The sequence below is a fragment of the Pholcus phalangioides genome, unplaced genomic scaffold, assembly GCF_987345545.1.
Source record: "Pholcus phalangioides strain wild (caught in Gottingen) unplaced genomic scaffold, Ppha-v1.0 ptg000016l_1, whole genome shotgun sequence".
Lineage (NCBI taxonomy): Eukaryota > Metazoa > Arthropoda > Arachnida > Araneae > Pholcidae > Pholcus > Pholcus phalangioides.
This window is the reverse complement of record NW_028301609.1, coordinates 9,214,893-9,503,250: the sequence shown is the minus strand read 5'-3', so window position 1 is coordinate 9,503,250 and position 288,358 is coordinate 9,214,893. Positions and strand designations below refer to the sequence as shown.

The following is a 288,358-nucleotide window of genomic DNA, read 5'->3' as shown; positions in this document are numbered from 1 at the left end:
CTCACTTTGGTAGCAATCTTTTTCTGTGGTCGTGTCGCCGTTTCTGTTGTGCCCCAGCGTCAGAAAAATTTCTGACATGGACGAAGCGAGTATCGAACTCGCGACACCTTCAAACATCCTTCGGTACTTTAGGTGAGTATCTTATCGACCTGAGCTACCGCACCCTCCTGTTTTTTGGTCCGGAATTATTTTCCTGTTCTTAATTATGCCAGATAACGTTTTTCCCCATTTTATAGATCTCATTAATGGAACATCATATTTCCCTTCCTTTTAGGATGAAAATTTTTTTAATCCATTTTTTTTAAAAATACAGTTGAACCTTGTTAATGCTAAAATATACTTACTCCAAGGTTCCCAAGGCAGAAATTAGGTTAGTGGGGGGGGGGGGGGGGTGGTCTTTCTGGTGCTTCAGACCCTGGACACGTAAGAACCCAAATTCTTTGACCGCTTCAGAAAAATTACTTGCTGGGGCTGACAGAGTTCCAGCCGGGACGATATTCTCGTCATTTTCTTTTCTTTCATACTATAAATTTAATATAGAGAGCCTCGTGAAAAATTTGACCTGGGGGGGGGGCCCCACCAAAGATCCCAGCCTAAGGGGCCTTAGCCGAACCAAAATACAGACTTGGTCTCCCCTCCCCCCCCCCCACATGTGATAGAGTTCATTCTTGCTCTTGGTATTATGGCCCCCAGGCCCTGTCTGTTTCCACCAAGTTTTCTCAATATTTTGTTGTCAAGGTATGGCTCAAAAAGGAGTGGCAGTGCTTTTGGTGTCATGTGAATTTTTATCATTACGAAATTTTAAAATTATCTGTACCTAAACAAAACCTTAGGCTGCGGCCCCTTACAACCTGCCGCCCAGGTGCACCGCATCCCTTGCACCCTCACTTAAGCCGTACCCCGCCCCTTCCAAATATCGGTCCTGCGTACGCCCCTGCCGGGAAGTATCGGTTGTATATTTGTGGCACCACCGAATTCATGACGTGAGAATTGTTTGAGTCCGAGAAGGTGCACCCCATCTATCACCCGTATTGGAAATTAAAACCAAAAATTTAGGTCCACATTTTAGTAAGTTGGGGGGGGGGGGATCCGCTGAATTTCCTTAGACACATTTTACTTATCCTTGTGTTCAGATACTTTGAGAGATGCCGATATATATAAAAAATATCGATATCTGAAATGTTCATTTGAAAGCTGGGACTGACCGCTTTTGTCGTAATTAACTGAGTTTCTTTGAGTTATGAATGCTTTTGCAAAGCTGCCAAACAGTTTGTTCTGTTTAGCTTTCTTTCTCAAAATTCGCTATGTTAATGGCGTGGAGGGAAAAAGTCATCAAGTAAAAGAGTTAAGTTGTCTTTTCCGCTGCGTAGAAGCTAGAGTTTATTGGAAAATTGGTGGAAAAGGAATGTTGCCGAGTTTTAATATGGATATCCTTCTTCCTGTCGTTCCATATACGTGGTTTTTTTAAAAAATAAATAGCTTGACAATGACTTTTTTTGTCCCTCTATCTTCAGCATAAAGATACCATTTTGGACTATGGAATGTTTACTTCAGTCACCACGGCTCGAATTGACAAGAAAAGCCGCAGATTTTAAAAAGAACGGCATAAACAAATGTGGGTGTGACTTGCCTTTCATGCCGGAATACTGCATGGCGATGGTCGGAGTCCCGCCGTAAGACGACGAGGTCGTCGGGTCGGATCCCGGCGTTGGAGTAGGGCTTCCACGCGACGATTCGATGCCGTTGGCCGTCCTGTAAGAAACTGACCCCGGGCTACCGTACGCGCTCGGTGTCTGGCGGAGGTCTTGCTCCATTGAGAGATGTTTCTCTCGCAACTGAAACACATACAACAACAACAATAATAATTAGGGATACGTAACGTAATTTTCATATTTAAGAAATAGAAGAAACGATAAATAAATAATCGCGTATAGCGAGGGATACCTGCATATACAGAATACTGAAAAATGAATACAATATGACGCGTCTAGTCTTTATATAAGCTGTTGCTTGAAATATTCAAAATTCTAACCTTGTAGACCTGCTGAAAGGATTTCCAAGTCCCTTGAGGTCACAAAGTGTATGTTTTTTACGTTTATGTATGTTTGTATCTACGTACGTGTATTTGTTTGCGTCTGTACATATGTTAACTTACTACCTATTTTCGCTTCAAAATGAGTAATTTGTTTTTTCAACGTATATTTTTATTCAAGAAAATAGTATTATACAAAAAATGGGGGAAAAATTGCCAAGAAGCCCACTTGGCTCAAGAGCCTTCCCTCATGGCCGACTTTGCTCTCTGAGCACTTGAATTCTAGAACATTCAACTAAGTACAGTATTTAAACACTTGGCCTCATAATCGAACTTTAAAAAAAAATTGTGCCATTATTCAAGTCGTTTTTGCGAATGAATGCAAAATTCCTCATTTGAAAACTGTTTTTACATGTGAATGCGAAATTTTTGATTTGAGATTGTTTGGGAATGAATGCAAAATTTTTTATTTAAAATTTTTTGCAGATGGATGAAAATTTTTTTTTTTCATAAATGAATGCAAAGAGTTTTTGATTTGAGAAATATTTTTCCGTAAAGATGCAAAATTTTTTGATTTGAGAAATATTTTTCCGTAAAGATGCAAAATTTTTTGATTTACAAAATATTTTTGCGGATGAATGTGAAATTTTTGGTTTGAGAAATATTTTTGATTTTAGAGTTTTTTTGCAGATAAACGAAACAATTTTAATTTGAAATTTTTTTGCGGGAGGGAAAAAATTTTAATCAAATTTCTTTTGTGAATGAATGCAATATTCTCTACTTGAAAACTTTTAGTTGTGCATATAAATGCTCAATTTCCGATTCGGAATTTATTTTTTTTTTTTGTGAAATTTACGTACCTCTAATAATAATAAAAGAAAATTTGTGAACACTTTATTTCGTATATAAACATGTTTTCTTGGGATGTTAGAATTGTATCTAAGACCCCATGCATAGAAATAATTGCGAAAAATTTGCGAAACACTCACGATGGCCAGCTCTTCCTGAAGCTCTTTGATGTGGGCATCTTTGAGTGTGCTCTGATTACAGAAATGTACGCATCTCTCTGCCTCTTCCCTGGCCCTGTGCAGGAGGCTCCTCTTCTCTTTCTCCAGTTCTTCCCGATCCTTACGCAGCTAAAGCAAAACATAAAACAGAAGTTTATTAATTATTCTTTGCATTCAAGGATTCATTACAGGGTCCGTATTTTACCCAATTCTATAATCCTAAATTTGCTACCAGGCTGATATCGCTATGCACCGATAAGAAAACGGGTTTTAACATCTCACAAAAGCACATGATTCCGCGCAATCAAAAATTTATAAATTATTTCCCCTCCCCTCCTTCCGGATGAAAATCGCGTTAAATATGACATAAAATGAATCAAAATTTTGATTCAAAAAATTGATTTTTTGAGTACAACAGTAACTTAAGATCACCCCCCCCCCCTCCCATTCCTCGTTAAAACAATCGTCAGATTAATCTTTATGCTACTATTGTCTATACTACTAACAATATGCTCTAGCATTGCTGAAATTCCATTGAAAATGAGTTTTTGATCAACACTGCAGAACGATAATGCGTTCCAAAAAAAAAAAATACTGCATCATGATTAGTTTCTAAACCCTCCCGTGTGATCTACAAGGGTTTCGCATATAATAATGAATTTTCGAACATTTCTGCAGCCAACAATAAATTTTCGAACAATACTGCACCATAATGATGAATTTTCAAACCATCCTACAGCCAGCAATGAATTTCCAAAAAAATTCCACAGTCAATAATGATTTTTAAACAATTCCACCGTCAATAATGAATCATCCAGTCAACAATGAATCACGAATATTCAAACAATTCCAGTCAACAATGAATCACGAATATTCAAACAATTCCAGTCAACAAAAAATCACGAATATTCAAACAATTCCAGTCAACAATGAATCACGAATATTCAAACAATTCCAGTCAACAATGAATCACGAATATTCAAACAATTCCACAATCAATAATGGATCATCAATCTTCAAACAATTCCACGGTCAACAATATGAATCATCAATCTTCAAACAATTCCACGGTCAACAATATGAATCACCAATCTTCAAAAAATCCCACAGACACCAATCAATCCCCAATCTTCAATCAATCTCACAGCAACAATGAATAATCAATCTTCAAACAATTCCACAGTCAACAATGAATCGTCAATCTTCAAACAATTTCACAGTCAACAATGAATTATCAATCTTCAAACAATTCCAAAGTTAACAATTTTCGAATAATCCAACGGCCTCTAATGAATTTTCGAAAAATCCCACCGCCAACAACATTTTTGCACTTTTCAAACATTTCTGCATCAACGATGCAGATTTTCTAACGATACGGCACCATAATGGTGAATTTTCAAACCCTTCCACAGCCAATTATGAATTTTCACACGTTTAAATTTGAACACAAAATTTTTTCACAAAATTTGAATCGTTCAATTCTTACGGAGGTTTCAAAAGTGTTTATGAACGATTTGCAAATGTATAAGGAGAAACCAGACAGCCATCTTTTTTCACAATGTGTATCATGGTGGTTTTCAACAGGTAGTACGTGGATCCCCGGGGCCACCGATGAGTTTGCTATCTTTCAGATCCACGAAATGTGTTTTAGTATGAAGCAGATATTAAAATCAAATACAGAAAATGCATTTACACCATTTTTTCACTTGACTATGGAATAGTACAGGGATTATTGGTTTTTTGGCGTTTGACCTAGGGCGTCCTGGGGTAACCATCTGGGTTCCGCTTTTGGCCACTTACATAATTAGAAAAGATATGTAATTTACAGCTTCGGTCATTTATTTTCATCTGGATGCAGATTCCGCACTGACCAGTCGCGAACTTATGGTTTTACTGCTTGTGGGCTATACAAATTTTGCCGCCATTCTAGTCTGATTTCCCTAAACATCCTTTGGTCATTTTCTGGGTCACTCTTTTGGCCTTTTGCATGCTTCCAGAGTCTAGGTCACTCTTTTTTGTCACTCACTGAACTGCTCCTTCCCCCTCTAGGTTCCCCCCTTTGGCCACTCACATATTAGCACGCTGCAGGATGATTAAGTCTTTATTATGCATTATATGCTGAAATCAACAATGCAAAAAATATTACACAGAGAACACTTGACATTTGATGAGCACATGCTTGCACGCTCTCTAGGAGACCTTTTTGGCCACCAAGTGCATTCTATGGTCACTCATTCTTTTGGTCCCCCACGTGCTTGCAAATCTTTTTCACTCTTTTGTTTTCTCGACGAACTGGTCCATCACTCTCTAGATCAGTGTTTCCCAAAGTGGGCAATATTGTCCCCTGGTGCTGGTGGGCGATGGAACGGTCCTGGGGGGGGGGGGGGGGGCGATAGAAGCTAAGAGTATAACATAGGATCCTATAGACCGCTTAGCCACCCTGTTAAATACACCTGAAGTACTGACCTGTTTGATGGCCTCGTCACTGTCTTTCATCTTCTGTTCGTAGTTGCGAATAAATTCTCTCAGCTCGGCCTCTTTGTCCTCCAGAGTGCTATAAAGTTGCTTCATTTGAGCCAAAAGATCAAACTTCTCGGCCTTCAGGCGCTTCCTGTCTTGCTTCAGCGCTATACACACATGAAATACAGTATATAAATGAATTAATTTTACGAAATTGCATTGTCATCGACGCTGATCAATCACATCAACTAGTTTATTGGTATTATTAAAAGGTATTATTCAAATTACACCTTGTATCTAGTTTTTCAGCGCTGTCATCGATATTTCAGATGTGAAGTGTAATGATTGAGTATTTGTACCGTTCTCTCTGTGGCGAGACTTTTTAAAGGGTAGATCGGCTCGCATTAGCACTTCCTAGAGATAGAAGGTCTCTCCGCACGCTGCTCGTGACGTCAGCAAGTAGTACATTTTCCCTCAGAATATTCAGGGGCGGAAAAAAAATCCCTGCTCGTGCCAGTATATCATCGTTGTGCGGAAAAGAAATGATCTCGGGCTCAGAATTGCGATTTCTATGCCCCATATCCAATCACCATGCGGTATTTGTGAGCCAACTAGGTAGATTCTACTCCAAAATAAGAATAAGAAACGAAATAGGATGCTGTGGTTCAAAATGTGGCAAACTTGTTAGGTGTTCTTAATGACGCTACAGAAGAACTTGGCAACCCGTGCGGAGGCCTTCTATCTCCGGGACGTGCTGCTCGCATTCACGCTTCGAAGTTGGGAACGACAGAAAACCAATTTATGACACACTGTATTTTCACTCTCGAAACTGACACAGAGTGATTTTGAACATTTTTTAAAATTAGAACCACATCTCTACAACGAACAGTTGATGAGATAAAGCCAAATTAGGACTCAAAGGACACCCTGTATATTTTGTTATTACCCTCTTAATAAGCTCTACACTTCGCTCAAAAGGGGAAAAAAACGTAGGCGTCGCTCATAAGTTATCTCCGAAGCCAATTTTCTTCTTTTACTATTATTATTATCATCTTTTTAACCACCTTCAAGGCGTTTTTTTTCCCCTTCTTTTCATTATTTATCTTTTCTTAAAAAAAAAGATGATACAGCTGTTGCTGTACTTAAAATGAAATAAAAAAGAAACGAATGAAAGCTATAAAATAAATGGCTGCCGAGTTTTGCGATGACATCAACGAACATTCCCCACACAAATAAAAAAAAATGATTTTCAAGTGCTTTTTTAGTCTACGCCATCTATAGTATAAAAAATGGATGTCGGACATTGGCCTTCTTAAGGTCACGTGTCCGGTCTAAATGAAAGTATGAAAGTTATACTACACACAAGAAAAACTCGTAAAAATGGAGGATTTTCGTCACGGAAGGGCCCTTTGGATAGATCACGTCGTTATTTTTATCCACCTGCTTTTATTTATTTTTTCTTCAAGTTATTTCATAAATGGATACCTATAAGAATAGTTTTTTACTTTTCGTTTTGCTTTTTACCATGTTTCAACATGGAAACACCTGCGTCCTCGTAACTTCACATCGAGGATTATTCCGACGTTATCCTGTAGTTCGGTGGTATAGTTTCGACACGATGTAATAAGGGGGATGGATCACGTGTCCGTTCTCTGTCGTGTTGTTGGTGGTCGTGGTCCGATGTATCGTGATGTAAACTCACGAAGTTGCCGTGAATACCCGATTTTCATGTTTTTTGGTTTTGTCGGAAATCGTGTAATCTGTGTGAAAGCTTCTCTCGTAAAACTCGAGAATATTTCTTGAAAGAAATTACAAATTTGAGAAGCTCCATCTATGAAGAACGAATCGTAAAATTTGGAAATCAGTGGTGTCTAAACGGTTGGGCCAACGGAGCTTCCCCGAATCATTGTAGCTTTTCGTTTTTTCTTGTTTTTGGCGGTTAATTGTATTTTATTGTATTGTAATGATGACGTAAGAATCCTTCAACCCCCCCCCCCCACCCTGTCATTAAAAGTCAGCAAATTGGAACCCCCTCCCATCGATGCTGACGTAATACTTGAATGACCCCCTAGAGCATAATTTTTCACCATGCTGAAAGGTAGGGCCACCCGTATCAGCCGCGGGGCTCCTTGGCCCGATTACGTATATTTTTAAGGATAGGGGAAATCGGCATTCCTAGGCGTTCATAGATTCGTGCCTTATCACAGAACATTCAGGAATGGTAAAAAATATCCACTCAAAAAAAAAAAATTTACATATATATATATATATGATAAAATTAAATGCAAAAATTAATGAAAATTTTGAATCAATGAAAATTCAGAACTGAAGAAAATTCCAAACTGATGAAAAAAATTGTTTCAAAACTAATGAGAATTAGGGCCTAATGATCTGGGAACTAATGATAATTTAACTGATGAATTAAAAATGAGAAATAATTCTAAAACCAATGAGAGAGAGAAAATTTAGGAATAGTCAAGGAAAAAAGCCTAGAATCGATGAAAATTCAGAATTACTGAAGGAAAAATCCCAGGATTGATGAAAATTCAAAGTTAATGAAAGAAAAATATTTCACAGAATCAATGAAAGAAAAATATTTCACAGAATCAATGAAAGAAAAATATTTCAGAAGCAATGAAAGAAAAATTCCAGAATTAATGAAAGAAAAAATTCCAGAATTAATGAAAGAAAAAATTCCAGAATTAATGAAAGAAAAAATTCCAGAATTAATGAAAGAAAAAATTCAGAATTGAAAGAAAAAAGTCTCAGAATTTAAAGAAAAAAATCTAAAAATTCAAAGAAAAAAATCTAAAAATTCAAAGAAAAAAATCTAAAAATTCAAAGAAAAAAAAATCTCAAAATTGATCAAAATTCAGAATTAATATAAAAGAAAAAATCTCAGAATTAAAAAAAGAAAAATCTCAGAATTAATAAAAGAAAAAATCTCAGAATTAATGAAAGGAAAATCCCAGAAGATCAAAATTCAGGATTAATGAGGGAAAAAACCTGAGAATTGACCAAAAAATTGAGGATTAATGAGAGAAATAATTCCAGACTGGATGGAAATTAAGAATTGATGAAAGAAGTAATTCAAAAATGAAATCAGTTAAGCTCAGAAACCTTATTTTCTACAAAAAAAAAATATTTTTTGATACACACATTTGCATTTTTACACTTCTACTGCCGTGAGCGCGGGGCCCGGTGCGACCACACCTGTCACACACCCCTAAGGTGGAAGCCCCCTCTAAGTAAAATGAGAGTCGGTCTCCCCTTTTGAAAAAAATCTCGACGCAACGAAAATACAAGACAATTTACAAAAATTCAAATAAATTCGATGGTACGATCAGTCGCACCAGATGGCGGTAATACTCGTCCCATCAAAAAAAGGTTTTCCAAATGGAAACGACTCAAGACGTACCGAGAATTAGAGCGGTTTTACTCTTTTTAACTTGGGGGGGGGGGGGGGGAGGAGGAGTGGAAAAAAAAGGCGGCAGATGGCCGAACGTAAACTCTACTTTTCTTCAAGGATTTGAAAAGAAAAAAAAAACATCCCTTTTCAGAGGGGAACATAAACTTCCTGCGATGGAACGGAAGGAAGCGCCATTATTGTATAGACAGACACGGGCCTATTTCACACACAACAACAACAACAACACAGACATGCATAAATTCCCTCAAATACTGACTCAACTCTTGATAAACACAAGGTCGAGTCAAATTATTGTGACCACCTCCTATTTGTGGAGGTGTGCAGCTAATGAGGTAGAGCGAGAAGGCTTATTTAGTGAGATTATAAGCATTCTGAAAGTGTATCAGGCGCTACTGTCACCGATTAAACCACGCATGCTCAACCCATAGAATGCGGGACAAATGTGGCCCCTCGGAGTCATCTGATGTGGCTCGCGACCTCTATCCTAATTCGGTAAAAATAAACTACGCGGCACATTTTTACAAATCACTCAAGTGACCAACGGCACAATGCCAGAGCACTTGAGCAGCCCGCGGTGCAGTTCCACGTCACTTAAGTTGCCCACGGCGCAGTTCCACATCACTTAAGCGTGGCCAACGTCACATTTCCCCATGACTTAGGTGGCCCGCGGCACATTTCCAGATAACTCAAGTAACTCTCATTTAAAGGACCTTCAGTGCAGTTCCAGAGCATTTAAGTAGTCCTCAGTGCAGTTACAGAGCACATAAGTGGCCCTCGATACAGTTCCAGAGCACTTAAGCGGCTCTCGATGCAGTTCCAAAGCACTTAAGTGGCCCGCGGCGCAGCTCAACATCATTCGCGTGGTCAACGTCGCATTTCCACATGACTCAAGTGACCCGCGGCACAGTTCCCAAGCACTTCCCTAGAAGCGTTTTCAAAATTCCCACACCCTCATAATGGTTAATTAATCACCCCCCCCGCCCCCGAGGACTACTACTACTACTTAAAAAAAATACACCTCGTAAACATTTCTCTGCGGAATTTCTAACGAATCGATACATGTCGTAAAGTGTGGCCTGAATGCATATGTGGCTGGCTCCAACATATTTATGGTGCCAGTGAGAGATACAACCGCTCACAACCCCGGATTGAGGCAAAGCAACTTACTTCCGTTATGTTGTCAGATCTCGTTTCGTGTAATGCTGGCGTTGCCGGCTGTCTTCTTTTCCAGGATTTCATCTTTCTTATTTCGCGACTTTACCAGGATTTCAACTTTCTTATTTTGTGACCTTTTTTCCAATTTCTTGAGCTTTCTCTAATTCTGTGACTTTTCCCATGATGGTATACACCCTGGTATATAGACCTTTCTCAATTTCATGACACTTTTCCAGGACTTCGTCTTTCTTATTTCGTGACTTTTCCAGGATTTCAACTTTCTTATTTTATGACCTTTTTTCCAATTTCTTGAGCTTTCTCTAATTCTGTGACTTTTCCCATGATGGTATACACCCTGGTATATAGACCTTTCTCAATTTCATGACACTTTTCCAGGACTTCGTCTTTCTTATTTCGTGACTTTTCCAGGATTTCAACTTTCTTATTTTATGACCTTTTTTCCAATTTCTTGAGCTTTCTCTAATTCTGTGACTTTTCCCATGATGGTATACACCCTGGTATATAGACCTTTCTCAATTTCATGACACTTTTCCAGGACTTCGTCTTTCTTATTTCGTGACTTTTCCCGGATTTCATCTTCCTTATTTCGCGACTTTACCAGGATTTAAACTTTCTTATTTCGTGACTTTACCAGCAACTTTCTTATTTCGTGACTTTTCCAGGACTTCGTGACGTTTCCCATGATGGTAGACACTTTTTCTCGTGATCTTTTCCCAACTCCGTAACTTTTCCTATGGTGATAGACACCCTGGTATAGAAGCTGGTGATCACATTAATTTGACAGTGTATATATCCTCCAACCATATTCATTAATATTAACAGCAATTCCTCTTTTTTGCTTCAGCCGTAACGGCCAGAAACGTTTTTTCCATGGATGTCATTCAACGTAATAACGTCGGATATTAAAAGTTTTTCCACGAGATTATTATCATCATAACAACGGAATTATTATAATTTTCCACAATTATTTCTCTCTCAAGGAAAGGAAAGCTCCGTGACATACGCACCTGCCGTGCTATGGCGTCACGAATAAGAAAAGATGCTTTCGAAGGGAAAAATAGAACTTTTATAGAGAAAAGTCTTTTCTTTTTCCCTCTCGTTATTCAAACTTGAAAATTAAGAAGAAAATTGTTCGGAAGAGAGAAAATTGCTAATTGTACCTCAGAGTGCGCTCATCTTTAAATAGATGAGCAGCTCCTGCTCTCTCTCTCTATCTATCTCTCTCTCTCTCTCTCTCTCTCAAGAGTAGAAAAATCTCGCATTAATTATGGAGAGAAGCAAAAACTTCATCCTCCTTCTAATTAGTACGTACTTTCCTATGTAAAATTTATGCTTTTGCTCTCGTGCGTTTTTTGTTCTTTTGTTTTCAACTCGGAAATTGAACGTGAAAAAGTTGGCAACATCCGGAATTAGACACACACATTGCGCATTACCAAAAACATTCCACGAAATCGACAGAATTTCGTGATTTTTTGGAATTTTCCTAACGATTTTGGTCTAATTTTTGTTTTTACGGGAAATTGATTAGTTTCTGTAATTAGTCCGAAGTATATTTTTTTCATTAGGGTATTTACTTGTATTAATTCTCTCTAAATTAAGGGAGTGGCCAACCCTTAGGAGAGTGTGCGGGCTACTTCATTGATTCGAAAACGTATCGCCGTGGGTCACTCAAGTGATTTGTAAACGTGCTGCTGGCCGCTTGAGTGATCTAGAACTGTCCCGCGATTCACTTAAGTGCACTGGAACTGTCCTGCGATTCACTTAAGTGATCTGTAAACGTGCCTCAGTAATCTTTAGATGCGCCGCATGTCACCTAAGATATCAGGAAAATGTGTCGCAGGTCACTCAAGCGACGTGGAACTGCAGCCTGGATCACTTAAGTGATCTTTAAATGTGTCCCTTAGTTCATTTTTACAAAGTTAGGTTTGAGGTCACGGGCCACATCAAATGACTCTGAAGGCCACTGGCCATGGGGCAAGCATGTTTGCTTTACGGTGTAACCAAAGCTCTTTGAATCACGCTGTGGATAGATAGCCTTGAAATGATAACTTTACTCAATAACTAGGGTACTTTGCAACCTAAAAACATTCGACTTTCCATCATGCCTAAATTAGAATCATTAAAAAGGGGGGAAAAAGCAATCTTGCATTTTTAGAAACAAGCCATCAAGTACAAAAACTTCCGTTTAAATGATCGATCGCCATAGTTAACGAGATAAGGACCACAAAAAAAACGCTTACTCTCCATAAGGACAACTTACTCATTCCTGTGTGTGTGTGTAGGTAACGTTATCGTGAAACTCATATTATGTCCTAACGAGACACACAGGGTAGAATAATGGTACGTTCTCCCCATTTCATGATGAAAACATAATGCTTTACGATCAACTATAAAAACTCGTAATACCTACACAGTAAAAGCCGTACATAGTACATTTTTAAACAAACACGAGGAGAATTTTAATAGGAAGGACGTATGGGACAAGGCACACAGCCCTGCGGAAGACTAAGGTAAAAGATAAGGATGATAATGAAAATGTCCCATTCGAATCCGTGTTTGAGGACCTACTCAACTGAATTTAGAAGCCTCTAACCGACCAATCAAGAGCAGCCACGTCACTAGCCTCATATCGTTCTTAACAGTACCTAATACAGTGTGTTCCAGAAATTCATGCACTAATCTCTACGAGATGCATGTTATACAGAAACAAATATCGGACGGCTGCCAAAAAAAAAAGATTAACTTGATCATGGTCAGGGATATGAGTCACCCCCCCCGCCCTCCCCCGAGACTTGATTAAAAAAAAACATTTGTAGGGTGTGGAGGGGGTGGGAGTTGTCATCCACACACAAAACGACATACGCAATTTACTGTTTAAAAAAATATAAAATGCTGAACAGTAAAGGAAATTATTTAAAAATTCAATGAAAGAAAATGGTTTGAAAAATCAATGTGTGTGTGAATTTCTTAGAACTAATGAAAAAAATTACCGAAGAATTATTAAATCAAATAATTTCAAAAATTGATGAAAGAAATTGAGAAATAATGAGGGGAAGAATTTCTCAAAACCAAAGAAAATTCAAAATTGGTGAAAGAAACAAGAAAGAGTGATGACACAAAATTAATGAAATAAATTATTTAACAATTAATGAAGGAAAGGATTTCAAAATTAATGAAAATTCACATTCGGTAATTGGAATGATCTCAGAACAAATGAAGTAAAGATTTCAAAATTCAATGAAAATTCATAATTTATGAAAGAAATGTTTCAAGACTTAATGAAGGAAATGATTACAAAATCCACGAAAGAAACGGTTTTAAATTCCAAAGTCAATGGAATAAATGGTTTCAAAACCAATGGGAGTTCGTGATTTCAAAAGCAATGAAAATTCGTGATTTCAAAAGAAATGAAAATTCATGATTTCAAAAGCAATGAAAATTCATGATTTCAAAAGCAATGAAAATTCATGATCGATGAAAGAAAATATTTCAAATGAATGAAAAATCGTAATTAATGAAAGGAAATGATTTCAAAACCATTGAAAGAAATGATTTCAAAACCATTGAAAGAAATGATTTCAAAACCATTGAAAGAAATGATTTCAAAACCATTGAAAAAAATGATTTCAAAACCAATGAAAATTCATACTTAATGAAAGCAATAGCTCAAGAATTAATGAAGGAAACAATTCCAAAATTAATGAAGGAAACAATTCCAAAATTAATGAAGGAAACAATTCCAAAATTAATGAAGGAAACAATTCCAAAATTAATGAAAGAAATTACTTTTAGAATTACTGAAAATTCATAACCAACGAGGTTCTCAATAATTTGGGGGTGCTGTTTGACTTTGCACCGTGGGGCACGATCCGGAGCCCCATAACGAAATCTCACAAATCCTCATAGTATACTTCTCCCTGATAGATCCACGTCATGTTTTTCAATACTCAAGACGTAAAACAATAGTTTCACGTTGAAAAACAAAAACCCGAAACCACAAAATCATGTAAAAAGAGACACATATTTCTTTCTTTTTCCGATGTTGGCTGGCAATCTGCCCGGACCGTGACATATTTCCCGGAGAAGGGTTCCCGAACGAAATTTAATCAATTTTATCGAAATCCGAAACAAAAAAGAAAAAGAAATAGGAACACTTGTTTCTTCTTCTTTTTTCTTAATGTTGATGTCATCGCGAGATTTGATGCAGTAAATACAGGGATAAGAAAGGGTTGTGGAAGGTTTTCCTTCTTTTCTTCCAGAAAAAAGAACGTGAAGGAAAGATCGATATTTTATTCCGATAAAGCATATCGGGTATAGCGTGCCTTTCGAGCTTATCAGTTCTTTTCCAGTTCGGATAATACAGTGCATCACTATTTTTTTTTCTTTAGAGCTTGATAATGTAAATTCGATATTTCAAATGTTTCGAATCCGTGGAAAGAAGAATAAAAATGTTAGCTCTATCTTTTTCGTGTTTGTTATCTTCTGTTAAAACACTTTTTTTAGCGTCCGTAGCAGTGCCCGAATTTGACTTGGTGGAGGGGCATGGGGCAAACAAAAACATAGTTTGGAACCAACATATCTCAACATACGGGCCCACGACGATGGGACAGGTGGTCGGTCCACAGGCAGACATGATAACCTAATTCTAATTTTTTAATGATAAATTATTCAATTGTTTCAGTTCATATCATAGGTTAGGGGGTACACAACCTCCATCCCGCGGGCCAAATGTGGCGGGCCACGGGATTATATCAGTAGTGTGGAAGCCGGGCCATATTTCCTTTACAAAAATCCAGTAACTGCCAATTACTGCCAAAAAAAAAAATATGTCAAAGGCAGGGAAAGCAGCCTACCATCATTGAAATTGCTGACGGCTGACCACACTTACGGCTAGAACATAATTTCTCAACCTATGGCCCCACGACGATGGGACTGGTGGTCGGTTCACAGTCGGATTTCATAATCAAATTCTAATTGGATGATGGAATTATTCAAACACAAATAAATGTACAAGGCCACAACACGAATTTCTTGGGATATTTCTGTATTTTTTTTTCTAATTTTGGCCTTAAATGATTTTTTTGTAAAAACATCCCGTTTTTTCCCCATATTGTCAACAAAGCCTACTTGAATTATTATGCTTAAAAAAAATTATTTTCCCAACTTGAAAATTATATCATGATAATTATGACTGTGAATATGAATAATAATCTCACATATTTGCATGCCGAAAGGTTTTTAATATTGCATTTATTTTAATCCCCTCCGATTAATAGTAGTGCGTAATTTCCCGCCACTGGCTGTTTTTCTGTTGTTGTGATTTCAGCAAGAATTGGCAACTTTGCCTACTTTTAACATCATTTTTGTTTATGACAATTGACGATTTTCCGTATTTCGGGATCCAATTTTCTCTGGAAAATATGATCAGCCTAGAGATTAATATATTTATAAAAGTCTAAATGAGTCCAAAATTACGGAAATGTCCAGTAAAATACGGGTCACATATGGTCAACCAATAATTACCAATTTCGGGCTCTCGAGAATAAGAAATACCGCGTATCTGGCCCAGGGACTGAAAATTGAAAGTGTCATATGATAAGTTGAAAAAATTAGATCCTCACATACTAAAGGTTTTATACAGAAAAATGGGAAAATGCCGAGCCCCCCTATATACGGGATATCGCTACTTACGGCAGGTAAAAAAAAAGCAATTTTCGACAAATTACTATAATTGCTGAAGGGAAATGAAGTGTTACTACTGGGAATCGCAGTATATAAAAAAATGTATTTCATTGAGAAAAAAAAATTCACCATGACTAGGTAATGACAGGCTATAATGGGAATAAAATAATGTTCTAAATCTTACGCGTGAGCGATTCCTTTGCGTGTTTCAGCTCGTTCTCCAGTTTTTCCAGTTTGGCCGACATGGCTGCATTCTCCTTGGCTTTCTCGTCCCTGGACTCCATCACTTCCTCGAGATCCCGCTGGAGGGCGCTGCATTTGATACGCAGGCTGTCGACGTCGGTGTCGATACCACCGCGATGCTGACCGACGTCGCCGATTTCTTGAACACCTACAGAATTGAAACAAAATAATATTCGAAATTACAATCACGTAAACGAAAAACGACAATCACTATCTACTACAACGGGGGGGTTCTTAACCTTTTTCAGACGCGACCAAAAATCAGCAACAAGATCAACTTTGCGACCCATGTGACTTTGTTTTTCGAAATTAGTTGAAACAGTGACGCAAATAGCGCATTTATAACAGGACTGTAAGTAGAGTTTTTACGAGTCATCTCGGAAGTTCCCGCGAATCACGTTTGGGTCGTGATCCATAATCTCAAGAGCCACTGGCCGTTAGTAGATTTGTACGATACATCTTGGAAGCTCCCGCACAACAACTTTGGGACGGGACTCATAGCTCAAGAATGGACCAAACAAGTATCCCTGGTTCTAAGTGGATTTGTACGACCAATTTCGGAAGCCTCTGCGAATCAAGTTTGGGTCTGGACCAATAGTTCAAGAATCCCTGGCTGTAAGTGAATTTGTAAGACCCATCTCGGAAACCCCTACAAGCAAATCTGGTTACCGACCCATAGCTCAGGATACCCTGGCTGACAGTAGCTTTTGATGACCCATCTCGGAAGGGCCATCACCAATCAAGTCTGTGTTGTGACCCATAGCTCGAGTCCCTGGCTTAGTGGATTTTTACGACCCAGCTCGGAAGCCCAAAAGAATGAAGGTTCGGTCATGATCACCTCATGAATCCTTGGCTGTAAGTGGATTTGTACGACCCTTCTCCGAAGCCCCTGCGAATCACGTTTGAGTCGGGAGTAGTGGACTGACGTAGTGGAGTTAGATAACGACCCATCTCGGGCATCCCGGCGACCCAAGTTTGGATTGCGACCCATATGTTAAGAGTCCCTGATCTACAATATTACTGATTCCCTACATCCTGGAGCAGGGACAAAGCTAAAACCATTTCTAACCGAAATTTCCTCTGGACTCCGGTTATTCAATCCCGAATCCTCATCCTAGGCTGAGAAAATTGACTGGCCACCAAGGGAAGATTTTTTTTTACGGGACCCTCAGTAGTGAATTTTTTGTGTAAAAAAAAGAAAAATAATATGATTCATCCCAGGCTGGGGCCCCTGTCACAGCACCTCCCCCATTTGGGGATCATGCGTGTCAGTATTACTTGATGTTGCACAACGTTTGATCGTGGGGACACAAATGACACTGCGTGACGATGAAAGGATGATTCCGGACTGAAAAGAGGGAGTCCACAGGAAATTTTGAATCCAGGTGAATCTGAGCCAAATAGCCTCATCCCAGGGAAAATTTTGAGATGATTCTGGCCCTGGCTATAGAGAAGAATTTCAATTGCAGGTGATTACAACCTAAATAGCCGTGATCTTGAGCAAACTTTTATTCCAGATGATTCTAGTCCTGGCTCAGAGGAAATTTTGATTTCAGGTGATTTAAGCCTTGTGTAGCCCAGAGTAAATTTTGATTCCAGATTATTTTAGCCCCGGCCAGAGGAAATTTTGATTCCAGATGATTCTAGTCCCGGCGCAGTAGAAATTTTTATTCTAGATGATTCTAGCGCTGGCTCAGAGAAAACTTTGATTCCAGCTGATTCAAACCATGCCCAGAAGAAATTTTGATTCCAAAGTCCGTTCCAGATAACTTGGGTCCGGATGTAAATAAACCGCTGTACCAATTTTTGATATTACTCCGCATCCTTTATCTCTATTGATTGTAATTTTACCCGCCCCTTCATTACGTGTTCCGAACACGTGCGTTTTTCCCTCAAACGTGAGATTGTAAATTTCTTATAAAAGAATTTTCCTGAAGTAAAATTTTTTTTCGCTGTTTTTTCCAAAATTTCGTTGAGATAAAAACAGTTGTCCACGGGCAGTAGCAGTTCCAATTTGACGAGAGAGTCATGCGCACATTATTTCGTTTCTTTACTTCAACCTGTAGTTGATATCCTGTTTTTGAGAAGACAATTTCGGTTTTCTATCCGTGCGTAGGTTGCGAGCCATGACCCCAACATCCAGCAGCAGGAGCCACTGGACTGGGATCTTTAATGGGCCCATAATAGTGGATCTATAGTGTCTGTCATAATGAGGCTAACTGAATCAATAATGAGCAGTACGCTTTCGAACCAGATTTTCATGATAATCCTCAGACTTTCTCGTCTCGCCGCCTTTGACGAAACCAATATTACTGCCATCCAACAAGTTGCTCAAACAGAATTGCGATTTCTTTGGAAATGCGCATATTCACCACAATAAGTGGCACCCCCCCCCCACCCCGTCCAGTGTAGGTCAAAGCGTGTGGATGAGGAAAAAAAAAATCTTGTTGACAGCAACTTTGTTTATAGGAGCCGCAGAGCAGCTGCAAAGAAATGAATTTTCAAATTGTTCTACCAAACAAGATAGTTCAGTTGGAAATACGCACATTTCATTTATGTCATCAAACGATAAAGAAGAAAGCTCTTTTTCTTACAAGAACTCTTGAAGAAGCGTATACAAGTATATATCAAATCTGTTTGCGAATAGGAATAATAATAATAAATGATATAGCACTTCCGTTAAAAAAGAGACGGTAATGTTTGAGTGAGAAAGGCCTATACTGTCAACACCCACACTGAAGACCAATGTTTTGACCGATCCTTAAAAATATTTTTTTCCCCGTCTTCCAGGTAGCTTTGTAAATATAAAAACAATAAAAATTATGAGGTATTTTATGATACGAGGGGCAAATGACAAAGAACTATATTTTTTGGCGGTGTTTGTACTGTAAGAAAGGTGAAATATTCTTCAACCAATCATTTTGAGTATCGCACACGTGCTTTTGTTGACATTCGGACCGAAGTTAGAAGGAACGAAGTATAAATGATTCAAATCTTGGCCCAGAGGAAATTTCAATTTCAGATGACTTTGACCCCTAAATAGCTGTGGGCCAGAGTAAACTTTTATTCCAGATGATTCTAGCCCTGGCCCAGAGGAAATTTTGATTTAGAATGATTCAAGCCCTGGCCCAGAGGAAATTTTGATTTAGAATGATTCAAACCTTGGCATAGAAAAAATTTTGATTCCAGATGACTCCGACCTGAATAGTTGTGATGCAGAAAAAAATTTGATTTCGGATGATTCGAACCTTGGCCCAGAGGAAATTTTTATTCCAGATGGTTCAAGCCTTGGCCTAATTTTGATTCCAGATGATTCGACCCAAATAGACATGGTCCCGTGTAAATTTGTATTCCAGATGGTACTACCCTTGGACTAAAGCAGGGGTTCTCAAACTGTGTGCCGCGGATCGGCGGCCCAACAAAAGTTTTTCGTAAGGAATCCTTTGTTAAACTGCTCTGGGAAGCCGCGGATAAACGTTGATTAGGGCAAGGGGTGCCGCGGGTGGAAGGTGAAAAAAACCACAGAAGAAATACCAAGTAACCAAATTTTTATAGGACGCCGATCTAGAAATTTTCCTCTAGACCAGTGATTTTCCACCTGGGGCCCTATGGCCTCCTTGCGGTCCTGAGAAACTCCACGGGGAGCAGGGAAGGGGCACGGGTGAAAATCAAGTTGAAGGGGAAGCCATGAAAGGCAGTCAGGGGGGACCACAAAGAGCTGTGAAAAAACTTTGGATGCGAAGAAATATGAAGGCTCAAGTGAAATATGCAGAAAAAAAGTGTGTGACTATAGAACTTCATAAAACCAGTGTCGTCTTAACGCAAAGGCCCCACCAGGGCACAGCCCGGTGCTTCGAGTGAATAGGGGTCCTCATCATAATATAAGAGCTGATACTATGTTTTTCGAAAATAAATACGGCATTTATTAGTACGTAGTACGCAGGTACTTTCAGCCAGGTGAGGGGTCCCTGGTGCTATTAACATGGCCCCTACATAGAACTAAGGCCATTAGCATACATGGGGCTCATCTGAGTATTTATGTCCATGGGGGGGGGGCCCTACATGATGAAATCTGGTACTATGATTTTCGAGAATATGTAAATATAAGCTGTTACTTCAAGCTAAGTACCAGGGCTCCAGAAAAAAATTTTACTCAAGGGTTCACGGTGGTGAAACAGCCTTGCACAGAACCCCCTCAAGATTTCCTCACTGCATCAGGGACCCGGAGATCGACTTGTTTCGCTCTTGTATAAGAATGGAAGGGACTATGGGAAGGAAAAGGGGGCAGTGAGGAGAAAAAATGGCGTCAAAAGGGAGCCACGGTTGAAAAAAGGTTAAGAAACACTGCTCTAGACCAGTGGTTCTTTTTAGCCCTTGGCTTTTGGACCATATTTTCATCTCGTATCTTACCCAGGGTTCCTCCCCCGACCTTCATGTCGGAGCGAGATGTTTTCTACTTATTGAATTGAATTTAGTCAAAACTAAATTTATAATTAATAAAAATTTTATACATAAAATCGATCGCTGGAACCCTGTCCAGGCACGGCCCCAAAGGAGGAGTGGGGGAGGTGACCATTTCGCTCTAGAGCCGAATCATACGAGAAAACTAGGTCTAGTAAAATACTGGGCGATACAACGAACGTTACACAATAAAAACTGCACCCCTCCCAACACATTACTGTGAGTCTGCACCCACCCTGGGCTAAAGTGCAGTGAGCTTATTTCTTGTGGGAGATTTTATGCATGGTTGTCTCAACATCATTGGTACCCGGGCAAACTGATATGTTAGGGAGGCCCCATACTTAGCTGGAAATACCAGCTTACATATTTACATATTTGCATTCAAAATAATAGTACCCCAGATCTGTCGTCGTGAAAGCCCCAATATGACACCCCGGTTTAATCTTACATGGGCCCTTGGGTTAAGATGGTTCTGGTTCTATGGAAAGCTCTCTACTGAATTGTGAAAGTGTATAGTCATATTTTTCCCAACATATTTCACTTGAAAGCTTTATTTCTCCACACAACTCTCTGTGGTCCCCTTCATCACTTCTGTTGGCTCCCCCTTTCATCTGATTTTCACCCATGTCAGCCCTTAAAATACCCCAGGACCTACAAGGAGGGGCCGTATGGCCCCAGGTTGAGAATCACTGCTCTAGACCACGGCTTTCAGTTCGGAACCATCTTCAATCGAAATATAGAGAATACACAGTACAATGAATGCTTAATGAGAGTGAATGAATAGCTGAGAGATTTGAAGGGCGTGTTACTTCGTACGTGCCAATGAAGGGCAATGAAGAGAGGATCTACATACGCGGAAAAGTCCTGCCTCTTCCCCCGTATCGCCATATCTGCATTTTTGAGTCGACGACGAACTAAATATCCGTGACGAGATTAAGTTCACGTTACCGTATTCTAAAAAAAGAGAAGCCCAAACACACATCAAATAGAAAATTATATTTAGAAAAGATGGATTCTCTCAAAGGGAGGGGTTATTTTTCCCCCTCGAGGTCAACGGGCATCACGGCTGAGTTCCGTAGAGGAATGCGCACACAAGCACTCCGTCACTCTCTCTCTCTCTCTCTCTGCATTTAAAAATGTTTCACTGCTGGTATTAAATGCATCAGGCATCAACGAGGCATTCCACAATGGCGGCCGGATCAAAAATTCATTCATTGCGAGGCTCTGTTTATGATCCTTTCGAGTTTACGTACAAGACTACCACACAGCCTCTGTCTCTCTCTCTCTCTCTCTCGCCGTCCTCGGTTTTATTTAATGAGGCCGGCATTAGTTATTCAAGGATTTCACAAACGTTGGCCGACTCTAGTCGTGAAATTAAGCACAAGTTATTACATGCCTGACTCTACGTGGAAGCACATCAAACCGAAACCGTAGTAGGGAAAACATAATAGTCATACCTCGGTACTCGGCGGTTTAGGAACTCGTCAAATTTGTTACTCGTAGCGTTTTGACGAGAATAAAAAAAAAAGAAACTTGTCTCATTAAGACGAGAACGAAAAGACTTGTCACGTTTTGAGAAGAGAATGAAAAGACTCATATACCCATTGACATGAATTAAAAAAAGTCACCTCATTCGTTGCATTTTGACTAGAATAAAAAGACTGGCCGTTTCAACATGAATAAAACGATTCGTGATATTGACATGTATAAAATGACTCCTTATATTCACATGACTAAAAAGACTCGTCATATTGACAGTAAATAAAAAGGCTCGTTGCATTTTGGCTAGAATGAAAGGACTCATCGCATTTCGACATGAATAAAACGACTCATGACATTTCGACATGAATAAAATGACTCGTGGAATTTCGACATGAATAAAAAGACTCATGATATCGACATGAATAAAACGACTCATGATATCGACATGAATAAATCGACTCATGATATCGACATGAATAAAACGACTCATGATATCGACATGAATAAAACGACTAGTGGCGTTTTGACATGAATAAAACGACTAATTGCGTTTCGAAATGAGTAAAACGACTAATTGCCTTTTGACATGAGTAAAACGAATAATTGCGTTTTGACATGAGTAAAACGACTAATTGCGTTTTGACATGAGTAAAACGACTAATTGCGTTTTGACATGAGTAAAACGACTAATTGCGTTTTGACATGAGTAAAACGACTCATGGCATTTAGACATGAATGAATCATGATATCGACAATGAATAAAATCACTCATGATATCGACAATGAATAAAATCACTCATGATATCGACAATGAATAAAATCACTCATGATATCGACAATGAATAAAATCACTCATGATATCGACAATGAATAAAATCATTTGTCACATCGACACGAATGAAACGACTCGTCATATTGACATGAATGAAACGACTCGTCGTAATGACATGAATAAAATGACTCATGGTATCGACATGAATAAAATCGTTTGTCACATCAACAGGAATAAAATCGTTTGTCACATCAACATGAATAAAATCGTTTGTCACATCAACATGAATAAAATCGTTTGTCACATCAACATGAATAAAATCGTTTGTCACATCAACATTAATAAAATCGTTTGTCACATCAACATGAATAAAATCGTTTGTCACATCAACATGAATAAAATCGTTTGTCACATCAACATGAATAAAATCGTTTGTCACATCAACATGAATGCAATGCGAACACCAAACATGGCCCTCGCTCTGTCCCTTGTGGGATATAAGCAGGATACCTTGCGGCTGGGCCATGCTGAAAAAAAAGAAAAAGCCCCGCCAGCCACCAAGACCACGGGTCGAACGCCGGCCAGCCCACCGGACCTCCGACCCACGAAAGAACTACAAACACTAACACCAAACATGACCCTCGCTCTGAAACAGATTACATAGCGACTGGGCCATGCTAGAAAAACTCTCTTGATGTTCTAGCCCGGCAGGCATCCCCGGCCGGTAAGCCACAGGACCCAACCCCACCGAGGCCCCAATCGACATGAATGCAAACACCAAACATGGCCCCCGCTCTGTCCCTTGTGGGATATAAGCAGGCTACCTTGCGGCTGGGCCATGCTGGAAAAAAGAAAAAGCCCCGCTAGCCACCAAGACCACGGGCCGACATGAATGAAACGATTCGTCACAATGGCATGAATAAAAAGTCACCGCAATCGTTGCATTTCGACGAGAATAAAAAGGCTCATCGATTCTTTAACGAAAATGAAGTCTCCATCATTCCAACAAGAGTAAAAAAGACTCGGCACGAAGCTGATGTTCGAAACTCACTAATATATTAACAAGAAAACAAGACACACGTCTGAGAGCTTTGTTGGATATAACTAGGGCGTCTACAAAGGTATTATGGGGGGTGGGGGGGGGGAGCTCTAGATATAACTACAACCTGGAAGACAACAATATTTGATGAGATCGGTGCTCATGAGTTCTGAAAAGATTTTTTTATAAAGAGTCATTCATGTCTTTTCTGAATTACCAACTTACCGATATTTACCACTGTTACAAACCCGAACATTCTATACGTAATACGCATCGTCAGTGAATATGAATAGATCTTATCAACCTCAAAATCACAGGATCTTTCTTTCTTTAGTAAGCAATATGCCTCGAAATAAGCAATTATTAATTAGTTAGTTAGTTTACTCGCCTGATTGCCAGCCAATCGTCGGTGATGCACGGTGGTGGACCTCACACCATCGCTGCTCTTGGAAGCACCTTAAACTAGAGGTCAATTCGAAAAACATGAGTTCCGTTACCCCAATCGCAAAATTTCTGACGAAAACAAAAAAGGAAGCTCGATCTTTCGGTTCGCAATCACTGGCCTTTCTTTGCTTCAATAGGACTTGACTGACTGACTAACTGACCCGCACAGCATCACTCATCGGACGCCGTCTTATCAGTATTAGCGGAATCGACGCAGACATCGATAACTGATTGATTACCAGCTGAGCTAGCTAAAAAAACCTCTTTTGTGTTGTATAACGATATACACAAGCAACACACCATTGCTGCAGTGACCGCGATATCAATCCAGATTGTGTATTAGGTGTGATCAAATGAAAAGGTGACAAGGGGGCTATAGAAAAAAATACACGACACTTTTTGAAAAACCCAAATTCGGTGTTTTGCACAGCGCAATGTGAGTGACTTCACATGCGCTTTATATCCGAATGAAATGACTTAGGGGACGAGGAATCACAGATACGAAGCAGAATGAATAGGATAGTCTTACTCAGTGTTCAGTCATCCCATTCAGTGCTCAAGGAACTCGATCAGCAACTGACCTTTCACATCATCTTCGATGGCCAAGGAACTCAATCAGTAGCCGGCCATCACTGGCAGCAAATGCCAGTTTTTATACAAGGGCCGGTGCAGTCATGCACAATCGGGAATGAATTCCAGTTCACGCGTCATATAATTTCCACTATTACTAAACTACACATGTACCTCGTCCATATTCCTCTGCGGAACCCCTGAAGAATTGGTACATGCGGGAATGTGCGTGTACGTGTAGTGAAACCTGACGTGAAGTTTGTTTCTGTGTAATGCTTTCATCTGCCACCAGTTTTTCTAACTATGAGTGAAGTGTAACGATTGAATAATTAATCATTGTAGGCCTGTTGCTCTCTGTGGCGAGACTTTTTAATGGGGAGATCGGCTCGCATTTGCGCCTCGAAGTTGGGAACCACGGGAAACCAACTTCAGCCGACCACCACTATAGCGACGGTGGGGTTCGAACCCGGATCCTCGCAATGCGAGTCCGTCATTATGACCACTCGACCACCACAGCGGCTATAATTTCCACTGAAACTTGGTCATTCTTGAAAGACCAATGAACGTAATCAGCAACGGTTCTGTGCCATCTTCTTTGATAACGAAGGAATTTGATCAGCAGCAGAGAGAGAGAGAAAGAGAGAGAGTTCCGAGGCATCTTTTTCAATGACCACTACTACTACTTAACCGTACATGTACCTGGTACACATTCCTCTGCGGAATTTCTAACGAATCGGCCTATGCCAGAATGTGTGTTCTGAGTGTATGTGTGGGTACTAACGTATTTATGTTGTTGAGTTGCGCTTGTTTAGTGTACATGCTACCATCTGTCCATTCTGAATCTACCATCTTCCAATTTCTGAAGTAAAGCTGGAAATACTTGTATTTTCATGTTATGTCAGTATCGTGTTGTAGGTCTACTTGCTCTCTGAGGAGAACGTTTTTTCAAATGGGAGACTGGCTTGCTTTTTCAATGACCAAGGAACTCAATCAGCAGTGGTTCTTTGCCATCTTAATTCCATGACCAAGGAATTTAATCTGAGTCACCAGCGGTTCCTTCCCTAATATTCTCAAGGATCTCAATCAGTAGCGGTTCTTTGTCATCCTCTGCGATTACGAAAGAACTCGACCAGCAGCGGTTTAATCTTCTTCGATGACCAAGGACCAGTGTAGATTGTGTTCTTTGAACACAGTTACACCATCGACAGTGAGTACGGGTGTTATGTTATTTGCATTATAATTCCCACCCTCGTTCTCGTAGCAAAAAGAAAATCAATCTTCCAGCTAAATTATTGGTCACACCCACATCTTATTACAGCCCGGAACTTACGTCAATCATCTCCCCCCCCCCCTAAAGAATCATTTGAAAGGACAGCGATTAGTCTTAGATATACGACAGTGTTTGTTCTCACAGCAACAACGGTTTTTTTTTATAAAAACACACTCGTTATGATCAGTGTGTTTTAGATGACTAGTTGATAAACAGTAAGATCTTCAGTCAGGCCCAAGTTATTTCCTTGTTGATGGCATCACCATCTTCCCATTTAACAATTTTCATTTATAAAAAAAACAATGAAACCTTCCATCATCAACGGGTATGTTGTGTATGTGAAGGAGGTAAAAAAAAATGATAGTGGAGAATGACTCACCTTTGTAGCTGGAATAATGAAGGCCCGTCGTCTTGCGATATCCACAGTTTCTCGAAGTGCTGCTGCCTTCGCTTTCGAATCCCTTAGGCACAGCGGCCAGGCGTTCGGCCTCGGGAAGCAAGTCGTGGTCTCTCATGCACTCGTCGGACGTTAGATTGTCACTAACACTATCACCAGTATCGGAACACCAGGAGTTGTAGTAAGGCCTCGATTCCTTATCCGAATAATCTTTGCCACCGATGCTGCGCTTGTCGCAGCACTTGGTGGCCAGAGCCGCGTGGACGTCGCTGCTGGCCGAAACGGCCGCGGCCGCCACTGCGTCGAACGCTTCCGATATCCAGCTGGACTCCCTCGCCTTGAGGAGCTCATCGTCGTCCTTCGTCGACTCCGTCGCTGATCTCTTGTCAGAGTTTTGTTGGTGGTGCGCTTGAGATTCTTTGGTGATTACAACGGTTGAGAATTCTCTCGAAGTAGAAGCTCTTTCACCGTTAAACCCGCAATTCGTACTAGGGTTACTACCGTTGCCAGCAGTCACAGTCTGAGAACCACCAGGGCTATACTGTTTACTACTAGTCTGTGCCGCGAGCTTCACTGGTCCCTTCTGCTGCACTCTATTTCTTTCATGAGGAACTGAAGAACTGTCGTCTCTGAGACTGCTGACCGTGCTCGTTGAACTCTTACTGTTCGTCAACATTTTGGCAGGTGACGTGTTCGCAGATGCTGCCGCACTTTCCACCATTTTCGGTTTCACCGGTTCTTCGCCGTTGGGGATTTTCGTTTTGCTGTTATACGGAACCTGTTGGCTAGTAGCCGCCGACGTAGACGGCCCGTTGAACGATCTAGCAGAATCTCTCGAAGGTGACGAACGACCATCGGCCCTCGCAGATGCCAGAGCGCTGAACCTAGACGGCGCACTAGATTTCTCTTTACTATTCTTGCGAGAACAAGGGTGACTTTGGGTGCTGCTTCTAGGAAGGGGTTCCGGCCTGTTGGGCCGGAGACCAGGGTCACTGTGGTTCTTGGCATGTAGGCCTGACACGAGCGTCGAAGTCCTGCCTTGTAGCTTCCCTTCAACCGCTAGAGGCTGAGGAGGAGGCTTCACGTCCCTCTTCTTGGGACCGGAGTCGACGAGAAGGCCAGAGGCGTTGTTCGTTTGCCACTGTCCTTCGGTGACGGTGCTGGTCGTGGTGGTGGACGTCGGGGGCATGCAGGTGGTGATCACGTTTCCCGCCATGCTGGGCGATACCGGGCTGGTGACGTATATGTCGTTCAGCCGCTGGTTCGTGTCGGCTAGTTCAGCCCGCAGCTGGGAGACCTGGAGATGAGCATTCTGGATATCCTGATCGATCCTGGAAGCCAGGGCTTTGTTGTCTTCTATCATTTTCCGGAACTTTGCTTGAACGTCGGACAAAAGCCGACGCATGAGCACCACCGAGTAGTGGCATCGCTGGCTCCATTTCGTGACGCTGTACGGGTCGGCTGAGTCTAGGTCGTCATCGGGATATGTGTTTATTACGAACTGGACGATCTGCTCATTCAAGGTATCCAAAGAGCGGATCGCTATAGAAGGAAAAAAAAGAATATTTTGAGTATCATCACCATTCTGAAAATCTAACACAAGTTTTGAGTCGCAAATCATCAAAAAATACACACATATATATATATATTAGTGCAATAGTATTAATATTAATTGTTAAGTAGACCCCGGAAGTGATCAGGCAAAATGCCATATTCTATACAACTTAGACAGGGCCGTAACTAGGCTGGGGGTGACCTGGGCACTGTTCCGGGGGCCCCGAATCAAATGGGGGCTCTCAAATAATGTACATTTATTTTGCATAATTTTAAGCCACCACCTCAAGAAAATGTCTGCCCCAGGGCTCCCGAGAAGATGCGTTACTGCCCTTAACTTAGAAATATTTGGTATTCAGAACTTCAAAATATATTGCTCTTTTTAAAATATTCAACCCCTTAATAGCAATTCTTATCAGAAACACCCCCGCTTCTAACTCCAAGACCCATTCAAATGCAAATAGGCATACCTGCCCGAGAAGATGGGGGGTGGGGGGGAGGACTTTTTGTTAAGCACACATAGATGCATAGCCATTTCAGCTCTATTTTACATACGTAGTTTTCAGATAGAAACCAAAATATCGTCAAAATCGCATCAAGATTGTAAAAGTCGATGTGTGTATACAGCGTATTTTTTTCTGAACTCCCCCCCCCCCCGCCTTCCACGTTACCTTTTTACTTGACCTTACCTAATAATACTTCCTCACGAATTTACTTAAGCGTAGAAGGCAAATCCATATCTCGGACAACACTGTGATAATTACGCCGGTGGAAAATTAGGAAGTTTACTCCACTGCCACGAGTGTTGGTAGGAAAAATCGTTAGAATAACGCATATCTATGATTAATATTCCTCCCTCTCTTCACACTAAAACTCGGATAACAGTTATTTACGAAACAACCCTCTCGTAATCTTCTTACGGTACATAGATTACGGTAATTACACGCAAACAAACTATATAAGTACGGGCTTTTACTAATGCTTCAGAATCACGAAAGGATTAGCGTTCCCGCTAAAGTAGCGAGAACTCGGGGAAAATCTACGAAACGTTTCAAAATCTATACGACTGTGGATGAGAATTCAAAGGGATGTACACATTCATCACGGCCGTATCTGAAACAATGGCCTCCGCCGACGACGACGACGGGGGAAGACCGTTTTCATAGAGATGAAAATTAAAAAGAATGACCTTTTCAGGCTCGGTCGGCAAATGTTTGCAACATTTCTGTTCTGCAGCGGCGAGATAAAGCTGTTTGAAGCGAATGCTTGATGTCAGTTGCACCGTTTCGAAAGAGAGATAAATTGACATAATACGTATTTGAGACCGACTTTTTCGGAAAAAACGTATGTACAATACACATTAATATTACGGCATTCGCCAGAGGAACGAGAACCATTGGATTTTTTTTTTCCTTTTTCCACTTTTGCCATTGATCGATATTTTTGCCAAGAGATGTCTTTTCAGTATTTTCGTTTCCTATTCTATTGAATTGTATTGTCATTTTTCTCTCTTTATTATCGACGGGCGTACAAGGTATATTTCATTGTGGGAACAACATATTCATGACGTATGTAGGGGGGAGGGATTATCGATGTCGTACAAAAATGTCAACTGAATAAGAACTATCGATATGTCCATTTATTATTATTATTTTTGTGATATTCTTTGAATTGGTTGAGAAAAAAAATAAAATAAATACGTCGCACACAGTGCATGAGTACTTTTGCTGATAAGAAAATTATTGCTCTGCTCAGCATTGTTCGAGAAGAAATTTATTTCAAGAGCGTTGTTGGGGGTAGCCATTGATACTAAGAGAACATTGTTGGGGAAACAATTGATTTCAGCAGCATTGTTTGGGAAGTTACTGATTTGAAGAGCATTGTTGATCGAGCCATTGCTGCAAGAATAATTTTTAGTCGAGACATTGATTTCAACAGCATTTTTGGGGAACCACAGATTTAAGTCGCATTGCTGGTCGAGGCTTTGTTTCAAGGGTAATCGTTATTGGAGCCATTTGGTTTCAACAGCATTGTTGAGGAAGCCATTGATTCAAAGAGCATTGCTGGAGACGAGTCTGACTTCTTCGGTTATGAAGATCCTAATATAATTCTGAAGACTACTGTGAGCATCCTAGATATCCATGATGCCTTTGATACCCACTAGATGAGAAATGATCTTGTCTTTCTGAATTGGATCCATACCCACGGCAAGAAAAACACGATGACTCAGCATTTTTCAATGTGAACATCTTCATCACATTCCTCTTGCATGACGTCAACCAAAGGAAAAAAATAGATTCTCACACACGTATAGGCTATACACAAAACAGCTGCTGATTTGAGTTCTGTGATAATTAGATGATCAAAAGCCGCTTCTGGTTGATCTCTTTGATGATAAGATGACCAAACACCACGCTTCTCTCTGTTGACCAACTCCTATATGCTGATCACCGGGAGCATCCTAGATTGCATGATGACTTTGATACCCACTAATCCACTAGGCCAGGGGTTCTCAAACTTTTCCTACCCTCAGCGCCCCCTTTCCCTAACTTATCCGTGATTGCCCGAGCAATCCGAAGAATTTTTTCGAAGAAGCTTTTCCGAAGAATCTCTTCGGAAAATCTTTGTCGGCCGGCGCTCCGCGGTGCCCTTGACAAAGGTTGGCGGCGCACAGTTTGAGAACCCCTACACTAGTCAATAAATGGTCTCGTCTTTCTCAACTGGATCCATACCCACGGCAAGAAAACACACGATGACTCATCATTTGCCAAAGTGAACATCTCCATCACATTCCTCTTGCATGACGTCAACCAAAGAAAAAACTCGATCTTGACACACGTACAGGCTATACGCAGAAATGATCCCCCCTTCTCTTTTTCCCTACAAACATTTTTCGTGTGCATGAATGTGAGTCCACGTCTCTTTTTCAAACACACACACACACACACACCTCGTGTGATCATTAAGAATTCCATTCACGAAAAATTTTATATATTTTTCTTTCACATATATATTCGTTTCTTTATAATATAGTACAGCCATAGTGCATCTTATATCCAGCTTATATTCTCCTCCTCTTCTCCTCCGGGGAGAGATCCAGGGAGAATTGGAAAGAAAGAAAATCCCTGTATCCACGACGACAATATCCATAGGTATCGTAACTCTCAGACAAGTACAGTACTTGGAGATTTCGGTTTTTTTAATAGAGTGGAACCTCGTTTATACGACGTTTTAAGTCAAAAACATTGTATAAATCACGGGTGGCCAACATCTGGCCCGTGAAGTGATTTTGTGCGGCCCGCGACAAAGTGGTAAAAGTACCGTGAAAAAAATTAAATTTCTGATCATTATTTGAATTATCGGTTCCAACAGCAGATTTCTTGATTAACAAAAGCGCTTACAAACTTCTTATTTCTAGTGACGAAAATAAATTTAATAACTAACTAATTAATTCAATTAATAATGGAGCGGCTTATGCACCGAAGTTGCACCAATGATGCGGCCCGCGACGCTATAGCTGACCCTAATGTTGACCCGCGAACAGAAAGAAGTTGGTATAAATGTATAAGTCAAACAAATGAGATTTAAAAAAAAAAAAATTCTGCCCGATACACACACACATTATGAAATTCAATGTGTTCAATTGCATCTACAATTCTGTCATTAAAAAATATATTTCAATCATATTTTTGGGGAGGAATCAAATTGCGCATTTCAAAGGAATAAATGTAGCAGAACATTACCTTCGGGACACGACATTGGGTAAAAAATTGCAACAAAATCTTCTGGACTCGGGAAAATTTCCCATCTTGGACTCTCACTGTTTTTGGCAGTTGATGGTCTGCAAGCAGCAGCTTGGGTCTCTGATTTCGTTTCTCTGCTTTATAATCGTTTTCAAAGTTGACAGAGGGATATTCAACTGTTTTGCAAGATCGACTTTTCGTCAACAACTTACCCTCCTTGCGATTACGGGCGTAATATCACGTCCAAACACTAGTGGGAATAAATTCAAACAAGTTCTCTGTGGTTTTCTTTTCTCTGTTCACCATCGCGAAGCGTTATAGCAACCCTATTATCTACGGAAGTTGCTTTTTCTTTCCCCCTTTCCTTTATAATGTATATTTCTATTATACATTCGTGTAAGAGTTCGTTATAGAACGTGTTCGTTCTATTATATACGTGTAAGAGCGAAAGAGAACACATAGGGTGAAGAGAGGACTCTAAAAGAATCTCCCTTATCTATTTTATATTTTTTCTCTTTCCGACTTCTTCCTCTTTCTAATGCGCAGTTATATTAGGACGAGATTACCAGATACTTCACCAATTCGTCAAATATAGATAACCCAAATTTCTTGCCGCCAAATTTTGTACGTGAAGTGGTTAAAATTCTTGCCGAATTCTCCAAAATTTCCAGTTTTTATTTTAGAGGAAGCCCTTATCATTTCCTGGACATCACGAATGGTGGATTTGACACAGTCAGCAAGCAAAGCACCACAACGAAAGAATATTTCGCAGGAAATGATCGAAAGAACTTACTGTGTATGTGTACCGTACATGTCTCTTATCGGCAGATCTGTGCCCTCCGAATGCTTACCATCTATGAGTGGACTTTCTTGCCCTCTGGGGGATAACGCTGAAAACATTAGGGCAAAAAAAAATATTTTTGCATATCCGTCAAAACACTTGAAACCCGTTCCTTTGGGACTCGCCGCGTCTGTGTATCCTCAGAAACAAGCAATAAACAAATCACTTAAGTGACCACTCTAAATAGTCATCAGCCACCTCACTGGCCATTTCCGTACATGTCACAATCACCCTAAAATGTATAATTTTCGCAGTAGCAATATCCAAGAACTGTTTAAGCAACGCGTTTTCACTTCAGACAAAAATTGTGCGTATTTGATCTCAGGGCCGTCATTTCAACTTTTTCCAGGGCACATGTACTCAATGTATGCATATATATATATACCATTTTTAGTATTTTCACCGGGGAGGGGGCAACGGCTAAATGACGGGCCTGTATTTGATGGATATAAATGACGTATTTTTCAAAAGATTCCTAGTTCTAGTCGAAGTGAAAACGTCGAATAAATGAATTATTTTAACATTAAAATGTATAGGAACCAATTGTGACCGAAACCAAACGTCGTATAAACGTGAAAGTTGTATAACTGAGCGACGTATAAACGAGGTTTCACTGTATACCCAATGTGCTGTATTTTTTATGTCTCACAATTCACTTCATTCTCCCCCCCCCCCAAATCCGTTACATAACGGATTTTAGAAAGGGAGGCGCTGAAAAGCCTCAAAGCCTTCGATTTTGATACAGAGCGTTAAATAATGTAGAGAGGAGAAACGATTTTTTTTCGTCTTATTTACTCTTTTAGGATTTATATTTTTTTCTGAGGAAAATCGTAAGTTTGTTGAACGATCGTGTAAAAAGATCTTTTTTTTTTCTCCCCCCCACCCCCTAAAAGATCCAAGAAAAATAGAATGGAGTCCTGCTGGTGCCGCAAACAACGATTTTCTTGTGGTAAGCTTGAGAAAGCAAGAGGATAGAGAGAGAGATGTTATTTGAGGTAAAAGGAGCTGTGAGAGAATAAGACTTCATATATACAGCCGGCTGTACCGTTTACTTTTAATTCTCTTATTCTCCAGGCTACGAAGAAGTCGTTGGCGGAATTGCCGTTTAGGAGAAATGTTTCACCGACTTTCCCCTCCCCTTCCCCCCGAGTTCTTTATGATAGCCACTCTTGTCCTAATGGGTACTTACATTAATAGTATTTTCTGGCATCAAGTCTTATTCTTGAAGTTTCGAACGTCGTTTAAAAACTTGGAAGAAAAAAAATAATACAGTACCTCTAATGAGTAAAATTTTTATTAATTAATGAACGAATTTTTTATTTTTTTTGATGAACCTTAAAATTTTATTCAAAAATTTTGCTGATGTGCAGCATTCATATATATTAAGGTTCCATTAAAATTCAGTCGACTCATTTTCCGTGTTTTACCATTTTTCATGAAAATGAAATTACACACCCCACGGCTTTCTTAAAATGATACCATTTAATGAAATGGCTGTCAAAAATGAAAAAAAAAATGAATTTGAAGAAAAAAAAGTTGCTCTCAAAAAACCGATGAATTTCTCGAAAATGCACTCAAAACACAATGAATCTGTCAACGGTGCTCTTGAAAGTAATAATTTCCCCACTTTGGATCAATGTGGCTTCCCAACAATCCTCTTAAAACCATTTCGAATCAATGTCTCCTAAACAATGTTCTTCAAATATCAATGGCTTTTTCCCACTGATACTTTAAAATAATTATATTTTTCTCTCAATCGTTGAAAGCTGTTACAGCCTACTCTGATAAGTGGGACCACGTCACGATAATGTAGCAGCCTTAACAGTGCCCTTCATTACACACAATCTCGTCAACAATGTTATTCCTTTGTACGCATTCAATCAACAATGTAATTCCTTTGTACGCATTCGATCAACAATGTAATTCCTTTGTACGCATTCGATCAACAATGTTATTCCTTTGTACGCATTCAATCAACAATGTAATTCCGTGTTCAAATTCGGGAACTAGGCCGTTCCTCGCAAGCACTTGGCAGCAATGACATTCTTTGTACGCACTCGGCAATAATGCCATTCCTTGCACGAACTCGGCAATAATGCCATTCCTAGCATGCACGCGACAACAATGCCGTTTTTCGCAAGCACTTGACAACAAAGATATTTTTCATGTCCTCGGCAACAATACCATTCTTTGCATGCGCTCGACAACAAAGCTATTCGTCGCATGCACTCGGCAACAATACCGTTTTTTGAACGAACTCGACTAGAAAACTATTTTTCACGTACTCCGCAACAGTGCCATTCTGTGCACTTACTCGACAAAAAAAAAAAGCCATTTCTTGTACGCACTCGACGACAGTGTCGTTCTTTGCAAGTATTCGAGATAACAATGCCATTCTATAAACACACACGCGACAAAATCACATTCTTTGAACACACTCGAGAACAATGGCATTCTTTGCAAATACTCAACAACGCCATTCTTTGCAAGTACTCGGCAACAACGCCATTCCCTGCTGCACACACCTGGCAACAACGTCATTCTTTGAGCGCGCGCGCACACGCACACACTTGGCAACAATGTCATTCTTCGCAAGAATTCGTCTCTACAATATACCTTTTTCTTTAAACACTTATTATTAATTTATATTTTAATACTTTATTATCGTACTTACGAAATAGTTACGGTGAATGCGAAATTTGCCATTTATGATGAATAAATTCGAACCATTCGATTTTTATTACTTTAGAAATCTTGATAATTTACACTTTTTAAAGCGAAATGCATAGCAAACCTTTTCTGAGCACTTGAGAATTCTAGAACTAAGTACACAGTACTCTAATACCTGCCCACGCGAATGAATGCAAAATTTTTCATTTGAAAAAAAAAATTACGGATGCATGTAACATTTTTAATTCAAAAGATATTTTGCGGATGAATGCAAAATTTTTTTATTTGAAAAATATTTTTGTTTTTATAAGGATGAATGCAACATTTTTTTTATTTAAAAATGTGTTTGCGGATTAATGCAAAATATTTGATTTCAAAAATATTTTTGAGTGCTAATGCAAAAATTTTTATTATAATTTTATATTTTTGCGAATAAATGCGAAATTTCCGATTTGGACTTTTGTTTCTGTGTGTGGAAATTTGCGTATCTCTACTCATACTCACAAATAATAGCACTTCTTTTCCCCCTGAAAATCATTTTCAACGCAAACCATGTTCGGTCACAAAAAACACTCTTTTATCAACCGTAAGAAGAAAACCATGTAGGGGGGAAGAAACAAAAACTGTATATTACTTTATTTGGACCTTGTTGGACGCGTGTCCCATCACATCATCATCATACACTATGTTATTATTATTATTACTATTATTTTTTATGGAGTAAGACGTCCCTTGGCGACAACAACAAGAAGCTTTATGGGAGCCTCGCGGAGAAACCATGAATTAGATTAACGCGGTCAACAACGACGTACGAATGGAAAAATTGAGACATTCCATTCTCTTTTAATGGGAATGAAAAACTCCTTTTAAGAGATGGAGGTTACCCACGAGTTTAAAAAAAACAAACAAACCCGGAAATTGATCCCATATAGGAAATTTCCCGTAAAGAAATTCGATGGGGAAATCGCTACTCCAGTCGTTTTTTTTGTTTCGTTTTTTTTTCCCTATACGTAACGTGTATGTGGTACCTAATAGTGAAAAGCTGAAAACGCGCTTCCGGAAGCTGTTGGTTCTCACGACGACGGAAGCTTTTGCTTTCTTGTAACAACCTTGTTAAAAGATAATACCCGGGACATAAGTCCCTTGTTATACACCTCGTGGAAAAAAACAGAGTGTTGCCGAGTTTTTTTTTCCTTTTTATCATATCCGATCGAACTTCCGAGAAAACGAGTTGTTAAAAATAATGAGTTGGTTATAAAGGGTCGCAGATTTGCCAGGCGAGGGGGGGGGGGCAGTTGCGAAAATTATCGAGGGAAGAATAAACTTTTTCTCTATATTCGTGTCCGGAAAATTCACCGACAACAATCCACCGCCATGCAATTCACCGCTGGGAAAATTCGCCGACGTCAGTTCGGCACGAGTGAACGAATTGATGAGTGAGCAAGTGAATACGTGAGTGAATGAGCGATTGAGAGTGACTGAACGAACGAGTGAATAAATGATCGCGTGAGTAAGTGAACGAGTGAATCCAACACCTATATCAGAAAGCCTCCGCGTGAAGCTCGTGACGTCACTGAAGTCGTCCATTTCGACTATATTCGACTGAATATAGTCTACATGTTATACATGTAGACTATATTCAGAATATAGTCTATATAGACTATACTACATGAATATAATACTACAAAAGAAAGGTACAGATGTCGCATACGTCGGCCTGCTTTATCCAATGGCTACAGGTGAAATGAACGACTTCAGTGGCGGCAAAGCTTCACGCGCAAGCATTCTGCTATAACCGGCCTATCACTATAGAGCTAGCTCACTGCCATTCACTCACAAGGTTACTCACTCAATCACTAGATATCTCATTCTATCACTCACTCACTCACGGAATCGTCCCCTCTGTCACTAACTCACTCATTAGGTTGCTCATTATATCACTCTGTCACTAGTCACTTACTCCTTAGGTCACTCACTTGCTCACCAGGTCAATCAATTATTTCATAGGATACTCACTCAATGTCGTTCACCATGCCACTCAATCACTCTCTCAGTAGGCCGGTCACTCCCTTGATCTCTAGGTCACTCATTTTGTCAATCACTCACTAGGTCATCAACTCACTGTGTTGCTCACTCTGTTATTTACACTCAATCACCTGGTCACTCATTCACTAAGTCACTCACTCTGTTTCTCCTTGACTAGGTGACTCATTCTATCACCAACTCATCAGGTCACTCACTAAATCGCTCGCTCACTAACTAGGCCGCTCACTCGTACTCACTCACTTACTCACTAACTAGGTCGTTCACTCTGTTACTCCCTGACTAGGTCGCTCACTCTGTCATACACTCACCAAGTCACGCCACGCACTTACACACTAGATCACTCATTCCATCACTCGCTCGGCCTTTATATTTTGGCCTTTTAAAGTGCACATTTTGGTATTCCAAGTGCACATTTTGTATTTTAAGTGCATATTTTTGCATTTTTAAGTGCATATTTTTGCATTTTTAAGTGCATATTTTTGCATTTTTAAGTGAATATTTTTGAATTTTTAAAGCATATTTTGCCATTTTTTTAGTGCATATAATCCAGGCTCTAGTCATTATATATTGAAAGTTAAATTTAAACGAAAAATCACGGGGAAACATGTTTGTACAACGTGTATAAACAATTTTTGTCGAAAGTCTAATTATAATTGGTAATCACAATGCATTATTACGCAAATTGTGTGGGCGTGGCCACCGGAGACTAGTTTTAGACAATAGGAATAACCCATTGTCCTAAGGCAGAGGTCTTAAATGCATGGCCCCGTGGTCCACATTCGGCACCCTCGGAGCTTAGCTTTCTGTCGTGGCCCGCCGATCATTTTCAGAAAATGATTGAAAATATTGGAAAAACGTTTAATTCTGGAATTAATGAAATAAACATTTTCGGAATGAAATTATTTATTTTAATGAAAGAATTTCATTTAAGGGGGTTGGTGCGCGCGCACAAATTTTCCAAAAAAACACATTTTCGAATTTTTCAAATACACGTACTACTATGAAATTTTCTGTGTCTAACTGTGTAAAAGTTTTTGTTCTGCCTGTACCATAATATATTTTTCAATATAAGCAGCTGGCAGGCATTACGCATGCCAATGTTTTTCTCTCACTAAAGTGCTTTTTTGTTAGATAACAGGCCATTCAAGTATGACGTAAACAGATTTTCAGCCATTTTTGACCCCCCTCCCCTTGTCAGCAAAAGTCAGCAACACACTGACCCCCCCCCACCACCGTCAGCAAAATTTCGGCAGCAGCTTAGAATATTTCATATCTTCAAATCTTCAAAAGGGGTGGTTGATGACGTAAGCAACCTTCAAACCCCCCTCCTCCCCTTGTCATCAAAAGTCAGCGAATCCGAAACCCTCCCCCCACTAGATGCTAACGCAATACTTGAATGACCCCTAAGGAACATTTATTCGAAAACCCCTCATTCAAATATCTTGAAATTTTGCATGTCTCTCAACACTATGGTGTTGCATACTTTAACACGAGCTTTTAGGATTTTAATAATGTTGGTTATTTTTTTTCTTGAATTTTAAATTTAACAACATGCAATTTTTTTTCCAAGATTTACCCGTATTTTGTGCCATAAAATTTTTTAAAATAATTTTAATAAACAAATCCTCATGTGAAAGTATGTAACACCACAGTGTTGAGACACACACAAAGGTTCAAGACATTTGAATGAGTGGTGCTCGAAAAAATGTTCCTTATCTAACAAAATAGCACTTTAGTGAGAGAAAAACATTATCATGCGTAATTCTATATATATGCATGCCAGCAGTTTATATTGAAATATTTTAAAATATTTTTAATACAGGTAGAACAAAAACTTTTACACAGTTAGACGCACAAAATTTCATAGGATTTGAAAATTCAAAAATTGGGGATAAAATGTGTTTTTTGGAAAATTTGCGTGCACCATCCCCCTCAATGAAAGAATTCTAGAATAAATGAAATAAATAATTCCAGAATATTGATGAAAATTTAGAATTACTGAAAGAAATAATTCTAGAATAAATCAAAATTCAGAATTTTTGAAACAAATAATTTCAGAATTAGTGAAAAAAAACTTATAAAAAAATGTAATAATTTCGTCATTTCTGACAGAAATTATTTCACAATCCATAAAATAACAGTAGCATAATTATTGAAAGAAATGTTTTCAAGATGTAATTGAGAAGGAATTTAATATTTCGCAGTTACTGAAATAAATAGTCAAAGAAAAGTGATTTCAGATTAATTAATTTAACCAGTAATTAATTAAAAAAATGTTTAGAACAAGTGTTAAAAATTTTTTCAGAACTAATATTAATCAAAATTAATAAAAGAAAGGTAATTAATAAAAGAAATTAATTTCATAACAAATAAAGTCTTCGATTATTTTTGTGCCTGTTTAATCCGGGGATGGGGCAATTCGGCCACCATCTATTAAGGGTATTATATAATTGGGCCACCTCTAAATTACAAGAGTTGTTGGCCCGTGGGTTCTGTGGGAAGTTTAAATTTGGCCCGCCGTGTCCGAAAGCTTGAATCCTAGATTCCTTTGGAGTTGAAAATATCTACCAGATGAAAATAGCTTTCGATGATGCAAATAATTTAAAATTTTAAGTTAAAAAAGAACTAAAACTGCAGAAAAAATAGAAAAATAATTTTTTTTAAATAGTTGTTTGAAATAAATGAAGTTGTAGCAACTTGACAATTTGATTATAAACAAACAACGATTTCTGGGCTCTGATTAACGCACCATTAATTTTCTTCCAAATAAAAGTGGTTTTTTTTTTTTTTGACAATGTCTTTCCTAATACAGATATTGATAACAAAGGAGTGTCCAATGAAGATCTTGGCAAAAATGAAGTTTCTAATACTGCAAATAAATAGTCCTCAACGCAACGATCTCTTTTTTTAAAAATAGTTGTTGATAATAAGTTTTGGGATACAGCTTATAGCTCTCAGCAACGATAGCTTTTTGACTACAGCTATCAGCAACAATGAATTTTGGAAATAGTATAGCGCTCGACAACAATGGCTTTTTTTCAGTACAACTCTTAGCAAAATGAATTTTCTAATATAGCTGTTTGCAAAATGGCTTTTCTAAAAAACCTAGTCACAATGACTTTCTGACAAAGTTTTTTAAACAACAATGAATTTTCTAATATGACTCTTAACAAAAAATTGCTTTTTCAACAAATAATTCTGTGGCAACAATAAAATTTTATAATACAACTACTCACAGCAATGAATTTTCTGAAATAAGCTTTTTAGCAACAATGGCATCCTAATGAAAGCTTTTGGCAATGATTTTTTCCAATGCAGGTATCACAAATATATATGGCTTTTCCAATACATATTTTAACAAAAATGAATTTTCTAATACAGCTGCATGACTGCGACTTCCATCAAAAAACTATCGGCAACAGTGTATTTTCTGACTGATCAGATCCTAATTTCCCTTTTGGTCGTTCACTGACCTGATCTCTCGCTCTCGAGGTCACGCTTTCGGTTACTCGCGTTCGCAAATTCTTTGGGTCACTCACTGACCTGGTCTCTTGCTTCTATATTACTTTTTGTTCATTCACATGCTTTACTGGTCACTCATTGACCTTGCCCGTTCTCTAGGCAGAGACGGATGGTTTCATTATGGTTTCATTCAAACTTTGTCGCCCTTCTCCCATTCAAAAAATTGCAGCCCCTCCGAACTTGCCACCCTGGGCCCGCTATAAGCTTCTCCCACCTGTGAATATGCCTCTATCCCTATGTATTTTATACTATATTTTTATAATCATCAAACCGTAGTGAAGGAGAATAGATAAAAATATAATACTGAGGTAGAGGAAAATGTATAAAAAAAGACAATTTTCTTCAACAGGTTTAAAAATGAAGAGTCAGTCCCAAAGGAAGGGGGAGAGAGAGAGCTCGAATATATTTCTTTCATTTACAGAGGGCCAAAATATCTCGTCCCTGATCGTTAAAGGGGGTTAAAGCTCGGTCGTTCTTTCGGGCTCTCTTTGCTCTATCGCAGAGGCACCAAGGATCCCCTCTGAGCTGGCAGATACATTTTTCTTCGTTCTGGCAACCACTTGAGGACCTCTCGGGATCCCTCACTGCCCATCTTTAGAAACCAGCGTCCGCTAAAATAATGAACGTGCAGATTTCAATTTTCGCTTCATCCTCCTTAACATTCAATTGGAGGACGATAAGGATGAAATTTATGTACTGATCAGCTGATATGGATATAATCATGTAAAGCTCATTCACGATCAAAACTCTCGAAATTTCTCGCTTCCGATACAAATTCTGATGTGGCTGATACTAAATTCGAAGCGGGGAAGGAGGGGGGGGGGGAAGATAGGAAAACACCTATATATTCCCCGAGTTAATAATTAGCACGATTAGGTTGGGTCGGTGTTAGCGATCACGCTTGTTGAAACGGCGCGCATCGATCACATGCAACCGAACGCATTAATTAACACCCTAGTGAACCGGTAGCGAATGATTTATGAAATCAGATTAAGAGCCTAACGTGATGGGGAAATGATATCAGCAGGCGGGATGGGGGAGGGAGGAGGGAAGCAAGCTATGATTATAATGATCCGAAACACTTCGCATGATTAAAGTGAAACTTCATGTTTACATAGCCTTTATAAAATATGGATATTGATGAAAATTGAAACGATAGCCGTAAATCTTGAAATGGCGGGAACGCTCGAGGCTCTACATCAGGTGTGCGCAAGCTTTTCAGCCCGAGGGCCAGATATGCGGTATTTCTGCCGCTCGCTGGCGAGAAATTTATATACGTATGAAGAGTGACCATATGATAGTACGTATTTTACAGAACATTCCCATAATTTTAGCCGTCCCGATTTTTTCCCCCGTTTTCAACAAGGCTCGGTTGATTTTTTTAAATCAAGAATTAAGATTCTTTTTCACGACTTAACAAATAATATTATTGTAATTATTGACTCAAAAATTACCAAATTAATTATATAGTCAAATAATTAATCTCTCTCACATATTTGTGGTATATTTTGACTTGCAGTACCCATTTTTCGCGATTGGCAATTTTTCAGCAATTTTAGCGATAGTTAGCAACTTTACTTGCCTTTGGCAGTTTTTTTTGGTTGTAATTGACAACTTTACGGATTTGAAAATTTTTTTTTTTGGCTGTAACATGCATCTTTACTTGAATTTGATAATTTTTTTTTTTTTGGCTGCAACTGATAACTTGCAATTTTCAAAGTTTTTAAAATGGTAACTGCACTTGCCTTTGACAACTTTTTCGGCTGTAAATGACAAATTTACTTGCCTTTTAACTTTTTTGGCGATATCCCGTATATTATGAAAGAAATATGGTCAGCGTAGGTATTTGTTTTATTACACTTTTCTACCGGAATAACTTCCGCTTTCCGGAAGTTGTGCATCCCGGCTCCATATCGAAAGCCTAAAAAAAGCCAATATCTTATTTATGCTTAATTTTTTTTTTTTTTCAAATCAAGTCAAATTTATTGTTATCATATAACAGTACAAAAAAAAAGAGAGAAAAATTTACCAACGTGTAAATCAAAAAATGACCCATTCTGGTAAATGCTAGTAAAAATTAGTATGGAAAACAGAATAGTCAACGAAAAAAATAAAAATTATTCAAATTACAATAAATATTCATGGCAACAGAGGAGTTCAATTTAAAAACAGTTCTACATAGTGCAACTAAAAATATAAATTTTTTGGATGTTGGAATAAAAGCAAAAACGACTAGATGCAGCATGTAATTAAATTAAACTGTTACGTTATTTAAGGATTATAACGAGCAAAGAAAAACATTAAAACAAATTTTCTATACCATCTAGTGAGAACATGTATTGCTTGACACATTTTTTAAAGGATGATCAATTAGTATTGTGAGTGATTTCTGGTGGTAAATGTATTGTAGGATTTTGGGATAAGATAAGTAAAATGTTCCTTCAACAGTGTTTTATGAGGCAACGGAAGTGAATACATATTATTTAGTCTATTTGAAGATCGAGATGTATTTAAAGGCAAGGAGAATTCAATATATAGGAGGAGAATGGATTTATATAAATATAATTGACGTAATGTAAGGTAATTATTCCGAGATGTTGATGAAGTTGTATTGATGGAATAATAAAATTATTTGTGATGGTTCTAATTATTCTCTTATGGAGGCTGATTATAAGGTAAAGGGTTAAAAGGTAGTCAGAACCCCAGACAGTTAGACCATATGGTAGGAATACAATTGAATAATCTCGGAACTATATGAAGTTCCTTCATCAGTAGCAGAAACAAAGAAAGAAAATATTGAAAAACTCCTTATAGCGGGAGTTTTTTTCAATATTTTCTTTCTTCTTTGTTTCTGCTACTGATGAAGGAACTCCATATAGTTCCGAAACGCGTATAGCCGTGTTCATTTTGGAACTTTGGGTAAATCTAACGTTGATTATTCAATTGTATTATCAAACCCAAAATGTAATTCATTTCCATATAGTAGGAGTGAGTGAAACAGGGAGTAATAAAGAGTTAGTAAAAACGACTGATTCAAGTAAGGTTTGAGATAGTAAAATTTATAAATTGCTAGCCGTAATCTTTTTTGCAAGTACTTGACATGACTTTTCCATTTAAGATTGTGATCAATGTATATGCCAAGGTATTTAATTGTAGCAACTTGTTCGAGACCTGAACAATGACAATCAGAATTTATAGTAAAATTGTGATTATGGAAAATTAAATTAGGGTGAAAGTGAATGTTAGATTGGGAAGAGAAATTTTATAAACTTAGTTTTTGATGTATTTATCAGAAGGTCGTTAGCAACAAACCACTTTCAAATTCTAATTAAATCAGCATTGATTAGGTTAGTTAGAGATTGGAAATCATCAGATGAGTAAGTAATACTGTGTCATCGGTGAAAGTTATGATATTGCCATTTATGTTTAAGTTACATAAATCATTTAAGAATATTAAAAATAATAATGGTCCCAAGACAGATCCCTGAGGAACGCCTTTCACTATTTCCAATGGGGTACTAATGCTATTGTGGATTTTGACTGATTGTGTTCTATGGGTTAAATAAGAAGCAATTAGATTCTCTCAAAGCATTATCTCTGATTCCGATGTATGACAACTTATTTAGTAATATATGATGATTCACGCTATCAAATGCTTTTCTTATATCAAGAAATATTGCAATGGTTTTCTTTAGATTTACCAATATTTTCAGCGACAAATTTAGTAAATGTTAGTAGAGCAGTTTCTGTGTTTTTATGAGGAAGGAATCCAAACTGATTGTTAGAAAAGAAACTGAAATGTGACAAGAAAGAAAAAATTCTATTTTTGATAATTGTTTCAAATATTTTTAAGATAGAAGCTAAAACTGAGATCGGTCTGAAGTTGTTAAAATCATTGGGATCTCCAGATTTATAAATGGGTGTTACGATAGCTGATTTTAAAGACCTCGGAAATTTACCACTAGCCATACGTATATTTATTAAATCTTAGAGAGTATTCAAAATATTATATGGTAGAATTTTCAAGACCTTGGTATTGATTGTTTCTGAAAAGGAACCAGAAGTGGGTAATTGTTAATTTAAAGAATAGATTTTCCCTTTTTTTTTCCGAGTGAGGGGGGTTAGGGTGCGATTTTAGTGCACGCGTATTTCCGATTCTGGAAACCCGCGTCGTCTCCGATTGGTTAAAAACCCGAATTTCAACCTTTTTAGCTTGAAATTCGGGTTTTTAACCAATCGGAGACGACTCGGGTTTCCAGAATCGGAAACACGCGTGCACTATAATCGTACCCTTTCACATGAACGCATGCCGATTTGTACCGAATTGTAGGACCATTATTTTTCTGATTATTAGGATTCCTTGGCACAAGGATGGCGGATAATCCAGGCAGGATTATCCGCCATCTTTGTGCGAATTTTAATGTCAGTATGATATCGCTATAGAGAATCACTGCTCCCTATTCTACCTTTTTTTAACGATTTGACGTCACTTCAAACAAAAAAAAATGGTTTTTGCAGAGCTAAGATGGACGACGACGAGTCTGCCCGCTTATGCAGGTTGACTTGATGATTATTTTTGAGAAAAGTTTTCGTTTCCTTAAATTTTGAACACCAGTGTACATGTAATTGTCCCCCGTCAACATAACACATACTCTATATTTAAACATTGTTCCGCTTTTTATTTCCAATTATAGAAGGATCGAAACTTACTGTTGAATAGAAACAAAATGAATGAGAGAAAAAAAGAGATTGTATCTTCATTATTTATTCTCTTAATTAACTCGAAGCAAACTAATTAATTTTCCAATGAGAAAGATTTTCCGGTTTTTCACAAATTGTCGCCAATTGTTTTTTCCTGTTTCCTCTTTTAGCTTTTACGTAGGGGGTAGGAGGCAGAGACAGAGAAAGAGACATGCAGACGTTCCGACTAATTGGAAAAGGAATTAAGAGCGAGAGTTAATAGCTCCACACATTTCCAGCAGTGGTTAATATCTGCCCGTTCAATTCATTTGCGTATTTCCCCCTCCCTCGCCGGATTCAGCAATTAATCCTTAAAACCGGATTACTGGATCGATGAATTGGAAACGTGATTCCTATACAGAAGTTGTTTGCAAATAAAACACTATTATCGACTCACGTGTATCCCATAATTGATGGACTTCGTTTTCTTTTAACCCGTTCAATGTTTCTGACGTAATATTACGTCGGAAGTTCTATGGGAGAAATGCAAACATCATTCTTTCGCTTGCCAAGGTGTGCGTCGATTTGAGATTAGAAGGTAATTGTGTGAGAATTTTTTGTGTGAGTAGATAACAACATGGTTTTTTCTTTTTCACTTGAGAGATTTTCTTTTTCACTTTTTTCCCCATGCTTGTCTGCTTGAGGGTGGTCGTACGTTAGAATACTTTCGCAGAGAGAAGGATTTAAAACTGACTAGTGCGCGTTATCAAATCAAAAATTATATCAAGTACAATATGCAAAGGCATGAAGTTATTGGAAATATTGGAAGGGTTTGAAAATATTGTAGGGGCGGGGGGGGGATGCACTAATCCCAATATTTTTATGGGCGTTGTCGATATGGTGATAATTATTGAGTGGTCTCGGGCTCGTGGACAGGATACAAGTTTATACACCTACGATAATCCGGCATTATATAATGCGCTAGCGGTTTATTTGACGTTATATATTATCTGCCCATTATATAACACCCAATCACTCTTTTTCGATAGATAAGATATTACGCTTATTAATATATACAAGATATTTATTAATATATACAAGATATTTATTAATATATACAAGATATTTATTAATATATACAAGATATTTATTAATATATACAAGATATTTATTAATATATACAAGATATTTATTAATATATACAAGATATTTATTAATATATACAAGATATTTATTAATATATACAAGATATTTATTACGCTTAATACTACTTACGCTTTACTGATAGATATTACGCTTGAAAATCAATTTCTAATGCAGTCGAATCCCGTTATAACGGACTACAAGAGACCGGAGAAGTCACTTCGTTACAACGAAATTTCATTATGAAGGAATTCCAGTTTTTTCCATTGTTCCCATCTTAACTTATATGGAGCCATTAGAAAAGTGCTCGTTAAAACGAGATTTTAATCTATAACGGTATTTGTTAAAACGGGATTCGACTGTATTTTATTTGATATATCAAATGCTGGTTACGCCCGTAGGAGCCGAGGGGAATGTAACCAATAGGCTTGGTTACATTACTTATTAAATTTAGTGCTTGCTTTTTTCAAATTTCGTAAAAGGTTTTGTTATCAAATGTTTATAGTGTAATCCCAGTCATAGACCCGTGGGTGTTCATCGTTTAATATGGTGCGAAAATTCTATTTATAAAACCCTTTTGGATATGCTCGGCATGTTGCTGCAAAATACTATGATTGCTCATAATTATACCCAGTAGTTATACCCAGGGCCGCAATTAGATGTGTTTGGTCATCCGGGGCAAGCATGCGTTTTGGCTCAACCCCCATAATGCTGAGGAAGAGGTTAAAAGGGGAAATTTGGGCCCCTTTTGGTCCGGCGCACGGGGCATCAGATCCCCTTGGTTGTGGCCTCGGTTATACTTACAAAGGTATATGAATAGTCGCTATTACGTATCAGGAATCGTAATGAATATTTAATTATACTGATCTTTGGTTTCAGTTTTAAAATCTTTAGTTCAAAAGGGGGGAAAAGCACGACATTGTTTTAGAATGAGGAGCGGATGAGAACAAATACTCGTTCTTCGGCCGAAAATCCCTACCTATGAATAATGACGAATACCCAATCATATACATCCCCCCCTCCCCCATCTTCATTTAGCAAACCTTCTCGAAAACCGAAAAAATTATCCTCCGATTACTCGATGATCGTGAATTTTTTCCACTTTTGGTGAATATTTACTAAAGAAGGAAAAAATTCCTTTCACTGAAAAAAAGGGAGAAATAAAGAAACATTCTATGGATTATCGTAGGGGGGTTAACACCCTAACCGCCTAACTAGACGCCTTGCATTTCGCCAATTACGAGATACGGTATGTCGCGTCTTAAAAACCCTCTTATTTCTGCAATGCTGAGCCGAGCTAGGTCTGTATAGAAGCCTTATTTTCCCATTTCCTCCTTCCACTCCCCCCCCCCCAACCTGTCAAATGAACTACCAGTGAATTGACAGCAAAGCTGGTTAAAGAGTCTCTTGAAAACTGGTCCCTCTTTCTGGGTAAAAATTGCTCTTTAACCAGCTTTGATTGCCACACTCTCGGACTATTAATTGTATACGTCACATTTCCATTTCCGAAAGCGATAATGATTTGATTCATGACGCGAATCTTGACGTGTCCCTCCGGCGGCCATTAGATATAAACGATCAAATTGACGATATTAAAAACAAAACTAAGATCGATCAATCAATCTTATTTGAAAAAGAAAGTTTATGGAGATGAGAACGAGAGTTCTCTGAAAAAGGCTCTCGATTGATTCTATTCTCTTCGAAATATCCCTTCTCTATGGCATATGTGCTGAACTCTATGGCCCGCGTGCCAGATGTGGCCCTGCCACAACCTCAAAGTTAATTTTGTAAAAATTAACAAGTCGGCACAGTTCCAGAGAACTTGAGTGGCCCGCGGCGCAGTTCAACTTCAATCAAGTGCAGTGTTATCCGAAAAATTAATTTTGAAGAGTAATTTCACTCCTCTCCAAAATTTTGAGGGTTATTTTTGTAAAAAGTAGGGTTTTTTTTTACGGTGAGGAATGCTGTAACTGGATTTAAAAAAATTAATTTGGAGGAGTAAATTTTCAGTCTGGATTTTGATGCGTAAACCCCGCATCTAGATGCGTATTGGCGAACACTGCTCAAGCGGCCCACGTCACATTTACACATGACTCAAGTGGCCCGCCGCACACTCCCAATCACTTAAGTGACCCGTGGCATACTTACAGATCAGTTAAGAGGTCTGCGGCACAGCTTCAGAGCACTTGAGCTCCCTGCGGTGCAGTTCCACATCACTTAAGTTACCCGTGGCATATTTGCAGATAATTCAAGTGACCCGCGGAACATTAACAGATAACTCGAGTAACTCGCGGCATATTTGCGGATGAATTGAGTGACCTACGGCACAGTTTCAGAACAGTTGAGCGGTCCACGGTGCAGTTCCACATCACTTAAGTTACCCGTGGCACACTTCCACATCACTCAAGCGGCCCACGCCACATTTCTTAAGTGGCCTGCGGCATATTTGCAGACAACTCAAGTGACCCGCGGCATATTTACGGATGAATTGAGTGACCTGCGGCACAGTTTCAAAACAGTTGAGCGGTCCACGGTGCGGTTCCACATCACTTGTTACCCGTCACACGGCTACACATCACACCATATTTTCGCGTGACTTGAATGACCTGCGGTACCTTTACAGATAACTCAAATGACGCGCGGCATGTTTAAAGATCACTCAAGTAACCTGCGGCACAGTTTCAAAGCACTTGAGCGGCCCGCGACACGTTTTCAAACCAGTGAGGTGGTTCACACTCTTTTGAAGGTTGAGCGCCCTTTGTTCTACGGCATGTGTTTCCAACTGGTATTCCGCGGAAACCCCCAGAAAGTCCCCTCTGGAACCCTGGAGTTCCACGGTAAAACAAAAGCAGTGAAATATTTCATTGGTGTTCCAATGAAAGTATACCTGTTTGGGAAATATTTATGTTTGCTCAAGTTCCATCAATTAGTCTTATTTCAAGGGTTCCGCATTGAAAACCCCTGCTCTATGCGAATTTTAACATGACAACGAGTCCTTTGTGATTTTTTTCTCCTTCAAAAACAAAAGCAGCAATGACAATAAAACTAGCAAAAAGATGGTTTTATGGCCTTCAAAGAGATACTCATCATTTTAGGGTCACCAAAGCAAAACGGCGATGGGAAACTAACGGACAGGTGTGTGTGTATGGATGCATACTCACTTTTATTTTAAAATTACATAGGCGTGTATGTAGGACTTATGATTCAAGGACATTAGGGGTGGGGGAGAGACGGTAGCATCTTCGCTCTACTGAATATTAAAACCGAAATGGCTTTGATAGTATGTGTAAATGGCGTGAGAAGCATCTCTTCGGGAGAAAAGTCTTAAGAGAAACTCCGTGAGAAAGTTCTCTAATCTAAGGTACAAATCGGCTCGAAGATTGTATTCCGGTCAGTAATTGTTTCGTTGAGAAAGACTTTATTTGAGAAGCTTTAAAAAAGGAAATAACACGAAAATATGACCGATATTCTCTCTTTTTTTTGGATTTTCTATTGCTTTAAACATTTTTTACTGATTTTCTGAACTCGTTTATTAATTTTAGGAATTTTGCTTTTAAATTATTTGACGAATTCTTCTACTAATTTTTTCCTACAAATTTTACGAACTTTTCTACTATTTTTAAGTATTTTTTGACAGTTTTTAAGAATTTTTCTACCAATTTTATGAACTTTTCTACTAATTCTATGAATTTTTCCACTAATTTTTGCCGAATTTTTTTATATAATTGAAAGAATTTTTTTTAATAATTGGAAGAATGTTTTACTAATTAATTTTATGAAGTCTTTTTACTTAATTTCAACTAAAATTTTCAATAACATATTATACATATACGTATATCTACATTATTGCATCAAATATGAATTTTTTCAAGTAAATTTTAATTTTTTGGATAATTTTAGGAATTCTGTTCCAGCAGTTTGTCAAATTTTTCTACTAATTTTATAAGAACGTTCTACTTATTACTTTTTTCTTTCTTTCAAACCGAGCACAACTCCGGTCTATCGCCATGACGAATTTACTACCGAGTGAGTTGTGCCGGATTTTTTTTTACTAATTTTATAAAATTTTGTATGGATTTTACGAATTTTTCTACTCATTTTATGAATGTTTCTATTGACGAATTTAACTTTGACGAGTTTATCTAAATAATTCGTAATTTGAAGAATTTTTTTACTAATTTTATGAAGTTTTCACATACATTTTGTATTAATTTTTCAGTAATTTTAAAGATTTCTTTTACTGATTTCAACTTAAATTTCCAAAAACATTAAAATATTATATAAATATGTACATCCACATTATTACATAAGATATGCAATTTTCAAAAAATTAATTTTTTTTTTTGCCAATTTTGCCATCGCTATTATCCACCTAATTTGTTCACTTATCATGTTGACATTTTCTATTTTGGGTCCGAAAGATCATTCGGACAGAAAGTGGCTATTGGCAAAGAATCTTTGTCAGCAAAAAAAAATTTAAAAAAACTGCGGAAAAAAAAAACATAGTTAAAAGAACCACAGTTGGGAAAAAGCACAGTTAAAAAAAAACGCGGTTAGAAAAAGTATAGTTTTAAAAAATCACCACTAGGCAATGGTACAATTTGAGAAACCATTGCATAGTTTAAAAAACAGCTGTGTCAAAGGCATAAGCTGAGAAACCATTTTTGTCGAAAGCATGGTTTGAAAGGGTCATTGCTGTAAAAAGCATAGATAATCACTGTTGGCAATAGCATAGTAGATTGAGAAATTGATGCTGTAAAAGCATAACTTTAAAATAATGATTCTTGGCAAAAAGATGGTTTAAAAAACCATTATTGGAAAAAGTTACTGTTTCCAAGAGAAGAGTTAAAAAATCATTGTTTGCGAAGTATAGTTAAAAATCACTGTTAGCCAAAGCATAGTTCAAAAAAAAAACTAGCGTAGTTTTAAAAACTTTGGAAAATCATAGTTTAAAAAAAGAGGCTGGTGGATAACATATTTTGAGAAAACGTTGTAGTCAAAGGTACACTTTGAGAAATCATTTTTGTCGAAAGCATAGTTTAGAAACGTCATTGCTGAGAAAAACGTATAGTTTAAAAAGTCATTGTTTTGGCAAAATTGTAGTTTAAAAGGTCATTGTTTTGGCAAAAACATAGTTTAAAAGGTCATTGTTTTGGCAAAAACGTAGTTTAAAAGGTCATTGTTTTGGCAAAAACGTAGTTTAAAAGGTCATTGTTTTGACAAAAACGTAGAAAGTCATTGCTAGCAAAGAATGCATAAAAAAAATCATTATTGGTAAAAAGCATAATCAAATTATTCCTTATTGCTTAAGCATAAATAATTCCTGACGAAAGCCAGGCTTAAAACCAGTCATAGTTATCAGATTCATTACTATTCATAACCGCTGTAAAATAACACGACTGCAAATCGCAGAATAATAGCATTGTTGAAGATCATTGTCAAATGGCACCATTGAAAATTATAGCTGGTGAATAGTAAGGCCAACAATTTTTTTTATCGAAACATTGTTAAAATCATTGAATAGATATTACATCACAGTACGTATGTCCACAGATTCGCAAGGAATTAGAATCAATGACCATGAAGCCATCAAAATTTTTCAACTGTTCCATAAAAATAAACAAAGGAAAAACTCATGGAATGATATATGAATCCAATACAATTTATTCCACTCACACACGATGCCTATTTCATTCCACACCATCAACATTTGCTCGTATGCTATTTCATTTCCTTGCACGTACTATATTTCATCCAAATATTTATTTTTATTTAAATAAGGCGAGAAAAAAGAAACCTGGAACATTGCCAAATACCCGCGTTGTGTATAATGTATATCTATCTCACAAAGAAGCGACAATTACTCTTCATATACAGAAGGAAAAGAAAAAAAAACTATTCAATGGGAACATTGGGACAATGAACTTCCTCAAAGATGATATTTCATTGCAGATTTTCACTGTCAACAACAACAAAATGTAAAAAATTCCTGTTCTCGCAACATTTTTCGTTCCTTTTTAATAAAAAGCTCACGGGGGGGGGGGCTGGTAGGAAGTCTTTTTTTCCCCCCCTACCATTTCTTACCAGAAAAGAGGAAAATAAAAATGTATATGCTGTGACAAAAGTCCGAAGTCTGGTCCCTCCGCGAAGATCCTGGACTTAAAGTAGCCAGTGTTTTGTAGTTTAATATAGAAAAAGAAGTGTCCGAAGAAAAGAAATATAGAATGACAAAAATCTAGAAAGATTAGGAAACCCCCCCCCCCCCATTCAGCAATTCCGGGTAGTGGACTCCAGTGGAGTTTCATACATGACCGGCTGATTGATGAGTGTTGGCTTTTCTGCTTACATAGACAGATAAATAAGCAACACAAAACAAGATCGAAGATCAGACTTCCAATAATAACAATGAAAAAAAAAGAGACAAATCGCACAACTGATGCCAGTGCAGAATTTTCTTAAAGAACAGCGGGAAAAGACCCGATTTCCGTCGGGCTCTGACACGCATTACACAACTGTCTGACTAGCCTTCTTCTGCCCGGCTTACAACAGGCCGGCTTATACAAATACAAATACAACGCCACAACGGGCAAAATGCCCAACGAGGTGGCTGAGAAAAAGATGCCCATAACAAATGAGGATGTCATATATTTCAAAAATTCTCTTGGACCGACAGTGAAGTTTTACGATCCCATGGCACAGGGACCGCATAAATCCCAGGCTCCAGGTCACCATGGTGATTAGAAAATATATATTGGTTCCTGAAATATTCTATATGTGATTGCCAAATTAGAGTCAGTATAACACAAAATTTTCTGATCCCATTACAGTACGTTTTTTAACATGAGAAGAAGTTATGAAGTCCCGTAGAAGTCAAAAAATCATTGTTTAGGGCCATTTTTCTTTAAAAAAAAATACTTGGCTCCAAAGAAATTTGGCTGGTGCCTAAATCTTTTTTCAATTTGTCAAGCCCTGATAATGAACCTCTAGAACCTCTCGATAACGGATACAAATGAAACCAAAGATTTTGTCCGCTAATGGGGAGGTACACGTTTATACGGCGTTTGGCTTCGGTCGCAATCTGTTCCTATTCATTTTAATGTTAAAACGCATAAAAGTGATACTCCGGTGGTTATGCATAATCACAAATCGTCTCGATAAAGGAAGTTTGATTAAATTTCACTGCATTCATTTACTTTTACCGACGATTATGCATAAGTCCCAAATAAAGTTGGAAAGTCTGATATAAACATAAAAAAATTTATAATTTTTCTCCTCTTCATTCCACCAACCAATTATTTGTGCATGATAAGTGCATTCATAACAACTTCCTCAGTCTTAAAATGCTAGGCTTTCTTCACACGTATCAACAAACAAAACCAACACATTACCATTCGAATTCACCATCCTGGACCATAAGTTAAGTTCAGTTAATCAAGTAATTAACTGGCGATTCATCATATTTACCAACACGAGCATGGGATTAAACATAATCATAGTTGAATATGATAAGTTCTCGGTTTATGACCAGAAATTAATAAATTAGAGTTTGGAAATAAAATTAGTTCACCTGATTTTACTCTCCGCTATCGACAATGTCCGCTTACGGGAAGTGAAATACATTAAAGCCCCTATTCCACTGGACCGGGGATCAGAAAGGTTTATCTTTAACTGGGATTGTCCGTTGTGGGTTGTTCCACTGTATATTCTTAGTACACAGCTACCCTTCTTCTCTTACGCTCATATACATCAGCAAGGGGTTTTAACTTATGGGTCGCAGGGCTTCCAAGATGGGTCATTCCAATCCATTAACAGCCAGGGTCTATTGAGATATGGATCCCGACCAAACTTGATTCGCGGGGGCGTCCGAGATGGGTCGTACGCTCTTACAGCTAGGGATTCTAGAGCTATTGGTCACAACCCGAGCTTGATTCGCAGGGGCTTTCCGAGACGGATAGTTCAAATCCTCTAACAGCCAGGGGCCCTTGAGCTATGAGTCCCAAACTTGATTCGCAGGGCCTCCCGGGACGGGTTGTACAAATACAGGTACAGAGAGGGTTTATCGAGCTTTCTTTCTTTCTTTCAAACCGAGCACAGCTCAGGTCTATCGCCATGGGCAATTTACTACCTAGCGAGTTGTGCGGAAGTGTAAGTGTGAGTACCTAACAGAGTCTGAGTGCGTATTTTTTAATGTTGTGCTTGATTTTTCAGTGCTGCCGTCTATATTTCAGAAGTGAAGTGAGTGAAATGTATGACTGAATATTTGTATCGTTTGTAGGCCTGTTGCTCTCTGTGGTGAGACTTTTCAATGGGAAGATCGACTGGTATTCGCGCCTTGAAGTTGGAAACCACAGAAACCAACTTCAGCCGGTGACGGTATGGGGGTTATCGAGCTGTGGGTTACAACCCAAGCTTGATTCACCGGAGCTTCCGAGATGGGTCGTTCAAATCCATTAACAGCCAGAGCTTTTTGAGCCATGGGTTACCTCTATGAGCAACCCAAAATTGATTCGCAGGGGCACTCCTGGATGGGTTGTTCAAATCCACTTACTGTTCTGTCATAAATGCACTTATTGCATCACTGGTTTCTCTAATTTCGCAAATAACAAACAGTTCCGTGGGTCGCGAAGCTGAACTTGTTCTTTATTTTGGGTAGCGACTAAAAAAAAGGTTAAGAACCCCCTGACACATGCATTCACATACTTATTCACCATCGGATGAATCGAGGAATGTCCCGCTATCAAAGCAAGCATAAAAATGCATATTATGTTACGACCAGTCCAGTTACTTCGAGAAAAGCCTGGACTTATAATAACCAGTGTTTTTGTAGTTTAATGTGAAAAAAAAGCATAGCAATGTCTAAATATAAAATAAATAGAATGAAAAAAATCAAGAAAGATTGGGGGGGGGGGGCACCACTCATTCTGTAATTCCGGAGAGGGGAAGTCGACTCCGGGGGGAGCTTGATACATAATCCTAACATGGCCCGCTCGCTGATTGATGATTGTTGGCTTTTATGTTTATACAGATACATAAATAAACCAAAAGAAACGCAAGATCGAAGATCCGACTCCCAATAATAATAATGAAAAAGAGACAAATCGCACAACTGGTGCCAGTCCAGCATTTCCTTAAAGAAGAACAACAAAAAATATATGATTTTTGTCAGTCGGTCTAGTTCCTTGACACAACTGTCTGACCATCTTTTCTTCCCCCCCCCCAAAACTTGCAACAGTTCTTTTGGACAGACAGTGATGTTTTACGATCCCACGTACATACCACCCTTCTTCTCTTCCATTCAGATAGATACACATAAGCATGCGCATATTTATCCACCACTGGATGAGTTGAGGAATGTCCCGCTATCAAAACAAGCTCGGGCGTCGTCACGAAAGATGTCAAAGATGAAGGATTCACGAGCACGAAAAAAACATGTCTGTAGTGAAAAAAAAGATGGAATTTATTATTAAAATAACGTTTTTATTATTATACATCGGGATGACATATTCTGGAATAATGTGAGACAGAAGGGCAGAAAGTTAATTTACGAATACGCGCATTGAATCATTGTCATTCTGGTATTAATATTATATCGCATCATGTTGAGCAAAAGAACAATGAAGTATGTGAAAAGTTGTAGGACAGGATCAAGTATCAGGGAGAAAAAAATCATTGTTAACAGAAATTTATTTTAAAAAAAAGTTGTTGTTGGGGCACAAAAGAATAGTCTAAAACATTGTTGTTGGCAAAACACAATTATAAAACGCATTGTTGTAGAAGTTCAAAAAATTCATTGTTTTAAAAGCTTATTTCAAAAAGAAAATGCTTTGAAAGCTTATTTTTTTTTGGCAAAAGCAGTGCAATATTGAGAGTATAAAAAATCATTTCTCACTAAAGGCATAATTTCAATAAAAGAATAATTTAACACCATTGTTGGCACTGTTCGACCAAGCAGTTATGAAATTCCTTTTTGGTATAAAATCACAGTCATAAATTTCATTATTGGCAAAAGCATGGGTGTGAAAATAGTGATTGTTTGAAAAACCACATGGCTGGAAATGGTGATTGTTCGAAATTCAAGGTTAGAAATTATTTTTAAAAAAGCTTGGTTGAATATGATGATTGTTTGAAAGCGCATTGTTGGAATTCATTGTTGCGTTTTGCCATCGTTGGTAAAACGTTGAAAAAATAATAATCATTGAAAATATATAATTTTAAAATTATGTTGGCAGAAGCGTAGTTAAAAAATCATTATTGTAAAAATTTAATCGTTGTTGTAAAAATTTGGTTAAAAAAATTATAGTTGCTAACAACAGCATAGCTGAGAAAAATATTTTATGGGATTGTTGGCAGATCATAGTTATAAGCGTAGCTAAACAGTAATTGTGGCAAAAGCATAGTTTAAAAATCATTGTTGACATACAAAACCATTGTTTAAAACTGGTTTGAAATTACGTAGTTGAAAATCCCTGTAAAAGGACATCATTGAAAGTTATCATGCAAAAAAAAAAAAGAAAACAGGTGAGAATCGTCGTTCATTTGACATTTGACATTGTCAAAACTCTTTGTCGGAAAATGATTATTATATTTGAATTTTTGTTTGAAAAAAGCTTCATCGAAAATCTTTTCCATTGCAGAAGCTGAGCAAAATGCTCCAAAGAACAATGATTGTACTAATTTCATCCGCCGAGTCGGTAAGTAGGTGACTTGTTTCGTTCGAAAACAATGATCAAGGTCTTTATTAATAGAGAGCTCAGAAATGATTATGCATTGTTCGAATCGATTCTTATAGATGGTAATGAGGACTCCTCGAAATGCATCAACAATAGAGCTGCTCACAGAGGAGCAGAGCACTCCACATCGATTCCCGAATCAGATAAGTCCACGCTGGTTTCGCCCATTACCAAGCTTTACTCCCAAACCAGACGTAAAGCCGAGTGGTCCTCACTCACTTGATCTCGACAACAGCCTTTCATGCGAAACGTGACATGTACTGAATATATTCTGTGTGAGAAGGCATTTACATAAATATTCTAATAAGCGCTATGTATCGGGGAGGAGCTGATTTAGTATAAAGGTCTGGACACACATATCCGCACCGTGCCAGGACCGCAGCTCGGGCGTCAGTTGGCCGAGGCTCGGCTCGTTCCTCTTCAGACCACACATTTCCGTGTGTTGCCCGTGTCGCTGCCGTATGCTGACTATAGCTTAACGAAGCTGTGTCGATTGCTTCAAGGCTTTGCAGCCGGTTCGGTGTAATCAAAATGGTCAGTAAATTAATTAACAAGAATGATTTGGATATAATAGCCTTAGCGTAAATTAACAATAATTAATTGTTCTAAACATTTCTGTAAATAATCTATACATGTGTATAATTTTTTTTATCTATCTGTATATGTGTTCATGTATGTTTTCTAAAGAAATTTTTATTTTGTTTTATTTTGGATTGACCTCCGATAGATTTTTTGTATGTGACAAACCCGCAAAAAAGGATAGGATCTTTAAATGCAGCTGAAAATAAAAAGACGGCCATTTGCTTAGTTTGACTACATGCATTCTTGTTTATAGTTTGGAGAGAGGAGATTATTTACGGAGTGATAAAAGAGAGGGGAGAGAAGAAAAAATGTCATTATATAATATATATGTATATAAATTAAAACAATCTGTTGGGGAGAACGGTACTCTCTTCTTCACTCGTTTTTATTCAGAGTCCACCGCCATCATAAATATAATCATCTGTAGGGGCAGGTGGTGTCAAATTCCGATAACACCTCGGAGAAGTGTATCTCAGCTTAGTAGGAGCATATTGTACGAAAGAGCGCGCATATCTTCTACTCTGTGTGTGTACGCGGAATCTTCTAAACTAAAAATTGGCTCCTCTGCAGATGACAAATGTATATTAAAATCAATAACAATTAGGGTGTTTAGTCTGCCGGGGCTTGATTCAATGATAATGCCTCTCCAGTATTCGATAATAATTTAAAGCACTCATTGCCAAAGTCCCAGTCGCTGAAATACCTTTGTCAGATATTTAGCACAAAGGTGCTCAAATTTTTGGAAGGTGTGGGCCACTTCATTGTTTTGAAATATTTCGCGGGCTTCTTGAGTTATTCAGAAATGAGCCTCGATCCCCCAAGATTATCTAAAAAGAAGTGTCACGTGCCGCTTAAGTGATCTGCAAGCGGGCCGCGGACCACTCGAGAGATCTGGAAATATGTCACTAACCACTCAATAGGATAATCTGCAAATGTGTCACGATCCACTTAAGTGAACTGGAGGTGTGCCGCTAGTCGCTCAAGTGATTTTGAAATATGCTTGAGACCACTTGAGAGGTTTGTTTTGTTTTTTGTTGTCACGAGCTGCATCAAATGCTTCCGAGGGCCACATTTGGAGCACAGGACATGGGCTGAGCATTTATGTCTTAACATGTTGCGTCTCATGTGAGTACAAAATTTAAAATGTCTCCTATATTTTCACATAAAAAAATACCCAAAAATTTTCGAACCGTTTTCTATCTAATTTATGTTCAAACCAAAACAATTATTCATTTATAGAGCATCAGAAATTAAACCCAGTTAGTTTTCCAAGTTTATGTTATTATTTTAACAAAAATCTCCCCGGCAAAATTTCGTTATATGCTATGAAACATAATTTTAAACTTTGTTTTCCCATCAAAGTTGTGAAAATGCTTATCCATAATGTTTTCTGCATATTACGCTAGTGCCACAGAACCGAGGCCAAATGCGCCTGAACAATTTCGGGGCACGAAAAATGTTTAGAACACCCCCCCCCCCCTCCCTTTAACAAGATTTCATATATTTTGTGGAGAGGAGGGAATCGGCATCATGAATGAATATACTCGAACGCTAAGAAATACCCCATGGAAAAAAAAAACTAACTACAAAAATGTGAGTTAACAGAAAAAAATTAATGGTGGTAATTTTAAACTAATGTGAGAAACCGTTTCCGAAATTAATGAAAACTTTAGAATCGATGGATTAAAAATAATTGAAAGAAATTATTTCAGTACCAATGAAAAATTAGAATTAACAAAAGAAATAATTTCGGAATTATTTTGAAAATTCAGAATTAATGAAAATCAAGAGAAATAAATAGAATTAATAGTTCTCCGCAATTGATGAAAATTGAGAAGCGAAATAAAATAAATGAGCTCTTTTATAAAAAAAATATATCTGCTCTCTCTATCCCGAGACCGCACCGTCAAATGTTAATTAACACAAAAATTGATGGAGATAATTTTAAACTAATGTGAGAAACCGTTTCCGAAACTAATGAAAAATTTAGAATCGAGGGATTAAAAATAATTGGGAGAAATAATTTCAGTACCAATGAGAGAGAGAGAGAGAGAAAATTCAGAATTAATAAAAGAAATAATTTCGGAATAGATTAAAATTTAGAATTAACGGAAGAAATAATTCCAGAACTATTGAAAATTCAGAATTAATAAAAGTAATAATGCAGAAATTGATTAAAATCAAGAAATAAATGGAATGAGTAATGCAGCAATTGATGAAAATTGAGAAGCGACATAAAATAAATGAGCGCTCTCTCCTGTTTTATAAAATAAACTAGTTGGTGACGGTGCGGTGACGGTGCTCGGCTACGGTGCGGATATGTGTGAACGGCTGCATTGCTTAGCAAAGAATTATTCTTTGACCGCGTGATGACCTACACTCGGCCGACGCACGTGTCGGGCACGGTGCGGATATGTGTGTCCAGACCTTAAAGGTCTGGACACACATATCCGAAATTCGAAATTATTTCTTTTGTTAATTCTAATTTTTCATTGGTACTGAAATAATTTCTTTCAATTATTTTTAATCCATCGATTCTAAAGTTTTCATTAATTTCGGAAACGGTTTCTCACATTAGTTTAAAATTACCACCATTAATTTTTTTCTGTTAACTCACATTTTTGTAGTTAGTTTTTTTTTTCCATGGGGTATTTCTTAGCGTTCGAGTATATTCATTCATGATGCCGATTCCCTCCTCTCCACAAAATATATGAAATCTTGTTAAAGGGAGGGGGGGGGGTGTTCTAAACATTTTTCGTGCCCCGAAATTGTTCAGGCGCATTTGGCCTCGGTTCTGTGGCACTAGCGTAATATGCAGAAAACATTATGGATAAGCATTTTCACAACTTTGATGGGAAAACAAAGTTTAAAATTATGTTTCATAGCATATAACGAAATTTTGCCGGGGAGATTTTTGTTAAAATAATAACATAAACTTGGAAAACTAACTGGGTTTAATTTCTGATGCTCTATAAATGAATAATTGTTTTGGTTTGAACATAAATTAGATAGAAAACGGTTCGAAAATTTTTGGGTATTTTTTTATGTGAAAATATAGGAGACATTTTAAATTTTGTACTCACATGAGACGCAACATGTTAAGACATAAATGCTCAGCCCATGTCCTGTGCTCCAAATGTGGCCCTCGGAAGCATTTGATGCAGCTCGTGACAACAAAAAACAAAACAAACCTCTCAAGTGGTCTCAAGCATATTTCAAAATCACTTGAGCGACTAGCGGCACACCTCCAGTTCACTTAAGTGGATCGTGACACATTTGCAGATTATCCTATTGAGTGGTTAGTGACATATTTCCAGATCTCTCGAGTGGTCCGCGGCCCGCTTGCAGATCACTTAAGCGGCACGTGACACTTCTTTTTAGATAATCTTGGGGGATCGAGGCTCATTTCTGAATAACTCAAGAAGCCCGCGAAATATTTCAAAACAATGAAGTGGCCCACACCTTCCAAAAATTTGAGCACCTTTGTGCTAAATATCTGACAAAGGTATTTCAGCGACTGGGACTTTGGCAATGAGTGCTTTAAATTATTATCGAATACTGGAGAGGCATTATCATTGAATCAAGCCCCGGCAGACTAAACACCCTAATTGTTATTGATTTTAATATACATTTGTCATCTGCAGAGGAGCCAATTTTTAGTTTAGAAGATTCCGCGTACACACACAGAGTAGAAGATATGCGCGCTCTTTCGTACAATATGCTCCTACTAAGCTGAGATACACTTCTCCGAGGTGTTATCGGAATTTGACACCACCTGCCCCTACAGATGATTATATTTATGATGGCGGTGGACTCTGAATAAAAACGAGTGAAGAAGAGAGTACCGTTCTCCCCAACAGATTGTTTTAATTTATATACATATATATTATATAATGACATTTTTTCTTCTCTCCCCTCTCTTTTATCACTCCGTAAATAATCTCCTCTCTCCAAACTATAAACAAGAATGCATGTAGTCAAACTAAGCAAATGGCCGTCTTTTTATTTTCAGCTGCATTTAAAGATCCTATCCTTTTTTGCGGGTTTGTCACATACAAAAAATCTATCGGAGGTCAATCCAAAATAAAACAAAATAAAAATTTCTTTAGAAAACATACATGAACACATATACAGATAGATAAAAAAAATTATACACATGTATAGATTATTTACAGAAATGTTTAGAACAATTAATTATTGTTAATTTACGCTAAGGCTATTATATCCAAATCATTCTTGTTAATTAATTTACTGACCATTTTGATTACACCGAACCGGCTGCAAAGCCTTGAAGCAATCGACACAGCTTCGTTAAGCTATAGTCAGCATACGGCAGCGACACGGGCAACACACGGAAATGTGTGGTCTGAAGAGGAACGAGCCGAGCCTCGGCCAACTGACGCCCGAGCTGCGGTCCTGGCACGGTGCGGATATGTGTGTCCAGACCTTAATGCGTATCACTCTCTCGTCCAGGAACGCGCTCACGACCTTTACCTCGATTAACAAGTCTGTTTGAAAAGGATTTTTCTCCACTGATTTCAGAAAACTTCAGCGAGGGTATACCGAATTGTTGGTACATCACCGAGTATTATTCAATCTCGTGAGGAAAATTCATCGCCAACAATTCACAGCCAGAAAATTCACCCACAAACAATTCATCGATAAAGTGATATAGTGAGTGAGTAGATGATTAAGTGAGTAGGAGAAATAGTGTGAGTGAGCAAATGAGCGAGTGAGTAAGCGAGCGAGTCGCTCATACGGTCACTCACTCAATCGATTATTCACTCGGTCACTTACCCACTCATACGGTTACTCACTCACTCTAGTTCACTCTCCCCCCTCACTTGGTCGCTCATACGGTCACTCACTCAATCGATTATTCACTCGGTCACTTACCCACTCATACGGTTACTCACTCACTCTAGTTCACTCTCCCCCCTCACTTGGTCGCTCATACGGTCACTCACTCAATCGATTATTCACTCGGTCACTTGCCCACTCATACGGTTACTCACTCACTCTAGTTCACTCTCCCCCCTCATTTGGTCACTCATACGGTTCCTAGCTCGCTCAATCACTAACTCATTCGGTCACTGCGGCTCGCGCTATCTCTCACTTACCCATTCACCGATTCACTTATATGGTCCCTCAATCACTCCCTCACTAGCTCATTCACCAACTTTTTCGGTCACTCACTCGCTCACATTCACTCACTTGCTCAATCACTCGGTCACTCTCTCAGTGGTGACGAAGTGTTGTCGGTAAATTTTCACAACGGTGATTTTTCCGTCGGTGAACTGTTTGTCGGGGAAATTTCCCCATTGGTAAATCAAGTGACGATGAATTGTCGGTGACTTTTCCCAGCGGTTCTTCGGTGATTTTTCCGTCGGTGAACTGTTTGTTGGGGAATTTTTCTATCGGTAAATCGCGTGACGATGAATTGTCGGTGAATTTTCCCAGCGGTTCTTCGGTGATTTTTCCGTCAGCGAACTGTTTGTCGGAGAAGTTTCCCTACAGGTAAATTGGGAGACAGTGAATTGTTGGCGGTGAATTTGTTTTCTAAATCTTATGTAACACTGACACCACAAGCAGGATACACGTAGCAATAACAGTTGATTGTCCTTCACTAGTTTGACGCACGTCCATGCAAAAAAATAAATAAATAAAAAAATTGCAAAACATTCAAGGCCAATGGCATTTGCAAGCAGTAACAAGTCTTAATAATGATATTGTACGCGAGATCTAAAATGAGAGGGGAAAAAGACAACAATATGCGGAACACCCTCGTATATAAGTCACTGCCAGAGCAAAAAAACACACTAGGATTTAAATGATAATAACAATAGAGACGAAAAGAAAAAAAAAACCCACAATCAGAGGAAAAGCATTATTTTCCCCCTTTGTGTGTGGTATTTATAAAAAGCCACAATATTTTTTTCTCTCTTCCCTGTTGAGCTTCTTTTGTTTATTCCCATTTTATTATTATTATAATAATACTTACACCTAACACAGGTTATGGCTGTGGGTTCAAAAGAGGTGAGTCAACCCCACATGGTTTTTATATATAATGCGTTTTGTTTGCGCTTCTCCCAACGAGATCACCTGATACAACAAACAATTTTACGAAGATTTATTTAACGCTCTGTTGAAAATGTGATTGCTCTCTTAGTTCGTATTATAAAGTTTATCAACCTCCCCCCCCCCCCTTCAGCCTGGCTCTTAGCTTTCGAGTCGAATGCAAAATAGTTCTGATGGCGAGATCGTCAGCACAGTACGATAAATGAACCATTCAACATACAGTGAACAGCAGACCCAAAACACAAAAGATATACTCACTGCGAAGGTAGAAGATAGATGGCACCACCCACAAAGCACGTAAAGCACGTGACACTAGACCATAGTTTCCCAAACTTTTTGTTCCATCGCCCCCTTCTTCAGAAAAGTTTTCTTCTCATCGCCCCCAACTCAAGCCAACCCTTAGGATCCTATGCTAGGCCCAAAGCTTCTACCGCCCCCCACCCCCGACTCTTGCATGTCCCATTGCTCAAGAATGGCCGCAAGAACGTGCGTGATGAATCATGCTCAACCCGCTTCTGTAGCATGTTCAAACCCCATCGAGTAACGTTCTTACACATCATTTTGAGACAGAGCTGGGCAGGGCCGTGGCGCGCCTTCTCGGGACACCCCTGAAAAGGTAATGCTCAGAAAAAGGAGACGATCCCCCCCCCCCCGTTCCTCTTTTCATTTTGCAGATCATTTGAAACAAGAAACTGTCGAAATTTCTGTAATTAATATATTTTTTGATACTCTTCCGTTATAACCGTACCACGCATTTTCAACACCAAATTGTCACATTTTGGCTTGATTCTTTCCGCACACCTTGTTTAAAAAGAAAGAACAAAAACATTTTCTCAAGTACACTAAGGAAAATATTTAACACTAAATAGGACGCGTAAATTCGAAGAAAATTCGCCAAGACAGAAAATGCGCTCTAAGTGGTATGGTTATAACGGGAGAGAGTACCTATTTTTTTGTGAGGCCCTTGCCCGGTTGTCCCAGCCTAGTTACGGACCTAGAGCTGGGGGCGGCTCGTGCTTGATTTCGTTCCATGCTCAAGTCAACCATTTGAATTAGAGTGCGTACGCTGCGCACCATAAATCAAGTATTCCCCCACGGTTTATCTTAAACTAAGACGCCTATATAAGGGATAGCGGATTCGTCGTTCATCTTCCATCTTTGAGCAAAGAACAGGTTTGCTGTTGCACCAGAAATGGTTGAGAAACGCCCTCCTTCCCGAATGGTATCCGTCTTCTGACTCCAGGTTGAGAATCGAAACGATCTTAACACGCGGACTGCCAACACGATTCAAAATGGCATCTGTTAAAGTACGACCGATACTCTGGTGCATAATACGCATGTGCAGAATTACGAGCGCTTGCGTTTCAAGTAGATAGCATCGCTAAAAGGTCTTTACTCCAAAAATAGATTTCATATACAGATCGTGAAAACGATGAATAAATAATGAGATACCGAGATGAATACATATGTATCGATTCTGTGTAGGAGGGAATATAATTTCACCTGCCTTCCTTGTTTCCGTAAGACATCCGCTTCCCAATCTCAAAATCATTTTTACCTACCGTCACCACCACCACCAACCACGGGAATCAACTCGAACCACCACACAGCAGAAACCATATCGGTACAAAATATCAATAAATAGATAAATAAAAGAAAGAAGAAGAAGCGTTTTAGAGAAATTCACGTTTCTCATAATCGATCCCACGGAAGATGTTTTTAAAATATTCAAGATTCTTATCTTCAAGAGAGAGAAAGAGAAACGTAATTAAAAAAACACGAAAAAAAGGAATTTTCTCGTAGAAATCGCTCACGTGAAATTGTTGCATATGGATGAGTCAGTTTAGAGCGAATGTTTCAAAGATATCGTGGTTTAAAAAAAAGGAAAAAAATAATAATAATAGGAGAAGCTCTTTTAAAACAATCTACAATGTTGTGCGGGTTTCTGGCTGCTCCATTGAGCGTGAAAAAATTTCCACGTCGATTATTATTTTTCATTTAAAAAAAACCACGTCACTCGAAGATCATTATCTAGTCATCACTTAAATGTGGGGAAAAAATGAAATTTAATGGATCTAGTAGAACCCCCCCCCCCGTCTCGTTTTTTTCACAAAAAAGAAAAAATTACTTAAAAAGAAGAAATTACCCACCGACGGATTTTTAGGCTTTCCATCAAGAATTTACATTTATATAACGATTTATAAACTGAAAGGAGAGATAGTAAGTATGTTATATTTAGGGATTCTCGTTGAATATCTTGGGATTATGAATTAGCCTGGAAATGGCAATGCTAGTTAAGATTTATGTGGCAAAATAGCAAAATTTATTAGCAGAGTAATGCTTTTTTTTCATAAAATAATCGTAATAACTATTTTTAATTTTTTTTTTCATTATTTTCTTTATTTTCACTTTGTATGGTTTTTTTTCTCTTTTTAATTTGCATTTCAACGTTGTTAATTTTCATTTGCGCTTCATTATCTTCATTTTGTTTTTATTTATTTATTACTTTTACTTTGTTCCATTTTATTTTTCTTTTGTTTCATTTTATTTTTCTTTTGTTTCATTTTATTATTTTTATTGCCATTTCGTTCCATTTTATTATTTTTATTGCCATTTTGTTCCATTTTATTATGTTTATTGCCATTTTGTTTCATTATGTTTATTGCCATTTTGTTTCATTATTTTTACTTCTATTTTGTTTCATTTTATTATTTTTATTGCCTTTTTGTTTCATTATTTTTACTTCTATTTTCTTTCATCCTTTTTTTTTTCATGCTTCTTCAATTTGTATCTCATGAAAAACTAAGTTGTACTTCATTTCCTTTTTCAAAAATTTGTGCATCATTATTATTTTTTAATTTGCATTTCATTATTTTTTTTAGTTTCTACTTCATCACCATTATTATTTTTTATTTGTGTTTCATAATTTTTATTTTGTTTCATTATTTCTACTCCTGTTTCATTATCTTATCATAAATATATACCCTTTTTAATTTTCATTAAAAAAAAACTGATTTGTATTTCATCATGTTTTTAATTTTTATTTCATTATTATTTTTTTAATATTTTATTTAATAATTGATATTTTCATTATTTTTTACTGCATTATATTTATTTTTCTTGTTAACAATTTCTGTAGAGGATCCGTGACTTTCATCTAATTAGCACAGGGAGGGCCTTAGTCTTCGTCTTATTAATATAAAGTGGAACTCAAAAAGTTAAGAACCACTGCATTACAACAAACAGCGGTAGCGAAAGATGACGTTAGTGCGAGGAAATGTCATTCCATGTTATTTTAGGCAAAGCACTCTTTAGCACTTTCGTGCTTCGTTTACCACAGTCTAACGGAAAATGCCTGCTTCGATACGAGGGTCCATCAAAGCCCCATAGCTCAGAATTACTTCGCATATATGAAAAGCGGATACCAAAGCTGCATTAAGAGTTTCAAGCGGCTTCGGCGGATACAAACTCCTCGGACGGGGGGGAATGAGAATGACCGCCTTAACCCTTCCACCTACGTCAATAACAACCTTTTCCACACGGGAAGGGCATCGCGCCCATCTCGCCCCCCCCCCTCTTTTCTGTATCCTCCTACGAGCTTCCCTCATGTTAGAGGTCTTACACTTGTGACGGCAGCGAACTAAACTGATTGAAAGTATTGACTGATATTCAAAATTCATCGCATATGCAATGGTCGCAACGAACCGCGTTCAACCAACACCTCCTGTAACTACACATCTAGCTATAGATGGCGTTGGCTCAACGCTCCAGGGAAAAAGGTCGGATAAAATCAACTCGTGATCCTCGATGTGTTATCGCAGCACGGTCAATTTTGATTACGATAAGTCAGTGCGGTGTTATCCCGTGACAACGTCAAACTTGCGCCATAATATTCACCCGCTCCACAGGGAGGAAGAGGACAGTGAGTGCAGTAACCCCCCTCGGCCAATCGATCTGTTTGGAACCAATAATTCTTGCAGCCTAGGAAATGGTAAGAGACCTTTGTGGGTCTGGGTTCGGGGATAAACTATGAACAATAGGGGCGAGGGAGGTTTCGATCTAATTTTCTTTCGTGTTAATCGAATGACTAGGAAATCGACATGGATTGGTTAGAAACCTGAATTTAACCAATATCCGTGTCGATCTCCTAACCAAAAATTGTGATTGATTTAAACCATACATGCACAACCCGTGGCCCTCGAAGTCATCTGATGTGGCAGATGACGTGAAGGGGAGTAGTCGGGAATCCATGCGATAGGGTGATGCTCCAGAAGAACTTGGATATAATTGCATCATGGGCTAATGAATGGAGCATGACCGTGTTGATAAGTGCAACCATGATAAGCATGGTCGCTCATTTTGAACAACAAATCGCTCATTTGACGAACAACCCACATTTCACTTACGAATTGAATGGCGTTATTATTCCGGATGCAACTAGGATCACCGATCTGGGTATTCTCATTGATGAGCGGCTTAGGTTTTCTGAACATTGTTCAGCGGTGGTCAAAAAATGCAAAATGCTCGGTTTCATTCTCAAAAAGGTATCTTCGCGTCCTCCTAAAGTGATCCTTCGACTGACTTTTCAGGGGCTTAGTTCGTCCGGAATTGGAGTATGCCATCAGGTTTCGGAGACCCATACCTACAGAGGGACAGACTTGGTCGCTCGGGTGCAGAGAAGAGCCACGAGTGCTCTTGATGGCACACGGGGCTTAAGGTATGAAGAGACACTTCATTGTTTGAAAGTGTTTGCATTGGAAGAGCACAAGTGTTAGGGGGGGGGGGGTTGGTGGTATGATCAAAGTGTTTAAAATTTTCATTGTGAGGGATAGAATGGACCATGAGTTATTATACATAGTCAATCAACTGCTCCGACAAGAGGAAGAGCGGAGTATCGATTGATCGATTGGTAAGGGATAATTCTAGGTTGTGGTGTCGTAGGGAGTTTTCTCTAATAGGATTGTCAATGAATGGAATAGCTTACTTCCGGGGTCGGGAATTCTAACACAATTAACACGTTTAAAAAAGAAGTACGATAAACATAGCGGGACAAATCGAGAAGCTATCCATATCAAGATAAGACAACCATAATCTTTTCTTATGCGGAGTGTACTATATAGCGTTGATTATTAGTTCTTTTTTTTTCTTTCGAGGTATATGCTTTTATATATTGGGCTGCTGTATTTAGGTTAAACTTTTGACATTCATATTCTTTATGTTCATCTTTTTTTTCAGCCACCTCGTTGGACAATATGTGCGTCGTGGCCTTTGTATTGGCAGGATTAAGATGACCAGATTTAAATGTGGCGGAACCGATGACATCTTGGCAAAAATATCACTAATTCTTGACGAACTTGGGCAACCACCGCCTATCCACGACCAAATCATATTCCTACTGTATCATGTTCTTCCGGGGAAAACTCGAAAATCGCACCATCTATGGCGATAACCGGGATTTGTTTACGACTGTTACGATAAAGTCACGTCGGCATTATGGACGTGATACAGTCACCAGATGAGCACTATATTGCTTCCTGAAAGAGCCCTTCCTGAAACTTGTCGTCCCACTGTATAGTACCCATTTCACGTCGCTATAAATGACAGAGATTTTAATTATGACACAGAAAATGTGCCGTTTCCTTCAAACAAAAAAAAAGCAAACTCATTTAATTTCTCTGTATTCATTCCGAACGTCGTGTAACGAAAATTTGAACTTTTTGACACATTTGAACTTCTAGTAAGTGTCAAAGTGTCATTTCCAAAGAAGTCAGATGAAAACATGTATGTATATCTGAGACACATGTCGAGGTAGGTCGCGCATTCGTACTCTTCACAGCAAATTGCGGGGGGGGGGGGAATTCAGATACGTATTCTGAACATACACATATTCTGATAACGATCGTGACAAACGTGTAAACTTATACGTTTCGCCTGACACAAGAAGACAAACACGCATGCGAGTAGTAACCTGGACGGGAGATCATTATCGTGGATACTCCACTGTCAAGCGAGCGGTAAAGACGACGAAGATCAATGTCATAGTCACTGGCGAAGCGTCACAGAAATGAACGCGTGTGAGTTAGAGGAGGAGGCAGCAGCAGGATGGTGTCACGCAACGATTCTGAAAGCGAATTGTTCCCATATAGAATGCGCGTGCTTTTATTTTTCGTCTACGCTTCAGAATGCCCCCCCCCCCCCGCAATAGCGTGCTTCTATCGTCTATTATTATTTCATTTTCCCTCGGTATATTTCCTTTGGATTTCCGACCGGGAACCCCCAGCTATGGGGGGTTATCTGTCTATAATTCTCCATTTCCCATTGGGGTTTTACCGTCTGATGTTGATGTATACGCAAACAAATAATACGCGATAGTATCTTGTATTGATTCGGTATCGAGAGGGGATGTGAAAGAGAAAATACGAATTTTCATGTAGCCGCCCTGGAAGACACAACTACGACTACTGCGAAAAATTTCGGCCCATGCGAAACAGAATTTACAAAAACAATCTAGCGAACTTGAAGGCGTGTACCTCAGGGATTCCCAAAAATGTTTATCTTCACGGCACCCTTATTGTGTGTGCATCCCTACACTAGAACACTGGCAGTTCGATGCTTCAACGAAGTTCAGCAAAGTCTAGACCTAGAGTAATCATTCCGAAAAAGGATTGGCCTCATGACTCCTTTTGAATTGGAGCATTGTTGTGAAAGTTCGGAGACAAAAAATATTTTTTCATCATTATGAAATCGAGTATTATTGCGAACGTTCCTGAAACTGAGCATTGTTACAATTGTTCCGAAACTGAGCATTGTTACAATTATTCGAAACTGAGCATTGTTACAATTATTCCGAAACTGAGCATTATTATAATTATTCCGAAACTGAGCATTGTTAAAATCATTCTGAAACTGACTATTATTAAAATCATTTTGAATCAGCCCATTGTTTGTAATGATATTGAATAAGATTATCGTTTGTTGCAATCAGTGTAAAATCAGGATATTGTTATGATCTCTCATTGTGATTCAGACTACTTTTTTCCTTCTTCAAGGTTCATTCAAAATCAGACTATTATTGAGATCGTTCTGAGTCAGACCGTCATTAGATTGTTTTGAATCAAAAAATGGTTGTAAGCATTTTGACTCAGACCACTCTTGACTCGTTCTAAATCAGACCACGGGTGGATAACATGTCGAATAATACACAACGCTATTGCCGATTATAGATCAATCGAGACATTTTTGCGATTATTTTGAATCGGAATATTGTTGTGATCATTCGTAATCAGACCACTGTTGTGAGCATCCTGAATCAAACCTTAGTTGGATCATTCTGAATCGGCCATTTTTGGATCATTCTGATTCAGATCAATGTTTTGACCATCTTGAATCGGAATGTTGTTGGATAACTCTGAATCAGACAATTGTTGGATTTTTCTGAACCAGACAATTGTTGGATTTTTCTGAACCAGACCACTGTTGTCAGCATCCTGAACTAAGCAATTATTGGATCTAATCATAACTACCGAATGACAATATTGTTGAATAATAATATGAATCTCACCATTTTTGGGAACATTATTTTTAGATCACGCTATTTTGGACTATTCTGAGTTAAGCCATTCTTGATTTTGAATCAGACAACTATTGTGTGAATTGTACTGAATCAGACCACTGTTGTGAGCATTTTGGTTCAGACCATTTTTGAATCTTTAAGAATCAGACCGATTGTCGTGAGCATTTTGGTTCAGACCATTTTTGAATCTTTAAGAATCAGACCGATTGTCGTGAGCATTGTGAATCAGACGATTGTTGGATCATTGTGAATCAGACGATCGTTGGATCATTGTGAATCAGGCCACTGTTTTGAGTATTCTGAATAAGACAATTGTAGGACCGATTTGCGAATCAGGGAATTGTTTGATCATTATGAATCAGACTGCTGTTGTGAATATTCTTATTCAGACCACTGTTTAAGAATGATTGCAAAATGATTTAGTCATGAATTACCAGTGAATGAACACTCAACTCAAAAAATGCCACTCTAACTTCGAAATAGTAGCAACAAACGAGAATATGACAGGATGACGTCACTCTCCGCTATTCACACGAAGGTTTTTATCAACTGGCTGTTGTGAAGATGAATTTTGGAAAGAGAGAAAATTCTCAACTGCCTTTGCGGGGAATCGAACCCACGTCCTTTCACTTTCGGGTGAACGCACTAGACTGTAGTCTAGTGATCTAGGGCGTTCGTTCGATTCCTCGCACGCACGCACGCGCACACACACAAAAGGCAGTTGAATTCTCCCTCTCTCTCTCTCCAAAACTCATCTTCGCAACAGCCAGTTGTTAAAAAAACCTTCACAAACCAAAACATAATTTACAGTTTACTGAAAAAAAAAGCGATTCACACACACACATTCATTCTTACTTCAAACGGGGGGGGGGGGAGAGAGTAATGTAATTTATGCAAATACCATCAATAAATTTAATAATCTGACCTGAATAAATTCAGAGACGATCACCTCACAACTCATAACAGACGATGAGCGACGACCAGAGCTCGACGAAATTAGAAGTAAAATAAGAAAAAAACCAATTAATCAATAAAAGAATTCTCTCCAGAATACGCTCCACATTCGACGATTTATTAATTAAATTATTTTAATGGCTCTACGAATATTGATCTTTTTTTTGTTCTTCTTCTTTCTTCTCGTCGTTTCGTAATTCTATCCTCTTGAAAATTATTTTCTCGACACTCATCAACGTTCAAGATTCATTAATGAGTGCTCTGCTGTCATTATTGCGGAGACTTTTTCCCATGAAGCGTGAATTATTTCACCGAACCTGAAAGAATGGTTCAGCGGGTTTTTGGCTCAAATAAATGACATTAGATGGGATATTTCGAAAAAAAAGATTAATACAGACGCGTTGGACTTAAATTTCCAATCAATATAATCTTTTTCTCTAAAAATGTAAAAGAAAAACTATCCTGAACATGTGAAAATTGAATTCACGCAAGCAGGACCGTAGCGTGCCTTCTCAGGGCCCCGGGGCAGACATTTTCTTGGGGCCCCCCCTTAAAAGCGAAAAAAACTATACAAAATAAATGCACATTATCTGTGAGGCCCCCCACCATTCGGCTCAGTGCACCGATTAACCCAGCCTAGTTACACCTGCACGCAGGGTGCAGGCCTAAATCCCAAAAAAATTGCTAAAATCTTGTATATGCCTATCAATTGAAATCTCCTATGATTTGTAGGGGGAACCTATTCAGAGTCGTCGCTAGATGCAGTCGAACCCCGTTATAGCGCAAGGCCCCCCCCCCCATGTCGCGCCGAAACCCGCTTAGCGCCAGAAATTTTCAGTGAACAAATCCTCCATTTCTGGGCTTATCACTCATAAAACAGTGATTCGATACACCGCCAAACTCGTTACAGCGCCAGAATTCTGTGAAATAAATGGTCACGTTAAATCGGGGTTCGGCTCTACTACTTTGTCAACCAGGGCAAGAACGCATTTTGGCAACCCCCCCCCCCTCTCTATATTCCAGCACCCGGGGCACCACAACTGCCTACTCCCCCCCCCCTTTAGGTGCGGGCCTGAACCTGTTTGACTTTGTGCCCGGTTGCTGACTCAACCGTTATGACGCCAATGCTTACGGGCTATTAACAAAGTGTTGCTTTAACAGAAGCATATGATGCAGCTAAAAATGATTCTCGATCAATGCTGTAAACAACAGTTTTTCAACAAAAACTCTGATTAACAATGTTTATTCAACGACTAATTGACGACGATTCTTCAACAATGACGATTGACGATGGTTCTTTACAATATCTGATTAACAATGTTTTTTTTATCAATGCCTGATTGACGATGGTTCTTCAACAATGTCTGATTAACGACTATTCTTCAACGACACAATTGGATATAGTTTATGAATAATTCTTTATGGACGATAAATTTTTGTAAAGCTAATGGTTATTCTCAAACAAATGCTCCAATTGTTAAGGGTTTTTCTAGAATATAAATGCTTCAATTAGCAATGGTTCTTCTGAAATGTGAACGCTTCAATTGTGAGTGATTGTTCAACAATGCTTCGAATCACAATGGTTCTTTGACAATGTTCTAATGGAATGTTCTATTGACAATGTTCTCTGGCCATGGGTCTCTAACAAATTTTGAATTCAAGGAAACAGGTATTTTCTGGATATTATTCTGAGGTGAACTCGGAAAGAAAAGTCATCCTGATGACTTTTCTTTCCGAGTTCACCTCAGCATAATATGCAGAAAATATATCTGTTTCCTTGATATCTTGGGCTGAGAAAAAAGCCGTCTATCTCTCTAAATTTTGAATTGTTTTTCTCGATAATGTATAATTTGTTGTTTCTTCAATAATGCTCTAATTTATAATAGTTAGTAAACAATGCTCCAATTGAAAATGGTACTAGAATAATTCTTTAATTTACAATGACTCTTCAACAATACTCTATTAACGAGGGAACTAAAACGATGCTCTGGTTCTTTGAAAATGCTCTAACAATAATGATTCTTCAAAAATGCTGAAACTGAGGATGGTTTCAACAATACTCCACTGATCGAAGCAGAGGATGAGACGTTTACAACCCTGCTCCACAATTTTAGTCATCAGCCATTTTAATGAAGTTTTTTCAAATTTTTTTTACATTTGAATAGTGACAGTGTTCTAAAACTTAATAAAATATGTTATAATCTTTTAAGCAATAAAGTTAATTTTTAAGTTAGCTAATTATCCTTAGTTAATTTTTTTAAATAAATTTTTAATATATATTTATTAAAAAACACCGTAAAGTTTTACAGCACATCTTTCTTCTTTTACATTTCATTTGTTTACATGCATTGGTTTAAAAGGTTGGGCAATCCAATAAAAAATATTGCAACTGCACTGGGAGCAACAACACAATCCTAAAAAACACATAACGAGTCTCTTCCAAATACAAACATTCACGCAAAAGTAATTTAATCTCTCGCTCCCATCAAAACCAACAACGACTGAATGAATAGCTCCACGTGAGTGTATTTGTTTGTTTGTATACTCATATCCATATATATACGTACTATATAACAATTATACGCGGCCCCACGATTCATCTCGGGAATCGCGCACAGAATAACGATAACCTACATAACAATCAAGAACGATTAAGATTCCAGAGACGTTGAATCAGAAAATCAAAAACACATTCAGAGAATTCTTCAATCCCCTCCCCTCAACTCCTCCCTTTTTTCATCTCCCCCTCTCTCTCTCTCCATCACAGAATAATAGATTCCTGATGAATCTTTAAAAACCGGACTCGTTACACCGAAACAAATCATAATCACAGTTGTCATCATTCGGCATTTATACAATTGTACGTAATATTTTTGAATCTTTCGGACGGAAAGAAAGCTCTCTATTTCGATGTCAAAAGCTATTTAGAATGCGCTGAACTGTGACATTTCCAGTGCCAAGGAATAGGGTTGGTGGAAGAGTCCATACCATAATCGATACTTTGAGGAATTTCTCTTCCGAACAAGGTCAAGTGCACCGAAAAAAAAAAGAAGAAAAAGGATGCATAAAAGAAAAGCGGGATGGATTGGGCAAGTTCGTTGGCATCCAAAATCAAGCATTTACTACTATCAAATAGTATGTAGATAGTATTATTATTATTCGTGACCGTAGGCTAACGCATTTAAAAGACACGGATTTATACGTGGATAACATTCCCTTTTTCTTCTGCCCCTTGGCTCTTTTTTTTGTGGTCTTGGATCACTCTCATTTTCATCTTATCGACATGGTTTTCGACATTACCATTACGCAAATCCCTCACGGGGGAAATAACATGGTAGTAAATCATAGGCTTACGTTTTCTCTCCCTCCCTGATCCTAGATTTCGTTTGTTCAGATCATCTTGGCATCATAATGCCATAAAATATATATATATATACTGTACTTGTAGATATTTAGTTTGAATATTACTGCTGGCTGACGATTTCAACTGGGGGCTTATTTTTCAGGTCTGGCTTATGTTACGATTATCTTAAAAAAATCAAGCTGGGGCTAATTTTTTTTTTTTTTTTTTTTGGTTGTCTTATTTCCAGGGAAACACAGCATGCACTTCATAACATGGGCATTGGCGTACGCAAAGGAAGAACCCCCCCCCCCCCCCCGAGCCAAAATTGTAGTGTTATTTTGCAGGAAAAAACGTAAACCCCCAGAAGGAAAAAAAATCGGAAAACCCCCATCCCCTCGCGAAAATTCTGCGTATGCCTATGAACATGGGAATGTTGATTCAGCATTATTCGAATCAGGTTTCAGATTCAAGTACTAGTATTGGTAGGAGGGAACCCAGATATGAGTTCAATAAGACTTAAAAACCGGGATAGGGACCGGAACCAGAGGGTGGCAAATTTTAGGAGGGGAAAAAAACTACCGTTATAAAATCATCGAATCTTATAGTTGTTGGGGTGGAAAAATCATGTTTGCCTCCTCCTCCCTCCACAAAAATCCTGGTTATGGTTCCGACCGGGAACATCCAGCCAATTCTTACCAAATGTTGCCAAAACTGAACTCGAAATTAAATTCATAAAAAAATATGTTGAAAATTATTATTTTTTAAATTAAAAACATTTAAAAAAAGATGAAATACGGTATAATCATTTTCTCTCAATTAAAAATGCCGGATGCAAGAGAAGTGCTGCCATCTGCTTTTCAAGTTAGAAGTGAAAGTGACGGATGTCCGGATTTTTGTGTTTTTATCGTATGTTAGTATCGCGTTGAAGGTCCGTCCGTCTGCTCTCTGTGGAAAGACTTTTTTCATATGGAAGACCAGCTCTCATTCTCTCCTCGAAATTAGAAAGCTTCGGAGCGGTACGATTACTGGTCATTCGAATTTCAAATAACCAACCACACTAAAAATTCCCATCATTCACACGCCATATTTCTATAAGATCGCAAGTCAGTCAAAAATAAGCAATAAGAGTAAATTCCTGGAAGATAGTTCTCATCCCGTCGCTGGATTCATAAAAGTCAAAATAGGCGGTCCAAATCAATATCATGGCAGTGGTTCCCATCGAGTTCATCGACTGGACTCTAATGGGGCAAGTTAAATGACCATGCATCTATTCTCAGTATGTAAAGATACCACACTCAGCACTGAATTGAATCATACCAATGTTTCCTCCCGTTTTAGATTCCAGAATGAGAACAAAGTTCTGATTAACACAACGGTTTCTGAACAAAGCTCTGATTAACGACTGTTTTTGAACAAAGCTCTGATTATCAATGATGCTTCAAAAATGTCCGATTGACGATGGTTCTTCAACAATGTCTGATTGAAGCTGTTTTTCAAGCAAGGCCTGATTAAAGTTGTTTTTTCACTACAATGCATGAGTGACTATGGTTCTTCAACAATGTCTGAGTGACGATTGTTGAAGATGGTGATGACGATGGTGATTCATTGTTGCAGATGGTGATTCATTGTTGAAGATGGTGATGACGATGGTGATTCATTGTTGAAGATGGTGATGACGATGGTGATTCATTGTTGAAGATGGTGATTCATTGTTGAAGATGGTGATGACGATGGTGATTCATTGATGAAGTGACGATGATTCTTCAACAATGCCTGAGTGATGATGGTTCTTCAATAATGTCTGATTGACTATGGTTCTTTGATAGTATCTGATTGACTATGGTTCTTTGATAGTATCTGACTGACTATGGTTCTTCAATAATGTCTGATTGACGATGGCTCGTCAACGATACTTTAATTGGATATAGTTTTTAAAGAATCCTTTTAGACGATGAATCTTCGATAAAGAGCTAATGGTTCTTAATAAGTAAGTGCTTCAAGTGACAATGGTTCTTAATAAGTAAGTGCTTCAAGTGACAATGGTTTTTAAGAAGTAAATGCTTCAAGTGACAATGGTTTTTAAGAAGTAAATGCTTCAAGTGACAATGGTTTTTAAGAAGTAAATGCTTCAAGTGACAATGGTTCTTCTGAAGCAGGGTTGTTTGGTTTAAACTACGTTGGTAGTGGTTTTTTTTTTCAAAAAAACACATAAAAAAAGTGGCCTAAATATAAATTTTCCCCTTAAAAATATCACATTGGTTCATTATTAGCCAATATGTGTTTTATTCTTACAAAATTTTCTATATATTCTTAGAATACATTCTGATGGTATATCTTTAAATGGTGTAAGATGATATAAGTGGTTTTTTTTTTAAAAAAAATCTCATAAAAGTAGCCTGGATATAAATTTTCTTTCATATTAAGTATCTTATTGCTGAAAATTATATACAGTATTTTTTTGTCCTCTTCGCCATACAAAATTCCATTGCCTCAGGAACATTCATACAAATTTTCAAGTCATTCTGACCGGTGGTTTTTATTTTACAGTGTTTTGAAATCAGAACTTTAGTTATAATCACCCTGTATATTGCAAACCATTGCTAATTAAATTGCGTCAATTATGCTTCATTAAACACATTATAATTGCTTAGTTTTTATTAATAGTTTTTGCAAAATTGAGTCCTAATTAAGCATATTGAAAGAGTAACTGGGGGGTAATCATCTTTATTATATGGTTAACAATAACATTAAGAGAGAATTCTCATAACACAAAATATTTCCTTAAGTTAAGCTATAAAATAATTAAATACCAAAAGTTGGTTTTTATTAAAATATAAGAAATATTTATAGATTAATTAACATGGGAATTGTGTTAATTACATTAATAAACATTTTATTTTAATTAATTATTAGAAGTTTGAATGATTTTTCAGAAATTTTATTGTTTTTAATGTAAATATTATTAAAACCAAAAAAAAAACGGTTTAAACTTAAAACCAGTTTTTTGGTTTTTTTCAAAAAAACCGGGTTTTTTGCCAACCCTGTTCTGAAGTAAAGGATTTAACCGGCACAATGGCTATTCAGGAATTAATGCCTCAGTTCTTCAACACGTCAGTCAAGAAAAGTAATAAGAAAATTCCTCCAAGATAGTTCTCATCCCGCCACTGGATTCATAAAAGGTCAAATAGACGGTCAAAATCAATATCATGGCTGAGAATCTTGGCAGTGGTTTTTCTGATAAAGATAGGAGATCCATCGAGTTCGTCGATTGGACTCGAACGGAGCAAGTTTAATGACCATGCATCTATTCTCAGTACACAGAAAGACACCATACTGAGTACACCAATATGTTTCTCCCGTTTTAGATTCCAGAGCGAGAACAAATAACGTTTCATTCATCCACGCGTAGGGGGGGCGAAGCAGATTCTCATGATAAAAGAGGCTACTTGCCAGTGCATATCTATATTTTTTTTATGTGTATGAATATCATGTCAGAGCTCATCTTTTATATTTTACTGCGCAAGGGCTCTTCGTTGGAGCGTTTTACAGTGTCAAAGTGAGCATAAATTCTCGCCCCCCTCCTGGACCCTCCTTTCGTTCTATCTTATCTTGGCTGATGACTGTGAAGATTTCCGGGCTCGTGGCCAACATTGGTGGTGATGGTAAGTAGCCAAAACGGCGTTCCTCAAAATGCGTGAAGCAATTCCGGGACGCACAGACATACAAATGCGTTTGTTTCGTCACTAATCCTGTGTGCAAAAAGACGGTTCTTTTTTTTTTTTTGAATGGCTTCTTCTCTCTCTCTCTCTCTCTTTTCTCTGCTCTTCTTCTCGAAGACATTATTTATACATCAACTCCCTCACTGCTTCTACGTTACGTTTCCCGAATGAAATTCGCCCACTGCATTGAGAAACACTGATTCCAGGGTGGGGAGGGGTCGAGCATCGTAGATAGCGTTGTCAGTATGTGTTGAAATGATGGCATTTGTAACTGAAACTGAAATAATAGTTTCCGAATAGGCTATTAAAACCTTTAAAGCAATAAAGCTATTATCACTGGCGAGAATAGTTCGTAGGCGTAGGGGGGGGGAAGACACAATGGTTTTGAAATTAGGTCCTAAAGATAGAAACCAACGTGCGCTTAGAAATTTTCACTACAGCCATGTGCTACCATAGTTGATTCAAGAGCAATGTACTCTCATAGAAGCAACGTACTCTTGAAAATGGTTCAAGAGAAAAGTGTCCGCAACACACTGGTTCACTGGTTGAAGGTGAAAGAGTCCGCAACAATGGCTCGAGAGCAATGAATACTCTTAAGGCTTAAATACATTACACTGACGTGAAGTCATAATCACGTCACGTCATGTGTTTCGACCTTTAGAAACTGTTCAAACGAACAGTTTCCGCAAAAATGGTTCAGGAGGAAAAGGTCACCATATCAATGGTTCAAGAGAAAAGTGATCACAACAATGATTCAAGAGAAAAGTGATCACAACAATGGTTAAAGTATATGCTCTCATGAATGATTCACCAATAATGTATATTGTTGGAAATGGTACAAAAGAAAAAATCCTTAACAATAGTTCAAAGAACAATGCGTTTTTACTTTTAGTTAGAGACTATCATCCGTATTTGTTTATACGGGCATTTTATTTTTCTTCTCTTTTTTTTCAGCCAAATTTGCGTGTTGTGGCCTTTCTATTTTCATTTTTATGCATGACTGAAGAGCGTTGTGCTCTTAAAAATGATTCGAGAAGAAAATTGTATGCAACAATTATTTAACAACTATGTGCTCTCCAAAATATTTCGAGAACAAATCATGGATTCCAAACCATGGATTTCAGATCCCAATCATGGTTCAAGCGCATCTGCTGTCAAAATATTTCAAGAGCATGTGTTGTCAAAAATAGTTTAAGAGAAGAGTATCTGCCACAATGGTTCAAGAACAATATGCTCTCTAAAATATTTCAAGAGCAGAATGATCCTAATCATAGTTCAAGAGCATGTGCTGTCGAAAATGTTTCTAGACCATCTGCTGCCAAAAATAGTTCCAGAGCAATACTGTCAAAAATTTTTCTAGATCATTTGCTGCCCAAAATGGTTCAAGAGCAAAATACTCCCAATAATGGTTCAATAACAATGTGCTACTGGCACAACCACGAATTAAAAGAAAATGTTTTTCCAATGCAATAATATACTTTTAATTACCACTCGGATGATCGAATCGAAGTAATATGACACCAGAGGCAGTAAAAATTACAAAACGGTCTGAACGGATTGTTATTACCATTATTATTTTCATTTCTGCAAGGCATAAAGAAATATTGTTCATTCGCCGAACATAATATCAGTCGAAGACTGAATAGAAATAAATTGGATTCATGATCATAAGATTGACTGACATTAAGTGAAAGGATAATAATATTCTAATGAGAAGAATACCGAAGGAATGGGATTCGCTTCTCATTTCGACATCATGGCAGGACGTGAAGGAAAATATCAGTGTTCCCATTACTTACTTCCTTCATTACAGGATGATCGGATGGTTGAAAAATAAAAACGCAACAAGTACTGTAGTATCAAAAGCAATATGCCTACAAGCAACGGATGAGAAAAATAATTCTAGCTCACTGAGATAATGAACAATAATCGTTCAAGAGCATGTGCGGTGTAAAATGCTTCAAGAGCATGTGCGGTCTAAAATGCTTCAAGAGCATGTGCGGTCTAAAATGCTTCAAGAGCATGTGCGGTCTAAAATGCTTCAAGAGCACGTGCATTCAAAAATGATTCAATCACGTGTATTGTCAAAAATGATTCAATCACGTGTATTGTCAAAAATGATTCAATCACGTGTATTGTCAAAAATGATTCAATCACGTGAAATGATTCAATCACGTGTATTGTCAAAAATGATTCAATCACGTGTATTGTCAAAAATGATTCAATCACGTGAAATGATTCAATCACGTGTATTGTCAAAAATGATTCAATCACGTGTATTGTCAAAAATGATTCAATCACGTGTATTGTCAAAAATGATTCAATCACGTGTATTGTCAAAAATGATTCAATCACGTGTATTGTCAAAAATGATTCAATCACGTGTATTGTCAAAAATGATTCAATCACGTGTATTGTCAAAAATGATTCAATCACGTGTATTGTCAAAAATGATTCAATCACTTGAAATGATTCAATCACGTGTATTGTCAAAAATGATTCAATCACTTGAAATGATTCAATCACGTGTATTGTCAAAAATGATTCAATCACGTGTGTTGTCAAAAATGATTCAATCACGTGTATTGTCAAAAATGATTCAATCACGTGTATTGTCAAAAATGATTCAATCACGGGTATTGTCAAAAATGATTCAATCACGGGTATTGTCAAAAATGATTCAATCACGTGTATTGTCAAAAAGATTCGAAAGCATCACTGTCAAAAATGATTCAAGAGCATGTTTCTAAAATGATTCAAGAGCATGTTTCTAAAATGATTCAAGAGCATGTTTCTAAAATGATTCAAGAGCATGTTTCTAAAATGATTCAAGAGCATGTTTCTAAAATGATTCAAGAGCATGTTTCTAAAATGATTCGAGAGCATGTGTTGGAAAAATGATTCAAGAGCATGTGTTGCAAAAATAATTCAAGTACGCCTGTCATAAATGGTTCAAGAGCATGTGCTACCGAAAATTTTTCTAGAGCAGCTGAGCGATGGAATGGTCCAGGAAGGGGGGGGGGCGATAGAAGCTAGAAATATAATATAGGATTCTATGGGTTCACTTGAGTCGGGGGGCGATGAGAGAAAAAAAATTCTGACGAAGCGGGGGGGGGGGTGTAACAAAAAGTTTGGGGAACTATATTATAGAGCGAAATTGTTCTTAATAATAGTTCTAGCACATGTGCTGTCAAAAATGGTTCGAGAGCAACATAATTACATCTCGGCACCCTTTCGAGAGCAATGTTCTTTCAAAATTTATTCAAACGCAATTTACTTCAAGCCATTGTTCAAGAGCAATGTACTTTCAATAGTTGCTCAAATGTGTCCTGAAAAATGGTTCAAAAGTGATATGGCGTCAGAAATGGTTCAAGAACAATACACGCTCCCAAAAATGTTTCGAGAGCAAAAATAATCTCAATTATGGTTCAAGGGCAATGCAATATATAAATACTACTACAATACAATTTAATTACTACTCGGACGACCGAAACAAAGCGATATACGACTCCATAGGCAGTATAAATTAAAAAATGATAAGAACTGACTATTATTATTATTATTATTATTACTATTATTATTATTATTATTATTTTCATTTCCGCAAATGCTAGTGGAAATATTATTCATTCGACGAACATAATATCAGTCGAAGACTGAATACAAATAAATTGGATTCATGATCATAAGTTCAACTGACAATAAGTGAAAGGATAATAATATTCTAGTGAGATGAATACACCCGGGAATGGGATTCGCTTCTCATTTCGACATCATAGCAGGAAGTGAAGGAAAATATGAGTGTGTTCCCATTAACTTACTTCCTTCGCTACAGGATGATCGGATGGTTAAAAATAAAAAAACAATAAAAAGCAAATATACAGTAGTATCAAGAACAATGTGCCGACAAGCAACGGACGAGAAAAATAATTCTAGCTCGCCGAGATAATGGACGAAAAAGATCGGTCATCCCTGCTTAATCCGTCTTTTCCGTGCATCTTATCCCTCAGGAGGGGGGAAGGGGGCGATACGAAATACATATAATAATTGCCATCGGGCATTTAATGACAACCATCTCTTTGTTTTCGCTTTTCCCTTTCTTCGTTTCTAATAACCATTCCGGTAAAAAAGAAATCCCAATTAATTCTTAAATTCTTCCCTAGAGATTATCATTTTAATTGAAGAGGAAAATTAACGGTAATGTCCATGGATAGGAGGTTAATAGGTACCATTTTTGAGAGAAAAGGGCATTTTTGAGAGGAAAAGGCGCCAAAGGTTTAATTCGGCGCCCCCATGGTCCCGCTCCCGAGGCACCGGACCCACCTGCGTCCCCCCCCCCTTTGCGGAGAGCACATTAATGATGGGCACGTTTCTTTTGATTTGTTGTTGCGAAAACATTCATCTTGAACCATTTTTAAGAGATCATTGCTCTTGACCACATAGTTGGAAAAAATAAATTGCATGATTGCTGTAGACTGCCGTAGAGATCCTAATTAATCGTAACTCGGATCATAAAACAAAGAACTCTATGGTGAACGAAAAACCTAATATATGTGAACTTTAATCGAATAGGAACGATTTTTACAATTACAGTTACACACATCAGAATGTGGAATTTGCACTATTGAATTACGTGCGGTCCATGAATTCAGTGTTCTGTGTTTTAAATAAATAAAACCTTTTCTCCAAAAAAGAAAGATAAAAACATGTTACGTTCTTGAGCAATATGAAATCTCTCATGTAAAAGTCAGAAGGAAAAAAAATCGAAAACCCCATAAAACATTACATAATTTTCCTAAAAAAACAAAACCCAAATCTTCAACAAAACAAATATTCATAATAATATATTCTATTGTACTGACAGCATCCATTAATCCTCCAATTCCGAATCCATAAACCAATATTGACGAGACATCACATCAGAAAAAAAAATTCACATTGAGATATTTAAATCACAACACATATTAGAACAGAGACAGAAAAGTAGGCATTCAATACGCACACACAAGGAAAATCATCAATCATATCATAATTATCAGAGAATCGAAAATATAAAGACTCCCCCTATTATGATGACTGTTAATTATTTAATTAATTCCCACTCAACGGCACCCATAAAAAGACACGGCAGTGTTCGCGGAAAAATGGGAAAAAAGAAACTGTATAGTTTTTAGAATATAATTCTCGATTCTATCTATAATTTTAGAATATGAATATAATTCTTAGACTGATTCTTAGTTCTATTTATTACATTAGGCTAAGGATATAATTCTTAGAGTTCATAGAATGATTTCAAATTATATCCATAACTTTAAAAATATATAATTCTCTTAGACTAATTCTTAATTCTATCTATAATTTTGGACTACGAGTATAATTCTGAATTCTATGATTTTAGAGAGACTAAGGATATTATTTTTAGAATAATTCTTAATTCTGTGAATAGAATTTTAGAGACTAATAATACACTCTTAGAATAATTCTTAAAATTCTAATTTTGGACCAAGAATACAATTCTTAGAAGAATTCTCAATTTAATATATAATATTCGTCTAAGAATAAAATTCTTAGAATTATTCTTGATTCTTAAATTGAGATCACAGAGAGGAAATAATTCCTTAGTGTTTGCCACAATGAAGTGCTCGTAAATTATAGATATATCTTTCAAGAAAAGAATGAGGTTTATATATAAACATGTTACATTCTTTTTTAGGAAATTTCAAATCAAACTTTGGAAAAATTTAGATGCAAAAATTAGAAGAAAAATTGAGGACCAGATAATTTTCCAAAAAAGGATCAGGAAAGCAAAACAAAATCTTCACCCTTCTAAATCATTACACTTCCCTCATAGTTAGAAAATTTGATGGCAGATGGCAGCAATGCACGTAACAAGAATTACACAGAACCAACTTTGCCTCTTAGGTTCACAACACGGACACGCACATTTCAACATGTACCAATTCGTTAGAAGTTCCAAAGAGGTACATGGACGAGGTGTATGTGTGGTTTAGTAGTAGTGTTTGCCAATGAAGTGCTTGTAAATAATAGATATATTTTCTCAGAAAAGAATAGGGTTCAAAACATGTTACATTCTTAAGAAATTTTGGATTAAGTTTTAGAAAAATTCAGATTAAGTTTCCGGAAAATTTAGATGCAAAAATTTAGAAGGAAAATTGAGGACTTAGGAAACATCAGATAATTTTCCAATGAAAGAAAAGCAAAACTAAATCTTCAACCTGATAGGGAAAAATTATCTAATAATAATTTATTCTAAATATTGATAATATCAATTAATGATCGGATTCTGAATCGATAACCCAATATTGACAAGTCATCACGTCAAAAACAAAAAATGTGCACATGGGGGACATTTAAATCACAATACATATTAGAACAGAGAGAAAAAAGTAGATATTCAACACGGAAAATTATCAATCATATAACTATATTCTTATAATTATCAAAAAATGTATACACTCACCCACCCTATCATGATGACTATTAGTTAATTATTATTAATTCACGCAACGGCATCCATAAAAAGGCACACACACACGAACTACAACAACAACAACACGCAAAACACGACTATCATCCGCCGGTGCTCGCGAACAAAATGACTACTACTGACTACTCTCGTCTGGCGGAGATCGGTGCGATCTCCACACTGCGGAGAGTAAAATTACCCGGCATGCAACGGGGAACAGACCCGTAGATCACGTGACTCTCCTATACGGCAGAACAAAAACCATTTTTTTCCCCCTCTTCTTTTATAAACGTTTTTTTTTTGTAAATCGCAAAACAAGAATTATTTCGTTTTTTTCTAAAAAAATAAATTATTTCATAATTCCTTTTATAAGTTAGACTTTATTGTATTTATTATAACTCCGATTATTATTATTATTTTATAAAAGGTCAAATGGTGGCACAAATTTTTTTTTTTCCCAATTTTTTTTTCCCCCTACCTTGGCAAAATTTGTGATGAGATCGGTCGCCAAACGTAAGAAAAAAAATACGTTTGGCGACTTCTTCAAAAGATACAGATGTGTGTGTGTACGGCTATTAATAATCTTGATTAATGTCCCGTCGACAGTGGAAAAATCATGAAAGATAAAGGAAAAAGTGATTTACGTAAAGTATAATTAAGTGATTAGTACTGATCTATAAAAGGTTTCTGTTAAATGCATTTTTTAGCTATTTTTGAAATTTTCTTTCTTTATTATGTGAAGAATAGTTTTGTGTTAAATATTAATTTCCTGTTGGATTTCTGATTAATGTGGTGTCTCGAGAATGGGTTTAAATATTTCTTTGTTCAGAAGAGAAATTGGCTTTTATAATGATAATATATAGTTCCAACAATCGATTGATGCTGGAGTTTGGATTTTTTCCAACTTCAAGAACCTGTGATGAAGTGGGAACAGGGCTGCAACTAGATGCTTGGTCAGCCGGGGCAAACCAGCACCTCCTAGAGATAGAAGGCCTTCGCATGCTGCTCTTGACGTCACGCAAGTAGTCCATTCTCACTCGGAATATTCAGAGAAGGAAAAAAAAAATACACTGCACTCGCTAGTATCACCGTTGTGCGGAAAAAGAAACGATCGTTGCACAGAGTTGGCGATTTCTATACACCACATCCAATCACCGTGCGGTATTTGTGAGCCAACCCGGAAGATTCTACGCCTAAATAAATAAGAGGAAACGGAATAGGATGCTGTGGTTCAAAATTCAATTTTGCTGACAAAAGGGGGGGGGGGTCAAAAATGGCTAAAAATTTGCTTACGTAATACTTGAACGGTCCCTTACTCAAAGAGCAACAGACCTACAAACAGTAAAAATGTAATTCAACCATAACGAATCACTCACTTCACTTCTGAAATATAGATGGCGCACTGAAAAATCAAACACAACACTACATAGACTCAGACTGCTGGTACACACACAGTTACACTTCCAGCACAACTCACTAGGTAGTAAATCGCCTACAGATGGTGATAGACCTTTGTTGTGCTCGGTTTGAAAGAAAAGAAAAGGCGGTCTTACATGGTAACCCGTGCGGAGCTGAGGCGCCGACGTGAAGAAAACATTGGAGGGGCTGACAATTGCTGATCGTCCCGTGTATATGGGACTCAAGCGCATACACAGGAGGAGGAAGGTGCGTTGCATTGTTTTTTCAGAAATAAATTATTGGGGGGAGGGCTCAGTCCCTTTATAAAATGTATTGGGGGGGGGGGCTCGAATGGCTTCAGCCCCTTGAATCCGGCACCTATGGTGCGGAGGCCTTTTATCTCTAGGAAGTACTGGGCATGCACGCATTTTTGACGCCCTCGTGTAATGTTGAATGATAAAATTTGCGCACCCCTCTCTGGTCCGGCGCACGGGGCATCAGATCCGCTTGCCCCCCCCCCCCCAGTCGCGGCCCTGAGTGGGAATGTTAAGTTAAGGATTACACTATAAAAGTTTCATAAAAGTTCACTTATAAAACTCCAAAAATACGACCAATAAGGTGATCGGTTGCGTTTGCTGGAATGTTGCTAATGCTCTTATTGGTTGCATTTTTCAACTTTTATAAAAGTAATTTTATCGAACTGTTATAGTGAAATGTCGGCATTAGACAATTTTTTTTTTGACTGCGCGTAAGTGTGTATGTGTGTGTACTTTACTCATTTTCGACAAATGTTTTGGCTCACCCTCGACAAACTTTTTGGCTGTAACTGGCAACTTTATTTGCCTTTGACAAATTTTTCTACCGCAATTGGCAATTTAGGCTGCTTTTGGATGGCAATTTTTCGGCGTTAATTGGCAACTTTCAAAAATATTTTGGCTGTAATTTGCAACTGTACTTGCCTTCGAAAAAATTTTCTACTGTAATTGGCGATTTTGGTTGTTTTTGCCTCTTATTAGCAATTCACTTGCATTTTACAATTTTTAGGGGTAATTGACGATTAAGATTCCTCTCTCTCTCTCTCTCTCTCCAGTATGGTTTTATGCGGGAAATATGGTCAGCCTAGAAATTTATCGTGTTGTGTTTATTGGTACTGCTCTACGGGAGCACTTCACGCGGACCGGATGGAACCGCGGGCAGCATTTGTCCCGTAGGCGTCAAGAACCCCTGACCTACATCCTTGGAAGACGTAATCGTATAACAAGCCTTGTCCCCCCCCCCCCCATTTTCAAACATCGAAGAGTCCGTCAAGGCTCTAGCGCGGGGTTAACATGATATAATTTTTTTTTAGTTTTACACCATGAATTTCCGAGAGAAGAGCCTTTTTTTTTCCTTTTTCAAACCGAGCACAACTCAGGTCTATCGCCATAGGCAATTTACTACCTAGTGAGTAGTTGTGCTGGAAGTGTAGGTGTGTGTACCTAACAGTCTGAGTGCGTATCTAGTGTTGTGTACAATTTTTCAGTGCTGCCATCTATATCTCAGAGGTGAAGTGAGTGATGTGTAGTGACTGAATATTTGTACTGTCTGTAGGCCTGTTGCTCTCTGTGGCGAGACTTTTTAACGGGGAGATCGGCTCGCAGCCTGTGGAAAATATTAGCATAAGACAGGCCTAAACACACACATATCACGGGCGCCAGGTCACCATGGCAACTAAATAATTGGTATTGGCGCCTAAAAGTTTCTTTCTGTAGCTACTAAATTGCAGGCTGAGAGCAGCACAAAATGTTTGGAATTTATAGCAGCATATTTGCCAACACGAAGCAGGGTCACTATCAGGGCTATATAGCTGGTCACTATATGTCCTGAAAAAGTCAAAAGAAGCATTACTTTGACTTTTTTCTTCGGGTAAAAATATTTTGGCACCTAAAAAATTGTTCTGGTGCCTAGATTTTTTTTTTGTGAGCGCTGGCATTAGGGGATCTAGGATTAGAGGTTCCCCCGCTCCAGGATAACTGCACTACCCCCCCCCCCCCTCCGATTTCAGTTCAATAGAAAATGAAGCCGTGCATTCTCGGCACGACTCGTATAAACATACACAGATGTCAAGACTCACAACATACATGACCTTAGGAGATAAGTAGGCCCAGAATCGCGATGGAAGATCCCGTCAGATCCATTAAGGTTCCCCCCTCCCCAAGACGGCCGAGACCTTAATCCCCTCACCAGTCCCCCACCCGCCTCGAAATGTCCCTTTCCTCCTATCCAACAAGGGATGGCGGCATAAGCTAAATCCACTAATGCTCTTGTGTGTCCATGTATCCTCTGGACTAGAATAATGCGTCAACATCGAAGGAAAAGAAAATGGCCACTGACCAGAGTGGGGGAATATGGCTTTCCGGGAGGGAAGATCCGAAATTGAATAATAAAATCGACGACACTTTGCACTGTGTTGTCCCCCTCCCTGTCCCTATTTCCATGGAGGGACATGCGAAGAGGTCTCTGTATATTGCTTTTTCCCTTGGATGATTGGAAGACATTTCGGTGCTTACCATCGCGTTTCTCGACCGCCATCTGCTGTTTTTCTCTCGCCGATGATTCGTTTAATGCGAGTTATCTGTTCTCCTTCCAGTGGCGTCTTAACCGGGGGGAAGGGGGGGGGGGAGTCATGGTCTGGGGTCCCCGCAGGATCCCGAATCGAACAGAGATTCCGAATTATTATTGAAGAATGCATGCACAAATAACAATATTTTCAACAAACGCATTTGGCTCAAGGATGGGAGAGGGGACGTTCAATAAAAGTTTTTTTTTATTATTAGCATCAGTTTAGGGTGGAGGTAGGCATTCGGCCACCCCCCCCCCGTTCACTATACATGCCCTTGTTGGTTCACCCCCCCCCCTCGTTCGAGGAGCCTATATATGTTCATATGGAGAACAAGCATTTTCTGGGGCTCCAGAACTTATTGACCACGTTCTGTCGCTTTCATTTTGAGTGGAAAGCGTGTCAGTCATTGCACATAAAGTACGCCCCCCCCCCCCCACGAAAACAAGTTCTCTTCACAAATGGCAGGCAGGCCTACAACACAAATTATAAATAATTCGGACTCTGTTGTGCTGTCACTTCCAGGATGGGAGATAGATGGCAGTAGATCGAAAACCTACCACTTATACCTCAGACGTTCATATACATATACGTTAGGCAGGGCCAGAATTAGGGGGGGGGGGGGGACAAAGGGGCAACTGCACCGGTAGGCAAACTTTAATCTTTAGGAAGCAAACTTTATTTTAGGCGGGAGAACAGAAACGTTATAAAATCATCGTAGGGGAGGAGGTAAAATTCATGTTTTCTCTACTTTCTCACCCAAATCCCCCGGTTAGGGCCCTGCGTTAGGACAGTATTTCCTAACTTTCTCTTCAGCCCGCGGCCCTACTTTCACCACTGTTAAACGATCTCAACTCAAAGAGAGGGCTTTCTTCAAAACACCGGCCTTTGCGTGTAATGTGTGCGACCGCAACAATATTTATATTTCTGTATGAGTAGGACCGGTTTTTGGTACCAAAATGGTCTTTTTGATGGTATGGGTGAGGGTAGGAAGTGAGCATTTACTCCGGCCTATCCGGCTTTTATGTTATCCGGCCCGCCCTTCCGCCACTATTAGGTCGGATTCTACTGTATCGTGTTGCGGGCCGCAAACTTTTGAAGAGATTAGTACGCACAATATTTTTAATTAAAAAATTTGGCTCGGGGGTGGGGGCGAAGTATTTTTTTTTTCTGTGGAGAGACTTTTCCGAAGAGTAGATCAGTTTTTCGCCTTTAAATTGGTGTAAAATCCCTGCAGACGTCCCCCTTATTGCGGCCCAGTATATACCGGACTCGAGCAAGTACGTAGGATGCGGAAGGAGCAACATGTTTTCATGATTTGTTCAGAAATTATTGGTGGGCTAAGCCCCCCTTTCAAAATAGGTATATTGAGGGAAGGCTCAAATGGCCTCAGCCCTTAGGTTCCGGCGCCTATGTTGCGGCCATTCATGCACGTACTACTGAACCGTAAAATGCAACTCGTACACATTCCTGTGTTTAATTGCTAACAATTCCGTGCATATCGGGAAGAATTGTGTCTGCGTACATCAGCCATCTTTAACCTGTTGCTCGCGAGTACTATGGTGCTCAAGTACCAAGAGTTCTCAATGTCCGATTTTGTGCTCGCGAGGACTTTAGTCAAACACTCATTGACAAAAATTGTGCAGATTTCAGGCAAAAGTATGTCAAACTTGCCGCTAGGGGTACTCTTCGTTTGATGATGGACATAGGCAGAGCTCTTCGTTTACCGCTGTGGTGGTCGAGAGGTCATAACGACGGACTCGCATCTTGAGGATCCGGGTTCAAACCCCACCGTCGCTGCAGTGCAGCGCCGCAACTAGATACTTTGTCACCCGGCGCAAGCCGGAATTTCGGCACCCCCTGCATGTAGGGGAAGCAGTTAAAGGGTGAATTCGGCGCAACCTTCTGGTTCAGTGCCCGGGGCACCAGACCCGCCTGCCCCCCCCCCTTCCCCTGTTGCGGCCCTTCCGCATTGGTGATCGGCTGAAGTTGGTTTTATGCGGTTCCCAACTTCGAGGCGCGAATGCGATTCGATTTCCCCGTTAAAAGGGCCACAGAGAGCAACAGGCCTACAATGATAAAATCTTCAACCATGCGTACTAATTAGGCCTTTATCTCATCAACAGTCCGTCGTAGAGGTATGATTCCAGTTTAAAAATTCTCAAAAGGAGTTCAAAAATTACCCTGTGCCAGTTTTGAGAGTGAAAATGCAGTGCGTTACAAAATTTTAAAAAAAAAATCTAAATTTTTATACGGTCCCCCGTTCTCTAACTTCCAGTTGGAAAGTTGTTACCCTATCTCACCTGAAGTCAACAAACAAAATTCCATGTTTCTAAGCGCAATATTCGCTGAGATATTCTCGAATTAAAACATTGGTGAAAAGTTTGGGAAAGGACAGCATAAATAAGGGAAAACAACGTTGTGTCCGTTAGTTTTTGCTGTTCCTGCATATCTTTTCTCCGATTTTTGAATTCAAATATCTCAGCGAATATTGCACTTGAAAAGATGGAATTCTTTTCTATTGGCCTCAGGAGATACGGGGCAACAACTTTCTAATTGGAAGTCAAGAGGACAAGGGGACAGTATAAAAATTTAGATTTTTTTATTTTGTACTACATTTTCACTCTCAAAATTGATACAGGGTAATTTTTGAACGCTTGTGAGCACTTTTTAAATTGCAATCATATCTCTAGATGGACGGTTAATGAGATAAAAGCCTCATTATCACTTACAGGACACCCTGTATATAAGGGGGGGGGCCGAAAAAAAATTTGTTTTTTCGCATCCGATCGCTATATCCTTCAGCCGGGTCTTTCCTGCTTCTCAAAGTGCACAACTTATTTTCCCCCACGGTGGACCAAAACTGCTTGCGCCAGGTCCTGCGTGAATCCACGGCCCAAGGTCCACGAATTGTTTCTCGTACCGGACCGCAAAATGCTTGAGCCCAGAGGTCCTGCAATTAATCTCAACGTGTACAAATCCACAGTCCCCCCACAGTTACAGTACGGCCACTTTGAACGTTCCCACGGAACACCACACCCACCTCCTCTCGAGAATCTTAATACGTGGTCTTTCTCAAATCCTAATGATACGAACAATCAAGGAAAGGAACTAACAAAAAAAAAAGCCCTTACTGATGAGATAGGAGGAGAAGGAAAAGCCCAATCGCATCTTCTAGTCCAACATCATAAAAGGCAGTAGTTATGAGTTTACGAAAGAGAAGAAAAAAAAGTAAACCACGGCTATATGGAAACGAAGTTAATGAAAAGAATGGAACAATCAGATATCATCTTCAACAACGAGACGAAAAAAGAAAGGGCCACCTAATAGCCTGTCTTCAAGAAGACGAGGAGGAGGAGGAGGAGGCCCACGAGGCCAACCCAAGTAGATCAAACACAAAAGGAGGAGACCCATACAGACAAAGAAAAATCCTAACGGCGGTAAACGTGTGTGTGTGTATTTGGGCTGTCATCAAGAATATAAGAACAGGCTTATTTTGCTGCTGCTGCTGCTGGACCAGAGCCAAGCATTTCTTCATTATTTTACTTTATTTTTTTTTAAAGAAAGAGGGGGGGGGCCCTGGGAATGCGGAAAAAGAAATGAAATTGAAGAGTTTACCGGCAATGTCTTAAGACAGGGGTCTTTGAACGGATGACCGAGAAATCTTTTCTTTTTTTTTTCCCCTTCTCTTCATCTTCTTGTTTGTGGTTAAGGTTTTGGGGGGAAAAAGAAGATTCACTTGAATGAAAAACGTTTTTTTTTAAAAAAATTACCGATAGAGGGACTAATTTATAATGATTGTTTACATGCTAAAGATCCGGAAATTCCGGTACTGAGAAGCGGTAAAATAAAGTGTTAGGGCTGGGAATATCGATTAAAAGTTTTTAACTGGTTAATCAAAAAACAATTTAATCGATTAAAAGCATTTTGATCGAATACTTTTTATAAGGGGCGTATAGTATTTATTAGTTTATAACAAACTCATTAGAGGCAACTTTTTTTTTTTTATATTCATTGATGCTAACATAAGAATACATTTTATTCATTTCTCTCTCTCTAATACTCACCTGTTCGCTAGATGTGAACAAATATTAGAATAGATTAAGAAATTAAGGCTCCACGTGCTGCTCAACAGTGATGCTGGACATTTTTGTCAGACCCTGGAATTTCTTCACTACGATCTTGTCATGTTTTTTTTAGAAAATCAGTCATTTATGGTCAATACATAAATGTTAATATATATGTTTTTGTATATTGCGTCTGTATTGTATGTGTTTTTTGTTTCTGTGTGCATTATCTATTATATGTTGTATGTGTGGGTGTATCAATAAATTTCATTGAATTGGAAACTAAAGGGTACGCAAAAAGTCCGTAGAAACTTTAAAAATGAATAAAAACCGGGAAAATAACCGAAATAAGAAACGGTTTGCAGGGTTAGCATCGCTAGGCCACGGGAATTTTTTTAAGACGGGGGGAAAAGAAAAACAGCCGATAGGTGGCGCTGGTACGAGCGACTTCGGTGGAAATATGCAAATAAGACGATTATAAGAACTTGCGCGCTCCTAATCCACAATCAGTTCACCGTTGTAAACCGTGTATGTGGACCTGATGCCCTCTGCCGTTGCTGGATTCGTGACTCGCCTGCAATGTGTTATTCCCTGTGGTGGTCATGTGGAACACATACTGCTGTAATAAACGATTTGGGGCATTCTGTGAGTTATTTGCGTATCTTTTCTTTGACTTGTGTACGTCAGCGTTACCTATCGGCTGTTTTTGAGGAGTTTTTTTTCCTGCCTTAAAGAAATTCAAAAAAAGAGCGAGAAGACTCTTTTTGAACTTTGGATTGTTTTGCTTACATAAAATTTGTCAATAGTAAATCCACATTAATTTCTGATGCAGTGAGTTGAAACAGAACTTTGTTACCTGTATTTTATTTTTGATGTTATTGCTGAATGTTATAGATGTTGCTAGCTGCAGATTGTGTGAGCTGCTTGAACTGTGGTGGCATTTGCCTGCTTATAGCCAGATCATGACTTTTAACTAATTTGACCAGTTCTTTTTACATACACTACACATTCATCCAAACACATATCTATCTACAAACATTTTCTTCTTCACAGGCCTTCTTGGCCAGTTTTTATGCCGGCAGTTGGCCCTCACGGGCTGGGAATCGGCTCAAAATTCAATTCTGGTCTGGTCTTGTGACCAAGCGATGCTAACCCTGCAAACCGTTTTTTATTTCTTTTATTTTTCCGGTTTTTATGAATTTTTAAAGTTTCTACGAACTTTTGGCCCACCCTGTACTTGATGATCTTCATATCATCATATTTTTCCTTGGGAAACTTCTCTCAAATGATACTACTACTACTTCACCAGGCATGCATCTCGTCCATATTCTTCTGCGGAACTTCTAACGAATTGGTACATGCAGGGCCGGTCTTAGAAATTCTGCCGCCTGAGGCGAATAATATTTTGCAGCCCTGGGTGAAGGGGAGTACCGTTGATAATTTAAAATGTCGCGAGAGAATTTTCTAAATAAAAAGGTCCTGATAAGAGTAAATTTATCAAATCAATATAATAACAACTCTTCTTTGAAACGGGGGGGGGGCAGTCCCATAGTGGGCGCACCTGTTTATATTTTTTTCCTGTAGGAAATAGAAATGAATATTAATGTCAGGAACGGCTACAATGCGTTTAAGAGTCAAAAGTCTTGAAGAATCTTTCAACTTTTCTTTGAACGGCGACACTTTGCAATTTTTACTAATGTTATGTTACCTCACATAAATTACAACTGTTAAAATTTCGAGGTAAACTGGACAACTTAACTAATATTATTGCTCATAAAATATTAATCAATATCATATTTTACTTTTTTTTTCATACGGCACAATAACTAAAATCCAGTTGCTAATTTCAATCGAACAATTATAACAGTTTTTGTGTGATAGGTGGCGGAAAGGGGGTTCTAGTCCATTGATGTCTTTCTCACATTTGAATATAATACTGTATTGTATAATTGTTTCCAATAGTTTCTAGAAAGAATATTTTTTGGTGTTGAAATTTTATTTTTACCCATTTGATAGATTATGTCCAAAATTGCCAAAGAAAGACAATTTTTTTCATGTCTGCAAAATTTGAACGTTTAGAGTCTGAGAATGACTGAGAATGCTCCGTGTATATATTTGATTCAAAAAACAGAAAAGTTGGGGGAAACTGGATAAAGGGGGGTCATTCAATCAAAAAATCATTCTTTAAATTTCCCACCCCTCCGAACTTTCCGGCCCTGGTCTATAGCCCACTAGGCCAGGGGCGGCTCGAGCTCACCTGCCGCGCGGGTGTAATGCCACATATGCCGCTTCCAAATACGAACTTAGTGGGAAGCTGAAAGGGGCCCTAGCCAGGGCATTTTGGATAAATCTGATTTTTTTTTTTTTATCCGTACATAGTCGCACACTATTACTCACCAACCACGTGTCCCGCTTTTTCGGGCCAGGGTTATTCCATTGTTCTTTTAATTATGTCAGATATCTTTTTCCACTATGCAGTTCTAATTGTTCTGCTATGGGGGTCATTCAAGTATTACGTCAGCATCGGGGGGGAGGGGGTTCGGATTTGCTAACTTTTGGTGCCAGGGAGGGGGAGGAGGGTTTGAAGGTTGCTTACGTCATCAACTACACCTTTTTAAAGATATGAAATATTCTAAGCTGCTGACGAAATTTTGCTGGACGGGGGGGGGGGGGGGTCAGTGTTTTGCTGACTTTTGCTGACAAGGGGAGGAGGGGATCAAAAATGGCTGAAAATCTGCTTACGTAATACTTGAATGGCCCCTATCACATTTTCTTTCCTATTGGGGGTGAACTTCTTAAATAAATCTCAAATCTCCAATATAGATCTGAACTTTATTAACGCGGAAGTACCTACTCTCCCAAGTTCCCAGGGCAGAAACTAACGGGAGTTATGGGGGGGGAGGATTCTGTGATGCTCCAGGCCCTGGAATAATTTGAACCCAAATTCCTTCTCTGCCTTTATTTGACTGCTCCTTAAAATTACTTGATGGGAGTACTACTACTACTACTTAGCCGGACATGCACCTCGTACACATTCCTCTTCGGAATTTCTTACGAATCGGCACATGTCGGAATGTGTGACGCTAACGTATCTATGTTGTAGAGTTGCGCTTGTTTCGTGTTCACGCTGCCATCTGTCTTCCATTTCCCGAAGTGAAGATGGAAATGCTTGAATTTTCATGTTATGTCAGTATCGAGTTGTAGGTCTGCCTGCTCTCTGCGGATAACTTTTTAAATGGGAGACTGGCTTGCATTCACGAAGCTGGAAAGGGATGAGAGTACCGAAAAATCCACACTCGCTCCGTATAATAGAGTTAATTCTTATTTCTGGTATCATTGCGGTGGGGGTCCCTCTCTGTCTGTCCTCTCATTCTTTCTTCGTTGTCGAAGTACCGCTCAAAAAGAGTGACACGGCAGGGGAGTGTCTTGTGAATTTTTATTATTCCGGAATTTAAAAAATTCATGTGCCTGAACACGAAAGCCTAGGCTGCCGCCCCTTACAACCTGCCACCCGGGTGCACCGCATCCCTTGCACCCTCACTAAGCCCCCCACCCCTTTAAATACGCCTCTGGAGGTCCCACTGTAATCGTCTCTTGAAATTGAATATTCATCTTCCACCCCCATGGAAGCATCGCATTGATATGAAAGATTAAATCAAAGAATAGAAAAATTTATTTATTATATCTTTGAAAAAAAAAATGTAAATTACTTTTGATTGAAAAATTTCCAACAGAAATTCCAATTTATTTTTAATATTTATTACGGATAACTTTTTTTCCTCGTTTCGAATTCAATCATCTTCTGGGAGATTTTTTGAGGATTTAAGAAAATAATAAGAATTTTTTTTCTTCTTGTCTTATTATTAGAACTTAATCCTAATTATAGGAACTTTCCTTTACTTGGACATTTTTATAAAAAGAAAAAGTCTAATTTAATAAATAAATAATTATGGGCCGTGATAATCGAGATGCAAATCGAATTTTTTTATTATTATATGAAATAAATTCTATAATTAATCGGAAATTAATTTATTTCAGCTTCTAAAAAAATGTAATCGAAATCTTATTATTGGTTTTTGTTTTCTTTGATATATTAGATTATGATTTCATGTCATATATATATACACAGGGTGTCTCATAAATTCGTAATTAGTTTAAAAGTTCATAAGAATTCAAGGAATTGGATATTTCTCTCAAATGGGGTTTGCGAAAAAGTTATTCTCACGAAGAAGAATTCTGTTTATGTAGAGAAAAAAATTTTGGTCCAAATTTTTGTCGATAAATGCGACACTACACGGATGCAAATCACTGGAAACGTCCACATCAGAGTCTATTAAAATGCAGGGTGTGCGATTAACAACTCATTCTTGAAAATGTTCATGTTAATTGCGCTTACATAAGGTTTTCATATGGCGAACATACGTCCCGTATTTTTCTGGGACAGTCCCGGTTTCTTCTGTTTTTCTGGTCGTCCCGGTTTTTCACGCATTTTCAACGAAGTCAACTTGACTTTTTATTCTTCAAATCAACGAATTAAATTCTCTTCCCAACTCAACGATACTACGATAATTACGACTATAAATAAGATTATTCATCTAAAAATTTGTCAAGGTTTCCTTTTTTTTAAATTCGCTGCAATTTCCAGTAGCACTCCATTACTCGCGATTGGTTACTTTTCTGTGATTTCCGTAATAGTTAGTTGTCAACTTTCCAATTATCGCCAAAAAAGATGCCAAAAATAAGCAATGTCCCGTATTTGTTAATTCAATAACGTTAATTCCGTATAACAATAACAATAATTCCGTGTTTTTATCGAAAACAATTGCCTCTTGTTACAATACTTTAACTACAAAAATTCTCAAAAGTCTTCCTGAATGTATGTTTCAAGTACTGGCAAACCTAATTAATAATTGCATTGAAAGAGGAGAATTTCCTGAATCACTTAAATCAGCTATTGTTATTCCTATTTTTAAAAGCGGTGACCCAAATAACACTAACAACTACAGGCCTATCTCGATATTATCACCTATCTCGAAATTAATTGAAACACTAATAAAAGGACAGGATTTATTCTTTTTTAAATAACAATAAATTCTTTTCTAATAATCAGAATGGTTTTCTCCCTAATAGAAACACAGAATCCGCTCTTTTAAGTTTTTCTGAATACGTCTACAGGAATATTGATCAGTACAGAAATACAATAGGCATTTTTCTTGACATAAGAAAGGCATTTGACAGTGTAAATCATAAAATATTGTTATCAAAACTATATTCCTATGGAATAAGGGGCAATGCTTTCGATTTTCTCAAATCTTATCTCACTAACAGAACTCAAAAAAAGTCAAATTCAATAATTATTTAAGTAATGCCATGGAGATAATCAGAGGAGCCCCACAAGGATCTAATTTAGGACCATCATTATTTATAATTTTTATCAATGATCTCTGTAATATGAATATTAAAGGTAAAATCATCACATTTGCTGGTGATACTGTAATACTTTACTCATGAGACCTCCCAACACTTATTGACAATATAAATACTGACCTAATAATAGTTCATAATTGGATCATTGTTAATGATCTCCTAATCAATGTCACCATAAAATACCTCGGTATTTATATTGATAAAAATTTAAAATGGCTCTCGCGTTTGCAATCATTTAAAAGCAAAACTCCGTTTCATTATTTACAAACTGTACAATCTGAAATCATATGTAAACCAATCTTTTTTGTTAACGTATTACCATTCAATGTTCCAATCACACTTACTTCATGGTCTGCCACTCTGGGGTAGTGATTATTTCAATTTCAATTTTTTCAATGGTTATCTTATCACTATTGCTCCTTTAATTTCCTTACAAAAAAAGCTATTAGAATTTTGATGGGAAATTACATCACTCCTTCAAATGAACTTTTTCTACACCTACCCTTAAAGCATTTATATATTTTTAGATCCATACTTATAATCAAGAAAAAACAGTTCGCTCTACCTTTGAATTCGTCACGAACATCCAATAGACATAATTTCATATACTCTCTGCCTAAACGTTCATATAAAAATATTCTCAAAAAACACATTTTTGCTTCCTCATTCTTAAAGTTTATAATACCTAATAGCCTTCCAAAAATGATCTTATACAGTCATCCACATTTTCGATTTTCAAAAAACTTCTTTAACAATACTTATTTCAAATAGTCAATATTGAAAACTACTTTTGATTTCGTCCTCAAATTCACATTCGCTTCTTTGCTGCAGATTGGCTTCCCGCTCCAACTGGTTAATTTCTCATTTAAAATTCCCTTGTTATCACATTTTATAAACTCATGTTGATTTATTTATAGATTCTTTCTATATCAGTAATAAAGCACTCCCTGCCCGTTGCATCATTATAATGTATTTCATATATAACTTATGTATTACATGTGTGTGAGTATATTTTGATTTTTTCATTTTATCTTTTTTTTTCTCCTCCAAAATTACTAAACACTGTAATTATATTTTATATTGTCAATTGTTAGTGTTTATAAATTAACTTCATGATAACAACCAGTATGGGACCTAGGTGTCTCCTTGGTGGTTTTCATTAATCAAATGTAATATTTTTATTAACCTTATATTAATTAATAAATTGATTTGATTTGAAATATGATCAGTCCAGGTTTTCATAGTGATGTTGATATTAGTGGACGAAGCACTATCTATGAAGTTGTTTTACCTCTGCTACGAGTCACTGGCTTTGAAGCTTTACGAACGTTTCGGACACAGAAGAGGTTAAAAATATAGGTTAAGATACAATCATTTCTGAAGGACTACCATGCAGCGCCCTCTATAGACAAAAATTTTAACTTATTTTTTTTCTGTACGCAAAAAAAATCCACCCTTCGCAAGAATAACTTTTTCGCAAACCGCATTTATATGTACCGAAAAACTTCGATTAGCCGTCACACGTTTAACTGTCGGTTTCTGTTATCCGTCGTCGTGTAAAAAAAAATACGGAAAACACAGTCAAGGTTTTAAGATCCAAATCACTGCTGCGGTTTGTGTGAAAACGTCACCGGCAATCATAGACTATCTCTGCTTGCAATTGGTAAATAAAAAAGAACCACGTGGCTTTCAAAAATTCAAATATTGCCTTTGAACTATTATGCCAAAAAAAGTGCTTGGATAGACCAAACAGTTTTTTCAGATTGGTCCCACAACGTTTTCGTGCCTCAAGTTAGAGCTCATATGGCCGAAAAGCAGTTGCCGCAAGAAGCATTGCTATTAATGGACAATGCCCCGACACACCCCTCTTGGGAACTCAAAAGCGATGATGACAAAATAACATGCCTCTTTCTCACAGCGAATACAACTCCATATATCCAGCCTATGGATCAGGGCATAATTGAAAATGTAAAGCGACGTTACAGAAAAGCTTTTATCGAAGGCTGATGATGCCATGACTGCCAAAGAATTTTGGAATGGGTACAACATAAAGGACGCTATTTTCAATGTCACCACTGCCTGGGCTGACCTTATATTGGAGTTTATATCGATCATTTTGTGTACTTAAATACAATATATATATGTTATTGCCTTTTAAAGGATTTTATTTTCATTTTCGTCCCAAGCCCACAGTGAAATCAAGTTACTGTACATATGTATTAAGAGATTTCTGTTATCAGTCCATTCGGTTATCCGTCACAGCCCTGGTACGGACGGTGACGGTTAATCGAAGTTTTACTGTACCAACTTCTTCAATATTTATGAATTTTTGAAACTAGTTACGAATTTATGGGACACCCTGTGCATAAGCTCGGGAAAATAATATTTTCGGGAAACATATTCCTTCGGGAAAAATACAGTAAATTGAGATCCTTAGGGGTACTAAATACGGGACCTCGCCAATTACCACTCAGAATGATGCCAAAGTTGAATAAAGAGGCGAGAACTACTACAGATCGCAGTAGATTAAAATATAGGATAAAAGTGGATAAAAAATCTGTTGAAGATGAAAATTTTATATTCATAATTATCAAAATAAGTTGGTAAAATAGTCTTCATCCTTGATTTCAATATAGAATAAAAATTAAAGTAGTCTTCGCTGAAATTACGGGAAAAAACGGGATATTTTTATTTTAAAAAAAGTCAGGATTGTCAAAATACGGGAATGTCCCGGGAAATATTGGTCTTATGGTCACCCAACTAATACAGCACACCAAATCCGTATTATTCCCAGAAGGTTTTCTATGCCAATGCCCAATCAATGTTGATGTTTCTTTTTCCAAAAGGCCAAAGACACTGAACGGGAAACAGAAAAAAAGGTCACTTGTAAAAGTTCATGCCAAAGTTAAATACAAATGTGCGTGTTAATTTTCCATAAGAGGGGTCAACGCCAAAGTGGTGACTTTTTTTTCACGCCAAGCCATCGCCGCTTTTGCGACGGTCAATTCAAAATAGCCGACAAAGAACACATACAATTACATAAAAATACGATTTATAACATGAATCAATATAACAGTGTCGGTTGAGTCGGGGTGCTCGAGCACCCACGGAAGATTGTAGAACGGGTCCGAGTACTCATAGAATTGATTCAGAAATCGAAATTTCGTACATGAAACTGAAGACGAACACCCACAGGTTGGAAACAATTCCGACGCTTCTGCAATATAATACGCGGAAAAATGCGATAATCGAAATACGCGGGAAATGCGGTAACCACAAATGAAATGTGCTGGTATAATAATCGAATAATTAACCGAAATACGGTTGATAAAGAGTTGCCAAAACTAGCAATTACCGATTCTGCTGACAGGGTTGCTCATATTGGCGCGAAAAGAAAACTCGCTACGTTGGCGCTGACCACGCTTGCAGAAAATTAACCAAAGTAAACTCTCACCAAAACCAATCACGAAATCGTTCGATGACACGTGACGTAGGCAAGGCCAAGTGACTTCTCGCGGTAGAAATCAAGTGACCACACATCCCGTATTTTTCGGGACAGTACTGTTTTTTTTCTGGTCGTCCTCACTTTTAAACAAAAATTACCAGATTTTTTATGTTTTTTACATGAGGCCCACGTGAATTTTCATTCTTTATTGAAATCAAGGAATGAAATTATTTTTCCACTCATAAATTATATTATGATAATTACAACTATAAATAAGAATACTGATCTCACATATTTGTCGTGGTAAACGTTTTAGTCCGTGGAATTCATTTTAATCCACTGCAATTCACAGTACAAATACAAATACAAATACAAATACAAAAGTACAGTACGCTTCATTTCTCGCCATTGGTGACTTTTCCGTAATTTCAGCAATATTTGGCAACTTCGTTTACATTTGGCATCCTTTTTGGTGATAATTGGCAATGCACCTTATTTTACCCCCCGTTATGAATTCCAATTTCCTGTATTTCTCTCGTGAAAATATGTTCAGACAAAGCAGAAGGACAATAAAGCAAAATAAAACAAATTATTCGATTAATAACAAAACTTAATACCACGTCCCGACTGACTGATTCCTCATCGCCAAGCCGAAGCCGCTCAAGCTATAAATATGAAATTAGGTCAGTAGTTTTATTTCGTGCCGTAAAGACTCACAAAGAAGGGGTTTTCCGAAATTCCACTCCCAAGAGGGTCATAAGTGGGGTTCAAAGGTTATATGGGGCAATCATGGACGAGTTGAAACCGCTCAAGCCACAAATATGAAATTTGGTCAGTAGTTTCATGTGAAGACTAACTAAGAAAGTTTTTTTTTTTTCTTTTTGAAATTCGATCCTCAAAAAGGAGTCCTATGGGGGGGAGGGGGGTTCAAAGTTTACATGGAGCAATCTCTCATCACTGAACCGACATTGCTGAAGCTATAAATATGAAATGTAGTCAGTATTCTATTTCATAATGTAGATGCCCACTAAGATGGGATTTCCGAAAACTCAACTTCCAAGGAGAGGTCATGAGGAGTTCAAATGTTGTACGGGGGGATAATCATCGCAAATTAATTTTCAGATTACCAAATCCATGCAAGCGAAGCCGCTGGTAACAGCTAGTTCACGCATATATTTTGGTTAAAATAACAAAAATGAACTACTTTGAAAAAAAAAATTGATTATTTTATTTTCAATTCTTTTTTGATAGTTTCTTCTTTTAGCACACATGAATAAAAAATTTGTTCTTTCTCTTTCAACATTTTACCATAAATGGCTCCCATTTCAAGACGGAAACTAAAGAAAACACCGCCACGGTAAAGTGTAGCAATTTTGCTCCTTTTAAGTAACACATTTTCACAAACTTCTCCAAAAGATTTTTTTTTTTCTGTTATTTTGTTTCCACTATCATCATCATCATCATCATAATTTTCTTTTACTTCTTTTTTTCAATACGAGGCAGAACACACATCGGTTCGTCTCGCACTTCACTCCACTTCTGTAGATTTCAATAAAGCCTCTCGCAAAGTGAATTTTTCTCTCCTAAATTTTTCTTTCGCAGACGCCTATTTATTTCTTCTTTTTTTTTTCGATTTTTCCAGGAAAAACCGCGGAATATCTTTCCAGTGCGGAGAAGCCTTAACGAGATCTTGATGCGTTCTTTTTTTTTTTTCATCCCCCCCCCCCCCATTTTCTCTTCCTCCATTTTTACGTTCATCTTCAGTTTTTACGGTTTTTCCCACCGAAAAAAAAAATAGTTTCAATTTCCCTCAAATTTCTTTTTCTTTCTTCAAAAAAAAAAAAAAAGATAACTTTCTTTTTTAACGTACTGTATTTAGATTTTCGGTTTACGCGTGTGTTATTGCTATTCAATTTCAGAAGGAAAAAATAATTCTCGGGAAAAGTGATAAAAAGAAAAAAAAAATTTTATCACGATTTTTTTTCCCTTCAAAAGACTGAATTTCTGTGCAGTATTTGTTTCTTTTTGTTGCTTTCTTTCTATACTGTATAATTAAATGTATTAAATTTATTTATTTTGTATAAGTTACGGTAAGTTTGTTAAACTTACCTAAATTTATCACTTTTACCGGTGATTATGCATAATGCCCAAGCGTCGTTAGGTAAATTTGATAAATACAAAAAGATTTATCACATTTACCGGCGATAGTGCTTAATGACCAAGGAAAATTTAATAAATACTTGAAATTTATCGCCTTTATCTGTGATTATGCATAATACCTTACCCCCCTAGTGTAATTCTGAATCTGATAAATATGATAAAAATTCAAAATGAGTTTTATATGTGTGATGCATAAGCGCCCGAACCTAGGGGGCCCGAGCCTAGGGGGTGCTTAATGACCAAGGAAAATTTAATAAATACTTGAAATTTATCGCCTTTATCTGTGATTATGCATAATACCTTACCCCCCTAGTGTAATTCTGAATCTGATAAATATGATAAAAATTCAAAATGAGTTTTATATGTGTGATGCATAAGCGCCCGAACCTAGGGGGGCCGATTCCATTTGAGCTTCCCCCCGCCGATAATTTCTGAAAAGAACAATACAATGTCCTTGTCCTGCGTACGGGCTTGAGTCCCGTATATACGGAACAATGAAACTTTCAGCTTACCCCTAATGTTTTCTTCATGTCGGCACCTCTGGTGTGATGAAAATATAGTTGGATCTCGATATAATGATAACAAATTTTACGATCGTACCCAGATAAAATGATTAATACATGTATAGTATATCATATAGTACGATATATCTTATTTACCAACGACGCGACGCTTTTGTATTATTTAGGGAAAGTGATTAATTATAGTAATTAACTTAGAGAAATTTATCAAATTTACAAACAACGCTTGGATACTATGCATAACCGCCGGTAAAAGTGATAAATTTAGGGAAATTTATCAAACTTACCAAAATGTTTGGTAAGTATACATGCCATATTACCAAGTATTTTGGTAAGTTTTATAAATTTCCCTAAATTTTTATCATTTTTACTGCAACACATATATTATAAATTCCCCCACATACATTTCTCATGATACGGGCATACCCGAATTACATTTATTTATGACTTATAAATATACAAATTATACTTGTATATCCATAAAAACTTTCATTAAATTTTTTGCACTTGCATTTTTTGACTTTTTTTTCCAAGCATTCTCTCATTTTAACGAAATTCCCAATAATTTTCAAAAAAAAGTCTGTAAATTTTTAATGATCAATATTTTTTTTAACTGCTCTATCTTATTTATACACGATGTTTTTAAACAACTCTTTTTATTTTTACACACAATGCGTATTTTCTAAACATTTTTCTGAATTTTTATATTTTCTGAAAGACTTTCTTTCTTGATATTTTACATTCTTTCTATTTTATAACATTAAAAGGAAATTCTAGTTAGCGTTTTCTAAAAAATGGCATAGATTTCATTAATTTCAACAATTCCCTGAATTTTTATATTACTTCCTGTACAAATTTGTTTTGTTTTAAAAAATAAATTCATAATGGATATAAATTTCTTCACTTATATATTATAGTGAACAATTATGGATAGTGTTTTTATATCATATTTTCCGAAAATTATTTTCATTTTATTAAATTTATTTATTAATTCATTTTTAATTAAACAAATTTTTTTGTAATAATTTGCAAAAAAATTAATTTTCATTAAAAATGTTTTCGAAAACTTTTAATTTCTATAATATTTTGCTATAAAAATATTTTAATATTATCATCTAGATAATATTGTAATATTGTTATGAAAAAGATATATTTATTTTATATACATGTTCCAAATAATTTCCTCAATTTATATATTTTCAATATAATATCTTCATTTCATTCGATTTGCAATGTCATAACTTCTTGTAATTTCTCCCAAACAAGACTTGATTTTTATATTTTATTTCTTATAAAAGTTTGGGACGAATTTGATTACCGTATAGACATATGCCGTGCATCCTAAGGTGGACATATTGAGCACCTTTAATTTAGTTTGTAAAAAACTTTGATTAGCCATGCAATATAAAATTAACCTTAAGTGTCTATGTTCAATATTTTTCGTAATATACGCATTTCAAATCGGGTGATTCTTTTTGAAACACCCTGTACTATAATTCCACATCAAGCAATACTATTTTTTGAGAAACGATGTTCCTCTTATAGTTATAGTCATTTCAAACCGATGCGATTGTAAATACAGTATCTTTTATCGCATCTTTATAAGTTTAAAGTTATTTAAAATATAAAGTATTGGAGAAATTCGTACACATATATATAATTCTTAAAATATTCAACTAACTTCTAGAAAGTCGATGCGAATTTCGGAGTACAAAAAACAGAACGATACAAAACTATTGCAATTACTTGAACCCGGATTATACAGGGCGTCCTGTAAGTACTAATGCGGCCTTTATCTCATCAACAGTCCGTCGTCAAGGTGCAGTTTTAATTTGAAAAATGCTTAAAATGCGCTAAAAAGTTATCCTGTACCAGTTTTGAGAGTGAAAATTCAGTGTGTAAGAAAATAAAAAATCTCAATTCTCATACAGTCCCCTTGTCCTTTTCCACACACACAATTATCAAGTTGTTGCGCTGTCTTATAATTTTTGTGATTGCGTTTTTAATTGGGTTGCTGTATTTTTGAAATATATGACATCCATATTTGTATGGGCATCTTTTTCTCAGCCACTTCGTTGAGTATTTTGCCTGTTGTAGCGTTGTATTTGTATTTATTTGTATTTGTCTCTCCTGAGGTCAACAAAAAAGAAATTCCTAGTTCCTACGTGCAATATTCGCAGAGATATTCGAATTCAAAAATCTGAGAAAGTTGGACAAGGACAGTATAAATAAGGAAAAACAGCGTTGTCCGTTAGTTTTTGCTAGTCTTTCATAACTTTTCTTCGATTTTAGAATTAAAATATCTTATCGAATATTGCACCTGTTGGCCTCAGGGAATACAGGGCAACAACTTTCTAATTGGAAGTTATTTTCATATGCATTATACACGTATTGGGATATTTTTTAGCAAGTAAATATGCACTAAGAAATAGAAAACATGCATTTTAAAAACTTATTATTTTTTTTTCATGGTGATTTTTTTAATGCGTATTTTCTCATTTTTGCTACATATTTCGTAATTTGTAATTTTTTCAGGATTTTTAGTCCATATTTTTGGGTTTTTAATGCATATTTTGTCATTTTTAAGTGTATATTTGCATATTTTTAGGGCATACTTCGCCACTTTTTAGTGCTTGTAATTTGGGCTCTAATTATCACAATATTATGTGAACTGTACGCTTGTTATCAATTGATTTCCAAATTGCTACACATGCTCATGTTCGAAATGAGGTTTTAAAGCAATTTAAGGCTGATAAATTGCTAATTGGATCTGGTAAATTGCGGGGAAAATTACTCATTACTCTAACATTCAATATCAGAGACATTACTCAATTAGAGATACATATTAAAGGGCTGAAAGAGAGCCAATTCTCGTTCCTCGATGTATTTTTTTTTTACCTCCAAAGCTAAAGTAAAGATAGAAGAAAACTAAATTAGAAAAGAATGTGATGGTAAAGTTACAAGATAATTCGGGAGATTACGAGATAATTCTCACGACAGAAAAAGAAAAATAATAAGTAACACACCCCGGTAGAAGGGATGGGTTCCATCCATTTAGGAGGAAAGTTGCTAAATGGTTGTCTTGATTAATGTCGGGCTGAGATCAGCCATTTGAGCAAACTTTGGTGGACCTGGGGAAGCTATAAAAGTCCTTTTATTGCCAACGAAAATGGAAAGGTTTAATCTATTAGCTAACCATGATTTTTTTTTTCTTCTTCTTTTCCTTTCTTCCCGGGTAATTACAGGAAAATAAAGATTCCGGAACCGATTGCGAGATGCTCGGGATACAATTCAAGGATTAGCTCGCGAGATCTGAGATCGTTTCTCAATGATGCCTGTGGTAAATGGTCTAATTTGTGTTGTAACTTACAAGCATGGATAATCATACGCTGTATTAAATTTTTTTAAATATTAATTGAATTTTGCAGAAAATAAATGATATTGTCTTAAGAAAAATTAAATTTATTTTTTATAATCGCATTATAATCATCATCGATCACATAATTTTCTTTTTTTACTTTCGAAAATTAAGCAAAGTTAAAAGAGCAATTGTTTAAAGCAGTTCTTGGGTAAAGCATTGTTGTAAATCATTCGTTGTTCTGAGCATTGTTGTAAATCACTCGTTGTTCTGAGCATTGTTGTAAATCACTCGTTGTTCTGAGCGTTGTTGTAAATCACTCGTTGTTCTGTGCATTGTTGTAAATCACTCGTTGTTCTGAGCATTGTTGTAAATCACTCGTTGTTCTGAGCATTGTTGTAAATCATTCGTTGTTCTGAGCATTATTGTAAATCATTCGTTGTTCTGTGCATTGTTGTAAATCACTCGTTGTTCTGAGCATTGTTGTAAATCACTCGTTGTTCTGAGCATTGTTGTAAATCACTCGTTGTTCTGAGCATTATTGTAAATCATTCGTTGTTCTGAACATTGTTGAAAATAAATTCTTAAGCAGATCATTGTTGAAAATTAGTTGTTATGCTGAGCATAATTGTTGAAAATCAGTTCTTAAGCAGAGCAACGTTAGAAATCAGTTGTTGTGCAGATCATTGTTGAAAAGCTGTTCTTGTGTAGAGCATTGTATAAAAGCTGTTCTTGTGTAGAGCATTGTATAAAAACAGTTTTTGATAAAGAGATTGGTGAGAAGCAAATCTCGTGTAGCGCATAGTTGAAAAACAGTTCTTGTGCAGAGCATTTTTGGCATCAGTTCTTGTGGAAAGCATAGTTGAAAAGTTAGTTTTATATGCAGTACAGCATTGTTCAAAGACGGATTAAGATCGTTTGAGGTCCCGGGTGCAAAAGAAAAAATTGGTCCCCTTGAGTTAGAAAAATGTTTAAAGTTGGGTATTTGCGGGGGCCCTTCAGAATTCCGGGGCCCGGTGCGCCCGCCGTTAATTCGCCTCTGGCATTGTTCAAAAAAGCAACGTTGTAACAACAATCAGTATAGAGCATTGTTCAAAAATCAACACTGTATTTTCAGTACGATGCATTGTTCAATACCTTGACGTTGCATTTTCAGTTTAGATCATTGCCCAATTAGATCTTGTATTGAGCATCGTTCAAAAGTCTATTGTTTTCCGACAAAAACTGTTGTTATTTATTTTTTCGTTCTTGTTGTGTTGCTACAAAACTACTGCTGCCTCATCATTATTTGAAATATACAGCTTGAAAGATTTTGTTGCAAGAGCATCATAGTTCTGAGCATTGTACAAAATGTTTAAAAGCTATTAAGGAATTGTTCAAAACAACTATTGCCTGTTTGAAGGTGAATGTTGCCAAAGGTATTGTTCGAAAGCTTCTGTTGCCAAATGCACTGTTTGAAAGCTTCTGTTGCGAAATGCACTGTTTGAAAGCTTCCTTTTGCCAAATGCAGTTTGAAAGTTTCTGTTGCCAAATGCACTGTTTGAAAGTCTGTTGCCAAATGCAATGGGGGCGTAGTAGCCCAGGTCGATAAGATACTCGCTTAAAGGATGTTTAGAGGTGTCGCGAGTTCGATACCCGGTTCGTCCTTGTCAGAAAACTTTCCTGACACGGGTACAACAAAAACAGTGAGCTGAAAAAATTGCTACCGCAGGGAGTCCCCCATCGAGGGGTTAGCGCACCAACTGATGAGCATAAAAAACAAGCCTGCCGTTTGGAATCGGCAATAAATTGTAGGTCCTGATCTAATTAGCTCTCGTGTGCAGAAAATGACCGTGATGTGACAAAAATTATCAATGAGGATCAATGACCTAATGCACGGTTTGAAAGCTGTACATATGTTCTGAATCACTGCATATTTTCTAGTATATACTGTATTTTTCGGCAAGTGTTATTCGTTGGCTATATTTAGCGATTTCTCTGACAGTTGGTAATATTGTGGAGAGAATTTGTGATATTTCCCATTTATGACCCATACTACCCATTTTCTCTCGATCAAATATGGTCACCCTAATCACACTGTAACAGCTTCTTGCACAGCTTTTGATTGCATCTAATAACATATTTCGTCAAAAAAAGTCATCGAAACGGTAACCTCGGTTGTAACGACTACTCGGAGATTTCCCGACAAAAATTCACGAAATCTTCGACGTCGTTATAATCGAGTTCGACTGTACATCAAAACCACATTTTTGTCGACATATCAACAGAAACAACGGTAAAAAAAAAAATGTGCAGAAAAGAGAAGTTTAAGGCATTTCTCATTGTTGACTGATGTGTCGACTCGCGAAAGTCATGTCCCATTGGTCTCAATTTGCTCATCGAAACAAATTAAGTTACCGACTGATTCCTGAGTGCTGGCTGATGCTGCTGGAAGAAGAATCATCATCAAGGTGCCTTCAGGGGGGGAAAGGAACGGAGGGATTGATTTGGAAGAGATGGGCATACACACAGTCAGTGAAGTACTGTACTGCCTCCAGACAGCAAGGGGGAACAACAGTAAAGGTTTCTTGAGGAAGGGTGGAGAACTCGAGATTGTCATGGCGGAGGAAAATTGATGACTGCAGCAGCAGCATCAGAGTAAACGCTACAAGGAATACTTGCCCTTGTGCTGGAAGCAGCATTACCAGGGAAATGGTAGGGAACCGAAATGATTTCCCTCAAGGATCGTACGGAGAGAGAAAAAAAAAACACATACAGTGCACGGAAAATAACCAAATATGTTAAGAGGAGGAATAGATCGAAGGAACCAAAAAAAAAACAACAACAACACTCAATTGGATTCAGTCAGCATCTTAGAGAGGAGGAACCTGTTGTATAGGGACGTTGTCAGCGGGGGAACTTTGGGGATTTCGATACAAAAACGAATTAGGGCAAGGAGGGGGCAAAAAAAAGAAGCAAAATAGCTACTAGATTGCAATTAAAGTAAAGGAGAAAATACGATTTTAACATTTTTTGCAGAGTGGATTGCTTTCACCCTCTTTTTTTTCATGTTCCCCTAGTAGAAGAGAGAGAGAGAGAATGTATATTGGGCTGGGGCTTTTCTACGGGGAGTCTAAGACTGAACGCGCGAGATTTGCTTATTGAGCTTAATTAGTGAGATACAAGCTTATACCGGAGTTCCCCCTCCCTCCTCCCCGATTTATATACGAATAAAGTCCCATGTTCTCATGTTTAGGGTGATCTTGTTTAAGAATTGATCCAATTGGATTCCCTCTCGGTTTTCGTTACATTGACTGAATGAACGCCAGGAGTTTGCCGCTGGTCTTATCCCGTTGCCGTGCCGAGATCTCTTCCAGCCCAGCCTCGTGGCAGAGTCTGAAAACACTTTATTTTGTGTCACAAAATAAAAACATACAAAATTTTTACAACATATTTTTTCCCCCGGACAATTGAGTTCCGTCGCGATTTACAAATTTTGTGGTGATTACAGACGAGATGGGGTTTGGAGGTGGGAGAAAAGTTTCTGGGTTTCGTTAAGATGGATGAATGTACGTATATTAGGATGGAGGTGTATTATAAAAGCAATGGGGGGGGGGGCATGCCATCATCTCATCTGTTATTTTAAATCGTTACAGTGACTGTATCTGTTTTTTATTTTTCATCTTTTGTGAATTCAAGATACGGTTGAGAGCTCTTTTGTTTGGGTATAACTCAGCTGTCATAAGAGAATCAGGTCTGCGTCTAGCCGCTGTGCGGTCGTGTGGGCATCGTGCTGGACTCTCGTCCTGAGGATCCAGGTCCAAACCCCGTTGACGGTCGGCTGAAGTTGGTTTTCTGCGGTTTTTCAGCTTCGATCGACGCGAATGCGAGCCGGTCCCCCATTTGGAAAAGTCTCTCCGCAGACAGCAGGCAGAACTACAACGCGATACTGACGTAATATTAAAATTCTTGAATTTCCATCTTTACTTCGGAAAATGGAAGACAGGTGGCAGCATGAACACGAAACTAGCGCAACGTCACAAGCATAGGTGGAGATGGACTTAGAATTAATTATGTCCACGTTAGTTATGGCAACCCATCAAACCGCATTCACGATGCGGTAATCATTTTTCCCCTACAAAATTTGGCGGTAAAAACTATGTGTTTTTATATAATTATTTGTACAGTGTTTTCTCTCAAATTTCACTTTTTTTTCCTCTCTCATCACATGGAGCTAGAAAAACATGCAGGCTTATCACACGTTGGCGATCAAAAGAAAAATGGATTTGGCTCCTTACATCGGCGCATTGAGCTTTGGCCAGGAAATCTCTGGCCACTTCACAAAGTGGCCGGCAACGTCGTGACCTAGCCGCATTTCGGGCTTTGACAGTAATATATATATATATATGCATATATATATATAATATAAGAAAACCAAAAAAATATATTTTTTTCCTAGTAAGCAAGGTGCCTGAGATTTAACTGATTTGATTCTGGAATATTGATCAATTCTGGAAAAAATTATCGCTCTCACCAATTATGAATCTTAATAAATTCTGAATTTTTTCATCAATTATAGGAATTTTCTCTCATTAATTCTGAATTTCTATTCAATTTTTTCTCTCATTAATCATGAATTTTAATCATCTCTGGAATTATCACTCCCATCTCAGTTCTCGAATTATTCTTCCGATTAATATATATTCTGAATTTTCTTTAATTCTGGAATTATTTCTCTCATTAATTCTGAATCTTAATCAATACTGGAATTATTTCTCTCATTAATTCTGAATCTTAATCAATACTGGAATTATTCTTCTAATTAATTGTGAATTTTCTTCAATTTTGGGATTCTGATTTTTCATTGGTGATATTTTTCAGCATTCTCCTGTGACAATGCACAAATTTTTGAATGCCGATTCCCCGCCCCCACAAAATATATAAAATCGGGGCTATATAACGATCAGTGTTTCTTAACCTTTTTTTGCCCGTGCCCCCCCCCCCCTTTGAACCATATTTTTTTTCTCGTGGCTCCCCTGTATTACCCAGAGTTTTCAACTCTCATTTAGAAGCAAGACACTTTATACGTATTGAAATGATTTGTTTCAGTGAATTTATACGGAACGAAAATTTTGCAAAGAAAATTGGCCTCCAGACTAGCCTAGAATTTATTGATCTCCCCGCTAGTGCGAGTTCTATCAGGACCGCCTCAATATCATGGGGAACCCCCTCCTTAGGCAAAGTGATGCTATGGTAGTCCCATACTTTAGCTGGAAATAAACAGCCTACATATTTTCTACTTATTTTCAAAATTAATTGTACTATACAAAATATCATAAGGTGGGGTCACTTATGGGCATGACGCCCCTGACAAGAGTGGGACTGGAAGAGCTACAGCCCGGGGCCTAATATGGTTTTCATAATTTTTTTTTTTCATACAATAAATTTCATATAGGGAAGGGGGGTCTGAAAAATTTAGCCGGGGACTTGAGAAAAACCCCATTTTAGGGAACTTGTTGCAAAATGTAGGCGGTGAGGCCTGGGTGGGTCTATGCCCTAAAGAAGGCCCTGGTTTTATGGGTGGTTTTGTTGGATTCTTTTTCTCACTGTAAGTGTTAGTCACTAATATAAAATATTTATTTCTTCACACCTTAATTTTTCTTCTCAGCTCTCCAAACCACCTGTCATGGCCCCTTTCTCCATTTTCTTCCGTGGCCCCCTTGAAGTATCCCAGTACCACAAGGGGGCCATATGGCCATATGGGAGAACCACAGCTTTAAATTATTCTCTCGCGCCGGAGCCCCGCGTCTGATAAGGGCGGCCCTGGCCACAGAGGCAATTTTCGGACTTACTTCGGATTACATACAGAGTGTCCTGCAAGTCCTAATTCGGCCTTTATCTCATCAACCGTTCGTCGTGGAGAGGTGTGGTTCTAGTTAACAAAAAATGCTCAAAATGTGTTCGGGAATACTGATTTGAAAGGTGGAAAATACAATGAAAATACAGTGTGTGTCATAAAATAAGAAATCGAAATTTTTATATGGTTCCCCCCGTCCTTCAACTTCCAATTAGAAAGCTGTTGCCCCTGTCTCTCGTGACGCAAAAAAAGTCCATGTTTCCAAGTGCAATATTCATTGAGTTTTTGAATTGAAAAGGCAGGGGGAAATTGGGAAAGAACAGTATAAATGAGGGGGAAAACAAACATTGGCCGTGAATTTATGTTGTTCTTTGAAAAAAAAAATCCAATTTTGAATTCAAATATCTCATCGAATATTGCACTGAAAGTTATGGATTTTTATTTTTTTGGCCCGGGAGAGACAGGGCAACAGCTTTTTAATTGGAAATTAAAGGACAGGAGAGACCGTATAAAAATTTAGATTTTGCGACACACACTGTATTTTCACTCTCAAAACTGGTGCAGGGTAATTTCCGAACACAATTTCTCAGCATTTTTTAAAATTTAAACCATATCGACGAACGGTTGATGAGACAAAGGCCGAATTAGGACTTACAGGACACCCTGTATATTGTGTTATGCACCTTACGTAATATCGGTGGTTCGGGTCCTTAATACTGTAGTTTGATGTCCGCAAAAATGCTTTTTTCCCCCCAACCATTAATAAGTGGAAGGAAAAATGAATGGAAAACCCGGATAATATTCCTGTTATGAATTGTCCGTGAGAATTCGTTTGTCAGTGAAATCCAGTTCACGCCGTTGGTCGCCGGGTCACGTCATTGAACTGAAAATTTTCATTAAATTCCTTCCACGGAGCTGACGGTCATTCATCAAGGAGATCCTCCTTCCGGAAAACCGAGAGAGAGGATTTTTCTCTCTCACGCACTTCTTTGTCATCTTAAGAAAATCGATATGAAGATGATTGGATCGATAGTCCTTCGCTATCATCCCCCGTCCGGTTCGGGAAAAATAAAATACAAATAAATCAATTGATATCTAATTACCACACACACATACATACATTTTATGTAACACCGAAATCACTGCCACCTGGCGATTTTTATACGCAACAGTTTGTCCTTTTTCTTTGAATAATTCGGTGAGAGAAATTGGTTTTTTTTTTTAGTTTTTTTGAGCGCACATGCTCGGGCCATGGTCCGCGGATGAAATGTGGCCCCCTCGGAGTCATGTGGTGTGTCCCTTGACCTCAAACCTAGTTTTCTAAAAATGAACTAAACAGCGAATTTCCGTATAACTTAAGTGACCCCCGCGGTGCAGTACCACATTACTTGAGCGACCCGCGTCATATTCCCAGATCGCCCAGATCACGTAAGTTGGCCAAAGAGATCACTCAAGTGACCCGCGGCGCATTGCTAGATCGCTTAAGTGGCCATCGGCACAGTGTCAGATCACTTACATGTCCCGCAGCACATTTCCAGATCACCGCGGCACCGTTGCACAGCCCTTAAGTGGTCCGTGGCACGTTTCCAGATCAGTTAAGCAACCCTCGACACAGTTTCAGATCACTTACGTGTCGCGCGGCACAATTCTAGATCGCTCAAGCGACCCATGGCACAGGTTTTAAATTACTTACGTGTATCTCAGCACATTTTTAGATCACTGCGGCACAGTTATAGAGCACTCAAGTGGTCCGTGGCACGTTTCCAGATCAGTTAAGCGACCGTCGGCACGGTTTCAAGTCACTTTCGTGTCATCGCCACGACAGTTTCAGAGCACGTATGTGTCCCGCAGCACATTCCAAGATCACCGTGGCACAGTTCCGAATTAATTATCTGACTCGAGGCATAGTTATGAATCAAGAAGTGGCCCACGACATATTTCCTTTATCATCACGGCACAGTTCTAGAGCGCTTAAGTAACCCGTGGCACAGTTCTAGATCCCTTTCGTGAACAACGGCACACGTAGATCACTTAAGCGACCCGTGGCACATTTTCAAACCATCAAAACACACTTCCACATCACGAGTGACCCGTGGCATATTTACAGATTACCGTGGCACATTCCCAGCTCAATTTAGTGACCAGCAGGAATGGTCCATCGTATGGCGGTTGTAATGGTTTGCGAAATGCATCATATCTAACAAAGACATGATCGCAAGTGAAATTTAGTGACCCGCTGCATATTTGCGGATCGCTCAAGTGACTTGCGGCGTAGTTCCAGATCTCAAGCGGGAGTGCCACCTTAAAGCATTGCCCCACCCGAGCACGGCCCGGGAGTCTCATGAAAATGAGATCTGATTAAAAATTTTGAGAGTAAGCATGCATATTGGAAGGCAGGCATTTCTAGCCGGGTAAGAGGCGTCAGAAAAATCACTTCACCCAGGGACCCATGATGCGCTAAGCGGCTCGCGGCCCATTTACAGATCACTTGAGTGACCCGCGACTTCATTAAGAAATCACTTTAGTATCCTGCGGCACGTTTCCGAATCAATGAAGTGGCCCTGCACTCGCCTAAAGGTTGGACACTCCTTGAGTTAAGGGAAAGGTGCTCAACCTTTGGAACAGTGCGGGCCACTTCACTGATTTGAAAACGTGTCACGGGCCACTAAGTGATCTGGTAGTGTGATGCGGATCACTTAAGTCATATATACTCAAACAAGGACCCTCGGGTCATATGTGCCCCTCGGAGTCATGTGCGACCCGTGACCTCAAACCTAATTTTGTAAAAATTAACTGAGCAGCACATTTGCGGAGATCACTTAAGTGGCTCTTGCTATAGTTCCCATATCAAGTGCCACGCAGTATACTGACAGATCACTTACGTGATCCGCCGTTGCAGTGCCATGTCACTTTATTTACTCGTGGCACAATTCTAGATCACTCAAGTGTCCCACGGCACATTTCACCATTATTTAAGTGAAAACGGCACATTTCATTACCTTTGAAGTGGCTCGTGCCACATTTCCACAAGACTTAAGTGACCCGCGGCATATTTGCAGATCATGTCACTGGCCCGCAACACTTTTCCAGATCATTTGTGTGATCCGCGGCACATTTACAGATCACTTAAGTGGCACGTCACACATTTTCAAATCAGTGAAGTGCCCCCCACCTACCCGTAATCTCTTAAAGGTTGAGCCCCCTTGACTTGAGCAGTGCCACTAAGTGCTTCGGAATTGTGTCGCGGATGGCTCAGGTGATCTGTAAATATGTCGCAGGCCACTTGAGTGATGTGGAACCGTGTCACGGGTCACTTAAGTGTTCTATAAATGTGGCACGGCCAGTTTAAGTACTCTGGTAATATACGCGTGGTCACTCCTGTAAATGTACCGTTCAGTTAATTTTTACGAATTTAGGCTTGAAGTCACGGGCCACATCCGAGGGCCAGATTTGGCCCGCACTTCACGGGTATGTGGCAATGGAACCATTAAAAAAAGAAGTAGATTCCGTGTAATAGGATACCATACTGTGTGTGTGTTACCCGAAAGTCATGAGTTACACGAAATTCCAAATAACAGCGCCGATGAACTCTGCGAAGGTCGGGCGCGTAACATGTCATCATGACACACGCCTCGGTTTGCAATGCATGTTTCGTAAGCACTTCGAGTCTTTTCTGTCTCATCCATCACGTGCTTCCTCTTCTTCTTCTTCTTCTTGCATAAACCTTCTATATAATGTTGTCTCGTTCGTCACGCGGGTCTGAGTTCGAATATTGAATAACGTTACGCAAAAATGTGTTGTTCAAGAAATTAAAATGAATTATTCATCATGTCCATAGCGTAGATCAATGTCTTTAACCCCCATGTACGCTACAGTTGGAGGAACTGGATGGGATATTTAGGTGCCCGCAAAAAATAATCAGCTCATTGCCAAGAGTACGCAAGCCTCTTACCACATAACTAGGGTCCTCAAGACTCCTACGCATTTCTCGAAAGATGCACTCACCTCCCACGCATGTTGTATAGCGAGTACGTAAGCTTTCAAAGCATTTCTAGGTTTTGTGCTCGCTTTCTATATGGGAGGGTTAGGCTCATACCTCCCAAGCATTTATAGCGTGACGCAAGCATGTCATATCTAAGGTATATCATACATATCTAAAGGTACATAAGCCTCCCACGCATTCCTAAGGGGTAGCTATGCTCTCTTTGTATGGGGCGGGGGGAGGGGTTACACGGTTTACGGAAAATTCACCGACAACAATTCACCGCCATGCAATTCACCGCTAGGAAAATTCACCAGTAGGTCACTCACTCACATACTCATTAGGTCACTCACAGGCAAAGGCCTCAGCTGTGAGAGCCGAATAGGGCACTTCACAGGTCCTGAGATATGGTGTTGTTACATGCCAATTACAGAACAGACAAATAAAGTTCTTCTAAGAACAAAATAGGTTTATCTCAAGGTGTCCTGGGCTATAGCCTTGCCAGCCTCCCGCCAGGGGCGGCACATGAAGCTTTGCACCCGGGCGACGAATAAGCTCGAGCTGCCCCTGGATACGCAAGCCTCTCTCGAATTTCTAGGGCGATGCAAGCCTCGCACAAGTTTCGATGAAGGATACTATTGCCTCCTAGACCAGGCATCTTCAACCCGTTGCTCGCGAGCACCACAGTGCTCCCTGAAGTACGCAGAGTGCTCGATGCTCGTGTTCGATTTCATGCTCGCGAGCACTTGCGCAACGTTCCAATTAAACACCTTGTGTTTGAAATTGCATTCAAGGATTGAAATCCTCATCATTTCATGCAATCGTATGTCAAACTTGCCGATAAGGGTGCTCTTCTTTTAATGATGGGTACAGGCAGTGCTCGCGACTGGAAAAAGGTTGAAGACTCTCCCTGTCCTAGACATTTCCTAGGAGTTTTTGAAGTGCGCATAAAAGTTGTGAATTTGCTGGTACAGACAAAGCCTCTTAAAACTCCTCAAAAAACATCCCAAACACTACTCTGCATCTTGGTGACTTTGGTACAGAACAGAATTTTCCAAACTCTTGTTGTGGCGATCTCGGGAATAACCTTAAGTCGCGCTAACGGACGTATTTATTGATACGGATGCACGCGCTAAAATAAACGGCCATGTCGTGAACTAAATTTTAGCGCCAATCACTGTCAGAATTATTTTCACTCGAGCCCGTTTAACTCTTGACCATCCCAGAATCCCTATTGAAAAAAAAAAGAGCCTATATTTTCACAACACGGGCATTTCTTTCAACGCAAGATTCTTCTTTTTCGCATCGGGGGGGGGGGGGGGTAAAATGTCCCGTGGTCCAAGGGCTGCCAAATCCGTGTTGAAAAGGCGAAAAAAAACTTTGTTGACCAAAAAAACGTGGGTGGGGGGAGTCCAAACGTAGTTTTCACAACATGGGGGGGGGGGGCTTTCTTATCAGACACAGGGTCCGCGGCCCCTATGCTCCGATTTAATATATTTCGTGGAAGAGGGGAATTGGCACCCAGATATTCATGCATTGTCACAGACTATACACGAATACTGAAAATATCTATTCGCCTATAAAAATTCACAATCAATAAGAGAGAGAAAATCCCAAAATTTATACGAAATTCAAAATTAATGATAGAGTAATAATTCTGGAATTATTATTCGTTATTGAACTTCACACAGAATCAATGTAAGAAATAATTCCAGAATTGATTGAAATTTCAGAATCGAATCGGTTAACGTTCAGACACCTTGTTTGCTACGAAAAAAATGTATTTGATGTACGTATATTTTTCAGTTCTATTACCTTATATGTGTTGGGTCCCCCCCCCCCAAACCGCGGGGCACGGGGCGACAGCAAATGTCGAATGTCCCTAACGGTGATTGTTTCTCCACACGGTTAGAGATTTTTTTCCCCTGAGTCGCCCCGTCTATTCCCATATAATGGAAAACAAGCATTACAGAATCCTCAGAAGTTTAAATTTCTATAGCACGGCATATGTATATATTTCTTTTATGCATAATAAATCGATTCTAAAATCAAAGATAAGAATCAAAAAGAATGGAAGTTCTCACCTGTTTCGAAGTGTTGATTCTGCCGGTCGAAGGCCCTCGTGAAAGCATCGCATTGCGTAATCCCTTCTAGTCTCAACTCCATGATTATTATTATTACCACAGTGGACACACAACACACACCAACACTCACGAACTCGTACGAGATATATCGGTAAATTCTTCAAGGTTCCATCAATTTCGGAAGTATTTGATCAAGATCTCTCACGAAACAAATATCAACTCACACGATGTCGACGTGTAAATTACGATTTTTCCACCCCAAACTTTCCGATAATAATCGCACGTTTTTCTTACGTTTTCATGACTGGTGAAAACAAAAAGAGTCACTTTTCATTTTTTTTCCTCGTTCTCTCAAGAAGCGGCTCGTCGTGGTGTATGTATGTAGACACGCTTGTTGTGATGCGCAACGAACGCATGCTACTTGTTTTTTTTTTTTGGCGTGACAGAGCAACAGCTGCTGTTATGTATAGTCAGTCACTCAGTGGCAGAGAAGAGCAACAACCCCCCCCCCCCGATAATATAATAAGCTAAATACGGCAGATGTTACCTGGTTGCACGCGTACTTGGACGTACCAGCAGCAGCAGCGACCGACAGGCAGCCTTGCTTTTGACTGGTAGGTCAGTTCTTTGGTTGCAATATCTTTCTTCCTTTTTTCGACTTGTAATGTCTAACCTCCCCCTCTCTTACCTCGTGTGTTTCCTTCCATCATTTTTTTTTTTTCCTTTCCAGCATCTGTTTTTTTTTTTTTTCATTCCCCGCTAACAGCATTGCATTGCATTACCTACCTGTATATTCGTGGGGGACCGTCTACTAATTGAGTTCTTGGTTTCAGTTGTCGACTTGCAAGTGAATCATCTTAGAAGACAGACAGGGATGGTGGATGCTGAAAACAAAAAAAAAAGTGGACAGGAATTCACAGAGAAGGGCAGCGGTGAGACTAATTACAGTCGACGCCCCAACGTCGTAGAGGCCGTTCCATTACAACGACCGGTAGGATAAGTCCCAAGTGTTTTTATAGAACGACTATCGTATGTTTTGCTTTCGATATAACGACACTCGGGGCCGCAACTAGCAGGGAACAAGCGGGTCTCGTGCCCCGGGCGCTAGATCCGAGGGGGAAGGGAGCAAATTTCATTCTGAAACCTTTCCTTCAACATTACAAAGGGGCGTCAAAATGCGCGCTTACCCCTGGTGACCAAGGATCTAGTTGCGGCCCTGACGATCCTCTCATTGTAACTTCCGTTTTCGACGGAACAAAGGGAGTCGTTGATGATGAGTTAAGGTATAAATTCACAAAAGGGCAGAGAAGGGATCGAGATTCATGAACCGGGTTAGAGGAAAAAATTTAGAAAACGGCAGAAAAGGGCAAAAATTTAAGTACGGGTGAGGACAGAAATTCAAATAAGGGCAGGGGAGACAGAAATTATGAAAAAACAGGGGGGGGGCAGAGAGGGCTAGAGATTTAGAAAAGGATGGATAGCAGTAAAACAAAGCAAGGTTGTGTGTGTGAAAGCAAATACGGAAAAAAGACAAAAGAATGGGAAGAAATGGCAGAGAGAGAGAGAGAGTGGCAGATATTCAAGATCGTGTTAAGATGACAAAAGTTCAGAGATGGACAGAAATTCAGAAAAGGTCAGAGAGGGCGGAAAAAGGGCAAAGAGGGTCAGATATTCAAAACAGGGGGAAGAGGACAGAAATTCAGATAATAGACAGACAGGGCCGTCAACTCAGAAAAATATACAGATAGACGGAAATTTTTTTTTCGGGAAAACGTGGAGATCGACAAAAATGGGGCAGAGAACGAAATAAATTCTGAAGAACGTCCAAGGTAATTCTGAAAAGGGCAGGGGAGGGGGCAAAATCCGGAAAAGAGCAAAGAAGGAAAAATTTAGAAAAGATATACAGTGGATCCCGTTTATAACATTAAAAAAAAAACCATCAAAAAAAAAAAGCGGGAAACCTTACGGAGAATTAGTTGGAGTTGAGACCACGAAAATAAGTCGTACTAAACGGGGAAACGTGGAACTAAAGTGGGGGATGTTATAAGCGGGATCGACTGTATGCGAAAGGGGGATCAACTTCACAAAATTTCAAGGAAAAGACAGAAATTCAGAAAGAGGAGGGCAGAGAGAAAATTTAGGAAACGGGTAAAGTAAGCCATAAGTGACATGAAATAATAGACTAAAAATTGATGAACATATATTTATTATATACAGGGTGATTATAAAAAAACTATCCCGACATATGGGCCCCTAACTATCATACCATTCACAGAAACTGAATGAAATTTTGGCATAAGGTATTTTGAGGTATGCGCTCAAGAATGATATGGAAAACAATAGTGTCACTCTAACAGTTACGGTTACAGTGAGAAAATTTCGAAAATATCAAATGGCAACACCAAGTTTTTTGTATTGGAATGTGATCTCCATTGTGAAAAACCCTAAATAGCGTTCGAACGGCAACTGTAGCATGAAAATCCCCGGCGGTAGATAGGCTAAAAGTGAGGACAACCAATAAGGACAGAGAAGCAGCATAAAAATAAAGCATTTTATTGTGTTTTCCACATGACCTTGTGGAGGACTAATCAGGTTGGGAAACTAATCAGCCGAAGAAACGGTGTGACGAATGAAACGAACATTAATGCTCTGGTGCACGGCACAGTCCTTTTTCCTTGCCTAGCTCCGGGGATTTTCGTGCTACAGGTGCCATTCCAACGCTATTTAGTGTTTTTCAGTATGGAGATCGCATTCCAATACAAAAAACTTGGTGTTGCTATTTGATATTTTCGAAATTTTCTCACTGTAACCGTAACTGTTAGAGTGACACTGTTGTTTTCCATATCATTCTTGAGCGCATACCTCAAAATACCTTATGCCAAAATTTCATTCAGTTTCTGTGAATGGTATGATAGTTAGGGGCCCATATGTCGGGATAGTTTTTTTATAATCACCCCGTATGTCAATGCATGAAATTCTTGAAAAAAGCGGGACGCGGGGGCGAAATTCAGGAAAAGGAAATCAAGGCGGTTGCTAATTCCAAGTACGATATTCATCCAAAAAAATCAAGACAAGCACTGAAATGAGAGCTCGTGTGGATAAACGAATCGCGAAATGACTCTCGTCCGACGTACATACCGTAAAGAAAGTTCGTAGAAGTTCGAACCCGGTCATTTGATGTACCTTGAAGTATCGATTGGGGAGTAGGGGAGCCATACAACCAGTAATAAATGGTCTACTCACGTGAACACTAGGAGGTAAAAACATTTCCGCACCGGATACTTACCGATGGCAATATATAATTTAGTGCCAGGTAATTGATGAACTGGCAACGGAATAATTACCGGGTATAGTGGAAGCAAAGGTACATACCTTTACCTTACTTACATACATACCCCACGGAATAGAAAATATGGGGCTACAGCAAATTAGGGAAGTCGGACGGAACTGATGGAAGCGTATCGGATATCCGCAAACAAATCTGCCCTATCACGAGCAAAACACCGTTTTATGCAGCAGTACTCCCGCGGAACCTGGACGAACCTCTCTTGCCCTTCAAACGATACCCGTGTTATAAGGAACCCTTAAAGCGATGTCTATGGAATCCTTGAATACCTGGGAATCACCCTGGAAAATATCCATGTGAATGTTTCGTAAATGATATCACGTATTTGAGAATGTCCAAGAGCCCTTGAAAATAATATCCGAGTTTCTCTCTAGAACATATGTACTCAACCCACGGCCCGCGGCCCTCGGTGTAATCTGGCTTGGCCCGTGACCTCATACCTAATTTGACAGAAATGGTTGAAGTGGCACGTTGTTCCAACCAAAACACAATATTTATATATTTTTCCTAAAGGTACTTTTCAGCGGACGGTATTTATTAATTACCAGACATTGAGTGTTGTTTCGCCATTTTTGTTTGTTTCTGAATTGAAGTAGGAAGATATTGCCTGATTCTTCAATAAACTGAGCCAGGACCTTGACGCATGAGCCCGCCAAATACTTCTCGTGAGCATAGGGGCAGAGCCGCAACTACGGGGGGAGCAGACGTGTCTGTTGCCCCGGGCGCTGGATAGATAAGGGCTCTAATCACTCTTTAACTGATCCTTCTACAACACGGGGGGGGTGCCAAAATCTGTGCTTGCTATCTAGTTGCAGCCCTGCATAGGGGCACCCATTCTAGTCTAGTTTTTTGAAAACTCATTCCTCTGAATTTGCCGCCCTGGACTATGGCCTGCTTAGCCCCTCCTCCTGCACCGGAAATATGCCTCTGTGTCTAAGTAAAACTCTCTCGGTCGTTCACATGCTTTTATATCTTCGAGATTGCTTTTTTCGTCCTTCGATCATCAGGGTTTTCTTTTGGTCTCTCACGTACTTGAACACTGTTTTGGTCACTCACATGTGCTTCCCCCACACTCTTTAGATTAGTCCTAGAGAGTGGCATTGCCTGGATTGTCTTTTAACACGACACCGTCTCGTTAAAACTCAAAACAAAAAAACAGCTTCACGAGTATTTCAGTAACGAAAAAGCTCTTTGAAAGCTCTCCGCGTTCCGGGATTTTTAAGGGCGTTTTTAAGTGTGGCGTTTGATCGTGCTTCAACATAGCTGTCACGGAACACCAGTTGGAAACCCGTGTTCTAAGGCAGTGTTTCTCAACCACCGGACCGCGGCCTGGTACAGGGCCCTGATATCAGTCATACCGCGAAGCGAGTGACTAACCGTTTCATTTATCCTTATTCATTTTTCCGTTGATCGTGTGTTTGACCGGGCCTTCGACTCACAGAAATGAATGAAACCGGGCCGTGGGCTTGAAAAGGTTGAGAACCACTGGTGTAAGGGGGGATTCGAGTATTACGTAAGCAGATTTTCAGCCATTTTTGAGCCCCCCCCCCCTTATCAGCACAAATCAGCAAAACACTGACCCCCTTCCCCCCCCCCCCCCCCCCCGTCAGCAAAATTTCGTCAGCAGCTTAGAATATTTCATATCTTCAAAAAGGGGTGGTTTATGACGCAAGCAACCGTAAAACCTCCCCCCCCCCCCGTCATCAAAAGCCAGCAAATCCGAACCCCCCCCCCCGATGCTGACGTAATACTTGAATGACCCCTAAGGTATACATGGTGTCCTGTAAATGCTAATGTGCTCTCCATCTCATTAACCGAGAATCGTAGAGGTAGAGTTTCAATTTGAAAAATGCTCAAAAGGCGTTTATAAAAATTACTCTGTGCAAGTTTTGAAAGTTTTAATAAAGTAAATTTTAACAAAATAAAAAAAAAAAGATCTGAATTTCCTTCCCCCCACCCCTCTAAATTCCCATTAAAAAGTTGTTGCCCTGTGTCACCTGCGGCCAAAAGAAAAATTATAAGTTTCCAAGTGCAATATTTGCTGAGATATTCGAATTCTAAAATCGGAGAAAGCTTTTCAAAGGGCAGCATAAATAAGGGAAAAGAGCGTTGTCCGTTAGTTTTTGCTGTTCTTTCATGACTTTTCTCAAATTTTTGAATTCAAACATCTTTGAACATATTGAACTTGGAAACATGAAATTTTTTTTTCTGTTTTCATCTGAGGATACGGGGCAAGAACTTCAATTTTTGAACGCCTTTTGAGCATATTTTAAATTGAAACTGTACCTCTACGACGGACGGTTGATGAGATAAAGATCGCATTAGCACCTACAGGACACCCTGTATAGGTGGTATTTAGCGTATATATCTTATAGCGTATATGCCAAAATCCTAAACATTTTATGCTTGTCAGCTGTCGTGTGGCGTAGATTCTCTTGTACGGCATTCAATATTGGTATTGTGTGTGTGTGTGTGGCTTCATCGTGACAGTGAGCCCAAGTAGGCAGCTGGGATTACGAGAAGGAATACAATCCTACAAAGTCGTAGGAAATCCCTTAGTCACGTCGAACAATAGGGGCCCGCACTTCCGGCAGTCGGGCCCAAGGACGATGGAGTCGTCTCGGCAGCGACGACAACAAAAGAAATGGTTCCAGCAGCATCTCATCTATGTAAGTGAACTCTATATATTACTGTCTTATTATCATCGAGCAGCTGTTGCGGCCCTCGTAACGGGATTCCGCGAGAGTGAGGAAAAGAATCGCCGTTTATTCTGAAAGTGAAACTCGAAACGTTAACATGTGCGCGCGCACGCTCTAAGCTTACCATAATAATAAAATACGCTATGATCTATTTATCTTTATGAAGCAGATGGAGCCCTGGCCCCCAGGGTTGAACAGAAGCCTCTTAAATACAGTATCGGTGACGATTTTTATTTCTCACTATAACGAATATTTTGTAATTGGCAATTTACGTTCGTTACCCGTTAAAAGACATTTATTTTTCACCGAAGTTCAAAAGACGGCCCGGGCCGTACCACAGTAGGCCTCCGAGGTCATTAAATAGGCCCTGCTCGAATAATAAAAAATTCCGACTATAAAATTTCTAAGAAAGGAGGATTTAGAACATGGGCCCCCTCACAAGGTTGGGGCTGACTGGCCCGGGGGCCCAAGGCAATTCTTTCTTTTTTTCGCATTACAAATTCTCTATAAACGGCTCGGGGAAAATCTGGCCTGGATCCATTAATGATACCGGCTGGAGGATGTGGAGGACCATGATTCCGAAGACTTCCCCAGGGATCCCACTTGTCCTATTTTCCCTCCTTTTTGGTAAAAAGTCCTACTCCCTCTGTTTTTCCTACTTTTTTCACCGAATCCTATCAACAAAATTCGCACAATTAATTTCAATTGAGGAGGGAATCATCGATATAGTGCCGAATATTACAAATGTTGCAGATTGCAATTAATGATTCTGCCAAAGCATAAATTGTATGGTTTTTAAAGTTATTTGGGGGGGGGGGGGTGGGCATGTACGTGAAACATTTCGGGGGTTTATTAATTTTCCATTTGCTTATTTTGAAGGTTCAACAAGTAGAATAGTCATTAAAAACTTCAGCCTGGATGGAAAAAGATAATTTTGTATCTACTACTTCATGATCTCTCTTGGACAGTAACTAACATTCATCATTCAAAAAATTAGCGGGTACATTTTTGTGTATAGGTTTTTTGGTTGGTGAAAAAGCAGTTGTGGATACATTAGGTCTGTTCTAGGTTTTGTGGCATTCAATTGTCTTCTGCATTTTCGGAGAATTCTGAGGCATATATAAACCATATTTACAATACTTAGCAAAGAGCTAAAAATGAAATCGCTTCATTTGTCAAAAACGATTGCACAGGCACACATTGGGCAGTAAAATGTAAACAAATCCCTTTAAGAAAAGGATGAACAACGCAGAAAAACCATCCGGTTCGCCTCAACGTTTTTATATCGGACCTTGTAATAAACATGTTACACATACAGTCACTGTACGTTTGGAAGTGGTCTCGAAAGAGCGTCATTCTCAAAACACGTCTTCATAATTTGGTCGAAGAGATTTGACAGACTGGACTGTGGAAGACTCCAGGAAAAGAATGTAATATATGTTGTGGGAGAACAGAAAAGAAACCCGTGGTTTCGGTTCAACCGTTTTCGTCAAAATTTTTTGTAACCAAGTCATTTCGCTTTGGATCGAGTCAATCTTATAGGGCTATGAAAAAAAAAAAAAAATATATATATATATATATATATATATATATGGATCTTTTTATTATGCTATGATTATGTTGTCTGGGGAGGATACCCCACCCCCCCCCCTCCTACTTTCTCTAATTTTTTGAGTGGGAGTCCCGTTTTTTTCCGGAGTTTCCTTTTTCTTCAAGTTTCTTTGGTTATGTGTAAACGTGCCGAGAGTTACTTAAGCGATGTGGAAATGTGACGCGGGCCGCTTAAGTGCTCTATAAAGTCGGGTTTTCCTAGGAATAGGTTTTTTGCGCCGCGTGAACCGAATTAGACCATTTCGCGCCGGCAGAAACGTGTTACATAATCACGCTACGCGTTTGTGTTTTCCTGGCGTGGCGCATCAGATCAGGGCGGTTATATTTAATATATGGCCTTGGCATCATCTACTCTGTCGTCTGCATGCTCCGGTTTGAAGGGAAGGGGAAAGCAATCACACGCAAGAGTTGAGAGAACATCGGCAAAACGCGCGGCGCACGACGCATTTGACTCCTCCAGAAGCAGTCGACCAATCACGCCCGACGCAAATAACGCCGTCGTGAGGAGTATTGCGCTCTGTAGGAAAACAGTCATGCTGCTTTTCTTATTGGTGAGTGGACGGCGTGTCACGCTGGGTGAATCACGTTGCGCGCGGCACGGAAAACCTGCTTCTAGGAAAATCCCGCTTAACTGTATCCCAAGCCACTTAGATGATCTGCAGATACGCCGCGAGTCACTTTAGTGATGTGTGAATATGCCAGCCAGTTTATTTTTACATCTGATGACTCTGATTTGGCATTCGGGCCTTGATTCGAGTATGTATGACCAATGTATTGGTCATGCGTAAACTATTGGACATTGGCACATTGAGAACATTCTTAGTACTTTAACTCTCTTCACGTACAGGCTTTTGGCCAAAAATTGACCTATATTTGACGTATCGGCGATAAATCTGGTAACCTTGTCCTAACCTAGCCGCATGTTGAATGAAGACGAAGGACAAATTAAAAAAAACAAAAAAGTAAAAAATATAGTATAATAGATAAGTAGTCAACACCAGACTAACTAGAGCAGATGTTCTAACTGGCGTTGATACAGTAGATTATTCTTTCACCCTCACCCTATATGTTCTCTTTCTCTTCTTACATGTGTGTGTTGCAGCCAAAGCCCGAAGTAACTAGCCAGATCAATGTCCGAATTTCGGGCTTTCGCTAGGATTTGGCCGAACAATTTTTATAGATCCTTATGATCCGGAGTCATCGCCACGTTGGCGCTTTTTTTTTTTTTTTTTTTTTTTGTGATAATTTGTGATAATTATGGGGATATTTATAATCATAATTAGCTATGCAAACCCTAACAATAAAAGGAATCGGAATATCGATATCTTAGGGATCGGCGTATAAGGGCCGAAATACCCGGAAAAAGCACGACGAAAGCCTGAAATTCGAACATTAGCCGGGTTAACTAGGCCGGCCAATTCGCCGGCTTTGGCAGTAACATATAGACAGCCGCTATGGTGGTCGAGTGGTCATAATGACGGACCCGCATCGCGAGGATCCAGGTTCGAACCCCACCTTCGCCACTGAGGTTGGTTTCCTGTGGTTCCCAACTTCGAGGCGCAAATGTGAGCCAATCTCCCCATTAAAAAGTTTCGCCACAGAGAGCAACAGGCCTATAAACGGTTCAAATATCCAATCATTACACTTCACTTCTAAAATGTAGATGGCGGGGCCGAAAAGTCAGACACAACACTATATACGCACTCAAACTGTTAGGTGCACACATTCACACTTCCGGCACAACTCATTCGGTAGTAAATTGCCTCATGGTGACAAACCGGGGTTGTGCTCGGTTTGAAAGAAAAGAAAGAAAAGCTCTACATAACATGCATTTCGCAGAAACAAAACTTCACGTCAGGTTCACTACACGCACATTCCAGCATGTACCAATTCATTAGAAGGTTCGCAGAGGCATATAGACGAAGTGCGCGTGTGGTATCGTAGTAGCATATAGAGAAGAAAAATATATGTGATGAAAAAACAAGAGTGTACAAAAAACGGGGATGAAAAAAAAACAGAACTTCAGTTCATAGGGAGGGAGGGAGCGGGGGTTACAATAAAGCTTCGCGATGATGAGGAGAGAGGAATGAAGATATAGAGAACTCTGTGTTGAATTTATTTCATTGGCTTTTGGACGAAATATTTTGTCCGCGATCGTTAAGGGGTCGGACCCCTCTTTCACACACACGGGTGTCTCGTCAGGACGGAAAGATGAAAGTCTTTTGTTAGTCGCTGGGTTCGGCTGTGCATCAGCACCGCAGGACGGAAGAAACCCATCCTCCGTACATTGTAAAAGGGCCCTATTCTTTCTTCAGTATACTGCTCCCTCAAGGCCCCCCCACATCCTGAAGCAGGGCCCCTAGGCTGTGATCTTTTGCGGGCCCCCGACCAGACTTTCACGGGGGCCCCTTTATGATGAATTTATAGCGTGGAAAAGCAAAAACAAATTGTGAAAATCGTTCCGGGAGCCAGGGCTAGAACCTTGTCAGCCCACCTCTTGTGGGGGCCATGTGCTCCCCATCCACAAAAAAAGATGGCCGGCATTTTTCTTGTCCGAACAAAACCGGTGCGCGTGAACGGGACCTTAAAGAGCACCACGGGTGCTCGCGAATTGTGATCGGCGCGCAATTTTGGCCCAGACTCTACCACAGAAATATTTAAATTTGAAGTTATGAAGTCCTCTGTTCTTTGGCCTGAAGGGGATAGAACTGCTGAAGAAAAAAAGGGCTGAAGAAAAAAGAAGGGGATCAGAGAGAGATGGAGGGTGGTCTCAGAAAAATTTATTTTCCTATGATATAGAGGCGTATTCACAAGGCTTATCGAACTATAGCCCAGGGCAGCAAATTTTAGGAATGCGTTGTCTAGAGAATTAGAGTAGAATGGGAGAAGGGCGGCAAAGGAGCAACCAAGGAGAGGGAGAATGAGTGTAAGCATGGGAGAGACCAAAACAGTGTGTAAGTATGTGAAACGACCAAAAGAGTGACGTAGGAAGTGAGTGAGCAAAATATATGCAAGCATGACCAAAAGAATGACCTAGAGAGCGAAGGACTGCGTCAGTGTTTGACAAAAGAGTGGCCCAGAGATTTGGTAAGTATGGAAGTAACCTACAGAGTGTTGGTAAGTATGGGATTGACCTAGAGAGTTGGAAAGTATGGGGAGTGGCCTAGAGAGTGTGTAATCACGGTAGTAACTAACAGAGAGAGTTAACTAGTGAGCGAGGGATGAAATGCGTGGCCTAGAGTCTTGGCCCTCTACAGGATATTAAAGCATGAGAGTGACCAAAACCAAAAGAGTGGCAGGGAGAGTGAGTGAAGAAAAGAGTATGCAAACTTGACCAAAAGAGTGGCTCTAGAGAATGTGTAAGCATTAGGGAGTGAAGGACTAGGGCAGTGTTTGACCAAAAGAGTCACCTAGAGAGTGTGCAAGCACGTGAGTGACCAAAACAGTGTGCAAGCACGTGAGTGACCAAAACAGTGTGCAAGCACGTGAGTGACCAAAACAGTGTGCAAGCACGTGAGTGACCAAAACAGTGTGCAAGCACGTGAGTGACCAAAACAGTGTGCAAGCACGTGAGTGACCAAAACAGTGTGCAAGCATGTGAGTGACCACAACAGAGTGTGCAAGCATGTGAGTGACCAAAACAGTGTGCAAGTATGTAAAACGACCAAACAGTGTATAAGTATGGGAATGAACAAGAAAATGTGGAAGCATGACTGAAGGAGTAACCTAGAGAGTGTGTAAGCATGGTAGTGACTAAAAGATAGTAGAGTTGCCTAGCGAGAGCGAGGGGCGAACCGAGTGGCCTACAGGGTGTGAAAGCACATGTGAGTGACCAAAACCAAAAGAGTGCATGAACATATTCATTCTAGGGGTGGGGTGGCTATAAATCTGGGTGACAAATTTATGGAATTATTGTATTAAGAGAAGGTATTTTTTCGGCCCAAAATATACTGAGAAATTGAATTTTCTGGATGTTATGCCAAAATTAATATTTGGAAAGAAAAGTGATTTGTCTCCTCCGGAAATCGAACCCGGGTTCCCTTGCAAGTTTCGGCATAACATCCAGAAAATTCAATTTCTCAGTATATTTCGGGCCGAAAACATACCATCTCTTAATACAAAAACGCCAACTGGGGCGAAAATTGCTGTAGTTGAAGGGAGGCTGCTATGTCTCCACTCAGCGCTTCACACTACTGTGCTATTGTCCTACTGTACTATTGCACTAATTGCTGTACTATTGTTGCCTATGGGCTACAATTTGTACAGCCTATAAGTGACAATGGGCGGCAATACCATAAATCCGCCTCTGACTAGGATGCTCTTTGAGACCCCCGTGAACAATTTTTGGAGTTCCAAAACTTTGTGTAGCCCACAAGCGGCAAAACCCAGTGCCGTCTTAAGGCATGGGCCTACCCAGGGGCCTCAAGAGAAAAAGGCCTCAAAAAAATCAGATCTGGTTGAAATTTTCAAGAATTTGCCTGGTCAACTAACTGACTCGGCAACCTGACTCTCTAGGTTACTCCCATACTTACCAACTCTCTAGGTTACTCCCATACTTACCAACTCTCTAGGTTACTCCCATACTTACCAACTCTCTAGGTTACTCCCATACTTACCAACTCTCTAGGTTACTCCCATACTTACCAACTCTCTAGGTTACTCCCATATTTACGAACTCTCTAGGTCAGTGTTTCTCAACCGCCGGGCCGCGTCCCGGTACCGGGCCCTGATATCATTCATACCGGGCCGCGAGTGATTAGCCGTTTCATTTTTTCTCATTCATTTTCCATTGGACGAGTGTTTGAACGGGCCCTCGACTCACAAAAATGAATAAAACCGAGCCGCAGGCTTGAAAAGGTTGAGAACCACTGTAGAGCACTCCCATACTTACCACCTCTCTAGGTTACTCCCATACTTACCGCCTCTCTAGGTTATTCCCATACTTACCACCTCTCTAGGTTACTCCCATACTTACCAACTCTCTAGGTCACTCCCATACTTACCAACTTTCTGGGTCACTCCCATACTTACCAACTTTCTGGGTCACTCCCATACTTCCAGCTCTCTGGGTCACTCTTTTTTTGTCAAACACTGACGTAGTCTTTCGCTCTCTAGGTCATTCTTTTGGTCACTCACACCCTTACACATTCTCTAGGCCACTCGTTTGGTCACTCACACCCTTACACATTCTCTAGGCAACTCGTTTGGTCACTCACACCCTTACACATTCTCTAGGCCACTCTTTTGGTCGTGCTTTTGCATATTCTTTTGCTCACTCACTCCCTATGTCACTCTTTTGGTCGTTTCACATACTTAGTTTTACTCACCCACTGACTTAGTCCCTCTCCTTGGTTACTCCTTTGCCACCCTTCTCCCATTCTACTCTAATTTTCTAGACAACTCCTTCCTAAAATTTCCCGCCCCTTCAAACTGCCTACCCGGGCAATAGTTCGATAAGCCAGAAAAACCACTTGACCCGGGGGCCCATGGAGCTCTTAAGACGGCCCTGGCTAAACCACAAATCCGCCTCTGCGGCCAGCTCATGAGAACTAAACCTAGAAATAATAAAGTAGCAATTTGATAGCTGGGCCCCCATCTCCCCATTTTTGTTCGGTCTTGATCCGGCTGCTTCAAGGAGGCTCCCTCTTCAACCAAGATGGGCAGAGAGAGAGAGAGCTGTTCGTAATTGGTTGACTGGGTATCCGCAGGTAAACGAACCCTTGGTTCTCAAACAGGTAAGATGACCCCTAGTCCTCCCATTATTACCTGAAAGAAAGAAAAAAGGTCTTCCTGAGGAACTGGTCGATGCCGTAACAAATGTTCGTTATGGGGACGCGCGTACGGTTTTTTCTTATTCACTTCTTTCGTTGTAGCAGTATTCAGGTAAAAAATGGAAAAATTAAACGATATTATATTCCATATAATAGGGTTTTATTTTTGCCCGCTTTGCGGTGTGAATACGGGCACTGTAACTATATACATACATACATACGAACTGTAATTACAGTGGATCCCACTTATAACGTTTTTCAAAAAACGTCGAAAGAGGGACGTTCTTAATGAGAATTACTTAGAGTAGGGACCACGAAAATAAATCGTGCTAAGCGGGAACGTTATTGACTGTAAACGATGTTTACTGTTAAAATATCGCTGTTCAGAGCCTCGTCGGTGAACGCAAAAGAGAGGTTTTACTGTGGCACCAAACTTGGATGGTATGTACAGAGTGTCTCGTAAATACAGTCGCATTCCAATATAACGGACTCAGATTCAATGTATTCTTCGATTTAACGGGGTTTTTTCTGAAATTCTGAGGAAAATAGAGGTCGAATCCCTATTTAACGAATAACAATCCCCGATACAACGAATTTTCTCGAATCATCCTTAATGTTCCCCCCCCCCCTCTCTCAAAATCACAATCCGAAGATTTCATTCTCAGCTCTTTTTTACAGAGAAACGAATTAAAGGGGGACGCTGAGCATGCGGTGGTTCCTGTGCGGGCTACTTCATTGGTTTAATAGCGTGCCACGAGCCACTTAAGTGAACTGGGACACCACACCGCAGGTCACTTAAGTGATCTGTAAATGTGCTGCGGGCCACTCGAGTGATATGGAACTGTGAGTGATGTAGAACTTCTCCACGGGCCAATTAAGTGATCAGGGAAATGTGCCGCGAGTCACTCGAGTGATCTTTAAATGTGCCATTGGTCACTTAAGTGCTTTGGAAATAGGCCGTATGTCACTTGAGTGATCTGCAAATGTGCAGCTTCGTTCATTTTTTTTTTAATTATCCTAAACCGTTTTACCCGCACTTTTAATGCTGTTCTTTCCTAACTTTTTTTTCCTCCTCTTTTTGAATTCGAATATCTCAGTGAATATTGCATTTAGAAACGTGGGATTTTTAGTTGGCATCAGGAGAGACAGAGCAACAAGTTTCTAACTGGGTTTCTGGGTACACGGGGACAGCGTAGGGAGCTAATGTTTTTTAATTCTAAGGGGTCATTCAAGTATTACGTCAGAATCGATGGGAGGGGTTTCCGATTTGCTGACTTTTGATAACAAGGGGGGGGGGGATTTGGATGATGTTTACGTCATCAACCACCCTTTATGAAGATATGAAATATTCTTAATGGCATCTTTTACTCGGTACGCCAAATACGAGGAAATTTTTTTCGCTAGTTTGTAGGCACCTGAACTAGCATTTAGTAAAAAATGGGTGACCGTTTATTAAGGATTTCAATGGTATACTTTTATTACACCAAGAGAAAATATTATTTGGCCGTAAAAGAGGGGTGACTCCATCAGTGGAGTGTCCCCGTTAAGAAGGGTTTTACCGTACTACTTAACCGCACATGCATCTCGTAAACATTTCTCTGGGAAATTTCTAAGGAATTTGTGCGTGCAGAACGTGTTGTGTGCATATGCGTGACTCCCAACGTACAATCAAACTCGGTTATAACGACTTCGGTTGTAATTATTGACTGTTCGTACTCATTCTCATAAAGAATAATGTTAATGAACATTGCTTATAGCGTCGATAAAATGCAACCACCTCGGATACAACGACGAATTAGATTATTAAATTAAATTTGTGATCCTCACGTATTCCCAAGGGATCATCATGATCCGTCCAGGGACTTTGTTAGTAAACATTCATGCCCGAACCCAGACCTGCACAGTGAGAGGCTAGCTTCCTAACGGCTCGACTGCCAGGCCAAGCGTCACTTTTGTTTCCATGCTGATGACGTTTTCTCAAGAAATTGTTGAGATTAGAGCTGATTACATCCAGGGAATGTTCGTCTGTTTTTTATACCTAACGTTGGGGAAAAAGATTCATTGCATGTAAGTCGTAAAATTTGTCAAACAGGCGTTTGTTATATCAAGGTCAGGTTTCAGAATTCGTCAAATATGAGCTAATTATAGGTGTTATTTCGAATATGTTCGGAAAAATTCGCTAAATCAGAGTTCGTTATATCTGATTCCGATAGTCATCTGGATAATAAAATGTTATCATACGGAAATGGGATCGATTTATCCCACTTACCAATTCCGAAATGTGGATTATGCATAATAACCGGCAAATGTGATGAATTTAGTATGATTCATCCTCTCATGGACGACGCTTGGGTATTATGCATAATCGACGGTAAAAGTGATAAATTTAGGGAAGTTTATCAAACTTACAAAAATGGTAGGTGATTATGCAAAATAAACGGATTTATCACATTTACCGTAACATGATCACCCTAATTATTATAAAGAACACTGATTAACAGGAAAAAAAAACGGATATTGGAAAAAAAAACGGAAAAATAAATGGAATTTATTTATTTTTTCCTTCCAGTTAGAAACTGATAGGAAGTTGCAAAACCAAAAAATTTCAGATTTCGAAATTCGTGACATTATTTCACTTGAAAATAAACAAGCCGTAAAATCTCTCAAGTTGATGATTGATTAAAACCTATCATCGTTTCAACACTTAATAAACATAAAAGGCAAGAGTTGACGGGGAATATAAATGAAATATACCGTCATATCGGATTCAAAATAACAAATGGTAGACATTTATCTCCATATATTGAAAGATAAACAAACCCGATGTCGATTGATTTATTTTGCTGCTGATGATTTTGCGGATAAGCTCTGACCCGGATGAAGGGCGAGTCAAGATGACTCAATCCCAGGGCCGTCTCAAGAGCATCATGGGCCCCCGGGCATAGTGGTTTCTATGAAGTCCTACTAGTCAAATTCTCAAAAATTCCAACCAGATATCATTTTTGTCAGGCCCCCCGGGCCATTCCAGGGTGAGCCCATGCCTTAAGACGGCACTGCTCAATCCATTATGGTAAGGGTGCTTAATCTTCAGGACAGGGTGGGCCACTCAAGTGATCTGTAAATGTGCCGCGGGACAGTAAAATTATTTGGAACTCGGACGAGGTGCATATCTGGTTCACTACTAGTAGTAGTAGTAGTAGATTAGCGACTATCTCTACTCTTACTATCTTAGTGAGATGACAATCCGATTTTCCCCGAGTTTCTCGGTTCCGAAATAGTGTTGATTTGAGTACAGACATTAACATAACTATAGAATGTTCTCGATGAATATATTATTGGCCGTATGTCTTTGTGTGTATCTCGCTTGAGTGGTCTGTATATCAATATGTTCAGCCGTCCCGCCTTTACAGGCATACGGCAAGGTGGGTTCGACGCAGCGATCACAATTTCACAGCGATAAAAGCAAACAACTTTCTCAACAATATACTGAGCTTAAAGGAAAAGTTAACAACAAAAACATATAAAACTTCAAAGTAAACATAAAAAAAAGTAATTAATGTGACAAATAAAAACATAAAGACTTAAAATTATCGTTTGAATAAATAAAAGCTTAACATATAAGATTAAAAGCAAAATGAAGGCTAATAAAATATACAAACTAAAACACACACAAAATCATTTAGAACTTAGAAATCAGGGGAAAAAAACCTTCTAGACATATACAAAACTTTTAAACAAATTCAAACTTTTAAAAAAGTTTATACAAAACTTTTAAAACAAGCACTTACACTTAGTAATACAAATTGACAGATTAAAACACAAAAACACTTAGAATGGAATTCAAAAGTTGTCGGAACGAAAAGAAAAAGGAAATATCGAATGTAAAATTGAGATACTGTGTTCGAAGGCTTTGAATTCCGAAACATACACAACATGCATGTACCCTATTTTCGGAGAAAATAAATGCTCCCTCTCCGGGGAACCCCCGTATGGCGAATCACATTCGCCGGGTCGGGGTAAAGTAACTCATACCCTATGTTCGACATACGCACAAAGACATACGGCCAATAATATATTCATTGAGCACGTTCTACAGTTACGTCAATGTCTATACTCAAATCAACACTATTTCGAAACCGAGAAACTCTGGGAAAATTCGGGTTGTCATCGCACTAAGATAGTAAGAGGAAAGATAGTCGCTAATCTTCTACTACTACTGAACCAGACATGTACCTCGTCCATGTTCCTCTGCGGAACTTCTAACGAATTAGTGCATGTTTGAATGCGCGTGTACGTATAGTGAACCTTCCGTGAAGTTTGTTTCTGCGTAGTGCTTGTTATGTGTAGTACTGCCATCTGCAATAAATTTTTTAAGCTATGAGTTTTTCCTCAACTCATAGTGATTGAAGTGTGAGGAATGAATAATTATACTGTTGTGTAGGCCGGTTGCTCTCTGCGGTGAGACTTTTTAACGGGGAGATCGGCTCGCATTCGCGCCTCGAAGTTGAGAACCGCAGAAAACCAACTTCAGCGGACCACCACTGCGGTGACGGTGGGGTTTGAACCCGGATCGCTAATCTACAATGGTCGATATTCGTAGTAATATAGTCGCTTCTATTTGGGCTGTATTGTTTCCACCTCCAGGCTATATATATATATCTTGCTGTAGCCTCTTCTCCATTATTTTAACCATAAACCGTCTTGTGGCGTTGTTTTTCAGTAATGCTGTAAGTTTTACTGCCTCGTTCTTCAAATTTATTTCATTTCTCATACTCATCCAAAATTCGCACTTATATATCAGATGGTGTACGTCACATTCGGTGATCTGTAAACATGTCTATGCCGAGGTCATTTAAGTGATCTGAAATTGCGCCCCATGTCACTAAACCCTTTAAGCGGTTTTTTAAATTTTCCTGATTCGCATTATAACTGCTACAGTGGAAATCCCTAATAGACCTCCAAGAAAAAAATCGCCACCAATTTTCAAGGAGGACATTTTTTTCCCCGATTGCGTAAGACGATAAACACTCCCCTCTCCCAACACAAAATAATAATAATAAACAAGGAAGAGAACAAAATTATAGTTTTCTGATATCTCTGGCTGAGAAAAAAAGCCATCTATATCTCTCTAAACCGTCCCACCCGGGGGCCATTTCCTGAAGTTAAGAGAGGCTACTAATGCCTCTACTTCAGCGCCTCACGACACAGTGCGTGAAATTAGGAAGGCAGATTCGTGTGTCTCCAGTGGTGTAGATGGTAGCATGCTTGCCCGGTATGCAAGAGGGCCTGGGTTCGAGTCCCGGCGGAGACGTGATGACTTTTCTTTCCGAGCTCACCTCAGCATAATATCCGGAAAATAACTGTTTCCTTGATTATAGTTTTCTGTTATTTATGCTGTAAAAGAATGAACGTATAAGTACCTCGAGAAGGGAAAGGAAAAAACTCTTTATCAAATACACGTTGCAATTCGATAACTTTGATAATTTTTCGATTTTTTTTATTGCTGTTTTTGTTTAATTAATGTAAATTAATAGAAGTAAAGGAATCAAGTACAGGAATTCTATGACCCCCCCACAAGGGTGTGGGGCTGACAGGCATGACCGTCTTAAGAGCATCATGGGGCCCCCTCGAGACAAGGGATTTTTGGAGGCCCGACCTGAAAAATTCAACTACGTCTCCTTTTTCTGAGGCACCTCTTCTCTTGAGGCCCTACGGACACAGCCCGGGGGGGGGGGGAGAGCCATGCGTTAAGACGGCACTGCCTAAGGTTCGCACCAGGCGTCCTTCTTTCTCAGTTTTGAATCTGGTAACCCTATCTGAAGACCACATAATCCGTATTTTCACTTATTTGTTCGATCATCCATATTGTCCGAATTTTTTTGTGGAAAGAAATAATTTTATGCTAAAAAATAACAAAGAACTCTTTCTCACTCCCTTTTTTAATCATCGTATTGAGTTACCTCAAATTTCAATATTAGATGGCAGCATCAACACTATATAAATCAAGCTTCAGAATCTCTGTCGTCTGCTTCTCTCTTTAAAAAATTACTGAACTGAAAGTTCAAACTGCCAGTTATGTTTGTGGGCTTAGCTTGTAGGGAACTGAACAAACCGACTTCTTGTCTGTCGTCTGCTCATTAAGAGGTGCTTTGTTTTGGACGTCTCCTTATGCTCAAATAAAATAACCGAGCTTTCAGTTTAAATTTTCAGTTCAGTTTATGAGCTTTGTTTATAAGGAACTGAGCAGAATAAAGAATATAGTTTTTTACTTTTAACTTCATCACCACATGGGTAATTTTTAAATTTGAGATTAGATGGACGCACATTACTATAAAGTGGAGTGTGGTAATTCACTTATGATCTTACCTGTCGTCTGCTTGTTTGCAGGCGTCCTTTGTTTTGGATGTCTCCTTGGGTCTTGAAACAATAACTGAACTAGAAGTTTGATCTTTCAAGTAAGTTTATAACGCCAGGTTTTCCTAGGAGCAGGTTTCTACAGCGCACGCAGCGTGAAAACGCTGATTGGTCAAAAAAACTTGAATTTCGGGTTTTTAACCAATCAACTTTTTCACGCTGCACACGGCGCAAAAGTTCTACTCCTAGGAAAACCCGGCTTTTTAGTTTTTAAAGCCGGGTTTTCCTAGGAATAGGTTTCTTGCGCCGTGTGAACCGAATTAGACCATTTTGCGCCGGCAGAAACGTGTTACATAATTACGCTATAGCGTATACGCGTTTTCCTAGGGTGGCGCATCAGATCAGGACGGCTATATTATAGTATATGGACTTGGCATCAGCTACTCTGTCATTAATTATGGAATTATCACTTTCATCAATGCTGGAAATTATCTTTCATTCATTCTCAAACGATCTCCCATTAATTCTGGAGTTATAGCTTTCAATTATTTCGAAATTATCACTTCATTAATTCTATAATTTTTTCCTTCATTAATTTTGGAATTCTTTTTTCTTCATTCTAGAATTATCTTTCATTAATTTCATAATTATCTCTCACACGTTTATCAATACTGAAATTATCTCTTGCATTAATTCTCGAATATTTTCTTTCATTAATTCTAGAATTATCTCATGGATGCTGAAAAATTTTTTCTTTCAAACACACACACACCTTAAAATTCCTGTGAATGCCATAAAAAAATAACGGGTGATTGTTTTTCACCAAGTCACGTGACCTTCCGACAAATAATGTTGGGTGACACCCATTGAGAAGAAATAATACATAAATATAAAATTACATATTTCTCTCAGGTGACACCGTTCTCAGCAGTGTCAAGGCGGCGACCGCTGACGCCATACTCTCTCCAGTAATATAAGCTCGATGGGAAATACCCATTTTACATGTTTAAGCTAGGGTCAGTGCCATCTTAACGTATGGGGCCCAACTGGGCACGGCCCGGGGGCCGCAAGAGAAGAGGGGCCTGAGAAAAATGAGTAGTTGAATTTTTCGTTAATTAATCAAAAACAATGTCAAATAGAAATTCATTAAGATAGCATATAAACATGTTTTCTTTCAATATTGATTTTATGTACAAGAACATTTAATAATTTTAATTTTTTTTTGTCTTTGGGGGTGCCCTTCCCCTACATAGGCCTCTCATATTAAACAGAATATTCAAACAAAAACAATTTCCTGTGCTCTGCACTCTGCAACTGAGTAATTCAACTGATGAAATACAGCATCACACTTTTTGGTTCGAGTGAATAACAGAATCTAAAATACATGCCAAACCGAGCTCTAACGAAGATTAAAGGAAAAAAACATCACATTATGGACTATTCAATGAAGAACTGAATTTAATCCTCAGAGGATTAATTATTTCACACAAGCAATGGATTATGAAATACAATACACATAAATGTGACTTCAAAAAATGACTGATAGAAATGTTTTTTCAGTAAATATTTAATAAACCAATTTTCTTTCTTTGGTTATTTACATTCAAATATACATGACATGCAAACAACATGGTAAGGGGAGGGGGAAATATGCACATATACACTTTCCTTCTTAATAGATCTTCCTTCACCGAAACTGAATTTAATCAGATTGTACAAAGCTCCCAAAAGCAGAAAATAAAAATGTCAACTAGTTCATAACACATGCCATGACACAGGAGAGCGCTAAAAAAAAATCATTGCTACATTGCCATACTTTTTTTTAGCATCCTCGAATGAAGACAAACATGAAAAAACTGATCATGAAAAGACTAATTATCTAAGGCAGGAATACCAGGACAAAAAGCCAAAAGGCACTAATCAAGGAAAGGTACGTTTTTGAAAATTTTAGCAAGCAAACTGCTCTGCAGTTTCTAAACATATACTGCAGAAAGAATGAATAACAATTTTTGATGTTTCATAAGATTTAACAATTCATTGTCAGACCAGGAGCGTGTAATTGAGAAATAATGCCTGTAAAACGCTCTCAATTTAAATGTACGAAATCTCCTCTTTCAAAAAAAATAAAACTCATACGATTATTTTGGCCAACAACGCTACAAATAATCATAAGCTAAGACCAAATGCAGTCAACAATGTGAAAAAAACATAAAAACCGGTGGCTGATATAAGTCTAGTTTCACAAAAAACTTTGTGTATTGTACATGATAAACACTGGCATAGTAAAAAGAAAAGAAATTTCAACAACATAAGAGAAAAAACATGAAAAATAATAAATCAAAGTGTACGGACAGCAGTAAATACTGCTGCAAAAAATATATATTTCAGGAGCTACGTGACAAGCCTTGACTGAGGCCTGGTCATGGTGGCATCAATTTGCTTCAACCATGGAGCCATAAGCATGAGCTTTTTGCGGTACATGGGCTCTTTTGAGATCGGATTCATCTCCAAGTAAACAGTCTGTAAATTCTTGAACTTCTCCAGGCAATCGACCCCTTGCCATGAGTCTATCTGGTTATCATTGAACTAAATCAAAATATTAGAGGAATTCAGAGTTGACCAAATAAAATAATTTACATGTAAATGTTTTGCTTTCCAAATATATCACTACTTTACCGCACGAGTATGTTGCAAACATCCTTCGGAAGAATTACTAACAAATTTGGTGCATGGTATGTATTTCCTAAACTATTGTTCACAAATTGTGGGGCGCTGTGATGACACATGTCCCACTCTCTAAGTGCATTTACTAATTCAATGGCATGTATAATAGTTTATTAAAGTGTACTTATTTCCTATGTCATATATAAATTGTTTGGGAATTCAATATTGCAACTTTGAAGTATCACTTTTAAACCCCATAACGTACCTTATATATGTTGTTGGGCGTTGGTATTTTGAAATATAAAGACTGTACAACAACTTTACGATTACCAGATGACAACACAAATGTGGGAAAACTAGTTCCTTAGATATGACAAAAATTTCTGCAAAAGGATTTACTTAAGCAGTTATTGTTGCAATTTTATGGTGACAGGGGGGATACTTAAGGTGAATGCATAATATTTTTCCCTTGCTCACCATTAATCCAAATTTTTGGTTTACGTCAGCATTTTTGTAATATAATACCTACGGTACATTTCAAATACCAAGAAAATTTGTGACTGATACTTGTAAGTACCGTCAGTACATTGTGTGTGTGAGGTGCAGATTGTATGTAAATAATGGTGAACTGCAATTCTATTATAATTTTAAATGAAATCTTGATATAACAATACTCTGTGGACTAACAGGAAATCCTGAAAAAATTTATATAAGGATTATCATTGTATCGAGAGGCAGGACATCATAATGCACCACCAAATTTATGCTGTTTACAACATATTTTCCCAAACCCATGTAGTTGGTATTACTTCAACTGTCAAAAAATATTCAACTGTCGAAAAAAAATTAAAATTCAGATAGATGTTTTGCCCTTGTAAATCTGTTTACTGTATTACACTTTTGTATATTACACCCCCCCCCCCAAAGTTTTTCCCTAAGCAATACATGTAAGCGTATATAGTCCTGGCGGTACTTTAAAGTACCAGGGTAAATTAATTCATTATGTACTAACTAATTTTTGCAAAAAAAATCATTGTATCTTCTTTTTTAGGCTTTAATTTTTAGGTCATTTAACTAAAATGACCCACCAGCAAATTTAGATGATAATTATTTCATTTTTTCACAATGTGGTAGATAAAGGGTTATATAACCAATCTAACCACACTGCAACTATTAAAAAAGCCTATGTTCTGACTTGGGGCCCCAAGGATAAATTTTATACACGAAATGTGCAGTGAAATGAAAAAGTTTGAGAACCATCACCCTAACCTATTTAATGTCTGAAGTACAAGTGTTTTATGCATTGAAAATGCCACCATTTACTTTCTAAACCAGAAATGGCTGGAGTATGAATTAGTGTTTGTAGGTCTACTATTACTAAATCCTAAAAATGCACCTCATAAAAATTCCTCTAAAAATTCAATGAATGAGAGAAATGCTGTCATCTCCGTAAGACCAGACAAGACCTGGGCTCTGTCCCTTCTGGGATATAAGCTCTTTACCCATGTGGGTTGGACCATACTGCTCTTCCATCTCTGTCTTCCATATTAGAAATGAAAACGGTAGATGCCTGAATTTGCGTGTTTACAGGTCAGCCTGTTCTCTGTGGAGAGATGTTTTATAGAGGGAAAAGGGCTCACATTTCCCACCTGAGGATTGGAAAACCACAAAGAACTAAATATGCTGCGCTTCCTGCTAGGAATCGCACCCACAGGTTTCTATGATGACATCATGGTACCTCCACTACTGAGAAAGATCAACTTATTAATACTGAATGAAGATGACAAAAAAGAAAGATATTCATTTGATCACATTAGAATAAAACAGAGAAACTTCATTTTGATCTTATACATCTCATTATGAATCCAGACAAATAATAACACACGTAGTGAAATTTTGTCAGACCCTACAAAATCATCAAAGGCTGTAAAAATTAGTCAAAATATTCCCTACCCAGAATTCCTCGAGCTCTAAGAGATGGCTGAGATTTTCCAGTTTCTTGATCTTGTTCCCAGCCATGTCAAGAGTCTGCAGCTTAGTCTAGCATACAAAAGACATAAATTAAAAATCTTGACATGATGTTAACTTCTTTAAAAAAATTAAAAAAGCAATGATACATAATCATAAGTAAAATACTGAAAAATAAATTCACTGAATACTTGAGACTGGTTCTCAGTCAGTTGACTGATGATGACGTAAGCCATACCATGTTATGGCTTGTTAGAAAAATTGTTTACAGCAAATATAGCAGCATACTTTGCTTTCAAATTTATGCAACACCACAAAGCTTAAACTTTTCTGTTTCTGAAGTTTCCAGATTGCTTTTGTATTTTATTCTCTCACATACACATATCCAATGCAATAGAAACTGTTTAGAGCGTGGCTTTTGAGTTATTACATTTTCAGTCTCCATTACTAAGGGAGCGAAGACAAAAATTACAAATATTTGAAGATACAGTAGAGATATCCAAGTCGATAATCCAAAGTGAACAGAACCAGGACTACCTTGGATTATTGAAAACTTGGATTATCCAAAAAACAATAAAAGATAACTTTGGGAGAGGGGAACCCTCCTATATTTATTTTATGGGAAATACACCCTATGCAGTGTGTAGTAAAAATTAAGAAAACACCAAGTCCATCTCTGGGCCATCAGGCTGGTTGGAACTTATTTTCATCCAATGAGATTGTTCTAACTTGTTTTCGTTGGACCTATGAATTCATACTTACTCTTACTTTTTAGTTTGTGATTCAATGAATTAGGGCTGCCAACACCCATATCTTCTTTGTAACTAGAGCTGACAGGGACTCCAGGCCTGGGATCCGATATAAATTTTTTTTACACTATAAATTTACTAAAGATGTGAAAAATTCTGGCCTGAGGTCCCAACAAAGACAACGGCCTAGGGCTTCAGACCCCTTTAGTTCCTGGTATAAGTTGTCTTCAAATTAAAATTACCGGCATAGGAATTTCATACGAAAATGAGACAAAATGTGTTTCTTGGCCAAAAACAGAAAGAGTGAGATTTTCTGAGAAGAAATTTTAACAAATCCTCAGATTATTGAGATTCTACTCTAAGAGTTACTATGTACTACTACAAGTCAAAATATTAGGGGAAGCCAGGGAAAACCTGTAGCTTGACAAAATATAATATAATTTTTATTGGCATATTTGTAAATCTTTTTCTGCGGTTGATTTCTTTGAAATAGCCTAAATTTGGGGCATCAGCACAAGTTCTCCAAGTTCTAGAGTTTTTCCAAAAACACAAGAACTGCTGCACACTCTAAGAGAAATGCAATACATTAATTATGTAGGAAATTCAACTTATTATGCAATGTATTAACTATATATTATTATTAAATATATTTTTTAAGGGAAAGAGATTTTAAAAGATCAACTCACGTTGTTCTCCAAATTCTCCAGAACTGCTATACCATTATGACTCAAGTACAAGTGTTCCAGCTTAGTATTCTTCTCCAAGCCTTCGATCTTAGTCAGTCTATTGCTCTAAAAACCAAAGAAAGAATAAGTAAAGAAATACAGTGAACATAAAAACCCTATACAACGATTCCCTCTCTAACGATATAAATGCTTTTGTAAAGAAATTAATCTCTGAAACCCAATGCACTTTTCAAAGTGTTAATATATTCGATCTATAGTGATAAATCCTTTATAACGATATGATTCTCTGGTCCCTCGAGCATTGCTATATAAGAGTTTCACTGTATTAGTTTGGTCCTAAGTAAATACAGTAAAACCTTCCATAATGGTCACCTCGAAACAATGGTAACCTTTGAATAACAGCCACATTTTCTTGGAACAGAACGCATCCCATTGGGTCAACATTAAGATTAACCTTCGAGCAATGTGTTTTCTGAATAACGGCCACTTTTGGAAATTAAAATTGAAAAATAATGAGTGATGCATTTTATCAAGAAGAAAAATAATCCTAAAGATTTGATTTGAAGTTTTTCTTTCCTTGAGCCCTGCAAACATAAAAAAACAAAAACTATTGGTTCTTTCATATGTCAGCGTTTCCAAAATGTGGTCCGAGAACCCTAGGATTTCCTCAAGTAGATGCTAACGGGTGCACTAGACATGTTTCAGAAAGAACCACAGAAATTAGGGTTAGAATTTGGCAAGTCATTATGTCATAGACTTTAGAGTCCTTGTTTTCCATACTGTTTGACCAAGGGTGCTTAGGTAAGCATTAGTGGAAAATACAGCCCTAGATAATAAAAATAGCTGATTGCATCAGAGGATGAATCTGACCTGAATGCATGTCCCGGGATACAGGGATTACAAAGCAGCAAGTAAGGATTTTTTTTCATGAAACTTTTGAATGAAATTGACAATAGAAAATTACAAATAAAGTTCTTCATTCAAGCATCTTCAACGCAAAATGAATGTCATTTGCTACAAAACAGCTTATTCTAATTAATTATAGCATGGGTTGGTATAATTTCACAAGCAACCAAAAAATTCAATCTATGTTTTAGAAATACTGAGCCTGTGTTAAGAATGGTAACCTCCCAATAATGGCCATGTTTTCTCAGTTCTGTCAGTGGCCATTGTTTGTTGGCAGGTTTCAATGTAATTATGTTGGACATTGATGGTGTTAGACATTAGACTACATAAAATTTAGAATCAACTGGCTTATAAGCCATAAATAAAATCTTTGCAGTATATGTATAAATTTTCCTTAGTATAGGGAAAATAATTAAATCAAATGAATGGACTGAATACATTCTAGATACTGAAAAAAACCATAATGGCACATAGCTGGTTAATGAATGTTAATACTGTGATTTCTGATGAATGAGCAGCTGGAATGAATGTCACATGCACAAAAAAGCACTGCAGCTTCGCACAACTGTATTAAAGTATTGCATCAGCATCAAGGGTGGGGGGGTTGATTTGTAAAGGCCTAAGGGGGTGGGGCACACAGAATTTATTAAAGAGCAAAAATGGCTAAAAATCTGCTGACATAATACTTGAATGCCCCCCCCCGCATAACTTTCATTGAACTGGAAAAAAAAAGACATTTGAATAAAACTAAATTTTGTATGCCTAACTTGAATTCTAAATTTTACAATATAACTGGTTATAAGCATTAAGCAGTATCTTGAGTGAAAAAATTGTTTTCAATTGAAGAAATATATAAAAATTTTCTAGTAAAAATTCATTAGAATTAAAAATCAGAAGAAAAAAAAAAGTTATTGAAGAGGCAATGAATAGAAACAAAACTTTCTCCTCCATTTATTTTTCTATAGCAAATAGGATATCATTTGCATATGATAAAATTCAATTATATCTTAGAAACATAGTGGTGTTTTAAAGTTTTATGCTTACTACTATTATCCAACAACGATTCAGTCACAAAAATGCAAGGTTTATAATAAATAACTTAAATAGAGGAGAACGCTACCCACCTGCACACTAAGTAGTTCAAGGTTGATGAGCGATTCCAGGTTTTGGATCTTTTTGATCTTGTTCTTGCCAAGAAACAAAGACTTCAAATTCGTTATGCCCTCCAAATTTTCTATAACCTGTAAAAACATTGTTTTTTTTATAGAAAATGCAACATTTCTTTCTCTCTTCATTATGTTTAACTAAATGCCATTTGCTCACTAGTGCAGCCTGTCTTTTAAAAATTCTTGTAAATACAAGGTGTGCATTCCATAAGAACTGGGAGTGAAATCATAGAATCAAGAAATATAGGTACAGCAAAAACAATGCAATCTTTTTCAAATTATCTTCCCTCAGAGAATATGCAATGGTCCTATCGTTCAATCCACTTTTCAAAGAAAGTAGAGAAGACTTTTTCTGGAAGCTGCCTAAGTGAACCCTACACAACTGAAATAACATCAGCATCTTGCTTAGCAATATGCCTTAGTAAATATATTACTAAACTAATGCCAAAACTCCTTTACAGTCTGTATCTCACACCATGTGATTTCTGGCTTTTTCTCGATGTTGAAGGAGAAGTCCTGTGGCAGAAAATTTAATGCTGATGTTATTTCAGCTGTGCAGGGTTCACTCTGAGGCAGCTTCCAGAAAAAGCTTTCTCTACTTGTTTTGAAAAGTGGATTTAACAATGGGACCATTGCATATCTTCTAAGAAAATATACTTTGAAAAATAATAAATTATTTTTTGCCATACAGTGGAACTTTCGGGATTCCCTTGGATTAACAAGCTAAATTGTTTTGCGCACATGCTCATTATTCGAATCAAAATTCCCCATAGGAAACTCTGGTAATTCAATCCATAATTTGCGGCTTTTATATAAAAAGGAACCAAGCGCCATTAAATAAAAACTGAGAAAAAACCATTTAAAGTTTTCTTTGATTCAGTTATCTCTTTGGTTTGGTAGGTGGTTCAAATGCACATAGACGGCATCACAGCCTATATGTCATTTGGTTCTATTTAGATAAAAAATCTAACCTCTTTCAATAGTTCAGATGTCAGTACATCTCAAGAATATTAAAAATAGTGCTCTTGGTTCCTTCTATATAAAAGCCATTCAGTTATTCATTCACATAAAAATGACTAGTAAAACAACATTCAATAAATAGCACAACACAATAATATATAAAAAAATACAATAAGGTATATACAATACAATAACACTATAAACAAACATGCAATATGATAATGTTCACAACAGGACAACAGTTTAGGACAATTTACAGACTCACTGTTGTTTAAAAACTTATTCTTTTTTGTGTAACTTTGAAAAAGGACCTATCTAATGGCACTTGCTTTTGTCTCTTTTTTAGGATTTCTCAGAAATGGGAAATTACATTGTCGTTGCCCAGATTCATTGTTCGCACTGTTACATCTTTATTTGGCTAACTTCTTTTCAATAAAATTTTACACAAGATTCCCATATATTTTATGTATCTTTCTAATTTCGTTTGAAGTGAGGGACTTCTCACTTCTCTATTCCTGACACGATATATTGTCCACAAACTCTTGCTGTTTTGCATGCAAAGGAGATCCATCAGTTCATCTATGGTCAACTCTCGGCCATGTTCTACAAAGGATCGTGCTTTGGAGAGAGGGGGGGGGGGGAAGGGGCACAAAAACTTTCTTCCTAAGATATTTTTTTGAGTTACCACCCTTCAAAAAGCATTTAAATTAACAGAAATTGGTTAATATAGCATATAAAGGGTATTTTTTCCGATATTTCAATTTTTTCACAGAAATATTACTCTTTATCTCTAATCTTTTGGTAAGCTTGGGGGAGGGGGGACCAAGCAGAATTTAAAAAAACTTCAAGCACACATTTGTGTGGTTACGATGTTGCATCTAAATTTTGTATTGTGTCACAGTCATGCTTGTGAACAGTCATGCTAGCACATGTGTGTTCAGTTTTCTAGTAAGACATGCTTATTGGAGACTGTAGGGAAAAATATTACCCACAATTCCACAGTACATGTGAACGAAAGCGAAAAACCATTGACTCAGTTATGATAATGTGAAAATTAATAAAGCCTAAAATTTTTGCTTGTAATGAGAATCATTGCTTGTTAACCGTGTCAAAATTTGTCCAAATTTTTTTTGCTCGTTACTTGAACCGCTCGTTAACCAAAGTTCCAATGCACCTATATTTCTTGATACTTTATTATGTTAGTCTCACAGTTCTTAGGGAAAGCACCTTGTATGAGCAAGACTTAAAATATTCACACAAAATATTAAACATGGAAAGCATATCTCACCCTGATCCTATTAGAACCCAACTCCAGCAACTCTAAGTTAGCCAAGTGACTCACATTTTCTATCTTTTCAATTTTATTGTTGATAAGAAACAATTTCTTCAGATTTACAAGGTTGTCCAAGTTTTCAATTTTCTTGATCCTATTGAATGAAACATCTAGAACCCTGTAACAAATTGATAAAAGATCAAGAATCGCAAACAATAAAGAAAAAATGTGTGTAGTTATTGAATAAGAAAATATGTATAACATAAAACAAAATATTTACACAGTCAAACCTACAAAAAGATGTTAATACAAAAATTTGAAACATTTGCAATTATTTGCAATATCATTGCAACTATTTGATGAGCATTTTGTTCTTTCACAGTTCTGTCCAAAGAGAAAATTCTCATACAATACATTTAAAGCCCAGTAGAAAAGAATTTTTTAGATCGGTAATGCCTTTTAAGTTTTTTTTCCACGTTTTACTTCGCTTGAGAAATAAAAAGATGAGAAAAATTTATTCTGGCGGTAACCATGAGTCTGTAAATCACCATGAAGGAAAAGAAAAAGATTTCAACCTTATGTTGAAAAATAACATTTTGAAACTAAAATTTATTTTTAACAAAAATACACTTTCACATTATTTACAAATTCATCGCCAGCAATTAATTCAATGCCATGCAATTCACCAAAAGTAAAATTCACTGACATGAAACTTCATTGCTAGGAAAATTCACCAACAGACAATTCACATCGACAAAGTGAGTGGATGAGCAGGTGAGTCCCTCATATGGTCACTTACTTGCTCAACTGCTCACTCAGTTTGTAACTAACCCACTCAATCATTAATACAGTTACTCACATACTTGATCACTAACCCAATCCCTTACATGTTCACCCATTCAATCGCTCACTCACTTGGTCATTCATATGGTCAGTCACTCATAAAGTTACTTGCTCAACTTTGGTAGCTCATTTGGTCACTCACTCAATTATTCATTCACTTGCTCAATTACTCGGTCACTCACTCAGTGGTGATGAACGGTAGTCGATAAATTACTTATCTGTGAATTTTCCCAGCGATAATTATTTTTCTGTCAGTGAATTGTTTGTTGGCACGTTTTCTCAGCTATAAATTGCATAGCAGTGAATTGTTGTTTGCAAATTTTATGGCAGTGTATTTTCTTTTCATAAATCAGCAAAACAGTAGACACCAATGTACACCTTTGTTATTAAACCTAAACATGGATGGCTGAAAAAAATCACTGGGAAGAAAAATATTAAACATAAAACATTTTCAGTCCAAGACATCAATAAAATGTGCATACTTTAAGTTTCACTACAACTATATAAAAATCACTAGGATAACCATATAAATCGTAAAATTAGACGAACATGAATGAGTGAATGCCAAAACTCTGCCCCCAGACTTATCCCATTGCCAAGATCTCTCCCAGCCCAGCTTCATGGCAGGGTCTTGAACAAAGTATGTGTACCCAACAGTCTGAGTGTGTATCTAGTGTTGTGCCTGATTCGTCAGTGGTGTCATCTATGTTTCAAATTGTGAATGAAGTGTAATGATTGAATGTTTGTACCATAGTAGGCCTGTTGCTCTCTGTGGCGAGACTTTTTAGCAGGGAGATTGACTCGCATTCAGGCCTCGAAGTTGGGAATCACAGATAACTAACTTCAGCCGACCATCACTGTGGAAATAGTGAGATGCAAGTCCATCACCACTCGACCACCATGGTGGTAAATTAGATACACAAAAAATCTTGTTCCAAAACAGGGTCGACCTGTGAGTGTGTGCAAAAAATAAAAAATAAAACAATAAATAAAAGCAAAGAAAAACTTACTCCAAATTGACCAAGGCATCCAAGTTTTCAATCTTCGTGATCTGATTATCATAAAACTCTACCTCTTTCAATGTTGTAAGCATCTGTAAATTCTCTATCTGTTTTATGAGATTGTTGCGTAAACACAGAGTCTGTCAAATCACCATGAAGGAAAAGAAAAAGATTTCAAACCTTCATGTTGAAAAATAACATTTTGAAACTAAAATTTATTTTTTAACAAAAATACACTTTCACACATGATTTACAAATTCATATTCAATTACCTGAAACACGAAGAAAAAAATTAACCACTATAATATTCATTATTGAGTACGAAGCATACAAATCAAACATTTCGAATGAGAGTTCAAACTGGCTCAATTTCCATAATTCAGAGATATTTTAATTTGCACAACAGATTACAGGAACTCCCACAAAGTGCATAATTTGCATGTGAAAACTAATACTGCTACTGTGGATTATAAACAGGAAATTACGATGCATAACGTTTCCTTCCATAAACATAAACAGCACATCGACTAGCAGTCTTCTAAATCCTTTAGTAATTCACAAAACTTCAAACATTGCACAATAGTTCACATATCACACAAAAAATAGAGAGATTTTCATTTTTGAAATTATCATATTACACTATCGAAGCAAAAATTTTGGAAATTGTAAGAGACTATCATGAAATATCTAATTTGTGATTCATTATGCTTGGCTGTTTCCAACACATTTTTTTCCAATATACATCTGATAGTCAAGTTGTACATTGCATCAAAACCTCTTGTTTGAAAGATCTGGGTTCGAATCTCAGGAGTGGAATGGAAGAAAAGTCATTCTGAATTGGCTTACCATTGTGGATCTTGATTTAATTAGAAATTGAGTATAAAATGACATAGGTGATGAAATAAGCTGACCCACCCCTTTGGGGGTATGTATATGGGATAATTGCCCAAAGTGTAACCCAGGGTTTGACAAATCCCAGATCATACATTGGTTGCCCATCCCAGGTTGGCATGACTAGAAAATCCTTATCGGTGCCTAAAATTTTCTATATGGGATTACTGAATTTGAATCTTAGACGCAGACTGACAAACTGGGAACAAAAATGTAGGCGCCAGTTAAATTTTTTAGGAGCCCAACATTTTTTTCCCTTACGAAAAAAATAAAAATCTGCAAACAAACAAACTGCATTTTCCGAACATATATTGTAATATTTTTTTTTTAATTGGTAGACATGCTGACATGAATTTTGAAAATTTTGTGTTATTCTCAGACGCTAATATTATAAGACAAAAATTTTAGGTGCCAATACCATTTTTTTTGTCACCATGGCAACCTGGGATTTGTCAAGCCCTGGTCTAAGGATAACACAAAATTTTCTGATTTCATTACATTATGTCTTTCAACATAAGAAGAAGTTTTGAAGTTCTGGAAGGGTAAAAAAATAATAATAATTAGGAACATGTTTTTTTGCTTGGCTCCAAAGAAATTTAGAGGGTGCATAAATATTTTTCTGATTTTACAAACCCTGGCCTAAAAAACACAATAAAGGATCTTTTCAGTTTAGAATACCGCACTTCTACAACTTGATATTCTTACATATATTCCATAAAAATTAGTTTTCATTATAGGGCCTGTTCTGTTCAGTCCTCTCAAATCACAATTGGCGAGTATCTGCATCAACCTTTCTGAGAAGCAGATATATCAGCCATAAGTCTGAGCTGACGGTCCCATCACCAAGCATTTTCAAGCCCCAGATGACTTGTTCGGAAGTATCAGGTATACATCGTAAGTTAGATTTCACACAGCATTTATTTTTGAGTCTGCATTTTAAGGCAAGCTGATCTGATTCAGATCCTGGCCAAGCCCCCCCCCTCCTCCCCCCCCAAAAAAATGTTCTGTTCACGTCTGCGAAAATAAAGAAGAATTCTGGGTTTTATACCCAGAATTCTTCGAAACAAAAAGCTTTATTGAACTCCGAATTGGTCAGATAAAAATTAAGCTACTATGCTTTTGGAATGGCGGTAACAACACCACTGGAACACACCAAGGACCAAACATCAACATGAGAAAACAAAATGAAAAATATAAAAAGCACAATGCCATCTGGTGGCACATTACCAAACCATAAACAGAACCTACTGGACTTATTAATGCATGTTCAGTTTGCTGATGTAGACTTGTCTCAATTAAATCAGTTAATAGAGGTTCTACAGCACTGTAAACTACAAAAATAATCATATTTTGGGGGAGGGAAGAGAATTGAGAAATCAACCCAAATGTAATGGTGAATTTTGAATATACAGCGAGTCTTTTCTTAGGCTCTTTGAGTATTGCTATGTATCTTTACTGATGGACTATTATATGATGCTAATATATTAATTATGCAGGCGATTATTTTTACAAAGGAGTTTCGCTATATTATAAAGGTAGTTGCACTGACCTCTACACAATGTAAGAATTCCAGTCCAGAAATTTCCTTGACACGGTGATGTGTGAGATCAACTTCCTGGGATTAGAAAACAATAACTTATTAATAAAACAAACATAATATTTCTATTTAAAAAACTGTTCAATAAAAGATTGAAATTAGATGATTGAAAACAAAATATTTTTGCAAAAAAAACCCTTTATTTAAAGTAGCACTCACAATATCATCTGGATCAATCTCAAATGGCACAACTGCCGATGAATCGCCTTCTTCCATCTGTTCTGCAATTCACAAGAAAAATTAAATGCAACAGCTGAATGATATAAAACATAGAAAAATTTAATTATGAATTTCTACACTTTGCAGTAAAATTTCTGCGATTTTACATTGTATGTGCATGAATTATATGCATATAAGCATATAAATTCACCCGCTTCATCCATTGACTGCTGGTCATCCTTTGTCTCTGTGTTCAAACTTAAAAACGAACTTAATCTCCTTTCCCTTGATACTCTTTGTCTTATTTCTCGATTAACCTGGTTTTATAAGATTTATCATGGTCATCTTAACTTTGATATTTCCGATATTCTAGCCAAACCATCCTACATCTCCAGAAGACTTGACCATTCTCTTAAAATAAAAGCAATTTTTGCTTCCACTGACTGTTTTAAATACAGCTTTTTTCCTCATACCATTGATGAATGGAACAATATCCTCAGATCTAGTCAACTCCCCCACTGTCACTAGTTTTTTGCACAATATCTATGTCCCATTTAACCACATTCTCTTGTATAGGGCGTAGGGCCAACAATATTACATAAATAAATAAATAATGGAATATCAGAACTCCACCACCAGACTTACCCAAGGTATTATCAAGATACTTTTCAGTTTTGACATATTTTTACTTACATTGCGAAAAATAGAAATAAATTTCTTATTTGGACGTTTTAATTTTGCAAAATTTCTGGGGGGGGGGGGGGGTCACAACCCATACTTTGGGAACCATTGCCATATTGTATCCGTGTAGCATTCAGTTGTTTCAGCCTCCTCCTATAAGAGGCTATATTGTCCCCTTTCAACAGGCAGTCAACCCGAGTCTGGTGTTAATGGAACATAAAAACTCAATGAATTTGACCTTTACCATCTTCACTATCATCAGAAATGAATTCACTCTCCTCAGCCATGGTCAACTTGCTGTCAGTCTACTGGAAGAAGAAATAATTCGGATTAGTTGGACAAAAAAATAAAAAATATATATATTTTCAACAGGAACCCGCTGCTAAGACTGAATAATAAAAATGTATTACGCATGAAAAATCTTTTAAATAGCCATATGTTTTTATAGGTTTGGGGGAAACATCCAAAGCAAGGATTTTTTTAAGCAAGACTGTTGACACCACTCATGTTTAGTATTAGCAAGTGTTAAACACTTGCTAATACTAAACATGAGGGAGGGATTCTAGTGACATCTAATGTGCAGTGCTCTGCTTCGATTTTCCCGTTCAAACCACAAGGTGTTATCATCATTTAACATGTGCACAGGTTGAATTCTGGGTATTATGACACAGAGAAATGTGCTTTCTGGGATGGATTGTTTATATTTGGCAAGTACTTTTTTATTCTTTCATTCTAAAAGAAATGCATGTTTTTGCGAACCGCAGACCAATCAAACCAAGACGGCAATCATAAATGATCTTATGTTCAGCTGTGTGTAACTATATCAAAAAGATATCTCACATTAGAAGTTGTAGGATATATTTAAAAACTCTAACATTCCGAATTAGAGGATGTAGATACATGCCAATTACCTGCTGATGAACCTGGGAACATCATGGACAAAGAGGATATAATTGAAAATGATCTAATGACAACAGTTACAGCTGAAGTATGTGGAACAAGATATATTTTGCAACCACAAGGAAAAGATGTTAGAAACTCCTGAAGCGCGTTCTTCAAAAGATGTAGAAAAACAAGTAAAAGGACAAAAGACAGAACAGGGTTCCCAGCAAAATCTGCTTGATCATTTCCCTGACTCTTCCTGACCAAATTCAAAAATTTCCCTGACCAAAAGCGGGTACACTGTAACGCGCATGATAATTCTAAACCATCCAATATCGCTCTAAATTATCATTCCCCCCCCCCCCCCCCCGTATTCATGGGGGTTACATTTCGGGAGTGGGGAAAATACCGGGAAATCTGTGAATAACCGAAAACAGTTTTATTTGTTTATCTCATTTCTTAAACATCATGAGAAGAGCAGGACGACACAAAAGTATAAGGGAATGTAAAAGAGGATGCAGCGATTGATTGTTGGTGATGTTTTCTGAAAGAACATTGCGATTTCTGTTTGTTGTTTCTTCTTCATATCATCAAGTATGTTGGAGTGTGTTGACAAGACTTCCTCTACCAATTTTTCTACATGTGAAGAATGTACCATAGAGGGATCTATATCATGAAAGTAATCTATCGCTGATTTCAACTTGCGAAGCCCCCCCCCCCCTATGTTACTCATGGTGAACTTGTATTTTACTTCTTTATTTTGATTCGTCTGGTACTGCTTGTTTCAATGAGCAATCAACTGCATTAATTCTTCCTCGGTCAATGCCTCTGAATTGCTATTAATTAGCTGTTCGACTTTTCTTCTATATCCATATCATTGAACCCTTCTCCACCCACCTGTTTCACGAACATGACAATGTCTTTTATAATCTCTTCAGTTGGCTCTGTAAAAATGGCTGTGTCCTGGAGTGCACATTGTGGCCAAAGATCAATCCAACCGAGTTGATTGTTTCTCTCTTAAGAGCTGTCATGGTTCTATTGATGACAGTAATGGCATTAGTGATAGCGTAATTCCTCCATACCTTCAAGATATTTTCTGCATTTTCATGCACAATCATCTTCATTGAGTGACATGTATAGTGAGCCTTGAATGCTTGCATTACCCCCGATCAAGGGGGCTAAATGATAGATGTTGTATTAAAAGACATAACAGACTTCCACACCATCAACTTTGAACTAATTGACATCTGGGTGTCCTAGAGTTTTATTCAATACCAAAAAAACTTTGAATGGCATGTCTTCCCTCTCAAGGTACTTCCGTACTTTTGGAATGAAACATTTTTTAAACCAATGTTTCCCAAAGTGGGAAATATTGCCCCCTGGTGGGAGATGGAATGGTCCAAGGGGCGATAGAACTTACTGATTTAACATAAGATCCTATGGGTTTACTTGAGTTGGGGGGCGATGAGAGGAAAATATTTCTGATGAAGGGGGCGATGGAACAAAAAGTTTGGGAGACTATGGTTTAAACCAATCCAGGAAAAGTGTTTTCGTAGTTCAAGCTTTTCTAATGTTCATCAAAAATACTGCGCAGAAGATTTGACTTATCCTTTCCCTTCAATGCTCACAGATTCATCGATTTAAAAATTATGGTGGGCTTTACCATGTACCCATACGCATTTGCACAAACAACATAGTAAGTCTACCTTAACTACCGTAAGTCCGCCTTAAAACCAGGGGCTCGCTTTTCTGCATGGGTGATATATGTTTTCTGCGGCTTTTACTTCCTAAATAGTGCAGTTTCATCAGTGTTAAACATCTGCTGAGGTGAATATCAATTCTCTTCAATAATTTTCTACAAAGTCTTTGGAAATTTTCTAGCTGCCTCCTGGTAAGCAGTGGCGCCGCTGTGGTGGTAGAGTGGTTATAGTGACGGACTCACGATGCGAGGATCCGGGTTCGAACCCCACAGTGGTGGTCGGCTGAAGTTGGTTTTCTGTGGTTCCCAACTTCAAGGCGCGAATGCGAGCCGATCTCCCCGTTAAAAAGTCTCGCCACAGAGAGCAACAGGCCTACAACGTTACAAATATTCAATCATTACACTTCACTCACAATTTGAAGTATAGATGGCAGCACTGAAATATCATACACAACACTAGCTACACACTCAGACTGTTAGGTGTACACACTCACTTTGTTCCAGACTCTGCCACGAAGCTGGGCTGGAAGAGATCTCGGCAATGGGATAAGTCCGGTGGCAGAGACCCTGGCGTTCATTTATTCATGGTCAGCAGTGGCTTGATCGCCAGTGATTTTTACATCGTGTAATCCAAATCGTTTCTTAAACCGATGAAATCAACTTTTACTTGCATAAAATTCTGATGAAAGAGACATTTCACTATCCCTTCCCTTTATAAAAGAGTAAATTAATCTTTTCGCTATTTCCCATTATAATATTATCAATTGGACTACCTTCTTTGTAGCAGAAGACTGCTACAAAGAAAATGCTGATAAGGATTTTTTTTCCTCCCTCTAAGGGTCAGAAAAATAATCTTCCATGGAAAAAAGTGAGGGTAAACCACTTGAATGTAGATTTATCCCGATTTTTTTTCTCCTTCAGATTTTCCCTGACTTTTTTCAAGTATTTAGAATTTTTCCTGACTTTTGACAAATATTTAACATTTTCCCTGACTTTCCCTGACCTTTTTCCGATTCCCTGACTTTCCAGGTCGCTGGGAACCCTGCAGAAGCAAAACATAAGTTCAACACTCATGTGAAAATTTCAAGAAAAGCCAAAAAGGGTTTTGACAATCCCAAAAGAAAACTATTGCATAAAATAAAACAAATTTCTTCCAGAACACGATCAGAATCACAGCTGTGGATTCCATTGGAAAAAGATTTGCCATATGACCATTATAGACCATGTATGACTAATATAACATTGTTGGAGATAATTCATTCAGAGTTGCAAAAAGCGGATAGCATTTCGGATGGTATTTAATGATTATTCAGAATAATTTGAATAATCATTAAATAAAAATGTCAATAACATTATTATATATTAATATTACCTTATACAAGACAACCTACTACTACACCGCACACCAACTCTGGTCATATATCGCCATACGGCAATTTCCAACCAGTGGAGTTGGGTGGGAAATGAAGGCTCCATCCATCAGCGGTCACCCTAGGCTCGGTAGGTAAAGAACTTGCTTCTAATGTTCTATGCCTGGATTCAAACCCATGGACATTGATTGTAACCTTCATAGTGGAAGACGAGCATCTTACCTACTGTGCCACTCGGGCACAACAAGACAACCTGTCATGTATAGCAATAGACCTACAGAATGCTTTCATTTGGCTGACGATTTTAACAGGCCAATTTTCAGGGTCGGCTTATATTATGAGCAGATTGAAAAAAATCAAGCTAAGGCTTATTTTCTGGTTAGATCTTAGTTTTGGAAAGAAACTATACGTTTTGTTCTGTTTCACTTGAAGGTGTTTGTTTCCAATGTTAAATTCAAGAATCCCACAAAGTTATTTTCTTTTCGTTATGAGATGTTATTTTGTCTCTTGGTATTTCAATTATGAAAGTCTCATGTACCTGTATAAAACGTATAAAAAAGTAATGCTAACATGCAAATATTTTTTGAATGAAAATTTGGTTTACATACATTGGTTTACTTCTCCACAGAGGCTTCAATTTATTTATACAAGGATTTGTGTGCGTGCGAAAAATTATTGTGCATAATTTTACATTATAAATAAGCAATTTCCTTGGATATGTTTATCACATATTACATATCAGTTATAATACATATATAAGTTCATGGTTACATTTTCTGTTTGCGGTTTCTTGTAACATTTTAATATGTGAATCTCACACCTAAATAGTTACATGAAAAAGGGTAGTCAGAAGAATTATAAAAAAGTGTGTTCGTGATTCCAAGAAATTATTTATCATATTTTTGCTCCCAAAAAAATCTTTTAAAAATACTTCAAAATAGCCTATACACTGCACTATGCAGCAATTTTTGGAATGCATAAACTAACCTTAAAATAAAACCTCAACCTGAAAGCAACACATTTTCTTCGAAAACAAGCAATTTCCCCCCAAAAAACCCAGCCCAGGGGATAGGTATCTACCCGGGGAGTAAATTTAACAGCCCTGCTTCAAACGGTTAAGAACTCATTGCAAACTGTCTCTTCATCACAAATATGCTTGACTTTATATAGTAAAATGACCAGGCATTGTTTTTAGCCAAAAATGGCATTGATATACCTTATCATGATATACCATCATCTATACCCTATCCACCACACAGCTCTGATCTGCATGGCCACAACTAGATGCTTGGTCAGCTGGAGCATGCATATATTTTGGTGCCCTCATGTTATTTTGAAGATGTTAAAGGGGGAAGTTTACATCCCTCCAGTCTGGCATCCAGGGCATCAGCTCCACCTGCTCTTCACTAGTTGCAACCCTGCTGATCTGGCTTATGTGACAGGGTTTAAGATAGATGAAAAATTCCTTTCACAAAAAAGTGAAAATAGGGGGGAAAAGCTTTAGCAAAATGCTACAATGCTAATGATTGATGGCTGGATGTCTACTCGTTTCGTACCTCCTGCAAGACATTTTTGCAAAAGTGGCTACTACTACTTTCGCATTCTAGGATTTTCTTTCCCAAAATGTGATCGTAGCTTAAACCCTGCTTTTTGTGTGACTGCTTGTTGCATGTATCAACCTGACAAAAGCTAGGAAAACGATTATCAGATTCTATAGCCACATTGAAATAAGTGGAGCAATTTTAAAGAGCACTGCTGAAAATGCCTCCCCACCCCCATATTTGAAGGAATAAATTCTTCCAGAATACCATTCCTGATCTGGTGATATATTGATGCATGTTGTCAACATCAACAAAATTTCGCAACATAATATTTGGCAGTCACAACTGCTCCAACGTAGAGGTGTTACACATCACACGTTAGGAGCTCACACAGACATTCAAGACATGAGGTTCAGCATCTACCGATTCATTAAAAATTCTGCAGTGAAATGTGTACGAAGTGCATGTACAGTTAAGTATGTAGCAGCAGTAATGACTAGAATTATTTTAAAGCAATGAAGCAAATTGATTATTCGGAGCTAATTTTATTTTATTGATATACTTTGTTTCTATCTTTCAAAGCATTAATAAAAGCAAGAATGATTGTTGGGTTGGGGAAATGGTATTGGTCTAGTGTAGTCAAATTTTGATATATATATACCACTCAATTTAAAGTCAACCTTGCTTGGCACCAGAAATTTTCAGTAAATATATCTTTTTATACAAGGATTTCAATAGGTTCAACATCAATTAGTTATAATGCCGAACTAGTTATAACTCTAGACTTCTGCACAACGGATGGTGGCATTAAATCTGAGCATGACTATATATTACCAAACTGGAGTTTGTCAGAAGGGCTTTGGACAAATACGTCAAATCAAGAGTGGTATCACTATTCAGAGACCATTCCTATTTGAAGACAGAATGCCCACACAAGTTATTACTCACACGTACATATTTTACAATACATGGCGAATGCTTTTAAAAAAATCAATGAACTAAAATCTAGTGAATTTACAATCAGCGCCATCACCAGGAGAGGGATGAGGGGTCTGGTACTCCAGGTGTTGGATCAAAAAAGGCTACGAGTTTACTCCGTTTTTCCGAGGCTGCCAAAATGAATCCTGACAACAGAGTAAATTTTCGTTTCTAGTTGTAATCCGGTTTAGCATAAATACTATTCCTGGGGAGAGAGAGGGAAAACTCTTTAACAAAGACTACTAGCTACTCGCATGAGATTTTATTCCCTGCTACTAAACTTGCTCTGTGTGACAACATTATCAAGGAAATTTTCTGCTCCAAGTGCGTATTCAGAGGGGGGAACGATTGCCCTTTCCTAGAGCCAAATAATATAGGGAAAATTTGTCTTCCCTTAAAAGACATTATGATCTCTTCCCCCCAAAACAGAATGTTTAGCACTGTTCTGCGACAAGCCCTCCTAACTGGAAATGTTCTGCGGTAAAAATTTCCAAACATGTAATGGTGTTTTTTTGCACTTTTTCTTAAATTCTTCCAAATTGTTCTGCAGTAGCATTAATTATTCTGCAACGCATGTCACAGATTTTGGCACATTCTGTTTTGGGGACCTCTCCTATGCACAAACAAAATTGATTACTTCTCCAACACATTGCCCTGGATCTGCCTGCCTTCACTCCATTTAAAGCTGAAGATGTCTGCTTTGGCCTCATTTGCAGCCAAAGATATGTACCTTGCCCCCCCCCCCCAAAGCAGAATTTTTTGCATTTTATTGCAACAAGTCCTCGACTGACTGAAAATGTTCTGCAGTAAAAATTTCTAGCTTCGAAGCACGAATGTGAGCCAGCCTCCCACTTGAAAAAGTCTCTCCACAGAGAGCAGGCAGAACTACAACACGATATTGACAAAACATGAAAATTCAAACATTTCCATCTTTGGTTCAGAAAATGGAAGCCAGATAGCAGCATGAACACAAAACAAGTGCAATTCGACAACATAAATACGTTACAGCCAAGTATACACTTAGAGCACACATTCTAGCATATGACAATTCGTTAGAAATTCCTTAGAGGAATGTGTACGAGGTGCATGTTCAGTTAAGTAGTAGTAAAAATTCTCATAATAGTGTTTTCTACACTTTTCTTAAAATTCTTCCAGATTTTTCTGCACAGTAACACTGAATGTTCCGCGACATACATCACAGATTTTTGCATATTCTGCTTTGGGAGCCTCACCTTCATTCTCAGCTGAAGATATCTGCCTTCACTTTATTTGCAGTTGAAGATGCCTACCTCTGCTCCATTTGAATTTGAAGATATCTGCCTCCGCTCCATTCACAGAGAAGGGAGTGATGGGAACAACCACCTAAGACCCAAATAATATGGGAAATTTTTCTGTCCCCATATGGGACGATCAAACTTGCAATTCGCCCCTCCTGTCACATCAACCCGATTCCACGCCTGCGCTGCTTTTTCTGCTAGAGTAAAAAAATATATTATAAGGTGGGGCTACTGTTCTCACTATTCACTAGCGGTTCTTCCATATCCCAGGTGGAATATGGGTGTGGCTTTTTCTTTCTACTCATATGATACAACAGAATGACTGCTCCAGGGGGTCTCCTCTGAAGGTGGCGGGGGGGGGGGGCATGTCACCCAAAAGAAGGAGGGTGGAAAAGGAGACGCTTGGCCATCAGTGGGTGATTTTACTAGTCGTGTGTAATTGAAATCCTCTGGACTAGTCGACACAATTTGCTTACTAGCTAATTTATTCGCCGGAGAGTAGCTAGTCAACTCGCTCAATGCAATTGAGCTTCCACTGAATACCCCTTCCCCCCTCCTGAGAAGTTTTAATTTCTAATCTTGCACGAATGATCATGAGCATTTTTCAAAACTAAACTATCTACTAATTGACTCTTAATTGACAAGACTCAGCTGTAACTTGTATTATTGATAAGTAATGAAGAAATTAAATAAATAGATTGATACATCCATATCAGTCCGTTTCACGAACTTTTATTAAAAATGGGCACCATGCTGGGGAGGCTACCAGGGCTCTTAGTTCTGGATATGTTATTTATACAATAACCGGCCCGTGAAAGAGGACCGGGTACCCACCCAGGACTCCGGGGGGAGACCCTACCAATGTTGAGGAGAGGGGGACCCTGTTGCTTTACATTTTTATTTTTTTTCCCCACCATCGCCGGTTGAGATGTCAATAACATCCCATCATTGAAACTTTAAAAGAATTAAAACACATTTTGAGAATCATTTAGAGGAAAATTTATGAATATATACCTGATAAAATATAAAAATCGAATAATTACCTTCGAGAAACGAATTATTAAATACTAACTAGTCTTGAAGTGCTGTGTTCATTCACAAACTGTGTTTAAAATCAAAACAGCAGCATCAATTCTATCATTGCAGCTTGGTCGCATGGAAGAAATCTATCTTATTCAATCACAAAAATTGTTTTATTAAATTTTAGCAATTGTTTATGTTACAACAGTGATGATTCGCTGTAGCACTGCGTGTTATACAAGAACACGAAATTCACTTATGATTCTTGACTTCACTTATTATTCGGAAGATGGCAGCAGTAGACTGGATGCAAGAGAAATTTCGTTCTAAGATCCGTAGAGAGATCAAAATTCTTAAAAAAATAATGATTCTCTTAGTTAAAGTTGAAAAAATCAAATTTTTTATGAAATTCATCTTTTTTTGGAGAAAAAAGAGTGATAATAGTGATATTTTAACTCAGTAAATGTAAATATCAGTGACGTAATGTCACATAGCTATAGAAGAAGACCAATCGTTGTCCGTGAGAAGTTTTTTTATTCCGAAGATGATTCCGATTGGCTGAGCGCTGTTCGTTCGAATTACCTCTTTGCTCTTGGTTCTCCTTTGATCTGCCCTTCAGCGGTTCACTTCACGTCCAGCAGCTGGTGAGACGTCGTTCTAGACACCGGAAGGGAAAGACATTCTACGTTGAAATCTTTGGGTGAGGACATTTAAATGCTCCATTTAAATAAATTATTTAATCAATTTATAATTTAAGTTCTTTTTTTATAAATTGCAATTTTTAAATTTAATGGGGTTTTTCTTTTCTCCCTTTCGATTTCGGCATGCGGTCCCGGGATTGTGACTTTACTTTGACCTTGTCATCAGCGGTAACGTGACTGACAGGAAAGTACTTGGAGAAAAAAAAAAGTGACCGGGTCGCTCAATATTTAAAATATTTTATTCAATAGAAACTATAGTTTCAAATTAATTTTTAGTTTCGTTGTGGATTCTAATCGTGGTTACCGTGGTAACGAGATGGTTATTAGAACATTCGCGTTGATGGATCGGATTCCTCACTGATGAGAAGATCGAGTGATTACGTGTCTTTGTAATGCGTTGCTAATGTTTCCACACCAGTAATAAGTGTCGCGTATTTTTTTTTATTATGTGGGACTTGGGCGTGACTTTCTCTTTCATCGAAGATCTGTTAGAAAGTGGTGAGAAATGAACGAATATCTCTTGTTAATATTTAGTAGAACTATCTTGGTTAAAGTTCATTATAAGGTGCACCACTGGCCAGTGCCGTCTTAACGAATGAGTCCACCGGAGCCCTCAAGTGAACAGGGATCTCTCGAAAATTAGATCTGGTTGAAATTATCGTAAGCATGTAAACTTGCCTGGTATATAGGGCCTCGGGAAAGATAATTTGGCCCAGGGGCTCATGATATTAAGACTTTACTGCCACAGGCCGTGCCTTATTAAAGCGGGGAGGAGTAAATAGGGTCTCTCGACTTTTGAAATTCATAACCAGATAAGTTAGAAAAGTACCTTCCGCCTTCCGGTCATATAGGGTGGGTCTGTGACAGGATCATGAGACGCATGCCCATTGTCCTAAATTGGGTGCAGGCTGTCTCAAAGAACCATTTGCCCAGTGACTATGATGTTTAGTTCCTATAGGTATTTTGTGATGTGTTAATGTATGTATATCAATGTTACTTATTTGGGATTTCAGTGTGGCATTCCTTCATCGAAGATCTATTACAAAATGGTAAGAATAAACAAACCTGTCTTGCTAATGTTTGGTAGGTTCTAATCTAGGTTAAAGTTCACTATAAAGTCCTTTCCTACAAGGCAGTGCATAATTAAAGCATGTGGGATGGGGCTCATAAAATCTGGTTATTATGGAGAGTTTAAATTGGTAAAAAAGTATGTGTAGGATGGCCATGATGTTGAGAAAGCCCTTCACCTATGTCTATATAGAATATAGGTTAATTGCAATGTATTTAGATTTTTGCATGGAGGTGCTCAAGTTTCAAAGTAATTGGAGTAGTCTGTAAAAGAACACTGCTTATTAGATATTTGATCAAGTAAGCATGGGTGGTGGTTTTCATGAATGAGATTTGGTCAAGTTTTCAGAATATAAATTGATTAGAAAATACCAGCCATGTATTTAATATAAATAGTACCATGGGTGTCTCCCAGGCAAAGAAGTATTCTATTTCTCCACACAACTCTCGCCATATTGCTACACTGCAATTTACTGGCATTAGAGTTGGGTTAAAAATAAAGGTGTTGGATGAATGAATCTCTTGATGGTCGTCTCAAGGTCATTAAAGAAAATATCTTATCTATATTCATTGTCTAGTTTGAACCCAAGATCTGGTGGCAGCTTTCACTGTGGTAGACGAGCATTTTACCACCACATTACTTGGGCTTATAAGAAAGGTTCCAGAATATATTTTTTAAGGCTGGAAATACTAGCCTATCAAAATTAACATAAGTACTTTAAGAAAATTATAGTACAGTAGAACTTTTTTTAAGACTCCCCTCAGATGCGATGGGCTTTCTTCTATGGCCAAATAATTTCCTAATATGCATTACAAATCTGATTAATAGTTGTAATCTTTTAGCTTAGAGCTCACTTGCCTGCCTTTTAAAGATGACCCTGGTGAGAAGCTGAAAAGGTTTCACCCTAGAGAATAAACTCTTTTTAAAGTCCATAGCTGCACACATTGTTTATCCAACAAAATTCATTTGATAGTACGTTTTTACTTTTAAAGAAATTGTCCTGGTTTTTTTGTATAGGGTTATTTAGTTTATTTAAAACTTTTATATTATAGCTCCCATTTGTGAGCTGTAACTTACATTTTAGGTTTAAAATTTTTTTAAATTTATCTTTAACAAGTTTCTATAATATTGATTTATGACAAAACGTCTATTCCAAGAATTCCTGGGCAGAAATATAATGAACAAAAATGATCTCTGGTCCCGAATGAGTGAGAACCTGAATCTTTTTTATTGACTGCTCCTGAAAAATTACTAGACTGAAATATCAAAATGCACATTTGTCCCGTAATTTTAAGTAAAACTTTTTTTTTTTTTTCAAAAAGTAAAATGTATCTTAAATATATATTGATCAATTATAAGAGAACTGTTTTAGAGTAAATTAATAAAAAATGTTTAGTGCAAACATATTTCAATTGTAAATAAAACAAATATTTATAGAATTTCGTGTTTTTTTTTTAAATGTCATAACTTATACCTTAATAAAAAACAATTATAAATTATCTCCACAGTATAAATTATAATAATTAGGGGTAAAAATTCTCACTGTATTGAATCATTTGTATTATCAAGTCTAAATCAAATATTGTAAAATATTTGGAAAAGCAATTCATTCTTATTTTGGATATTAAACTGTCTCGGGTACAGTCTGTTTCCTTGAAGTCGAATCTTGGAGGAGTCTATTTGATAGAAATTAAACCCTTTTGAGCAGTTTAAAAAAACTTCTTTCATCTGCATTATAATTGCTACTGTTAATCTTCAAACCATTTAGAAATTGCCACTTGTTTTCAAGAATAATAATTTTGTAGTCTGTGGTGTTTTTATTTATTACCATTGCTTGAATAATATATTGTAAAATCTTGTAAGTTATTAAATTGTATATAAATTATAAAATATTTTGAATTTTATGGGAGTGGTGCAAAATCAACCTGATGGTGTGGGGGAGGGGGTGCACAATATCAAAAAGGTTGTAGGGGACACTGGCCTAAAACAAAGCTGAACAAATCCTAGAATTGAGCTTGCCATGGCAATTAGAAAATTGATATTAGTGCCTAAAATTTTTATGTAATTATATTGCTGGCTGAGAGCAGCATAAAATGTTTGGAATTTATAGCAGTATATCTACGAACTTAAAAAGTATCTTATGTCTTGAAAAATCAAAACATTTTTTTTTTTCATTAGGTAAAAATTTCTTGGTATAAATTTTTTAGATTTGTCGAACATTTTGGTGGCTCTGACGAGAAGGTCCTGTATGTATGCCTATAGCAATATATACCTATAACGTTTTTTTCGTATAACTCGTTAGTTTGTTTCATTTAGATAATCAGAAGACTATTATTTATTAGGTACTTGACCAACTGATTCAGTTTATAAATTGCAGTGTTTTTATATGGGAAGGTGTAGTTTTAAAACTCTTTGAATTAAACACTAGTAAAAAGTTAATTTTATTTGTTTCAGTGTTCGTGTTAATTGATTTCGATTATTTGTTTAAACTTTTCAAGTATTTAAAATTTTCCTGATCTATTATAATTACTATAGTGGAAATCGCAACCTTCTACAAATTTTTTTTATTTTTAAGAATATATTTTTTTTTACTGATCTTGTTCAGAGATAAATGCTTTCGTTTCCGAAACAGAATAAAACTACATGCATATTTCCATACAATTCCAAAAAGATTAGTGTCTCATGCTATATAATTTTAGTCTCAATTTACTGGCAGTTGACTGACAGGATGAGGGAGAAAACATATCAAATAGTTTTCTTTTAAAGAGCTGGCAGGACTTAAGATTGTTGAAATAAGGCTAGATATTTTGGGATTGCTGTTAGAGGTTAACCTTCAGTAGATCCCGTTTATATTTTCTGAAAAACCTAAGCAGGAAAATATTTTTAACGTAAATCTCAATGATTATTAAACCAGACGTGTATCTTGTCTGTATTCCTCTGTGGAAATAGAGTGGAATACACAGTGGAAATATAACATTTTACGTTCTCATGAAAGTATAATGTTGGAATAGTTTTTACAGGGTATTTAAAATCAAAGTATCAAGGCTCACAAATATTAAAGTGGGTACTCTTAATGTTTCAGGAAGCGCCATGGTATTTGAGCAACAGGTTGGAGATGGTTGCTATATAGTATAGACCTACAGCAAGGTCTTGATTTAAGTTTTTATTTTTTGTTTGATACTTCTCATGAAAGTTTTGAACGGCTGGGTGTTGCGAAGATATATTTAGGAAAGAGAATTCAACTGTCTATACAGGGAATTCAACCATCGTCCTCTCACTTGCCGGGTAAGCGCTCTAGACCACACACGTGAAGCGATACAATACCTTTTCCACCCAGTGCTGTCTTAAGGCATTGTCCTACCTGGGCATGACATAGGGACCTTCTAAAAATGACATCCGATTTGAAATTTTCGGGAATTTGTTTGGTAGGGCCTTGGAAAAATCAATTGGCCCAGGAGTCCATGATACTTTTTAAATAGCCTTGTTTCCACTGTGAATCTGTTTTTCTTTTAATTCTTTTTAGATTGTCACAGGTAACAATCATCCTTGTAATTCTGAGTATATATCATAAAGCAGCTTTTGTGATTTAGAATAAATAGGTCTATATATAGTAAAAATCCTAGATATCTTCTATAAAGATAATCTATATCAGGGCTGGCCAACCTGTGGCATGCGTAACTTGTAGCACGAGGATACTCAAATTCTCTAATCTTGAACAATTCTTTTCTTGTAGGCTATTAAACTTAGTATAGTAGGCATTCTGAAAATAAGTTTATTTTCTATTTCTGTTCGGTTTTATCTTTGGGTATAGTTTTTGCATTTCCATGTATTGGAGATTAAAAGATAGTCTACATGGGTGGGGACATGTATATTGTATAATACAACTAGCTATAATGCTCAGTCTAGGTTTTCAATTACTGAGAAGATTGAAGTGACAACCCATTATAAAAAGAAATGCATATCTGGAATGCATTGCTAGGGAACCACTGTAATCAAAATAAACATTGTGAAAGTGATTGAAGTCTAGGAACCATTGTTGCCCGACAGTTTTTTATGTAGGTATTTTTCCTGTGCTGGCAAACTTTTAAAGTTTCCTATTCAATCCCTTGTTTGGTGTATATATGTAAAATTTTACGACTATTGATCTAAAATTAGATTTGTATAAAGAATGCATATTAATTATACATATGTAGATCCAACATAGTGTAAGTAAGATAAACTTTTACAGATATGTGTGTATATACAATCTGCATTCTGGTAATCAAATTTTACTTCAAAATAAAAATTTATCTCTGGAGTTGCATATAAGTGTTAGGACAGGCGAACAATATTATACAAGAGCAGAGTGATCATTTGTCGTAAAAATGAGAGATGGTTATAATAAAATTTATAATGCGACTGTATTAAATCTTGATTGATACATTTTAATTTTTTCCTGATGTATGTAAAAATAAATTTTTACTTGTAACTATCATTCAGTTTTTCTTTTTTTAGACAAGCAAGATAAAGAAATCATGCCTATCAAAAAAATATTTGCCCGTCAGATCTTCGACAGCAGAGGTAACCCCACTGTGGAAGTTGACTTGACCACTGATAAAGGTAATTCTTTTCGAATAAGTATTTTTAAATTTTAATGAGTAAAAATTAATTCTTTTATAAACATTTTCGGGTATTTTACGTTACCTTTGTATTTGTAAAATAACAATTTTAAATGCGTTTATAAGTGAATCTCCTGTGTGTATATTTTTTAATTTGGTTTTCTTGTGGATAAAGTTAAATATTTTTACAGGCTTGTTCAGGGCTGGCGTTCCCAGTGGTGCTTCAACCGGTGTCCATGAAGCTCTTGAAATGCGAGATGGGGATAAAAACTCCTACCATGGAAAAAGCGTGTTGAAAGCTGTTGCCAACGTGAACAATGTGATTGTTCCAGAACTGATGAAAAAGGTATGTTACCCATGTTTTTTAGATGCATTTGATTTTTAAATATTTAGAATCTGTTATTTTTATGATTGCTACAGAATTAAATCTTCAAAGTTGCATGGATGCATGTGCCCTTAATTTACTTTTACAAGTTAAATATCCCTATATTATAAAAGTATTATATCCCTATTTGTTTTTTGAACATATTGTCTTTTCTCAATGTTTTAATGCATGTACAGTATTTTATTTTTTATTTTTTGCTGACTATTTTATTGCACGCCAATTCTAGTCGTATCGCCATACTGATATTTATTACAGATCAGATTTGGTTTTAGGGAAAATTTTTTTTTATTATCATATCAAACCTGTGCATTAAAGAACCATGGTGGTAGAATATCTTTTACTATATAAACCAGACTCTGTTGCATAGCTGTTAAGTTTCTTGGATTTTTCAGGATGTTCTTGAATTTATATTCTATCACTCCTGGAAAAATTATGTTGCCAGAATTTTGAGTGATTGAAAAAATCCTTGCTTTAGGGTAAAATTTTTCAGGATAGTGGTTCTAAAATTTTTAGAGAGACCCCCTCTTTTGACAATTTTAATGGTGCCCCTTTCCCATAAGATAAAATTTTAATCTCCATAATTGGTAATAAATAAAGTCAAATTATTTTTTGATATAAAACTGTTCTGTTAATTAAATGGAATTTCAAACTACCCACATGTTTTTTAATTTTGAATCTTGTAAGGGGTGTCATCAACAGAACAAATTAACACTGGGTACATATCTTGCGTGTCGTAATGATGCAGTGGGTAATCAAACTGTCACCATTACTAATCGCAGGGCCCAGTACAAAAATATTTTCGGGTTCTTTTTGTAGGAAGAATAATTTTTAATTGATTTGTTATTACTTGAATATTCATAACATTTTCATGGTTGTGTTACAACCACCCTTGATTTATTATGTAAAATTTTTGAACTATAGAAGTATTTGCTATTATAATGGACTGCCTGGTTGAAGCCCACAATAATTTTAATCTCTTCCCAATATTTTTCAGCCCTCTTAATTTTCAATGTCTTCATTTAATCAAGAGCTTTATAAGCGATGCATTAGTATTCATAATATAAAATTTAGGCATCTCCTTTATATATTTGTATTGCTCATTCATTTTGTATAAATTTTTAAAAATGTTTTAAATTCATAAAGAATCGTTAGAATTCCTATTCTGTAAACATAGAATTGATCTATCGATTACTGTACATGTAAAATTTGATAAAATTGCATTATATAAATATATAAACATATAGTAAGTATTTGTTCATCTGAGTTGAGGTATTTTTAAATTTTCATATTTACTTGCGTTGTGAAAAATAAACTTTACTCGGAAACATTTTTGTCTTAGAGAATCTCACAACCTCCTAGTTTGTGGACCCCCAGGAGTCACGAACCACACTTAACCACTGTTTTAAGAAAGTCTTTTCATTATAATTTTTTCTTTAAAATGGCGATACATATCTAAATTTGTACTCATTGTGAAATTACTACCTAGGCAATTGACAATTATAAAACCATCCCAAGATGGTCCTCTCTGAGTGGTCATGTCTATATCTATTATGCCAAATCATGTTTCTTTTTGGCAAGGAAAGATAATTTGCCTAAGTGACTTGGCCTGGATGATCATGGGCCTATTTCTAGTTCTGTTTTTTTAAATTAGTCCAATAGTTATTTTATTTGGGTATAACGACGACAGGTATGTGCCTTGCTGTTTGGTAATAATTAGCACCTTTGATGCTGTGATATAGCCATTGCCAATCAGCACACTGTTTTTCTAAAAGGGGAAGGAATTCTTGCTTTGTTTTTAAAAATATCTTATTTATATTTGTCTGGTTTTTGGATCTGCACAAAGTTTTCTAAAATTAAATTATAACCTGTAAAGTCTAACTTAAAAATCTATGGTTTTTGTGATACCAATATACAAAGAACTGTTTAAGCAACATGTTTTCCATTATAGTAAGAAATTGAGTATATTTAATGGATGTAAATAGTTTTTAAAAATAATTGGAGCTCAAGTTAAAATGAAACAAACTTGGTTTTTCACAGAATAAGTGAATTATTTCAACATGTAAAAGAACCAATTGGGACTGAATCCAAACTCATTATGAACATAATTGTAACCTCTTCAAACCAGAGCCAAAACTAGTCAAATTTTTGTTTATTGTACGTGAACACGTGTTTTTTAAAGGTTTTTAATTTGGGCAATATCTTTAGGTCAGCAATATCTTGAATGGTCTTAAAGACCATTCAAGTTAGATACGTGTATTTTGGATCTAAGCTTGAAAAACATTTTTAAAAATGAAATTGCAGGTATATATATTGGAGCAGAGTTTATAACTGATAGTTCTACAGTAATCTATGTGGTCCCAGAACACGTTTTGAAAAACCTTGAATTTCAAGGGAAAATTGTGTTGTAAATTCATATGGAAATTGTTATATGCAAATTATCACCTGTCATTAAATTTTCAGTCTGTAATGGATGAACTAATACAAAACCTCCTTTTGGGGACTTAGCTCATATTTTTTGTAACTTCAGTCCTGTTGGTGACTGAGCTCATATTTTTTGTAACTTCAGTCCTGTTGATGACTGATTACTTGAAATAAAGCATTGATATATAAAATTAATATACAAAGTCTAAAAAAACAGTAAATTTTTTTTGTTGTATGCAAAAAAACTTGTATCCATACTGGCTTGGGAAACGGTGTGATTAAATATATTAAACATAATTTATAAGCCCATGCTTATTTTTTAATATAAATACATTTAAAAATTGTTATGAAAATTAATTCTGCATATGAAATTTCATTGTATATAATTAAACATGTGGACAAAAGTATTTTGATCATTAGTTTATTTTTCCTTTCTGATTTTGGATGTTGAATGTTTTGTGTTAAAACATATTTGCTTGATAAGCATGCTAAATGTAAAGTCTTTTCTTTGGGGTGGGAGGGGGATATCCTGTTCAGTATAAAACATGCTTATATATAGTATTTCCTTATTTTTTAAATTTAAGTTTTTTTCATATCAGTAAGAGTTCTCTGGATCTTACAGATGTCCAGATTACCACTAGATTCTTCTCTTAATATTGGAATTTTAAATTCCTCTGTTATTCATGATTTTAAAGAACAAAAACTTTATGTAATCTTAAATTTCTGATACTTTTTGTCCGTTTTTGGCTTTAAGCTGACTAACTTTAATTTTTAATTTTGAAAGCAATAGAAAGTGCTGTGCTTGAACATTTTAAAAATTTACTCACATATGACATTATCACAATATTGCAACCAATGTTCGAAGCTAAAAAGTGGTAAACAAGAGGCGTTGGAAGTGTTCCACACCTGTGGATGTTTTGAATAGTTTTTTACGTAAGAAACTTTCTGAGTAAGTCAATTCTGAGGCCACTTTGACTTGTGATAAATGCTGTGGGAAGCATCCCAATTCTGAAACTTGGTAGACAAAGTAAAAAGGCATGTGTTTTGGAGGTTAGAGAATAAAAAATAACCTTTCTTTTCCAAGACATATTCTTCAAGCAAAACGGGACTCGATGCAGAACTGTAAAAAATAAAATTTTACAAAAAATTACTAGAATAGAATGTCTTCCAAGAAAAAAATTTCAGCTGTAGCTAAATATTGTGAAAATCTAAATTTTCAGATAAGATTTAAATAAGAATAAATTCTCATTGTTTGCCTATAATGAATTTTCAACTGGTTTTCATACTTTAAGTGATATATGAAAATTCATATGTCCTATAAATTTTATAACAAAGTTTTCCCATATCTATGTTATGTGTCCAACTGTATATATAGAAATACCTTCCTTGTTAATACAAGATTCCTTGAAAAACCGGTTATATTTTTGGAGATGATTACAAGGAAGAAAATTCATCTGTTCTCACGGGAACTTGAACTCCAGTTTTATTTGCCAGATGAATGCTCTACCAATTAAGATATGGAAACCAGATATAGAATATTTCTCCCTTGGAACATATATATTGAAAGTCTCCGTACATAGACAGCAGTAACAATAATTCGTGAATGATATAGGCTACCAGATAGTGGTCTCGTTTGCTAGACAGGTGCTTTACCCATCCGGCAAACAGACTAGGGTTCAAGTCCCTTATATTTTTGGAGATGTATAAAGCTAAGCAAGATTCCTTTCAATGACTAATATTACTTTTTCTAGTAATTTGAAGTTTTATTTAAGTCTTTATTTTAAGTTAATTATCATATTTTATATTCATGAGCATATTCAAATAAAACTTAATGTTACTTTTGCAGAACTTCTCGCCATCACAACAGAAAGAGATTGATGAGTTCATGATTGCTCTGGATGGAACAGAAAACAAATGTATGTATCCTAAATATCTTAATGAAATTACTTGCCAATCATAATTTGTATTCTATTTTTCCTAACATTGTCTGATACTTGTGAAATGACATCAAATATATTTTTGAAAAAAATTTGATTAGGCAACCAATAACCATGTGATTAATTTAAAACTTTGGGAAAGGAACTTTTGGTATGGGGAGACTATCAAAATTAGTCTTTTATTTAGGATTAGTTAAAAAATTAATGTTCTGTGGTCAAAGTCTAAGAACTCGCTCATTCACATAATTTTATTTTTAAGTTTGTTTTCAAAGTCTGACTAGATTTTTTTGGTCTGACGGAATTTAAACTGATTAATAGCAAATAGTGTAGATAAACATTGTCATTATGTAAATCATTTTACTCAACCTGTCTTTCTCGATGGAGAAAATGGATTTATTTTATACAAATGTCCATTGGTCAATATAATTTTTGATTAATTGGTTCCATAAAATGATCATGCAAGATAAATTCAACTCAACACTATTTTTTTTAACATGGAGAAGATGAGAATAAAGGGAGTTTCTCTTCGGAAGGATTTAAAAATTGACTGACTAAAATTTGTAAGAATTTATTTGTTACATGGATGATTAAATTTTTACTTCTGACTGTTTTTGTTAGACTGGTTCTGGTATGCGAGTATCTCCTGATTAGTTCAGGATGACAAATATATTTTCAATAAAATAACAAATTTTCAGCTAAACCAAGACTGTTAGTTTTCATATAAACACTGATCTAAGGAATCCAAAATATCCATTGCCAACATAACAATTCTAGTCTTTCCAATCGCCTTTAATTGAAATTTGAGTTAATGAGTTGTCTATCATTCTCATGTAAATTTTTCTCTCGTACAGAGGCCAGCTCACTAGCAATTTGACTGCCTGGTGGCTATTTAGGGAACTGGCTTTTGTCTGTTCTACATCTTTGAATTCAATTTTATTATTTTAAGTGTCATTAATGTACGAGGGTATTTTTTTTTTAAAACTAAAACTGACAGAATTTGAGTTTCCTTTCATTCATTATTCAAAATCATGTTGAAGCAAACAATGCAACTATGGAAGGTGAACTCAAGTCTGTTCAAGATTGTGTTGATTCCCAAATAAATAGCCTACTTGCCCCAAGCTGCTGTGAACTTTTCTGGTTGCAGTACTGATAATGAAAGCTCTTAGAACAAAGGTTGCCTATAATGGGTTTATTTAATCTATATTTCATGAAGAAATTTTAAGACTTTATAAAAACTAATAAAATAGCCTCAAAAACTGAATAAACATTAAGAAACGTAAACGTTAAAAAGCAAAACTATATGTAAGTCGTGTGTCGAACACTTTCCTCTGGTGAAAGTAATCTGTTTTAACTTGGTTAATTATAAAAACTACTTAATTCAGGTTGGTAGAAAACAATATAAAATATTTTGTTTTAGGTCTGTTTTTTTATTTATATCTCCACCCTCAGCTATTGGTATAATGTTCCAATCTCAAAATCTAGGTGAAATCGGGTACCTGTGGATATTTTCTCAATGGCTTTGGTATCTGGCATTTAGTCCTTTTTAATTGTGAAGTCTAACTAAAAAATGCATTTAGGTCATCAAATTTTGTCCTCAGTAATTTTTATAACTTATTGTCTTAACAATATTCTGCCTTTCAGTTTTAATTTGCATTAGAGGCAATTAACTTTATTTTTATTTATAGCCAAACTAGGAGCCAATGCTATTCTTGGCGTATCTATTGCTGTTGCAAAAGCTGGAGCAGCTGAAAAAGTGAGTCCATCTTTTAAGTTTTCATTGAATGTTGGTAAAGTTCATTTTTATAAATGTGTTTAAAGCACGGCTTGACAAATCATTGGGTGTTGACCAAATTGCTAGGAATCAAAATTTGTTCTGAAGGAAAAACTGTCCAATGTCTTTCATTTTTCCAACACTTGACATGTTTTCAAACATGCCATGAAATCAATATTGTAGATTTTTTTAATATATAATTGCATATAGAAAATTTTATGCACAAACATTAAAAAAATCTTGGTGATTTAGTACCTGGGGTTCTAGCTGTAGGTCAGATCTTTTAAACACAATCATTCTGGACTATTGGTATTTAAAAAATATATAAATGTAATATATCTATACAATACAATAGATTGCAATATTACCTCACCAACCCTATAGTCCAAGATCTTTATTAAGTGGCTGGTCACTTCACTGTCCAGACATAGATTATAACATGTATAGTGTTTGTTAGTTTAACAAAGCAGTCTGATTGCATATGGCTGTGGGCACTGGAAGATAAATTTGAACAGAGCTGGTGCACATGTTGGTGTTTACAAGGCCATCTTAAGAGCATCGTTGGCCCACGGGCCAAATGATTTTTTGAGGTCTTACCTGAAAAATTCTAAAACTCAACTACTTTTTCTGAGGCTCCTGAGTAGTGTCCAGGTGAGTCCATGCGTTAATACCCCCCCCCCCCCCCTGCAGTCTTTTCGTCAGTTTATTTGGGATGTGCACAGCAAATCCTGTTTGTAACAATTTGTATATTGGCCATTGACCTGGTAAAGATTAGGAATACCATAACTGCACAAAAATAGATAATTTTGAAGAAACTTTATCACATTTATAAAAAAAAGGAAAAATATTTTAAAATTGTTTTTAAGTACACACATCCTTAAAAAAAATATTTAATGTTTTTGATTTTTAGTATTTAGTACTATGATACATTGGGTTCTAAAATGAATTCTTTGTTAAGCATTCGTTTGCTGAAAACATTATTTTCTATAGGTTTTTATTTAATTAGTTTAGGAACTGCCTAAAATTTAAAAGTAACTTTCAATTTCTTTTATAGTACTAGTATTTTATGAAACTGACTAAAGGTTGAGACAGTTTTGCAATTGGATACTTTTCACACCTGAGCCAACATTGACTTATCAAATTTTTGTTTATTGTATGTCAAAAATGCCTTTTTAAAAAAAAATTAGAATTTCGGTCTATAGTTTTATTTGGCCTATTTTAATTACACGGGTTCTCCGGGTCTTGGTGGGGAACTTGTCAATCATTTGAAACCATTGAAAATGAAATGTGGTCTGTATGGTAAAAAATTAGTCTGGAGTAAATATGATATAGAATTTATAAAACGTGAGACTAAACATCTTTTTATTTTATACTGTGCACTTGGGTTGGTGAGCTGTAATAGGGTTGATGTGCATGTGATAGCCATCTCATTTCTCTCAACACTGATGAAAAAGATAAGTTCCTAAAATGTCCAACCTGTTTAGTTTGATATTAACCCTTTGTACTCCAGAGGTGACTCTCAGTCACTACTCGGTTTGACGCGATAATTCAAGTGGTAGCTGTTTATTTAGGTTTGATTTGGGCAATATCTCATCATGAGTGTTAAACAATGACAGAGTTTTATACGTATGTAATCTTTAATCTTAAGTTTTTTTAGATTATATATATTATGTCTCTTTGCATTTGTTCAAACTCAACAGTCGGGCAATAGAAATATTTTCAAAGTTAGAGCCCAATAAGCATGGAATACAATAAAAGAATCTGTTCAAGTGAAGACTAGTTAAAATTTTTGTTGATGAATGAAATTACATCCATGCATAGACAACTTGAGGATAGAAAAGAAGAAAGCAGTGATGAAGATGGCAATGAAGTAAAAGGTATAAGGTGAAAAATCGGGGTAACAGATGGCGAATGTAAAAAACAGTGATTCTGCAGACGACAAAATTCAGAATGGATAATGTACACAGAATCTGAAGAAATATTGTAAAGAATAGTTTTTGAGTCTGGCAAGAGCCGCAGGACTGCAAGTATCTTCAGATATAACTTAAGAAATCCAATGGTTCTTTTTTTTTTTATTTAAAATAAAGATATTTAAAACTTTCTAGATGTTAAATTGTGTGTGAAATCATTTTAAGTTAGCTGTAAGAAATTCACCAAATATGTGGAAAATCATCTAGTTGCTAGTTTGCCCAAGCGAAAAAAGTAAAGTGCAAAAGGTTAAATCTTTTTACTAAAGACCAGCCCTGGTCAAATCTTGGGCACTGGGTTGCCAGTGATTAAAAATTAATATTGGTGCCTAAAGTTTTCTTTGTAATTAAATTACGGGCTGCGAGCAGCATAAAATATTTGTAATTTATAGTATATCTACCCACATATATACACTTTACCCTGAAGAGTCGAGTATTGTTTGGAATTTTCTCTAAGTGAATTTTTTTTTTTGGCACAGCGCTATTGTCCATGCTGACAACTCTATACCAGCTCTGAAAAATAACACTGAGGCTATAAGTGAATTAAATAACTTTAATGGATTATATTCCAAGATTATTGCATTTGTTTTATAATTAACAAAAGGAATTTAATAGCTTAAACACCTATCTTTTACCTATCCCATGTATATCGGATACATATTTCTAACTCGATTTGAGTAGCTGTACATGACATTAAAAACTGAGTGGAATACTTTTATCACTGAAATATGTCATAACAATAACCTAAATTTCAATTCTTGTGCCTAAAATGTTCAACTAGCAATACTTCTTAAATTATTTGATCTTTAAAGTTTTTCAAAATGTCGTAGATTTCTGATTAAAACAATTTTACCCTATATTGTATGATCTAATGTTTGGTGCAGATGAAATCAAGACATTTTATTTGACTTTTTATTTTAGGGAATTCCACTGTACCAACATCTTGCAGAACTAGCTGGGAACAAGGATGTAATTCTGCCTGTTCCTGCTTTTAATGTCATTAATGGTGGCAGTCATGCAGGTAACAAGTTGGCCATGCAAGAGTTTATGATTCTTCCCACTGGAGCATCATCATTCACAGAGGCTATGAAAATGGGAAGTGAAGTGTACCACCATCTAAAAAATGTGATCAAGAAGAAGTAAGCATCAATGACATTATATGGCAGATAGTTTTACATTACTTTATTTTCACTGTCAATACATTATTGTACAATGGAACTTTGGTTAATGAGCTTAATTTGTTTCATTAACATGCTCATCTGAAATAATAGAACTCTGATAAAATTTGTTTCACAAGCTTATTCATTCATATGAAAATGACTAATAAAAATAGCATTAAATCAATAATACAAGTTATTTAATATAATACAGTATAATAAATTATAGAATAATGCCATGAATAAACAAATTACAATAAACTTTGCAAATTAACTTGGTCTTCTCATCGTTTAGGACAATTCAACTTGCTGTTGTCTGTTTTTCATTTGTGCAACTTTAAATAAGAATCTAATATCACTTGTTTTGCCATTTTAATTAATTTTAATTTTTAATTTCTTGAATTTAAATTGTTTGCACACTGTTACAGCTTTATATAGGTGGTTCTTTTCTATGAAACACTGCATAGCTTTTCACATTTTATACAGTCTTATCTCATTGGAAATGAAGTCTCCTCTTTCTCAGATTAGATGTTTTGTATAAGCTTGTTATTCAATGGAGATCTGTAAGTTCATTTACAATCAACTCCTGGCCGTGTTGTTCTTATTTACCTCCAGTCCTATGGTCTTTCCCCCCAAGGCAGGGTTTAAGCTACGGTTGCATTTTTCACAATATATGAAAGAAGTAATAGCCATTTTTACAAAAATGCGTACAGGAGGTACAAAACAAAAATATCCAACCATAAATCATTATCATTGTAGCATTTTGCTAAAGCTTTCCCTTATTTTAGCTTTTTTGCTAAAGGAATTTTTTATCTAGTTTAAACCCTGTCCCAAGGACATCTCTTCGACAAATGGTGGTTCCTGTAAATGAAATTTTAAAAATGCACATATGCATAGTTAAAATATTACACCTAGTTCTGTACTGTAAACAAGCATGTTTACTGGAGCTTGTAGAAAGATTATTATCCACCCTTCGTGTGTAGACAAAGGCAAAAATAATAAACCCGCATTATGATAATGAACAGAAATTTTACTTTTAGTTTTGACATTAACAGTCAAAATTGATTTCAAATTTTTGCTAGTTATGCGAATTGCTCGTTAACCTAATTTCCATTGATATTGTGTAGAAAAAGTAATGTTGAAACCTTTCTCAAACAAGAGTGTTAAACTGATTTTTGAAGTTAACAAAACTTTTCTTGCTTTGTGACTAACACTTACACAACTTTGTTCATTTTTTATAACTGGTTTTTGTATTACACTTTTGACTTAGTGACCTACACATTTGTGCATTATCTTACTATAGAATTTTTCTTTAAAGGATTACACAACTCCCAAAGTAAAGTCTGTGGGCTAACTCAAAACTTGAGCCCAAAGTTTATATTCACCATATCTCTTTCATGGGGGGCAGCATTTAAAATTAAACTTTCTCCTGGAACACATCTTAAAAGCCTTGAAAGTGCCTCTGGGAAAAAATGATCCGTTACATAAATTTCACATTTAATTTTTTCTATAATTTTAAGATTTAATCTCGCATCTTGGCTGAAAAAATTTCAACAAAGTTTATTTTATAAAAAAAAATAAGTATTAAAACATAAATGTCAAATCTTTTTTAATATTAAAAATACAAGAACATCTTAAATTCCAAAAAATGAATGTTTGAGTCTGAAAGGGTTATGGATCTGTTAATTCTTGATAGGTTTGGCCTTGCAGCTACTGGTGTAGGTGATGAAGGTGGTTTTGCACCAGACATTCAAGAAAACAAAGAAGCCTTGGAACTCATACAGGAAGCTATTAAAACAGCTGGTTACACTGGCAAGATCGAGATAGGTATGGATGTTGCTGCCTCTGAATTCTTCAAAGATGGAAAGTATGATTTAGACTTCAAGAATCCAAAAACTGACCCATCCAAGTTTATAACTCCTGACCAGTTGGCACAGCTTTATCTTGATTGGATCAAGCAGTACCCAATTGTTTCCATTGAAGATCCATTTGACCAAGATGACTGGGAATCGTGGACCAAATACTGTGCTCAAGTTCAGAATCAGGTTGTTGGGTACGTTGAATTATTTTTCTTCATAAAAAAGTTCATTAAAAAATAGAAAATTCTTGTTTTGTCACAATTATCTGAAAGTTTTAGGTCTGAAATAGATTTGTAAAAACACATCAATTTCAGGGGGTTTTGTTAATTTTAAACTTTTACCTATCCACAATTTTATCACTTGGTTTTTAAAGTTAGATTTGTTATCTTATGCTTGAAGCTTGTTCTGATTCAGTCACAAGTAGAGGGCTGTTTGGGTAACTGTAACAGGAGGCAGTCTTGATAGGGCAGTGAGATATTGTTTTAAAACATTGTAGAAAGACTTATATAACTATGGCATTTGACTTTGGTAAAAGGTAAAGTTTGTCCTCCTGACGAAAATCTGAGTTATGGTCCAGCTGGTTGGTTATCGGGACAGCCAAGACAATCTAATCTTGGTCTTTAGCATTATAGCAGGTTATTACCATTGAGTGAAAAGATGGAGATGACTGAAGATTAGCAATGAAAAAATCTAATCTTTGTGGGTAAATAAGTTTGAAAAAACTTGCAGCTTAAGAATTTTATATCATGTTAATTTAAAAAAATAACAAATATTCTGAAATTATAATTAGAACACTTTAAAGACAAATAACATCTTTTCTATATTCCTGGTTGCCATTTTCAAAGATATCGCTATGATGTAACCGTCAATTTGAGACAGAAGTCTGAGATTGACAGTTACGTTATTTTATGCCTAATAAAAATAGCACCCAAGAGCACCAACTCGTAAGGTTATACAAATCTTGTCTTAAAGATGATAGAATTGTAAATATTAATGTTTTGGGTGAACTTATATCTTCATAGACATTAAAATATTCGTCCAGATAACAGACTAGTGCAGTAAATTAAATTAGATTAATTTCTCTAGCTCAAAATTGTCGACATGATTTCAACAAAGAATAAGAATTCAGGTAGGCTTTATTTGAAACAAAGCCTACCGGAAATTACAAGTTGGTAGGGTCAATTACAGGAAAATCCTAGGGGAGACTGGTCATATAATAATAAAATCTAATTTTTCCCCTTTTTGATTGTTTTGTTTTCTTTGAAATGTTTTGTGACTGCAGAAACCCAGATTTTTTGAGTCTGGGAACTAGCACCTATGTGCTTGGGTATCAATAAAATTTTCTTTAGAATTTGGTTTTCAGACATTCTATATATTTCAATTATGATCATTTGTATTTAACTTTTTGCCTTTTCTGTTTTAGGGATGACTTGACAGTCACAAACCCAAAACGGATCGAGACTGCTGTTGGCAAAAAAGCTTGCAACTGCTTGTTGCTGAAGGTGAATCAAATTGGATCGGTGACCGAAGCTATAAAAGCGTGAGTGTATCTCTTGAATCTTGGCGCTATTGAATAATTTATTGTATAAAAGAAAATATTAAAATAAACACCATATATTAAAAAAAATATTAAAATAATTAAAATATAACACCAGTATCCAACACTTAAACGCTCAATCTTTCAGCATTCAAGTGATAGATCCTTTTTACATTTCATCTAAATTTTTACATATGTAAAAATTGAATTTCTTAAATCTGGGTCTGTTTAATTTAATCCAACATTATTAACATTATTTATGCACAGTTATGTTTTTAATTTCACTTGCACAATTAAAACAGTGAAACCTTCCATATCAATTATCTCCAAATAAAAGAGTAACCTCTGAACAACTGCTACATTTTCTTGAAAAAATGACCTTAATGTTCATCCAAAGGGATTCAATCTCGGAACAGGGATTTCTGAATAACAACTATTTTTTAGACATGGTTTAAATAATTTTTCTTTCATAACAGCTCTCACAAGATTTGCCATGGACTTTCTTCCCGAATCCTGTGAACAGGTTCCTCCTATATTAGTGGTTTTTAAAATGTTGTTCTTGGATCCCTGGGGTTACAAGCAAGTAGATGTGCTAAACTCATTTCAGAAAAAAATAATTATGGCTAAAATATTGAGTGATTGCCATGTCCCAGGGTTGATTTTTCATGCTGTTTGACCAAGGGTGTTCTATTAAGTGAAAATTGGCGTTGATACCTATGAGATCGTATTGGAAGGCTAGTCTGATCTCTCAGAATATCTCTGCAGATAAAGATTAAACCAGGTCTAGACAAATCCCAAGTCACCATAGCAACTAGGCACCTAAAATTGTAATTAAATTGTAGGCTAAGAGCAGCACAAATGGTCGGATCATAGCACAGCATATCTGCTAATATAAGTCACTAGGCCTTGAAAGTCAAGCATTATTTTGTACCTTTTTCTTCAGGTAAAATTTTTTTCCGGCGCTTAGATTTTTGAATAGTCTAGTCCTGGATTACACAGTGCTACGTATTTTTCTTTGTAAACTTTTTCCTGTTGCATTTAGTGCCTAGAAGTTAATTTTATTCTAGAAGTAATTTTTTTAACTATAAAGTGTTATTGTAAATTGAGGATTTCTCATGCAAAATTAAATCTTCGATACAAAGTAAATATCTTGTTATAAAACTGCTTTTAATTATAGTATGAATTGTTTGATTCTAGAGCTGTAAACTAGGATTTTAGGGCAGCAAACATGATTTTGTTATCCTTGTCATTGTAAAATTTCTTTTTGTTCCCATTTAAATTTTGCCTCCTTTAATTTAGACCTTGTTGTCAGTGAAATTAGAAATTCAAATATTTTAAGTATACTAAAGTTTCAAACAATAGTAACCTCCTAATTACATTTTTATTTTTGTCAACAGTCATAACTTGGCCAAGGCAAGTGGTTGGGGTACCATGGTATCTCATCGTAGTGGTGAAACCGAAGATGCTTTCATCGGAGATTTGGTTGTTGGACTTTGCACTGGGCAAATCAAGACTGGAGCTCCTTGCCGTTCTGAGAGGTTGGCAAAATATAACCAGATTCTGCGTATAGAGGAAGAGCTTGGATCAAAGGCGAAGTATGCTGGAAAGAATTTCCGTCACCCAGTGTAAAATGTCTGTTTCCTTGTTCAATCCACAATTCGCAACAAGAAATTGCTTTTTCCCCCCTCTTATATCAAGTTTCACTCTTCATCCGGTGTTTTGTTTTTCACATAGCTGTGGTCAGGTAGCCGTTAATGTTATACTGCCAGTGATATTTGTTTAAAGCTGTTCGTGTTAAAATTTATATACAGGTTTTTGTTTTCCATTGCCTAATAAAAGATAACACTTGTTCCAAAGTTACTGAAAGGTCTAGTCATTAAAGGTCTTTCCCAGACTGATTTGTTTTAATTATTGGCAATGTTTATGCATGTATTTTATTAACTTGTATTAGAACAAAAATATCAATTTTAAATTTGATATTGAGAATTTGGCCAAAAGCAAAATAGCTATTAGTGTTAATCATTGCTTTGGGTTGCAAGTTTCAATCTACAACTCTAGAATTAAAATTTGCTTTTAAATACTTGCATGTTAGAAAATAAGGAAATCGTGCACTGGGTTTCTGATATGTGCAGGGTGTCCGGTTAATCCCAGTTCTGTCTTTATCTTGTCTATTATCTTTATCTTGACTGTTCATCATAAAGGTAGTTCCAATGTAAAAATTTCAAAATGTCTTCATAAATCACCATTTTCCACTCAAAACTGCAGTCTCATGATAGAAAAATCTAAATTTTTATACGGACAGTCCAAAGGCAAAGATTACACTATAAAAGTTTTGTAAAAGCTCTGATAAAACTTGAAAAATTCAACCAATAAGATTACCTGTTGTATTTGGTAGAATGTAACGATGTGCTTATTGAATTTTTCATGCTTTATAAAAGATCTTGTATCAAACTTTTATAGTGTAATCCTGGCCTAAAATACTCAATTAGAGAAAGTTATAGCTTTGCCTCTGGCCAAGATTATATACAAAGTTTCATAAAAGGTGTGTTCTTTAATAAAACTTAAAATGCAATCATTAAGCGTATTGGTTACATTCCAGCGAATTTAACCATTTGGCTTATTGGTTCTTTTCAAGTTTTGTAAAAGATAATTTTATCACTTTTTATGGTGATAGGAACCGAAAGATGCCAGGCTGTCATACTTGGTGATATAAGCACATTGTCCCAGAGGACTCGGGTGAACGTAACCATTTATTGAGCTTGAGAAATATATACATGGGCAGCTGTCATATATATATATTGCGCACATCGCCAGTAAACAAGTATAAAATTTATGATTGAAAAACTGCTGTAAATAAATCGTCATAATTAAAGGTAGTTCTTGGTAAAATTTGATATGCTTCAGGGATTTGCATTGAATCAGTTACTATGCATCAATGAAAACTGTCAATCTGCTAGTTGATCTAGGTTGCTGCAGTGTGGTTTGATTTGGTCCAAATACATTCGTCAGTAATTGCTACCTGCATCCAGCTTTTTGGTAAGCCCGTATTGATCATACTATTCTCTAAACAGATGTACGAGATCGCTGTCTGTGTGTAGTTGACTACTTAATCTAGTAGATAAACTTTTACAGTGTAATCCCTGCCTGAGAACACCCTTACAGAAGGCCTCTACACGAAGCTCTTGATGTCACTGAAGAAGCAATCTAATTTGTAGCCATTGGATATAGATGACGCATGTGCAATTATCTTTTTGCAGTATATCCAATGGCTATAGGTGATATCCTTCAGTGATGTTACAAGCTTCGTGCAGTTTAATTTTTAAAAAATTCTGCGAAAGCATGTAACACCTGTGCTGAGAATGTTTTAAGGCACTTGAACAAGTGGTGTTAAAAAAAACTTTTGCGAAAAGAGCATTTTTAATGCAAAACATTAGCATATATGCCTTTCAGCTGTTTATACAGAAGGACCCCTAACTTTGAAAATAAATAACTCTGAAACGTGATATAGAAAAGAGCATAAAACCAGTGGTGTTAAAAAAAAATCTGGTACAGAAACCTCAAGAATTTAGTTACAAATATCGCCGATAGATGGTGCCGTAGGTTGCATTACCATAAGTAGGCTGTACATAGTAATGCAGCAAGCAGACAGTTGCATTCACATCAAAAGCGATTCAAAATGTGCACCTTTCACACAAATGTCGCAAACGATAAAATTGTCAGTGACACTAGTGTCACCGGAAATCGACACGCAAGCTTGACAAATAGCCTCCAGCTCGTCGAGTGTTTAAGTATTCTTGCGGTAAACAATGTCCTTCAGTGTGCCCCACAGAAAGTAGTCGCAGGGGGTCAGGTGAATACGGAGGCCAGTCCATGCTTTTTCCCTTAACTGTCGAATAGTTCAACGCAATAACTCTATCATCGAAGTATTCGTCCAGAAAGTCAAAAACGGCTTGTGTACGGTGTGGGCGAGCCCCATCTTGCATGAACCACGCCGTGCCTGGTCGATCGTCCAACGCTTGTTGAGTGGCAAAAATTGTTTCTAAAGCGCGATATACCGGTCAGTCGTCACCGTTTCTCGCAAGAAAAAGGGCCCAATGATGCCTTTGCGGGAGATATCGTTTGGGCTGCTAAGTTTTGGGCAATGGAGTGGTCGTTCGTGAGACACGTGGATTTTCGGTACCCCAAAATCACCAATTGTCTCTTAACGACACCATCCAGATGAAAATGCGCCTAGTCTAAACCATATTCCAGGGGTGGGAACTCTGCGCCAAAATTAACATCCTGCTCCAATAGGGTATTGTTCTGCGCCAAATAGCGAATTTTGCTTCAGTATGCCCGGAATTTCGGAAAGGACGTCAAAAAATTTTTGTTCCTGCTTGCCGCGAAACACTATTCTTTCCGAAAAGAGCGTGTTTTATTCCACTGTACTTCAACTATCGGGCTTTCCATCGCGAAACCCCAATAATATCCGTGATCGTGCAATTGGGTTTGCAATGATCTTTCAGCTTTAAAGCGCAAATGCGAATCAGTTTTCGAAAAAAAAAGTCTCCACTGGAAGCAGCAGAAATTACTGTAGTCGATCGTCATTGCGTGAAAAAAAAATTTTCATTCCGGCAGTAAAAACATGTCAGAATTACGATTGCTAATTTAGAAACTTTGCCGAATAATGAGTGTTAAATCGACAAATAACGAGTGCTGAATCGCCAACCACCCATTTTGCAACAATTTCTGAGCATAAAAAAAATTGAAAACTTGATATAGAAAATTTATAATATCTATATAAAGACTATCGAAACTTTTTAGCTCATTTGAAGGGCTGTTGTTCCAGACAGCAAATAGTACCCTCAGTAAACAAAAATCATCTTAAATAGACTGGTGCGAAAAATTTTATGACAGCCGCGCTTTCAAACAAGGTGTCAAAAAGCCTGAAACCCCAAAAACAAAAAATGAGCTGATGGAAGATGTTTGATAACAAAAGACTGCAGTTGTTTTATTTTGAAAAGGGTTGAGGGTTAACTAAAATATTGTTAATTTCGCTGCTCCAATTTATAAATATCTGCTCCGAATCCTCAATTTGCTGCTCCGAAATAGACTTTGTCACTTCCAACCCCTGATATTCGGGCGACATCTAAACCATCAATCATGTTGAGCATCTCGTTAGCGAAATCCTCTGTCTTTCAGTTCGAACTGGTATGGCGTGCCGGCATTGAATCTTGTATGGGAACGTGTAATGTTTTCTGTACGTGATGGATGGCGAGATTCAGCTGCAAGTCTGCGGACAGATTTATTGGGATGACGCTCACACAATAACTGCAATAAATACCGTTGCATTTTCAGGTGTAACGACGGAGTGGGTGGGACCCACATTTCCGACTAGGCCCCTTTCACGCGGATGCGGGTCCGGAAGAAGTTTTAACAATTGGAATATACTGCGCCTTTCAGACGAGCCGAAATTTCCCCGCACCTAGGAAATGTTCATGCGGGTCCGGACTTCGTCCGCATGTGTCAAAACCTAAATGCATCCGCACAGATGTTTTGACAATTAAGTTATGCGGAGCGAATTCGTCCGCATCTTTGGCTACTTTTTAAAGATGATTTTGCACGGACTTTTTTTAATTATTTGCCATAAATACCCTTAAAAGCACCATAATGAGGGGTCCCTGTTCATCAAATATAATGTACCCACATACGTTTAGTCTATCCCTTTTTTTCCTTCTGAAATGGAGATATAGCAACTTCAACTGCCATTCGTCCATATTTCAGAATTTTATACAATAAAACCTGTCAACAACGGCCACTGACGGGACCAAAATTATAAGCCGTTCTGTTCATTACGAATATTTAATTGACTACGTACTTTAAAATTTAATTAAATTTTAATTTTTTCTTTTTAAATATTTGAAATTATTTAAAAAACATAAATATTTAAAATTATTTTAAATATTTATTTTTTAAATTTATTCTACAATTATCTTTTACTAATGCTGAAATTACATGTTTCATTGATTTTGGAATTATCTCTTCCACTGATTCTACAATTTTTTTCATTAATTCTGGAATGATCTATCAATTACAGATTCATTTTTCATTAATGCTGAAATTACCTCTTTCATTTACTTCAGAATTACCGCTTTCATTAATTCTGGAATTATCACTTTCATCAATGCCGAAATTATCTTTCAAATATTCTGGAATTATCTTTCATTAATACTAAAATTACCTGTTTCATTGATTTCAGAATTACCTCTTTCATCAATGCTGGAATTCTTTCATTAATGCTTTAATTATCTTTTACTGTAGTCCGTTTTAGGTTAACTTTGCAGTGAAGGGGAATACCGCTGTGGTGGTCATAGTGACGGACTCGCGTCACGTGGTCCCGGGTTCGAACCCCACCGTCACCACAGTGGTGGTCGGCTGAAGTTGTTTTTCAGTGGTTCCCAGCTTCAAGACGCGACTCGGCTCGCTCGCGTCTTGAAGTTGAAGGCTAAAAAGTCTCGCCACAGAGCAACAGACCTACAAACTGCACAAATGTAATTCAATCATAACATATCACTCACTTCACTTCTGAAATATAGAATATAGATGGTGGCATTGAAAAATCAAACAACGCTACATACGCATTCAGACTTAGGTACACACACAGTTACACTTCCGGCACAACTTTCACTAAGGTAGAGTAAATCGCCCATAGATGGTGATAAACCTGCGTTGCACTCGGTTTGAAAGAAGGGGAAGCTAAGAGGGAACGAAAGCCTCTTATGCGCGGCCTTGGTACGGTATATATATATATGGCCGAATTTCATTGAGAAAAATATTTTTTCACGTGTAACGTAATGCGTGTAAAAAACTGCATAGTAAGTTAGTAATAATTATAAGAAACAAAAAAAACACTGTCGATACTTTCAGAAATGAGGTTTTTCGAATAGACGTCATAATCATCACCAGCACCACTCCTGAGGGACACTGGATGATCCCCATAGAGATCAATGTTAAAATTGCCGATTTTAGCGTAGAAATAAGGAAATTTAGTGGGGTTTACCACCACATCAATAATTTTAAAAATTGAATCGAATCATTGGTTTTCGAAATATTGAGCTCGCTTAGAGATACGAAGCCTAGAAAATTAAATATAAAATGAGCCAGACCCACTTTTGAGGTGGATATTCAGGCAATAACATTGATTTCAAATTTTTATTTACACTACCTTCTCAAGCGGGAAAATCAGAATATTAATGTCTCCGCATTGTCTTATATTATTCAATTGTATCAATCCATATAGTTTAGGATTGTTCTAAATTAACTTTGGGCCCATATAAATTACATTGAACAAATTCCGCAGCTCTTTATAATCAAGCATTTTTTGGGGGAAAAACAGGCAAATCGATAACTTGAAGTTTAAAAAAAAAAAAAATCGAAATTTCTAGCTCCCATTAAAAAGAAAAAAACGATTCATTTCTATGTTTCTTTAATTTAGATTTATTTCTTTCATAAATCGCACAGGAAGTCGACATATTGGTTACCTCGTATGTCCCTCAAAAAAGAGGGGGAAAATATCACGTGATCCAAAAAGCCTCATTAAAGTGAGGTTTTTGAAATAATTTGTTTTTGTGATTAGAAAGTGCTTTAAAATTTAAAAAATAATAATTATCTTACACCAGCGTGTCACTTACTCTTCATTGATGTGCCGCCGCAACAAAACATAGCAATATTTCTTTTCCATCAGCTGAAATTTATTTTTTTTTAAATTTCCAAACAATAAATATGAAAGCAACGTATAATTTTACAATACTGTATATTAACCATGGCTCTCAAAAAAAACAAAAAACACACACTTGGGGTTGTTTCTTTTTTGCAATTTATATGGAAAAAAATGACAGAATTTTTTGTGGCCAATCAAAAAATAATAAGAACAAGCAGATTAACTGTTTTCACGTGTAAAAATGCAGGAATAGCACCAAATAATGACACGGAAAATTTTAGAATTTATTACTCACTTTTCTTACCGAAATTTCTGTCGCTCACCCCTCCCCTCTCCCGAACGGTATACGTCGATGCCGCTTGTTTTCACGGCAGTTTTAGTCTTTTGTTTAGCACGATTAATGTGTGCAGCTCATGGTTATTACGGATGATTCTTATCGAGTTTAGTTTACAGCGAGTATTCAAAAACCAAAAATATAGTATTCAGGAATGGAAGAGCAGAGAAATTTTTTGTGTGGCTATCTACGGTGAAAAGAAGGATACAACTATCACCTAAAAGATAAAAGCGTAAAACCACTGTGCCCCTCCCCCCCCCCCACTTATTTTATCTGAAGAGACACAGGCAAGGGGCATCTGGAGAAACAGGTGAACCCCTGCTGTGAGTGGAAGACGCGACACCTCTGTCAACACTCTCCATGATGGGAAACCACAAACATGGCAAATAATAAATAATTACAAGACATACAGTTGACTGGATGTTGTGAAGATATTTATTATTTTAGATGTTAATATCTTCACAACATCGTCAACTGTATATCTTGTATTAACAAGTGGAGAGCGACATTCATGTCATATAATAAATAATTAAAAAAAGGAACGCCATTTTTGGAATTAAAACCAAAACTTCTCCACCCATAAAGAGCCAGCCTCTCACAATAGTATCGGCGCTATCGTGGAAGAGGAACACTTCCTGTAATCTATGATCGAATATCTGAATTCACTGAAGCCTATTTTCGGGAGAAAATAAAACTGATTGAATATTCGTCTGGATGTAAGCCTATAACTGCATGTAAAACTGAATGAAAAATTGTATCATTATGGAAAATTCAACCAAATAACGATATAAAAAATATATATATATACGCAGACCTGCCAACCTTGAAAAAGTCCCGTAATTTTCGCACAAAAATCCTCTTGCAAAATAAAATTTCTTGCAAAAATCCCAAAATTCCCTACGAAAATCCTGCAAGCATACGATAATATAGCTTCCAACTGTGGGGAATTAGAATTCGGGAGGTTTTTACGTAGATCCAAATTCTGTGTATAAAAATTAATACAGTTCTAAAATTTTTTAGAAAACAATGTAGGGATTTCTCCTTTCGCAAAAACGTGACATCGTGCAAACACATCGCACCAAGTCGCCAATCATTGCCAACCAGTAAGTTAAATTACCTGTCATTACTGCTTTCCAATCAAATCACGCCAACAAAACAATTGCCATCGGGCTCTAAACGGGCCATACAGACGCAAATGGAAATATGGTCAAAGCAAATACAAGTCATCTCGCCAATTTCGGATGTTACAAGGCCCAATGGTCGCTGGCTGTTTAGCGAATTTTCTCTTTTCTCCCTGAAAATGAAATACTTTTTCTGTTATTTTACGCAATGGTGACAATTTACATTACGCTTGTGACGTCATTTCGGAGGATTAGAACTGAAAGCATGTCTTTCTACAAAACTTTAGTCAGAGGCTCGTGGTAATAAAAGTAATGAATCAAGTAGAGCGCATGCGCAAAAAATGCGAGCAAGCAGTGGTATCGCCATTGCGCATGCGTTGGGCTGATGATCAAAAGTAGTGTTTCTGTGACTATGTGCTATAGTCTTTCTTCCAAGTAAATTCTTCGGGAATAATTTTTCCCTAAAAAATCAGGGATTTTTTACCGTCACGGTCGAAATTCGGGAGATATAAGAATTTTTCGGGAATCCGAGAGATAGAATGGAAATTCGGGAGAACTCCCGGAAAATCCTGAAGACTTGGCAGCTATGCGACAACTTCCTGTGTATAATCCGCGGAGTAAAAGTCAAAATAGAGAAGAATTAAATGTAAAATACGAGCATATTTTTATAAGGTGCATGGATGCGACATTTATTAGAAGCAACATTTTCTCTGAAAATCAAATACTTTCCTCGAATCTCTCAAGATTTCATTAAGGAGGAATAACGCATGCAGATTACAGCAGTGTTTCTTAACCATTATTTTTTTTTCTCGTGGCTCCCCTGTCTTACCCAGAGTCTTCGACGCTCATCTAGAAGCAAGATCCTTTATACGTATTGAATTGATTTTTTCAGTGAATTTATACTGAATGAAAATTTTGCAAATAAGATTGGCCTCCAGACCACTGTCCTAGAATTTATTGAGCTCCCCGCTAATCCGAGTTACATTCAGGGCCGTCTCAACATCATGAGCCCCCTCAGGCAAAATGATGCTATGGTAGTCCCAATGCTTATAGATGGAATACTTATTTTTAAAATTTACTGTACTATACAAAATATCATAAGGTGGGGTCACTTATGGACATAAGAACCCCCCCCTTCCCTCCTGACAAGAGTGGGACTGACAGAGCTGCAGTGCGGGGCCTGATATGGTTTTCATAATTTTTTTGTTTTTCACACTATATTAATATAATTGAGGGGTCTGTGAAAAATGTAGCCAGGGGCTTGCGAAAAACCCCATCCTAGCGAACCTGCTCAAAATGTAGGCGGTGAGGCCCGAATGGGTCCATTCCCTAAGACGGCCTTGTAATGTATAGTCACTACATTACAGACGATTCTGTAATATAAAGTCACTAATATAAAAGCTTTATTTCTTCGCACATTTTTCTTCTCAGCCCTCCAAACCACCTGTTATGGCCCTTTTCTCCATTTTCTTCCGTGGCCCCCTTGAAGTATCCCAGTACCACTAGGGGGGGGCCATATATCGCCCCCAGTTGAGAACCACTGGATTACAGGACATTTTTTGTTCTCAAAGCAACGATGTTCTCAATGCGCAACTTATTGAAGTAAACTGTTTTTTGCATGTGTTTGAAATATATTCATGGGGGTATAAAATATTTATTCTAGAACTCTATTACATTAAATATGATGGTTGGATTATTTTACCTTTCGTGTTAATTTTGACATTCTGGCTTTAAGCCAGGTTTTCCTAGGAGCAGGTTTCCCGTGCCTCGCGCAACGTGATTCGCCCAGCGCGACACGCCGTCCACTCACCAATAAGAAAAGCAGCATGATTGTTTTCCTACAGAGCGCAATACGCCTCACGACAGCGTTTTACGTCGGGCGTGATTGGCCGACTGCTTCTGGAGGAGTCAAATGCGTCGTGCGCCGCGCGTTTTGCCGATGTTCTCTCAACTCTTGCGTGTTTGCTTTCCCCTTCCCTTCAAACAGGAGCATGCAGACGATAGAGTAGATGATGCCAACGCCATATGTATTGTAATATATCCGCCCTGATCTGATGCGCCACGCTAGGAAAACACAAACGCGTAGCGTGATTATGTAACACGTTTCTGTCGGCGCGAAATAGAGGCGTTCGGTTCGCGCTGCGCAACAAACCTATTCCTAGGAAAACCCGGCTTAAGGAAGTGCCCAAAACAAATAGCCTTGGTAGAAGCAAACGACAGGCGGAAAATTCCCATTTTTTTACTACTGCCATCTTATCTCAAAAATAGTAACTATTTATTAGGTGAAGCCTAATTTTTAAGAAAATCAGAATACTTCATCCATTCCAGTTCCTTGTCGTGGAAGCTCAAGAACTGAACTGGATATTCTAATATACAGTTCAGTTATTTTTCTGATACATAAGGAAGCGTTCAAAACAAATAACTTTGGTGGAAGCAGACGACACGTGGAAAGTAAGTTTTCCTCTTTTCTATTCTACCACTGAGCTATACTTATACTTAGGCTGACCATATTTCCTCGAAAGAAATACGGGACATTCGGATTCAAAATACGGGAAAATACGGGACATCGCCAATTATTGCCAAGAACAACGCCAAAAGTGAACAATGTTGCCAAATATTGTTGAAATTACAGAAAAATCGCAATGGCGGGAGACGAAGCATTACTGCTAATTGCTGTGGATTCCACAAAATAAAAGGTTCACCAAACCAAATATGGGAGAATAATGTTGTTATTTGTAGTTGTAATTATCATAATATAATTTATGAGTTCAAAAATTTCTTCAATCTTCGACTTCAATAAAGAATAAAACTCCAAGGCGTCATGTAAAAAACGGGAGAAACCGGGACACTTTTGTCAAAAAGTCGGGACGGCTAGAAAAAGGAAAAAAACCGGGACTGTCCCGGGAAATACGGGACGTATGGTCACCCTACTTATACTGATACCACTGAGTTTACTTATAGCTCAGTGTATTCTACTACTGCTGCTGCCATCTCACGCAACAAATAAGAACAATTCATAAGGTGAAGCTCATTTTAGAAAAAGCAGACGACCTCATTCAGTCTGGTTCCTTATAGATTAAGCCAAGGATCTGAATTGAATGTTGCAATTCACAGTTCAGTCATTTTTTAGGTACATGAGGAGATGCAAACAAACGATCTTTGTAGAAGCAAATGACCATAGAGATTATATTATAATTAAAGTGACCATATTTTCTCGAGGAAAATACGGTACATCTCCAATTATGGCCAAAAATGATGCCGAAACCGTACAAAGTTGCTAAATATTGGTGAAATTACGGAAAAATCATAGAGGCGGGAAATGAAACATTACTGCAAATTGTTGTGGATTAAAATGAATTCTGCGATAAAAAAACGTTCACCAAGACAAATGTGAGAGATTAATATTCTTATTTATAGTTGTAATTATCATAATATAACTTATGAGTTGAAAAATAATTCAGTCTTTGACTTTAATAAAGAAAAAAAATTCAAAGCGGCTTCTTGTAAAATACGGAAAAGTCGGGACGGCCAGAAAAACACCTTAGAGGCCTCGATGGAAAATACCGATACTGTCCTGGGAAATACGGGACGTATGGTAACCCCAATTATGCCAGAGTTATAATTTCAGAATCAATGAAATAAATAATTCTAGCATTAAGGTATCCGACTACGTTGAAAACGTCATTTTGGAAGAAAATATGGATTTTAATTTTTTTATTTTTTATAAAAGCCCTATTTGTTGTGATTCCAAAACAACCCTTGTTTTGCGTATATGATGCTTAGAATCAAAGTAACGTTCACTTTATTGTTGCGTTTTTACATACAATACGCGAATAAAGACTTTAAACGTGTTTTATGAAGAATGCAGTCTTTTGACATTTTACTTAACTTTGTGACATGATTTGTAAAAATTGATGCATTGCATCCTCACAAAATTTTAATGCGATATTTTGCTATATATTGTTGAGGTTATGAACCAAAATCTAAGGTCTATCACATATATTTTTTGAATTACAGTGTTTTATAGACAAAATGTAGGATGAAATTTCAAACAATGCACACGTACTAAAACATATTTTGGTGTAACTTACGAACATATCATGCAATCCTTTAAATTTTGGTTCATAACCTGCAACATTACTAGCTAAATGCAATGTGAAAATCACAAAGCATTTCATTAATAACATTTTTTGCAATCGTGTTTCGAATATCACATGAATTTTGCCTAAAATTTGACATAAAAACGACTTTTTCATAGAAAATATAACAGATAGACCAAAATTTGTCATTGTTTTCACCATTTCAAGACACTTTCTATCAAAAAATGTATTTAAAGTTCACTCCAGCACCATTTTAAAGAAAAGTGAAAAGAAAGGTAGTTGGGTACCTTAATAAAAGAAATAGTTTCAGCATTAATGAAACATTAGAATTAATTACATTTAAATTAAATTTAAACATTAGAATAAAGCATTCAGAATTAATGAAAATTCCACCTAGGCAATACTGAGAAGGGTGTCTCCCAACATCTCATTCATCGGAAGATAGCGTGACTCGGTTAAAACACCCAATCCTGTTATTTTCTTATGGCATAAATAGGAGTTTTGAAACAATAAATGAAAGAAATAATTTCAGCATTGGTGAGATAATTCCAAAATTAATGAGAGATAATTCCAAAATTAATGAGAGAGATAATTCCAAAATTAATGAGAGAGATAATTCCAAAATTAATGAGAGAGATAATTCCAGAATTGATGAAAGAAAATATTCTAGAATAAATGAGAGATAATTCCAGAATGAAGGAAACAGATAATTCCAGAATGAAGGAAACAGATAATTCCAGAATGAAGAAAGAGATAATTTCAAAATTAACGAAAGCGATAATTTCAGCATTAATGAAAGTTAATTCCAAAATTAATGAGAGCGAGAATTCCAGAATTAAAGAAAGAGATAATTCCAAAATTAATGAAAAATACTTTCTTTTTTTCTCATCAAACCCTGTAAACGTTTAAAAAATCTGGCATTGCCGGACCAAATCCAGAGAGTTGGCAGGTCTGTATACGGTATATAATTGTCTCATGAAAAAAAAAACACGACAGAGATATTGGCGGGGAAAATTTCTAGGATATACCAGAATGTAGTTGCCATTGCTATGGATTTTTCATAATGGTAAAAAAATATTTTTGCTAATTTAAAAATTTTAAACAAATATTGGTTCAAAACGATATTTTTTCAAAATCATAGAAAAATTGAAGTATTCCGTATAAAGGATCATCGTAAACCCTGGTATATGGGAACTATATTTTGCGGCGAAGGAATACACTATCTTTCTCTTCACTGCAAAGAAACTGAATCGGACTATAATGCTGAAATTACATCTTTAATCAATTTTCGAATTATCTCGTCCATTGATTCTAGAATTTTTTTCATTAATTCCTGAATTATCTTTCATTAATGCTGGAATTGTTGCTTTCATTAATTTTGGAATTACCTCCTTCATTGATTCAAGAAATTTTTCTTTCACTAATTATGGAATTTTATAACCTTCTTTAATTATAATTTCTTTCATTACTTTTGGAATAATTTCTTTCATCAATTCTGGATCTCTCTTTCATTAATGCTGAAATTATTTTATTAGTGCTGGAATGATTTCTTTCATTGATTCTGAAATTATATTAATTCAGGCATTATCTTTCATTAATTTTAGAATTATCATTTTCATCAATGCTCTCTCATTTATTCTGGAATTATTTTCCATTAATTCTGGAACTATCTTTCATTGATTTTGGAATAATCTATTCCATTGATTCTAGAATATACACAATTCCAATAACACAGAAACTTCATGCCAGGTTCACTGCATGTACACTCCAACATGTACCAATTTATTAGAAGTTCAGCACAGGAATATGAACGAGGTGAACTTGGTTAAAATAGATAATTTAAAGAATTCCAGTTCAAGCTACAGCAGATAATTTGAAATAGTTTTAATTGTGGCTATTAATATTCCTCATTGGTACATCTTATTTCACTCAAATTAACTTCATCGGAAAGGAGGGGAAAAGTTTTATGCTTGTTTCATAGAACAGTAGCAAAAATACCCGGCGCTTCCTGGGTATTCTTCAACTGCTGGGAGGATTGAAAAAGTGACAAATCATTATAAAAGAATAAACTGTTATACACAACAGTAGCAGCATTAAAGAAGAGGCAAACCATTGTAAAGGTATGCGATGTCTAAAACGCATTGTTAAGGAACCATGATAACCAAAGTAAACATTCTGAAAGTGACTGTTGGGACCCAGGAACGATATTGTTGTCGGACAGTTTTTTGCTCATTTCAGGCATTTGCCAGCTCTGATGAACTTTTGAAGTAGCCTATGGTTCAATCCCGGTCCTGTTTGGTATATATGCAAAATTTGGTGACGATCAGTTTAAAATTGTAGATTTGTATAAAGAAAAAACATACGTATTTTCACATTTATATATATAAGATATCTATAGTTTAGCCATAATTGAATTTTTTGTATCATAAAAACCCTAGCCCTAGTGATAATAAAAAATTTATATTACTATCACCAGACAGCATGCCTAAAAAAGTGCTTTATTAATAATGATATCATAAATAACATAATAAACACAGAACAGACTTGACTACATAAAAGTAAAGGATTTTTTTTTTACTCGTCACATGTGTCGTCACTAAATAAACGCATCTTTATACAAAATCCAACCAGGTATGTCTCGATACATATACATTATGCGTCTCAACACGATGGCAAAACTGAAATCAAAAAACGTGATTCGCTCGATCGGCTTTTATTTTAATTCCCAGAGATAAATCTACAAAGCATTTATTTATATTTTCCTCGTAGGTACAATCAACTATCGATTCGTTCTCGGTGTAGAAAGATTCTGAATATATATATGTATTCACAACAATTTCTATACGTTGAACTAATTTGCTCCTCATACTTTCGCAACAATGCGATTTCCAACTGTCATTTAAAAAAAACGGATTGCCTTTATTAAAGGCAAATTAGTCTCGGAAACAAAAGTGAAAAAAATATATCAACAGTGCAATCGAAAGAACAATTTCAAATAAAAAGCCCTTATATACAATCATATACAATTTTTTTTTTGAATCCAAATTCAGTTTCCACCAATCAGAGCAATTTACATTTAAAAACTGAGCCAATGTGGCTAAACAATGTACAGCTCAGTCTACAGTGACCGTAATCGACAACAAAACAACTTATTTTTTTCCCCGTTATTTTACACCAGAACCCAATAGCTAGCCAACTGAACACGTTAAAAAAAAAAAAAAAATTAAAATCACACAAATCGAGACAGTCAAAATTTAGAAACAAACAAAAAAACCTGTCGTTCACCTTTTTTTAAAAAATAGAATAACGATACTTCCACCGAATTCTTCAATGTCATTAAATTCCCCCATTTCTTCACCATCCATACATATTTATTCTGATGATGAAAAGAAAAAGTGATACAAAGGAATCATCGTGTATGGTTAAAAAAAACAAACACGCATTTGTCAACTTAAAAATAATAAAAACGGGAGATGGTTATTTTAAAAACAATTGCAGGTTTCCTCCGCTTTGATTCCGTAAACCAGTACTTCATGAAGCAGGTATCGTACTGGCCAAAAAAAAAAAAAAAAACATGACTGATAACCTATTGACGGAAGTAAAAAAAGAAGCACACAGCAGCTCGAGAAGAAATAACTATCCAAGAAAGGGTAAAAAAGAAAAGAAAGCATCAGTTCTTTTTCTGTATCGAGCATAAATGTTCGACAGGAAGCTAAGCATCCATTTGAAGATGGAACATGTCTTTTAAAAAAAAAAAAAAAAATCCTCTATTATTTCATTTTTACGCAGTGTAGGAATGTTAAGCACATGTTGAGCACCTTACATTAAAAAAAAGTAGTTTGTTTTCTTCTCGATTTATTTTTCGTTCAATTGCCTAAAGATTACCCTAGTTATTTTACTTTTCAAATATTCTCGAGAGGTGCTGGACCAAGGTACTCATCGACTCGCTTGTGATCATTCAGAGCCTTTAATGTTAGCGTATCATGCGGCAATTCAGACTTTCTACGAAGCAATGGCTTTTCATTCAGAGTTTTTTTAACCTGTAAAAATAAAAGGTATGGGAGTTGAAAGAAAAAAAAATTAAGTCTTGAATTTTATAGAAAAAAATGGAATACAGTAGAGTGCATATAAGTATACACTTTTACAACAATAAATTTTTCTACACACCGTAAACATTCGTTTTCACAAAATTGAACAAATAGTTCAAAAAATCGAAATTTTATAAATGGACTGTAACAGAATTTTTACTGGAATGCTTCCATTTTTGTTTACTTATCCAGAGCTTGAGAAATTAGAAAAAAAAAGGGTTGAGCAGATAAGGGGTTCAGCGCTTGAGTAGTACAGTGGTAAGATGCTCATCTACCACCGTGAAGGTTGTCGTTATTGTCCCGGGTTCAAACCTGAGGGAGGATATAAATGTGATATTTTCCCTGAACAAGCTTGAGACGACCACAGACAGATAGTTTCTTTATTTCCAACCTATCTGATTAATGGCAGTAAATTGCAATATAGCGATATGACCAGAGTTGGTGTTTCATGAAGTAGCGAAGAAGTCTATGCTTGGCAATATTTGAAAAAATTTGGTAAAACATTTGCATCTTGAACTTTCTCTCAGGGTAAGAATTTTTTTTTTAAATTGGATTTTTCGAAATTTAAATCAAATTTTTTGATTTAAATTAGCTGACTGCTTATCAATTAAAACAAATCTCGCTGATCATTAAGAATGCACCTATTTTTGCACCTAGTCTCTCAAATTTAATTCAGCAGTAATGAATAAACTAACAAACAAACTACAAACAAGAAATATGAGTACTAAAAATCTTCTTACATAAATGCAAAAGGTCATTGAGCCCGTTTACTTTTCGGATTAACATTTTTTTTGTTGAGTGCTTTTATTCATGAGGGCTTCCTTCCTTTAAAGCAGTGGTTCTCAACCATGGACCACAGGTGAAAATCTCACAAAAAAGGGGAGCTAGGCCGGTTATGGGGGGGGGGGGGGGGGCACGAATAAATGTGAAAAATGTGTCTAAAAACATTTCATTTCCAACAAAAAAAAAATACATAGAATATTTTTCCCCATTACTTCTTTCCCTGTTAAAGTAACATTGACATGAGGTTGGGGGGGGGGGATAAATAGTTTTGCATGTATCAGGGTGGTTTTACGACATAGGTTGTGTTTCATTGACATTCTTTTGGGTGCTGGTTATGGTGATTGTGTTACAGTAAATGTAATCCTGGAAGAAGAGGGATGAAAAATAAAAGTTTGTCAATGTGAAGGGATATTATGGAACACCGTTTCCAAGCAATTACAGACAGATAGTCATCTGGCATAAAGGATAAACTCTCCCCGCCTATGCTGTCTGTCTTTAAGGGATATTTCTTCAACCCCCCCTCCCACCCATGTACCTAGGCTAGCCAATATGGTCTTTAAGGCAGAGTCATAAATACAATTCAAAGAAATAAAAATCAATTTAGACCTGTGATTGGGTGGCAGGATAGTTCAACGCCTACTATAAGAATTTGAGTAGTTAAAGATGAAATTTAGTACTTGAGCAAGTCTCAGATAATCTTATTAATTTAACGAAAACAAGCGAATAGTGATTTGCGTGTGTGTGTTTATGTAATTTGTCATAAACTCATAAGAGATTGGCAACCTCATTATAAGATTTCAAGACCAATGTATATGTATGTGTATATATATATATATATATAAGGTGTAATTCTATTGAATCCGACATCTGCAATCTAAAAGGTGGTGAGACTTTTTTGTATTGTTTTTTCTCAATTTTAATTTAAAATGTGAAATAAGGCATTAGATGTAACTGAAAGATGTCCCCCCCCCCGCCGCTGGAAAGCAACATTTTAACATAAATTCAAGTATTCCAATCAAGTGTGAATTCCAAGTAGAAATTCTCCTATACCCTGCATGGCCAAAAAAAAACCAATTGCAGTATATTGTTATGCAGCAGTGTTCATACTATACAAGCATCAAAAGGGAGCGATATGATCCAAGGTTACTTCTGATTTCAATTTAGGATTAGCAACATTCAGAGCAAAGTGTCTAAACATATTTAATAACTAAATCAATGGATATTAGCTTCTTTGAAGACAACAGCATGTTCAAAATACATTTACTGATCTTGAACCATGAAATATTGGCTGAAAGAGTTCCTACTAACTAATTGGCAACTACAAGGGGGGCATATCCATTAGAGAGTCTATGAGACTCATTACAGATAAATCTGAGGAGTCATTCAACTCTGCCTTAAGCTACAAGAGTGTAAGAGCAAGAGTGTAGCCAGATCTACGCAAATCTGGCTAAAAGTTTTGAAATAGTGACTTTTCAGGTAACGAAGATAATTCATTCCAGAATCACATTCTTTAACCGAAGTCCTTGTTAGCCAAAACACCATTTTCTAATGGTTTCTATGGAAAATTGTTAAACTTGTTCTGAGAATTGTCTAAAATTTTAAAGTAACTTTCATGAAACACCAACACCATTAAAAAAATATATAGAAACAAAACTCAATGAAAGCTGTGATAAAAACTCCACAATTGGATAGAGAATTTAAAGGAAGATGAAAAACTGAATCCTCTTTACTTTACAATATATAGTCATCTCATTTCTCTCACACGCATTAAAAAAAGGGGGGGGGGAGAAATAAGTTCCTAGAATGTCCACACTGTTCAGTTTGGTACTAGAAGTCTTATCATATGCACTAAGACCATTTACACAAGTTCAATATTTTTTTCCTTTTTTTTTTTAAATACACATTTTTTTAACTTAATCATTCATTTTATATGAAATGGCTTATAATCTTTCTGAACGAGAAAGAGTTGTATCTGAAAAGTGATTCTGAGGTAGAATTAATCTGACTCAAGTGACAGTTTGTTAGCATGGCAAAGTGGTAAGATGCTCATCTTCCACCATGGAAGTTGTCTGCAGGTTCGATCTTGGGGGAAGAACATAGACAAGTAATTTCCCCATTGAGCCTAAAGTAACCACAGATAGATGTTGCCTTCATTTCTGACCGAACTCAATTGGTAGTAAACAGCTGTACGGCGATATGCAGTGAAGTAGTAGTTTGTTAGTGCAGGCATCCATATAAACTGAAATGTTTGTTAGCCGAAAAATTCATAAGCAGAGGTATCATTGTATTGCGTGACCTCATAAACTCGTCAAAATGAAGATCAGCTCAAAGAGAAATTAGATTTCCCACGACCAAATAAAGTGACCTTTCAAGATGAAGGAACTGAAAACATATAGTACAGTTAGACTCTCGCTAATCAGCACACAACTCACAGACCAGGGTAATGTAGAATAACCACAATTGCAAGATTATTGAAAGTCAGTGGATAAAAGCCTATTTAAATAATATAAACTTCTGCTCATGGACATAAAGCAGAAATTCCGGATTACTAGATGAGCCGAATTATCGAGAGTCTACCGTATTTTAATGGAGGGAAAATCAGCATTCTAAGCCTATGGGGAAGAATAAACAAGCTAGATAAAAAAATATAAATGCCATGGCCAAACTGAAAAATCAAACTTAATCAATATATCATGGTCAGTCATAATTCAGGCCATTTCACATTGGCCGTAACATGCATATCTCTAAGAGATATTTAATTACATACAACAAGCTCATTTCATGAGGAAAAATGAAATACTGTATTCATACCAAATTTCATTCATCGGCTGCATGAATATTCAACGAGTTTATGGACTCTATGCATATATGGAAAACAAACAAATCTCTTTATATATGATCATATGTATGAAAAATGTGTATTTTATTACGTATTATTGCTTACTTCTTTTGCCTCATATTCAATTTTTTCATAATTCATCAGAAATTCCTCATCAACGGGCGTAGGAGGATCTGGGGGATCTGCAGGCACAATGTTCAAAGAATTGGCATTTTGCTGTACGTCTTTAAACTGAAAACATTTTTAAGTTTTATTAAAAAAAAAACATTAAAAAAACTGGTAGATATCGATCAGATATAGAATTACCATCCGACGCAAAAATTTCATGATTATCCCTTTCTTTTCAGCTTTATTTCCCATTGTCACCTTTATTATGATTCAATATTTTTCACAAACCACAATCAAGATGAAAGCTAAACTTTTGCAACCAAACCCAGGAACATGGAAAATACTGATTAGAAAAAAATATTGAAGGGAAAATGTCCCTCCCTACCACTGAGTAAGTCACCATCATCAGGAATGTTGTTCTTTTCTAAGACTAAGCAACGAGTGACTTTTCTAGCTCTGGATGTTTGAACTTGCAGAAATATTTTCAGATAGGTGGTATTTACATTTGTGATACACACTACATTTATCATATTAACAATGTTATCTCATACTTTAATGATCATAGACAAAGAATTTTTCACTGTGCCAAACCAAAAGTCAAAAATTTAAAAATGTTACATGATGGACAGACAGTGGCATGTATGAATAATATTTTTGCCATTTTCAAAAATTGCAGATATGACACCCTGTGTCATGTCAGTGACTTCACTACAGAGACTTGTAGACTCATCACCCACTCAAGAATTCTGTCAACTCCCCCACTGTACTACATGAATTATTAAAAATAACAAGAATGATTTAATGAATTCATGAATTATACAAATAGTCCAAAACGATTATTTGTCTTGAACAGCAAGCAACTACCACTATAGAGTTTGCCTTTTTGCTATCTCTCCATTTTTTTGGCTATTGAATAAGAAACTTGATATAGTTCGGAAACGTGTCTAGCTGTTGTTTCTCTTCATATTTCGGGTTTATGTTGTCTCACCCAAAAAGTATTTTATCCCTATTTTATCCAAAATAGTCAAACCTCGTTAGCTGGTCAAACGGATTATGTGTCACTCCAATACCAGGCCTCCACCCTTTCACAATCCTGACCCCCTTTTCACAATTCTGATTGTCTTCAATGGCATTCTTATGTTATTAAACTACTGATAATGCATCTGCTCAACCTGCTTAACGGTATTACTTGTATGAAAATACCCTTTATAAATTTTCATAGAAATCAAACTTATCATACAATGTATACAATAAGTCAGCCCGGGGGAGGAACAAAGATGAATTCAACTTTGTGTAGGAGTGTGTGTGTTTTTTTGTACACTATGAATTTACTACAGAGTGGCCCGCCAAGTGTTTCCTATTTGCAGGCCTGGTGATAGGAGAGACTGCACATCTGTCTTAACAGTATCATTGGGCCTTTGGCAAAAAGAAAATCTGGGGGGCCCCCACCTAGCAGGGGAAGTACCTGACTACCTATTTACACAGTTACCTTTAAAAATCATAGTACCAAATCTCATTGTCACTACCCAGGCACTTAATGTTTTAAGTGGCACAGCAGAAATTACTAAACCCCTTTCAAAATGCCATATATTTCTTAATGAAGTAGGCTTTAATCCGATTTTCAGCAGGTGCAAACTAAGGAATATAGGGAAAAATGTTCCAATGAGAAATCATCTTTACAAAGTACCGGCTTGTCAATGCTGAAAAAGGGAGCTTTTAAGCAGGCGAGACATCTTGTCAATGCTGCTTAAAGAGTTAGTTCCCCCCCAAGCTGCATTAAGGTAGCTCTGAAAGTGCAGTGGACAGACTCCCAATTCACTACTGGACTTCAATTGCTAGTCACTGATAATTTAGAATTTTGTAGTGTTATAAAATTGAACATTATATATTTTTAAGTTTTGGTCTCAGTCATGCAAAAAACTTGGATAACTTATAATTTTAATTATTACTAGACCAATAAATTTTGATGGTCATGAACTATTGTTTTATTTTTATTATTCCTAGAGTAGTTTTCAGTATTGAAACTAGAAAAAATCTACTGCAGTCAAAATAGGACCCTGTCTTGGGCTTTTGTCACGTTTCACGTGGGATGGGGGGGGGGGGGGAGAATTAAGATAAGTAATGCAAATTAATAAAATTAACTTGAATCTGTAAATTTCTAGGGTTTAACTCATGATTAGTTTGTTTTACATGCATGAATTCATCAATACGGAAAGGGTAGTAGAGAGCCCATGACATACTCCATTTATCAGGTCATATTTATACTTTCCCAAGAATGACCCCTTAATGAGATTTAACTGTACTACTTTTTTCTCTCACAACAACAAGAGTCAACTTCACTTAACACGCTAATCAATATGGATGAGTTATCCTATTTTTCTGAGATTGCTTGTGATACATGCTGAAAAAAGTAAACAAAGCTATCCAACGATGGATGGGCGAGACAATAGACTGTTGATGATTCGAGAAAAATTAGCTTTCAAAGATATAGGCTACTATAGTTCACAGAATTTTCACAAAAGTTAGCTCATCAAAATAGGCAGGGAGAAAGTCAGGTGAATAAGCGTAATTGGTACAATAAATAAATTCAAAACTGTAAACACTCACATAAGGGTTTTTCAGTGCTAATGTTTCTAATTTTGTCCACACTTCTTCTCTTTCTTTTACTTTACTTTTTTCACTGAAAAAAATGGGAAACAAATTGAAACAAAAATTCATGATCAAGTGAGAATAAACCTGAAAAATTGCATAATTTAAGTCAGACAGACTATGAAGCTGTCTCTAAATCTGATTAATTTCCAACTAAAGCTAAAGATGAATTAGCGAATATCATAAAATTATCGAGATTCATTTTCATTGAAACGGTTAGAAGTTTAAAATAAATTTTTCCCATCAGTCTTACAGAATCCGAGACTCTTCCTATTATTACCAATCACAATGACCAATGATTGTAGAAAACTCTTTTGGTCACAAATTGTATGCAACACATGTGTGATCGTAGAAGTACACAACATACAGTGAAATCTCGATATTACGATACAATGCGGACCAAGAAAAAGTATCGCTGTAGAGGGGATTATCTTTATATTGAGAGGCAGCAGTTTGACATTAGAGTATAGACATTTCAGAACAAGACTTGAGAAAATATTGTTGTAGAGAGATTTATCATATCGAGTATCATCATAGCAAGGTTTCACTGTACTTTTTTAACAAAGGAACTACCTGCTTGCTTCATACAAAATCAGATTTTAGTAAAGTATAGGTCATTCATAATTTTTTATGACGTCGCCAACCATCAACATAAGAATCATTGTTAAATAGCTCACAGAAAATTGTTAAATATGAAAACAACATTGACACTTTTTATTTCTTTTCTGGTCGGAAAATTAAAGATATACGGAAAATTCAGTGCATGGTTTATGTTATGGCAAATGCATAATTGATAAAAATTGAATTATGCATAATAACCAATTTATCACACTTGCCATAACATGTATAGCTATTCTTGGTGTTGTTTTGGCACATGGGGTGTTATGACAAAAAATAAAGAACTGGATGTAGCTCATGTCTGAATGCAACTCAGGCGGCTTCAAATTTTGGAGCTACAATAAGGATAAGTGCTAAACTTATACCATTTAGCATTTAGACATTAACAATGAATAATGAATAAATACTGAATAACAATGAATGCCGCCTGGCAGTCGAGTGGTTAGGGAACTAGCTTCTCACTGTGCAGGTATGGGTTCGAATCCCGGTTCGGGCATGGATGTTTACTAACACTAACAAATTCCCTGGACGGATCATGCTTATCCCTTGGGAATACGTGAGTATCACGTTATTAAAAAAAAAAAAAAAAATTAAATTTAAATAATGTCTAGATCTGTGCTTGTGAATGAAAACTTTTATGTGCATGTACTTCTAGAGTTCAATACTTTCTAAAAACAATCCTTTTTGTACTGTCACATAGTTGGGCTAGTGATTGCTTGAGACTTGAATATTGAAAAAAAAACCAACTTAAATTAACCAGTTTTTTTTCTAGTGGGGGTGGGGGGGGATGGGGAGAAAAAGGGCATAAAAGTAGTTGGATAATAAGTTGAAATTCATGTTAACAATGAATAATGTAAACTTTCAGAATGGTTGAGTTTTTTAACAATTCACTGCAAAGTCATTCAATAAAATCAGAATCATGCACATGAATATTATAACATTGATTTTTGTTCTCCACAAGAGAAAACACACAAAAAATTCTCAAAATTTTTTTTTCAATTAGCAAGGCAGGTAATCAACAATTACCACATGCAAGCTTAATCGAAAAATCATTCACATCCAAATACTACTACCTCTACTTCTTTAAGAAATAAGTGATTTAAACTTAAACATACAAACGAATCCAAATTTAAAATGTCCATTTGAAATTTGAAGGATGCGAAAATTGAGAAAAGTGTGAAGAATCACATTCTCATGCAAACAAAAAAAATTATGGGAAAAGACGACCTCAAATTCGAGAAACACACTCTCATCTATATCTACAGGAGGAAAAAATAAGCCAGCAAATAAAATTGAAAACAAATACCATTTCATGACCTCTCACCTATGCCTATCTTGTTTGCAATTTTGTACACATTGATCACATAATTTTGGATTCATCTCCATAAAAAGCTTCAAGGCATTATAAATTAACCCGTGGATTGTTCTGAAAGAAAATCACAATAAAAAAAATATTGTGTATAACGATCTCTCACCTATGCCTATCTTGTTTGTAATTTTGAACACATTCATCAGATAATTTTGGATTCATTTCCATGAACAGCTTCAGGGCATTATAAATTAATCCATGGATCGTTCTGCAAGAAAACCACATTTCAAAAAAACATGTTGTACAGAGAATTTGTGAACCAAAATAAATTCCCGAAATTTTTCATTTTTTAGAAATTTGAAATCATTCAGCTTAGGATGAGTTAGAGATATGAGACGAGAATATTCTCCTGGATGTAAAATTTTGATCAATAAATAATGAATAATCTAGAATATTCTTTTTTATTTTAAATGATGGAAAAAAGGTTTTTTTTGATACTATGATATGTAATTCATTTTCCATTGTCTAAAAGATTTAAAACAAGATAATTTTCGATATAATCACATCATCAAGGAAACACATTTTCTGGATATTATGCTGAGGTGAACTCGGAAAGAAAAGTAATCTGGTCTCCACCGGAACCCAAGCCCTCTTGTAAACCAGGCAAGTATTCTACCATCTACACCACTGGAGACACGACCCCGCCTTCCTTATTTCAAGCACTGTGACATGAGGAACTGCTCAGTAGAGGCATTAGTAGCCTCTTCTTAACTCAGCAAATGTCTGGTTTGCAAGAGGGACTGGGGTTGAGTCCCGCAAAAACCAGATGACTTTCCTTACGGAGTCGAATATCCTTAGCACGATATCTAGAAAATGTTTCCTGCATATATTGGGCTCAGAAAAAAGAAGTCTATAATCACCTTATAATGACAATTTTTGATAAGTGAATATTCAGGGGTCTATCCAGACTTTTCTTGTAGGATCTTCTTTTTGTGAAAATTTTCCTTATTTTCATAAAAAGGGTCATTAATTTTATAGGAGCGAAATAATATAGTTAATCGATCACGAAAGAAATGAAATGCCAAATTTACGGTTCCATTAATTTTTATTTTGTGAAGGGTCCAGAAAAAGAACCCAAATTTTGACTGGATATGCTCCTGATATTGTCAGAATATTCTTGCTTCTGCAAGGTTTTGGTTGGTTTCATGGCTAACAAAGGGAGGAAAATGATTATATATGATCACTTTCCTTCTAAAAAAATATAGAATTGATATTTTCTTAATAATGGACATACACTCTAATTCTCTATCATTCTTATTCATTAGCAAGTAGTTCAAAATTCAGCCATGTTAGTTTTATTATTAATTTTTTTTTTTAGAATTTCAATTATTATAAGTTACAAACTTTAATTTTTTCTTTCTTTCCTACTAGCAACGAGTTCCTTTCTGCTTTATGTACAAGGCACTGAAACTTCTTGTTGCAGCAATTTTGGAAGGAAAACGTTTGTTAAATGCATTCCTTTGCATGCTGTTAAACCATGTGAAAGAACTAATATTTTTTGCCCCCAGCGCAGAACGTACACACTGTGGCGTACCACATAGAACAATCAATGTAGCTTAAGAACAATCTTAGGAAAAATCATAAGTGTGTTTTTCCTTTTCTCTTCTATAAAAAACAATTATCGGAAATTTGTTACCCAAGAACATTTTCCATCAGCTGCGAGCTTGTTGCAGAATAGAAAAACATTCTGCTCTGAGATTTCCTGTAAACATTAATATAGTTTTCTGAATAGCTATTCATATAGCTTTCTGAAAAGAAATCATATTTTTCTCAATATTCGGGCAGTTCTGAAAGAGTTCCCTCAAAAGGTGTACCTTCTATAACTGCTAAATGATGAATGAATTCTGATTTTTATACTCATCTTTGCTGAAACTCATATGCCATCACTTTTTTTTAAATTTATATATGCAGCTTCAAGTATGATTTTCTCTTTATTTTTCAGGAGTAAAGCTGATAGACATCTTAACAAGTTATTACTTAATTTCAGAAAAAATACTTCCACAAATATACTGATCACTAGTTTGGCAGATGTAATAAATATTCTAATGTCCATTTCACAATAAAATTCAGCAAATTAAACAGTTTTTAGACATGCTTCCAAAATCTATCTCAATATAGAGTACAAGAATTATTATTCATACTATCACGAATGTAATTAGAGTCAGAGTACCCAACATAAAACAGTTGTGTGTCTTCTGAGAATTGAGATGCCTTTCTTTGATGAATGAAAAATCAAAGACTTTGGTTTTTCTCACAGTTACTGCAGAAAAATCAAACAAAATATGGCCTTTTTTTTCTCATATAATAAACTTACTGTTAATTGTTGGTATTTTTAAAAACTTGTTCTTAAACATATAGAATTTTATAAATATGTTTTAGATATTTATTTTCATAATTAAAATCTTCAAGGTGAAGATGTTTATTATTGTAGCTTTTCTAGAAAATATTCGTCTCTGTGATAATGTTATGCGATAAAGATTAAAACTGTGATAAAAGATTACTACTGAGAATTTTACATCTTTAGGATGATTGAGCTACTTCAGTAAAATTTGATGAACATTTCAAAAACAAAGGTATTAAAAAGAGCATTTGTTTAATGCTGTAAACACTATATGAGCTTAGAACTGTGAAAAAAATCCACAAACCGTTAACAAAACACAAGCTTTAATCATTAGTCAACTCACTTGTTCCAATGAGATTTTGAATTCCTATATAACGATGGAAACATAATGGGCAGTAACGTTGTCGCATTATCATTGATCAAGCTCATGATATATTCATTATTCCAGTAATACAGAGCCCGCTCAGCAACCTAGAGAGGAAATATTGATATAATACTCAATTACATTTTGCTGGAATTATTATTTTTTAAAAAGAGAACATAAACAGTCAGTTTTACTTATCGATCATAGCAAAGGTGCCACATTTCATTGTTTTCCTTCAACAGTTATGTCCAGTGAAAAAAAAAACCAAAAGTTGAATAATCAAATATTCTTAAAGTATTAGAATCAAATAACATCAAAAAAGTTATGATTATTGATTGTGAAATGCTCTAAATATCAACAAGTGGACAAACAAAATCATTTTGGTTTTTTATACAGGGTTGTGCCAGTTTTGACCAGGGGTGCTTGAAATCGATTTTAACTGGCCTCGTTGTTATCAGCTTTGGTCAAATTTTAATCCAATAACTCCTAAAAAGTAGTTCATGAGACTGTTTCTTCAATCATTAACTTGGGTTATTAAGGAAAGTATTGAATATTTAAATTTATATTAGTAATTTATTGTTTTTGAGTGAAGATTTTCTGTTAACTTGGATAAAATTTAATTTAAATCAGAATAAGAACATGTCAGCCATTAAAGAATAATCAATACAAATCAGGGTTGGCAAGGTTACGGACAAAACTGAAAAAACCAGAATAGCGGCTATGGTGAAAGTCCTCTGGTAAAAGTCATGTTTTCATCAGATTGCCCAAAACACCACAGAATTGCTACATCAGTTTTAAGACTGTTTCACAATAGTTTTGGCAGCTTTCAATCGGTTTTGGCTACTTCCAACAAATTTTGACCAGTTAAAACCCCTTTTGGCCAGTGTCTTCATCAAAATTAGTTTTGATCTGCCAAAAATATAACCCTGCTTTTATAAAACAAAATTTATAAATTTCTTTGTATTTTTAAAAATTCAAAATTGAAAAGATGAAATCACTGATAAATAAAAAATTAAATCAATAAAAGCAGGTTGTTTAATTGAAAAAAAAAAATTATATTTGTAAAGAATTATTATGTAATTCAGGTATTATATGTGTACACAAAAAAAATTATTTTATTATTTTTAAAATTTCTTATTTCTAGAAAGTCTCTACTGGACTTTCATCACGCCGCAATTAACAACTAAAAGTGAGAAAAGAACCCCCCTTTTCTCAATTTTTTAAACTTCTTTAGCAATGTTCATGAATGCAATAAACACATTGTACTCTGAAATCAGGACTAACACCCAGGGTCTAGATTAGTGTTTCACAAAGTGCAACAACATGAGATCCTATGGGTTCGCTCAAGAAGTCAATAAGGAAATTTTTTCCCATCTGAGAAAGGAGGATGGCAGAACAGAGAATTTCAAATATGGTCTAGACCAGTGATTCCTAATGTGGCGTTAACGCCCCAGGAGGCGATGGAATGTTCCAGGGGGTCATAGAAGCTAAGGGTATAACATAGCATCATATGGGTTAGATGGGAGAAAAAAATTTCTGAAAGGGGTGATGGGAAGAAAAAGGTTGGGGAACTATGGTCTAGACCAGCGGTTCTCAACTGGTACTCCATGGCAGCTCAAGAAAAATACAAAAAAACCCCATAAATTCAGAAAAAATAATAAGTATTTTTGAATAATAATAATAAAATCAGTAACTTTGATGAATGAATGAAAAATAAGCCTATGGGGCTCCTTCATAGAAATTATATACCACAAAGAGCTCAGAGAGTCAAAAAGGGTGAGAACCTCTGGTCACCCTTTTTTAGACCAGAGGTTTATGGGAATCTTTAATGGACCAGTGGTTCCCAACTGGGGGTACGTGAAAGGTTGTTAGGGGGTATGCAAAAAAAAAAAAAGGTAATGGCGCCCACCCATCTAAAAGAATTAAAAAAAGATTTAAAAGAATTTTAAAAAGTAGGTAGAGGTTTTTACTAATATTGTCAGTTTTAATATATTGATTGACCCCCCCCCCTCCATCAATAAAATCTTCTATAATAGAGGGGTTGCATCTGCTTTAAGAGGATCACCTTTCCCACCTCCTGCCGGCGCCCAACATGATACAGATTCTTGCATTCCTTCCTCTCGTCTCACTTTTCTTTGGCATTTTACATTTGATCGCTGACGCATACCAGGCTGTGTATAAAAACGAAGAATTAATTAATTTGTGTTGTGTTTAACTTTTGTTGCGGGTGTTTGTATTGAGGCTTGTGCGTGTTATCCCCACAATTTTCTACTTCAACTTTTCTACCAAGCATCTACTACTCACGTGACTTATGCTATGAATCAATGGCTAAAAACTGGATCGGTGTGAAAGCAGTAGTTGACGTAAACACAAAAATGATGAACTGTGCACCTGTAAATGTTAAAAACTTCGGCACGAGGTAGCTCTTTTTTTTGGAAGTGTGCGAAACACTTCACGATTTTTTGTCACAAGCCAAGCTAAATTTAGCAGGCGGTCACTTGGAAAGATTAAAATCCTCATTTGAAAAATATTTTTCAGAGCCAGAAATGGGTGATCGGTGGAATCCTTTCAAAGAAGATATTTTGAACAGCAGCTTCATTGTCGATTCCAGAAAAGGAGAAATTACTAGAGCTCGCATCAGATACCAGTCTGAAGATCCTCTTCAATGGCGGAATGGTAAAACTAGTCAGTTTTTTGAGCTCGTCAGTGACAAATACAGAATACAGTGAACCTTCTAGAAAAGCTATGATGTTTTTGTTGCTGTTTGTTAGCATGGAGCTTATTGAACGGGTGTTTTCTTCATATACTCATAGAAAAAGATATAAAATGTAAATATAGAAACAAATTGAATGCAGCTCTGGATTTGAGTTTGTATTTATCCTTGTTTGAGTCTAATTTTCCAAAACTTTATAATTCAATACAGTCCCAAATGTCACATTTTTTTTCCAACCTTTGTGTTAATTTTAATTCGTTTGCTTACTTCAAAAATAAAAACTATACAATGAAAAAAATAGACCATTTAATTTAATTCAACTCAACATATACCTTTTTTTAGAGACATTTTTGAAATCTGTAATGGGTGAAACAGATTGGGGGAGGGGATGCCTGGAGGATTCGAAGTCAGGGGTATGCAGAAAGGAACCGAGCTAGCTGGGGTACACGAACTGAAAAAGGTTGGGAACCGCTGGTCTAGACCAGTTTCCCAAATTTCTTGTTCAATCACCCCCCCCCCATTAGCATTTTTTTCCTTTCATCGCTCCCCCCTCCAACTCAAATGAATCCATAGGATCCTGTGTTATGTCCGTAGCTTCTATCGTCCACCAGGGGGTGATATTGCCCACTTTGAGAAACACTAGTCTAGACTTTATCTTTTTAATACAGTAGAATTGCCAAAGATGATAATCGGAATTAATTTCACTTACCTGGAAATGAGGGGAAGAAACACACTTAGAAAGTTGTTTGAATAAAGGGACCATGACCTTGGTAAACTCAGCTGGTTCTATGACATCAAGTATTTCTTCTAGTTCATTTAAGAACATCACCTAAGACAAAAAAAAAAGTTAATTTTTAAAACGAATTTGTGAACATTGCATTTCTAAATACGAATTGCAATATTCATACACATATTAAATTACAATATAAAAAATATTTAGTACTTATCATATTTTTTTATACAACAGCTGGATAAATTGAAACATCACATTGTTAAAACAAATGAAATACAAATGCAATGGACAAATGACCTTATGTAATATTCACACAACTATATATAGTTGATCCCACTTGTAACATTTTCTCGCTTAGTACGACTTATTTTTGTATTCTCTCAACTCTAAGTAATTCTCATTAAGATTTCCCGTTTAAAGTGTTTTTTTCCTGCTTACAAAGTTTTCCATGAAGGTTTTTTTGAAAACCATTATAAGCGGGATCCACTGTGTAAATATTAAAAGCATTTTAATTTTTAAAAGCAGTATTAAGTTTTTATGAAATAAGTTGCAGAAACAATACATGATTTTTTGCTTGAACAATATCATGGCATCTCTCCAAGATAGGAAAGTACATATCCCCGCCATAAACATAAAAAATAAGCACAATATTTTAAGGTACTATTTGATACATAATTTTTTATTTGTCTAGAAAATGGATGGTTTATCAATTGCTACATTTTTCTGTCGATGCAAAAATAAAAAATATGAATTATATAGAACTAAAATCAATCAATTAGCCATATATAGTGGATCCTGCTTATAATGTTCTTCAAACATCTGTCATGGAAAAACATCGTAAGCAGGAAAATGCTTTATAAATGGGAAATTTCACAATTCTTGTACACGAAGCTTAAGAAACTCATTATCCTTATGTGGGTCAAACTTAGTTATTCTTACTTCTGCACTATGATATGGTATATTTATTAGCATTTATAATGAAATGGTTTTCCAATCAAAGCTATATTTAATTTTAAATGTGCAAAACAAATGCTTTGGGTATCAAGTCCTGTCGGCTCTGCTTTGGCTGAAAATACTCTTTATGAATTTATACACCCTGAGCACTAAGAAATTTTTAGATGAAAATAAATTAGTTTAATTAGTGTATTAACAGATTCTGTGAGAGAATTTTTACGTGAAGTAAAATTTTGGGCTGATCAGAAAATTTAAAATATCAAAATAGATTCTCAGTAATTATAATTCCGAATATAAAACCCTTTAATCTACATAAGTGTTTTTTTATTTAGCATATCTATCAGGTTACAAAAAACTATTTGACAACATTGACAATGAGCTTTTTACTGTTTTAAAGTTTCTGAAGTCTAACTCTGTGATGCCCTATCATACATATTTTGAATAAGCAGCTCTATTCCACTTAGCAAATTGAACACAGGTAATCAGTAGCTTTGATAAAATGAAAAATTGCAAATTATGATTAATATTTTGTTTTAATTATTGTAATAAATTAATGTTTAAAAATAAAACATTGTAATATACAAAAAAGTAAGTTTTTCATCATGTTATATACCTATTGTGTTCAAAACGTTATCAAAAAGCATTCATTTAGGTTTTTGACAGTTTAAACCTGTTTTTGATGCTTGTCACATCAAAAACTGGTTTTTTTATGTCAAAAACCCAACCCTGTTTTGAACCACTCAAAAACCAGTTTTTAGCGGACAGTGTGGGACTGTTTTAATGCAAAACAGGTTTTTGCACACTTGGGCATTCAGTAGGGGGGGGGGGGGGTTTAGACGCAGCTTTACAGATCGCCTTCCGCACACAGATAAAGCCGATCGTCTTCGAGTTTGTCTTCTCTCAAACTCTCTCACGTGCATATACCAATTCATTGTTATGGTAAAGATCGACGCAATTTTAAAAAATAATAAAAATAAGTAAAACACTGCAAGCAACTAAAAGACCCGATTTTTTTTCTAAACTGGTTTCCGTAGTATATTGAGAGTGCCTCCCTAAGCTTCGTAATTTATTGCGGCTGTCCATAGAAACTATGAACAATCCATAGCAGTTGGCAACTCTGAAAATGCTAAAATGCTAATGATTGATGGATGGATGTCTACACATTTCGTACCTCCTGTACCCTTGTTTTTTTGCAAAAGTGGCTGCTACTACTACTTCTTCCGCATTCTAAGATTTTCTTTTGCATTTTGCAAAAAATGTAGCAGTAGCTTAAAATCTGATACAGGACTATAGCAGCCTGGTGTGGTCATGATGCCCTTACATACTGTAACTGTGCTAATAGACTGAAATCTTTGGTGGGTCCTCAGGCCAGGATTTTTTTGTGAGCCTTTCTCTGAATTAACATTTAGTAAATATAACTCTCATGATAAAAATAATAATTCATTCTCGGTGAGGATCCAAAGCAGAATGTGCCGAAATCTGTAACACACGCTGCAGAACAATCCCAAATAATTTTAAAAAAGGTGTAGAAAACACTACCATAGCTGCCAACTTTTGAAAATGAAAATTTGGGAGATTTTTGCGCAAACCCGTATTTTATGCTAAAACTACTCCCTAATAAATACAATAGGGTTTTTTCCAAATAAAATAGGGATTTTCCAAGTTAAAGCGTAGGGAATAAAATTCCTACGCGAAAAACAAGTGAAATTGGAGGCCAAAACTTCAATGATGTAAAAATAAATATTGTGTTTAATCAGAAACGCTGTGAACAAACATTCTGCACGAATGACCCCAAAATCATCAGAAGATGAAGGAAAAAAGCGTCAATTTTTAAAGGATACTGACTTTTTGTGACACTTGCTTGATGTTTTTTTTCTCATTTCATGAGTGATGATGGCAGTCTTTCCAATGACTGATGTTTATGTCCGTAACAGAACTTGTACAAAAAGGAAAAGTCTGCCCTTTTCGGGAATGATTGATGAAATGAAATTCTTAAGTATTAAGTATAAGTATCTTTAAAATTGATTAAATATGTTTTTGCTTATCAGTATTCATGTTTTGTTATATGGCACATACGTAACTTCAACGAAAGAAATTTTGACCATATGTGCGTCACCATAATTTTCAATTATTATTCAGGACTATTGGCTGCTAAGCTATTTCCCTGCACGATAAGACAAACAACTTTCTTGTTACCATCAGAGGGTTTGTAAAACTTCCTTAAAAAAGGAATTTCCCCATTAATGACGTATGACGTCATTTCGAAACGGGGTGGGGGAAGGCTTCATGCAGGTGGTGCTGCTTCATGCCCCACAAGAAATTCCTTAAAGATTGTTTTCCTAAATGAGGATTTTTTTAAAGAAGTAGGGAATTTTTAGGGACTCATTTTGTGATTTTCGTAAAAATTCGGGAGATTTAAAATCTTTTCGGGAGGTTGAGCGATGAAGCTAAAATTCGGGAGACTTGGCAGCTATGCACTACTATGAGAACAATCTCAAATAATTTTAAAAAAGGTGTAGAAAACACTACTATAAAAATTTTAACAGCTGAATATTTCCAGTCACACAGCCGAGGGTTTTTTGTAGAACAATGCAAAACAGTCTGCTTTGGGAGGCGAGGGTGGCCAGACCGCCAGATTTCTGACCAATAAATGCCATATCCCGAAAAATGCTTTCAAGACTGCTGTTTGTAACTGTTTTTTCTCAGCTAATTGAAGAACCAATAAAATCAAATGATTTTTAAGAAAAAAATAGAGATTTATGTAGATGGTGGCAAATATTGGGGTGGGGTATAGGCTCTTTTTCCCATACAAAATTTTCTGCACAAAAGACAAATACACATAAATGTTTCTTGAATGCTACTGCTTCCCCCCTGCTGTCACCTCGTGGTTAAAAAACTATCTGTTACCATTCTTATATAAAATAAAATGGTTGTTGGTTTTAAAGTGATGGTGCAGGATGGAAATGAACAACATGTAATATGAAACTATAAATACATGCAGAATACTGTGGTATAAGTTCTATGTGCCATGAAATCAGTCACTTTATTTTTGATTTTTCTGCAAAATCAAAATTGGTAAAATATTCCAGGCAGCAAACAAACACATAGTAACCAATATTATGGAGCATAGAAATTGTTCACAAAATAAACAATTTATAGTTTCATATGACATGTTGTTCAGTTCCATACTGCCCTGTTTCAAAACCAACAATAATTTTTATTTTAAGAATTATAACAGTTATTTTTACTCAATAGGTGACAGCAGGGGTTTAAATTAACAGTTTTTCATATTTATAATAGCAAAAAGTACAAATATGAAATATAATCAGAAATTTGCATTCTGAAAATAAGGTAATATTTTTAGAGCATGTAAATTTTAGTGCCCTGGTATGATAACTGAATTGAAGTCTCAGGATCACAAAATTTTCTGAAATTATGTCAGCCTGTGTACTAGCAAGGAAAGGGGTCCCTTAAGCCCCATAGAAGTAAAAAAATACACTATTTTGGATCAATTTTGTCTGGGGGGGGGGGGGAATGCTTTGCACCTATGAAATTTTGCATTTTGCTGGTGCGTAAATATTTTCCAGATTTGTCAAGCCCTGGCTTTAGACAGATGGATTTTTTTTTTTTGTTGGGAAGACCAAGCAACAACTTTTTAATTGGAAGTTGGAGGGCAGGGAGACTCAAAAAAAAAAAAAAAAAAAAAAAAAAAAATTAGATCTCAGTACATATACAGTCTCTAACAAAAGAAATGACATATCTAACACAGATACATTATTCAAATATGTTCTAATTGAAAGTATGCTTCTATAAACAACAAGTTATTTGAGCTGAAATGCACTCAAGATTTCGCTCTTTATGCACTTGTGTATAAGCAGTTTTCTTTTCAAAAATTTGTTCCGACATTGAGGTGGGAAAGTGTCTGCTTATAAATAAGTACATATGATAATTCATTTTTCGAGATCACAAACACAATATCATGATTTTTCAAGAAACTTATTCAAATTCAACTTGCTTGGCTAACAGATTTGCTAGAAGCTATCTGATAGACAATCAGTTTATTATCAGATTAACTTACTTCTTTTGGACTGTGCATTTTTGGCCAAAATTTCAATAAACTTGTGACAACCTATTAAAAAAAAAAATATATTCAGACTTTTACAGATATTACCAGAAAGGAAAATAATAATTTAGGTACAAACAAGAAATTAAAACAAAGTTGAGTTTTCTTTGCTTTAACAAACTTGCTATAGTTGATGCTCATTTTTATGAAACCGCATGGGCTTGATAATTAGTTTGTAAATGGGAGAGACAATGAAAAAAATACCAGAAATAAAAAAATGAGTTGATCAAACACGTTTATTTGATGATTTCTTAAAAAATCACTTATTTGTTTATATCAAATTCTCTGAAATATTTCCAGAATGGTGGAATGCTGCTAGAACCCCTTAACAAGAGCTACAGAAACAATCTTTTGCTGATCTTTGATTAAAATACTCAGTGTACTTTTTGACAATTTCTGTCTTTCAAATTGTTTTTTTATTATTATTTTTTCATCTATTGTCAAGCATTGATGTAGAGTGGGATCAACCCTCGACTCAGAAATGACCTTATCAATAAGCTAATGTATCATACCATTTCTTAAACCACTAGTTTATCCAGTGCCCTCTTAACGCATGGTCCAAGCCAGGCATGGCCTGGGGCCCATGATAATATGTCATTAGATTACGCATGTAAATTAGCAAGCAATCATTTCTGGCAGGGTAGGAGGTCTCAAAAAAATTGATTTGCTCGGGAACCCACAGTGCTCTTGAAACGGCTCCGAGTTTATCCATTTATAATGTGCAGACAGTAAATAAAATGTTCAATGCATCTTCACTTCATAGTTGCTCCCACTAACAATTGAATTTTCTTTCCTGGCACATGTTCTCAAAACACTTGCATATTGGTGATGACAATGAACTCTGCATATATCCTCCCCCTCTTCCTATAATTTCTCTTTAGACACGAATGTTTGAATAAGTTTACTTTAGGTTACAATGAACTCTGAGGGAGGCTGGAAGAAAAAAAAATAGCAGAAGGAAAACCAATTCATAAAATAGGGATTTAATAAAAATGGAAATTTAAACAGAATTTAATATTAACTCTATGGCATGTTATGCTGTTCGGGGCAAAAGACCAGTTCATAATAAAAAAGTATGTTCTTAAATTGGAGGTTAGTAAAATCAAGCATCGATTGCCCAGCAATTGGATATTTGGTTTGTTAAGCAATAAAAGAAGATTGAATAACGTGGAGATATTGGTACAGTATATTCTCATTTTCATGAAAAAAAATAAATAAAAAATGAATGGATTTAAAAATAGATAAAATAGTTGAAAATTCAGTTTTAAACTTAATTGACAAAAAAACTACAGTGAAATAATGATACTCTGTGAGAAGGAAAAAATATAGTTGTAGATGGATTATAATTATATCAAGAGACAGTAGTTTAACATTAGACTACAGGCCTTTCCAAACAAGACTTGAAAAATATTGTTGTAGAGGGATTTATCGTTATAGCGAGTATCATTGTAGTGAGGTTTCACTGTCATTGAACGAGACAAAAAATTTGACAAGATCAAAAACTTCATCATGACAGGAGGTTTGTTATAATAGCATAGCTGCCAACTTTTGAGAATGACAATTTGAGAGATTTTCAGGAGTATTTTATACTAAAACCATTCCCTAATAAATACAAAAGAGATTTTTCCAAATAAAATAGGGAGTTTCCACACATAAAAGTTAAAGCATAGGGAATAAAATCTCTACTCAAAAATTGAAGTTAAACAAAATAGGGGTTTTACACACATGGAAGTTAAACCCTTGGGAATAAAACCCCTACCCAAAAAACAAGTGAAATTGGTGGCCAAAACTTCAAAATGGTGATCTAAAAAAAATAAATAAATATTGTGTATAGTCAGAAATGCTGTAAACAAACATTCTGCGCGAATGACCCCAAAATCATCGGAAGATGAAGGAAGAAAAAGCGTCAATTTCTGAAGAACACATGACTTTTTGTGACAAGGTTTTTTTCATTTCACATGGGTGATGATGTCAGTCTTTCCACCATGGTCGATGTTTATGTCCGTAACAAAACTTGTACAAAAAGAAAAAGTCTGCCCTTTTCTGGAACGTTTGATGAAATGAAATTTATCGGGGAATAAGTATCTTTAAAATTGATTAAATATGTTTTTATACGAAGTACGAAAGCCTGGATAACCAAGCGGAGATCGAGATGTTGTTCGGAAAGAAAATTCACATTCCCCACAGAGGAATGTGAATTTTCTTTCCGAACATCATCTCGATCTCCGCTTGGTAATCCAGGCTTTCGTACTTCGTATGAAAAGCGGAGAGTGACATCGTTTCTCTCTAAATATGTTTTTGCTTATCAGTATTCATGTTTTGTTATATGGCACGTACATAACTTCAAAAAAAAGAAATTTTGACCATATGCGTGTCACTATAATTTTCAATTATTATCCAGGACTATTGGCTGCTAAGCTATTTCCCTGCATGATAAGACAAACCATCAGAGGGTTTGTAAAACTTTCTTAAAAAATAAATTTCCCCATTTACGACGTGTGACGTCATATCGAAAGGGAAAAAAACAGAGACAAAAGACTACATGCCCCACAAGAAATTCCTTAGGGATGGTTTTTAAGAGGAGATTTAAAAAAAAAAATAAAGTAGGAAATTTTTAGGGACAATTTAGAGATTTTTTGTGATTTTTGTAAAAATTCGGGAGATTTAAGAACTTTTCGGGAGGTCGAGGAGCTAATCTCTAAAGCTAAATTTCGGGAGACTTGACAGCTATGTAATAGGTTTGACTACATGTATAGTGACTCCTGTATGAAACAGAACATCAATAACCAAAATATTTTACTGCTTTAAACAGGTTTCAGTTTTACCTAGGTGCATATGCATGCACTAATCATTTACGGGACTATATTCTGATTCTGTTCCAGACAAGTTTTTTTTGCTAGTGTACATCCTGGACAGGTTTTACTGTATTACTGAAGTATTTTATAAATCAAGGTACATAATTGTTATGTTGGACATGTATTATGTGATGAAACATACATGAGGAATTTAAACTTCTTATGTGCTATTTCTATTTGTAATAGTATATATAAAAGAACACAGTCAAAACAAGGTTTAGAAAACTTAAAAGAAAGAAGTACATAATTTTCATAGCAGCAGATAAGCAACTAAATCACCAATGATACAACAATTATCAACAGAAATATGCAATGGGAATTCATTTAAAATGACTTACTGGTTCTGTTAAATTAGGATCTTTTTCTAGAAACTGCACAACACAATAGGCAAGCTGAGGGTGATAAACGCTAAGAGATTTCACTTTGTGCAATGGCATCAACACCTTTAGAAGAAAAACTTTATGCTCTTCTTTCAAAGGAAGAGCAAAACCATTGATGATGCTGCAGAAAAAAAAAATTGTATTGAACTAATTAATACTGAGGTTTTCCAATGGTTGTAGTCATAACATTGAAATTTGATATTACAGTGGAACTGCTCATAATGTACACCCCACCCCCATTAGCAGGTACCTCCTGCTAATGTTAAAACTAAAATTTAACCCCACAGGTGTCTGTTATTGAGAGATTCAACTGTACCAACATTGGATATAGATAAAACAGACATGTAAAATTCTTGAGAATAATCTTTAGGAGAATATTCTCAAGAATATTTACAATATAAATTATAATAAATAATCTCTATAAATAACTTGAGAATAATTCTTATTATTTTCATTAAGAATATTCTCCAGTATAATCTATAATAGTAGTCTTTCTAGAGAATATTCTCTCTCTCTCTATCAAGAAGACGGGGAAAATTGAAGTTTATAGCCACAACATTAAACTTCAAGAGCAAGAAAATGAAACCAACATGACTGAACTTGCAAAGAAATACTAGTGATAAAAAATTTACGTGCATGCAGTACGTACATTGAAAAAACAACAGTTGTTCTACACTGCTGGCCACCCAAATTGCAACACCAAGAAAGACAAGAGATATCGCAACAATATTTATTTTGTAGATAACATGTTGACCAAGCATCAAATGATTAAATTTATAGACTTCTGTGAAGTGTGGTTCCTGACAAAATCAGTAGCCAGAGTAGCCGCCATTGTTGGAGATCACCGCTGCCACACGCCTCGGCATTGATTCAAAGAGACTTTGGATGTGTTCTTGGGGTACAGCAGACCAAGCAGCTTCCACGCGTTGCCAAAGTTGATCTGGTGTGGCAGCTGGGATGTAATCTGGGTCAATCGTTGAGCAACCATGGACCACATGTTTTCTATCGGCGAAAGATCCGGAGAGCGAGTTGGCCAGGGAAGCAATTCAATCTGGCGATTGACGAAGAACCTTTGGACAATGCGTGCCACGTGTGGTCGCGCATTATCCTGTTGAAATATGGCTGTGGGCAAGCCCTGAAGGTAAGGAAGGACAACTGGCTCCAACACCTCGGAGATGTAGCGCTGGCTTTTTAAAGTACCGGCAATGCGTACTAGAGGAGTGCGAGAGTGATATCCAATACCGCCCCATACCATAATACCCGGTGCAGGACCAGTGTGGCGGTGCATAACGCAGCTATTCAGCATCCTCTCTCCACGGTGTCTCCAGACTCGAATCCGACCATCGTGGTGTTGCAGACAGAAGCGTGACTCGTCAGTAAAGACAATTTCATTCCATTGTGCCGTCCACGTCCTTCTTTCATCGCACCATTGGCGGCGGAGACGTCTGTGGTTCTGCGTCAAGGGTAGACGAAGCAATGGACGTCTTGCGGACAGACCACTCTGCTGTAAACGGCGTCGAATGGTACGCGCAGACACTGGATGATGCGGTACAGACTGAATGTGCTGTGCTATGGTTCGTGATGTGGCTGAGCGATCCGTCACTGCCATACGCACAATACGCCTGTCATCACGTGAAGTGGTGCACTGAGGTGGATGCGATTGAACACGTCGGTCCGTCGTACCCTCCTGCATCCAACGATCACATATCCGCATTACAGTTGTTTGGTTTCGTCCAACACGACTACCGATTTCCCTGAAAGATAATCCACAATCTCGGTAGGCCACTATCCTTCCTCTGTCGAACTCGGATACTTGATCAAAAGATGATCGCTGTTTTCTACGAGGCATAATTGATCGTTTTTTTGAAAAAACCACAAGAAAAACACAATTGCCGTACTTCAAATCGTCGAAATCTCCAAGCCTTAAATAGTGCTTTGAAGTTTTTCAAGCGCCACAAGCGCGCGTGATGTGCGTCTGCGCTGAAATTCTAATCATTTGCATATCTCACCTCCGCTAATGCATGTTGTAAATTTCGTATTATTTGCATGCTTCCTTCAGGGTGTTGCATTTACGGTGGCCAGCAGTGTATATCTTCAATTTAATTTTTAAAGGTTTTCAGAATCTTAACAAAAAACTGAAATCTCTCACTATGACCGAGAATATTTTCAAACTAAAAATCATCATTGTAACTAAGGTGATTATGACAAAATTTTTTTTGCTTTAAATGCTTCTGGCAATGAAAGCTTAGTTATATTTCATAACATTATTTAAATTATTTAAAAGAAATATGAATATTCTTGATCATTCTCCAATTTTTACATCCGGGAGAATATTCTCGTTCTCCGAGAATATTTTCACATCACATCTCTAAATAACCATTGATATAACAGGAAAATAAATGTGATTGGTGTACAGTCTTTTGTATCTAAAATTATTATACAGATTATGCCCTTTGTATTTGTGTTTCCCCACAAGAGCATTACAATGCTCCAATAAAATTATAAAATACTTTTTAACAAAATATTTGAAATAATTTTATAGCCATTTAATTAAAAAGAAATGTACACGAGCTCTGATCAAGACTCACCTTCCTAGAATTTCCAGAAGTTCGGCAATACCATTGTGATGTTCTGTTTCATATATAAACCTGAAATCAAAAGAGAAAAGTTACAGATTATTCAATGCAATGACATTGCCATATTAAAAGGTCATAATGCTATCTATTCAAAGCGATTCCCCAACTAAATGTGTATTTTGAAAATTCTCAGCATTATCACCAAGTTAGAACTAGAGAAGTGAAATAAAAGCAGTTGAATTGCTAGACACTGAATATGAATTTGGGGGGGGGGGGGGGATAAATAATCTTTCATGATTTCCAAGGGAATAGATATAATAAACCTGGTTCTAGAGACTCATGGGAGTTAGAATAGATATTTCAACTGATTGAGTAGAGATAACAAAGTTATATAAGCATATGTTGATATTCTCACCCAAAGCTGCATTAAGAGCAAACGCAATCAGTTCTATGGGGAAACTGGTATCCAAACGTGGTGTCAGCAAACTGCACACTATGCAAGGTGTGAGAAACTCCCGCTTTCCTGTGATTGGCTGCTAGCGTTCTGTGGGAAGCCATCTTTCTCCTCCTGGGCGCAGTTTTGTTTACATGGGGTTGCTGGGTTAGGTTGCTTGCTTGTGGTTTTTCAAGGCTAATTGCTTATCTTTAAAATTATCCAAAAAAGTCTTCTTTTAGGGCCAAACTCTCTGCACAGCTGGTATTATATCAGGGTATCCGGAATTTTATTGAAATTATGATGTTCACAAAATCAACACGAAAACAGAGTCCATATGTACAGTTTAATGAAAGAACAACTAGAAAGCAAAGCTGAAAGAACAACAGGTATTATTTTAAGACATGCTTTTTACTGCATTAGAACCCAGATAATCGAACCGGCTTCCCGGTTAATTCACCCCAATGAATTATCTTAAACTATCTTAGGATTATATTATACTACCGACGGAAAGCTGAGGTAAAAATAATATATTTACCGCTTATAGCTAGTGAATCTGTGCATTTTTGCGATTTTGTATGGTGATTTTGGTGTTTTTAATCGAAGATGGTGATCATAAAATGCAATTCGACCATTTTTGTTGCCACTCAATTTGAATCTGAATACTGGTTAGTTCACTTGTTTACATTTTAAATGTGATGCATAGAATAATAAGGGGGGGGGGGGGTTCGAATAATGCTTAGGTCATCAACCACCCTTTATAAAAATATGAAATATTCTTAATGGCATCTTACTGGGTACACCAAAAATGAGAAGAACCTTTCGCTAGTTTGTGGGTACCTGAACTAACATTCTTCCTATCGATAAGTCCTCTATAGAACCACTTTAGTGATCTCTGAATGTCTCGCTGATCCTTCAAGTGAGCTGGAAAGGTGTTCGGGCAACACAACTTATAGAAAAAGGCCTCCGCACGAAGCTTGTGACGTTATAGAAAAAGGCCATTTCACCTATTGTCATTGGATATAGTAGGCTGACGCATGCAATATCTTTACCCTTTTTTGCAGTATATCCAATGAGAATAGGAGAAATGGCCTTCTTCAATGACGTCATGAGTCTTGTGCGGAGGCCTTCTGTAGGAAGTGTTGGTTCGGGCCGCTCAAGTGTTCTAGAAATGTGTAGCAGACAGCTTAAAGTGCTCTGAAACTGTTGTGCGTCACTCAAATGATCTGTAAATATGCCGTTGATCACTTAAATAATCTGGGAATGTCCCACGGGTAACTTGAAAGATGTAGAACTGCACTGTGGCCATTTAAGTGCTCAAAAATTGTGCCACATTCCCCATAAGAGATCTCTAAATGTGTCACAGACAACTTAAGTGCTCTGGAACTGTGCTGTGGATCACTCAAATGATTTGTAGATGTGTCTGGGTCATCCGTGAAAGTTTCACAGGCTACTTGATTGATCTGAAAATGTGTCACAGTTCACTTAAGCGATCTGAAAATGTGTTGCTTAGTTCATTTTCATCAAAATTAGGTTTGAGGTGGTGGACCACATCAGATATCCCAGAGGGCCACATTTGGCCTGTGATCCATAAGTTTGGCATTTGTGGCTTAGAGGGTGGGTCACAATGAGTTTCTTAAAGAAAAATTTTGTGTTCTTAGCCTTCAAAGTTAATTTGAGTAAGCTTTGAAGTTAACAGAAATTGATTATAATAACATATAAAGGTATTTTCTTTCCAAATCAAATTTGCTTTTAAATATTGTCCCCCCCCCTCATACGTATCTGATTCCATAATGCATTAGGACGTATGGGGGGGGGGTGCTGACGGAAATTTGCTGACCCGGGGGGGGGGGGGGGGGTTAGACACATGGCTAAAAATTTGCTGATGTAATACTTAAATGGCCCTATTGTAAAGCTAAGGTTGAGCCAGACTAATTTTTTTCCATTAAGTTATCATTGTAAACTGCACAACTACGTAGGTGGTCAGGTTCCCTTATTGACAAAAAAAATTTCATTCTTCGTTCACAATGTCCTAATTGGGTAGTAAAAGGCACTATAATCCATATATGTGTAGAGCTTCTTTTTCAATTTCTTTCCTATATCAAAGGCATATGTAAGGTGAAAGCACAGTATCTTTCTTCAGGTTTTCCAACTGACTACATTTACAGTTCTTTGGCCGGAAGATTTTCAAAAGGAAATCTATAGAACATACCGTACATTCTAAAAAATATCTCAATTTTTAATACATGTAAGACAGTTCTTTCTAGCTCATAACTTCTGAATATATATTAAAAAAAAAACAATTCAAAAAGAGGGGGAAAATCTTTTTAGAACAGATGGAAAAAAAAATAAAGGATTCAACATTTTGACTGAGCAAATACAGTTATGATACGACGAGGAACTAATGATGATCACACAGCAGAAAAATAAAAGAAATACCGGTAGAAAATGTTGTTGATTTGCTTGCGAATATATGCTCTTAAGCCCAAAAATTTCCCATATATCCTATGTAAAGTCGTTTTCAAATAGTCTCTTTCTCTCGGGTCTTCACTATCAAAAAGTTCCAGAAGCTGTTCAAAAGAGAATTCAAAAAGTTTACATTGGTAAAACAATAGAAAAAAAAAATAAAAACAAGCTATATAATCATCAACGATCATATCCAGCCTAAAAAAAATGTCAAATTTATGGTTAGTTATTATTAATAGTTGAAGGATACACAAGATCAATGTGTCATATAGGGTACATCACAGATCCATGAACATTCAGATAATCTTCCTCTCAAAAAAAAGTTACACCAATGACAACTTTAAATTTTTGATTATGAATTTTTACAATATCAAAGAAATTTATCAAATGTTTTTTTCCCATACTAAGCTTGCATGTAATCAGTACCTGTAAAACAAATTTTTGGTCGATGTATCGCTTTACAATGTTGGGCTGGAAATCCGGAGACTCAAGGAATTTGAGAAATAATTCGTATACCAACTAGAAATATAAAAAAATACAAATAAATAGATAGGTTAAATTTTGTAAATGAAATGCCAGCGTACACAAAGAGATTTAGAGAAAATTTAATTCATTTTTCGAATTTACAAAAACCAAAACATTTGGAAAATTTCAAAGGAGTTATTCTAATTATATACTTCATTAGATATTCATTTAATACCACCTTGATATATGCACAGGACTTTCTAATGCTTAACATGAGAAAGCAATTTGACATCAATGAACATTGCAAGTCAACTGGAGTCCCTCTGGTTAAACAACATAACTTATGACCATTTATAAGCACCAGGAACATACAGCAGCATAAATGCACAACATTACAATAACAGAATATATTGTTATTTTTCAATAATTATTGAAAATAGCTTTATTCTATTATGAAGCATATGAGGAATTTATATTTTTAATGTAGGCTTTATATTTCTTCAATTTTTTAAAATTTGGCAGTTTATTTTTGATTTTTATTACTAATTATAATTGGATTCCAAGAAAAAAAAAAAATAAAATAATAAAAAAAATAGTAATAAAAATCACAAACAAATTGCCAAATTCTAAAAAAATAAATTAAAGCATATATTAGAAATATAAATTCCTCAATATGCTTCAGAACACACACTCACTGTCTGAGCTCAATATTAATCTATTTTATTGAACTAAATGCAAGCGTTATGTTGAATGTTTCAGCCGCTTCAGTGTGTTTAATGAACTATGAAGCTGCAGTAAATGGACCTTGCTGAGCAGCTCATATTCTTTATTTGACCTTACCACAAAATCAATTCTGGGTGAAATTTTGACAAACATCGGAATGAGACTATTTTTAAGAAATATGCAGGGGTGGGAAGTGACCAAGTCCATTTCGGAGCAGCTTTGGAGCAGCAAATTCAGGATTTCGAGCAATTTTGGAGCAGCAAAATATGGGATTCGGAGCAGATATTTATAAATTGGAGCAGTGAAATTAACAAGAATATTTTCGTTAACCCTCAACCCTTTTCGAAATAAAACTGCACTGTCTTTTGTTATCAAACATCTTTTCGTCAGCTTGATTTTTGTTTTTGGTGTTTTAGGCTTTTGACACCTTGTTTGAAAGAGCAGCTGTCATAAAAATTTTTGCACCCGTCTATTTAAGATGATTTTTGCTTACTGTGGGCACTATTTGCTGCCTTGAACAGCAGCACTTCAAATGAGCTAAAAAAATTTTATAAGTTTTAAATTTTTTTATACTTGGAAAGAAATTGTTGCAAAATGGGAGAGAATTACGGAAGAATCAACTCGATGTTTGGCGATTCAGCACTCATTATCTGGCGAGATTGGCGATCTGATACTCGCTATTTGGCGATATTGACGATTTAACGCTTGTTATTCGGCAAAGTTTCTAAACTAACATTCGTAATTCGGCGAACATGCGCTTTTTACTCCCGGAATGAAAATTTTTTCATGAAACATCGGGATTTAACACAATGACAATCGACTACAGTAATTTCTGCTGCTTCCAGTGACGACTTTTTTTTTAAACAGAAACACTCGAATTTGCACTTTAAAGCTGAAAGGCATTGCAAACCATCTTCAGTTCCATGATCACAGACAATATCGGGGTTTCGCGATGGAAAGCCCGATCATGGGCCGATAGTTTTAGTGGAATAAAACACGCTCTTCTCGTAAAGAAACGTTTCGTGGCTAGCAGGAACAAAAATTTTTTGGCATCCTTTCCGAAATTCCGGGCATACTGAAGCAAAAGTCGCTATTTGGCGCAGAAAAATGCGAAAACACGCTATTGGAGCAGGATGGCGCAATATATTTGTTTTGGCGCAAAGTTACCACCCCTGAATATGTGCTATGGCGTCGATAGCCATCGCTATCAGATGAAGTGGGAGAGTTCCAATTTCCAGCCCAATATAATATTATAATGATAAGAGAAAAGGGAAACGGGGACTTAAGCCATTTAAATGTACAAAACATGCTCTTTCGCCTCCATCAACACTCCTTAATTTTATGGCCACTTACTTAAAGGGCCCTTTCAAAGTTTGCGTAATAGCCGCTCCGTATTCTTCTTTTCTCTCTCTCTCTCTCCCCTATAATACTGAAACCTCTTGATCATTGTATTGCCACCTGCAGGCAATTGACTTTATGGCTTTATTTCATCTAATTTACACATCCCTTCCATGGGGTTAATGCGCCTTTTCTGACTTTCTTTGCTTCCTCTCTTCTTTTCTTTTCCTTCTCTTTTTTTTTGTACACCCCCCCTCCCCCCCACTGAAAAAACGTCTTCCTCCCATATGCTTCGAAAGATCGTAGGGGGTGAACCTTGACCAATGATGTCAATATTAATACTAATTTGTACCTACGTAATCCTCATCACCCAATGGAAGGATCTTTCTTTGAAGCCATACTACCAATTAGAAATAGGGGGTTGGTACCCCTCAAAACTTTACTTTTTGGAATTTTTGAAAAATTAAAGTAGATTGATTAGTGCAAGCTAGAAATCAAGTTGAGAAAAAGATGTAGCACTTAAAATTTGTTTTTAGACATGGTAATAGATTCCCACCAGGAGCGCCGATCATCCGTGACAAAAGGGATGGAGGAAAGGTAGGAAAGAAATTCTTACCACATTTTAAGTAATTTATGGAGGTTTAATTAAAACCTAAATTATGAGGAATTAACAAGGGGCAAATTGGCGAAATTAGGAATAAAGAGTGATTAAAAGAGAGTTATTCCAACATCAAGTTAAAATAATTATAATTGAACATACAGTATTCTGTCTATGTATTTATGCAGATTTTGGTATCATGGAAATGGTTTTTTAATTGACTTTTTATTTGTGTAAATATAACTTGTTCTTTTCATATGTTCATTTGATTAAATATTAAATGCTATTGAAATTTAACTGATTCTTTCTTTTCATGAGTCATAGTTTTATTCTAAATGTATATTGAACCATTAGGAGCCTGTGTTAATGTGTTAATCTAGATAATTACACATATATATATACATTCTTTCAGTGGTTTGATATAACATATGTGACAGTAATTCTAATTCTAGATCTCTAGAAACTCAATTGTAATTGGTAAAATTATTGTAATTTTAGCAGAAGAATAAAAAAGGAATGTAAATTTTATTTTTTACCTGGATATGTGGCCATGCTGCTTCTAAAGTAGGCTCATCTTCTTCAGGGTCGAATTCTGCCCCACTGGGGTTTGAAGATGGTGGTAACGTCCGAAAAACATTACAAGCAAACTGTAATGAGAAATAAAGGTAAAAATATGCAATTTATAAAATCACACCAATGCAGAAATTCTTTGAGAAAAATATCAAACTACACAATGATTCTTTTTTAATGTATAGTGCTGAGGATAAAAGGCTGTGAGTAGTTTAGCATGAATTGCTTAACATTAAAATATTTTCAGCCAAAAGATTATTTTAATTATTATAATAAAATGAAGACCTTGTCTTAAGCCAGAGCCAGACTTTGGCATGTGCAAAGGGAATGGTTGCACCACAGGCCTTATTAATTTCTTCTCAAGAGAGCTATAATAGCTGCTAATTCTGCCAATTTGTAGAATATAAAAAATACATACAATTAAATTTTATGCTTTGCTAACAAACAGAAATAAAGACGGAATCCTACTCCATCCTAAGACAATATTTTCAGTTAGTCCCTGTATAATTTTCGTTTTGGAGGGAATTATGAAATTTCATATAGACCTAAAATTTTCAAGAAAAATGTTGATCCTCGGGTCTACAATCTAGAGCTTCCCCTTATACATTGTAGAAAGCAGAAAACTGTAAAATTCTTAAGCCCAGCCCTGTTAAAAGCTATACAATCAATTGCAACCTATAGAAATAATATGTAGATGAAATTCTTTGATCATGTTTGTTACACCACTATTATTTTATGCACATGAGGACAAATGAGACTAGCATGCTTAATAAAGATGGTTACAAGCAGCTATGCTTCCATGCCACTTATCAGGATTTGAAAAATCTACTAATGCTATTTGATTTAATACTTTTTGTTTCTTCTTTTCCAAATGCTGCTACTGCTTAACAGTTAATTTATCACAAAAGAAATGTGATAAATTAACTAATTGATTAATTTACACAAATGAAATCAATTCATGGTATAGTTCATTTGTACTTATATATTTTGTTAAGGGTCTGGAAAACTGACCTATATGTTAGCTGGACAAACCCCTGTGAGAGTTTTCTTTTCTATGCCACCAGTAGGGTATTTTGACAAGCCAAAACCCAATTTTGTCTTTAACTATGAATAAAACTTGTTTCAATCTCTTAGGCCCATATCAGTTTTGACCATTTTGAGGGGTTTACCTTAAGCATCTTTAAATGGTCGAAACAAATGGCAACTAATTTTTCCATTATTTAATATTTCTTTTTAATTTCACAACATAGATAGTCTAACTTCATGTCATATATTCAGGTATGGTTATGAGGTGGAAGTTTTAGACATGAATGAATGAACGCCAGGGGCTCTGCCACCGGACTTATCCCGTTGCCGAGATCTCTTCCAGCCCAGCTTCGCGGCAGAGTATGGAACAAAGTGAGTGCACCTAACAGTCTGAGTGTGTAGCTAGTGTTGTGCCTGATATTTCAGTGCTGCCATCTATACTTCAATTTATGAGTGAAGTGTAATGACTGAATATTTGTAATGTTGTAGGCCTGTTACTCTCTATGGCGAGACTTTTTGACGGGGAGATCAACTTGCATTTGTGCCTTGAAGTTGGGAACCACAGAAAACCAATTTCAGTCGACCACCACTGTGGCACCCGAACACGGATCCCCAAGATGCGAGTCCGTCACTATGACCACTCGACCACCACAGCAGCTGGAGGTTTTAGATAACAGCACTTTCTGAATGAAAAAATATTTGAACACTAGATAAATTTCTTAACAGCCACAACCATGGTTTTCACTAAAGAAAAAAAAAAACAGTCCTTAATAATGCTTTTCTACATTTCCAAAACTTGATTACGTCTTTCAACATTAGGAGTTACGTGATGAATTTATTAAATTTTGTCATCCTCGGACTCTAATTTAGCAACCATATGATATATATTAGGTTCCAAAAACAATTTTCCTAGTCACAACAGTGACCTTGCAAATGGGATTTATCACGTCCAGCCAAACAATTTGATAAAAAAAAACATGCTAAATACTTTGGTTTTTAATACTATAATGTGCAAAACCTAGCGGCACCCTGATTTGTATTGATTATTCTTAGATCCTTGATAGTTTGTTTCACAACCTTAATTCATTTTTATTCACGTTAACAGTAAAGCTTTACTCGAATAAAATTAATTAATCTACATTTAAATATTTTCACTTTATTTCTTCAGTGGTTAATTAAATTGGGCTATTAAGGCACAGTATCATTAAATTATTTTAAAAAAATGACACACACAAAAATGTTGAAGTTTGTTTTCACCACTTAAAGTGGTAGTAACTGGCAAAAACTGATTTCTATCCCTGTCAAAACTGATAAAATCCTGGCTGCCAGACACCATAACTTCAGTGATCAGACGAGAACCAGTGTTTTCAGCATGGTATGGCCGTTGGCAGGCACCATAACTGTCACTTATTATCATATGATGCATATAATATGCTGACTGCTTCGACAAGGGGACACATGAATAGATTGGTAAGGGACAACTCCAGGTTGTGGTGTGTCGCAGGGAATTTTTCCCTAAAATAGGGTTGTGAATAAATGCAATAGCGCTCCCCCAGGGGTAGTGAATTCCAACACAACTGACACGTTTAAAAAGAAATACGATAAACATATTTGTGTAAATCAAGAAGCTGTCTATACTTAGAATGAAACAACCATAAATATTTTTTATGGGCTTTGTATAATATTTTCTCATTTATATATAGTTTTTTACAATCAAACTTTTAATCGGGTTGCTGTATTTTAGAAATATATGGCATCCATATTTGTTATGTATATATTTTTCTCAGCCACCTTGTTGGGCCTGTTGTGGCCTTGTATATGTATTATGCAATCGAATACAAAATCACAAATGCACAAAATTGGTACTGAAGAATAAAAAAAATTAATCTAACCATATGAACTATTTCTGGACAAACAGCCTCGGTTAAAACACCCCTCTGCGTGAAAATGTAGTCCAGCATTTCGTTGAGTGCTCCCCTCTTCACTTCTTTCCACTTCAAATCACTGAGTGGATCAGTAGCAAAGTCGAAGAGAACACAACACTGGCGTAACTTTTGAATGAACAACTCTTCCCTTTCATTCGGAGCCGCATCTGAAATTCAAAACAATAATCATGAAGTGCAGAAACATTGCATTACAAAAAAATATAGCAGTATTGACATTCAGGGGCGATTATGTTTTCACACCTAAACACAACTTACCTCTTAGGAAGGGAAGCTTTTGTAACTCCCTGTTCTGAGAAACGTTAAACCTCGAAGAGTTTTGGCGCTTCTCCTTTTTAGCATAAGGAGGACCATTGTACTTGATTTTCGTCAGGAGTGTTGTGGGAGGCGGGCCATTATTCGCATTTTTCAAATCTCCTGTCACATTTTTGTTGACCTTGAAGCATGAAAGAACATTTTTAATCATGTTTTCATTAGAAAATACAGAGGAACTTTGGTTTATGAGCATAATTTGCTCAGTGAATGTGCTCGTACCCAAAGCACTCATATATCAAAATAAACATTTACATAAGAAATAATGGAAACTCAGTTGATTCATATCACAATTGTTCATTCACATAAAAATGACTGATAGAACTGACATTTAACAAGAAATACAACATAATAATCTAATAAGTAATTCAATACAATAAAAATATAATAAATAACAAAATGACAAAGTAAACATACAATACAATAATTTTTACAAATTACAGTGATCTCTCTCTTATATATTTCTCTCAGTTATAAGACAATTTTCTGCAGATTTGATTAAAGGTATAGGAAAATAATAATACTCACTTATACACTTCTCTCACTTATACATATTTTTTTTCTTGTTCTCTTGCACTGATGCATAAGTGAGCGATCACTGTAACTCTCACTAAATGATGAGAGAGAGGAGAAGGCTATTATTTAGGACGACTTACAGACTCATTGTTATCTACTGGCTCACTGCAATGTTTGCCTTTCTGTGTGACATTAAAAAGGAACATATTTAATGACACTTGCATTTGTCCCTTTATGAGGATTTCGTGGAAATGGAAAATTGCATTGTCATCAAACAGATTCCCTGCTCACAATTCTACAGCTTCATTCGCATGGTTCTTTCTACAAGGCTTTGCATGACTTCCATCCTTTTGCATCTCTCCAATCTCATTTGAAAAGAGGGATTTCTTCCTCCTCAAATGAGATCCCACTACATAAGCTTACTGTTTTACAAAAAGACTTTATCAATGATCTTGAAGCAGTTCATGATGTGCAAATGGTTTTTTCGAACCCTTTAAGGGTAAGGTTTGATGCATTTGACTGTATGGGAGGTGATTACCCACGACCCTACAGTACCTGTGTAGGTGAAAGCGAAGAATGCTATTGGACCACATGGAACAGAGTAAACAAAACGCAAAACTTCACTTGCAATGTGAATGGGATAACGAGTTACAAGAGTAGCTCACGAGGACCCGCCTGTTGTTGGTACAACAGAGACTTGCATCATAGTGTGCATGATATGCAATTCAGGAGCTATGGTCACAGCCCTTTGGCACACTAGTGGAAAAAAGAAATACACAGAAGCCAGGCATGTCTTACTTGTGTGTGAGCAAGACTCCACAGCATACATGTTTTTGTATTAACCTTCACTACCAATCTCTGCACATTCAAACACTATGTTCAAATTTGAATTTAAATCTATGATTATTGCAAAGCAGCTGTTGATACTAAAAGTCAAGCAATATCCTGCACAATTTTAACAATTAGTAGACTACTCACCTTGTCAGAATTGTTATCGTTGTTTTCCTTTTTGGTAGCCGTTTTGATAGTGTTGTTATTACCTGGGATCTGTAAAAAAAAATTTCACAAAAAGATGAACTTAAGTTTGGAATTATAGAAGTAGTAGTTTCACACAACACCAAATTTTAAAATGATTCCATAATCTTTATTGACTCCACAAGGCTTCACTAATATTCATACTCATAATTCCCTATTGTAATTTTTAAGTCATAGAATGAATGAGAAACCTTCTTTCTCAAAATAAGCACTTTTTGCACTAGAATACATTGAACTATGAGTTGGTTTTATTCAGAAAAGGCAATTCCCAGTATGGCCTCTAAAGTCTAAAAACATTAATGACCATCATTTTGTTGCTTTTAACCATAAAAGAAAGAATGATTAAAAACAATGGGATGGATTAGTAACTAACACAACCATTTATTTGTGCAATTCGAAATATCGATGTATGAAGCTAAACAGCTCTCTGCCAGGAAAAAAATTATTTTGCACATACGGATAGGTATATCTCCAGCTATAGCTCTAGGAAACCCCAGACTGGCTCAACCACCATATTTGTGTGAAGTGCAATGCCAGTATTGCTGCTACAATCAATAGTTGTATCCTAAACCATTTTATTTAATTATTAGATGTTAATAAGAAGTTTTGTGGCCAAGATGGAGGACGATAAGTTTGCTCAGTATTCCAGGTACCTTAACCCCCCTCAGTTGAAGGGATGGATATCAATATATTTAACAGCTTTATGAATATCCAAAACTTAATACCGATTATAAATGCAAATGCTATAATGCAAATTTCACTACTTTCAGAAACGTGTCATCCTACTAAATTGTAAGGCATATAATTTACATTCACAAACTTTTAGTTGTTACCTTCATCCCCAACAATGAAATCTTAAAGCCATGTCTGTATGCATGCATGTGCCATGCATTGTCCCTCAGCAATTTTGATAAGCTCCTGTGTAATGTGAACAGGTCATGATGATTTACGTCACAAGCAATAAAACTTGTACTTACAAGGACAAATTTTTGGTTGGAACATTAAAGACACTCCCTATGCCCAGGGACCTTGTATAGCCATGTAGTTACAGACATTTTGTATTTGGGTGGGGGGAAAAAACCAAAGCAAAACCAAGTTATACAAGGTGTCTCATAAATTTGGACAGATTTTTTAAAAAATTTACCAAATAGGTGTGCCATGCTGTGATTGACACCTTTAGACTCATCAAATAGCCAGATTTTTTCAACACAACACCAAAATTTGATCCTTTTGAAAGCCAATGGCAATCAGCAGCTATCTTATGAACTTCTTGATTGATACTTAGAGATGCTGGAAGATAACACTGTGCCATCTCTGCATAAAAGACATGTTCTCGAAACTATTACATTTATACACGTTGGAAGGCCTTCTCAAATAACAATGGGTATAAAGCAGTCTCTTAGCAGGACGTTCGGTCGAAAGGGAACAATATGACATTTCATCACAATGCATGACCTCTCCCTCCTGATCTCTAGACTTGACTCCTATAGAATTTTGGTAATAGAGGTACCTGAAACCTTGGTTCGTTCAAAATCCACCTACCTCGACTAGCAGTAAGATGCCATATACAATGAGATCTCTCCTATTTATTTGCAAATGTTGTGTACAAGTGTGAACGGTTCTCTCACATGATTGCAGGATACTCTCACAAATGGTGATTGAGACCTAAAACATTTGCAGGGATCTGTCCAAACTTTTTTGTAGGGTCCTGTTTTTGTGAAAATTTTCCTTATTTTTATGAAAAGGGTCATTAATTTCATGAAAACCAAATATTGTGAAAAATAAACAATTTTGTGGGAAGAGAAGTAATCTAATTAATTAATCAATCACAAAAGAAAAATTAAATTTCCTTTTTTTTTGGGGGGAAAAAATACACGTGGACACAAATGGGTAGAAGGCACAAACCCCACTCCAGACTATGCAAATTTTTTAAAATATGTCCAAATTTATAGGATATATCCTTTATTTATTTATTAACCTCATCCCTGGAAGAATTCTAGTACTCTTGTAGGTGAAAAAAAAAGTGTCATTGGTCACATTTTTAAAAGAAATAACCACCAATTCTTCCATCCATAGCCTACGACATCTCAATTTTTTTACTTTGAAAGAAGAATGGATATTAAATTTTTTTTCGAACTCTCAGGGAAAAAGGTTACTTAAAAGATTTTTTTTCCAACATATAATCCACAGGAAATCATGGTACTTTCTGACAAATTTCATAGAATGAAATTTGAAAATTAATATTTGAACGGTAAATCTTATGACATAAAGGCGCAGTCCGAGTTCATTTAGTGCTTATTTTGAAAGTACTCATTCCTTTCACAGTAGTATATAGCCCAGTGCAGGAGGTTCTCAATTTTTTTTTTCAACTTGCGGTGCCCCCTTACCCTAATCGACGCTGTTTAACAAAGGATTTTTTCAAAAAACCTCTGTCGGGCCACCACTCTGGCAAAGGTTAGCAGTGCACAGTTTGAGAACCCCTGGTCCAGGGAAATATGAGTTAACAACTTGGGACCGTAAAATCGTCGTGATAACTGAAGATAAAAATAAGTGGTAAAGAATAACTCAAAATAAAATTATACATTAAAAAAACTTTAAAATTCTTAAAGACTTAATCTTTAAAAAATTCTCTAGATTTTTAAATCTGAATTATCTTTCTTTTTTTTTAATTGCAACACCTTATAGACTAATAACCTTGAGTTATCAAAAAAATTCCATGTACAAGTCATGAAAAAATAAATCCACATCTCTAGATTGACATGCATCTGATGCAAAACAGTGCATGCATAGAAAATGAGAAGAGGAAAATAAATTGAATTAAACCAATCAAAACATTTTGTATATGCACTTGTATGATTCACATAGGGATTTTGAAATTTCTACAGGCATCACAAGTCACACAGGAAAAAATTTCCATGAAGCCTGCAGGACACCAAGCCATCATACTGCAGCATCTAGAACTGTATTCTCAAGCAATGCCATGCATTTGATACATTACAAGGTTTGCTCTGTTCAAAAAGTATTCAACTATAATTTTTTGTGCATAAACCAATGAAGACAGAAAGGTATAGTTTGGTGCACATACGTAGGCAATCCTAATGTGCATGCAGGTGGGGGGGGGGGGGTAGCCCAGGATAAGATACTCGCCTGAAGTACCAAAGGATGTTTAGAGTTCAATACCTGGTCCGTCCTTGTCAGAAAACTTTCCTGACACAGGGGTATAACAGAAACGGCGGCATGACTGCAGAAAAAATTGCTACCGCAGGGCGTTCCCCCATCGAAGGGGTTAGCACACCAACCTCACAATGAGTATAAAAAAACAAGCCTCCTGTTCAGAATTGGCAATAAATTGTAGGTCCTGGTCTAATTAGCCCTCGTGTGCAGAAAATGACAGTGGTGCGACAAAAATGATAAAATGATTAATGTGCATGCTTGAATTTTTCTGTGCCTGCAGATTGTCGATGACAGAGAAAGTGTGAGTGTCATCAAAATTTTGTTTGACTAATCAGGTCCCTTTCAAGAGCATTTTCAGCTTGGGGAAGAGCCAGGAGCCATGCTGGGAGAGTAAAGAGCCGGACAAAGCACAGGCCTGTTGTGTGTTTGGCCAAAACACGTTAAACCAAATTTAAATGGGCAGGTGTGTTATCGTGATGATGCTACCAAATGTCTGTAGCGCACAGATCCGGCCATTTGAGTCTCACAGCATCATGAAGGCAGCTTGGAATCTCTTAGTTGTACTCCTTGGTGATGGTTGTGCCACGTGGTGTTTACTCAAGATGAACCATACCATGCCATTGGAGTCAAAGAAGATGGTCAGCATGACTGTGGTCTCTTCACTGATGCACGGCCATCTTTGAAGCAGTTGTATCACTCTTTTACCTGTGTGGTGCCCATTGCTTCGTTAGATGCCTGTTGAATCTTGCTGATTGTTTCTATTTGGGACTCGCTCTGCTTTACACAGAATTCAATGCAGTAGTGGTGCTTTTCTGCAATTTTGCCAGAAAAGAAAATCTGATGGCACTCACTCACACTTCCTTACTCATTAGCGATCTGCCAGCAGGGAAATTCAAGCATGTACATTAAAATTGCCTACATACGTGCAGCAAACTACGCCTTCTAGCTTCATGCATGAAAAATCATTGTCTGATACTTTTGAACAAACATCGCACATAAGGTCACCGTGGAGAGAGATCTAGGTACTCTCTCCCAAATAATATGGTTTAGTGACCTAAAAGCTTTAAAATTATTTTATCATTCAATTTCCCTTTTAATATTGAGTAGTTATTTTCTTTTCACATTGCAGCCTGACCAAGACCTCTGAGGGCCATGTACCAAAGGTTCCTGGATTAAAAGGAGCTGAAACTAGCTCTTATATTTCAAAGATGATTATAGGAAATGATTGATTTAATAAAAATAGAACTTTTGTCGAGTGAAAAAACTAGTCAAACTTCTCTAAAGTCTATAATTGTTATGACTGTAAAAGATATTCACTTGAGTGGTTCATGTGAAATGTAATAAAATTGCTGTGCTAATTTTTTTTATTCTGCACAAAACTTTTCACATGTAAATTTCTACTACAAATGCATCTTTTCCCCATTATGTGTAAACAGGTGGGCAAGAAAGGCTAATAAAAAAATTCAATGTCCATTAACAAGCATTTCTTCCGCTAAAACAGAATACGCTCATCCATTTATATATCACACAGGTGGACAAGCTTTTCCCTAGTCATGCACTATAAAGAACATTTTTGATGCACGTGCAATTCAGTATCAACTTTAAGAGTTAAGTTTTACTGCAATTTAGATACAGACATTAAATTTATTTTTTGGTCACACCCTAAAGCAGAATGTTTTGCATTGTTCTGTAATGATTCGTCAGCTGAGGGGAAAATATTCCGAGGTAAAAATTCCCATAAGTGTCTCCTACATGAAAGCATTCTTTCTTTTCTTAGAATACTTCCTGAGATTGTTTTCGAAGCAATTTTCGGAACATAATGCTTTAGGGTTGTCATGTTTTATTGAAGCTACAAGCTGTTAATTCCAAATAAAAAATCTGTAAAAGAACACCTTCAAAATAACATTTTCTGTCTAAATGTTGAACGTTCGAGTATTAAATTTCTATATTTGAAAGAAATTATAGGGGCATGAATTAAAAGTTGAAAAAATTGCATCGTGAATGCATACATAGAGGGGGAAAAATAAAGGCTGATGCATGACTAAATTCAGATTCAAATGTCGAAAGCATGCACATTCAGGAAAACGTTCGATACACAACATTCAAAACATACACATCTCTTAATCCACAACCATAAACATATCTTTTTTAAGTTGATCAGGGAAAACACAAAGGAAAGGGTAAAATGAGAAACAATGTTATGACACAAATATGCTGTGGTCTGAAGAATAAAAAAACCTCTATATAAAGGCTCTGTGAGAACTGGTGAAACTGACACAGAGAGAGAAGAGAGATATATGCTGAACACCGCAACTGCCTTTTTAGAAGACTGGTCACCAACTCTGAAACAGAAGCATTGCGTTTAGGCTATACATAATTTATCACTGCACAGCCAATCCTGAAACAAAGAACTATGACAGAATTTTCATAAATATAATCAACTGGGAAAGTTTTCTAAGGTTAAATTTTTCTGACAAAAAAAAAGAAGAAAAAAAACATGGGGGGGGGGGGGAGAATAAATATTTTGAGATTTAATTACATCGAATCTATCATCACTTGAAAGATACACATGAATCTCATTCATGTTTGATTCTTTTACGCACTTAATTTGTCCAGTCACAAGCAGTTTTTTGTGAATCAATAAATTTAAAAAAAAAAAAATTAACAGAAAGATCAGTTTTCTTTGCTTTTACCAGACACCGATTTGAGATATACAGTCGAATCCCATTGTAACAAACTCCAACAGACAGGAGAAATCACTTCATGATAACAAAATTTCGTTACAAAGGAATTACAGGTTTTTGCATTGTTCCTATGTGAAACTTATCTGGGGGGGAGGTTAGAAAAATGTTTGTTAAAACAAGATTTTCGCTATAATGGTATTCATTAAAATGGGATTCGACTGTATATATATAATCATTAGGATGTTTTAATTTAAAGCATCTCTACTGGATCCCCATTATCAAAAGACTAACATAATTTAATGCTTGCACAAACTTTACAATGCTGTTGCTTAAAGCAAAATAAGATAGTTTTTATATTGCTTTAGAAAAAAAAATGTTATGTAGCGGTGAGGGGAAAAATACGGCCAGGGATAAAATGATTGAAAAAAGAGACAAACCTTAGAATTTTATAACTTTTTAGGGAAAAAAGCTAAATTTGATGGTGATATCTACAAAAAAAAAAAAAAAAAATTGGAAACTTACAATACCTTTTCAGTAAACATATACATATATAGTGATGCCTCAGTTTGCAAAATTTTTGGCTAATGAAGGGTTTTGTACATTTCTTTGTCTCAGCTAATAAAATTTTTTCAGATATGACTGCATGCGCTAAAACATAAAACTGCTGTGTCGTGAGCTACATTTTAGTACCAATCAAAATGAATTGAATGAGTAACTATCTTAATTTATAGCCCCGTTTACCTACATAGATAATGAATTAAAATAAAAAAAGACGTTACATTTTTCATTTCCTTTAAATTTTCCTTCATCCAATTGTAAAGTTATTTATCTCAGCCTTTGGTCTGTTTCTATTTTTTTTATACAGTACTTCTCTGTGATGTGATTTCGGAACAAATTATCTTCATTAGCCAAGGCATCACTGTATATATTTTGATTATCATTGAAATATTGTTTAAAAATATATCAAGGTCACTTCCTTCTTCTCACATCCACTTACCTACATCACTCTCATTTGCATACCCCCTAATGGCTAGGAATCCAGTGGCGTATTTACAGGGGGACCCTGTAGGAGTTATTAGACTATTAAGCCAGGTGGCCTACATAGTTCAGGACCCCAAAACAGAATGTACCAAAAATTGTGATGTAAGTTGCAGAACAATCATCACTCCAGCAGAACAATTTCGGCAAGAGACCTGTTGCTCTCTGTAATGAGACTTTTCAGAAAACCAACTTCAGCCGACAACCAACTGTGCCACCGGTGAGGTTCAAACCTGAGCAATGTGAGTCAGTCACTATGACCACACAGTGACAAACTGGAGAACTGCTGGTGTTAGAGAAATATTGAGTCCACATTCAAATTTTAAACAGCTTTTTGGCCTGAAAATGTGCTATTCAGTAGACATTTTATCACCATTATTATTTAAATAAATATTAACTGGTAGTATAAAGATTTTTATTGCCATGATACTGACAATGAAATCCAACAATGATATATTGTATTTTAATATTACAGTGATACCTCGGCTAACGAAGATGATTCATTCTAGAATCACATTCATTAGTTGAAACGTGATTTCCTATAGGTTTCTACAGAAAATCATTTGATCCGCTTCAAGTTCTGCCAAAAATTTAAAGAAAAGTTCTTTTAAAACACCAAGAAATACTATAAAAAAGATAAAAACAAATTGAAAACTAAAATGAACAGCTTTAAAATTGTATAAATGAGAAATTGAATTTTCTGGATGTTATGCCGAAACTAATATTTGGAAAGATAAGTGATTTGTCAGTATATTTTGGGCCAAGAAAAAAAAAACCATCTCTTAATACGAAAATGCCAACTGGGGCGAAAATTGCTGTAGTTAAGGGAGGCTGCTATGTCTCCACTCAGCGCTTCACGCTACTAATGCGTGTTATAAGGAATTGAAAAGTGCCTCTGGTGTATTGGTTAGTACACTTGCCCAGTATGCAAGGGGAGCAAGTTCGATTCCCGGAGGTGACACTAATCACTTTTCTTTCCAAATATTATTTTCAGCATAGCATCCAGAAAATTAAATTTCTCAGTATATTTTGGGCCGAAAAAATAAAAAATAAATAAAAATACCATCTCTTAATGTATAAATAAGAATATACAGGAAGATGAGAGATGCTCTGAAGATCCTATTTCACATTATGTACACAACGAGCACCAGCTTGACTATAAAGCTCGTGTTGACACAACCCAATCAAGTTTATGTGTCCCCATCTATTTGTGATTTGGTCAGCTCATTTCTTTGTCTGATACATGCAGATGGAGAAGCTAATCTCCCAAACTGTTCAGCTCGATGCTAAGAGTCTTGCGATGAAAGAATTCATGCTCTCACAACAAGCTACCTTTTTTTTTCCCAATACATTTTCTATTTTGGCTGAATCTTTAATTTTATTGGAAATGGTTCAAAGAATTTCAGAAAGAAAAGTATAGGTACATCTGAAAAAAGACTCTGAGGTGGACATAAGTTAATTGGGCCCTAGTGACAGTAATTATGATGATGATTGGTGCGAAAATCCAGCTCACGACGTGGATATTTTATTAGTGCATGCATTCATATCATTGAAAATTTTCATTAACTGAATCCTTATTCGTTAGTGAAAGCAGAAAAAAATCACAAAAAATCTTTGTTAGAAAAAAAAAATGAATAAGCCAAAATGCTCATTAGCTGAAGCATCACTGTACTTACAGAATGAATTTTTTTTAAAAACTTGTTACAATTTTACATCTAATTGAAAGAATGTATTTATGTACTCTATTAATAATAAGTATTAATGTACATCATAAAATTTACGACTTATTTTTCCACTTTAGATGTTCTTGTCCCTTTCAGTAGCTCAATATATTTCTTGTCTGGATACATCCTACAGTTAGCGAGTTCGTGTAATTCATGCTCGTTTCCACCTTATTGCAATAGGATTATATTTTCAGTTTCATGTTTCACTTATACTAGAAATTCACCTTAACATAACCTCTTTCACAGAAAGGGATAGGTATAATATCACCACAGAATAAAATATAATCGGTAAATTATTAATTTAAGCAAAAAAATTTGAATTGTGATTTTTAAAAAATTAGTTTGTTGTGCTCAGATTTACACAGATAGTCAGCCGAATACCTAAGCATTATTCGGCCAAACCAAATATTCAGCAAAAGGGCTGAATACTGAATAGCAGCAGGACATCCGTCCCATTTCTAGCAGGCAGATGCATGAAAGATGATGCGCATCAGATGATTTCTGATGCGCCAGACAGGAGAGGGAGCAAATTTCATCCTTTAACCTCCTCCTTCACCATTACAGGGCAGGGCATGCAAAAATACATGCTTTCCTCTGCTGCTGCCTAAGGTAAAGTCCCAGTGGCCAGAATCTGGTCCGGCCGCTAAAGAAGAGACAACTGAGGGTCCAACCGGGATATACTAAAATACCAGTGACTGGAATTTGGTCCGGTCGGGAATGTGGAGACATAGCTGAGGGCAGGGTTTAAGCTAGATAAAAAATTCCTTTCGCAAAAAAGCGAAAATGGGTAGAAAAGCTTTAGCAAAATGCTAAAATAATGATTGGATGTCTACTCGTTTCGTACCTCCTGTATGCATTTTTGCGAAAGTGGCTATCACTTTTTTAACATTCTAAGATTTTCTTTTGCATTTTGCGAAAAATGCGACTGTAGCTTAAACCCTGGCTGAGGGACACAGAGCCATGCTGAGTCTTCTGTTCACGTGGCAGTGATACTGGAGAGTAGTTTTGTAATTTTTCTAAGTTTATTGCTATTATTTTTTCTTATGTAATTGCTATTGTGAATTTCTGCTATTTGTATTTATATCTATGCTTTTTTGATAGCTGTAAATTTTTCTCAAATTGCCATTGTATAAATTTTCGCTATGTGTAATTTTTTATGTGTTCGATTATTGTACAAGCAATACATTTGTAATTTTTATATGCATAATAAAACACCCGACAATGCCCAGCCCCTCATCTGGGGCAATGGATAAAATTTACAATTGTCGATGGAGCCTGGGCGGTGCACGGTATGAAATGTGCATGCGCAACCCAAGAATCTAATTGCGGCCCTGGCTTGAATTTCCTACAAATTCACTAACTTGGCTAAGATTTCATTAACTGGGTTGTGCCAGATTTGGTGATTTCTAATTTTGCCAATGTTTTGCCCCTTATTGACACAGATTTTTATTGCTCACCAAACATCCTCAACATCGTGAAAATCAAAATTACCAACAAAAAAGAAATGCGGGAATTCCTTTTCGACTTGTGCATGGTCGCTATAGTGCGCAAGTCTTCTCTAGCACATGGTCTACTATAAGTATATGGTAACTCATTTTGGTTCAAATAACCTATGTTTCACTTATGAGTATGGTATTACTATCCCTAATGCAAAAAGAGTCACTGAGTTGGGAATTCTTATTGACAAGCGGCTTAGATCTTCTGACATTGTTTAGAATTGGTCAAAAAATCAAATAGAATGCTCGGTTTAATTTTCAAAAGGTCTTTTCGCATTCTCTTAAAGTCAATCTTCTGCTTTTCCGAGGCTTACTTAATAATGGAGTGGAGTATGTTGTAAGGTTTTGGAGACCATACCTATAGAGGGACATAGACTTGGTTGAGAGGTTACAGAGAAGAGCTACGTGTGCTTGGCCCACAAGGCTTGAGCTATGAAGAAAGACTCGATTTCTTTATAATATTCATATTGGAAAAGCGCAGGTGTCAGGGGGGGACATGATCAAAGTGCTGAAAATTTTCAACGGGATGGATAGGATAGACCATGAGTTAGAACACCGACAAGGAGACACCAGTATCGTTTAGTACGGGATAATTTCAACTTTTGATGTCACAGAGAGTTTTTCTCCAATAAAGTTGTTAATAAATGGAATAGCTTACCTCCAGTGGTCGTGAATTCGAACACAATGGACACGTTTGTAAAGAAGTATGATAAACATAGTGGGACAAATCGAGAAGATATCCATACTTAGATAAGACAACCATAATCTTTTTTATGGGAAGTGCATTATTAAAATAAACTTTATATTATTTTATACATTCCGTGGTTCACAAGTGCGAAAAATTATGTAATATTAATAGTATTATACGGCATATTATAGGAGTGTATATAGTATTATTAGGTTTTTTTTTTTCTTTTGAAATATAGGCCTATGCTTTTATATATACATAAGGTTGCTGTATATTTATATTTGACATCCATATATATTTTTTAAATTTCAAATTTTTTATGAGCATCGTTTTTCAGCAACCTAGCTGGGTAATTTCCCGGTAGTGGCGTTTGTATTTATATTAAAACATTATGAGGAGAGGTTCTGAAATCATTGAAGTATTGGCCACAGGATTTATACAGACCCATTACATTTGGATTTTGTGTTTCTATTCTGGTAAACCCAACAGTGACCAAATTTCTTGGTGCGATTACTGTTCGAAACCTTGCTAGCGACACATTTCAGGCAAGAAACTAACTTTTACCACAGGTATAAAGTCAACTTCTGTCAAAAACTGAAGTGTTTTCTTGTCTAACTGAAGAATGCTCATCCATGAAAATGTTGAAAAACTCACAAGCGAAAAATACATGATGGGGGAATGAGACTTTGGCCTATGCTCACTAAATTTCAATGATGACAACCATAATAGCGAGATGATAACAATGACACTGGTAACAATAAGAAATGAAAATGCTGCTAAAGATAAGGATAGCACGTTGACTTGAAAAACAGGAACAGATGCAGTATAATCCAAATTCCCAACTTTTTTTTCGGCGCCAAACACATCCGGCGGCCCGAAGAAAAGTCACCAAAGCTGTGACTGACTACAGACACCGAAAAAAAAAACCAGCATTCAAAACATAACAAAAACCAACAATAATATTACAAATAATAGTACAAATAGTTGCAAAAATAAGTATTCTCCATAAAAAAATAAAACCTGGACTCTCTTTGAAAAATAAACCGATCCTGGCACAAGTCATTCTGGGTATCCAGACTCTTTAACATAATTAAAATAATAGTAAACTAAAATAATGGTATTTCTTTAAGACACTGAAAACGGAAGAACAAAAGTTACAAAAACTAAGAATAAATATATCGGAAAAAATACAACCTGATGAAAACATAAGCCTAGTGAGACAAGACAACACGTTTACACAACAGAAAACAAAATTATGTTATTTCAAATACTATTACACAAAGGGAGATGCCATTTGAATAGCTCGTATTACTAGTGCCACCTAAAATGGAAAATCTGAAAATATTACATTAACCTGGCACCATTATTCCTGGCTTGGCGATTTATGGTGCCCTTGATGTGGATTATACTGCATCTGTACCGAGTTTACCAAAAAACACTGTCACCAATCAAAAATTTCGAAAGAGTGAAAGCGCCAAGGTAATCAGTTGGCAGAAAAAAATAATCACCAAATTTGCCCGCAACCCTACTTATGTAAATCTTAGACAGCACGAATGTAATCTTAGCCACTAACTTCTATCTACGAATGTATATCATATATACAAGACTTCAATTCTATCATTATCAGGGAAAAAATTTAGACTGTTTGGCCATCATGAGCAAACCGAGTGAGGGCCAAACAACCAGAAATCTTTCTATCATAGTATCGCTGCAAATTTGGACTCAATCACAGAGATTGCTATAAAACATGAATAAACTTTCCAGCATATCATGGCCATTTATTTACTAATTAACCACAGTCCTTAGGCTGAACTATAGCTTCAAAGTGACAATAAAAAAAAATTACTTAGCCTCTATAGCCTTATATAGGTAGAATTATTGGTCTGGCATCATAAAAACAATATATTTTAAACACTATCTCACTTACTCAGCGAGTACATTGTCGATAAAATGAAGGTGGGGAGCTATATAAAGCATTCAAAAATTGAAGGTTTCATATATAATTATGTATTTCCATAGTCTAATGAATCATGATAATCATGTACATAATGAAAACAATGATAAAAGGTTATTTCATCGAAATACCTTGATCATGAATTGAAACGAAATAAAACAACAAATATTGCTTTTATTTTTATTGTTAGTTTATTCTCTCCTCTCTTTCCCCCAAATCAAGACCAATCATATTATAGCGTCTCACGATCAAGACTATTTCATGAGAGAAACCAATGAGAAATGCAATAATGAAGCAAATGAATAATGAGTAGTAATGAGAGAAAAATCAAACCCTTGGATCGATGCTTACATTATTCATACCTTATCTTTCTTTGTTTTATTATTCGGCATTATTCAGCAAGGATACATATTATTACATAAACACAACTGCTCAAGGCCTACGCTTAAATGAAATTTCCGTTGCCAACAAAAATCACCTACCTCTACTACGTCCAATAAACCTGTACTCGCAGTTAGGAAAAAAAAAAGAAAAAAAAAAACGAGAAAAAAATGCCGAAAAAATATTTATTGATGTAAATTTTTATTTTATCATTTATTCCATTATAGATTTTTATTTAATTACGGGAATCGATTTCCACCTGCTAAATCATTTAATTTAGACTTTTAGTGAAGTGAAGCGCCATCATCTGCTTCCCCAACATGAATATTTGTTTACGTAATTTTCTTCCCCTTTAATAGTGAATTTTCGTATTAAATGGTCATCGTCAATGACATGTCACGGAAAGAATCTGATCCTTGGGTTCGAACCTTCACCGTCACGGATCCGATCAAGCACAAGAAAGGTTACACATTGTATAAAGTAACATCTAAGGTAAAAAAAAGGTTGCCTAATTAGGATAATAGTCATAAAAACTAATGGGCATTATTAAGCGATTTTGGATCTTGATTTTGATTACGAAATTGTATAAATATAGGCACTGGGAGTGATGAGAAAAAATTTTGTATTGACGAGTGGAGAAAATAGTTGAAAGAAATTTGACAATGTTAGTTTAACTTACGTAATGTGGGTAATGTTTTCTTTTATTCACCGGCAGAGACCACTATGAATGCTAGATAAATGTAGACTCCTACAAGCTCACATCATAATTGTAAAACAGTGCTTGATAAATCCCAGGCGCCGGGTCACCATACTTGACTACTGTGTTCCCTCGCATTAGCTGACATGGCGTAAAACACTCGAGGGAATCCAGCCTTTTGAATGAGGGGGGGGGGGGTCTGGTCCGTTGTTTGCATGGGCGGAGGTATGGGGGAGGCATGCATTAAAGATGGAGTTGTCTGATCTAATGTATATGTGCATATATAAATTGACATCATCATCATTGTGTTTCTTCAGCAATAATGACCGTACCACCCCCCCCCCAGACTTTCAAGTCTATCTCCGCCTATTGTTCTCGGCATGCAGGGAAAAGCAAAGTTTAATAAGGATCACAATATATGGAACAACTATAGTATAATCCTTTTGGCGATGTGTTGCAAAATTTTTCTTTGAGAAAAACGCCCGAAAGCATGACAAGGATTCGCTGAGAGAAATGATTCATGCTTTCAGATGTTTTCTTGCCAAAGAAAAAAATCGGCAACACATTGCCAAAAAGGGATAACAAAATGGCTGTTTAAAACTAAAAATGATGATAATAAAAAACAAAAACAACAAAACTATATTAAAATAAATAAGGGATCAAGATAAAAAAAAATATGCATCCTAGATCAGAACGGTATGTAGGGTACAATGTATAACGGGGGAAAAAGTTCTAAAAATATGTGTGCATATGCTAATGGACTCAATAAATTCAAATGCAGCGGTAAAGCCTGTTATAATTACTAGTGAACTTCTAAAGGTGACGTCACCTTAAGATGATAATAGTTGAAAAGGAAATAGCAACCCAAAAAGTCAAAGGAATAATAATAGCGGCAAGGAAAAAACACCAACAGAAGAAAGTGACGGACCAGGAAGAAAAGTGCTAACAGGCTAGAAAGGAAAGAAATGGGGAATTATACTATAGCTTTTCCCAATATGGATTTAGCCAGATTTAAATAGATCTACTACTACTTAATCATACATGCACCTTTTGTACATTTCCTCTGCGGAATTTCTAATGAATCGGTATATGCCAGAACATGCGTATGTATGAGTGTGGCCCCAACTTAATTATGTTGTCAGATTTGTGCTTGTACTTTGTTGATGTTGCTGGCATCTGCCTTCCATATTTTGAAATGAAGATGGTAAATACGTGAATTTTGTTGTTATGTAAGCATTGTGTTGAAGATCTGCGTTCACTCTGGGAAGAGACTTTTCCTATTGGGAAACCAGCTTAAATTCATAGTCAAAGTTAGAAAACAACAGAAAATCAACTTCAGCTGCCCATCGTTGGTCTGCCAACGCCACAACTAGATTCGCTTGGTCAGTCCAAACAAGCGCACATTTTGGCATCCCCTTGTAATGTTTAAGGATAGATTAAAGGGTGAAAAATTGCAACCGATCTGGGTCCACACTTAGGGCACCAGATCTCTCCTCCCCCCCCCCCAGTTGCGACCCTGACTACAGTAACTAGAAAATTGGTATTGCCAGCTGAATGAAATTTTTTATGTGATTGATAACAATGTCTAAGGATGACTCAAAAGTTTCTGATTTTATTACAGTACAGCCAAACCCATTATAACACTCTCAATGTCACGCTGAACCTGCTCATCATCAGAAATTTTCAATTAAGTGGGGAAAAAATTAGGACAGTCTTTCGTGAGTAAAAACCATGCTTTGCTGTTAAGAAAACTGTCTGGTGCCTAAATATTTTTTTGATTTGTCAAGCTCGGACATAAAGCAATGCACATGTTGAGGTTTCAGAAGAAAAAAAGATTACACACACAAAACATATCACTTTAGAACGTTCAAGTATTCAATCACATGAAGGATGTGAAAAATGATGCACTCCCGTGCATCATTTTTCATTGAATTCATAAAAATTTTTAATGTTTTAAAAACCCATTGATGAATGTCTTGAGGAGGTAGAGAGTGTACAGACACAGAAATCTGAATAACAATGCTGGGTCACCGATGCTATCTTTGCATGGTATATGACATTGTTCAGAGACACCACATGCACTGGTGCAAGGCAGCCATTTGTGCATTTCAATGCAACCTGCAAGCCATTAAGCTGTACTAAACCCATTATCAAGTTGCTTGAACACCATGAAAAATTAACTCATAACAGTGACAGCCTTTCTTTTGGTTTCCCGGGGAAGAATATAGATAGGATATTTTCCCCTAACACACGAGCTTGAGGCAACCACTGATAGATGACGTCTTCATTTCCAACCTAACTTGTTAACAGCAGTAAATTGTGTATAGTGATATGACCAGAGCTCTAAAACCTTCCAATCATTCTTAACATGAGTATAGCGAGAGGGGATATATTCCATAATTGCAGTAAATATCAATTGGCCAGGCTTATAAAATTGATGGCACTTCTCGGCTTGTAAGCTGCCATCCCATCTAAATCATGTGAGAACTTAGCAAATCACTCAATAAAATCATCTTATATAGAGTCACTGGCATAGAGCAAACATTGGGGGGGGGGGCAGAAAGGTGCCAACCACAGTACTCAAGCCCTTATGCAGGAAGGGGTAAGTGGTGCATTGCCTTGTATATTCGTTAATTATTGGGGTGGCTGAAACAGCTTCAGCCCCTATGTTCCCGGGCCTATGTCCTTACTTGTACATTATAAACTAAGCTCAAGACACACACACTGGAACACATTTTAATTAATGTTCTGTAGTTTAAAAGAAGCAAGCAACCTTACCTTATTACAATCTGGAAATCAGGATTAAAATAGGGATATAATTAAAAAATATCCAGAGGAAAGATGTTTGGGTTCAATTCCGTTTCTTAACCACTAGAAACATCAAGCTGGTCATTTTAACCATTTTCAATCCATTTTCATTGTGACATAAATTGTTTATTTGAAGGGGTGGCAAGACAATTATTTAAAACAGTGGTGGATTACCACAAAGGCGTATGAGGCCTCAGCAAAGCAGGAGATTCTGAATCATTTGGTGCCTCATCCTCAAAACCAAAATTGTCAGTTAATATGAGAATTATAAAATAATAATTATAGGCAAATTTTAATATCTTCTAAAACCTATTTTCATGGTGGGTATTGAGTAATAGACATTGATTCCAATTAAAAAAAAAAAAAAGCAAAAAAAAAAATCATGATAAATTAAACAAAAAGATAGCTAATTTGGTTCCAAATTGTCAAAACTTGCAAACCTGCTGCTTGTATCTGATCACAGTGCACTGCAAGCCGATACACTCTTCATCTCCTGCCCAGCACGTTCCGCGGGGTCCCTTCATTACTTCACATTACATCATTTGATATGTTGATGGTTCTAGTAGTTAAATCTCAAATAAAATTGATAACAGGATTCAACGACTGAAATGTTTAGTATGAACTTTGATAGAACGTGAAAAGTTCTGAAGGTCTTTTTAAATCTGTTAAGTCTAAAAAAACGGTTATGTTTCTGGACTTATTGACTCACACATGGCACAGCAAATACGTAGATGCAGGATAGAAATATTGGCAAGAAGTTTTAAAGCAAATTATTTCAACAGTTAAACTTTTGGTAAATTTGGGAATAGCATTTTGTGGCTGCGAAGAAGACACAGATTCAAATCGAAAAGGAAATTTCTTAAGTTGCATAGACTGTCTCACAGAATTTGATAATTTTTTGAGTAATCATTTGCAAAAATACAATAATCCTGGAGAGGCAACATTAATTATTTGTCACACACTGTTTGTAACGAGTTTATAAATTTGATGGGGAGCAAAATTGAAACATTTTTAATTGCTGAAGTTCAAGAAGCATTGTATTTTTTTCTTCTTATCAAAGTATTTTATTGTTACAGGTTTTCCCCAAGAACTCGGTAGAAGCAGTTACACAGGTAATGATATTGACAATAATTAGATTTTCATTTCACAAATAATTCTAAACCAATCAATTTTGAATATTTAGATTTTTTTCAATGTTTTGTTTGAGGTAAACTGAGGTAAGTAGAACTGCTTTTTCATTAGTTTGAATTCAACCTAGCACCTACATTGGAAAAGGCAGCGAAACTTTAAAATATGGCAACATTTTTTTCAGTGCCCCTTGAGAAGATTAATTTTGTTTTTCAGTGGAGCATTGGAATCTGATGCTGATTGTTCTTTAAAATCATTCATAAAATGATGATTCATAAATAAATGAAGTTTATACAGAGGAAAAAAAATCATATAAACAATAGTTTCCCTAACTTTTTGTTCCATCGCCCCTTTCATCTGAAATTTTTTTCCCTCATCGCTCCCTTACTCATTGGAGCCCATAGGATCCTATGTTAAATCTGTAGCTTCTATCACACCCCCCCCCCCCAGACCATTCCATCACCCACTTTGGGAAATACTGATTTGAATCATAAAAAAGCCCAAATGTTTTATTATTTTGGGATGAAAAGCTAATTTACTACTTTATTGTTCAGAAAACTCACAATGTTAATTAATAATTTTAGAACGTAGAAAACTCACAATGTAAAAATACCCCCCCCCCCAAAAAAAATAATATCTGATATTGTGTAAGGCAAATACGAAGAGGAAATTCGAGCGAAAACCTCTTAATTCCTACTTTACTGAATAAAATTGCGCAGTGCAATAGCGGAAGTTCGCGACGGAAATCGACTCCACATCAACGCGACAGATCGGCTAGTCTGAAGCCAAACCTCAACTTGAGAGACATTGGGTTAGACATTGTGTGTTTCCATTGCAAAAAAAGCAACCACCAGACTCAAAACTGTCGAGTGAAACACAAGCTCTATAATTATGCCAGATTTGTTTCAAAAAAGGTCACATCAGTAGAGTATGTATTACAGAGTTTCTGAAACGGAAAAATAAAATCAGATCTGAAGGAAATAGTGTTCCATATGTGGAAAATCCTGATCACTTAAGTAAGCCAAATTGTTGATATACAGTCAGCCCCCCGTATTCGCGGTTTTTTTTCTTTATTGGAAATTTTTTTTGACAACACTCAGCAATCGTTGTTCACGTGTTTCGTTTACAAAATTTGAGTTGTGTTTGTTTAGGATGGCTCATTCTTCTAAATGCTACTGATAATGCTTTGAAAAGGTAAATAAAAGTGAAAAATTGGTTGTATTGACTATGCTTGGTGAAGTCAATACCTGCTGTGGTCCGCCATTACGGAATAAACGAATCTATGGTGAGATATATCAGGAAAAAGGAATCTGAAATTCGTTCAGCCATAGCCGTAGCTGCACCCGTGGCAGTCAAAACTTTGCAACGCCTATGGGATCCATGTGTTTCACGTACAGAAAATGGTTTTTTTTGGGGTACAAGACTGACAGAAAAATGTCTTCCAATTGATAGTAATATTATAACAGAGAAAAGGGGAAAAATTTTATTCTTCCATAAGGAAAGGGCTGGTGAAATGTCAATTTCATCAGTTTCATCAGAATTCTATGCAAGTAAAGGTTGTTTCATAGGTTTAAGAAACAATTCGGATTGCACAATGTAAAAAGCACTGGCGATCAAGCCTCTGCCGATCAGGAGGCAGCTAGAAAATTTCCAAAGACTTTGTAGAAAATTATTGAAGAGACGGGTTATGCACATCAGCAGGTGTTTAACGCTGACGAGCTCCTGGTTTTTAGGCAAGTAGAGATAGACTTACTATGTTGTTTTGCGCAAATGCGTATGGGTACATGATAAAACCCACCATCATTTTCAAATCTTCGAATCCGTGAGCACTAAAGGGAAGGATAAGCCAAAGCTCCCAGTATTTTGGACGAACAATGGACTATGAAAACACTTTTCCTGGATTGGTTTAAACGGTTTTTTGTTCCGGAAGTCAGAAGGTACTGTACCTTGATAGTGAATACATGCTATTCTCAAAGTTCTTTTGATATTGGGTTGACCGAGGAGGAGTTAATGTAGTTGACTGGTCCTGAAACTGAAGCAGCACCAGATGAAAAAGATCGAGATAAAGAAGTAGAAGTTCATCATAAGTAACATAGCGAAAGGGAATCGCAAGCTCAAATCAGGTTCAAGTTCTGCAACACCAGTTGCCACCTATCAAATTTTATGTTGAGAAGGTTATAAGAAGAGCATAGCTATCACTTGAATCTCCTTTTAAATCAATTAGAATTGCAAATTCATTTGGCAAATTATGTTTATTCAGGAAAAAAGAGGCAAGTGTTATTAAATGTGTTAATATTAAATTAAGACATTTAATAACACTTATCTAATCTCCAATCTATCTAATTCTAATCTAACACTTGTCTAATTTGTCTAAATCTCCTGGCTATTTTTATTTTTGTGAGAAATATATAATTGAAAATTATTTTCACTGTACATATTGGTTCAGAGACATCTATTATTTCTTAAAAGTACATGTTTTCAACATACTTAGTTTTTGATCAGTGTTCCGAAACATGTAAAAATTTGTTTCTCCTGGCATTATATAACCAGAAGGAAGGTTTGATCATAAGTTAAGGGGGAAAAAAACGTAAACAAAATCCAAATTTTTTGGTTGCAACATCAAGCTGCAGTAATGTTTCATCTAAAGACTGTTTTGAGAATGCAACTTGTGCCTCGGCAAAACAGGGACAAATTAGAAATCTGTTGTCCCCCATAAACTTGAGGAAAGAAAGAGAAACACAAAAAAAAAAAAAAAAAAAAATGAATATAGATGCAATTGACAAAAAAATTATTCAGAGTATCAAAGTGCTTGTTCAAGTTGAAAGTTGGAGGTTGTGAGTGCCAAGCATAAATATAAAGTGCTGAATTTGGTAAAATGCCTTGTTAGATTTGCCTATCTCTTTTTTTAACATAGTTAAATTTAAATTAATTTTTTCATCAAAAATTTTTAACAAACTTCATTGCTGACTATATTTCATTTATTAGCAGGTAAAAAAAAGCGTCCCCAAGATTTTTTTTTTTTCGATAACTTTTTTGTGTCCTATTTCATGAGAATGACTCACATAAATGTCTGAGCTTTTACTTTTTTCTACTGTACATGATCCAGGCTTTATAGATCTATATATATAAAATTGATTTTCTATCTGTCTGTCTGTGTGTATGGTCTCTATACAAATCTACAATTTTAGACCGATCGTCGCCAAATTTTACATATATACCAAATGGGACCCGACTTGAACGATAGGCTACTTTAAAATTTCATCAGAGCAGGGCAAATGCCCCAAATAGGCAAAAAACCATAGGGCAACAATGGTTTTTGGGCCTCAACAATCACTTTCCAAACGTTTACTTTGATTACCGTGGTTCCCTAGCAATGCGTTTCAGACGTGTATATGTCTTTACAATGGTTTGTCATTTCTTCAACGTTGCCAATGTATGTATAATAGTTTATGCCTTTATAATAGTTTGCCATATTTTCAATACTCCCAGTAATGAGGTTTTTTTTGGATGACGTCATAATCATCATCAGTATTGCTTTGAGGGTCAGGGAAAGAGTGATCCTCATAGAAGTCAGTGTTAAAATTTCCGATTTTATTGTAGAAATGCGGAAATTTGGTGGGGTTTTCTGTCACATTAATAATTTTAAAAATTGTATTAAATACTCGATTTTTGAAATATTGAGTTCGCTTTGAGAGATATACGAAGCCCAGGAGATTAAATAGAAAGTAATTAGCAGGATCTACTTTTGAGTTGGATATCCATGCAATAATATTGATTTCAACTTTTTTTTTATATCTTCTCAAGCATGAAAATTAATGTTTCCGTATTGTCTTTTGATATTCAACTGCATAAATTCATGTGGGTTAGGATATTTTAAAATTAATTATGGGCCCATAAAAAGAAAAAATTCCACAGCTTTAATTAAGCATTTTTTGAAGCAGAAACAGGCAGAGATAGATAACTTGAAGTTCAAAAGGCAGAATCGAAATACCTAGCACCCTTTAAAAAAAGAAAAAAATATATATTTATTGTTTTACGTTTCTTTAAATCTAGATTTGTTTGTTTCATGAGTCGCACAGGAAGTCGCCATATTGGTGAACTTGGACACGGTTTGCATGTCCCTCAAAAAAAGAGGGAGATATCACGTGATCCAAAAAAGTCTCATTGAAGAAAACCCGGGCAACGCCGGGTATTATAGCTAGTTGTCTATAATGGTGCATAATAGACAATCTATAAAGGTACATAATGAGCCAATAATGGTACTTAAATGTCTGAGTTAGTGTTTGGGGTGGATATAGTCCCTTAATTTTGATTTCAATACGTTTTCTTAGTTTTATTTGGAGTCATGTGCATTGCATAATTTTTATCTTTATGTGAATATAACAATTTCAGGTGACAGTTTGGAAACGTTACAATGACTTCAAGAAATTACATAAGGCTCTACATGCTTTACACCAAGGGCTGTACCTAAAAGGAACATTTCCAACATTTGCAAAAGCTCGATTTTTCGGTGAGTGTTTTTTATATATATACACAGTGAAACCGGTCTATAACGATACTGTAGGGGAAAAATATTGTTATAGACAGGCTATCTTCGTAGATAGTTTGAGCATTTGGGCTATTGAATAGGAATTCTGCTGGGACCAAAGAAAATATTGTTATATGCAGGTTTCACTATATACCAGGGTTGGAGAGTTTTTGCTATAGGTGGGAAAAAACCACTATAAAAAACGGCTGGCGAAAATAGGTTTTGGTTAAGTGGCAAAAACTTTTCCCCCATTTATGCATGTGAGGTATTACTGAGCATTTGTTTATTTTTTTAAATGCAAATAAGATAGTTTTGAACACAAATGCACATTTCTTACTAAACTTTACTATAAGAATTAATAAATTTTTGAGGTGGTGTGTTTTTTCCATTTCTGAAAAAAACTGCAGTAAAAATTGTCCTGGCAATAATGGGTTTTGTCCACGCCTCAATATTGGTATACTTTTTTTTCTAGCACCATTTTTGAAAAAAAAAAAAACAACAAAAAAATTGTTTGAAACACACAAACTCTGGTTAAAAAATTATATTAACAAGGATATATATATTCTTATCAAATTTTATCAGTCAAATAATAAGCATAAATTATGTTTTACAAAAGTGTTCAAAACATCTAACCCTATCATTCACACAATTGTGTTTACATGGATTGTTTTTAATCTTTTTGGTGCATTACTTTGAATACGCCAGCTCGGAAATATCACGGGCACGAGAAATAGAGGGCGAAACCTCAGCCCGTCAAAAGGACGGCTGAGGTTTCGCTTCCTTCTCGCGCCCGTGCGCGAGAGGGAAGGGGTTAAGGTGTAAAAAAAACAAAACATTGTAGTTGGTGCAAACAAATATTTATTAAAAATAATGTTATGATAATATGAATTTTACAGTTACATCACTAACTACTAAAATGATTTACACTATTTTACACTTGCATACTGTTTAAGAATTATATTGGACAAAAAGTATTTTAGTTAGCTTGTTAGTTTGCAACCTATTTCTTTTCTCAGTCATTATTTGACCTGCTTTAGAAAAAATGCTTTCACAAGGAACTGATCTGGTTGGTATGCAAAGCCTTCTTGTTGCTATTTTGTACAAATGAGGGTATATTAACTTTCTTTGATCCCACCAAAGTAAAGTGTCAGACAGCTTAGGTAAAAGTGGTTCAGATAACTATTTATCTATTTTCACAATACTAGCTGCTTTAGGGGGTTTGTCTTGCTGCTAGAGCTACTATTTCTTCATCGAATTTCGTCCAAATCTTCGACTAGCTTGGGGAACCCGGGACAAAGGAAATTTGAGGTTGAGCGGAGAAGGAAGCCAAGGGGTCATTTTGGTTGTGGTCCATGGTGATTAATGCTTGGATTTTTGTGACTAACCCTTCGTAAACCATCCAATTTCCTTGTATTTTTAAATTTGGACTTTTTAAAGCGGTTGTCAAACAATGCTGATTCAGGGATTAATGCATGGTCCTTTGATTTCATCCTGTCACAGATTTCCCTTAGCAGCTTATCTCACATTTCTTTTAATACAATAGGAAAACTTGTTTTTTTCATATGTCTTCGACAAAATCATTGTTTTAGACAAAGTTACACTTTTAGCAGCACTCAATTCTTTGGTTACATCATTAAAAATTTCTAGAGTATTAATGCTATGCTCAATAATAATCCAATCACTCCTAGAAAGTGTTGTTTCATCATACTGTAAAAGTGCAAGAGTGGATAATATTAGGTTGTTATTACTAAATAATCTCTTTAACATTTTATAAGTGGAGTTCCAACGTGTTGGTACATCTTAAATTAATTTTAACTCCAGCAATTTCATTTGCTTTTGGGTTTTGTGAAGCCGAGTCAGGGCATTTGAGCTTTTTCTAAAATATTGTACTACCGTTTTGCATTTTCTGCCCTATTCCCCCACTTGAACGTTACTGATCCTGCTAATATGCGTTAGGCGGTAGGGGCAGGGTTAACGAAATTTTGCTGACAAGAGGGGTGGAAGGGGGTCAGAGTTTTGCAGACCTTTGTTGATGAGGGGAGTTAAAAATGGCTAAAAATCTGCTGACATAATACTTGAACTGCCCTTTATATAACAAAAATCTGGAGCTGCTCATGATATATAAAAAAAGAAATAGCAAAATACATAATTTATAAAAATTTGGTTTTTCAGATTTCTTCAAAAAAAATTTAGGTTTGTTAATTTAAAATAATCAAGGAGAGAGATTGGTTATTGGTCTACGAATAATGTTTATGAAAAAAACATTACTTTCTGATAAGTACTTAGACAAAAAACTAATTAAAATGAAAAATCCAAAAAAAACCCTTCCTCAGTAATAGTGTACAGCTTGAAAATGTAAACGACAAGGAACCATAAGAACTTTGAACTATAGAGCGCACTTGAACAAGACAGGTTGTATAAAGCACTGTATGTGTAACAGGAGTAGGTTGAACTCCTACTCTGAACTGAACGAACTAGTGAACTGAAAGGAAAAAGGGAAAGGTTTCTATTCGAATTTCTATCCTCAGAGTTTGGACCTTTAGCTTGGAGTGGCACTGTGTGGACTCGGGGAAGGATTGTGCGTGCACATTCCAATAGGTAGTGGAGCGGATAAAGAACTAAAGAACGATTGCTCACTAAAACGAAGACCGCTACGTACAGTTCTTTTTCCCGAACTAGTTCACTTGAACCAGTTAGTTCATTCATGAACTACACATCCCTAACCTGTAAGAAAAACTGTATGTAAGCCATAAAGACACAACACCTGGCTTTTTCTTCCTTACTATGACTATAATTCTATGGTACTCTTCTATGGAGCTTCATAAATTTAACCTGCATTGTGACTGCAATAAGCTCTGGCAAAAAAAGACTGTATTAAAATTTGTATATGCACTCTTGAAATCTGCACAAATGAAAGTTGTGTGTTAAACACTTTGAATGTTTTGATAACACCTCGACCAATTAAAAAAAATGAGCTACTCGTGTTTGGAGGCAAAGAAACAAATTTCAGCCATGAGTTGAAGTTAATTGAAAGTTGCAGACCAGGTGCATTGTCGTCAAAGAGCAATATATTAGGCACATAGACATACGCAGAATTTTCTCCAGGGGGTTTTCAGATTTTTTTTCCTTCTAGGGGGGGGGGGGTGTTAAGTTTTTTCCTGTAAAATAACACTATAATCTTGGCTATACTTTGCATATGCCAATGGTCAGGCAAATTATTTTCTAAACTTGGCGTTGGACTTCAGGTATAAAATTGTCACTTTCTCTGTGAAAATAGTAAATATCAAACAAGCTTTGGGATTCCATTCAAAAATCCCATCAAAGTTTCCGTCAATAACCTCTCAAAAATTGTTATAATTTCATTAAATATAATGTTGTGATCGAATAAAACAATTTTTTTCCACTTGATTATCACTTAATGATCTCCACTATCTCAGCAATAATCTAGTGATTATGCTTGAATTTCAGAAATATGCATTTTTCACAGAAAATCATGTAGCTCTAAACTCTCACAACTGAGGTAGTGTAAGTTGGGTATCACTGTACAGTGAAACCCCACAAAGGACTTCGATAATCTGCAGTGGATGGAATCAAGGCCACCTCAGATTATCAGAAAACTCTAATTAACTGGAAAAAACACTTGCTCCCTCTCTCTCTCTCTCTCCTGTCCTTCCATGTTGTTTAAAAAATCTGTTGGACTGCAGAATCTTATGAACCTTGAACTGTATTATTGCACATACACACTGTTTATACTTTGTTATTATTAAAACTGAAAATGTTTACTTTTTCTTTTGAATTTACATACATTTTATGAAATTTTGAAGGAAGATTCGATGATCAGGTTGTTGAAGAGAGGAGGCAGTGTGCTCTAGAGCTCTTGGAATTTGTTGCCAAATATCCACCGCTCTTTACTAGTCAGATATTTGTGAAGTTTTTTGAGGTAATCTTTTTTTTTCTTATTTAATATGTACAATGTTCACATGAGAGCTTAGACTAATTTAACCATTAGTATTCACATATTGTAATTACATCTGTATCTTAAGGTTTTGCTATTGTTTCAGGCTGGTCAGATTATTGAGAATCCACCTCTGAATGAAAAAGAGGAAAATTGCTTGGATCCTGTTCTGAAACCTGTAAATTTGAACACATCAACCTATTCAAGCTCTAGGTCAGTGGAAACAGTCTGAATATTGAATGACAACACATATGCAGGGTGTTGAAAAAAAAGCATCACCAAAATGAAAGGGCAATTCAAGCATACAATAACAATCCAAAATCGCATAGTAACATATGTGTGCAAATGCCATCCAGAGCCACTAGAGGAAGTTGTTGTGTCACACACTTGTAAACATACCTGGTAGCGTCATACATCTGGTATTTTTGAGAAGGTGAAGCAGCATTAATGTAATGCATCTGGCAAAACTTTGAGCATCTACTGTGGTAGTATTTTTCCTAAATAAATTACTGCAGAAGGATTCTTCTTCATCCTTGTATTACATATCATTTTAAATTATGTCTACTGCTTCCAGATTGTATTTGCACTCCTATGGTTCCTATGTGATTTTGGATTGTTATCGTATGCCTGAATTGCCCTTTCATTGTGATAGTGTTTTTTGTTGAAACACTGTCTAATCGTATTATTGTATTTTGAGGTACTGATCTGTCATCAAGATGACCATTTTAATTTAAAGTACTTTTGATGGTAGCCTGAAGGTTCCATTTGTGATTGAAGGGACAACCTTTTTTTAACTGTCAAAACAGTCCCACATACAGCTTAGCTGGTTCGTTTATTGCTAATTGATGGCTGTCGCAATAACTGACCAATATCCAATTTGATTTGTGTTTTATAAGTATTTTGGCATAATTGTTGAATTTATATGATGGATAGTTTCTTAAAATTCTTGCTGTATCACCAAAGCATATTTATATTAATAATAATTTAATGATTATAAAAGCACAAGGATTTTTTTATCTATTAAGACCAGATACAAGAATACCCACATTTTTCAGCATTGCAGGAAATTTGAGTTGCAGATTCCAGAAAATTCTTAAACATCCAGACTAAAATGCAGTGAAACCTCAATATAAAAATACTGTTGCTGTGGTGGTCGAGTGATCATAGTGACAGACTCGCATCATGAAGATCTGGATTCAAACCCCTCCATTGCCCCAGTGGTGGTTGGCTGAAGTTGGTTTTCTGTGGTTCCCAACTTCCAGGCGCGAATGTAAGCCGATTTCCCCATTAAAAAGTCTCGCCGTAGAAAGCAACAGCCCTACAACGGTATAATTATTCATTCATTATACTTCACTCACTATGAGTTGAGGAAAAATTCATAGTTAAAAGAAAATTGATTAGAGATAGCAGCGCTACACATAAAAAGTATTACACAGAAACAAACTTCACGGAAGGTTCACTATACATACACACGCATTCCAACATGTACCAATTCGTTAGAAGTTCTGCAGAGGATGAGGTACATGTCTGGTTTAGTAGTAGTAATATAAAAATACTCTGCAGACCAAGAAAAAATATCATTGCAGAGGGATTATCATTGTGTCAAGACGTAGCAGTTTAACATTAGAGTGTTATAGATATTTCCAAACAAGAATTGAAAATTTATCGTTGTAGAGGGATTTAAGTATTAAGTATTATTCGAGTATGTAACAAGGTTTTGCTGTAGTCGATTGACCTCATTTGAACCCAGTTGTTTCCCTGCATTACGTTTTACGAACTACTTTTAGATAGTTCCAATTTTTGCTTTTGCTACCACAAATCTTGATTTATTAAAAATGTCTGGTACTAAGCATATTTGTTCACATCGGTTACATGAATTAAATGGAAATATGAATAGGCTGCAAAGCATTACTGTATTCCTTGATCATGCATGTGAGAGTGGAATGAGCAGAGTGAAAAATTAAAGAATTGTGTAGCAAAATATAATTTAATTAAAAAGCAACAGAGCATATTTATTCAATCTTTAAACACACAAAAAAAGCATGTAGAATATGGTGTCTATATTTCCTGTTAATCTGCCGTTAATTAAATTAAAGCAATAAATAAATGTGCTCAATTTTTATTACCATTATCAAATTCCCATGTAAACAGGTTTATTTATGAAACTAAGAAAAACTACTTTTTTATTCTTATTTGCTTATCTATCCAATTCTTACTATGAAATCACTATCAGTTATTTTTTAATGTATTCTTTGATGCTCATTGAACCTCGCTTTTCCTGGCATGCCAAGAACAGGACTGTATTTTCAAATGCCGGGCCTGGCAGAGAATTGGCCATGCACAAACATTGAAAAGTTGTTGTCCCTGGATTTTCACAATGCACTGGCTAGGGTGAAGGAATACAGTAAAAATATTCTTGCCCTTGACTGGAATGTTTTAATTATTTATGTCTCTATGATTTCTCGTGACATAAAGTGTCAGATTTCATTCAGTCTCTGGCTTTTTTGTTGCAGTTATCGCAATGTTTTTAGATCAGTTGAATAGAAGTGCAGTTCAGTTGAATGGAATGCACATTATTTTTGAAGTGAAACTTCTTTAGGGATGGTGCAAATTTTCAGATCCACATCACAAAAAGTGAAATGGACGAATGGAAATGACATTACACAGTCGAGCCTGCTTATAACAAAATTGGATATTACAAAGTAGAAAGTATCATTTATAACATATTTTTTACTGTCCCAGTGAACCTGTAATACCAAAGTTTTAAAATATTGCTTACAACAAATTGCTATATTTATGAATATCAGATATTATGAAGTTTTTGGCAAAAATTGAATTTTTTTGAAGGATTAAGTTTCATGAAATCAAAACTCTCCTCATTTCAGAAAGTGTGAATATGAAGTATTACTGAACTATTCCGAGAAAGACTATGAGTATGTTCTGACAGAGCCATCTCTAGATGGTGATTTCTAGGTATAAATAGCACTGGTTCTGTTCATTCAAAGAGCTTACTGGTTCCTAAAAATTTCTTTGTTCCATCTTTATCCAGGAAAGATAAAGATGGATCACAAAACCATAGTTTCTTTTGTGTCAGCCTTTCTCGGTCTTTGTAAATCCCAGAACTGTTTAAATATCTGCATCTGCAACAGTTCAATGGTCTACTCACTGCAGCGGCTCCCTTGCCTCAGTCAACGTTTAATTGCTGCTAAGAATGCACCAGAACAGTCTAGTAAAGAATCACTTCAAAGCACTGAACAGACCCTTATCAATACTTAAGCTTTCCTCTGATATAGGTTGTGACGCTGGCTAGGAACTATGATGCAAACGTTGAAAACCATTAACGTACAGTATAAGGTATAACTAAACATACAGGTCTAATATTTTATTCAAGCCTACATGAATTTAGTAATATTTGTGACATAAGTGAATAATTATCATTAAGTTTACAAGTTTGAGAACCACCTGTCCCAATTTTGTGAACCACTTCTTGTCCACAGACCATAGGGTAAAAAATGGTGCTTCCAGATAATTCCTTTAATCAACTTGAGTATTCATTATATATCGGTTGTAATGAATATCGGGTATTGTGAATTTTTTTCTTGTTCTGTGAAACTTCATTGTATCCGAACTTGATTGTATTATTAATTTTGTTATGATGCATCAAAGTAAGCATAAAGCTCAAACTACCTGAATGTACTAGTTTATAAAACCAAAAATATCCTAAGATTCAGAGAACAGATAAATTTCAAATCAGCCAATTTGGTTAACTCCTAGATAATCCAGATATCTGGACTCAAATCTTACAGCATGCTAGTCTTCTTCACTGTTCCCCACATGTCAGCTAATGCATTATATTGTTTCGAGATGTCAAATAATTTTTTTTTCAACTGCAGTTCACAGCTGGATGACCGAGAAAACAGCTCCACCTTAGGAGGCATATGGCAACACAGGCGGGCAGCTGATGAAATCAGTCTCAGCTCTCAGAATGCCACTGAGGATGAAGAGGATGACAGGACGACTTTTACAGATGATGATCCATCAGCTGGTAAATTGTCGATTGATTTAGCAGAGTTTGATCCAATACTAGAAAATTCCATTGCTGTGGAAACATCAAGAGCGTCAAGGAGTGGAACACTTTGCAATGAATGGCTAATATCAGCCTTCCAGTCATTTAACGTGACCTCTACAGAAAAGAAAGACAGTGATGACGTCTTAGAGTTTCCCACACCTTTTGGGAACTTTGAGGATTTGGAACCAGTAAGAAAAACTGATTCGCAACTAAATGGTGATATTGTGGCTACCGATGATGCAATTGATCCTGAAACACCAGATTTCGATTGTTTCTGTGATAGTCCTGTGAAATCTAGTCTAGTCTCCAGTAATACAGAGACATCTTCAGTATCTGATGGACAAGTTCAGTGTAGTGCTAAGTTTGACTCTACTTATATTTTTCATTCTGCAAAGTTGGTCAGTGCTGCTCATAATGCTGAAACAACTGGAAACATTTTTGAAGCATTCACCCTTTACAAGACAGCTGTTGATACACTACTTCAGGGTGTCAAAGGTGAGCATGACATTTCTTTTACAGACTAAATTGTCATGAAGTATCGATTAATGCATTAGATTACATTTAGCACTAGAAGGGCCGGGCTAAACGTTATACCTAAAAGGACCGCTGACAGTCATTTTGACTGCTGCTTCCTTTTAATGCAATATATTTAATCACACTAAATTTTTACAATGAAAAATAACAAGCATTATTCCACATGGTTAATTTGTTAATTTTGAAGAAATTTGGATTTTCTTAAGCATACAGGGTGTCCATAAAATGACTTTCCAACTATAAATATGAAAAATTAGAGGGCAACTGTGGACAAGATTCACCATGAAAAAAAAGGTAGATTGTTCCATTTTGGTGATGTACAGTACATCTTCTTATATGTATATCACTGTCTTTTTTTATTTACTTTATTTAGTTGTTTGCACATACTATAGATAATATACACTATTATGCCATTGTAAATTTGCACTATAAAGGAAAAACTAGGGCACTATTAAAATTTCATACTACCAATTAACTTATGAAGAATATACAATTCAAAAAAATACACCTTTGTCTTTCTTTTTCGTCAATATCTTTGGATTCAGACCTGTCATATCCGGAATCACTACTCTTTCTTTCGGGTAGATATAGCAGAAAATCATGATTTTCGTTGTAACTGTTTGCATCATAGGTCTCCTCAGATTTGTTGTTCAAAATATCATTCAGCACTGATGAAATTCGACTATTTTGTTCTAATACATCCTAAGAGCCATGTCTGGATACTGAATGAACCTCTGTTTCCTAGGAAGCTTTCAAAGTAGATGGTGGCATGAAGAGTTATGAAATGTCAAACCAAGACAAAAACAGCTTGCCAGGTGAACAATCAGAAAAAAAAAAGTTTCCTCAACTTTGATAACAGAGGCTATAGCACAATAAGATATGAGATTTTGATTGTAGATACGTGTTGTCCCTGTCAATATACTCCTTAGATTGCCCAGTAACATGATGCAATGAATAGCATTATTTTATTTATTTTTCCATATATGTTGTGTTGTATGTTCCATTAAGGAATGATGGGGAATAAACCTAAAAGCAAAAGTATACATCAATGCTTACCACAAGGAGAAAACATATACATTTTACGTATAGCAGTCAAAATGACTGCTCTTGGCCATTCTAGGTATAAACTTCTATATCGCCTGAACAAAACCTTCAATGTCTTCAAATTTTTGTACTCAGAGATAAGTACAGAAATGATAAAAAGTCCCCAAAAATTGAGGGCGTTAGTTAATAACTGCAGAGATTATATATAGCTAAATAGTTGATAAGGTTTTCGCGGCCATCATTTGATAAAAATTGTTTTTTCGGGTTCGAAGACCGTCGTCCGTTTGTGCTGCCTTTTATCCCCGGAGTGACGGCAAGAATCAGCAAGGTCATGAAAAAACATCGTATAAAGACCATTTTCACACCAACCAGAAAAATATGTGAAATGCTACGATCAGCAAAAGACCGCCGTGACCCTCTATCAACACCGGGGATCTACCGAATACCGTGCACCTGTGGTCAGGTATATATTGGAACCACAAAAAGATCTGTGGCCACGAGAATAAAAGAGCACGAACGATGCTGCAGAATGGGCCAAACAGAAAAGTCGGCGGTGGCAGAGCATGCGCTTTACGACAACCACAGTGTACAGTTCAGCAAAACACAGGTAATAGCTAATGTTGACCACTTCTTCCCACGAATCTACAGAGAGGCTATTGAAATATACAAGCACAAAAACAGCTATAATAGAAGAGAAGAAACTTTGAAATTGAGCAGATCCTGGACACCAGCTCTCAGAAGAACAAGAACCTTCCCCTTCAAGGTCCAGCAACAGAATGATGACAACAGCCAATCAGATAACTCCACATCTCTCGGCCAATCAGGTTCTACCAGCATAACAACTGTTTACAATACGCTGCCAGCCATAGAATCAACTGACCAATCACAAAACAATAGTGTAGTTCAAGCCACTTATGTGCATAAATACAACCTGAGACTCCGGAAAACTTGACTTTGATCCAGTTTATCAATTCTCCTGATGATGCCAACCACTAGTGTTGGGGAAACGTTGAGAACAAACTCAAACGGACGACGGTCTTCGAACCCGAAAAAACAATTTTTATCATTATATATAGCGTTTTTAGAATCAAAAACCTTCAAAATGACTGCTCTGGCTGTTCTAGTGTTAAAACCATAATTCTTGTACATTATCAACTTTATCTTGAGGAGTTAAGAAAATGTCTTCGTGCATATGTTTTTCAATTACAGCCCTGTTTTACAGAGACAAGATTGCTGGGTAAAATGTGGTTTGATTCTAGAAATCAAACTCACTTGACAGCTTTTTTTTTCCTTTTTAAGAAGGTGCAAAAATTGCACTTTCTTTTTTGGTGGATTTATGGAATTTAATACCTCCTTTCCCATAATCTCTTGCATGTTGAATGAAGAAATGTTGTCAGGGCATTTCTTAGTGCCACTAAACAGGTTTTCAGTGAGAATCCCTCTTTCCAGTAAAATTCCTGGTTTTTTTTACTTCCCATGCAACAGGGCTTTAGATTCATTTTTGTATCACAAATACAATCAAACCTGTTTGATGAACTTCAAGAAATCAAATACATGGATTTAATATAACCTCTAAGACAACGGATCACAGTTGAATTAATATCACTAGGGCAAGGGAGCCTCTGATTAATTGTTAATAAAGCAAGAGAGCTTAGGATGAATGGATTTTTTATAGGGCAAGGGAGCAGCTGTTAAACTATCGCTGTGGGAAGGTAGCCACAGGTTCCAAAAGTTTGAGAATCATTGATTGATTTCATTTCTAAATGGCAGGCTGCAAACAAAAATAATCTTCTGAAACAATGTGGGAAATGGGAAATTTTTTCGTGCTACATATAGGATGGCATCTGGAATGCCATGTATGCACTAAAAATATCTAATAAAATGTGTAGTTAGGCTGAAAGACGGAGCTCACTCTCATTTTGTTGATGACGATCTCAAGTTTTTACATGATTATTTTGGGTGATGTGTGATTTCCAATCGATTTCTTACATGATTATTTTGGGTGATGTGTGATTTCCAATATGATTATTTTGGGTGATGTGTGATTTCCAATCAATTTCTTACATGATTATTTTGGGTGATGTGTGATTTCCAATATGATTATTTTGGGTGATGTGTGATTTCCAATCAATTTCTTGGGCATTTTTAAGGTAGTTCAATGATTGGTGGTTCCCCCACACATAATCCAAGTATCAATCCCTGTCACACTTTTTTCTGTGGGTATATGCGTGGGTATTTACGTATATATATCGTATGTAAACGACTACTTACAGAAACCAGACAAGCAGCCATCATGACTTTTCTGGAGATTAACTAAGGAAAAAAGATCTTAGAAATATCCGTTCATGCGAATATAGGAGAAATGGTTTTAAATATACTTGTGCCACGAATCCTAAAAAGTGATCCCAATGATGAAGGAGATGCAGATCCCAGTGAGTCTGGTGCTCTTCTACGACAGATTCAAGGTCAGGGTCATCCTTCATGCTGACTAAAGGCTCAGTTACATTGGATGAGTTTTTTAGCTACTTGCTTGCTGCTACTAAAGTCACTCTGTAATAATGTTTTCCAGTAAACTCGCTGCTCTCTCTGCCAATGTTGAAGGGTGGGTTACTTTTCTCGTTCAGCATTCTTGTTATCTCCCTGGTCTAATATGGCTTTGGCTTGCAACAGAAGAGAAAAATGACATTAAAAAGAAAAGAAGGGGAAAAATTTAAATGCTCTATCATCTAGTTAGTGATTTTACTGATTGTGAGTGATTAAAACTTGCTGAGTTAGTTGAAACCGGTTTGCTTGCCGGCTACTATATTTGTTTGAGAATATCTAGTAAGCTCACTCGAAGTCATTGAGATTTAATTGTGCACAGTTCAATGAATATTTTAATACCAGCATGTATGGGATGCTTTCATAATATTTATTTTATAAGAATATTGTCAATGTATGACATTTCATACACCGCCATTTATGATGCTAGATTTTATTATCTTATAATTATTCCTTACATTTTCATTCTTATTCGCTCAGATGATAGATGCCCAGAACAAAGTGAAGTAGTGCGACGTAAAGTTCTCCAGTATTTAAAACGAGCTGAAAAACTGTATGAAAATTATCTCGCAAGTGGGAAAAAGAATGACTTGAGTAATTTTGCTGTAAGTTCTTTTCCTTTGGTATCATTTCTTATTATTTTATGTGTGAAGGAACATTTTTCCCTTCATGTGTGCACATATGCAGCTTAGATGAAGCATAGCTTATAGCAGGCATTTGAAATTAAAATTTAACATGTTCCTGGTACATTTTTCTGTATGTTATCATTAAATCGACTTTGATTTAACTTTTAAAAAATTGAGAAAAATGTATATATGTTTTTCAAATAGGGCTCTTTGCGTTCTCCTAAAGTCATTCTTCCACTTTTCCGAGGCTTAGTTCGTTTTGGACTGGAGTATGCTGTAAGGTTTTAGAGACCATACCTACAGAGGGACACTGGAGGACTTGGTTGAAGGGGTGCAGAGAAGAGCTACGCGTGCCCTTATTGGCACACAGGGCTTGAGTTATGAAGAAAGACTTCATTTATTGATTATGTTTATACTGGATGAACGCAGGTGTTGGGGAGATATGATTGAAGTGTTCAAAATTTTCAATGGGATGGATAGGATGGACCATGAATTATTAGTACACCTTCAATTGACTGCTTTCACAAGGGGGACACTAGTATCGATTGGTAAGGGACAGTTCTAGGTTATGGTGTTGCAGGGAATTTCTCTCTAATAGGGTTGTTAATAAATGGAATAGCTTCCCCCCCCCCCCCCCCGGGGTAGTAAATTCTAACACAATTGACACATTAAAAAGAAAATACAATAAACATGTTGGGGTAAATCGAGAAGCTCTATCCATACTTAGAATAAGACAACCATAAGTATTCTTTATGGGCATATATAATATTCTATCATGTATATATATATATATATGTTTGTAATTGCATTTTTAATTGGGTTGCTGTATTTTTGAAATATATGACATCCATATTTATTATGGGCACCTTTTTCTCAATCACCTCGTTGGGCATTTTGCCTTTTGTGGCGTTGTATTTGTATTTGTCTGAGATGAAGGTATCCAAAAGTAATGGCTTATACCGAGAGAACAACACATGCTTAGTTCATAAAGGTGCTGCACCTTTCATAGGGGGATTTCTCCACATTCTTTTATCCAAGTTTTATACCAAACTTACACATGCACACTTTTGATGGCTGCTTTGAGACACTTATTGCACGGTTATGCTAAATGTCAGCATGAGAATGCAGTGGTTCGCTACAAGTTGGGTGTTTGTGGTTTTACAATTTTTCACAGTTAAATCCACAACAGAAAAAATTGACTCATAGGGGGGCCATTCAAGTATCACGTAAGCAGATTTTCAGCCATTTTGCCCCCCCCCCCGTCAGCAAAATTTTGTCAGCAGCTTAGAATATTTCATATCTTCAAAAAGGGGTGGTTGATGATATAAGCAATCTTCAAACCCCCCTCCCCCCTTGTCATCAAAAGTCAGCAAATCCGAAACCCCCTCCTCCCTCGATGCTGACGTAATACTTGAATGACCCCTAGTACGTGATATAGGTAAAATGAACTGCCAAGTTGTTTGATTTCAAATTTGGAACAGATGGCAGCACCTCTGAAACACACAACAGGCATTACTCAGAAAAAAATTAAGAAATGGTACACAACACATTACATTATTCCGCACTAATTGGTTTAATTCTTTAGTAATGTTCACAGGTTGCATGTGCAATTTAGCAGTAGTAATGTCATGTGGACAGCACAACATAAGGTTCAATGTTCGTGCTTAGACTAGCTGAATTTAAATCAGTTATGCATGTTAAATGTCATGTATGAACTGAATGGAAATGTTAAGCCTCCATCTCATTTTCTTTTCGTATTCTGTTAATTCTTTTTCAGGGCCAGCATCCAACTACAAATGTTATTCTTGGAAGAACAATCGACCTACAACTTAGAAAACCTATCACAGATTTGGGGAAATATCGTGTCATTGGAATATTATCCAGAGTGATACTGGTTGTCAACACTGTGTCAAACAGCACGTGTGTAGTAAAAGTAGGTTTTATTCTATTCTAAATTTACTCACTTTTCAACTTATTCAATTTGTTACAATCACTTCATCATTTTTATGAATACCCGCCTTGACAGAATTTTAAAAAAAAAATATATTTTATATTGATAGTGGTTTTTAACACATTTTTTTTTTTGTTAAAAAATTCCAATTGACGTACTTGGCAGGTGTTGAGAAAGAGCCCCAGCCCGATGACTGTAGACACACCGAATATTGCCCCAAGAGCAATCAAATACATGGTTGATCTATACGAAGTGTATGAGACCAAGGATGCTGTTTACCTTATTTTAGAATACGCCAGTGGTGGAAGATTATGGGATTATGTGAGCACTTACCTTCAGCAAAGTCCTGTTCATACCAACAATGATCCTGAAATTGTTCCGGAATCTATCAACAAATCTAGTCTGGCAAATATATATTCAGCTAAAAAGGTGGCTGCTAAAAAATCCAGTATTCCTGTAATGAAAACTAATCTCGCTGAACCAACAGTTACTATTACTACAGGTGCAACATCGACTGATGATGTCGATGATCTTAAACCTGCTGCAGCCTGCCCACCTAGTTACATTGCACTTTTCAAGAACTACTTAGTAACCACCGTTTCCAATAAAGAAGGATGTCTGGCGCAGTGTAACATGAAAGATTCTGCATCTTCGGGGCCCGTGGGTGACGCACCAACAGAATGCACAATATCTGAATCAGGTGCAAAATTTTCATTGAATCTCTCAAACGGTATTCCAGATCTGAAGTACATTGACGAACCAGCATCGTGTGGCAATAACGAGGATAAAACATCCATGAATGGGGACACTTTCCAATCGCTAGAGCCAAATGTTCTAAACAAGGGTTCGCCCAAATATCCAGAATCTTGTGTGAATGAAGTCAAAGATGACGAAAAAACCATAGATGATATTATTTGTGATTCAAAAGCCTTAATAGAAGATGTTGATAATATACTACACTCTGCACGGCGCAGCAGCTTGAATAGTTCAGAATCAAATGTCAAAGAACAAAACAGATTTTTTGAGCATGACAAATCTCATATTGTCCAAAATTCTGCTACAAGTTTTATGCCTTATGTAGACAGCAAAGACTTGAAGACATTCCTGAGCGCAGATATTGGGAAATCTTTCCTCAAAGATCCAGATAAGGTAATATGAATTTCATAATGATTTATTTTTATATTCATGTGTGGGAACATTATGCCTGAAAAAATCTATGGGCTATTACCTTTCAATCCAACTGGAAACCCTCTATTGGGGTTTTTCATCTAATGTATCTGCAATTAATCTTCAATATCTTAGTGCTTCTAGCAATTGATATTATTTTGAATTATCAAAGTTTGAATGTGTATTTGGGTGCAATAGCCCTAGTACTTATCCAAGGATGATGTCACTTTCTGCTATCCATGCACAGGTTTTTAACATCTGGCTGATTGAAGATGGATTTAGGGAAGAGAGAAAAATCAATACCCTTGTGGGGAGCTTTAGCCTGAATTAGGTCTGACTGTCCATGTACAGTCCTGTTCAGTGCACATGAGCTCTAAGAAGAGATTGAGATCTTTGTAGTCTAGTGGTCTATGGCGCTCACCCGGCAAGTGAGAGGATGTGGGTTCAATTTCCCCTCAAGGGCAGTTGAATTTTCTCTCTTTCGTAAATCCATCTTCACATCAGCCAGCTGTTAAAAATCTTATAGATGAGGTAATTGCCTATTGTACCAAAGGATATTCAGTGGGTGTCACGGGTTTGATACCCAATTTATCCTTGTCAGAATCTTTCCTGATGTTGAGGCAGGGCTTCCCCTACCAGATGTGGATCCTAGCATGAAAATAATTACGGATCCGGAGTGTCTTAACAATTTCTAGCCTCCAAAAATGTTTAGGACCTCCCATTGCTTCAATTATATATATTTTGCGTGTGTGTGTGCGGGGGGGGGGGGGGAATTGGTTCATCTAAAAATTCATTCATTGTTACAGAATATACAGGAATGCTGAATGCTTTTGAACAATACCTTACAAAAAAAAATTAAACACACAACTAGATGCAAATTAACATGAAAATTATTGCAATTTTGAATTGATGAAAATTCACAAACTAAAGATAATTTTAAATTAATTAAAAAAATTCTGAACAATGAAAAGTTTTAGAATTGATAAATTAAAAAATGAGAAAAATAATTGAAAGAAATAATTCTAGCTCCTATAAAACTTGAGAATTAATGAAGGAAATAATTTCAGAATTGATAAAATAGCTTGAATAGCTTGACGCCTCTTGTTTGATTTGGTACTTTGGGTCACAACTGGAAACAAAAATTATTTTAGTCACCCGGGGCAAACATCTGTTTTTGTGCCCCCACCTCTTATGATTTTATCTGAAAAAAGGGTGCATTTGGTATCCTGGGCATGAAATGTATATGCCTTTTTCTAGTTATGACTCCATGGCGGACTTTTTGCAAATAATTTCCCCTAATATTAATTTTTAGCTTGATATTAATATCTTATTGATTAATTTTTTTCACATCTATTACTGTGAGTACGAGCAGATCCATAACTAGAAAGAAAACCTGACTTTGTTGCCCAGGGCAAATATACATTTTGATGTTCCCTTCTAGTAATTTTGAATGAATAAAGAGTACACTGGTTGCTCATCCTGGTTCAGTGCCTGGACCATAAGACACACACCTCCTAGAGATAAGCCTCTAGAAAGTGCTGATAAGCCCCTGTGTCCTTTCCTAGTTATGGCTCGGTGCGACCATACTTGTTGCAACCCCTAAGGATGGCTCTGTGCTGAAGTGCAACAGAAACGGTGATAAAATGACCTTGGAACACATTGCTAACACAGCGAGTTTCAATTACACACAACTACTAAAGTCACTCACTAGATGAGCGAGCATCTTATTTTGTTTCCTTTTTTTTTTATTGTCATCTTTCTCGTATGTTGTGAGCCAAAGCGAGAAGGAAAAAGTAGTCACACCCATATTGCACCTGTGGAGATATCAAAAACGCAGACGAGTAATGAGAAAAGTAGCTCACCCTTCAACTTTACTTACACATGCTTTGCAAGTTTTTTTTGGCAACTCTATTTCTCTACTTTGATCATGAAATATTAGAAAATTTCACAGTTAATATATATTGATCGATTTATTTTGTTCCAGACTTAGTACATTCCAGTGTCTGGTTTCATCACTGAATCATAAATAATTATATCGTTGTCACAAACAAAGGTTATATTTTTAATGACAACATTTTAAGTATTGCTAAAGTTTGAAATTCTAGTTTCGAAAAACTAAATCTGTTTCTCTTTTCTTTTTTTTTTAATTTCACAGGTGATGAAATGTGGCAATGTTATTCCTGTAGAAGTTGAAAAATCAAACACCTTAACCTATTTCTCTTCCTCCACTGGAACTTTGGATCTAACTGGTGCCGGGCGGTTCGGTCTAACCGAAATCTTCAACCAGATGGATGTAGACGTGTTGGCCACTAAACCTTCACATCTTCCTGAAGTTTGTATCGCTCGGTGGGGAGCTGAAATCATCACAGTTTTAGATTCGCTGCACAAGTTGGGGATTGTATGGCAGTGAGTTAATTTTTATTGTGAAGTATCTAAGGTTTAGTCTACTTATATATGACATGAACTCAAATTTTGATAAAAATATACTGAATTTTTTTATTTTCTTATGACTTTAATTTTTTTCCCCCACTCTAGAGATCTGAATCCGAACAACATTCTACTTGGATCAGAAGGTAAATACCTCATTTAATTTAATGATCCTGAAAAAACATTGATCTGTACAGATAACTACAGGCATTCCTAGGAACACATTCTGTTCCGAACATTTGATTGTAAATCAAAAATGTGGTATGTGACATAACACCACCCACATGCAGCTCCAGGATGACATATTCATTCCTTGAATACGATTCCCCATAATTTTCTGCAATCGCTGTCGGTATGCCATCAAAAGCTCATTTGTCAATCATCATTTCTCATGTCATCACAAATGGAGAAAATTACAATTTGAGAAAGGTCATACTGTCCCTTATTGCTCCCTACCAACCCTGCTTTTCTGTCTTAACTATTTAATGTCCAGCAATGATATCTGCAAGGTGAACTCATCCAAATATTGGCTAATTTAGAGCGTGTTAACTTTGGTCCAACATGTTCCCACCTCTTGCAAAGGTTTTCTTTTTCGACTTTCACAAGAGAATTCAAACATACCCATGTGTGCTTATCTTTGAAAGTTAAACAGTAAATGATGTCAATGAATTTGAATGCAACATCACATTTTTACAAATACAAAAACAATGCCACAACAGGCTGATAAAAAGATGCCCATAACAAATATGGATGTCATACATTTCATAAATACAACAGCCCAGTTAAAAATTCAATTAAAAACAATATATATACATGATAAAATATTATACAATGCCCATAAAGAATACTTATGGTTATCTTATTCTAAGTATGGATAGTTTCTAGATTTACCCCAACATGCTTATCATATTTCTTTCAAAACGTGTCAATTGTGTTAGAATTTACTACTCCCGGGGGGTAAGCTATTCCATTTATTAACAACCCTTTTAGAGAAAAATTCCCTACGGCACCATAACCTCACATTGTCCCTTTACAATGATAACATCTTGTTGGGTAGATTCAGAAATTTTCTGCCAAATTATGCCAGTGCTGATAATGATACACGAGCATAAAATAATTTGCATGATTTTGGCTGTAACTCAAGCAGTGGTAAGTCAGGAAGTGCCTGTACCAGTGGTAATGTGATTTCTGGTCAGAAATTTTTGAGAGGATGTGGGGGGGGGGGAAGAAGTTAAATAATGATAATCCTCTTTATAGTAAAATTAAAATAATGAGAATGGAACTGGTGGCCAAGATTTGTATGTGTGTCTCTTCATTTTAGGTCATGTTCTTCTTACCTATCAAAGTCAGTGGAATTGTGTAGACCATGTTTTAAGTAGTGATGCCAAGAAGAACTTGTACACTGCTCCTGGTGAGAACTTTTAAGTTTGTAATGTATTCAGTGTTTGTTTGCCATTCATCATGTTAAATCCTTATCAGTTCATTGTGTTTCATTTAATAGTTACACAATTTGAAAACTCTGGCATAGCTTTGTGTGGGGGGAAAGTCTGTAACGGATGTTTTTTTGAAACAGGCTGGGCACACACCAGTTAGATAAGACAAAACAGAAGCTTAGTCATTGTTGTGTACATTGATTTGTATGGTGCAATGTTTCAATTGGTATGACTAACCACGTGTGTGCTGCACCATACAAATCAACATGAACAACAATGACTTAGCTTATCTAAAGCTTTCTTGCCCAGTGTGCGCTGAGCTTTATGCCCACTGCCAGAGTGGCTGTGGTAAGACACTCATCTACCACCAAGGAGGTTGTTGTTAGGTCTGCAGGTTCAATCCTGAGAGAGAACATTACTGTCCTTACCAAACCTGAGAGGACCACAGAATGATGGAGCCTTCATTTCAGACCCAGCTCAATCGGTAGTAGATTGCTGTATGGTGATATGATTAGAGTTGGTGTGCAGTGAAGTAATAGTAGCCTTATGTCTATACCAAAAATAATCAGCTTGAACAGGATTTTTTTCATTAAGTTTGTGATTTTACCAAACTTTTTCGGCACTATAGCCATCTAAAATGGTAGATAAAAATTTAAACTTGTAACAAACCTTTTTATTAGAGCTGGGAATTGATTAAAATTTTTAACTGGTTAATCAAAAAGTTTTAATCGATTATCAAATATTTTTGAATGCCATTCATAACAAATGTAGTATCGGTGACTGTATAATATTAATTGATGCTATAATATATATATTTCATTCATTCATTCATAAAATATATTTAATATATTTCATTCATTTCTAGCACCTATTTTCTAGATGTGAACAAATATAGGAATAGATTAAGAAATTCTGGTCGCCTAGAATGTAATGTGTGTGTGTGGGGGGGGGGGGGGATGTTTATTAACCTTATAGTTTTTTACCTGTGGTTTTGAACCACGGGGGAAAAACTATAAATCCACCCCAAGTTGGATGTCGTCTTCAGAGGAATGGTTTTCTTCCTATTTATACTCATTAAGCTGCAAATTCGGCTTGTACATACCATAAGTTGTAGTGTAATTTTAGTGTTTATTTTCTGTGCTCACGTTATTTCTTCTTCTTTTACATGCATGTAGAAGTCGGGCATGTTTTTCCAGTGACTCCATGCTGTGATTGGTGGAGCCTAGGTGCAATTCTTTTTGAACTTTTAACTGGGAAGGTAAGAGCAATTCTTTTTATCAGTCATTATACATTTTCCTTTTTTTTGCAGTATGGAGGAATGTTGTTGGTGAAATATGTGGTGATGAAACAAAATTCTGATGATATACGGCTTTGTACAGATGAAAAATCAGGTTTATCCCAGAGTCCCCCAGGCTAAAGTCCTTTAAGACTCCCACCAAGGTCATCTATTGGGGGTAGCACATGAGGCTTTGCACCTGGGTGGCAGGTGAGCTTGAGTTACCTCTGCCTCCTCCGACTCAGCGCAGAAATTTTTTTGTGAACAAATCTTCCATGTATAGGGATTATACAGGTTCAACCATGATTCCATGTAACGCCAAACTTGTTATAGCACCAGAGTGCTATATATCAGTGCAATATATCATGAAATAAATGTTGAAGAGCCGAAACGCGTCAACCATTCGACCTATTAAATTTTATTTGTCTTGAAAACGTGGCAATTTTTGTATAAATTAAAACCAGGCAAAGTTTCTAAATTTTGTGATAATAGAGTGATATCATTGGATTTGTCTTTGCATCTAACAATACCATTGCTTTTGTCTTATTTTGGGTACTTCCTGAGATATGAGCATTTAAAGAATTTTGTCACGCAACTTTTTGTGAATGCTCTAAATATTGACAGATGATTTAGAAGACGTATTCATGTCAACAAAAACCATCACGTAATCCTCAGCAGGGTGTATGTAATCCATGCATGTAAATTTAATTTAGAAATATTGAAATAGTAAGAAATGTGAAAGTGGTTATATATTTGTCACATGCTTTAAAAAATCTTTTTATACTTGTATCTACAAAGTGAAAACTTAAGCGAGTTTCTCTCTCTCCTCAAATAACTTGTAAATCATTGGCTATTAAAAAAAACTTTCAATTAGAAACAGTATTTAAATAAATAACATGCTCATCTTAAACGTATTCTATTTTACTGAGGACTGTATATGTACCGAGATACAAAATTGAATTTTTTATGTTGTTCCACATCTGTCCTCTAATTTCTAATTAGAAAGTTATTGCACTGTCTCTTCTGAGCCAGACCAAAAAAAAGTTCATGTTACTAAGTGCATGTTTCCTACTAAGTTTCATGTTTCTATATGCAGGTAAGCAGGTAATTACAGTAAAAGTTGTTCTTGTAAATTTGTTTGTTTTGCTTGATAAGTTAATTTCTGGGACAATATGTTTAGGGGAAAAAAATGCATTTACATTCAGGTATGTTTTGATATTTTGCAGAAACTGTCATCATGCCATCCTAGTGGTATAACTAGTCACACAACTCTGAGTTTACCAGATTTCTTGACAACAGAAGCTGAAGATATACTAAAACAGGTTATGTTTCCATATATCTCTGTATAGTACATAGCATTGTTTAAATCAGGGATGCACAACCTCCTTCCCATGGGCTAAAAATTATCCTCCACCCTGAAATGTTCTCCTAAAAAAAGTACCAATCCACACAACGTAATAGGTAGATTATTTTATGGCCCGCAAGCGGTAGTCACATTGTTTATCTGGCTAACAGACTGAAAAGATTGTACACTTCTGGTTGAAATGTTTTATCACATCAGTATTTGTATGGACAAGAATTAATATAATGCCTGGGTCGTAACCTAGGATCTTCCCTTCTACCAGCACCATTGTGAACCTTGATAGTTTGTGCTACTTAAATTGTGCATACGTCCCAATTCCCAGACTTGAAAATTCTGTAGTTTGTCACATGACAAAATATTCACAGCCAAAGGAAACATGTCATACAAATTAAAGGAAAAATTAGGGATTTTTTAGGGATTGCATGTAACCACTTGAACCATTTTCCCGAGATATTACCGTAATTTTGATCATCCTGACTTTTTTAAAAAACAAAAATATCCAGTTTTTTTTCTCTCGTATTGAACAAAGCCTTCTTCAGTTTTTATTCTTCACTGAAAACAAGGATTAAAATTATTTTCCTACTTTTTTTCGTGGAATTAATTTTTATTTACTGGGATTTGTCATAGCACTTCCTTTCCCCCACCATTGGAAATTTTAGCAACAATTGGCAAATTTTCTTATTTTTGGCTTTCATATTTGGAAGATCAATTTTCTCTATTTTGCTCGAACAAACATGATCAGTCTGCAACTGCAAAGGACCGGAATTGTCTCAAGGAATTTTTTATTTATGCAAATCACAATTCTAGGATTTTTCTATAATGATACGAAAAATCTGAAGAATCTAGTTTCAGACTGGAAGATTTTAACCCTTGAAGCGGTTATGCGGTTTTTAAAATGTCCCTGATTCACATTACCACTGCCACAGTGGACCTAAACCTTCTAGAAATTGCCAGACCGATTTTGAAGGAGAATTTTTTTTCCCTGGTTTTGTCCAATGATATTGCCCTCTCCCCCATGAAACTGACAATAATAATAAAAAACAAGGAAAAGGAATACACGTATCTTTTTTTATTAGTTATATTATTTGCGTATTCCTATACTACCCAGAAGGAAAAGTACTTCCTCTCTCTCCCTCCATTATCAAACTTTGAATAAAAGCTGACTCCACACCCAATGGCAGTTTATCTGACATATTTGGAAAGGAAAGGGGGGGGGGGAAGGGAAAACATGTTCAAGTGGAGAATCATCATTACAAATTTATTTGCTCCTGGCATTGCCAAAATAAGAAGGTTTCAAAGTTGCGAGATAATTCAGAATTTCTGAAATAAAAGGCATCAAGTTAGCCAAGTTACCTTGTCATTGAAGCTGTGAGTGTTAGTCTGGCTAAAAAATTGGTAGGTTTCCAGATAAATCAGAAGCATTAGCTCCTACAATTGTGTCTCAAAGTGAAAATAGACTATGTAAATTTGCAGTCACATGTCCTCAGTTCCAGCTCTAAATATTGTTTTATATATAATTATCTTTTTTTCCCTCGACCTTTGTGAAACCGATAATACATTTTTTTGTTCCCATGAAAAGTTTATCATATATTCTCAATTTTCTTTACAGCTGCTTCGATACAATGATTCGGAGAGACTTGGATGTGGACCACATGGTATTGAAGATATCAAATATCACCCATTCTTCCATTCTGTCGACTGGAATATGTTGAATACTTGCTGACAGTCTTTTAGTCTTATTACGAATTTATATGTTTTAATCAAAAATAGTATTGTGAAAAAAAAATTTCCCCCATTTTGTAAATAAAGATTCTTTTAATATTTATTCCTTGATATAAACTTGAAACACAAACACTTATTGCCAATGCAGTAGATGCTGCTTATTGGAATCACCGATAATGTTATCATTTGAGTATTGTCATCACTTTTGCAAAGACTGTACCTATATCATAACATAGGAAAAAATTTTGTTTATAGTTATCAAGATTTTGGTTCATATTAAATTTGTTTTTTTCCCCGTACATTTTGAAGCTGAGGTTGAATTAAACTTTTACTGTATAGGGGTTATCATTATTGACCTGCAATATACTATGTCAGATGTCATACAGGGTGTCTACCAAATTCCAAAAGCAAAGTTCGGTAACTTTTCTGTGACCTTTTTTCATTTGCAGGGTTCCCACTCAAAAATTAGAAAAAGTAGGAAGGGGAGGGTACCCCCCCCCTTTAGAAAACAATCATGACATTATAAAAAAAAATCCATAAAATTTTTTTTCTTGGGTACACTGGGGTATCCACTAGGGTAAAGTTTTAAAATTAATTTTTTTTTCTTAGCACACTATTTCAGTATCCTGTAAGATTGACTCAAGCCAAAGCAAAATGACAGAAATGTCTTGGTTACAAAAAAAATTTCTGGCCAAAATAGGGTCTTCGCAACCACAGATGCTAAGACTCTTTTTTTATGCTCTCCATTCTTTTTTGGAAGTCTTCCACGGTTCAGTCTGTCAACTCTCTTTCTATACACACAACAAATTATGAAGATATTTATTAAGAATGACACTCTTTCGATACCACTTCTAAAACTCAGCCACCTTGCTGGGCATTTTGCCTGTTGTTGTGTTGTATTTGTATAAAATGTGTAAATTACAAGGTCCGATATAAATAAATCAAGGTGGACAAGATGGTTTTACTATGTTGTCCATCCCTTTTAAAAAGGATTTGTTTAAATTTTAATGGTCAATGTCAGTGTAAACGTTTTTAACAAATGAAGCACTTTCATTTGTAGCTCTTTACTTGAGCATTGTAAATATTGTTTGTGTCTCTGCATGCCCTAAAAATACAGAAGAAAATTGAATGCTATTAGGTATTACAGGGGTGCAAGAGCTGTGCATAGACCTCCTTATGCTAGGTTTTGTGACTTTGATAATAGCATTTCAGTTCTAATTAAAGACAACAAAACAATGTTTTTGAAACAATTAATTAGTTCAAAACAAATAATCGTAAGCGGTGTTTTAAAGTATCGTCTTTGTGTAAAGGGTTAAATTATGTTTCTGTACATAATATTTTAGATAAGTGACGACGTTGAAAATGATTTTAATCAATATTTTGATCCAATTTTTCACCATGGGGGAATGAATACAAATATATTGAACAGAAACGGATGATGAAAAACTGATTTTCAAATTGAGTCTGGTGGGTGTTTTGTAGAAGACAAGCCCTAAATTTACTACAGCCATGTGGAAAAGCAGTTTTTTGCTGTCTGCTTCATTCTAGGTACTTTTTTGATTTTTATTTTTGATGGCTCCTTATGCTCTTGAGAAAGAACTGAACTTGCCATTCAGTTCAGTTGGTGAGCTTGTATTACTGAAGGGAGCATGACGTCAGCGGTCTCCGTCTTGGCAGTGCTGAGAATGGTGTCCCCCAACATCTTTCGTCGGAAGATCATGTGACTCTCGTGCAAACAAATGCGATCCCCCATAGAGATCAATGTTCAAATTGCAGATTTTATCATAGAAATGCGGAAATTTAGTAGGGTTTTCCGTCTCATCAATAATTTTAAAAATTGAATCAAATTTTTGATTTTCGAAATATTGAGTTCGCTTTGAGATACGAAGCCCAGAAAATTAAATATAAAATAATGAGCCAGACCCACTTTTTAGGTGGATATCCATGCAATAACATTAATTTCACAAGCACGAAAATGAAAATTAATGTCTCCGTATTGTCTTATATTATCCAATTGCATCTCCAATCCATATAGTTTAGGATGTTTTGAAATTAATTATGGGCCCATATAAATTAATTGAAGAAATTTTGCAGCTTTAATCAAGCATTTTTTGAAGTAAAAACAGGCAGATTAATAACTAAATAAATTTCGAAATTTTAACCAAAGATAATTTTAGCATTAATGAAAGATAATTCCAAAATTAATGAAAGAGACAATTTCAGTTCCAAAATAAATGAAAGTGATAATTCCAGAATTAATGAAAGATAATTTCATAATTAATGAAAGATAATTCTAAAATCGATGAAAGATAATTCTAAAATCGATGAAAGAAGTAATTTCAGCATTAATGAAGTGATAATTCCAAAACTAATGACAGCGGTAATTCCAGAATTAAAGTAAAAGATAGTTCAAAACTAATGAAAGAAAAATTCCAGCATTAATGAAAAAGTGATAATTCCAAAATTGATATAATTTCAGAATCAATGAAAGAAATAATTCCAGCATCAGTAAAAGAAATAATTTCAGCATTAATGAAAGAAATAATTTCAGCATTAATGAAAGAAACAAATCCAGAATTGATTAAAGCAATTACTCCAGAAGTAATGAAAGAAATGATAATTAATGAAGAAATAATTCCATAATTAATTTCAAAACATCCTAAACTATATGGATTGATGCAATTGGATATAAGACAGTACGGAGACATTAATTTTCATTTTCGTGCGTGAGAAGATATAAATAAAAAGCTGAAAAATTAATGTTATTACATGGATATCCACCTCAAAAGTGGGTTTGGCTTAGGATGACCATACGTCCCGTATTTCCCGGGACAGTCCCGGTTTTTTCTGTTTTTTTGGCCGTCCCGACTTTTTGGCAAAAGTGTCCCGGTTTTTCCCGTGTTTCACACGAAGCCTACTTGAATTTTTATTCTTTATTGAAATTATTTTTCAACTTATAAATTATTTTAAGATAATTACAACTATATATGGGAACATTAATCTCCCACATTTGCCTTGGTAAACGTTTTTTTTTTCGTGGAACACATTTTAATTCACTGCAATTTGCAGTAATGCATCATTTCCCGCCATTGCGATTTTTCCGTAATTACAACGATATTTGGCAACTTTGTTTATTTTTGGCGTCGTTTTTGGCGATAATTGGCAATGTCCCGTATTTTCCCGTATTTGGAATCCCGATGTCCCATATTTCTCTCGAGGAAATAAGGTCAGCCTAGTTTGGCTCATTATTTTATATTTAATTTTCTGGGCTTCGTAT

The 288,358-nt window shown here is 36.5% G+C and overlaps 5 protein-coding genes across 11 annotated transcripts in view; 2 read left to right on the top strand and 3 right to left on the bottom strand.

Moving 5' to 3' along the window:
- Positions 1 to 121,163, bottom strand: part of Liprin-gamma (liprin protein kazrin) — a 134,700-nt gene extending 13,537 nt beyond the window's left edge. Inside the window, exons 1-6 of one of the 3 annotated variants that reach the window (XM_089246003.1) lie at positions 121,008 to 121,163; positions 26,448 to 28,007; positions 15,972 to 16,178; positions 5,506 to 5,666; positions 3,022 to 3,168; positions 1,631 to 1,835 (exon numbers count right to left, since the gene is read on the bottom strand). In XM_089246003.1, the coding sequence (XP_089102129.1) occupies positions 1,631 to 1,835; positions 3,022 to 3,168; positions 5,506 to 5,666; positions 15,972 to 16,178; positions 26,448 to 28,007; positions 121,008 to 121,089 (2,362 nt within the window). In that variant the 5' untranslated portion in view covers positions 121,090 to 121,163. Of the gene's footprint in view, positions 1 to 1,630; positions 1,836 to 3,021; positions 3,169 to 5,505; positions 5,667 to 15,971; positions 16,179 to 26,447; positions 28,008 to 86,124; positions 86,314 to 121,007 lie in introns of those variants that run through there. The other 2 variants (XM_089246004.1, XM_089246005.1) reach the window with 2 other exon arrangements.
- A 21,174-nt stretch (positions 121,164 to 142,337) lies between these two features.
- On the bottom strand, positions 142,338 to 165,346 carry LOC149075003 (uncharacterized). 2 transcript variants are annotated; one of them, XM_089246006.1, is made up of 10 exons: positions 165,123 to 165,346; positions 156,577 to 156,640; positions 155,652 to 155,713; positions 155,445 to 155,510; positions 153,014 to 153,144; positions 151,176 to 151,338; positions 148,886 to 149,002; positions 146,856 to 146,960; positions 145,406 to 145,492; positions 142,338 to 143,374 (listed from the first exon to the last, which is right to left on the bottom strand). In XM_089246006.1, the coding sequence occupies exons 2-10, from the start codon at positions 156,617 to 156,619 to the stop codon at positions 143,180 to 143,182; spliced, it is 969 nt and encodes a 322-aa protein (XP_089102132.1). In that variant the 5' UTR covers positions 156,620 to 156,640; positions 165,123 to 165,346; the 3' UTR covers positions 142,338 to 143,179. The 2 variants fall into 2 exon arrangements, with proteins under 2 accessions (XP_089102132.1, XP_089102133.1); XM_089246007.1 differs by having other exon boundaries at positions 156,577 to 156,637; positions 165,123 to 165,210.
- Positions 165,347 to 165,735: 389 nt separating this feature from the next.
- Eno (alpha-enolase) lies at positions 165,736 to 186,399 on the top strand. Its single transcript, XM_089245987.1, has 9 exons — positions 165,736 to 165,799; positions 171,364 to 171,468; positions 171,659 to 171,813; positions 176,120 to 176,189; positions 177,896 to 177,963; positions 180,870 to 181,087; positions 182,802 to 183,158; positions 184,388 to 184,504; positions 185,899 to 186,399. Exons 2-9 carry the CDS (start codon positions 171,384 to 171,386, stop codon positions 186,128 to 186,130), a joined length of 1,302 nt encoding a protein of 433 aa, XP_089102113.1. The 5' UTR covers positions 165,736 to 165,799; positions 171,364 to 171,383; the 3' UTR covers positions 186,131 to 186,399.
- Positions 186,400 to 200,237: 13,838 nt separating this feature from the next.
- wrd (Protein phosphatase regulatory B subunit well-rounded) lies at positions 200,238 to 251,911 on the bottom strand. 4 transcript variants are annotated; one of them, XM_089245983.1, is made up of 16 exons: positions 251,794 to 251,911; positions 238,617 to 238,685; positions 237,069 to 237,246; positions 236,760 to 236,959; positions 233,808 to 233,918; positions 230,574 to 230,666; positions 230,121 to 230,251; positions 227,261 to 227,320; positions 224,631 to 224,793; positions 221,393 to 221,443; positions 216,337 to 216,456; positions 212,894 to 213,021; positions 210,316 to 210,417; positions 208,181 to 208,253; positions 205,571 to 205,696; positions 200,238 to 201,795 (listed from the first exon to the last, which is right to left on the bottom strand). In XM_089245983.1, the coding sequence occupies exons 1-16, from the start codon at positions 251,821 to 251,823 to the stop codon at positions 201,658 to 201,660; spliced, it is 1,773 nt and encodes a 590-aa protein (XP_089102109.1). In that variant the 5' UTR covers positions 251,824 to 251,911; the 3' UTR covers positions 200,238 to 201,657. The 4 variants fall into 4 exon arrangements, with proteins under 4 accessions (XP_089102109.1, XP_089102111.1, XP_089102110.1 ...); XM_089245985.1 differs by having other exon boundaries at positions 251,783 to 251,901; XM_089245984.1 differs by lacking the exon at positions 210,316 to 210,417 and adding an exon at positions 210,165 to 210,266 and having other exon boundaries at positions 251,794 to 251,886.
- Positions 251,912 to 252,111: 200 nt separating this feature from the next.
- On the top strand, positions 252,112 to 286,065 carry LOC149075000 (inactive ribosomal protein S6 kinase delta-1). The gene is made up of 15 exons (XM_089245979.1): positions 252,112 to 252,304; positions 256,394 to 256,429; positions 260,838 to 260,955; positions 264,798 to 264,913; positions 265,035 to 265,141; positions 268,822 to 269,492; positions 273,597 to 273,721; positions 275,520 to 275,675; positions 275,859 to 276,842; positions 279,016 to 279,266; positions 279,396 to 279,433; positions 280,609 to 280,698; positions 281,896 to 281,978; positions 283,223 to 283,318; positions 284,969 to 286,065. Exons 1-15 carry the CDS (start codon positions 252,188 to 252,190, stop codon positions 285,080 to 285,082), a joined length of 3,102 nt encoding a protein of 1,033 aa, XP_089102105.1. The 5' UTR covers positions 252,112 to 252,187; the 3' UTR covers positions 285,083 to 286,065.
- Positions 286,066 to 288,358: the final 2,293 nt, after the last annotated feature.

Coding starts and splice junctions, on each gene's coding strand:
- LOC149075003 (XM_089246006.1), bottom strand. CDS start 156,619: ATGGCTGAGGAGAGTGAATTCATTTCTGATGATAGTGAAGATG. Junction 155,714..156,576: donor TTCTGATGATAGTGAAGATG/GTAAAGGTCAAA, acceptor TGTGAATTGCAG/AACAGATGGAAGAAGGCGAT. Junction 143,375..145,405: donor TAGAGCTCGAGGAATTCTGG/GTAGGGAATATT, acceptor ATTTTGATTTAG/TTCAATGATAACCAGATAGA.
- Eno (XM_089245987.1), top strand. CDS start 171,384: ATGCCTATCAAAAAAATATTTGCCCGTCAGATCTTCGACAGCAGAGGT. Junction 176,190..177,895: donor GGATGGAACAGAAAACAAAT/GTATGTATCCTA, acceptor TTTTATTTATAG/CCAAACTAGGAGCCAATGCT. Junction 181,088..182,801: donor AAAAATGTGATCAAGAAGAA/GTAAGCATCAAT, acceptor AATTCTTGATAG/GTTTGGCCTTGCAGCTACTG.
- wrd (XM_089245983.1), bottom strand. CDS start 251,823: ATGCCGAATAATAAAACAAAGAAAGATAAG. Junction 233,919..236,759: donor GTCCAGAAATAGTTCATATG/GTTAGATTAATT, acceptor TTCTCATTACAG/TTTGCTTGTAATGTTTTTCG. Junction 227,321..230,120: donor ATCAACAACATTTTCTACCG/GTATTTCTTTTA, acceptor TTTTGATTTCAG/GTTTATATATGAAACAGAAC.
- LOC149075000 (XM_089245979.1), top strand. CDS start 252,188: ATGGTCATCGTCAATGACATGTCACGGAAAGAATCTGATCCTTGGGTT. Junction 269,493..273,596: donor ACTACTTCAGGGTGTCAAAG/GTGAGCATGACA, acceptor TTATTCGCTCAG/ATGATAGATGCCCAGAACAA. Junction 281,979..283,222: donor TTGAACTTTTAACTGGGAAG/GTAAGAGCAATT, acceptor GATATTTTGCAG/AAACTGTCATCATGCCATCC.